Raw genomic sequence first — 288,358 nt, forward strand, 5'->3', positions numbered from 1 at the left:
GGCTATTTGTGATGGCAGCAAGGGGGCAGAGGCTGGAGATATGGATGTCCCAGTGCCAGGGCTGGTGCAGGGACATAGATTCCCCACCGCCTTTACAGCTGGACAGAGGGATGACATGGGGCTGGGGACAGGCAGAGGCTCTGTTTACTTTTGTCAGTGACAGCCTAGGGACAAGGCCACCCTGGCCCTTCAGCAGAGCAGATAAGCTCCTACTGAGGCTTGAGTCCACCTCTTCAAGGTGGGGTGAGCAGGGTGCTGCAAAGCCCTCTGAGATTCAACCCATCTTGACTCATGATGGATTTTGGTACAGATATTTGATAAAATGCTCTAACCTAAAGTGCTTTAGTCTGATACCATATCCATTCAGGGTTAACTGAGTGTGGGATACACCATTTTTAAACACTCTATGGGCCATGACCATCTGTTCAGTTACAGTTGTAGAGTGCTTTCTGCATGCTTTTCGCAGTATAAGTGCAATTTCTGTACCTAGCCAAAATGCCCTTCATCAAAATGTCTCAACTAACTCAAATTTTCAGTTAAAAAGAAAAATCTATTTTGTCATGTAATCATGAGGTCATGAAGGAGACAGAATGTTTATACACAACTAGACTTAAAATAGAAAGTTAGTATGAACATTAACAAAAAAGAGACCATTCTTTGTTCCTAATGCTGCACGTCTTGGTCTCTTTATTACTACTCTTTTCTCTTAATTCACAACTAAGGCAAAATTTTCATTATTAGGACACCACAGAGTATAGGATCTGTGCGAAATCTTGTGTGTTATTCTTCATCCCAATTTGAGCATTGCTTCAGTGGTCCAAAAAGCTCTGCATGGGAACTAATTTCACATATTGCCTTAATCCTCCTGTCTTTAATAACTCCTATGCAGAAGTTAGTCAATATTAGAAATACTGTGAGCTAGTTATCAAAACTGTATGGAATTGGAAAATAGTCAACACAGTATTTTTCTTTTACTAATCAATCTGCTTGCTCCATGAATATGTTTTCAGTCAATCAATTCCTGCTGGCTTCTTAGTTTGAACCAATCCAAAATATTTGTGTAGTTCCTTAGCTGTGCTACTAATAAAGTCAAAGTTTCAGTACCCATTAAGAATGCATTTTTTCCTATTTCACCCATTAACTACTGTTACCACATGATCAAAAACTGGATAAAAAGAATAACTTGTAAATTAACTCAGACAGGCATGAACCCTAATAGTGCTATCAACTTAAACAGAAAATTTAAATAAAAGCTTTGAAACTCTCTGCAGGAGTTTGTTTTGCAATAACAGTTTCTCCTGAAATCAGAAACGTCAGGAGGTTGGTAAGATGAGTTCATTTCTATGAAAATGGGGTCATTTTTATTTAATGAGGGCTGCTCCTAAGCAATGCATGAACAGCTTAATGAAATTCAAGAACTGCTTCATGAATCACCAAGTTTTGAAAAGAATGGGAGTCAATATGCCCAATATCTATTTTTTCTATCTTCTTTCTTTTATCAAATGTATACATGCTTCAATTTATGTTCACTATTCAAGGCATTAGATGTTAATCTGTTAAAAAAATGAAAGAAAAATAACCCTGGGAGGTCATCCAAAGATTGTCAAATACTTCAGGTCTAATGTTTTGTTTTACATCTTTTTATTAATGTCAGTAGACAAGATTTTTGCTACTTTGTGTGCTTTAGATAGGTTATACACAGAACATCAAGAGTTGTTACTGACACTTGAGGATGAATCCCATCCATGACATTGCATTTCTCCTAAGCCTTAAAGAAAACTTGTTGACACTGTTTAGCAAAAGCACTTCATTTCTTTAGATATCACTCTGTGTCTGAATGATGCCTTCAGTGCATAGATCAAAAGGAAAGATTTCACCATAGATGTTGAATTGGATTCTAATCAGTGTAGGAGTTCTATAAGCGTTAGTCTAAGACTTTCTTCATATGAAGATCAATTAAATCTCAACCTTTCAGGAGGAACAGCAAATTCTTGCAGTTTTTACTGTGCTAAACAATACTAGGCACTACATTTTGGGTTGCAAAAAAATCAACTATAACTGACACACTGCATTCTGACTATTTAAACAGCAAAAACAGAGAACAATTTTCATTGCTACGCTATGCGAATTTCACCCAGACTACTCTAGCCACATTCCGTCATTCTGGCGTTGCATGATGAATGTGCTGGTGCTTGATGCTCTGAGTAGAGTCATCAAATTCACATCTCTTTAGATTCATAGGCATTGAAAAATGGGGTTGTCGCCTCTTTTAAAAAGCATGGACTTTTTTGGAGGGGAGGAGGGGGAGTCTAGCAAGCTCATTCTTTTCAAACCCTCAATAGACAGGGAAAATGTGGTGAAAGAGATACTCTACAAGGAGTTTTATTAAAACATATCTTTCTGAGAAGATATGACTTTTTTTTTCTTCCCCCAAAGCATAAGATTCTGATTAGATGTGTTATGATGGCATGCTACATTGTCAGAATACTTATTGAACAGAATATCAGGACCATCAACCAAAAACTATCTGAAGCCAGTAGGAATCTTTCCATTGATTTTAAAGGACTTTGAAATAGGCTTTTAGCCCTGTTTTGTGTTCATGAATCATTCAGAAACCAATCCTGATTTCTCTTAATGTGTTGGTTATTTGTAAGTATTGGCCAAATAGGTTGGACAAACAACTTTTGGTCTACAGGCAGTTTCCAAAATGTTAATTTAGACTGCTAAGTGTTGAATATTCATGATGTATGATTAGTTACCTACATCATGATGGTATTACTTATGTTTCCTAATTGAAGGACTGAAACTATATAAGCTATAGCATCTATCCATTTAAATTCTTATACTGGTGCTGCTCATCATTGTAGTATATGAATGAATAATGAATAGCAAATGTTGAATAGTGAATAATGAATGGCAAATAATTTATGCCTTCTGGTAAGGCTTTTTAAACAAATATTCGGTAATGCTAGTATCTGAAACTTTCAGGTTTTACTAACACTTTCACAACTGCCAGCAATTACACAATGACTTCAGAATGAGAAAAAATACAACATTCCATGAAATAGAGATGTGTGTTTAATGATTTCATTTGGGAGAAAAAATCTGCTTAAAATGAATTTCATAGTACACTTGCTTCATGCAAATCAAGTAGGTGTCAAAACACAGCAAAGAAAAAGAGGACCTACCTTATAGATTTGAAAATGTAACAGTGTTTCTTTGCCTTTCTGAACTTCTTAAAAGATGAGTTGGGATTCATTTGCTTTTGTATGGCCTAATTTTTTCCTTTCTTTCTCTGATTCTCCATCTTCCAGCATCTTCTTTTTTCTTTTTATAGACCAGTCCAAGTTTTGGAGTTCCTAGAATACAACACGTTACACTTGTAATAATTAGAAGCAGAGAGATAAAGTGAAGATGTAGACTGTTTGTTTGACACTCCTGGAACAGAAGTTGTAAAAAATAGATATGAAGGAATAACCCTAGAGACAATTTGTCTGCCTCATTTCCTGATTTGGTGTGTACCTGGAGAGGGAGTGGGTAGGATGGAGTGTATTTAGCAGCAGCATACTTACAACTGCTGGTGGGATAGTAGTGTGTAGAGAAACTCTCAGACTTGTGAAGGAAAGGCTTACCTACCACAAGCAAGAGGAAGAAGGGGAAGATGAAGAGAAGCCAGGCACAAGGCACCAGATCTTGCTTTTGGAAAGTGAGGGAGCCAAGTCTGTCTGTGTGTTTGGATTGCTGAGTGTTTGTTTGGGGGGCTGTGTGTGGTTTGGGCACATGCTCTGAGAGGCAATTTGAGTGCTGCTAACTGAGTGATTGCTGGGTGATTGTTCCTTGTGTATGACTAAAGCCCTAACCAGGGGACACAGCCCATGCAGGCCCAGCAGGGTATAAAATGAGATTCCCTGAGTAAAAAGGGGAAGCAAACATGGTAAGCAGTTCAGAGGTCAGTTCACAAGTCAGTCTGCTGTCCTCCTATTTAAGTTTCTTGAGAGAAAGTAAGGAAAAAGAAACTTTTTTGGGACCAACAATATTACTGCCAAGGGTGATCCTTAGAAGATCAAAAGTAATTATGGGGCTCTAGGGGCAAGGGTGAAGGGGATGAGTGCTAAGGTGGTGTTTCCTTTGATCCTTCCAGTGAAGCGGAAGGCCTTGACAGAAGCAGACACATCCTGGATTTCAACCTATGGATTCACATGTGGTGGCACAGTATGGGGTGCTATTACACAGAGTCACCTGCATTACTGTGCCAGGCCCCAAAACCTTACTTCTAGTGTCTCCCATGGGGTGCCTACAGCCAGCTGCCCTGCTTATTGGAGAACACTCACAAGCCTGGGGTAACACTGCCAGCACCCGGGCACTGGTCTCTGTTAGAGCTCTGTGCAGTTTGGGGCACACAGGCTCTGAAAACCTTGGGGTGCTTTTCCTACAGTAAGATTTGAGGTGCTTCTTACAGCTGAAAGCATCCCAAGATAATCTCATGTAGGATTGATACAACAAACAGATATGCTCCACTGGCCAAGCTTGGAGCAAAATAGGCTTACCTCTACCCCCTCCACTGTAAAACATCAAGACACGCTGTAACCTGATACCGTTACTAATCGGGGGGAGGGGGGTTTAGAACAAGGAAGTCAGAATATCTTTGAGGAAACATAATTATTCAGAGTCTGAAACAGACTTGGACATAATAATCCTTTTGAAGACACCTGTCCTAGACATAAATCCTAACTCCTGGCTAATTTCCAAGTCTTTACTTACAGAGAATCCTCCAGGCAGCTGCCTGGAGGCACTTTGCTTGTGGCTTTTGAAATTTGCCCTCCAGAGAAAGAGAGAGTTCCCTCCATCCCCTCAGAAATGTGTCTGCCCAAGCCACCTGGTGGACGAGCCTCAAGCAAAAAGCAAAAGAGAGAGAGAGGGAATCACCTGGAATGACCCAAGTGAGCGGCAGAGAGGGGGATTTCTTCACAGCTCAGATAGTGTTGCCAGCAGGACTTTTTCTTCTTTTGCCATGGTATGTTGTTCCAAGAAGAAGGATTTCTAGGAAGAGAGGCGATCCACCTTACAAAGAGTCCTTCTTTAGGTATCTAGGGAACAGTAGGAAAACAAATAGAAGTGTGGGCCCATTGCTTAGCAATTCCACAGACTCCTGAAAGACCATTTCAGGCTTAATACTAGGAAAAATGTCTTCACAATTAGGGTGTCCAGACTGTAGAATAAACTCTCTCCAGAGGTGGTGCAATCACCTACCCTGGAAATCTTCAAGAGAAGACTGGACGGTCAGCTCGCTGGGGTCAGCTGAACCCAGTTGTCTTTCCTGCCTAGTGCTAGATTTGATGATCTTGCAAGGTCCCTTCCAGCTGCTTACAACCTATGAATCTATGATAAGGGAGAAGAGCATCTTCACAGACAGGCTTACTAACTTAGTGAGGAGGACTATAAACTATGTTCACCAGGGGATGGAGATAAAATTGCTGAGGTAAGCCAGGAAGTGGGTGACCTGGAAGAAGCACAAGTAGGAATGGACAACAGGGAAGGCATCCTTCTTCTTCCTGAGAAAGTAGTGTAATTGTCTATTTACCTCAGGTGTTTGTACACGAATGCACAGAGCCTGGGAAACCCGAAGGAAGAACTGTTCTTACTCTGTATTACCCTCTTCAGCATGCTGCAGCAATCATGATTATCACCTTGTGGAACCATCTAAATCTTTTGGTACCTACTTGATATCAAACAAGACTTATAAAGATCACCCATCTCTAATTTGTACACCTTTTTGCTTCTTTCTCCCAGGCATTTTTTTTTTTTTACTGTATATTCCACTATTAAACTCAGAAATCTCCTCTGCATATAATTTTAGACTGGCATGCTATCATACTTTGGCAATTAGAACAAAGATAAATGAGAAAAATGACTCAGAACTAATCCTTACATCTAATCAGTGTCTGACTTGTTGAGAAACCACTGCTGCTGATTTAGAAACATTTTATATTAAATAATATCACACTTTTAATCCTATCCTTTAGACATAATTAAATTTAATTTTAACACAAAATACATTTTAATTTTTGTATCTGTAATAAACCCAAAAGTCTGGTGTACCATGAATGTTAAAAACCACTAGGACATGATACTTTCCTGTTGTTGCTGTTAACGTTTATTGTAGCAGCACCTAGAAGGTGCAGTAATATACTAGAACTTCATTGCACTAGAGGCTGTATCAGGGGCAGATCTATGATTTTGAAAACAGGGTGGGCAGATGGTGTGGTGGACCACGGGTCCTGGTTCTCTCTGATAAAAAAAAAAATTTCCCCAATTTTCAGATTAAAAAAAGTAACCCCAAATCTGCATTTTTCTGTGTTTAAAATGTCACTATATATATTGGGGCATTTCATTTTAATCACAGAAAAATGTGGATTTGGGGTTACTTTTTTTAATCTGAAAATCAAGGATTTTTTTTTATCAGAAAAAACCAGGATCCTTGATCACCACATGTAATGGAACAGTTTTCTCCAGTTATAGATGGAACTTTTACTAATATGTTACTAATATGCTTTGAGAAACCAGGCAAAAATGGTCAAAATAGTCAAAAATTTTGTTTCATTAGTCCTGTAGTCAAATGTACACCTCTTATTTCAACTTGTAAAATAAAATCTTGTCTTCCTGAATGTCTCCATAGTGCCTCTAATACTTCATTGTCAGTCATTTCTATACCTCAGTTAATATTACTACACCTAGATTAAAGTTTATAACTACAGCTAAAAACAAATCTACAGGGCTGTGAAATAGAAGAGACATTACCAGGAATGGCTAACAGGAAGCAGCATTGCTGAAGAAAGGATAATTTAAATACTAGAACATCAAGAACATTTAAAAAAGAGAGAGAGTTGTAAACACTTAAGGAATAAAGATCTATCAGCTGGAATCAGGTAGCTTGTAATGCGCCAAGAAGTCAATTGACTCTCTCAGTTCCCAGGCAGCTCATTTTAAAGTTTGGGTACAGCAGGAATCAAAGTGGGGGTGCAACTGCACCATTGCATCCCCCCTTCTCCCAAACCACTTCTGTGTTGTATTATCAATGAACAAAAGAGAAAGGTATTGTCTCAAGGACCTTACAATCTAACTCTGAAAAATATTACTTCTGCATACTGAGGGTGCATACGTAAACCAAAGCATCAGCAATATTAATGCATTAATTGTCTGTGCAAATAGTATTTCCAGAAATTACTGGAAATGGCAAAGAACATAGAACATAGCCTCTATAGTGTGGCCCTTTATGATTGATAACATTAACTAAGTTATTTTTAGATGCACACAATGTTTAGAGCCACCCATGCCAGGTGCAAATTGTAGTGTGACAAAGCTTTAATATGGTCTCCCCCAGCCCACCCCCCCACCCATTGAAATAAGAGCTACTACACAAATAGAGCAGAAAATTACACTGAATGTTTTGCTGAAATAGAGCCAGTTCATTGTACTTCATTCATAGCCCTCACTAAGAGGTAGGTCAAAGCTGTACTGCACTATGGTGCCTGGAAAGGATTTAATATCTCAGCAGGGACAGGCCACCCTGGAACTTCCTGATGTACAGTGTGAATGCCAGACAGACACAGTCTGGATCCAGTCCAAAACTTGAGTAGAAGGCATGACCATACTGCAATCTGCTCAGGTGACTGCATTTCATGTACTCATACCTGAGCTAGTTCTACTATGGCTAAGTAATAGCAGCATAGCAGCAGACATATTCTCTGGTGATATAGATCGGTATCAACTCCATTGTCAGTGATGGAATGTCTTGTTTTACACTAGTCATGGATGCAGTAAGGATGAAAAGGACATGCTGTCACTTATAAAAATCTACCATGCATTAAATAAATAAACATGCATTTTTTGGAGATGAGGAGATTTTGGAGAAATACCCCAAATAATGATTCCCTCATGTATTTTCAACATTAACATCAAAACTCTCTTAAGGGAATTGTTAACAACATCATTACACCTTACATCTGTCTTTAAGCCAACATTGTGAAATTGAATCTTCACTGGTGTAGGCACAAAACGAAGTTGGCCAGCTTGATGCTGATAAATAAAACACTAATAATATATTTCTTCTCATAAATAAGGAAGAAATCAAAGAAGGGGGAGAACAGAACTAAAAAAAAAAGGAAAAATACTTGCCTGGGGCAACTGGAAAGTTGAATTCTACAAAGCTGTGGTAGGCAATGTGGGAACTGCATTGTTCACATCTTTAACAAAAGCAACCCCAAAACTAATTGTCTTAGCACAGCTTAATTTTCAACTTTTACAGCTCTATTTAGATAGAAAAATATAACTGAGTTTTAGATAAGAGTGTTTTTTCTTTTTCTTTTTTCCTTTTTTTTTAATATTAAGTAACTATCTTGCAATGATACAGTAAGGAAAAAAACATGCCATTTTCCTTTTAGGACTCAATTCCTGTCAGCAACAGAAAGGATTGGGCCCTGAAGCCACAATAAAATTGCAATGGTCTTTTTTCATTTCTTGTACTGAACTAATAGCATTACACCAGTAAATCCAGTGGTTTCAGTAGTAATAACATTAATGACAGTATACAAAAACAGATTCTGAACAATACATAAATTACAAGTTTCCAACCACTGGAAGATGAAATGCTTAAGGACATTCTTTTTTTAAAGACTCTGACACTGAGGTCATTAAATCAAGAGGCCTTTTGCACATGCTTTTTTTGAAGAGAGATCTACCAAATAAATAGTGGCAGTCAATAAAATTTATAAAATTACTACTGAGTTTATTACCAATATAATTCAGTTGCTCATAATGCACAATTGTAAATCTCTTTTGAACTCTGTGTTTGTCAGTCCCAAACAATTTTAGTATTGCAACTGCTAAAAAGAACATTTACGCAAAATGCTGGTAAATACTGTTTGTTTAGAGAACATAAATGTGGGAAAAATTCTGTTATAGCTACATAGCTTTAAGCATAGGGATATGATAGGATTGTCTTTAAAGCCATCATCAAAGAATCAGAGAATCAGAGAAAAGCATGTCTGGAAAGGGACTTCAGAGGGTCAGCTGAAGGCAGGATTGTTCCTGACTAAATTATTGTACAGAACCATTTGTGTAACCCAGCGCTTCTCCATTGGGGCAGACATGGTATCTCATGGTGTTGTAAGATTCTTTCTAAGGGACCTTAAAAGGGACCTAACTGCCCTGTTACTGCCAGCAGGTGGAATTCCCCACTGCACCTCAGTTTCCAGGAGATGCTATGTGAGGCCAGACTGAAAAGTCACTGTGTAACACAGGGGTGGGCAAAATACAGCCCATGGGCCACATCCAGCCCACCAGGCCATTCTATCTGGCCTGCAGGGCCCCTTAAAAAAATTAATAAATTAGTATTTATTTTCTCCTGGCTGCCTGTCAAAGCTGACAGGAGGTGGGGCAGTCAAACCCAAGGGAAGCCCTCAGCAGAACTGAGCAGCCCAGCCCCACCCACCCCAAGTCATTTCACTCTCTTCCCTGCCTGGCACCATGTGGCTCCTGGCTGCATCACCAGACTGGGGAGCATGCCAGTGTGTGTGTGCACATGTGTGCAGGTAGGGGCAGAGTGTGTGTGTATGTTCATAGGGTAAGTCCCACATGTACACCCCCACAAACCCCATACCAACCTACACCCCACATACCCAGACACCCACAGTTCCCCAAAACCCCCACAATATACAAGAGTAAGACTTCATTTTAAGCTAGTGTGCAATCACCTATGTGTATACTACATAAACACATGTAAATCAGGAAAATGTTTTTGTAAATCAAATTAATGAATGCTGTAGATTTAATGAATGCTTTTTAGAATATAATTTGATATTTTTTCTGGTTCTGAGATGGCAAAACCTCATGCTGAAAGGAATACTTCTGGGGACAAGGGGAGGAACTTCAGGTGGCAAAAGTTAGGGGTTAGAGGGCAGGACTTCTGTTCATAAAATGGTGACCAGGGGCAGGGCACCTGCCAAGGGGAGTGGCTATGTATGCGACCCTTGACAGCTTGCCAAAACTTCCTGCCCCTGGTGTAATATGTCGGTCCCAGGGGTGGCCATTATAGCCCCTGGTGGCTCTGTGACTGTGGCCTGCTTCACCCCTAGGATGACCACCCACCCTGCCTCTCCTGCCACATTTTGATGGAATATAAATAGATACAATGAGAGGCTGCCTATGACCAATGCTCAGCCTCAGTCATACTGGCCTCCAGGCCCCTGGATGGGCCTCTCTGCTTCTAGGCCCCTGGCAGGGCCTCTATAGTATACTGTGCCTGGTTGAGCACCCAAAGCCTTATGGGATAATCGCATGGCTCTGTAACCTCCCCTTTACCACACCCCAAGGCTCATGGGTGTTATCTGTACATTGTCCCTCTGTAGGGGCCTTGGCCTCCACCCCTTTAATCTAACTAAGCCTACTAGCTTGGGCCTACTGGAAATGACCTGGCTTTAAGGCACTAGCTTCCTTTGTCTCCTCAAGTTACCAAGACCATGGCTTCTGTGTACAGAGTCCATGGCCCCTCTGTGGCTGTTCCCTAAGTGTTCAAGCCTAGAACCTGCTATTGGCAGGGCTCCAGTCAAGCACCTCCCCACCCACATACACTAGTGAGGTCTTCATCTCTCCTATAGCCTTATCCACAAACCACTGATAATCCCAACATAAATATAAGGTCCTGTATTATAACATAAATAATAACATGCAGCCTCCATCTGCTCCTTTAAGAGTGTAAGCCTCTACCAGCTCAGAATCCCAGGCTGTCCTGGGCAGAAACTCCTTCCCTGGTAGCAGCCAGGGAGAAACAGCCTTGCCAGCTCAAACCCAGATTTATATGCTGGGTCCAGGGCCCTGCCTACACCCAGCCAGGTGACTACCTGGGATGGCTGCTAATTATTTCATTATTTCAGTTGCCCAGGCAACTGGCAGCTGCTGCTCCCTGCCCAGCTTATGAAGCTCCCTTGCTGGGCTGCTTCTCCCCATAATGTAACAGAGAGCCCAGGGCTCTCTGTTACAGGGTATAACAGCAGGAGGCTTCCCACTTCAGCCTAGCCTGACAGGAGGTATCATCACAAGGTCGCTGCTGCTGGCCTATTTGCATGCCAAACCAACTATATGACCACTGTAGACAGGAAACAAAAAATGTCACCCCTGTCTTGTACTTTCTGGTGGGTAAGGGGCATCCCATGAGCTTTGTGTATTGAAACAAAGACAAAGGGAAATGTTTCCCTTATATGGGGAAATGAAAGGACTCCCTAAAACCTTGTTTGCTACTAAATTTAGAAAAGTTTGGAGAGGTGCCTTAAGTCTAAAAAAGATTGAGAACCACTTGTCAAAACTATTCTAAAGAATGGAATGTCTGTTTTTCATGGCTATCTTTCCTGACTTAGTGCATGAGAACGTGATCTGGGCTAGAAAGTGAAGGCTGCTGTCTTCTGCCCTGCACTAATGAGTATTTGTAAGAGCTGCAAGACCCAGGGCAGTGCCAGCTGCAACAGTACCATGCTGATCACCATGGGTGACTGGTGCCTCCTGAGTCTGGGGGGGCACCCACAGATACCACATGGTGGGGACAGAGCTGGTGGGCACCCACAGATGCCACTGGTGCAGATCTAGGATTCTGGCAGCAGGGACACGTGCACGCCTGTGCTCTCCCTTCCAGTCGCCTATGCTGATCACATCATGCTAATCATAGCTGCTACCCCAGGCAACCCTCTCACTAACACTACTGCTTGTCATAGAAATCCCGTTCCCCCTTTAACTTTCTCTAGATTTATAGTTGAACTTTACTGATATTTAAGGACTAAAATATACTAAATGACCAAAAGTCAGTCTTCATTCCAGACTATATTTGCCTTTATACCTATTTCCCAGACAATAGCTTAAAATACTGTAAGTGCTATAGCTTTCTTGCTTCAGCCAGGGAGAAATCTTGAAGCCATATCTCATTTTAACCTGCTCCTTATGCAAGCAAAACACATGTACTGTAATGGTTGAGTTACAGTAAGGAGCAAGTAGAAGCTGATAAACCATCCAGAGTTTTGTAACATATATTTCTCACAAGGTGTTAGAATTCCCTTGTGCGATAAAGTAAATACAGTAGTTAATTTTTTAAAAGTTCATTAAATCGGAAATAAAAATGTATGTTAATACCAATACTGAGAACCACATTTTTTTGGTAGTATCTTTTCTTAAAACAACTGTATAGTTGGGAGACATGTTGGTCACATTTTGGGTACAAAGTATGTCTAAACAGACCCCTTGATTCATATATATTCCCTAGATGATCACAACTACAGCACCACTGTAGCCCTACTAATACAGATATAACCCGCTATTTATTTTGGAAACATGACTAAATTAAAGACAGTATTTGGATTTAAAAAGTAGTTTAAGCTAATATTGCCATCCTGGTGCATTCCCAGTCTATCCTTATAATAATAAAGAACCTGATAGAACTACACCGGTTGAATGATTAATAAGAGGTTCATTACTCACAAGTGTGGATGAGTTGCATGAGCATGTATCATGTTGCTTGATGGAGCCATGTAGAAACAATGGGATTATAGTAGTCTCACTTGTCTGCAGTATGCCTTAAAATATATATTTAAAAAATTGCTCTCCTATTAAGCACAAAGACACTAGTTTTCTTGTTCTTGGAGTGTCTACTTTATTAATTATCAATGAGGTGCTGCACTAGCATGTATTGGAGCATGCTATGAATTAATAATGAACACCACACTGCTCACAAAACTCACTATGTTACAGTGAAAAAGAAAGCCCTTATCAGATGATGCTCCAAAGGATGACTTGCCCCTTTACAGAATGAATGATTACATTGCCCCATACATCATGTGCATGGATGTAAAAGGTGTGTGTGTGTGTAAAATATAATAGAATATATTTTATTACAGACTTCTATATGTTCAGTATGAAATCACAATAGGTCAGATTTTCAAAGTCACGTAAGTACCTTCTGGAGCAGAAATCAATTTCAAACTTAATAGGACTTTGGTGCTTTTTAAAATGTACCTGCCTGATCACATGCAGAAATATATAGATAATATAAAGCAATTGTGTATTTTTCAGCATGTTATTAGAAAAAACTTTTTTCTCTCTCTTGGTCTCTGTCTTTCTCTCTCTATATAAAGTAAAATCTGCAGCTGCTATAAATTGTTTAGACCTACTAAAGTCAGTTGATTAGATTGTTTATCCCAGCAAAAACTATTTCCCTTATTCAACTTCATACATATCACAAATAGGAGCATTTAAAGCCAGTGTACCAGAAATGCATTTTAATAGTCAGTGATCCTAATATTTTAAATTGTTTCTGTGTAGCAATCCTATTATGATTGACATGATAAAGGTCCTAGGTTTTAATTTAGCAGTGCTACTTTTTTCACAACAAATATGCCAGTTGTAATTAATTAACTTGCTACTATCTTTATGTCAAAACATTGAAGCAAAACATATGTCTTCACTAAAACCTTTCAGGACTTAAAGATACCATGGATTTCTGGAATAAATTTAACTCCATCAGCTACAAAATGTGTTGCCAATAACAAAGCTTATAGGCATTTTGGATACAGTTTTAAATTAAAGACTTAAATCAAAACAAAACAAACAAAAATCTCAGTTTTATATTTACAGTCTCTTGAAAAATGGTTTCCATAGCATTATCTACTGTAAACATCACGCAGAGCTGATCCTTATTTTAAATTTTAATATCCAGCTATTTACTGAAGTAATTGATTACTAAAATATGAATGGATTATCAATAGTAATGTTAGAAAGTTTGGTTCTATATCAGCATTCTTCAGACTGTTCAGAAATATATATCTATACACAGATACAGACATCCACACCTACATATTTATACTTACTATAAATAAATGTGGATATTGATAATACAATAGATTGCCTTGTTAAGAAAAAAGATGAAAGAAAAATGGACACCAAACAGAAAAGTCTGCTGTCAACCGGGTAACTTTTCCAGCATCAAAGCTCCTTTTCATGTTTAAGTCTTTTCTCTGTATCAGGTTGCACATGGGAGCTCTTCCAGCCCCAATGTTGTGTAGTATGAATTTTTGCTTTATTTATTATGTTTAAATGATAATAGTATTGAATTGATCAACCTCTATGATTGTATGAACAACTAAAACCCCGTTTTGTGCTTGCTCCCTGCTTGACATGAGTAGGTGAACTTCATACACCCTGTGTATGTGAGTGTCTGTGTAAGAGGGCGAGTGGTGAAAGAATGGAAACTATTTGCATGAAAACAGAAGATTTAACTTCTTAAGATTGTATAAGCAACAAGGGGAGTATGTATAAATTACCAGACAGTAAACTAATTAAGCTAATTAATAGATGGTTGAAGAACTCATCTGCAATCAAGTTCCAAGAAAATAGTGAGAAGCAATTCTGCATGTCTTGCCTGGCAGAACTACACAACGTTTCAACTACACAATGTCCACATAATGATAAATTGTTTCAAGAACACAATGCTTCAAAGGAAAGATACTAACTACACAATGACTGGAATGACCTTATTGAAAATACACTAGAATAACCTTCTTCAAATACATAGAGGGTAAAAAGAGGGTCCCGGGTAATGTGGGGCCCCTGCAGGACACGATGGGCAACTTAGTCGTCACGCCAGATGACAAAGCTAACATATTTAATGATTTCTTTGCCTCTGTCTTCCTAAGTAGGGACCAGTTCAGCCACCTCCCTGCTGGGCCCCCCTCGGGCCCCGGGAGAGACACGCCTGGGCCAGGGGTTAGCAAGGAGTTAGTTAGGGTACTTCTGGAGAGGCTGGACGTGTTCAAGTCCGCTGGTCCGGACGATCTTCACCCTAGGGTTCTACAGGAACTGGCCGAGGTCATTGCGGGACCCCTGGCGCGGCTCTATGAGCACTCGTGGTGCTCTGGTGAGGTGCCGGAGGACTGGAAGAGGGCCAATGTGGTCCCTATCTTCAAAAAGGGAAAAAAAGAGGACCCGGGAAATTACAGGCCAGTTAGTCTTACCTCAATCCCGAGTAAGCTCTTTGAAAAAATTATCCTGGCACACATCCAGGAGGGCCTTGCAGGGGAATGCATGCTCAGGGGCAACCAACATGGGTTCATCAGTGGCAGGTCTTGTCAGACCAACCTGGTGGCCTTTTACGATCAGGTCACCAAATCATTAGACGCAGGGGTTGCTGTGGATGTAGTCTTTCTGGACTTCAGGAAGGCTTTCGACACTGTCTCTCACCCTGTCCTCATCAAAAAGCTGGGAGACTGTGGTGTCGATGCCCACACAGTCAAATGGGTCGCTAACTGGTTGGAGGGCCGCACCCAGAGGGTGGTAGTGGATGGGTTCTTCTCGGCCTGGAAGGACGTGGGCAGTGGGGTTCCACAGGGCTCGGTCCTCGGGCCCGCACTGTTCAACATCTTCATCAGTGACTTGGATGAGGGGGTAGAAAGCACCTTGTTCAAGTTTGCTGATGACACTAAGATGTGGGGGGATGTGGGTGCACTAGAAGGGTGCAATAGGCTACAAGCTGACCTTGACAGGTTGCAATGGTGGGCGGATGAGAATAGGATGGGGTTTAACACTGATAAGTGCAAGGTGTTGCACATGGGGAGGAAGAACCGGCACCACACTTACAGGTTGGGGAACTCCCCTCTTGCCAGCACGGAGACGGAAAAGGATCTTGGAGTCGTCATTGACTCCACGATGAACATGGGCCACCAGTGTGGGGAGGCAGTCAAGAAGGCCAGCCGTACCCTGTCATGCATCCACAGATGCATCTCGACCAGGTCCAGGGAGGTGATGCTCCCCGTCTATGCGGCACTGGTCAGGCCGCAGCTGGAGTACTGCGTCCAGTTCTGGGTGCCACACTTCAAGAGGGACGTGGACGATATGGAAAGAGTCTAGAGGAGGGCCACTCGTATGATCAGGGGTCAGCAGGGCAGGCCTTATGAGGAGAGGCTACGGGACCTGAACCTGTTTAGCCTCCACAAGAGAAGGTTAAGGGGGGACCTTGTGGCCTGCTACAAACTGGTCAGGGGGAATCAGCAGGTATTGGGGGAGTCCCTGTTCCCCTGTGTGCTGCCAGGAGTGACCAGGAATAACGGTCACAAGCTGGCGGAGGGTAGGTTTAGATTAGATATTAGGAGGCGCTACTTCACAGTCAGGGCGGCTAGGGCCTGGAACCAGCTTCCAGGGGAAGTGGTGCAGGCTCCTAGCCTGGGGATTTTTAAAAGGAAGTTAGATGAGCACCTTGCCGGGGTCATCTGACCCCGGTGCTCTTTCCTGCCAAGGCAGGGGGTCGGACTAGATGATCTACCTAGGTCCCTTCCGACTCTAGCTACTATGAAACTATGAAACTATGAAACCTAATGACTGAGCATGGAAAAACCCCAATGCTGAACAAGGACTTGAACTCCCTATAAAAGTACAAGGCAGACCAGCCAAGATGGGGAAATCCACTCTCTGCAGACTCATGGAGCGCAGGCATGCATGTCTGTTCTTCCCCCGCTCCTATCACATCACAGCCTGGACCCAGCTGCCGAGTATTAATATTGAGTAACATCTGCTGGTAACTATAACGCTTTACTGGAGTGGTTTTGTCTGTAGGTCTGTCTGTCTGTTGGTATGTATGCTTGTACATGTCTGTTTGTATGACTGATGTGTCCAAGCTTATGTATCTGCTTCATGTAACCAATAAACACGGATTTTTGCCTTATCTCTCTTTTTAAGGTCTCACTCTTAATTTGAGCTATTGGCAATTTTAAGTAACAGTTGGACAATAGGAGGAGAGCTTTGGTAGTTTGGAGGCTTCTACATTCTTAAAATTTCCAGCTGCTGGTAAATAGCTCCTCACCACTCCTGCCCCCAACTTTGGGTAATTTCAGTTGTCATTTTTTAATGAGGAACAAGAAGTAGAATCCTCTGACCCTGGGAACACCCTTGAATTCATTTGCTCACAAATTTTAGACGTTTCAAGACAAATGTCATTGAAAAAACTTCTCTAAGTTAGACTATTTAGGAACGACTAGAACATGATTAGTTCTATCCTTACTGACAGTCAGGCTGTAAGGAGCAAGTAACTTCACCCTCCGCTTCAAACAGAAGGGCTTGAGATACAAAGGAGAGCACTAGAAGGCCACTTTTAAAAGATAAGTGTTTCTTCAGGACCCTCTACAGAAATCTAATTGAGAAGCTTATTGAATTTATCCAGCCCACCAATTGGGCCAATAAATAAAGAGTTTGACAGAGTGCTCAGTTCTAGAGCCATCAATATAAGGTTGGTTGCTGGGGACATAAGAAAGCAGCTCGAACCACTAAACTGAAGTAGCCCCTGGGGAATCACTCTTCATACTTTTGATAGAGTGATTATTTATCTTCCTATTTTTACCTAGAAAGAATATTCCAGCTTTTCTGAAATCCCCAGGATGAGAACTAAAAAAATAAATTCTTCTTTAAACCTGTTAGAGAGGAATTAGGAATAGGTGTCTTGCCACAGCATAGGCCTTTGGGCCTGCAAACAGGAATGGTTTGTTTCCTACCTATTCTTTGGTTTTATTATTATGTATATTTGCCATTGCAAGTACTTTGAGATAACATATTCCTATCCTACTGATGCCTTTGGCAATCATATCTAGAACCATATAGCTTTCCCAGGCATCTACAGGAAGTCAGTGGTAATTATCCTCTCAAACCTATATGCACTACAGAAAATACCCTTACCAGCTAAATTCAAACTCTAGTTCTTTCAGTTCTCGGTTATTTCCATTCTGAAAAAGTTTATAAATAGTAATCCTCATTACTCTGCCCTTGTTATTTTCCAAATATGTCAGCATCTCCCTGGCAAAATTATTCCAAAGTGTATTCATCCAGTCACTTATTCTTGGTATCCTTGTCACTGCTAAAATAGATCTTGCTGCTTCTAACATATGTGTGATTAATTTAGTGTTTTAACTCATACATCCCTGTAATTGGCAAACCCAGTAGCTGTTCCTGAGGGCTCAGTGGTAGGGGTCTTTCTGCATTTCAGTTTTCAAAATTGCTTAATCTTTCGGCATTCCCACCATATGTTCATAAATATCCTAAACTAAACATGTGCTCCATATTTTTTTTAAGCTGGCAACAGGAACTATCTCTGCATTTCGGTCATCACTGACTTGAAAGACATCATTATTAAAGGCATAATTATTCTTTCTCTTCTTCAACAAAATTGGCTAGATATGTACATAGATCAAAATATGTCAATTTATCATTATGTGGACAATCACTTCTATTAATGAAAAGAGTGCTAAATATTGACTCTGAATTTTGTACATAAATTGAGTGCCCTAATTCAACCTTCAACCTTCTGGCCTTGTTAGAATACATTTTGTATAGAGTGAATTGTGGTGGTGGGAGGAAAGTTAGAGAGAAGTTAGAATAGTCAAAATGGGATTTGATGATAAGAGTTTAAACAAGAATTTTCAATATGTGGAAATGAAAGGCCACATCATTCACATGTAGGACTGGAATAATTTAGCTTGACTTTTGTCTATGTATGGTAAAGGAGATGGAGGAAAATCCTAGAGCATGGATAGCAGGAAAAAAGATGGTATTTTATATAAGATCATATATAAGAAGTAGGGACCTACTGAATCCATGGTGGACGTAGAGTGCACGGTAGCTCCTTTAATCTTGAGTGTTCCCTGATGCATACCTTGCCCCTTGTCCTGCCCCTGCCCCTGCCCCTGTCCCTTACTGCTGATTAGTGGTGGACCCACTTCTCTCTCCTGGTCAGCAGGGAAGCTAAAACCACGATTTTAAACACGGCGCCATTTTTGCCTCCCCGCCAGTCATCAGCAAACAGTAGGGCTGTTTGGGCTTCTCGGCAAATCAGTGGCGGGAAGCAACAATGGCAACATATTTAAAACCACAGCTTTTGCTTCCATACTGATCAGGAGTGAGCCACAAGTGGGGCCCGTCCACCAATCAACTGTGTGGGGGAGGGGCGCAGTGGAACCTGCAAGATTAAAAGAGTCACAGTGCAACGCACTTCCACCATGAATTCAGTAGGTCCCCTATAAGAAGTAAAAATGTATTTTAGGAGTTTCCTATGAGTTTGAGTAGAGAGACTAAAATTAATAACTGCCAAGTTACTGCCTCTTTAAATTGTATTTTGAAAGACCTACTTATACTTTATCATTTTAAGTCTAAGCAATGGAATGGTGTGCTCCCATTCATTAAAAATTAATAAATACATGTGAAAAATATGCTACAAGAAATACATCCCACAAGAACAATAAAAATATAGCATTCATACTAATCAATAAGTGTTTCTTCTTATAGATTTTTATTCACTTGTGTATGGATAATCAGTGAGTGTGAAATCAATGGGTAAGGTAAAAAAAAAAGTTTTAAATGTTTGTTCATTGTAAATCAGTGCAAATTAACAATCTGCATGAATAGTTTCTGAAAACCAAAATGCAGATGATGATTTATAGCTAGGGCAGTAAGATTAAGTAACTTGACATGGAACAACTAATGATAACAAGTGGTGACAATTTCACTTTTTAATATTTAAACTGAAAAATAAATGGCTTAATTCGTTGCTGTTCTTAATTAGAATTAAACTAGATTAGAAGGGATACAATGTTCCATTTAATCCAGAGGACAGTTCTTCACTGAATCTGGGACTAAAAGGAAAAGGTAGGGAAGTCCTAATATTAAAGGTTCACCACTGGAAGATTCTCCTCAGGGAGACTCCGATCAGCTAGATTTTATAAGATTAAACTTCTTTGCACAGGGATGCCTGTACAAAAATGACCTCTGATAAATCCAGAAGCAAAGTGTCCCTTAATACCATGCTTAGACATTAAATTATAATGACTAAAAGGAAAGAATACTACTTACCAAAATTTCATGAAGGAAAAATGGAAGAAGTGGATATTCTTTAGAGTATTACAACCTTTGTATTAACTGCCCAATACTACTTAGCTTGAAGGATCTGATGGTATCATACAAAATGGAAATTGGACTACAGAGGGTATAAAAAAGCTAAAGTTTGAGAGAGAGAGAATAAGGAGGATTCTAATGGTTAGGATTCTTGTAAGAGGCTGGAGACCTAAGTCCTGGTCCTTGGTGAACTATTTACATATTGTGCATTAAACAATATTGGATCAAATACTAAATCTTCATTAACGTAGCAAAGGAACCCAGGCTTCTTGTCTTCCAGATAAACGACTATCCTAGAAAGTCATACTCACATGCTTTCTGAGCCAATGAGTATTCTATTTTTCTGGGAATAATTGAATAACTTTAAAAGGAAGAACTAAGACAGCCCCAACCCCAGAATCCCCTTTGATGGCTAGAAAGTGATATTTAGAGGTTTGCTTTTGGGAACTGGCTCATAGATAACGTACGTATCACATTAGAACAATGGTCCAGTGGAATGGCAATGGTTAAACAGTGTCTAAGAGCCTGTTTATGACAAGCTTTCCCTCAAGGGCCACTGTGCCTGAAGCCAGCAGACACACAAGCTGGAAAATTGAAAAGATGCACCATGCTGTTGCACAGCATGAGATAACAGAGTCTGCCACATTGGCTAGGTCACAGAGCCCAGCTACAGAACACTTGGGATTTCAGGAAGGTCTCCCTGCATGGTCCCAGGCTTTCCCCACTGGCTGCTTAAGGGGCAGGAGTGTTGCCAGAACCCAGGGCTCTGCTAGCACTCTGAGGCAAGGGGGGTATGCAGTGCATGCATCTGTTGACGATACAGAGATTTTGAATCTCCCTCCCTGCTTCTTTGTACCGCCTGCAGCAAACTGACAGGCAAGCAAGTCATCAGGGGGCTGATAACAGTGTTTATCTCCCCATCAGCAAAACAATAGCCTCTCTCCATTAGTTCAAACTCTTCTTAAACAGCTTACCAGCTGACTTGTTTCATAGTTTCTAGGTTCGGAAGGGACCTGAGCAGATCATCGAGTCTGACCTCCTGCCATGGCAGGAAAGAGTACTGGGGTCAAACGACCCCAGCAAGGTGTACATCAGTCTCTGTTGATTAGTTCCAAAAAGCCCTAAGAGGTCACTTTTCTGTCTGCTTGTCCTAATGAAATTGGAGACACACACAGAGACACCTCTTGGCAATACCACATGCCCAGGGTCTGTCAGGCTAGGGTCTGTGTTGTGTGAGATGGGAGGAAGGGAGGGAAGATTCCTGTTTGAGCAGTAAGCAGCAAGCAGGGGTGGGGCAGGGGGGAAACCAGGCAGACCCTGATGTGCCTGCAGTCTCTGCCAGAGATCCAGCCATGGAGCAGAGGGGAGGGGAAAGCTTTGTTGTGGAGCAGAGAGCAGAGACCTGTCCAGCCCAGAGAGCATGCTGGGATGCTGGGGGTGTCTGGGACAGACGTTGAATAAACTGATTTGACCCAAATCAGCTAAGTCTGATACTATATTCAGCCAAGTTTATCTCAAACTGGTTTCAGCCATTTTCAGACTGGTTCATGTGCACTGAACATCTGTTCTGTTAAAGGTTTAAACCAGTTCCCAATCACTTAGACCAGTTTATGTGTAATGTCTCTCCCTAGCCAGGGTGAAGCTCATGTACTGACCAGACATATCTTCCCCCTGTGGCATCCCAAGGACTGGTAGATATAGAATCAGGAGGGGTTATTTTGCTTGCTTTGCTTGCATTATTCTTATCTGTTATCACCGTGTGTCAATAACATTAGCCTATTATCAAATGGAGAAGTTGTGGTCAGTATGAGGGTTTAGGTCCATCCTAAACAAGGTATCTGGGTCACAAATTCAGTGCCAAAACCTTTTATCCCTCCAGGTGTTTAATGTAATGTCCTAAGAAGTAGGAGATACACACTTGAATCTTCTAAGGCAAAGCTGTGGTCTACTAGACTATTGAATACAATAGTACTGGTAACACAACCATCATGAAGTCATCTGGTTTTCTTTTAAGTGAAAGAAATTACCATATTTTTTGAAAGAAAAGATTTAGGCTTTTGACTCCAGGAGGAGTTTAATGAGTCGGAATGTCAAGTGGAGGGAAGTGCCTCCTTGAACTCAATATAAAGCATCTAAACCAGAGAAAGTGTAACACTTAAAATGCATCCATGTCAATAGGATTCCCTACTGGCTGATTTACCATTGATTCATGTCTTACATACCTAAGCCTCCCAGGAATTATACTGAGCAGGGGTGTCTAAATGTAACAGGAATTCCTGTAGGCAGGAAGGTACATAAAAGATGCCACAACACTGAAGATAGGATTTAGTGTGGTCCTTAGTTGCCTATGTGGAACTTAGGTAGAGTTTATTCATTTGCATTCCAAAGAGAGATTAAAAATGTCCCTGAATCAGTAGTCACAAAAGGCATTAGGCAGGTGAATTCATTTTGGACTGCAGAGTTCTGTTAGTAGTCAACATAAGGTCTTCAGGGCACACAGAAATGATTTAGATGGAATCCCAGAGACCTGACTCCCATCTAAGCTTCATTACAATTCAAATTGGTGTCAAGAGATACTAAATCTGCTAAAATCCCTGGAGCAGCTTCTGCTAAAAGACAAAAGAAACTATACTTAATGGCACTGATGGTATTGCATTCTGATGAAAAACAAGAGCCATTTTGAATTATGCTTTGGAACATAAGCACCTAAACCCTGCCAAAGTCCAATTAGATGCCAAAGGAGCCGCTTTGAATCCTATCCTGAGTATCTATGTCATTTTGTAGATTTACTATAGTCTAGTAATTAATTTTGTGCAATCTTTCCAATATGCACCACATAAGTGACAAAATGACAGATCATTGATGTGCCAAACTTTGGACCTTGTCAGAAATTCAACTGTCATCTCACAAATCCATCTCTTTACTATGAAACTGTCTTTCTTCTCTCAAGACTTAAATCTCAAGCTGTCTTCTTGACATCTCTCAGATCACCTCATAGATGTCAGCTCAGGCTCAACATACCTAAACTAGAGCTCTTAATCTTCCCTCCTCAGCCCCTCCTTACTACCTATTTTTCTTGATATTGTGGACAATGCTGCCATCTTAATTTCCAGTCAGACCCTTAACCTGGATGTTATCTTCAGCCTAGACCTTCCTGTAGATATTCATGTCAAGATTATGTCTGAATCTTACAGATTCTTTTTGCAATAACATAACTAAGCACAGCTTCTCCTACCCAACATTCCTCTCAAACTGTTGCCTAGACTATCTTCATCTCACATCTTGACTGATGCATCATCCTTTTCTCTGTCATAACCCTCAACAAATACACCCTTGTTCTTCTGATATTCAAGCAGGGTTCTGATACAAAGATAATTTGCCTAGTGCAGGGCTTTGACCATATATCCCTACATAAGTTCCCTCTACTATGTTGCATCAAATATTATTATTTGTCTTCATTATCTAAGCCCCATTTCAGTTAATACCCAGGTAGTTTTAGATCATCTCCACGGTCCATTGGGGAAATTTTCACATAACTACCATTGACATTCTCCCATACCCATTTCCATGCTTAGGAAGAGCTTCCCATAACATTTTCAAGATTAATTTCTTATCTTCCTTTAAAAAAATCTCCTTTTCCTGTGACCTTTATAAAAAACAAAAGCAAACAAAACATGAGGAGGAAGGAGTGCTAGTTCCAGATTTCAGTTCCTACTGATGTTTAGGTGTTTTTCCCAAATCAAAATTTATTTAAAAGATATTTAAGCAGTCATAAGAAAAAGTACTAGCCTCTCTCCCAGGGAACTGCCCACTATGTCTGTGCCAAGTGGGTAATATTTGCTTTAGATTCAGATTTGGCTGATTAGAGAGATAGTGATTCAATGTGGTGATTCAAATCACTGTCCTGAATCAATTCAGCTGAATCTGGTTCAGAGATTCAGCCACTGCTGAACCCGCCGAATCTCCAAATCAAACAGGCCCTATCCCCTACCTGCTCTCCCAGCCCCATAAATGTCTACCCTGCCCAGCCCTAGCATCCCGGCTCTTAAAAAAAAAAGCCCCACACTCACCAGTTGCTGCTAGGCAGAGGTAGCAATCCCTGCTGCCCCCCACTGCCCTGTGCTGGGTGAGGGGGGCTCTGCCACAAGTCCCCAGAGGCCCTGATGGCTGTTGCAGCAGCCCATCAGTGTGGGACTTTATTTTTTTTTAAGAGCTGGGATGCTGGGGCCGGGCAGGGTGGCAATTCATGGGGCTGGGAGAGTGGGTGGGGGTCAGGGGGGTGCTCAGGGGACCTGGAAGAGCAGGCAGGGGATGGGGCCTGGACAGGGTCTCTCCATGGTCCCCCCCTGCCTTCTCCAGGCCCCCATCCACTACTTAATGGCATGGAGTCCGGGTCCAGATCCCTGTGGTGGCAGGTGGGGACTGCCCTAATCACCGAATCACCTCTGAAGCTTTTCTGAATTAAGTTGGAAGTTTCAAATTGATTCTGACTTTTTTATTGGTCTCCTGATTAGATAGATGGGTCTGTGGCAAGGGAGGATTCTCAGCCATATAACCTAGAGGATGTTATAACCAGCATCTATCACTTCTCAGTAAAGTGCTGTAATCACCAGGCTATGGGTCAGGAATTTCCACATGCTCTCCACATCTTCCTCTTAAAGCTGGTCCTATATAACATGCATTTGCTTGTTCTTGGACAAGCATCAGTGGAATAATGTCTAATGTAGGACCCAGGTACAGACACAAGCTTAATACCTCCTTATTTTCAAGGCAATATCTCACCAAGACAGCTTCTCTCTAGCATGCTTCTTGTTTCCTAGCTCCACAGATATTCTCCCTCTGGCTGTCTAGTGGGTTAGCTTCAATGCCTAGCCTGAGGCTTGGTGGTTAGAGGCTCTTTCTAGGAAAAAAAGAGGTAAATGTTCAAACCTCTATTTTTGTTTTAAATTAATTCATGTATTTTCTGCAACTAAATCTTCAGGATTTACCTGGTGTCACAAGCATTCTTGGGCAATTCTGTTTTCCCAAAGGGGGGCTAGTCAAGCCTACCGAGTTATGTCCAGTAGGGAAGTGTATATGCGGGTGGAATCTACTATGCATATGTGCCAATCTAAGTGTGGAATCTACAGCTATGTAAATTCTATTTAGGCATGTAAGCATGAAAAAAGATTTGCCTCCAGCTGTCCTCATTCAAAGTATGAAGACACAGAATGCCTTCCTTTAATTTTGAATTTCATTTGTACACACCCAAATTTACATTTTAAGCATGATCTGGCACAGAATGTCATGAAAGTCCATTTTTGTACCCTGTTTTGTTTTTAATTAGTAATACTATAATTTCTATATTGTATTATATTATATTGTGAACATGTCCAGACTTAGTCTATCCTGACTGTTCTTTTAAGGGCTATTTTAACTTCTGTGTGTGATGGTAAAATGCGGTATATTCTTATAAGTGAGCCCATAAAAGGTTATAACTAGATTCTGGGTTCACAAGTAAAAAAAATATTGCTCTGACTAGGGTTCCTACATCCTTGTCCTGGGTTCTGCAGGCCAAATTATGACATAATTTAGAAAAATTCTACAAATAAAACTTTGCTAATAATTCTAAAAATGACCTACTTCACTCTCTCACATCTCTATGGCCTTTGTTGTGCTACTAGGAGTAAAAGAATAAATGAATAATAAACATAGTAGATGTATCACTAAATTGAACAAATATCACTCCGAATACATGTATGGATGAAATCCTTAAAGTGAAAAGCTTCAGTTTTACAATCAATTACTGTTCTACATAATACATTTTAACCCTTTCACTTGACTTCTTAGTAGCTACCAAGTAAAAGCTTTGCAGTCAAACAACATGTAGAGCCACCCATAAACTAGCTCCATTTTTCAAGTCTCAGTTTTTCAATAATTATTGTTTAAAAAAACCCAACGCCCCCCTAAAAAAACAAAAACCCAAAACAAAAAACCTTGTGAACTTGCAAAAGAAAAAATAGTAACTTTAACTCTATGTTTGCAAATTGCTATTGTTTTGAAAAATTGCATATGCAGCTGGCACAACTGTAAGTTACTGTCCTAACTTCCCAATTCCCAGCACAACTGAGGCTAAAACAATCCTGAGCATAACTCAAAAGTCGCATGGGGGCTTTACTGCCTAGTATGGTTACCCTGGGGACTGCTCTGCCAGCTAATGACTGGAAGGAGTACTGTGTATTCTCGTCTATCATCTAATCCCATGCTTGATCCTGGCATGTTCATTGTGTACTCTGTCACTATGGGATAGAGGTAGAAGGCTCCCTCAAAGGACATAGTCCAACAGATTTTTGTACTGTTTACAAAAAGAAGAGCCCCTTAGAGCATTCCTAGTCTGTTTTTTTTTCCTGTCCTTATTTTTTCTTAATTAAAAACCATTTTTTAAAGACCATTCTCCAATTAAGCAATCAAACAAATACTTTAAAATTCTGGAGGCGTGGTTTTGGGGGTGGTGGTATTTTTTTGCTTGATTTCTTTTCTTTTCTTTTTTTTAAAAGATGTATTTTGCTTCAAGATGTTTCCTTTCTTTCTATAAAAACAAATAGATGAATGAGCTACTGCATACCATATCTGTTCCCATTGTCCCTGAGTTATTTGGAAATGGGATTCTATGTTATCATTCCATTTATCCATATAGTTTTCTCTGTTCCTTTCTTGTGATTTATAATACCATATACATTGTGAATTAATGCTTTAGTTCCCCCTGTGTTCCTTGTTTTGGGGTCAGCTGTCAAATGAGTTTCTCAGTTATGTTTTTTGGTGTTGTTGTTCTTAATAAAGCAGTTCAATTTCTAGCTTTGAAAGATTGCTTTTTGTGGAAGTTTATACATTAATCTGACTCCTTCCCTTGTTAGTGGTTGGTTCTTTTTTATCATCTCCATATGGCATTATTTGTTATTCTGTCCTTTTTGTTAAATGCACTTTTATTTATTTTTGTACTCGGAATAAACTTTTCAGATAGTTTTTATTTTAGTTGGGAGAGATAAATGATTGATACTTTAAATTTCCCCATTAACTTATCCCTTCATTTAAATGTTAATCCTGTCAGATGTCAATTGCAGAATTCATTTGGTCTCTTCTTTTCCTGTCCAGAGAAGAGAGTTTAAATTGCATTCATTTACTATTTCATGGTTTAATACCTGTATTTACATAAAACTTGCTTTGAGTTTGCATAACTCCCTCTATCAGTGCAAAAATGAAATAGATAGGTAACACTATGTAATAACAGGAACCCCTAGTTTTCCTCGAAGTCCCCCTTTTGCCTACCCTTGGAAAAAAATTCTTGACTGAAAGTCTGCATGCCCTGAAATAGGGAGCAAAACTTCCATTGATTTTGTTTTTGTCATCTATTGTTGTCATTATCTCACAAACAGCTTGAATTAATGTCCATGTTATCTTAGGCATAAATTTTAATATATTCCCTGGTGCTAGCCAGGGGAATGTTTGGAACAAACTACCTAACACTATGTCTATGTGGAAAAGCTTTCATCTGCAAGTGTTTTCCAAAGTATTTGAGCCTGCAGGCCTTTCAAACTTGGTAGTAAGGGCTGTAGGATCTTGAGTTAAACCTAAGAATTGCCAATCAGTAAAATAAATCTACCTTTGAGAAGGAAACTGGTAGCTTCTGGAAAACACATACTGACTTTATTGTCAAGGGAAGAAGAAAACGATATTGTCTTTAATTAAAATTACAGTGAGAATTTTTAGGTCAGCAGCACGTAAGTACCCAGCTTGGAATTTGGCCAGGAAAATTAAAATTAATACTCTGTCTCTTAGAAAAAGTGCCATGGGATTTTTAATGACCATAAGTTGTCAGAAGCTCACTTTTACATCTTGTCTAAAAGACAAAAAGACAGCCTAGTCTTGATAGTACATTAATTTTGCAAACCACTGTTCTTCTCACCAGATGTTTCCTTCCCTATGTTCAGAAGTAATTTTTGAGGGGTTTGGATTATGGGTTATATGGATAGCTTTGAACATATTTGTTGTTGCTAGGGGTAATTTATATTTATTAGGTATATCATTGCTGTCTGAAAAACGTATGATTTTTTAAATTCACTTTTCAATGTATTTTATTCATTTGAGAATTATCAGTATTGTATTGCCTCTAAAGCTAAGGTGTTTAGTTTTATTATGATATCTCCACAGAGTCATTAGTACTAACTGAACCAAATAGATTATACCACTTGATCTATGCGTAGAAGAAATCTTCCATGCCTAAACATTTTCTCAAATTGGAAAAAGGGTTTATAGAATTCAGGGTTATAAGATGCAGGGAATTCTACAGAAAGGTAAAAGTTTCCAGCTATTTCAGATGAAGGAAGTTAAGTTATTAATGTTAAAGTAGAAGTTAAGATTGCAAAAAGACAAATATAAAAGATTAATTTCATGTTGCACTGTTAACTCAAACATGATCTTCTTCCACATATATGCTTTATGCTATACAAAAATTCTAGCTCCACGCTGGGGTAGATAGATACACTGTAGGAGTATTTATACAAGATGCTTTACTGCACAGTAGACTCATTAACTGCACAGTAAATCTTCACTATCTATACATGTGGGGCATTTACTGCACGTAAATTAGGCTACTGAGCATTTAGTGAGTACTTGTAAATACATACAGTAGATTATCTGTACAGTAGTTACTGTCCAGTAGTGCTGATGTAGATGCTGATTTGGAGGTAATTTGCTCCTGGTCAGCCTAGGCAGCAGGAAGCCACAGGGGTCAGGGAGCTCTCTGTCCCCTGTCCTGGCTCCCAACTCCTAGTGCAGAACTTGCAGCTCTGGGGGGTGAGTGGCTGCTGGGTTCCTAGCCCCCATTCACCTCCCCAGGAGCTACCAGCTCCACACTGTGCAGATTTGCTCCAGCTGAGAACCCAAACAGGACAGCTGCCAGTGAGTCCTGTGCCCCTATGCCTGGCAGGAGGCTCACTGGTAGCTTCCCCCACCAGGGATAGCTCCCAGAAAACCCCTGCAGGACAGGGAGGTCCTTCCCAGAAGGAGCTCACTGAAAGCAGTGTATCTTGATGGGCATGGAACCAGAAGAGCTCTGCCTACTGCACGGGCAACTGTGTCCTGGCCCCATGCACATCAGGTGCACATTTGATGTGCACATGGCCAGAAGATAGCTGCTGCTGCAGCTGGCAGAGATCTTCTGGCTCTGTGTGCATTGGAACTGACCTTGTGCCCCTTGCCAGCCCCTGGGTTAGCACTAAGAGGAGGCTGGAGCTCCTCCTGGATACTGCAGGGGACAGAGCATGGCATGAGCATCCCTGCACCAGGTTGCTCCCATTGGGCATGTCCACACATGCAAGCATGTGCAAGCAGCTCAGATAGAAGCGGTGTAGATTTGAGCTGGGGCTTTTTGTCTCAGCATGCATGCACTTTGTTCTGAAGCAAATTGTGCTGCTTGGGGCAAAATAACCCTCCCTGGCTCCTCCTGGATCTGCAGCCAGGGGGAGCTAGAGCCCGGGTCCAGCACAGGTGCTGGACCCGGGCTCTAGCTCCCCCTGGCTGCAGATCCTTAGCAGTATAAAAAGCTGCCATGGCAAGTAGCTCAGGTATGCTAGCTTTCTGGAACTTCTGGGGCCTAGCCAATTGGTATCTGGGGACACTACCCCTTGTGCCAGCTGGACAACATGCTGCAGCAGTCTGGTAGTGGGGGATGCTGCCTGGCTGTGACCTGCTGCACACCCGCCAGACTCAGATGGGGACTGCACAGCCAATAGAGGCATCTGCCCCTCTGGGCCAGCTGCCAGTGGGCTGTGGCTGCAGAGTTGGCCTCTGTGTAGCACTACTGCCACATGTGCCTCCTGCCCAGCCATCTGGGAAGGTATTGCCCAAAAGACATCCTGGGTGTGCTGACCTGCTTTGAACTGTCAAAGCATGTCCTCCTGGCCCCATTTGGCCAGGAGGTCATCCACAGCCAGCTGGGTCCAAGGTGCCAGCTTTGAGCAAGCAGGGTCCTGCCACTGGCCTCCCCAGCAGGAATTCTGGTGTTCCCTATTGGAAAACTGAAACATCCCTGATAAAAAAAAATCCCAAAGTTACTGTGTAAAATACCCCAAAATCCATGTTCCTCCACAAGTAAAATAAAAGATCATTATAAAGAGAGAAAGAGAGTGAGAAAGAGACAGTGATCAGTTGGACAATGTTTTATTGATATATCTACAGTGTTAAAGCATGTCTCTTATCATAATAATTAAGTGACTTCTAAATACATGTTTCATGAATTTATGAATACATGAATATATAATTTGTTGCCCTCCCACAGGGGATACGGCCCCCACACAAGGACTACGGCCCTCACACAGGGTCTATAGCCCCCCAGCAGGGGCCAAATGTCCCCCGCAGGGGCTCCCACCCACCCTGCAATGCCCACATGCCCCATCCCAGCCCTATGATTGTTGCCCTGCCTGGCCCCATCCCCTACCAGCTGCTGCAGCCCCCCCGATGGCTGTCCCACCCAGCCCCACCCCCACTCCCCCAGACCCCCCCAAGGACTGCCCTGCCCAACCCCACCTCCTATTTGCACCCCTAGGCCCCCATGGCTGCCCCCTCAATCCCAGGAACTGCCACTTCAAAGAAAGAAAAAAAAACAAGAAAAAAAGCCTCTACTTATCCTGGAAGCAAGGGCTCGGAGAGCTCTGGGTCCTCCCGGTAGAGGCCCCCCCACCAACCCCACTTGGGCAGCACAGGGCAGCAGGGGACAGGAGGGCCCAGTATGGGCCACTGAGGTATCTTCCTGCCCCATGCTGTGCATGCAGGGCCCCAATGATACAGATGGCAGCCAGACTGCTGGTAAGTGCTAGGGGGGTTGTTTGTTTTTTTAAATTATGGGGATGCTGGGGTGGGGGGAAGGGATTGGGGAGGCTTGGGGGTTGGGAGGGTGGGGCTGGAGAGGGCAGAGTTTGCAGGGGGGCAGGCAGGGGGAGGGGCTGAGCAAGGAAGTGATTGGTGGGTTGGGGGGCAGATGGGGGCTGGGGCTGGGCAGGGCAGGATTTGGTGGGCTGAGGGAGTGGGAAGGGCCAGAGGGGTTCTCCCCACATGGTCCCCTGTACCCTTCTACAGCCCCCCGACCCCTAACCCCACTGGAGCCCTGGTGCTAGACACATGGCCTGGTAGGCCATGCATTTCAGCACCAGGGCTAGGGCCAACCATAGAGATGCTCCGGCAGCCAGAGCATCTCTGTGGAGGACCCAGCCTCTGGTTGCCTCAGGGCATAGTCTGGGACCATGCCCTGGCCCTCTTTTTTAAATGACCTTTTTTTTAGACCTTGGGGGGTCTAATTTTCTCCCTGCACTGCAAGTTTGCACCATGGGGAACATTTTTTCATTCCTGCACTTTCTGTTGCCCCATCTCAATGGGGTTTGAAATGGGGCAAGAGGCATGTGTGCGTTCATCTGGATGCACCCACTAGAAGCAGATCTGCTTCCATCAGGGAGCACATGCAGACATGTTCCTGGAAAGGCTTACTGCTCAGTCTTTTGCTGCACAGTAAACCTAATATGAATTAGTAGCATGTGCAGATGCACCCTTAGGAGACCTCTGCATGTCTTGTACACAGAATACTGGACCAATGAGTCTGTCAAGCAGCAAATCAGTCAAGAAATTGGAACCTATGAACTATTGCTGGAAGCTGTGCCATGAAGGAAGCTGCAGTGATTTGGACACATCATGAGAAGGCTGGACACCTTTGCCAAAACCATAATTCAGGGTTCTATGAAGGGAAAGAGAAAAAAGAGGTAGATCCAAGAAGAGTTAGGGAACCAATATCAAGGACTGAATGGGGGTCCAAATGACAGAGTGCACAAAGCTCACCAAACACAGGGCAGAATGTAGAAGGGTTGTCACAGCATCTATGGTGAACCAACAGTCACAATGGCCTTAGGACTAACTTAACTGTGTTAGTCATCATGTAGTTTACTCCAAATTGTTCACTGGGGAGCAACTATCTTTCCCCTTTGTAGAATAACCATAGGATTTTGTGCACAGATTCTTAATCTGTTGGTAGCACAAAGCCAAATTCATGGAAAACCTGAGTCTCCTTCCCTATTTCCTAGTTCCCTACTAGCGTAGCTCAGAGCCATGCTTTTTTTAACTTATCTGATTCACTACTGAGTTCTTGGGGGAGAGGGGACAGGGGTATGACACATCTGTCCAGTGTCACAGACCAAGCTTACCCTTTCAGTTGGTCTGCATTCTTTAAAATGCCATCTAGAAAAAATGGGAATACTTTAGTGAAAAGGGTGTGACCTTTCCTTCCCCTGTCTGATAAGTAAAAGCCATCAGACAGGGTATATACAGAAATTGTTTTTTTCTCCATTTAAAGTGCTTTATTGCTATGACTTAACAGAAGTAAATGGCTTTAAAGTACTTTAACAGTGGGTTCAGTGCTTTAAACGGATCCTTGTTAAATGAGGTATTAAATTTGAAGCACTGTATTTTACAGCACTTTAGGAAAGCACAGCACTTAAAATAACTTCTGTACACTGGTCAAATTCCTGACCAGTGGAGAAGCTCCAGAAGGCTGTGAAGCACCCCTGCTCCCTAGCATGAAAAGTGGAGGGAAGATTAGAGGGCCCCTCACCAAACACTGAATTTCTGTCATGTTTAAGAATGCTGTAACTTGGTAGTTATAGTTATTTAGAGCTATAAAGAGTGCCCTAAATTATGGTGCTGTAAAATGTGCACTGAGCACACTTGTACACATCCATAGAAATTCTTTCCTCTATGCATATGGTGTGTAAAATGAGGAGGCCTAGTGCATTAAAGAAGATGATTTTACACAGATATTTGATACTCCTTTTTCTCTGGATTTTTTTCTTTAGTTCCTGTATTTTTTTGTTTGTTTGTTTGTTTCCTGTTTTTCTTCACTGGTTCCGTGTGAACAATTTTTAAAAAAATCTGAAGAGCAATATCAATTGATACGTTAAAACAAAATTCATACCTGATATTTTGACTTCAAAAGATTTATACCAGGGGTTAATTTTCTGCAGGTAATTTCCAGCTGAAGTTTATTGGAGTACTTGCAACTTTTTTTAATCGTGGAGTCAGCTGATCAAGTGATCTGGGTAATTTTGATCAATTGGTCAGCAAAATAAATAGTCTATTGATAAAATTTTTGAACTCCTAAATGTAGATTGCTAAATCCATGTCAATGAACCTGAAGATGGATAAGGCCAGTGAACATCAAGCCATGTATGTCTGTAAAAACCAAATAAGATCTGACTATATTTTTCTGATATTCATGCTTAAAAGATGCAGTTTTTCAAGGCACTTAAATATCTACTTACTTTTAAGCATGAGACTGGGCACAAAAAAGATGAATCAAGGGCTCAAAAATGCATATAAGATTTTGTGGAGAAAGACATATTATTGTATCCAGTCTCCTTTCACTTATATGTTATTATTGATACATTTTAAATGCATGGTAGACTACCTGAGGATGCTTACAATGATAAAAATCTCGTTATACCATGTAAGTGGCTTATATTTTGGAGGAAAAGGGGAGCTGCACCCAATTCAGCTTCATCATTTTACCTATACAAGCAAAATCACAGGTGTAATGTAGACATGGGAACTACTGGGGCATTTGAGAGGGTTGTCTGTGGGCCTTAGGATATATAATGTGTGCTTGGTAGAGTCAGCTCCATTTGCAGGATGGCAGCTGGACCAATAGCCTAAGCACTTTGTTCCTGTTCTTCAAATATACATATCTCCTATCTATGCATCTAAAGTGTTTTGTTAAAGGTTTGTGGCAAAGTTTAGACTGGGTCTCCTCCTTATGGTTTGTTCTGTGTGTTAAATTACTAACAGTAATGATAACAATAATAGTATGTGCATGTATGTTTATACATGTATATTTGTTTTATATACTGAAATGAGTATATATATGAGCAAACTATATACATATATATACTGTGCATGTACCCATGCATGCACATACACACACATGTACATGTACCTATTTGCACATATATAGTATGTTATGCCTAGAGCTGATGAACATTTTAGATTACTTTTTTCTAATTAAATGTGCCATGTTTTCAAAAATGCAACCCCCCCAACCCAACCCCAACTCCAACCCCCCCACTCTTTTTTCTTTCCTTTTTTTCCCTTGCATTTTCTTGTTTTGTGACAATTTTCATAATATTTTATATTACAAATCTGAATGAATATTTTTACAGGAAACATTTATCAACATTCATAACCAATGCTATTCCAAGGATGATCTAATTTCCATTCTTTTTTTAGTAAATTGTTTAAATTAAAAGACTTAGTAACCTGGTTAGTAAGTGTCAGTAACATTTTTATGGAAGTTTTATGGAAAATTGGCAGAAGTGCTAAAGGGATCTGTTTTGAACCATTTAAAATAGAAAATATTTTTCAAGAGGACTGACTTTAACTTGACACTCTTGTTCTGTCTTTTCACTTTTATTCTACTGCAAAGCTAGTTATAGATAAGTCAAAAAACTTGTACCACCACTACCATGTTACCTCTAGTCTTAGCATTAACTGTGTAAATGCTGCTCAGGTATCTAGATTGGTTGAAGTCAATGGATATTGTCCTTTCAGTAATTTTATAGCAAATATACAAGTGTTTGCAAGGCTGGGACATCCAACATTCATTTTTCCAGGAGTGATGTAACTTCTCATTATTTCTATTTCTAGTAATACAAGATAGTGCAGTTATTAGTACCTTTAATTCACTTTTTTTTTTAATTCCAAAGTAATTGTGTGTGCTATATTATTATTTTTTCTTTTACCTACCAAGGCAAAGTTAATCCTTTTTTCCAGCACTGTTATGATACATAAATTAGCAACAAGCTCGCATAACACAGTAAGGTTGTTTTCCCATCAAACTGTTTTATTGTCCTTTCAGTCCACAAAACTTTAGTGCCATTTCCCAGGAGAAAGCCTTCAGCAAAGTAGAGACACTTCGCAACACAGCTAGGTACAGAATACAAGAATTATAAAACTGTCATAAATGTCAGAATGTATTGTAATCAGCAGCACAGTAGCAGTGCCTGGAAACCAGCCATTTATTCTAAGGAGTTCTTTATGGTCTGGTAAATTATATTAAATTTAAACAAAATAGTAATGTCATTTTCTACAAAGTAATATTTTAATAACCTAAGTCATTGCTAGTTTTATTGTTTTACATACCTTATTTTTCTCATCTCATTCTTTGTCTTCTCTCCACCATATATACAATACCTCCATTTTCATCTCCATTATGTATACACACACCCTTGTTAACAGCAAGACTTTGACTAGGATTTTATTTATGCCAATTTTACATCAGTGTGGACATGTCTACATGAGATGCTTAATGCACAGTAGAGTAATTCTACTGTGCATTAGCATGTCACAGCAAAAACTGACTAGTGCACTAATATGCAGTAGAATGAGTCTACTGTGCATTAAGCATCACAGAAAAATGGTGCACTGTTGCTACTGTGCATTAGTGCCAGCTACTGCACAGTTATGCAGTACCTCATATTACAGATACTAAACTTAATATGCAGTAGCAACGGTACATTAATGCATGTGTAGATGCACCCTGTGACTCCACTGACCACAACAGAGTTACTCTGGTATATTGGAGTGTGAGAGAGATCAGAATAAAGCCCAGCAAGTTTAGAATTATTTCACATAAGCTTCTATGGCACACAGAAATAAAAGTGAGATTCAAAGAGGGAGAAAAAACAAAACACAACAAAACATAATAAAAAAGGCAAAGCTGAGCAACATCAGAAAATCAATGTACTAAAAAAAAGCCCAATGGTAAAGAAAAAAAAATCCAGCTAAAACACACATACACACCTCTAAATATGCACGAGACTAACAATTATGGAAAACTGTGAACTAAAAATATTTAAATGTAACCATTAAGCAGCATGTGGCCCAAGATTCAATATATAGGTAGCTATAAATAATCACTTTAAGAGAAGAATTGCTATTTTGTTGTAGACTGCATTGTTCTACCTCTCTCTCCTACCCATCTCCTTTAGTTCATTCATTCTTACATACCTTAAACTCACATCCATCTTTTCTATTTTTTGACACTTTCTGTAGTCAAGTAATAGTGAGCACAGGTAATATATTATTTATTTATCGAGCACTGTACACACTAGGAACCAAATTAGTATTCCATCCTTATCACTCACTGCTAGACGCTGCACGCAGATGGAACACATTACCACATTAGACCAGTTAAGAGGTTTTAAATTAGATTTGTGACTTGAAAGTTTGAATAAGAAAACTAATAGAACACAAAATGAAGCAGAGGGAAAATTAGATTAATTATCTACAGCATTCAGAGTGAACTGTGGCTGATGTACTATATTGTAGAATGCTATTTTTGTACTACAAACATGCCTTAATTTTGCCTACATTAAGCTACTTGAATGGCTGTGAAAACACATGCACATATTTACAGTATTTAATATCCTAGAGTACGTTTTTAATTAAAATTATTTTTATTTTTTTAAGGTATGCTGCATCATTTTCCCCCAGTTGTTTTTGTTATCTGTTCTGAAGAGATAGAAGGATGACTTGCAAACTGCATAGAGACTGTAGAAATTAATCATAGAAATACAAATTTGAATTTGCTGAATGAATACAAAAATATAGTGAAGATTTTAAAACAAAGAATACTGTCGATTGTGTATGCTAAAATATTAAGCAGCACAGTGACCTCTGTGGATGCACCAATGCAGCCTTTTTAGCTTCTCAGCACAAGGTACTAAATATGAAATGCAAAGCCAGGCATGTGCCTCATCCTTCACATTTCTCCTCCCCAAATGAAAAAGTCTATCTTCTGCTCTGCCAGAAAAATGGCAAAGCATAAATAAAAATAATGGCAGTAGCTGAATTGCACACCTTGAAATCTGGTTTATCATCACTGCAGGAAAGGTTAAGTTCTCTTGTTTTATTTTTAAACCTCTTTCCTAGTGATTTAGGTAATCCAGACAGACTGAGCCAATTCACCTGCAAACAGGATTCAGTTTGGGTCCCCTACATTCAAATGTCACTTGTGTTCTTCCCTCAAATCTGTTTTCTCTGTTAGTGTGGTTGCTGATATTTAATATAAGCAATTTATGCTAGTACATCAAAAAGAACTTGAGCAAACTTTGGCCTGTTCCAAGCAGTGTACGCCATCTGTTAATTCTGTCTGCAGTACACCATCCCTTTCTTCATTATTTCCCACATCTTTTACTTTCATAATACTAGTGTCTACTTGCAATAAAAATATATTTACTATATATTTTTACAAAATACACATTTCCTTGGCCATTTGGGACAGTAATATGTTCAGTACTTAGGATCTCAGGATTGTTGGGTAATTTTAATGCTAATTTTGTAAATGTTCAGTTTATTGGTTATATAGTAAGAATTAACTGGTCACTGATTAAAAAAAAGAAAAAAAAGATTGTCCAGGGGCCAGTGATCATGGTGTAATTTCATGTGCACATAAAGCAAGCCTGTATTTATATTCTTTGGTTTAAGAAGATCAATTTTCCAAAGCTGAAAACAAAATGTGAGAAATGCTGGATAGGAGGATGTATTTAAACATAAAATCTGAACAAAAATGAGAATTCTTTAAACCTACTTCATTTCAAGTTAAAAAAACCACTTACCATTCATATAATGTTTTTGTTTCAAACATCCTGATTAAGACGAGAAATACTTGCATCAACAACAAATTACAAATAATATATAACCTGGGGGAAAACGTACAATTCAGCAATTGGGAAATAGAAACAGTTGTTAAGGGAAGCTAAAAAAAGATAAAAATTAAAAATCTATGCTTAGGAGGTCTACAAATAATAAGAAAGTCTTTAAATTTTTCAGGAACAAATACAATTGCAACAAAGGCATAGGCGTTATATTAAGTGAGGATAGTAAAACAAGTCAGAATACTAAAATGGCAAAAGCATTCCATAAATATTTGTTCTGCATTCAGAAACAAAATGAAATAAGATTATGCATTAATAGTAGTTTGTATTTCATTGGTAACCAAAGAGAATTTTAACATTTAAAGTTAAATGTCAAATTTAACTTTTTAATTTATATTCAGAACAAGAACACTTGCAGCTAAGAGTGTTTAAAGAATTGGCTAGGTGTCTCTAAATTATCAATTTAGATTTTTATCAAATCTTGGAACATTGAGGAAGTTATGATAATCTACAGCTTGATTTGATAATATTTGATAATATTTGATAATATTTAAAAGTTTGTTATGTACTGCGATCAGTAAATGATTAAAAGATGGAAACATAATTAATGCTAATCAACTTGTTTTGTAAAAGTTCTTAAAAACAAACTTTTATTGGTTTTGTCAACATTGTAAATTCAGTTGATAGAGGTAATTTGGCTTAAAACCTTGACATTCTTATAAAAAATCCCTATATAAAAATCAAGATACATGAATTCAATGGATTAGAAACTGTTTTATTGATAGATTGCAGGAGGAATCATCATGTAATGGGGATATTTCTAATGTCATCCTACAGGAATTTTTTTTCTAAGTCCTATGCTATGCTATGCTATTTATGAAGAAAATATGGATTAATTTTTTGTAAAGTTTTCCATGACACCAAATTGTCTGAATGGTAAATAAAGACTGAGTCGGTTATAAAGACTGAGTTGAAATTGTTTGATCATAGGCTCATGGGATCATAGGAAAGCGAGGTCGAGCCACCTACACAAAGCAGGATCATCCTGGACTTAACCTTCCCAGCCAAGCATCCACCCTACCTGCTCTTGAAAATGTCCAGCGGAAGAGTCCACAACTTTTATAGCTGTGGAGCACTATAAGTGGATTAATATGTCTGCTCCCATGCAGAAGGGCTTTGTCTCCTTAGGAGACTTCAGGCAATCCCAAAAATAATCTATAAACAAGCTTGACTGCCTGGGGCTTTGTTTGTTGGATTAACTTTCTTGGGAGCACTTCGTCCACTCCTCATAATCAAGGGTCCTGGTTTTCTTTAATAAAATAAAAACCCAATTTTTGGATTTAAAAAAGTAACCCGAAATTGACATTTCCCCATGATCAACATGAAACCCCACTGATATATACAGTGGTCTTTCATGTTGATTATGGAAAAATGTGGATTCTGGATTACTTTTCTTAATCTGAAAATTGGGGATTTTTGTTATCAGAGAAAACCAGGATCCCTGCAGATGGCAAGGTTAGCTTATATAGGAGATTGTAGTCTACTGTAGCCTCAAGGTCTTTTTCTGCAATACTACAGCCTAGCCAATCATTCCCCAGTCCGTATTTGTGCATGTAATTATCCCATCTCCAAGTGAAGTCTTTACACTTGTTCTTCATCCATTTGATTTTGAGCCATTTTTTCAGTCTATCTAAGCCATTTTGAACCCTAGCCCTACCTTCCAGAGCATCTGCAACTCCACCCAACTTGGTTTCATCCACAAATTTGCTAAGTATGTACTAAGTCCCATTGTCCACATCATTAATGAAGCTATTAAACAATACCAGACCCAAGAGAGACCCCTGAGAAACCCCATGTGATACCTTCCCCCAGCTAAACATTGAACCATCAATGATTATTCTTTGGGAACAAAGATATAACCAGTTATGTGTCCATCTTACCATACTTTTCTGTGGTCTGTAGATAGCTTGCTGATGAGAATGTTGTGGGAGACTGTGTTAAAAGCATTGTTAAAGTCAATTTATATCACATCTTCCACTTTTCCTCCATTCCTGATCATAGAAGGAAATCAGGCTGGTCAGACATTATTTGCTCTTGGTGAATCCATGCTGGCCATTCCAAAATTACCTTGTTCTCCTCAAGGTGCTTCACAATTCCTTGAGTACCTGTTCTAAAATCTTTGCAGGTATCAAGGTGAAACTGACTAGTCTGTAATTCCCTGGACACTTCTGCCCTTTCCTAAAGATGGGCACTGTTTCCCCTTTTCTAATCACCTGAAACTCACCTGGCTTCCAGAAATTCCCAAAGAGTTCATTCAATGGCTTCAAAATTGCCTCAGCCAATCCCTTCAACACTCTAGGTTGCATCCTTAGGGGAAAGCAGAATGAAAAAAAATCCCAGGGTTATGTACACATAGAGCAGGAACAGAGTCTAGTCTTCAGTTATCTCACCTTCCCTTTCCTCCTGAGACAAAAGCTACAAGTTCAGACCTTTTAAAGGTGAAATATTAATAGCTCTTGGATGATCAGCCAAAAACTGAAACTGTAGCTGCTGCTGAAGATTGGACGCCATGGGCAGATGTAGGATTTTCAAAAAAAAAGCTAAGAAAAGTCTTTTAGTCTGTGAAATAAGAGAGATGAGGAACAATTAAGATCTAAGAAGAAAGGATAGCTCACTGAAGAAAGGATAGCTTTAAAAAGGAGATCACATCAGCAACACACATGGGGAGAAGATCAATTAACAGGAATCCTAGACTCTGCCCCTCCCTCCATGAAGCTTCTGAATATGAGAAATAAAAGAAGTAGAAGCTATCTTACAGCATCTCTGTGCTATCTGCTGTAGGCAGAAAAAAAAATCATACTACCTGCTTAAGACATGCACCCAGATTTTGGAAAGCTAATTTTGGCTCTGCTTATATCCTCAATATTGAGTTGGCAGATGCACAGTGAAGTCCTGATATTATGGGTCTGGAAGCTTTGTGAAGATCTGTTGATGTTCATTTGTCTTCATAATCATTGCCTTCAAGTTCCTAAAGATAGTTTGATGTCATCTTGATGTAGACTATTTAGCATACCCTGGGTGCACCACAAGGAGGCAGTCTGCATTACACCCCAGTTAACAATAAGTATGGTGTACAAACCACATGCCATTGCATTGCCAACCCCTGCCTTACCTCCTTTATATCACTCTGGCATCAGCCTAGATGACCTTGGGTGTATCTACATGAAACACTACATCACTATAGCAATCAGTCACAGCAACATAGCTTGTCACTTCTCAGTAGTTCATTGCTACTGAGCAGTGGGGGTGTAAATGAACTATGCACCACTGGAAATCACTGCTGGGACTGTGCAATAATGGTGGTTACTGAGCAGTTGGGTACACGTGTAGATGTACCCTTTAATAATCAACACAGTCAATGGGGATACTGCCATAATGACTGAAATGGGATTACATTTTTAGATTAGATAGAGAGAGAGGACCTTGTATAAGTTTATGACACAAAAGACAGTGCTAGTTTCCAGTCGGCCCATTGGCAACAAGACTATACATCTAATCTGTGTTTTATGACACAGAACTCCCAACAACACAGGTGTCTTATACACTACAAGGTTTTTGACATTCTAACCCAGTCAACATAGGCCAATTTTATATACAGTTGTGTAACAGGGCTCCAAACCCACTACTTGAGGGCTGGGACAGCACAACCTGGGTGTCCCCAATGCCTTGCTGGGATATTCCTGTTCCTTGTCCCACCCCTCCCCTCACTCTGGAGCCCATCTCTGGCAGCTGTGGGGCAGCCCCTAGCAGAAAGCCAGCTATTTTCTTCCCCAACACTCAGGGTACCTGATCAGCTGGCAACTGGGATGCCAGTTGACAGCACATGACCAGGTCAGGTGGCCAGGAGGTCAGGTGACAAAGGACACTAGAAAGAATAGGAGGGAAGAGCATCAGGCAGACAAAGGGGGAGAGCCAGAGTTGCTGTAGCTGTCCCCAGGTGAACCCCTGAGGAAGAAGGGGGAACCAGACGTGTGACTGCCTTATAACACTAAGCAAATTGTGAGATAATTTTTTTTGTTTGTTTACATTTCTTCTGGCCTTGGAACAAGCCCCAGTAGCATTCTGGGCTGTGCTCCTGGTGCCATCTGGGGATTTGAGTTCTAGCAGATCAGGGAACATCCAGGAGCATGGAGCCTGAGGTCTGCAAGTGCAGCTTGGGCTCCCAAACTGTGGACCTGGAGCAGGACCCTGGGCAGCCAGAGTAGAAGTGGCCAGGGACAGAGGTGCCTAGCTAGACATGCATCTGAGAACGTGCCCACCTTACAGTTGGAACCCAAGTTGGAATTCGAATTCCAAGCATCACATTAACTTCAAAGCCCAGATGGAATTTTAATAAAGCTGACTGCATCTCCTTTGCTAAACAAACAGACTTTAAAATAAGATAGATAAAACCCACTAGCAAAAATTATATGAGATGTATGGATTTCATAAAAGGAGCAGCTAAGAGATGTATCCCAAGAGGATTTAGAAAAGAATACATACCAAAGCAGGTGCAAGCAATTATTTCAGCTGGAGGGCCACTTAATGAGTTTTGGTGAGCTGTTGAGGGCCACTTGGGTAGCCCCGCTCCTTGATGGTTGCCCTGGCCCCCTAGTAACCATCTTGGGACTGGAAGACCTGTCCTTAATCCCTGACCCTTGTCACCAGATTTCCCTCCCTTTGGCCCCTGGAAATACTCCTTTTAGGAGGGGGTAGGGGTTGCTGTCTTAGAACCAGAAAAACAACCAAATCATATACAGAAAGTCAAACACCTACTATAATATTTTAATTTTATTACAAAACATATTTTTGTCATGATTTTCGTTTGCATAGCATATATAGAGATGATTACATAATAAGTCAAAAACAGTCTTACTCTTGCACATTGTATGTGGAAGTGCAGGATATGGTTGGGTGGTGTGTATGGTGGGGTGTAGGTGTGTGTGTGTCTGTGTATGGTGGAGTGGAGGGGTGTGTATGGGAGGGTGTGTGGGGGCAATAGGGTAGGTTGTGGGGTATATATGTGGGGGTATGGGAGCAGGGTGTATATGTGTGGCTTTTGTGGGGTGTGAGAGATTGTGGTGCAGTATGGGGACCCCCTGTACTTTCCCCCCCATGCTGCACAGCCCCCACCAGTGGCAGCAGGAGCACCAGCAGGCAGTGGGCACTTGTGCTCAGCACAGCAGCTGCTGTATAGTGGTATCTGGTTCCAGCCCCACTGCATGTGGAGGTGAGGAGCACAGCCTGGCTGGGCCATCTCTGTCATGGGGGCTCCAAATGGTACATGTGCATTTCCTGCACTCACCCCTGCTGTGCAGGTCCTGGGACTCTACAGGGAAGCAGGGAGTGGAAAGAAGCCCAAGCCCCTGCTTCCCCAGGGGTCCTGGGAGCTGTGTGGAAGGATGCAAAGAAGGCAGGCAGCTGCAGCACATGGGGCTTCCTCTGGTGCTGCATGAGTGCAGGAACTGCATCTACATTATGTACAGCCCCCACAATACAGGTCAGCCAGCTGGGCTGTGCTTTTCACCCTTGCATACAGAGCCAGCAGAGACTATGCTCTATGGGGGATATGGTGGGTGGGAGGTTCCCAAACCCTGCCATGATCTCTCACATCCACACCCTGCCCACCTGAGCTCCATGCTCCCACTGCCCCCATCTGTGCGGGCTCCGCACTGTCACCAGCCCCAGCCCCATGCTCCCTGCCCTGCCCAGCTGCAGCCCTGCCTGTCTCCACCCCTGCCACTTCCCTACCTGTTGACCAGAGTGAGTGGGATGCTAGGGAAGCCAAGCAGTTCTGCCGGTGGGTGCAGCAGTAGCAGCAGACGCTCTGCCCGGGAGCTGCTTGCTGACCAGGCTGGGCCCTTCTGCCCAAGAGGGTGGGAGAGAGGTGCAATAGCAATAAAAAACAAAAAAATTGAAGAGTGGACTCCCACAAATTAAACAATGGATCAGCCCTTTTGCCTCTGTTATTTAATCTTTGCATTCATGATCTCCCAGGCACCTCCTCAAGAAAATTCATATACTCTGATGACATAGCCCTTGTTACACAACAATCTTGTTTCTACAGAGCAGAGATAATACTTATAGCTGATCTGAATACTTTAGAGGCTTACTTTAAACAATGACATCTGCACCCAAACCCTGGGAAACAGAAATATCTACATTTCACTTGAACAATAAACAAGTTAATTATCAACCCATTATTGTTTTCAGAAATCAGCTCCTGAATTATAATGGGCTCCTAAATTATAGGAGTAGAACTCAGGAGACAGTTAAGTTTCTATTTCATAATTTTTTTGTGACCTACCGTAAGTCAGTTAAGCAACTCTGTTCCCCATCTTCCAATCTATATAATGTGGTGACATTCAACCTGTGTTTCACAGACCCCTGGGGGTCTGCACACAGTGTCTAAGGGGGCTGCAAAATATTACTCTGATCAATCAAAAATATGTAAATACGCACACTTACAATTCAAAGAGGTCCGTGCCTTCATGCAAAATTTAGGAATTATCTTAAATAAAACATTGTCCTATAAGAACCACTTAACTATGACAGTAGCTATGTTAAAAACCCACTATAAATTGCTTCAGAAATTTACTGGGATGTCTTGGTGAGCTGATGCTGATGCATTGAGAACAACAGCTTTGGTGATGGTCTACTCTTCAGCAGAATCCTTTGCCTTAGTCTGGTTAAACAGTGTTCACACTGATCAGGCTGACTCAACTCAATCATGCAATGTAAATAACGACAGGGACAATCCAATGCACGCCTCTTCAATGGATCCTATTCTTAGTAACATGCATCCTCCCCATTAAATAGAAAAAAATGTTTTAACTAAATTATGGACTAAAATAAAAATAACCTGCAGCTGCCTATATATGAAGATCTCTTAAACCCATCATGTCTGACGTTAAAATCAAACATCTCACTTAGAGAACAGCAATTCAACTTGAGCAAGAATCATTTAACATCCAATATGCATGGACGCAAGAGTGGCTTGATTCACACTGTTACCTGTCAGCTCCATGTTTTTGGGGAACCCTAACAGAGGACGCAGACTGTCTGACTCACAAAGAATCGCCCCCCCGCCCACCTAAACAGAAACTGATTAAGATGCAGTGAGAGACGCATCTAAAACCCTCCAGATAAGGGTGACAAAAGTGCAACAAGTGCCCTAGGTCTCATTTGCATCTGAGATGGGAACAGATGACCATTTATTTACATGAGAGATGGAGAACAGAAAACCTGAAGCAGAGACTGCAGTGAATTCTGGGATCAGAGAAGCAGGGGAGCACTGCATGATGGGGAAGCTGTGCTCCAAATGCTAATCAACCCCCACACCCAGCTCAGCATTTGTCAGACCAGTTCTAATCTGGATTTACAAAGGACTTTTCCTTTCCCCCCCACCCCCCCCACACACACCCCTCTAAGCAAAAGTAAGTTTATTAGGCATCTCGGGCCGTACATTCCCCGGTCCCACTATGGGAGGCCTATGTAAACTTAATTGGCTACAACTCGGCTGCCGGGTTAGGGAATGCTGAGGCAATAGACCGAGTCAGACGGGGTATGGGCAACATTTAAACAATGGTACAGGGTTCATCACAGCGTCCAGCCCGTTGGAGCCCTGCCCACAAGTGTTGTCATACTTTTCCCGAGACAACTGGTGGAAGTCCTCTCCACAACAGGTTATGAACACTCCAGTAATTGCCTTAAGTCTGTTAAAAGACTATACTAAGATCTGGAAAAGTCATGCTAAGCTGAGGCTTGTTCACAGCAAGTAAAAATCCAAAAACCCTGATGCTGCAATCTATTGTTTCTGAAGACACCAGGAGATATCCCATCAAGTATATCTGGTATCCATAGGAATGTCAAGCTGGCTCCAAGTAGACATTTCCTGAGTATCAATCAAGTTCCTGAGATATTCCACCCAGATAACCCCTTGTCAATAGAAAAGACAATTTGATTTACAATATTGAGAATGCTTGAAAGAAACTGAACTGGAGGTATAAAAATCTGTAAAAGAAGCAGCAGTGTGTGTGCTGACACCACTCGCTTTCTTCTGGAGAGGCTGCAGGAGGAAGATCATCTCCCTTCAAGGATCGTGCTGAGAACTTTGACCTGTCAGCTTTGCAACCCGAGTGCCTTGGACTGGTGAGATCCCAGCTCTCTCTCTCTTTTCTCTTCTCTCTCTCTAAGCAAAGATTTCTGAACTTGAACTGTATTAGTTAAGCTTGAGCTAAGTTTCCCCAAATACTTAGTGAAACCAGGGTATACTGTGACTGTTTGTGTTTGTTTTTCCTTTGCATGTCTATCACTACTAGTGTCAATATATATTCCATCTACTTAGCAATAAATAACTTTTATAGTCAAACTGGTGGTAACTGGGTATATTTTGCCTTCTTTACTTCTCTTTCCCCACTTGCTCTGTAGCAACGCCCCTCTTATCTAAGCTAAAGATCTCTGTGAAGCCTAGAAATACTGTGGGGTCTGCTCATCAAGAGAATACAAGATTGGGGCGTGCTGAGTTCGAAACACATAAGGGGATCAGCTTGTACAGGCTGATTGACCCAGTTTGGCTCAGACGTGCCCTAATGAACTGAATGCTGGCCCATGAGGGTGTCATCTGGACACCCAGCTGGATTCAGAGGTATTCTGTTTAACTGTGTGCTTGTGTCTGACTGTGTTTATTGTTGCTCTGATGAACTGATTCTTGGCATATGAGGGTGTCAGCCTGTCCATGCTGATCAACCCGGCCAGGTCAGGCGTGTCACATTAATCTGTGTGTGTTTGTGTGTATGACTGATTTGGGGACTGGAGGAACCCAGCCCCACTGAACTGAGTCCTGCAAGATAGCTCCATTGGGGGGTGAGGGCTTGCAGAAGGGAGAGAGATAGCTCCATACAGAAACACAAGTAACACAAGCAGCACATTGATAGAATTACCAAGACCCTAGCCCTAATAAATGAGCACACCCCGAAGTAGTGGGCAAATCTGGTAACAACACCCTAATACAGAAATTATTACAAATCCCACCATTACAGCAGCTGGTTTTAACTTCTTCAGAGATCTTTGGTCTTCTCCAAACTGAATCAGGACAGGACATGACAGATGTGGATTTCTGTTACATCAATAGGGCTGGATTAGCTCACAGAACTGTGACTGCAGTGCCCCTTTTCAAACTTTGAATTACAACATCTCTGAATGCCATCTTCATGCATTTTATAGAACTCTGTTGGATCTGCACAATACTATACCTGAGGCAACCATCAGACTGTAAAATCTGGACATAAAACTGTCAATGTGTTTCTCCTTGCTCTGCGATCACCAGAGATCCTATTTTTCTCTGATAAATAAATCCCCAATTTTGGAGTTAAAAAAGTAACCCAAAATCCATGGGTTTTTTTCATTATTAAAACGAATAATACATACAAACATATATGTATATATAGTGGTGTGTGTGTGTGTAGTGGGGTTTCATTTTTATCACAGAAAAATATGGATTTCGCATTACTTTTTTTAACCTGAAAATTGGGCAGGGGGGATGGGGCGTTATCAGGGAAAACCAGGAACCCTGGTGATCACTGTATCATCTTATGCTAAAAATAAACAAAAACAAAAACCCCTGTCTGCCTCCTGGTCCCTCTGCAAGGAGGTAAGCCCTTTAGCAAACAAATTAGCTTTTAAAATGGGGTGCCACTCAATTCACAGAAGTTATGGAGTGGTGCCTTCAGTCCAACAAGAGGTTGAGAACCATTTCTGTAGCTGTTATGTATGCATGATTCTACAGTGATACGGATAGCTGGACAAAACTGCTCCAACTCTGACCTTGCTTTATTGAGGGTCAAAATTGAACAAATTTAGCTTACCTGTACCCCTACAGTTCACCTATACAAAACAAATATAGCACCACAATTGTGGTGTAGACCCAAGCAACAGCTCCACCTCCCCTTTTAAAATCACTACAAGCATGCATTTGTTCATACTCAAAGCACACAGAATGAAGGCTTGGCCCAAGGATCATTGATCTCAGTGGACTGTTTTCAGTGGGCTTTGGATCAAACTCTCAAAGAGTCAAGTTAGAGTTGTAGGAGGCTCAGAAGGAAGTGCCTGCTTTTTATTGAACTCTGGAAGTGTTTATTATTATTCTTGGGTTTTTTTCTTGGTAACACACAAAACCCCATAATCTGAGACTGCCTAGTTTTGGAAGATGCACATGACAAAATACTTGCTTCTTTCTCTGGAGAATTTTTCACCATTAGAATTATAATTTATTATTTCTAATGTGGTAGTGCCCAGAGATCCTAATTGAGAATCAAGGATCCATCTTGCTAATTTCCAGTCATGTTTTCTACACCTGTTCCCCTTATGATTTGTCCTTGGCTATACATATAGATCAATCATGTTCAGCATAGGTTCAACTGTATCACTGCTATCTGTGGCTAGCCACAACTATATTCCCCCATGTAAAAAGAACTTAAGATAGGTATGTACTTTTTCAGCCATCTCATTTGTGTAGCAGATTTTGAAGCCCAATTACAATTCACATGCATGTTTAAAATGAACTATGTAGCTGATGATTAACTAGGAAAAACATGCAACCGAAGTAAGAGACCATACATTTTATGTAATTGAAAGCTACTATACAGAAATACATGTGAAGCTGTAAAAATGCAAATTTGGTCTTGTATACTTTTGCTAGTTTTGAGTTTGTAATGACTACCTAAATGATATGCCAGTCTCTTTAGATTCTACTGGCAATGTATTTTTAATTTTAAATTAAGAAGGGTTGAGAGATGTTATAATGGAGAGTCCCCAAGAGTAGAACTCAGGAGACAGTTAAGTTTCTATTTCATAATTTTTTTGTGACCTACTGTAAGTCAGTTAAGCAACTCTGTTCCCCATCTTCCAATCTGTATAATGCGGTGATATTCAACCTGTGTTTCACAGACCCCTGGGGGTCTGCACACAATGTCTAAGGGGGATGCAAAATATTACTCTGATCAATCAAAAATATGTAAATACCCACACTTACAATTCAAAGAGGTCCGTGCTTTCATGCACAATTTTTAGGTGTCTGTAAATGAAAAAAGATTGAAAACCACTGGTGTAATGGATAGAATATTTCTCTGTCATACCTGTGGGAATTATGAGAATAAAACCTATTTGAAGATGTGGTACTCTGCTATTACTGGGAAAAGAATTCTGTAAGTATGTACAAACATACAGAGAAATCTTGATCTTCTAGTCACTCTGATAATCCTGACCTGTATTTTATTATTTGTATAAAGTCTGAAGGATTTGTTATATGCTGAGTGATATGTCAAGTAGACACCACACAAACTACCATTTCTCTCTTAACTCAAATTTCCACCTGTCTCAAGTATAAAAGGCTCCTGAATCTATTCACTACTCACTATGCAACAGCTTTTTGTACCTATCAGTTTCTAAATTTATATCCAAAATTTTAAATCTAAGATTACTCACAAACATGCTTATTTTTTCACTCATTATTTTCAGTTTTCATGCCAGTGCATTACTATAAAAATGAATGTTTATCTATCACAAGCAATGCAAAATATGTATCCTGCTCAAACAGGAAAGAATCACACCTACATTTCTGCTGACAAGCATGGTTAAATAAATTATATGCACAATAATATGCATAATGATGAGGAAAATCTGCATCAAAGAAAGACAGGGCACACTTCATACATTCAAGGATCTTTTTTATTACCCATTTTATCACTTGTTCAAATATGACATTTAAAAGAAAACTGCATGACACTCAATGTGATACCTGTGTGATCTTAAACCACAATTCTAATCTTGGTTTCTCAAGATGGGGATTACCAGAAAAGAGGACAAAACAAAGAGAAATTGAGGAGAAAAGATCAAGTAATGTGGGTCCATATACTAAGGTACTCTTTATATGCCATGAATAGGACAGAAAGAGAACAAGTGTTTTCCAAACTTTGGCGCTGGTTCAAATAATAAGTGTTTCAGAGATGATCTGAGGTAGCAACACAGTGGGAACATCTACACGAGATGCTACATCACTGTGGCTTGTTGCTACAAGGTCATAACATCAGTGGGCACTAACAAGTACTAGTGGGCACTATGCAAATACTAAATAAGGGTACAGTACCAACTGTGCAGTGGTGTGCCCATGTAGACATGTTCACTGAGGAAGAAACAGCCATAATTAGAAGGACTTAGATGTTGTAAATTGAAGAATGAAAAATGATGGAGAGACCTGAGAATTAAAAATAATATTTTTTTAAAAAGTAGAAAAGGAACATTTTTTTCCTGTGAATCACTTTCTAAGTATAGCAGTGCTATGTCATCCTAAACTATTGATTCATTTGGTGAATAGTTTCAGATTTAGATTGAGACATTTGGAAATAATTCATTTCTACATTTTTCAAATAGAATATTTATACTGGGGAGCAAAGGACCAGATCCAACCTGAACAGAATGTAAGTGGAACTTAAGCATCAATGTCAGAAAAGTCTGGATCTGGATCAAACTTCTTCCAGTTGCGACAAAACAGCTTTCTTCTATTTTGCTCTAAAACAGTACCTAGCATCTCAATTTAAGATTGCGCATGCTCAAACATAATCTAGATTGTCACTCCCCAATTCTGAAAGACCTGATTCTAAAAGCTTCTCAGCTTTATGAGACTTGAACTCAGAACACCTATCTCCCAGTTGCCTCCTTTCCATTGGTACACACCCTCTTCATCATGTTGGAACCAGACTAGGATGATTCAAGAGGACATGACTCATAGTGCCCAAAGAAAAGTATACAAAAAGGAGCCTGCTTATGAGAACCAGACAAGAAGGAAAGAATTAGGCAGTAATGTAACTAGGGGGGAATGAGTGGGGCATCATCCCTGGCAGTGTAGAAGGGGCATCAGAACTCTGTAGCTCCTGAGCTATGATAGCACAGCCTGTGTCCAAGAAGGCTGTGTGCAAGGAGGTGAGACTCACTCTCTAGTGCTTGGCACTACCTAGGCAACACAATTCCTACTTGCGCCTCTGGGAATGCATCTGCATTACTTACTATGCACTGTACTTTATACAGTCATTGGATAAAAAAAGAACAAGAACCCTGGAATCTGGGGCAAGAATCCAGGCCGCTCCCTTCCCAGGGGAGTGCCCACCTCACTGCACTACAGAAAGACATTTCCACTTTCTTGTTTTCCTAGTAGCTTCACCTCCCCTCTTTCAGGTTGGTGGGGCATAGGCTGGGCAAACCCTAGACCAAGGCCCAACTTCTCCCTTCCCTCCTTCCCATCCTAATGACAGCACCAGATCTGGGACGGAGGTTGGGGCTAGGAGAAAGAAGCTACAGACATGAAATGGTGGCTCCAAAGTGGAACAAGATCCCCCAACCCCCTGGACCCAACAGAGAATGTCTGTTGGGTCAGGGGCAGGAGAATCACTTTAATTCATAGTGCTTCCTATGAAGTGCCATAAGTTACAGCAGGGAGCATCTGTCAGTCCTCAGTGTAAGAACAGGACCGGCAGCCAGGAAAAGTTTAAAGAAATGGACTTCGGGAAGCCCACAGACCTTTCAAGGAAAATAACTTAATTCAAATCACAAAGATGCAATGCAGATCAGGGAGGCAGCAAAAGGGACAATAAGGGACAGAATACTTGAATTGCAGTTTAACATAGGAATAAGAAAGGAGCTAGCACAGTTATATTGACCGTTTAACTAGAGGGATCCTGTCCTGAATCAGAGAACTGATCATCTTGGCATTGAAAGGACTGATGTCTGGAAAGATGAAATGACTCATAAATAAATAGTCTGATCAAACAGCTAATTGGAGGCATGACAGACACATTTGAAGGAAAATATAAAGGAAACAGGCACATTTTGGGGGTGGCAAAGTGAGCTGTAGTAATGGGATAAAAGTAACAAGAGTAAAGTAACATATCATAAGACAACCCTTTAGTAGAAGTGGTGCTAAATCCTGGAGCTGAGTAGCATCTAACAGAAAGGGAGAAGACCACATTGCTTAGTTCATTTAAATGTAAACTGAATGAGATTTTTTAGAATAATATCTCACTGATAACCAGACAATGAATACATAGGCTATTTCCTTTCAAATTTCTCTGGTGATGCTGTGTTTCAGTCTAGTCAGCTTAATAAGTTATTAAAACAGTAATAATTCAACTCACTTCTGCAGGCCATAAAACTTCACATGTGAACCAGCTGATGCAAAATCAAAATGATTATGTATAGGGATATAAAGTTTTGTTTTTGTTTAAATAAAGCTTGGCGTAAGTTGTCACAATAATAGAGCTTATCAAAATTATCACAGTTCTCTTCCCAAACCTTCTTCAAATTATCTTCCTTGGCAGTCCAAAAAAAAAAAAGTTCCCAAAATCTAAATCTTTTGAAGAATAGCAGAATGCTAGTTTCTGCAATAAAAACAGTGAGACGTGTGGCATGGAACTTCCTCAAGATTTTAGCCCCTATAATTACACTGTTGATATTATAAAATAAGAAAAGATCAGTGGTTCTAATGCTCCTAATAAAACTAGGCATACTGGAGCACTTTTGTAAGCAATGGTGTGTTTGTTTGTTTGTTTTAAAGAGAAAACCCAGCTATAAAAAGGATCTGATGGGATGTATGCACCTCATTGAACCTGCCTGTAAATGACAATATGAGAAATGACAAAATGACTTTCAGAACACAAAGTATCAGTAGTACATGCAGAGGTTAATTTTATACAGGAATCTATTTGCATTACAAAGAACATATTTGAGCAGGCACAAAGAGAATTATTAAAAACACGGGATAGACAGAAGGACATTTAATAATGTTACTGAAGCAAATGATGCAAAGAAGAGAAAAAATGTGGAAGTGACATATTTAATATTTATTGGTTCTCAAGAACAATGTCTGACTTCAAAAGAAAACAATACTGTTTCCAAAATGTTATAAACAGCCAGCTGTAAGGGAAAGCACTATTTTCTTAATGTATTCTTCCATGGTTCAGTTTCATGCTGAATATTTTTGCCTAACAATTAGATGCAATATTTACCCTTTTTGGCTTCTTGTAATTCAGATTAGGCAAATCATATTTAGTTGTGACAGGGTGCATCTACACGAGACACTACTGTGCAGTAGCAATGAGCTAGCGTGCAGCAGCATTCCCAGGCACTAACTGTGATGTGACACTACTGTGCAGTAGTAATGAGATACTGCACAATAGCTCATTATGACTGCACAGTAACATCAGAAAAAAGCCATGCAGGCATGGCACTGCACAATAATGCCAGTTACTGCGCAGCCATTTACTGACTGGGCAGTAACAACTGTGCAGTCTACTGCTTGTGAAGACACAGCCACAGTGATGACCAGTATTAAATAGACATTCTTATACTATATAGCTACCTGGCTTTGAAACCAGTTCAACAAAATTAATCCAAAAAGATAGTCTCCAAGGCTATTAAGGCATTGATTTAACAGTTGCTTAAGCCTATGCTTAACTCCATACATTTTTAAAGTTTTATACACACCATAATTTTTTAAAGTTTTGTGTGTGTGTCTGTGTCTGTGTATAATAACCTTATAAAATAAACCTATGTGTGTCTGTGTATATATATTTTATATAAAAGGAATAAGATGCAGAACGGTGGATATCTATCTATCTATGCACTGTTCTGCATTTATTTCTTTTATATAATATATATATACACAGACACAGACAGAGTGATTATATATATATATATATATATATATATATATAACATTGAGTAAATGCTTAATTTAAACACTTGGTTTATATAATCGAAGCCCACAAGAAAGTATGTTAAGTACTTTTGATTTAAAAATTGACAGCCAACAAGCCACTGTTCTGCATCTATTCCTTTTCCAAAAGCAATTTACAGAACAGCCTGAATAGCATCCCAAATCAGCATAATTAGGTGATACTGGGAGGTGTGAAATTCAAATGCTAATTCAAATCTAAATTTTGTAAGGTATCTTCTGCAATTTGATCCAAAGTTCATGGAAAAATTCCCAGTGAGATCAACAGGCTTTCAACAAAGTAGTTTGTTGAAAGTACCAAACTAAATTCCTCAGACATTTTCAAGTGTAGTGTCTTGAAAAAACAAATTCCAAATGCTTCAGGCTTGACCTCTGCTTTTTAACAATATGATAATTTAGCTAGATTAAAGGATTACAGATATTCTTTGTATAGGAGGCTTATTTTATCTTAGAAAGGGATTTTTTTGTTGTTCTTCTAGAGTATTCTTGGAGAAGGACAGATTCATACTCAATACTGGTATGGCTGTAAAAAAAAAGTTTACAGACTTCTCTATATACTTCCATTAACGCTTGTAAATTTTTCCTTCTTTCAGACCTGAGTGATAACCTCTCAATTGCAATATTATTATTTCAGTGCCAGTTCTCCACTTGGGTCTTTGTGAGAAACTCGGTTTTATTACTTCTTTTAGTTATGTTGGTCAAGAAGGTCAAATGACTTAGAATAAGTCACAAGCAGTGGATGACAGATTCAGCTAAGATAAGAATCTAGGGTTCTCCTAGTTGACTGTGCTTTAATTCCAGAGAATAGCATCTCTCTATTTTGAAAGCTTTGCCTGCATAAGGCAATAGTTTCAGAATTAGAGTCGAGCATGAACCTGAGTAAACCAACATTTCTGCTGGTGAAATGTCAGTCTATAGTTTATGAATCAATTTGGTCATGGAGTAAGGAGGCACAACTCCAACTGAAGTTACTGGGAGTTACAATTGACTAGGCAAGTGCTAAGATTAAGTTCATTGTCTCTAGCAGGGCAGTGCAAAGATCAGCACAATGGAGAACAGGGATAGAAGTATTCGTCCATTTAGAAAAGATATATAATGACCCAGCCCTGGGTACGACCGTAAACTGCATCCAACAGGAGGGCCTGGTGGGAACCTGGTGGGGCTACTTGTGGCAGAGTAGCTCCAATCAAATACCACAACATTGCAGCCTCCAGAGTAAGGTAAGTATAGGGTACCTCAAAACTCTAACCCCCTCTGCCTGTGGTACTCCTTGACTGGAGAACAGATAAGGGGCATCACCCAGACAAAAATATGCCCTTGCTGAGGCATTAGGCAGCTTGCAGTGGTTCTTATCTGTTGCTCTCTGGCAAAAGCTACAACCACTGAGTTATTGAATGGACTTCATCTGGCATTTGTATTCTGTCTCCATGGTCTAAAGTAGGGATGGTAAGTTTTAGGCAATATCCACTTCTTCATACTCTTATCTAGGCAAATGCATCAAAGATCTTAGTGACAAGACCTCATATGTACACTATGATCCAGAGGATTGATGGTTGCCTACCATAATGACCCAGCATGCCATGATTTGGGTTTAGGTAGGAACAGCATACTTTAGTCAAGTGCCCTCATTTTAAGGGGTAGAAATGTTGTTGTCCATGGAATATATTGGTGGTCTTAGTAAAATATCATCAGGAAACTTACAGGGTGCATCCACATGTGCGCTGTACTGCGGAGTTGATTAATTAGCTCTGTAGTGAAGTAATACAGTCTACATGTCTGCCAGTATTAGGACTCAGTAAATTAATTAACTCCACTGTAGACTAGTAGTACCATGGAGTAATTTATTCTACTGAAACACATGTGCAGGCAGCAACTGATTCTGGTGGGGGCATGAGAATGCTAAAGTGTGGGGGCTGCCTAACTCCTAGTCCTGCACTGTAGCACCCTCCTGCCCCAGCCAGCCCCTCTGCTACCCAACGCTTCCACTCAGAGCCTGGGACTGATCCTCCAGGCCGCCCTGCCAGCCCAGTGCTCCTCTACCTTGGTTCACATTGCTGCGATCCCAGGTGCATGTGTAAACACTGTGCCCATGAAGAGCTGATTCTGGTACGAACTGCACAGGAATTTATCTCCTCGCCATAACAGCACGTATAGCTGCATTCACAGATGAGGATCTTTCACCAAACATAGGAACTGCTGCATAGTCATTGGGATTAATGCTTCTACCTTTCAGACAATTCTATTTAGTCATATTATTTATAGATATATAAAGGCAGCTGATCAGATAAGTTGATGGTTCTGGAGAAGGATTTACTACAGATAAGTGAGGGATTAAATGGTTGTGAACTACAGTGGCTAGGTAGATGAAGGTGGGCTAGAATACTTCTAGTGAGGATATGACTGAAAGGAAAGAAAAGTAAATGGACTGAGGAGAACAACAGGGAGCCATATGAATATTTTGATGATCTCTCAATGGCTTAGTAGGCATGGATTGAGGTAAGACTGAGAATCAACAGATGTTTATTGTAGCATTGGGAAAAGGGATGTGGTGGGGTGAAGCCCCACATAAAAGGATGTGTTTTGTAAAATTATGAGACACTTTCCAAGTTTTCGAAAAGCATATCATCAGTATGCCATACCCTGATTTTAGTTTTAAACTTTACAGGACATACTGAGACATGCTGATGAAATTCCCCAATGAAACAGTTCCATGGGTTTCTGCATTTTTTCTTTTGGTCCAGCTATCAGTATCTCCTGTGGAAAAACAACAGATACTTCCTTACAAGCTCTAGCTGCTGTGCCCATAGTCATTCCTCCTTCTTGTGCTGTCATGCTTGTGAGACTAACTGTAACCAGTGTCATCTAAGTTCCACTTAGACCCAGTGATCCTCCTGAGAAGATCAGCCTGTCTCTGTGAATCTGTTACCTGGTCTTCTGGTACCTCAACTGACAGCCCTTAATGCATTTTCTTTCCTCCTTTATTCCTAATGTTTATACATATTGCACATACACTATGTGTATGTCTCAAACAGCTGCAAGTTCAGAAACAAAATGGATTTAAAAACTTGTAACTCTCCAGTTTTTATTAAAAACAAAAACAGAAAATCCCTTTTTCCTTTAATCTGAGAAAATAAATGCACTCTTTCCATTTTGCTTCCCTATAGAGCCCTTTGGATAGCAAAATTAAATGACATATTTTTAGAAACATATTTCTTAGTATTTATAAATTTAAGGAAGAAACATGGCTTTATATAACTCACTTTATAAAAGAACTTTTACATTTCCAGTCTGTCAGAAAGTTTTGCTTCTGTCTGCCAATCGGTGTCAACAGCCAATCATATCAATGTAACTGGACATTTATTTCAGAAATTAAATTATACTCTGAAAAACCTTATTGATCATGACAAGTGATATTATGTGATTACCAACTGAATAACTTCAAGCATATGAAAAACCTCGTCAGTGATTTCTTTATAAAGCCATTTTCCTGGCAGGAATGTGGTAACAGAAAATGATATCAAGTAAAATAGTCATGAAATGTAAAAATAATAAGAATACTAATTGATCCTCTAGTAGTACCTCAATATGTAATTACATAATACATATTTTAAGATGTCTCAGATTGCATATCCCCATGGCAGGCTACTAATTCCATGTGGAGAAATTTCTAAGCAGAGGAAATTAACATACTAAAAGCCGAATTATGACAAAAAGGCAAGGGGAAAGATCCATATTAAAGATAATCCAGATTTCACTTTTCTTTTGTATTCAGCCATTCTAGGGGGGTCTTTCAGGTCAGTGAATGATTTGTTCTGCAATACCTGTAACTGTACACCATAGGGTAAGTGAAAGGCAATATCCTTCATAACTTTGAAGTGCCTTGCTTTTGTCAGTTCATGCCTTACCAATAACGTGATATAACTATACTTTTGAGAATAGTATTATTAAGCTTAGATTGATGCAGAATTACTCAACCTGCCTGTGTACCTAAAGGGACTCAAAAATTGCCAGTCAGGCGGGTAGTACCCATACTTATTACTGAAAATAAATACCCAAGCTTACATTTAATGTTGCTTTGTTGATTAATTTGTTTCATAGTCATTATGCTTCTCACTCATTCATTCAAGCAGCATTCCACAAAACTGATTGTTACTGCTGTTCGTGTAATGTGGTCCTATTTCTCTCTCACTCTGGTCAGGTGCATCAGTCCAGAACTGTCAGCTGAGGTCACGCTCCCTTTCTGGTGTAGCCACACCCCCTTTTACAGAGCCATGTACATCTGGACATCTTTACAAAAACTGCTGCTCTGCACGATGCTGAACAGACCTCAATTCTGAGGGGCAGCAGAGAAGCATAATGGATTTTGTGGAAGTTGCAACACTTTTTTAATTACTTTGCCCTTTTTAATGTCTTTTTGATCCTGTTTAGATGTAAAGGCAGGGACAAAGGAGAAGAGGTAAGAGGAAACTAGCAAGCACAAAAATGCCAACTTTTTTGTGAATGATTTCATCCTAAATCAAATGATTTGCATGTAGATATGGTGTGGCTTTGCAGGACTGGGGTCAATGAATACAAATATAATGATCTGCAGCCATATACACATACAGACAATACCATCACCTATGGGGATTGAATATGCATCCTTCAGCACCAAAACCACAAACCTCTTGCATTTGATCTCAGAGAGAGCTCTATTTGGAATAAGAAAGAGCAGATCATACTCTTACTAGGACTACTTATTATAGAGAGACATGAACAAATACATCACAGGCTAAATCTGCAAAGGGGTGTTGTACACTGCAGTGACTAACTTTTAGACACCACTGCTCAAGGGAATTCAAAGTCCCAAATTAGGTGCCCAGGATACCTATGTAGTGTTAGGTGACTAAGAATGGAGCTTACTCCACAGGAGAGTACCCTAGCCACTAAGCCAATTAACTGCTCCTTGGACCAGAGAGAGGGAGAGAGATAGAGAGTGTGAGATGGAGTGAAAGCAAGCAGGGGATTAACTCTTGTGCAGTGGCTCAGACATTTATATGTGCCATGGGAAAATCAGGTTTAAGTCCCTGCTCCTGTGAATTTTTAATTACTAGAACAAATTGGAAGAGCTTCAACACAAAAGATTGAGAGAGCTTCTTCTTCCAAAGTGCTTTAGTCTGGTGGTTTTTAGTTCAAGTGCCTGCTCTGAACAAGGTAGAGAAGAGATTTGAAAATAGACCTGCCGTCCCAGAAGAGTGCCTTAGCTATTGAGCTATTGCATCCAGCCAGCATGTGTGAAAAGTCACAGTCCTCTTCTATCTTTGGTTTGTGGCTTGATCTGGGGAAAGCTGGACTTTAAATTTAAGCTGGTGAAAATACTAGAAAGCAGACTTAATCAGAAATGCATCTCTGGCAGAAAGGTGGACTTGATGACCTAATCGGCCTTAATCATATTTAACTTCTACAATTTTTCATTCAGCGATTAGCTATAGATGATGGATTTTCATTTGGTGTTTAGCTATAAATGACAGTCCTCATTGACTCAAAGCTTCTCAGAAGGAGTATTCATTTAAGACTCAATCTTATCGCTGTTGAAGATAGCAGCAAATTCCTCATTGCTGTTAGTGGCACATTGGCAAACTGCTGATGCACATATAGGTGAGTCATTGAAAAAGCACCAGTAGTAGCAAAAGCTGTGGCAACATGGATTAGGTGGGTTGTTTAATCAATCAATGTCAATTTTGGCTGATAAACTAAATAAACTCAAAAAGTCTGTAAGACTGGAACCTCTAAGAATAGATATGTGAAGCGTAAATTAGCTGCTCCTGATTCCTGCCTTTGTGACTACTTATCCTGTATGCAAGATCTCCTTCAGCAATTGCCCATGATAACTTCTCCCAGAGAACATGTGTGAAAAATATAAACTACAAGCTTGTAGCAGCTGTAATGTAATTTTAGTTTATTCTTTGCTGAAGTGTAGAAGTGTAGATAGCTTGTTTTGATATCACAAAATCAATTCAGCACTTTTGCTGTGAAAAACTACCATTTTTTGCTTTGCAAGTGCTTGTGAATTTGATTTATTGTGAATTTTGCCATTTCACAGCAAAGTAGCTTTTTGTGTATGAAGTGGCAAGTCTCCAACTCTAAAAACTGCCTTTCATGTGTATGGAAACCAGGAAAACGTATGAGCTGAAACCAATAAGGTAGATTTATAATTTCTCCCCCTTCTATTTACTCTCAGGGATTTTCTTTTTTAACAGAGTTCTTAACTGCACTGAAATATACCTATATTGGCTACTGTCAAACTATTTTCATAATTTTGAAAGTAGAGTTTCCCTGGGTTTTGCTTATAAAATGCTTGAAAACATAAAATGGAACTCTGGTTTCTGAAAAAAAAATCTTAATAGTTTCCTAGATTTTTTAACTGTATTATTGACAGAATATTGCTATTTAGTTATATAAGCATTGTAAAGGAAGGAAGGAAGGAAAGGAAGAAGGGAGGAAGAAGGAAAGGAAGGATTGATTTACAGCAAAGCTCAGGGAAATCAATAGGAGTATTTAAAAGGATTTTAATGGATGTTTTATGAGGCCCGTAAATAAATCCAACATGTAAATAAGAGTGGGCAGAATGTAGCTGTAATATTTCACCTGAATTGAGCATCCTATGAGCAGAAGTGTTATACTTACATATAACACCACTGAATATATACAGCTCCGTGTTAAATATAGAGGTCTATTCTTGTGAGGCTCATTGAAAAACCAATGCCTTAATTTCTAACTGTATGCAATTCTATCAAGATCCATAGGGTTACATCCAGTCAAATGAGAAGGTAAGTGCACATGTAAATCTTTTTTAAAGAGGGGTCCTCAGAATAAAAGTTCTTGGAGTATGATCCATGAACCTAACCTGCAAAAACTTAAACTGAATTTATGTAAGAGTAGACTACAGTGTGATAACTTGCAAGTATAAAATTATCCACAGAAATTCATTTTTAAGATCAGGGCCCATTTTTTCATTGTCTCTTACACATTAGAATATATCTGTTTTAACTAACAGCAACAACAATAAAGTTATAGATAAAGAGCCTTCTTGCTTCACATGTTGAAATGTAAGTGAAATCAGTAGATAATGATGTACAGATATTCATTGTTTAGCTGTACTCTAGACCTGGGCTTGCACATTTAAACAAAAAATATGTATGCACATCTTTCTTATTTCCTGCTAAAACTCTGTTAAATTTTGTAGCCATCAACTGCACTTCCTTTCTTAATATGTCCAGTTTTTCCACGTGTCAGTTCCTAACCCCAGACAGAACTTGTACATGTATACAGACTGAAATGCACAGTTTTCCTGTCTCATTAAGGATTTAAAACTTAGTGACTTTGTGGAGATACTGCATCCATTTATAAATGATATATGAAATGAAAAATCCTCTCTCCCAACCTCCAGTGCACATTGACAGTATATGCTTTGCACTTGTTGTTGTCGTGTTGTTTACTGTAATATTATATGGAACCAGAGACATCCATCATGCTAAGAAGGCTTACCAGCCTAAATGATTGGAAACAAATTCTTGCTTTTTACCCTTGGGGAGGAGGGCATTACTTTTTACTGGTTTGAATGATCTTTTCTTTCTCCTTTCACTGTACTCAGCACCTGAACTATTTGACTAAAAACAACTTTAGCAAAGGTAGGATTTCCTCTCATACATATTTCCAATTGTAGCAGTAGTTGCATCAGTAGTAGTAAATCCTATGATGTGTTAGCATCTGTATGAGTGTTTTGATCTCAGTGGGTGTATCTACACCAGATGTTTACTGTGGAGTTGCCTAATTAGCTCCATGGTAAATGTCTTGGTGTCTACACGTGAGACCCTATTAAGCTACAGGAAGCTAATAAACTCTGCAGCAGGATACTACTTGTAAACACAAGTACTATCCTGCTGCAGAGCTTTTTCATGTACAGCAATGCACGTGTAGATGATAACTAGGTTGGCTGGGGCATGAGGGTGCTTCGATGTGGGACAGTTCCACACTGGAGCACACTTGGACCCCAGCCAGCCCCTCCACAACCCAATAATCTGGGTCATATCAGGCCTGTGTGAGCAGGCTGGTTCCCTGGACCCCCTGCCAGCTAGGACTACTCTGTCCTAGCTCAACTTTCTGTGGTCCTGGGTGCATATTCAAATAGCATACCGAGGAAAAATAAACTCTGGTGCAATAAGCTCCAGAGTGTATTTCTTCAAATTAATTGAACGTATAGATTCATCCAGTATCTCTCAGATTTAGTCTACTGTGTATAATTAATTATACTATGTTTTGTATAATCTCTGGAGAATGAAAAAAAAAAGCTTTGTTGCATTATTACACAATCACTGGGTTTTGAACTAAGTCTACTCAAACTTCAACAATAAGATACTGCCTGCCTGTTTAATATTTTGTGGGTGTGTCTACAAATGAATTTAAGCATGCTTAAATTTAATGTGCATTAAGCTAATACCATTAAGTATTTTTGGCAGGGGTCTACACATGCTGAGATTTGGGACTAACTTTAGTTGCAAGTTACTCTACCCCTTCCATGTGCCATTGTGGCCACCCAGAGGAGCTCTAGCCTCTGGCCATATGGCTGCCACCAGTTGGCAGCCATGCTGAAGCCAGAGCCATCTTCCAGCACTTGGCAGCCATCTTAAAAGCACACCCTCCACAACTGTGAGCTGCAAGTAGATACTTCCCATGTCAGAGGAGCAGCATGCAAGAGACGCAGGAAGTACATGCCAGCTCTGCTTCTGCCTCAGCTGCACTTCCCAGCCCTGGCTCCCTCAGCTTCTGGCTCTGGGGCCCAGGGGCAGGGTTCTCTGCTCCTCATGGCTGCCACAGCTGTCCTGGTCACCTGTCACTATTTTGAGAGCCTGGTGCTTGGTTACCTTGTGCTACCCGACTCCCCCACCTTCTCCAACCACCTGACGGATGACTTGTATATGTCTTTCTGGTGCCCCCACTGCCACTCAGCAGCTGCCACCAGACACAGTGACTGTGGTCTCCTGCACACCACCAGTGAGGCCGCTGTTGCCCTCCTGTTCCACCAGCCCCACCACCTCTGAGCCTCTCATGCCAGTCAGGACTTGTGGTAGCAAATTGTGATGCAGGAATGGGACAATGACCAGTGGATTGATATGTTCAAAATGACCTGGCCCATCTTTGAAGACATTCCGCACCAGCTCTGGCTCCACCTAAAGTGCTGGGACATAGAGAAGCACCCAGCTGTCCCCACTGACACCACCTCCCCTGCTGCTCACACACCCTCTACCCCCTGCCTACCCCACCCTCCAGCACCACTCTCTCGCAGGTCTGGGGGCTGTGGCATACACCAGCAGATCCTGCAGGCAGGAGGTTGTAGAGGTGCTCCCTTGAGGCCCAGGCTGTGGTATGGTGGGTGGCACCCAAGGGCCCTGCAAGGCTGGAGCCAGGTGCCAGGCATGCAGGGGCATGGATGGAACATCTAGTGGTCAGCCCTGCCTGGTCAGTTGCTGCTGGAGCAAATCCACATTGTACTAGGCCAGAGCCTCCAGCTGGGCCCAGTGCTCCTAGTGCTCCCAGACCCTTACTTCCTCTTGTGTGGTCTCCCAGGTGATATCTTCTTTCTTCCAGGCCAAATCCCATGCCTCCCATGCCTTTTCCCACCTCTGCTTTTGCACTGCCCGGTTCTCCACCACTGCCACCACACACTGGAGCAAGAGGGTCCAATCCCTAATGCACTGCTGGCACAGCTGGTGTGTCCAGGTGACTCCAGTAGTGGGTGGTGGTGACCCTGAGGTGGCATTCCTGCAGGGCCCTGTGGCCTCTCCCCTATGTCCCTGCAGAAGTAAGAGATAAAAGACTTTTGTGAGAATTTACAAGACTTCAGAGATAAGATGCTCTGCATCAGGGACCCTGTGCTGCCTGTCCTCAGATTGGAGGTTGGCTGTGTGGGGTGCCCAGGAACCATGATAACATTTCTGAGCAGGGCTGGGCACAGGCAGCTGCTGGCTGAGCCCCCGGCCCTTCTTGCTCACTTGGGGCTGGTGGGCCACTAGGTGCTGACTACAGGCAGCCTGCTTCTCTTGCTCTATTCCTAGGGTGGGCCAGGTCAGGCTGCCAGTAGCAGATGCTGATCCAGCTCCAGTCCCCATTCACCCCCTCTCTCCCTGCAGGCCAGTCAGTCTGCTGTGCTGCTGCTCAACCCATGGTACCTGGGCATGGGACATGTGAAGCTCCTGGACAACTGAGATGAGGGGCTAACATGCTCTCTGAAGGAGGTCTTTCCAGGGAGGCACCATGGGACTCTCCCACTTCATGGTGCTGTTGCATCCCAAGCATGCCCCTGCTGCATGTGCCCTGAGCAGTGTGGAATGAGCTGTTTTGTGCAGGTAGTGGGGTGCCCAAGCCACTACACCCTGCTGCTGCTGTTCCTGCTGGTGCCCCAGGTACACCTGTGTTCCTGGTTTGAGACTCTGAGCTATGATGGTGTGAGGGCAAGCCATAGCTTCCCTGCAACCTCCACTGCTGCTGGAGGGCTACCTGTCACTGAGCTGCACATCCCTGCTCTTCACTGCCAAGGAGGACATCAACACCTTCCTCAGTATCTGAGAGGCCTGTGCCCACCCAGCTGTGGGGATACGGGCTGCTCAATGAAGTTTTGAACTGTGCTCAGCCTGTCTGCATACTGTGGGGAAAGGGGGGAACCTAGGGCCAGAGGAGTGCAGGTGAGCCAGGCAGGGACTGAGGGTAGGGGTTGGGGGCAGGGAAGGGCCAGGGCCACGGCCAGGACCAGGGCCAGGGCCAGGGACTGGGAGGCTTCTCCACCAGTGTAGAACTTACCATGTGTCTGGGGCTGGTGAAGCTGGAGGCTTGATGTGGGGATCTCCATCAATGACAGCATCCAGCTGCACCCAGTGTCCAAGACCTGTGATGTGTGGCAGGCTAAAGCCCAGCCAGAGACATCCGTCAGGGAGGAGCTCATGGCCAGAAGTGGCATGGCCAGTTGCTCCTCATGACATGGTATGGGGCTGTGCCAAGAGTGAGGCAACCACTGGGCAGGGCTCCCCAAGCTACCAGTGAAAGCAGCAGCTAGTGAGGTGATCAGGGTGGGGCTCTGAAGACCCAAGGTCCCCTCTTCTGGTGATGTGTCAGGGTGGGGCACAGGTGAGGACAGACCACCCCTGCTGGTGGCATTTGAAGGGGTGTGGCCTGTCTCCTGGGGCACCATATATGGGTCAGCCCCTTCATGAAGGACTTGGTTTTTGGGGCACAACTGGACTGACAACTGAATGAGGTCACAGCCACACACAGTGCCTTCAAAACCTTGACCTTTACAGTAAACCTCATACACAGATCTCACATGTAAAGTCAATAAGAAGGGAAGTTCTAAACCAATAGGAATCTGTCTATCTGTCTGTCTGTCTGTCTTTGGTGTTTATATATGTCATTATGGTGCTGTTGGTAATAATTCTGGTTAAATGTGCTTATGTTATAAGAGTGTGTCTAGTTTCTCTGACTGGCTTTTACTCAGGGAAAGAATGGGTTTATAATGTTTTGAAGAAGACTGGGAAGGATCTGCCTTAAGCGTCTCAATTGCAGGGAATTGAACAACAAGGAAACAATCAACTAGTTTGCACAGACGATACACTAGAGTACAACTGAATGTAGGTTCTAGCATCTGAAGACTCCCTGCTGTTTCTGGTGTCTACAAGAGACTTCAAAGGAGCCCCCAGTGTAAAGACACTGTCTTGAAAAGGGGACTTCCAGAGATGGGGCAGGGTGAAAAGGCAGGCAAGGTGAGCTGAGATGCTGGAAAAAGAACAGCTGAAGTTGAGACTCTGCCTGGGAGCTGACCCAAGGGCACTGCCTGCTGTATTGCTGTTAGTTAATAATTTTTTTGTTTAAAAAAAGCTGCCTATTTCACTGGATGTGACTTTGTGTGCATTCCACCCTGCTGAAGAAGTGAGGTCCGTCTCTAGGTTCTAAGCCAGAAAGTAGCCATCTGGGATACTGGCTGTGGATAATTGGGTGGCTGAGGGAACTTTACGATGCTTAAGTGATGTGACATTGCCTAGACAGTGCTTAAGACACCTTAAATACAAATAATCTATATACTAATATAGTAAGTAATGGATGGTTTAAGATTTAAGATGGATTTAAGATGATTCAACATTTTAAGGTATTTGTGCTTATTTTATAATCACATATTATATATAATTTAAAAGCTTAAGGAGTGTAGATGTGTAAAAAAATGAAAAATAATGAAAAGGTTTGAAAAAAACATAATAAATAAAAAATGGCAACAGAAAAAGTATTGCTTGATACAGCACACACATACATGGTACCTATGAACTCTTAAGCAAGCTAGCAGGCAGTGCAGGGCTTTAGTCCACGTGAGACTTTATGCAAAGCAGGTCTCTACCTGATGTTCACCTGACACAGTAACAGAGCTGGCCTTAGGGAAAAGGGTGCCCTGGGGGAACTTGTATTTTGGTGCCCCCTCTGGACCCCTCCTCTTCCAAGTCAGTGGTGCTGCTTCATACACAGGCAGACAGGCAAAGGTGCTGGATGCAGTCCAGCAGGGAGGTGGCAGGTATGGTGCACTAGGCAGGAGGATGGGCAACCTCGCACCACTATTACCCCTGATACATGCTCTTCCTGAGCAGTGAGTAGAGGTGGGTTCAGGCTGGGCTGAGCACCACTCCTGCCTGCGATAGGGATCGACTGGGGTGGGGCAGGATTGGGGGCAAGCGCTGCTGTGAACATGGACTGCTCACCAAGCATGTGTATATGAATGTGCATGTGTGTGTGTGAGAATGCATGTGTGACAGCTTCTTGACCACTGTACCCTGGGCAGTCGCCCATGTCACCCAGTCCTAAATCTAGCTCTGATACACTAACACCATGTACTTAGAATAAACTTTGTGTCTGTGCCTTTTAAACATATTTAACTGAAATGTCTTCCTTTGTCTTTATTTTTTTTTAAATAATTTATGCTATAAGTAACTGCTCAAGTTACTACATTTTTATTTTGAAGCTCTGAGTAACTGCTTAAGTTACTACATTTTAAAATCTATCCATACTTACTATATTCATGCTGTGGATGAATAAAATATTGAAACAGAAAATCAAAACCAGAAAGCCTGCCAGCAGGATGTCCACCATCATACAGATTGCAAATGCTAGCAGGTCTACATGGAAGTCAGCAAAATAATGTTTCTGAATATTATGAAAATGCAGAAAATCACTTGATGCATAATGAATTGTATTGTGTGAACAGGAGAACAGAAGAGCAGGTAAGACATGAGGATGCTGTTCACACACATTGAGAGCATATAGCAATTACACAACAAAAGGCTGTTCAGAGATCACCAGTTTCTCTGAGTTCCATGCTTCAGCCTGCATTGAGCATCACTGTATTTGACTACTTGAACATTACAATTCTCAATCAACTCCTGTGTACCATAATGAATGTTGAAAACTCATTTGGAGGGAAAGTGAGACCAGTAGGTTTAGGAGGGTATTTCAAGCAGGTTTTGCCTATTCTTCCCTGTGGCTCACACCCATGTATAACTGAGAATTGTTTTAAGAGATCACCATTGTCTTAAAACATTTTAAAATATTGAAATTTCACTGTAACATGAAAGGAATAGCTGTAGCAGATGAATTTTCTGCTTATCTTAAGATAGTAGGAGAGAGGACTGAGACTACATATGGAGATCCCTCTGATTTTATCAGAATACCAGAAAACTGCATTTTAACATTTAAAAGAAAGTGACTTAACCAAGTCAGTCTATGGCAGTGACCTTTCAGAGGATTTATTTCAGTGCAGTTGGAATTATGATTCTTTGCCCTAAAAACAAACACTGCAATGCTATAAACAATTACATAATGGCTACAATTATCGGAGAAGAAAGCCTGTATGTAAACATAGATCATATAGATAGCAAACATGACAGTGACATGAGGAAATTCAATATCTAACCAAGTTTCTCAACAGTTTATCTCTAAGTGGTTCACTTCCTCACAAGCTCATGCTTAAGGTGGGAATGACTGTGATTCTGTTGTGAAATATGAATCTGAAAATTGGCTACATCAACAGCGGGACTTACTGTAAAAAAGACCTCTGACATCACTATTTATTGAAGAGGCTACTGGAAAACACTTTCCTTTGCCAAGTGTCACATGATACCCATCAGACACAGCTCTACCTTTTAAGATAAGCAGGTGGCAATTTCTTATCAGAGTAGTTTTTGGAATGACTACCAAGAAAAGCCAAGGTCAAATACTTAATAGAGTAGATGTTTACTTACCACAATATGTATTTGGACATAGCCAGCTATAAGTTACAGTGTCAAGAGTGAAATAATTTGACAACCTGAAAATGCAAATTAGAAGACAGATTAACCAAAATGGAAGGTGTTTACATGAGAAATGTAGTAGTCTATGAAATCCTCCAATGAAGTTCATAATTATAATATGCCCCCTTAAGATCACCTGTTAGCTCCACCTCATGACCTGTAATATTATTGAACCTGATTACGGTTGGGGGGTTTTTAAATCATGTACTTGAATGCCCCTCTGAAGCTATACTGAGTTCAATAGGTGATTTCAAATTGCAAGTGGACAATTTCATTATGTTTTTAACCCCAGTTTTGTCCTAAGATTCTGTGAAAATATTTTGAAGCAAATGACTTTTAATCTCTCCTTCAATCAGCTATTGGTAAGGTTGAGAAGAGTGAAAAGCTGCTAGAGATTGGGCCAAATTTTTAGACAGGACCAATATATTCCATTTTACTGAAGACTGAGTTCCAGTTGATATATTCAGTTGTGATATATTTGTGTCACAACTTGAAGCTCTTTTATCTTTAAACCTTCACTCAAAGAAGGCAAAGAAATTTAATGTAAAAAGTTATTTGAGAAAGAATCTTGTGTATAAAGCAAACATGTAATCACAATAAATATTTTTAGTAACAAGTTGTTGAATACACACTTTTGGCCATCAGACACAGCTCTATACTTTAAGATACATAGGATGATACAAATGGCCACCTGCATATCTTACAACATAGAGCTGTGTCTGATGGGCATCATATGACTCTTGGCAAAAGGAAGCATTTTCCAGTAGCTTCTCCTGTTATCACTAGGGATCCAGGTTTTCCGTTTCCCAGGGAAAACCAGAGAAAACCATGGATTGCCCACTTTCATAGATGTTAGGGTCAAAAGGCATCTCAGTAGGTCATTGGGTCTGACACCCTGCCCTGGGCAGGACAGAGCACTAGGGTCAGATGATCCCAGGTAGGTGCTTGTCCAGCCTCCTCTTTAAGACCCCTGATGTAGGGGAGAGCACCACCTCCGTTGAAAGCCCATTCCAGATTCTGGCAACCCTTACTGTGAAGAAATCCTTTCTAATGCCCAACCTAAATCTGCTCTCCATCAATTTGTGGCCATTGTTCCTAGTTACTCTAGGGGATACCCTAATAAATTGAGCATCTTCCATTCCCTGCTGCCCCTGCCCCTGATGAATTTATAGGCAGCCACAAGATCACCTCTTATCCTTCTCTTGAAAAGGCTGAAGGCTAGGTCCCTCTGTCTCTCTTCGTAGGGCCTTGCCTGCCGACCTCTGACCATACGATTGGCCCTCCTCTGAACTCTCTCAAGATTCTTCATATCCCTCTTGAAATATGGCACCCAAAAATAGACACAGTACTCTAACTGCAGCCTGATCAGTGCCACATAGAAGAGAAGCATCACATCCCTGGACCTGTTCGTCATGCATCTGCTAATGTATGATAAAGTGTGATTAGCCTTGCTGATCACTTCATCACATTGACAACTTATGTTCATCTTGGAGTCAACTATGACTCCAAGATCCCTTTCCACTGCTGTGCTGCTGAGAAGGTCATCCCCAAGCCTGGAAGTATGTTGGTGTTTCTTTTTGCCCAGGTGCAGCACTTTGCACTTGTCTTTGTTGAACTGCATCCTATTACGTTCTGCCCATTTTTCCAACCTGTCCAGATTTGCCTGGATCTGTTCCCTACCCTCTGGTGTGTTAACTTTGCCCCATAATTTAATATCATCTGTGAACTTGGACAGAGTGCTCTCCATGCCCTTGTCCAAGTCACTGATATAGACATTGAATAGCACCAGTCCAAAGATGAGCCTTGTGGGACTCCACTGCCCATGTCTTTCCAGGTTGATATCTACCCATCTACCACCACTCTGTGGGTGTAACCTCTAAGCCAATTTGCCAACCACCTGACCATTTAATTATCTATATCACAGTCTATCGGTTTATTTATGAGAACAGAATGAGATACTGTATCTGATACTTTATCAGAAAACACAGATTTTACCTTTTAGCAGAGAAAGCCATGGTTTCCCCCTTTTGCAAAAGCTCTGCAAGCTGGCAGAACTCCAGCCTGAAGAGCTCATTGCAAAAAGGGAGGGAAATCTCCAGCCCTGTCTGGAGAGGGGAGGCGAGGGTAGGGGCTGAGGCTTTTAGTCAGTCCCAAGGCACAGTTCAGGCACATTTTCCTTCTCGAGCCTGCAAGGTTATGTAACTGGGGCTTACATGGAGTTGTGGGGCATGGAGTTGTGGGGCAGGGTTGGGGTCTGAACTGGATGAGTGGGAAGCTGGCTGTGGGGAGCTGGTTGTAGGCTGAGGGAGTGGTGAGGTGTTGGGGGAAGCCCTGGAGTACCTGGACAGCTGCACATGGACTGCCAGTGCCACTACTGATGCAACCAGGCTTGGTGCCTCCACATGCAGCTTCTCTTAAGGGCCAATAGCACCATTCATGATTGACGTGCAGCCAACCAGGCATTCTGATAGAAAACAGGGAGGTGTTGGGGGAAACCCTGGAGTGGCCACCTGGCCACAAGTGCATGGAACCAGACCAGCCCTGGAGTGGCCACTACCACCACCACCTTGCCCACTGCTGTCCCACCCCATACCACTTGCCTGTGGAGTCATCTGTGGGAAGGCATCCCGGGGTGCATCAGCAGTGAGGAAGGCAACATTGAGGAGAGGGGGCACCGGGGAGGGCTTCACACGTGGCAGCCGCTACCACTGCTGCACCCTGTGCTGCCTTCCTGCAGCTGGCCACACAGCTCTTCAGGCACAGCTCTGCACTGCAGCCACAAAGCCCTGCAGGCAGCAGCAAAAGCAGCAGTGCCCCTCTACAGGTCCCTATTCTGGTCCCCTATTCCCTATCCCTATGCCTTTTATTTTAGACTAGCATTGGTTAAGAAAAACAAATAACCTTGTGAGAAGTGTTAAGAAGCCAGGTCTTCTCCTTCGCTGGGAGTGCCTTCAACACAGGGCTATAATCAGACTTCTTCCTTTTCTTTCTCCTGACCACATGACTCTTTCTGACCAGTGGTCCAACTTCAGTAGGATGGTTGGAAGCTGCTTTAACTTTTCTATAACCTTGTGGTTAAGGGATTCTCTTAGGAGGGAAAGGTGCAAGTCTGAATCCTCTCAGGCCACAAAGAATCAAAAACTAAGGTCTTTCTTTTCCTTGGTGAGTGCTGTAATAATAAAGGAAACCACAAAAGTAAAGATAATATGCATCTGGGATTTAAAGAATGTTTAAAGAAAAAGAGAGTAAGAATAATATGTATAAGGTAAAGATATACCAGTTGAGCTGTATGTCAGTTGTACAGTAAAAGAAAGGCCCAGGCCTATTGCTGTTGAAGCCCTTGGGAGTGTTGTCACTGATTTTAGTCAGAGCAGGTCCATCCCTTAAGAAGGGTTGAAACTAAGTTTAAAAAAGATGGAACTTTTGAGTAGATATATGCAATCCTGGTAATTGCAGAGGGATGACATGCTGGGCTATATGCACTTTTGGGAGAAAAATAAACTTTCAAGGTTATAGCAAACTGTGCTGCTGACAATTTCTTAACAATATGCATGTGCTTATGGCAAAATGTATTAATGGGTAAATTGTTTATTTCCATCTTTGTAGAAATATCATTAGAATTGCCTTCTTACCAGCAGTTTCTTGAGATCCTGATGGCTTGCCTACTAATTGTTTAAGCTTACATGTTCATATTGCACAACTCTTTCAGACTTTTCCATTGATGGCATAGGACATGGTTTTCATTTGTCATCATTGTTTGTTAGAGGCATTAAGTATATTGGTGTTGCATCTGCTCTGCAAGCCTAGTACTGATGGGTGACTAATAGGTCTGTTCTTAAGGGGCTAACCATCCTATATCAATATGGTAGATTGTCTAATTTACATCTGGTGGGTATTACAATTAGGAGGCAGCTATTGACATATTTTCTATACCGTCATTTGTTTTTTTAGCTTTCAATATCACTCTAGGTCATTATGATTATAATTCCATATTTTGGCAAAAAAACTGTTCTTGTTTTAAGGTAGAAAAGACCTTTTATACTCATATTAAACATGGTTTTGTGAACTTGATAGAAACCTACTGTCTTTTTTTCTTTTTCTTGGTGGGGAAAATAATTAAATGTTCAAAAGCTGTCTGCAAATAAGTTAGACTACAAATTTAATTAATATATTTGTGGCAATGAAGTTACTTTGTGAATATTTCATGAGTCAATCTAGTCTCACTACCTTTGATAGTTTTTTTTTTAATGAAAGCATATCAAAGTGACATGTGGGGAATCAATTCTCACTTGTTTGCTTCTCTCTGGCTCTGGACCATTTTTGGAAAAAGCTGCAATCAAAAGCAAAACTGCAGGAAAAGTTATTCATGCAGAGAAAAACATGAACACTTTTTTTTCTACTTGTTTCCAGAAGATTAAAAAGAAATCATGTAGCTGATTCCAAAGGTAAGCCAAAATGATGTTTGTCAGCCGTTTGCACATAGCAAAAGTTTATCATTTCTCTTCCTGATTACTTGTTACTAGGATCTCTACTCTTATGGTATCCACCATTACTTTAGTGTTCAGGAAGCCCTGCTGCTGACAGATATATCAAGCAGTAAGTTTCCAGTGTTGCTCTTTAATTAATACCATTGCAGGTTAAGGAGACACATGTGAAATAATTTGTGTTTTGGAAGGCATCTTTCTGTCTCTGATTTCTCTGCTCTGAAAACACGTCTACACATGCATTAATGCACCTTTTCTAATGCATATTAAATTCAGTATCTCCAAATTTAGTACCACCAAATTAATGTGCACTATGCTGTGCTAATGCTGTGCTATGCTGTGCTAAAGCATTTGCATGCTTTTTCAGTGACTATTTAACTGCTTATTAGTGTAATGCCACAGTCTTTTACATGACACTTTTATAGTTTTATAGCTGGTAGGGTCAGAAAGAACCTGAGTAGATCATCAAGTCTGACCCCTGCCATGGGCAGGAAAGAATTTTGGGGTCAAATGACCCTGGCTAGGTGATTATCCTATTGAAGACCCCCAGGGTAGGGGCCAGCACCACTTCCCTTGGAAGTTGGTTCCAGATCCGAGCTGCCCTGACTGTGAAGTAGCGCCTTCTGATGTCTAGCCTGAATCTAATCTCAGTCAACTTGTAGCCATTATTCCTAGTTACTCCTGGTACTGCTCAGGGGAACAGAGACTCTCCAATTCCACACTGGTCCTCCCTGGTAAGTTTCTAGATAGCCACCAGATACCCTCTCAGCCTTCTCTTGTGGAGGCTGAACAGGTTCAGGTCCCAAAGCCTCTCCTTATAGGGCCTGCCCTGCTGCCCCCTGAGCATATGAGTGGCTCTCCTTTGGACCCTCTCAATGCTGCCCACATCCCTCCTGAAGTGCGGCGCCCAGAACTGGACACAGTGCTCCAACTGCAGCCTTACCAATGTCTCATAGAGGGGGAGGACCACCTCCTTGGACCTGCTTGTGATGCATTTGTGGATGCATGACAAGGTGAGGTTAGCTTTACTGACCTGAACCTGTTCAGCCTCCACAAGAGAAGGCTCCAGAAGAGATGTAGTGGCCTGTTACAAACTAGTCAGGGGGAATCAGCAGGCACTGGGGAAGTCCCTGTTCCCCTGAGCACTGCCAGGAGTGACCAGGAATAATGGTCACAAGCTGGCAGAGGGTAGATTTAGGCTAGATATCAGGAGGCACTGCTTCACAATCAGGGCGGCTAGGATCTGGAACCAACTTCCAAGAGAAGTGGTGCTAGCCCCTACCCTGGGGGTTTTTAAGAGGAAGTTAGATGAACACCTTGCTGGGGTCGTTTGACCCCAGTACTGTTTTCTGCCATCGCAGGGGGTTGGACTAGAAGATCTACTCAGGTCCCTTCCGATCCTAGAAACTATGAAGCTATGACTGTGTCCTCACATTGGTGGCCCATGTTCATCTTGGACTCAATAACGACTCCAAGAACCTTTTCTGCTTCTGTGTAGACGAGAAGGGAGTTCCCCAGTCTGTAGGTATGCTGCTGGTTCTTCCTCCCCAGGTGCAGTACCTTGCACTTGTCAGTATTGAAACCAATCCTATTCCCATCCACCCACCCTTGTAACCTGTCCAGATCTAGCTGTACCCTGTTCCTCCCTTCTACCATGCCCACTTCTCCCCACATCTTAGTGTCACCCACGAACTTAAACAAGGTGCTTTTCACCCCCTTATCCAAGTCACTAATGAAGATGTTGAAGAGTGTGGGCCCGAGAAGCAAGCTCTGGGGAACCCCACTGCCCACATCCCTTCAGATCGAAAATGACCTGTCCACCACCACTCTCTGGTTGTGGTCCTCCAGCCAATTTGTGACCCATCTGACTGTGTAGGTACTGACGCCACAGTTGCCTAATTTTTTTATGAGAATGGGGTGAGAGACAGTGTTGAAGGCCTTCCTAAAGTCCAGAAAGACTACATCCACCACAACACCTGCATCCAAGGATTTTGTGACCTGGTTGTAGAAGGCAACCAGGTTGGTCTGAGAGGACCTCCCTTAATGAACCCATGTTGGTTTCCCCTAAGCATAATCTCCCCTGCTGGTCATTTGCAGTTGTGCTCCTGGATAATTTTCTCAAAGAGTTTCCCCAGGACCAAGGTAAGACTAATGGGTCTATAGTTTCCCAGGTCCTCCTTCCTCCCCTTTTTGAAAATGGGACCATGTTGGCCCTTTTCCAATTCTCTGCCACCTGGCCAGAGCACCATGAATACTTGTAAAGCTGTGCCTGGGGTCCCACAATGACCTCTGTCAATTCCCTCAGCACACTGGGGTGGAGATCATGTGGACCTGCTGATTTGAACATGTCCAGTCCCATCAAAAATTCCCTAACCAGAAGGTCCTCTCTGACCCAGAGCAGAGGTGAATACAGCAGCAGCAGAGGTGAATGCAGCAGCAGCGGGGGCAGCAGCAGCTGAACCCCCTAAGGTAAGTGGGGCAGAGGGACCAATGCAGCTGAACTAGATCCAGAGGGGAAGCCCCCCGGATCCCTCTTAACTGAGCCATTAGGGAGCCGTGCTCCTGAGCTGTGCAAACAGAGCGCACAAACAGGCACGTTCTGTAAGAGCACGCTGGCGTTTGCATCAGCGTTCGCACCGGCAGGCGAGCAGGAAGGGCCAGGAGGGAGACTCCTGCTAGTGTGGGGCAAAGGCACCACACTCAGCCAGAAACAAGCATCAACTCCTATGATGTTGTCGACACAGAGTGCTGCCAGGGCCCCTGCCCATGGGACTCAGCCTTCCCAGGGCTTGTCTGAGGCCTCTACCCAGACAGAGCCCATGGGGGGGGGCTGGTGTCCCCCCACCCCCCGGCCTGCGGGAGTTGCCCAGCAAGGCCTGGGGGTGGCAGGGATTTGGGACCCCTACACCTGTCCTGTAGGCACCCGCCTTAGGGCCCTGGAGGCACAGGTGAGGGAGCTCCAGGAGGAGGTTAGGCTGAGGGGAATCAGGGCTGCGGACGAAGAAATTGACAGCTATTTTCTTTCCCTGCAGGTTTACACACCCAAGGAAGAAGCACCCCGAGAGGTGCCCTCCACTGCAGAGTGGAAGATAGTCACCTCCAGAACCAGGGCTGCTTGTAACGCCAGTACCAGTTCCTCCAGTCTGGCTGGAAAACAGGTACGAGGACCTGGCATCTCTGGAAGAGAAGGAAGGAGAGGAGGAAACCGGGCAGGAGGCAACTCCATGCTCTCCACACTCCAAGCAGGCTGAAGGAGATAAGCAGGCCAGAAGGAAAAAGCATTGAGTGATCGTCATAGGTGATTCCATCCTGAGAGGTACAGAGGTCCCCATCTGTCACCAGGACCCCTTAACACGTGAGGCCTACTGCCTACCTGGAGCAACGATTCAGGACATGAAGGAGATGATCCAAGCCATGATCCAGCCCACCGATTACTACCACATGGTCCTAATCCATGTGGATACTAATGATGCAGCCAAGAGAAGCCCTGATCGCCTGATGGTGGACTACCATGCTCTGGGGTGCGTGCTGAAGCAGATAGGTGTACAGGTGGTTTTCTCTTCTATCCTACCAGTAAGCAAACATGGAAGACAGCATGCGACGTGCATTGTGGAGACCACCTGGCAGCTTCACGAATGGTGTCTCAAGGCAGGCTTTAGCTTCCTCGACAATGACCGGCACATCACAACAAGAGACATGCTCGGATGGGATGGGCTCCACTTTTCCCCAAAAGGTAAGCATGTGTTTTCTTCTAGGTTGGCAGATCTCCTCTGGCGGGCTTTAAACTAGGGGGAAGGGGAAGATGAGGGTGGAGAAAACATCGGATTGCCAGACCAAGCAACACCCACAAGTACAGCCCAGCCTAGACTGACGAGCAGAACATATAGGTAACAAGTAAGCGACAGGGGCCAGGGTAATGCTGAAAGTAGGGGGACAATGCACACATTCACAGGAGGCCTCAAATGACTCTACACAAATGCTCATAGTATGGGAAACAAGCAGGAGGAACTTACCGTCCTGCTAGCTGACACCAACCTGGACATAGTGGGGATCACCGAAAGATGGTGGGACCCAACGCATGACTGGGCAGCGAATGTCAAGGGCTATAGGCTGTACAGGAGGGACAGGATAGGAAGGAAAGGTGGGGGCATGGCACTCTATATTAAGGAGGAACACACATCCTCATCAATTAGCAAAGAATCAGAGGAGGGGCACTCTGAAGTGCTTTGGGTTAGAATACAAGGCAGTCAAGGGGAAAGAGACTTAACGGTGGGGGTCTACTACAGACCTCAAAACCAAGGGGAAGAGCTCAACCAGGAATTCTTAAGTCAGCTCATGGAGGTAGTGAAGTCAAAGGATGTGGTCATCATGGGGGACCTGAACTTTCCAGACATCTGCTGGGAAGAGCAGTCAGCCAGGTCTGACTGCTCACATAAGTTCCTAGCCAGAATGCAGGACCTCCATCTAATGCAGGAGATGCACAGCCCCACCAGGGGAAATGCCTTGTTGGACCTGGTGCTGGCTTTGGGAGACAACCTGGTGAGGGGGCTGCGGGTGCTCAACCACCTGCGCGACAGTGATCATCGTCTGCTGGAATTCACCATCCAGCACAAGGTGGCAAAGGCCTGAAGCAAGGCAGTAGCCCTAGATTTCAGGAGGGCAGACTTCAATGAGCTAAAGAGAATAGTCGGGGAAGCACTGACGTCCCAGAGGGGAAGGGAGCCAGGTGTCCAAGGAGAGTGGTTGCTCCTTAAGGAGACGATCCTCAAGCCCAAAGGGAGGTAATCCCAACATGGATCAAAGGGAGCAGGAGGGCACATAAGCCCCCATGGCTCACCAAAAGCAACCAGGAATGTCTCCTGGCAAAAAGGGAGGCGTACACCCAATGGAAGGGAGGGGCCATCACCAGGGAGGACTGTACTGAAGTTGCTCAGGGATGTAGGGGGCAATCTGGAAGGCCAAAGCGGAGATAGAACTGGGACTAGCTTCTCGGATCACGGACAACAAGAAGTCCTTTTTTAAGTACATAGGGGGCAAAAAGAAAGTTCTGGGTAATGTGGGGCCCCTGCAGGATACGTTAGGAAATTTGGTCATCACACCAGACGACAAAGCCAACATATTTAACAATTTCTTTGCCTCCATTTTTCTAAGCAGGGACCAGAACAGTCACCCCTCCTCTGGGCCCCCCTTAGGTCCCAGGGGAGGCACACATAGGCCAAGGGTTAGTGAGGAACTAGTTAGGGAACTTCTGGCAGAATTGGATGTATTCAAATCAGTTGGTCCAAATGATCTCCACCCGAGAGTCCTGAGGGAATTGGCTGAGGTCATTGCAGGACCCCTGGCACGGCTTTATGAGCACTCATGGTGCTTTTCTGTGGTGCCAGAGGACTGGAAGAGGGCCAATGTGGTTCCCATCTTCAAAAAGGGGAGGAAGGAGGACCCAGAAAACTATAGTCCAGTTAGTCTTACCTTGATCCTGGGTAAGCTTTTTGAGAGAATTATTCCCGGCACATGTCCATGAGGGGCCAGCAGGGGAGATTATGCTTAGAGGCAACCAACACGGGTTCATTAGCAGCAGGTCCTGTCAGACCAACCTTGTGGCCTTCTATGACTATACCACCAAATCCTTAGATGCAGGGGTAGCAGTGGACACAGTCTTCCTGGACTTTCAGAATGCCTTCAACACTGTCTCTCACCCGTTCTCATTGAGAAACTGGGGGGCTGTGGTGTCGACACCCACATAGTCAAATGGGTTGCCAACTGGCTGGAGGGCCGCACCCAGAAAATGGTGGTGGATGGGTCATTTTCGACTTGGAGGGATGTGTGTAGTGGGGTTCCGCAGGACTCGTTACTCGGGCCCACACTGTTCAACATCTTCATCAGTGATTTGGACGAGGGGGTAAAAAGCACCTTTCAAATTTGTTCAAATTTGTTCAAATTTGCTGATGACACTAAGATGTGGGGGGATGTGGGCACACTAGAACGGAGGAATAGGCTGCAATCAGACCTAGACAAGTTACAGGGGTGGGCGGATGAGAATAGGATGGGATTCAACCCTGACAAGTGCAAAGTGATGCACCTGGGGTGGAACAACCAGCACCATACCTACAGGCTGGGGAACTCCCTTCTCACCAGTGCAGAGGCAGAAAAGGATCTTGGAGTCACCATTGACTCCAAGATAAACATGGGCCGGCAGTGTGGGGATGCAGTCAGGAAGGCCAGCCGGACCTTGTCATGCATCCACAGATGCATCCCAATCAGGTCCCCCTCTATTTGGCACTGGTCAGGCCGCAGATGGAGTACTGCATCCAGTTCTGGGCACCGCACTTCAAGAGGGATGTGGACAACATGGAGAGAGTCCAGAGGAGGGCCACTCACATGACCAGGGGCAGCAGGGCAGGCCCGATGAGGAGAGGCTACTGTGCCTGAACCTGTTCAGCCTCCACAAGAGAAGGCTGAGGGGGGATCTAGTGACCTGTTACAAACCAGTTAGAGGGGACCAGCAGGCACTGGGGGAGTCCCTGTTCCCCCAAGCATTGCCAGGAGTGACCAGGAATAACAGTCACAAGCTGGCAGAGGGTAGATTAGGGCTAGCTATCAGGAGGCGCTACTTCATGGTCAGGGTGGTTAGGATCTGGAACCTACTTCCAAGAGAAGTGGTGCTGGATCCTACCCTGAGGATCTTTAAGAGGAGGCTAAATGTACACCGTGCTGGGGTCGTTTGACTCCAGTACTCTTTCCTGCCATGGCAGGGGGTCGGACTCGATGATCTTTTCAGGTCCCTTCTGACCCTAGAAACTATGAAACTATGAAACCCTAGGCCTGGCTGTTCCTCTCTTGAGTCCATCCAGAATCCCAGTGGGGAGGATGTCCTGGAACCTGCTCAGAAAAATGAAGGCAAAGAACTTGTTAAAGAGGTCAGCTTTGTCATCTGGTACAACCACTAGATTGCCAAGCATGTCCTGCAGGTGCTTTCTTTTTACTCCCTATGTATTTAAAAAAGGACTTTTTGTTAGTCTACTGCACATCAAAGTGCATATGTAGATGCACCCTGAGTAAATGATATTATTGATGGTCTGAAGAAGTCAACACTGTTTTCACATTATCAGTAATCCACATAAAGATATGACTGGAGTTCTAAACAGAAAGAATTTTTCCTGTAAGTGAGAACATTTGAAGTTTTGAAAAAATTAAATAGCCCTCTCCTTTATTAGGATGAAAAGTCAAAAAAAATTCAAGGATTTTTCAAACCAAAAAATATGGAGGGAAAAAGATATAGTCAATCAACTAACTTTGTTTTAATAATTTCAAATCTTTTTGACTTTTAAAAATATTTTGCTATAAATTAACATAGAGTTCTAAACAAAAAGTCAATTCAAAATGAAAACTAGGACCTTTCACAATGAAAAGGTCAAAGGGAATCTTATGACAATGTTAGATTTTTTTTTTCTTTTTTCAAGGAAAATAAACATTTTTCTTGGAAATATTTATTTCAAAAGGTCCAAAGCAAATTTACTAATAATCAAGACTCTGTGGATAATAGTGTTTGACTGAGTATGGAGCAATAGACTTTAGAAAACATGTCTTTGAGAGTGGTTTATATGTAGATATGATAGGCTAAGTCAAGGATTTCCCAGCAATTGTGATGAATCCTATGCCTTTTCCTGGTTCTTACAACATAGAGAAGAGATAAAAGGGGTTATCTGATATATTATGGATCTTGAGGAGCTGTACTAGCTGTTTTTAGAAGGTAGGATTTACATAAATGGACTCAGGTATGGCATGAACATATTGCAATTTGAGACAGAGTAGTAGGAAGATGCACAGCTGGTGTAGCTTTATTCCAGAACAGCATATAGTATAATATCTAGTCTTCCTCATAATTATTGAAGTGCCAGTCCAGGATGTAAATTTTGTGTTTTCCTCTTTTCCTTTATAGCTACCTTCTCTTCTCTTTAGTTTAAATGTAGATGAAAATCAGGTTAGCTGACCATGCGCCAGGTCCTTTGGCATTGGCTTTAAGTTTATAATGTGTTCGCTGTTGTCCCTGTTCCCTAAAACCACTTCTTTAGTGAGGGGAGTAATGCTACTTTACATGGAAGTGGCTGATTTATATTGCCATTCAACTCTGGAGTTGTACCTAATGTTATAATGCCTATAGGGAGGTAGATAGTACTAGTCTGAAGAGCTTTAAATGTCTTTGGCTCTGAGAATGTGAGGATCTTTTTGGCTTTAGGACAAGGTTAGGTCAATCTAAAACAGGGTTTGGTGAATCTAAATGCCTATCTCTGTAGTCATTCAGAGGAGATAAATCAGGAAAAAATGGTGTGCCTGATCTGAGTATGTCCACTAGCTTAGACCAAGACTAGGTTAACCCAGTCTAGGAAAGGGTAAATCTGACCTTGCAACCAATGCCAGCATATCCTCAGGGTTAGGAAAACCCAGCCACTCACCCTAGCTCTGGGCCTGTGTTAATCAAATCCCACCCCACTACCCTGAATGGGCTATTTTAAAACCTCCAAACCTCTACCTCCCAGATTGGACATCCTTCCCCACACAGACCCATAACCCCCTCACCCCTGGACCTGCTACTCCCCATTCACACCCACCTCTCCTCCCACTCCAAGTTACTGACTCTGGTTTCCCTGTGAAGAGTGCTGACAGACATGCAGCTCCCCCTTGTAACTCATGGCATGTTGCAGGAAGCACCATGAGTTACAGCAGATGTTCTTTGTTAGGTGCAGAGGGTTGGGGGATTGAGCTCCAGTTTGGAGCTGACTGTGTATCTGCAGCCTTTCTCCCTTCTCCCTCCCCCACTCCCTTCCCAGCTCTAGTGCTGTCTTCAGGATGTCCTCCTTTGGGGGAACGTGGTAAATAGATGCTCCCCCAATCCCTGATCTACTCTCCTGATATACCTGTAGGCTGCTACCAAGTCCCCACGAAGTCTTCTCTTCTCCAGGCTAAAGAGCCCCTAGTCTTTCAGCCTCTCCTCATATGACCTGGTTTCTAGGCCTCTAATCATGTGTATGACCCTCCTTTGCATTTTCCTGAGCTTCTCCACATCCTTCTTGAAGTGAAGCACCCAGAACTGGATGCGGTACGCCAGCTGTGGTCTCACCAAAGCTGAGTAGAGTGGGAGGATGACATCCTTTGCTGCATACATCCTACTGCATACATCCACTCTCAGTTTAGGTATAGGAGGCTTAAAATAAGCCATGTACACCTAGACTGGGTGAAGCAAACTGTTGCTTATGTTCAGTTTGGAAAGAAAAATATCTAATGCATAACTAGGTGTCCAGGTGTTACTTGCATCTCTGATATCTTTGTGACCTCCTCAAGAGCACCTTACTTATGTCTTAGGCCCTTATCTCATGCACAGGGTGAAATTGTGTCCTACCCTTTCCAGACTGATGTTTTATTCTGCAGTCATGCTTGCAAATTATTGTGATCACTTTTGTAGTTCTGGGTTTATTTCAGCACTTGAAGCTTTGCAAATACACTTTCATAAAGCGCACAGCACTATTTATTGAAAATGAAAGCATTAAATAAAAAACAAGTTAGATAGCAATAACAGCATAAACAGAGATTTATTTTTACAGAGTAGGCAATGCCTACTCTATAAGAGCTTGGCAGATATTGCACATAATTTCTTAACTCTATTAATAGGGAGTTATTCTTTTCCAGGTTAGGGCCACCTTTTTGAGGGCCTTTGTCTCTCTAGGTACCTTAAAATAAGAGAAACCAATCAATGGTCCTCTCCCCTCAAAAGACAACAAAGGGCTTGGTATGCATATGTGGTAGGTCAGTAGGGGGCACTTCTGTGCTGAGCCACCTGCCTCACTGTGCCCCACCAAAACCCAAGCTTCAGATGCCTCTCCAGGGGCACCAACTTCTGGCCAATCCTCTTCCTGGAGCACACCCACAAACCTAGGATAACTGATGCCACCACCCAGGATCAGGTCTTTGTCTGCACCCTGTGCTGCCCAGAATACACAGGCCCTGTAGACCTTGTGATTGTGGAGCACTTCTATTAGCCTGAATCATAAAAAAGTAGTCATCCAAGCAGATGGAGTCAAAAGGCATGCCAAAGCCCTCTCAAGCATGTACCACGTGTACCAGCCTGAGATCCATTTGATATGCATCTAGATTACTGTAAACTATATTTTTAGTTAAGTTTCTGGTAATTTACTCACTACCACATCCTGAGTATGAGAGAGAACTGTGGAGTCCACACTTCTGTGTGAGTTCTAAGACGTAAGACCTCTTTATTCCTAGAGGGGACACTCTTAAATAGCCCTTCTGACCTCACCATCTGTACCCAGTAAGGGACAGGTGTTACTTTGAATTACCAATTTATCAAATCAAGAGCAAGACGTTATAAAGGGGGGGAAGGCAAAATTCTGCGTTTATTGATTACATGAATTAGACATAAAGGTTTAAGACACACCACTCATACAGACGCACACAAATCATCCCACACATCATTACACTCAGACATACACAAACACAAAACAACCATTCCATTCAGACATAATAGTTACCAGCAGCAGCTGTTCAATAGGAGTACTGGGTGGCTGGCCCCGACCTATTGAGAGAAGATGCAGATAGCAGGCTGAAGTGGGGTGGACAGATGCATCTGTGGTCTGAAAAAGCAGCAGTTGAGAAAGACTCACCCAACCCAGTATATTCCACTTTTATGGGGATTGGCATCTTTTGTTTTGCACTTTGGGGTTTTTCCATACCCAATGAAGTTGTTTTGCAGTCGTTTGTCATCCATCTTCTGCTTATCTCAGCCTGAGGTCAGTTTGGTAGAAAAAGTTGGTATCTTGACCTTTAAATGTCCTTGCTGCCCATCTGGCAGGATGTGTGCATTCCTCCTCCTTGTTATCTCCGTTGTGCCCTAGGCCTCAAAGGTATTCTTCAGTCATCTATTAATTAGTTTACTGACTGATAACTTACATATTTGGTGCCTTGTTGCTTAAAAATACACTTAAATCTTCTTTTCCTGTCTCTATGCTTTTTTCTCACCATTCACCCTTTCACGTACACTCATACATAAAGGGCATGCAGAGGTGATTCACTTATGTCAAGCAAAAGAATACAAAATGGATTTTTCAAGTTACTTACAGGGCAAGACTAACATAGTTACAGTTCACTACTATTACACTCAATGTTAACATGATCTACAATAGTTCATGCCACACAGGTGTCATTTGATGCTGGCCAATCAATTTGAAAACATCACAGTTACCTAAAGGAGTGACATGAACTTAATCCCATGTTGTGAGGTCAGAGCTCCAGATATCAGAGAAGTTCAATCCACCCTTGCATACCTGAGGCTCATGTACGCAGTAACATGGGGCAACCAGGTTAATAGACATGAGGGAGAGAGAGAAACAGGCAACCCACTATGAGGAGGGAGGAGGCTGGACTGGGATTCTTTCACAGCATATAACTGGAATTTACATTGGTTTTATTTTCTAATTTTATTCAGGAATGCAGCTCTATAAAATTGATAGCAAACCCCTAAACTATACATATAATTTAGATAAGATATATTAGTCCTCAGATACAACATGGAGCCTGATTCTGGTCCGTTTAGGTACATAATAGGCTTATGCATCTAAGTTCAATTAGATTCCACCCTGCGTGAGAATCTCTGATGCAATTTTAGGGTCCTGAAACCATTAATTTCAAGAATTGCTTTGACTTTATTCATCACTAATAATTTGAAATAGTCAAAGACTTTTAACAAAAGTTTTGTATTATGATCAAACATTCTGGAAACAATCACTTAGGATTTTTATTTATTTATTTTCATTTTGCAATAGCTCTGATAAGATGGTTTATATTAAAGGCCTAGGAGTGGAAATCTAGCAACCTGGCTATTCTTGATTCTGCTACGGAAATTCAGGGTAATTTTGGAGAATTCATTCAATATCCACCAACCCATTTTTCCTGGCACATGAAGGGCAACTCTTAAATTTGCTCACACACCCACTCCCCCTCTCACGTGCCAAACCTGAAAACACAGGAATGAAGTCTTGCCAAAGGTATCTTCTGCAGATCCTCTCGAACTTCTGTCTCTGCCCTGCTTCAGAGTGGATGACACAGGTAACGCTCCATTCTGGATTTCATGCTGTAAGCATGAAAGCATCAGGGACACAATGTAGATATGCTCTTATTTGCTTTTTCCCTGATTGCACTTCATGGCCAGATCCACAGGAGCAGGGGAATGCATTTACAGCAGCAGAAACAGTAGCAGCCCAAATTTGTGCCACCTCTGTGCCACAGTGCATGCCCCTGCCTGTGAGCTTTGCAGCAGGACACATTGTCCCGCAGCTCCATGTCCTGCAAGGGGTGCTGGCTGGAACACAGGGTGCCTCAGTGTGGGGCTAGCAGGCAGGCAGCCCCTGCACTGGGGCACTCTGTACCCCAGGTGGCTGGGGAGCAATACATGGAGCTTGGGGAGAAGGCTCCCCCTACATTCGCTCACTGTGGAGCCCCCACACTGCAGCACCATGCACCACAGCCAGGCACTTGTGAGCTTGCTGGGGTGAAGTGTGCCTTGTCTCACCATGCCAGCATGGGGGCTGCACTGTGGAACTCCCATGCTCAAAGATACTGCACCCTTTTTTAAACAACTATTGTAAATTTTAGCCCTGGTACTCCATAAACATACTTTTAAGCAGTACTTCTGTACCTACTTAGATATAGCACAAGCTATGCATAAAATTAGTCCAAAGCCAAAAGACTTATGATTTACTATATAATTCACTGGGCTAGGCCTCAGCAGAGTCAAGAGCATTTCAAGCTGTGGTGACCCCACAGCTCAGCACTGCTCGGTATGTTTATATGGTCCAGATACCTCTCCCAAAGAATCGGCATGCTAATTAGCCTTATGCTTATGACCAGAACTAGGTTTTTTTTGTCATGACTACTGGGACCCTCCAAAAAGTTATGTGCAGATGAGGCACAGGACAACCTGGTCCAGCTTCACCTCATGGAGGATGAAGCCACACTAATCATATGTGACAGATTGAGAGAGAGGATGACAGAGGGATTCTTGATGAAGTGTTTGGGGCCCTGTTTTGTGATGTTTGCCAGACATTTAAGGCTGGTGCAGAAACAAGATTAATAGGAAATAGAAAGAAAGGTGCAGCTTAGCTGTGGAAAGTCAAAATCTATTCAATGCAGTGCCTTACCATGACTTGAAAAAGAATTGGATAGTGAGGAAGACTGCATGCAATGGGCATAGCATGTATTTTATTAACAAAGGATGTATTAATCTATTCTTGTGGTAGGCTTCTGTCATGTTTGCCCACTAAGAGATATGTGTTTTGTAGTCATGCTCAGTGTTGGCTGCTTTTAATCAATTTCTCAGTTTGTTTCCATACTGCTTCTGGTAATAGTTTAATGATAGACAATGTATTCAATGAAAAGGCTTTCCCTGTGTGAGAATATAAAACGAGGTGACTTTCCCCCATGCTGACTGGGTGAAAAAAACCTTGCCTTATATTCAAATAAATATGGTAATGATTACACTATTTCCTAGGGGGTTGAAACGATCTACAAAAAAGTATCTCACATGAAATTTACTCTAGGGATACAAAAGTTCTATAATTGCCCCCTCACCCCCAAAAATAAAAAAAAATAAAATAGAGACAATACAGCCTGGGTATAAGAGCACGAAACAAGCCTCTGTTAATCCTTCCCTCAGAAAACCTCAGATGTTTCAAAGGATTATTTGAATATGTCCCTCCAACCCTGCTTTTCTCTTTCTGAATTCACTGTTTAGTTTAATGTAATTGGCTTTGTGCTGGAGTTTAGTAGGTTTGAAAGTGCTAAACTTTTATTGCTTTATATTTGTCAATATTACATTTAATTCCCTCTATGAAAGCCCATTTACAAATCAAATCTATATTGCTTTAAATTTTGCTAGCTGCACAGCCTTCACTTGGCAACCTCCATTTTTTGTCAGAAAATGTAACAAACCTACAGTCATTCCTCATGTGTAGATCTATTTTTTTAAGTGTTTGTGCAGACACACACAACAAGCTTCTAAGCATTAACACCCAGTAGACCTCAAACATGCCCCCTAGTTTTTCATAGCTCCTTTCACAAGAATTATAGTCACTGTTTTCTGTTTTTCAACCTGTTCTATACCTCTTCTCATGTCCTGCCCTGAATCCTTGCTGCTGCTTGGAGATTAAACAAGAACTTGTCATGTGAAATTTTGCAAAAGCCTTTTTGAAAATCCAAATACAGAGTGTCATGTGCACTGCCCTTAGCAAACTTGTCAGTACCCCTTTATGTAAACTCCTCTCCCCCAAAACACAACAAACAAAAACTCTGAATGAAATGATCAAAAGCACAATTAATAGCTCTTAATTTACAGACAGCAGATTATGTAGGGCACACACTGTGCCAAAAAGTAACCTAGCAAATTCTGTACAACATTTTTTTCTTAATTTTCAATAATGATTTAATGCTTCTTTTCCACTTCATTAAACTGCACAAAGTAGTATCATCTGACATACTTAGTAATAACATTGGATTAGCCTCTCTGCAGAAGCAGGCCAATCAAATACACATATAAAAGTATTGAAATGTTTAATTGGCTGCAATATTAGCAAACGCTTCTAAGTATACAGCTGATCCTTAATCAGAAAATAGTAATGAGCTGTCATTTGCTGTTATTCACTCTGAGTTTGAACATCACAGCTCTGAGGCAAAGAAAATGCCCTCCTTTTCTTCTAGTGCCCCAACTCTGAAAAAGCAAGGAAGAGAGACAGAGCAGAAAATGGACCCCATTCATGAATGCACAAGGCTATTTCTGAGCAGTTACTGCATTGTTTATGCCAGCAAAAATTGCATCACTCCCATTTCTGCACAAATTACATGTTTTCTATGCTTCATTGGACCCCTTTTACATAGAACATAAATGGAGCTTTTGCATTAGGTGGAACAAAGATTGCCATCACTCATTATTAAAGCTGGATAAAAAACACTTGGCTCTATCCAGGTTTTCAGAAAAAGGCAAAAGACTTCAAAATCCTCCCCACTTCCCCCACCTTTCTTTTCTTGCCTTATATCCATTCACTTTTCAGAGGGCTTTTTTTGTCTGAAGCAGTAATGGATTTTCTCCAAGCAAAGGTGTTCTAATTGCTTAAGAAATAGTATGGGTGTGATCTATTGGGAAATATTGCTAGTTTAGGCCTTGCAAAACTCAGTGAATGAGGACTACACACAGCAGGTTGGTCTATCCAATGGAAAGGTCAGCCAATTGCACAAAACCAAACAAAACCTCTGCAGCTGTAGGATGTCGAGGCAGTGGAAAGCTCATGTAAAAGGAGCTTCAGCTTCCTAAATGAAGTGCTCCTAAGGCTATCCCCATTCAATTCCTGCTTGATGCTGTAGGCTGACATTTTCAAAAGTGGCCATAATTTTTTGGTGCTTGACTGGAGACTGATGTTTAAACATGCTGATTGCTGTGTTGCTCTCACACAAGTTGAAAACATCAGTGAGTTCCTAGCACTTTGCCAAATTAGGCTTACAGTCTCACAGCAACAGAGGCACCCCAAATGAGCGGCTGTTATTGCAAATTAGGACTGATGCCCTGCAGGAGTTATTTCAGATCTCAAGTTGGTGTGCTACCCATATTAAATGAAAGCAACATAATCATCATGGCCATGAACATTGCCATTATCATCAGCATAAGCATAATAATAGTACCAGCAACAATAATAACACATTAGCATTTCAATATATAGGAGATTCTCCCGTGTTTGTGTGTGCATGCACGTGTTCGTATATGAATACATACATTCATGGAAGGTTGAATTCCTGTCCTTTATTTCTGAAGGTGCAAAGGGGTCCTTCTCGCCATTGCCGTTGCAGAAGGATTATCTAACATTTTTTTCCAAGCCCCTTGGTTCGCCATTTAATTTGGAAGAAGTGAGTATTTGTCAGTCTGATGGCCTTTCTCTTTTTCCTTGGCTGACAGGTTAACACTTTTAGGCAGGGAGATATTGCTTGCAGATCATATAGTCCCTTTTTATATTATTTCTTGGATAATTAACACTTGAAAAATTCCTACAGTTGAAGCAGAATAAACAAGCAGGTTTGCCAGGGCAGCAGAACTAGTCAAGACAGATGCCACAGTTATTCTTCTTACAACTGTGGAAGCTGTTGTGTCTCTCCTTCCATTAGCAGAGCCACTGGTGCCTAACAGGAGGATTTTCAGTGCAGAACTCTCTCAAGTTAAACTGCACCTACTTTCCCTCCTACTAGTCTCCAGCACACATCCTTTCATTGAAAAGCACGCAAATTACCCATTAAGGTTATTTTTATTATTAACTTCTGTTTATTTGTGTAGGGGCGCCTCACATATTAGCTGAGGTTGAATCAGCCAGTCCCTTTGGTGTCTTCTCAAGAAATATTACCTTGAAATTACTATATTTCATTCACTGACGTGGTAAAAATAACCTAATTATTCTGACAATTTTATCTAAGGCTTGCAGATTTTATGTACCAAGCATATAAAAAATAGCTTCTTGATGAACAGTTCTCTAGGAGTACATTTTTTGTACATATCATCTGGAAGAGTTCTTCTGACACAGAGATATGTAATTCTTCTAGTAGCTGATAAATGGAAAACCTGCCTTACTTCAGGTATCTGTGTCAGGTATATGTGTATGTATATATATATATATTTTAAATTGAGATATAGTGGGTTTTTTGTCAGTGCTGTGAATGCTACTGAACTAACTCCTCAGAGCTTCCTGGCTATCTCTCATTAATGAAGTAGGGTCTGTCTTTTGATCCTCAAATGCCCACTCAACAAAAAATTGCCCCTCAAAAAGTACCTCAAATCTTTATTATTTTGTAGCTGCAAAAACTAAGGACTGATCTAATGTACTGAATAAAAAATATTATATTTTACATTATATATATATATTTTTTTAAATGTCAAAGCTGCAAAGTAAAGCACTCAAAGGCTAGGACATGAGAATTTTCAGATGCCCATGAAATTTCATTTTGGCCACTGTGAAGTACGTGGTAGCACCAGGATTAGAATCCAGTTTACATTCATTTCATTTTAATTCTTTAAATTCAACAGAAAAGATCATCTGTTCTTGCAACTTCCTGTTTATCTAATGCATTGTCCATCATGTGCACTGAATAAGCCAGGAAACCCGCAGAGCAAATGCTACTTGGTGATGTAATTAAAGACTGTATCATATTACTCATGCATAAGGGAGATAAATTAAGGCTTCACCGGTGATCTTATGGTTGATGACTATCAGACCATCAGTGAGAGAATAAAATAAAAAGATTACAGAAACAGGAAGCATGATTTGAACAGCAAGCTACTATAATAAAAAGTAATGTAAGACAATAATCTAAAGTAACAGAGACACTGTGCATAGAAAAAAAAATCTTAGGATATATACAGATGTTCATTTTTACCACAAGGAATTTCTTTACATCTCAAGAACCTATGTGAGCCTTTACCACAGCTCCACTCCTCCTGGTGCTCTGGAGAAGGTTAAACTGGGAGAAAAATGTACAAATGCTCATTCTCTCAAGAGAAACTCTCCTGTGAGTGATTTAAACTCAGCTGTTCCTGGGTTATCTTTCTCCCAGAGTTGCCATTTTGGCTCCTGGAAAAAAAACAACAAACCTTGAATACCTGTACACTTTTGTTTTCTACTGGGAGAATGATGATTCTCACTGTAGAAACTGAACATCTGTATATGGTCTAAGACTAAGCATGTCAAAGGGATGTGGTTCTTATACTGATGTTTATCAAAATGTATCTTTTATACAGAGTTCTAAAAGAGAGAAAAATAAAAGACAGAAAAAACCCCGCCCTCTAAATGAAGCCAGAGAATAGTCATAAAATGAAGCCAGAGAATAGTCATAAAATAATCACTAATGATAAAATCTGTTAGGGTTTTTTTTTTAATTTTTTTACTAGAGCTGGCCAAAAACTAGGTTTGAATTTTTATAAAATTCTAGTCTCCCAAAAACCAGGTTTGATTTTATTTAACAAAAAATTGCCCTCTATTTTTTTCAATTAAATTGGTCATCAGACATTATATAGCAAGCAAAGAGTATACATTTCTTGATTAATTCTTACAAATATGAACAATAAAATTAGGCTCTATCTTCGTCTTGTCCCTCATGTCTTGTTCCCAAATTGACTTTAAAAAATAGGGGGTTTTGGCCTACATCCTCATTTGAAATTTTCCCACCAGGAATAACAGTTTACTAATTTGCAAAACTAAAACAAACAAGCAAAAAACCTCTGGTATCCTTCCTTTCTTTACCCTGTTTTATCTTTTATCATTTGGAAAACAGTGGCAAAATGTGAAAAAATTGTTATTTTTTGAGTGTTTTCTAAGACAGTTCCAAACCAGAGAGTTGCATTACCACCCCAATAGTGCTTCAAATCTCCACAGCAAATAACTTTTGACTCAGGTGGAGAACTTCCCCTTCAGGGGTTTTTTTTTTTTTTTCCAGCTACAGTAACATGATTTAACATCTCACCAGCTATGTAATTTAACATTATCAATAATACCTAAAATAACAAAAAGAAACTAGGGGAAGGCATAACATGTCTTTCTTTACCCTCAATGGGCATGTCTACATATGCAATTAATGTGCACGAATTTACTGTACAACAAATTCAGGTGCATTAAACTTCTCCCAGACACCTGTCTATAGAAGTGCCTGGGTCAGGAGGAAATTGAACCCTAATCTAGGGTTGGTCTTGCCCTGCTTTGCCCTCTTGCAGAGGCTAAGGGGAGCTCCAGGCTCCCCCAGATGCCATCCCTGGGAAGACAGGGAGCTCTTGGGGCAGCCCCAGGCTGGCAGAGGGCATGGGTGTCAGACACGGCTTCCAGGGGAGAGGTGTCTCCAGCTCTGGGGGCAGCTCTAGCTGCACGGATCTCAGGGCCAACACCGAGCTCCAGGGCTGTCTCAGCTCTGAGGGAGCTCCCTGCCACCCCCTGGAACTCAGGGCTGGCCTCAAGCACCACCCAGCTTGAGCTCAGGGCTTAGGCAAGCAGCAATTGTGGCCCCCTGCTGCTTGGGCTGACTGGAAACAATTTGCTTCTGGTCAGAGTCTACATGTGTGCATTAATTTAAAGTGCCATTGTCTAGTACCTGTATCTGTCAGTACTAGCAAACAGTACTTTAAATTAATCTACTGCATAGTAATTGCTACAAATGTTTAGATGGTGACATTTTACTGCACATTAGATTAGCCTAATATGCAGTAAGCACACGTGTAGACGTGCCCAGCGAGAAGCAAGAAACCTTATCAGTAAGTAAATGAGAACGATCCAAAGATCAAAGTACTTGTTTATTATTATAAACCAAGATTCTCACCAGTTTAACTTTTCTCTACCTTTGTCTCTCCACTAGACCACTGTGATTGTGTGATTTAAAAAAAGGATTGATTATCTTGGCTTGAGCCCCCACCCCACCATCTAGAAACCTGGGAAAATAATAATAATTTCTGCCTGGGTGTTCCAGTGTGAACAAACTCCTCCACTGGCAAGCAGTATTAAACTGTAACAAGTTTTATTTATAGAGGAAAGGGAGATAGGATGACAAACAGACTTAGCTACCAAGGTGAAGTATGCCTACTTAGCCTGCACTTGCAGGAAGGCAGTCAGAAAGGCCAAAGCAGAAATGGAACTTAGGCTGGCAACAAAAATTGAAGCCAAAAAGTCCTTCTTCAGGTATATAGGGAGAAAAAAGAAGGTGTGAGGTAGCACAGGACCCCTACAGGACAAACTAGGGTAGTTAGTGACAGATAGCGGGGACAAGGCTGAGCTCTTTAATGAGTTTTTTGCCTCTGCATTCCTGAACTTGGATCAGAACAAGTATAGTCATTGGATCATAGAGAGGCACAAAAAGGAAACCAGCCCACCAACTGTTAGCACCAACTTAGCAAAAGGACACTTGGAGGGGCTGGATGATCTTCATCCAAGAATGCTGAAGGAAATGGCCAGTGTTATAACAGAGCCACTGGCATGGCTGTTTGAGCACTCTTAGTGCTTAGGTCAGGTCCCAGAGGACTGGAAAAGGGCTAGCGTGGTCCTTATTTTCAAGGAGGATCGGGTAACTATAGACTGGTTAGTCTCAGCTCTAACCCTAGGAAAACCTTTGAAAAAATTGTTAAAATTTGTGACAGTGCAATGGGGAAAACAATGCTGAAGGGCAACCAGCACAGATTCATAGCAGGTAGATCCTGTCTGACTAACCTTGTTTCTTTTTATGACCAGGTCGCAAAATGCTTAGACACAGGAATCGAGATAGATGTCATCTACTTGGATTTTAAGGAGGCCTTCAATACGGTATCTCATTCTATTCTCACAGATAAACTGAGTGGCTCTGATGTAGATGATTACGTGGCCAGGTGGGTAGAAAATTGACTTAGGGATCGCACCCAGAGAGTGGTGGTGGATGGTATTGACCAGGAAAGTTGTGGGCAATGGAGTCCCACAAGGATTGGTCCTTGGATTGGTGCTGTTCAGTGTCTTCATCAGTGACTTGGATAAAGTCATGGAGAGCACTTTGTCCAAATTCACAGATAATATCAAATTATGGGATAATGTTAACATACTAGAGGGTAGGGAATGAATCCAGGCAGATCTGGACATGTTGGAAAAGTGGGAGGAACAGAATAGCATTCAGTTCAATAAGAACAAGTGCAAGGTGCTGCACCTGGGGAGAAGGAATCACCAGCACAATTACAGGCTGTGGGACGACCTTCTCAACAGCATATCAGTGGAAAGGGATCTCAGAGTCATTGTTGACACCAAAATGAACGTGAATTGTCAATGTGATGAAGAGATCGGTAAAGTTTAACCGCACTTTATCAAGATTTAGCTTGTGCATGACAAGCAGGTCCAGGGAGGTGATACTTCCCCTTTATGTGACATTGGTCAGGCCACAGTTGGAGTACTGCATCCAGTTTTGAGCACCACGCTTCAAGAGGGATGTGGACAGCCTGAAGAGGGTTTAGAGAATGGCCGCTAGTATGATATGGGGCCTGCAGACAAAGCCCTACAAGGAGAGAATGAGGACCCTGGATCTCTTCAGCCTCTGGAAGTGAAGCCTGAGAGGTGATCTTGTAGCTGCCTATAAGTTCATTGGAGGGGGGGAGGGGGTGGGCAGCAAGGAACAGGAGATGCTTTGTTTCCTTGGAGTAACTAGGAACAATGACCACAAAATGATGGAAAGCAGATTTAGGTTGACATGAGGAAGAACTTCTTCACGGTAAGGGTTGCCAGAATCTGGAATGGGTTTCCAAAGGAGGTGGTGCTCTCCCCTACCTTGGGGAGTTTTTAAGCAGAGGCTAGAAATGCACATGGCTGGGGTCATCTGACCCCAGCACTCTTTCCTGTCCAGGGCAGGGGGTTGGGCTTGATGATCTACTAAGGTCTCTTCTGACCCAAATATCTATGAATCTATAAAACCCCTTATTAATCAATAGACCACCTCAACCCACTATTAACTGTTTAAGAGAGTCAATAGGTTCAGAGTTCTTTCTTAGTTCTACACAGGGTGGACAGTGTAGTCAGTAGAGCTAGTGTAGCTCTTAGCCCAAGATTTCCCTTGCCTTACCATTGCTGGGGTGCTGCTCCATTACTGCTCTTGTCACTCCTTACCATTGCTAGGTGTGCTGCTCCTTACCACTGCTCTGCTCGGGGGTGGAGCATTGCTCCTTGTTGCTTCTCACCACTCACTGTTGCTCTTCACTGCTACTAGGGCTTTACTCTTATAGTTGTATAGGCAACCTAGCTCTCTACAACCTAGCTGTCTAAAATGCAAGTCAGTTCTTTCAGCATCTGGCAGGCACACGCTAATGCCCTAAGGATTTCAGCTCTTTAGGACTAAGTGGGTAACAGGCTCAGACTGAAAAAATACATTGCCAGTACTTTTCCCTTTATAGCTCAATACCATCTCCTTAAAAGAGCTCCAGTCTGAAGCCTCTCCTTATTCCCTTGTGACTCCTGTGCTGGGACTTCCACTTTTACCTTAAACTTCCACAGAGTCACAATGAGCCCTGACCCCTCAGCTACATTTACTCAGTTTTCACTTACAACATCAGACCCCTTATGAACTTCACAGTTTTAGAAGGCAGAGCCCGTGCACACAAACCTGACTTCCCTCGCCTTTTATATTCAAAATATAAAAGCAGTTAAAACATTTTGTTATAGTCAAAACAAGCACGGAAGAGTTTTTCCCTCCTCTGCCCATGCCTACCAATGGAACATATGCAGATAAGAGATAGCTCAGTAATCTGACCTTGCATACTAATGGTGGCATGCAAATAAGCACCACAGAGAGGTCCTTATATGGGTACAGTAGCAATAGGCTTACATCTACGTCTGCATGAGACTTATATTGTTCCTCTCCCTGGACTCTCTAATTTCATTTCAAATTTGTATTAGGACTTATCCTGTTGAAACCTCTAGGCTTCTCCACTACTTGAAAAAGATTCACTCTGGGGATATGCTAAATTACAAGTTTTATGCTTATGTTTGAAATAGGTGTTTATATGAAGCTTTTACAAATCCTATTCATCTACCTACACAAACTTAATACCACTGAACCCTCTTCAGAGTACTAGACTCTTCAAAATGTGCTCTGTCCTCCTCCTTTCCTTGTGAGGGAAAGGCCTTTGCCTTTTTAATCTCTCCTCTTATAATACCTTTAGGGTTGGAGGTTTAGAAGGCAATGGTTTGCTTTTCTGGAAGACAAGTCAGGAGATTTTTCTATGCCCCTTTCTACATGAGTCAGAAGTGATGGTAGGTCCATTCTACCTCTGGTGTGAGTCTGGAAGCCCTGCCAAAATATAAGTACAGCAAACTCTCCACTTTTAGCATGACATGCCAGCAAAGCCAGTAATTAAGATAGCTTAGAAAAGCCCTAAATTTACATTCTAGATCAAGGTTCAGCCTCAGCCTGAACATGGTATTTGTGTGCACTCAAAACTATTTATGTTGCATTATTTCTGAGTGTAGGCACATGCATTGTGAGAGTAAATGGATGGGAGTTTGTTTCTCAGCAGAGTACAAAGCTTATTTCAAGGGTGGCATAGACATATTCCTAGAGGCCAAATGCTCAGCTAATTTACACTTGTCCAAAACGTGCATGTCTACACAGGTAAACATAAATGAAACCATAATAGTATAAACCAAGCAACATTCTACAATCTTGTTAGTTGATTTTTTACAAATTATGACATTTTCAACAAATATTTTTCAACCAGTCCCACTAAAACAGAAGTGTGTACATTCCAAGTCCCCATTTATAAATGCATTACCAGAAATTGGTGTGCTAGTTTGGAATATGAGCTACCTGTAAGAGCTTTCCCTGAGGACATACATTTGTAACCCCCATTAAAAAATGTAGTACTTGTGGGCCTTAAAAGGCATCCATTTAGGTTAGGCAGTAAGTATCTTAACTGGTTGCAATACCTATTTTCTGTCAGTATAATAGATTAATATCTGTACTGAACACAACAGGATATTTTTCACTGCCTGGACATCTCTTTTATAAATGGAGTATGTCCCGATAGATAATCTAAGGACTGCAAGAGGGAACTATTTTAGTGTTATTCTTAGAATAGGTTAGGTTCATACAAGTTTTAATTCTTGTTAAGATCATTGTCACAGAATTGAGGTGTGTTGTGCTTGCATTTTTCGTTTCCTTTTCTATTACATTCTTGTGCACTTAAAAAAAATAATTCAGGCCATTTCCATGCAAATTATACTTTCCCCATATTCATTAAATGCTCTTTACTCAGACCATTACTGGAATCTCTCCTCTCAAATTACCTATGCAGAATATTGAAAGGGTCAAAACAGTGCAACATGCTACTGTATTTCACAGAATAGAAAAGCAATCAAATTGTTCTGTTTTCTTGTTCTTGTAATAAGGGATGGTAACAAGAAAAGAAAATGGCTGAAAATGGTTTTGTTCCCACATGTTAAATAAGATAATTAGAATAAGAAATGCTACAAATTAACCCATTCTCATTACAGTTTCTATATTATAATTTCATGGTCCTTTTCTGATGCTATACTCTTGCTAAGCACATTTACATCTCATCAGTGAACAGAGGCAGCAGATCTGTTGGCGGCAAATGCTTGATTCACTCCAATTTATGTCTTCCTTTCAGCTGGGGAATCCATTGTGTGAGCTAATAGCAGGTTTCCCATTTGAAATGACTGCAGATCTCTTCACATTTGGATACGTTGCAAGTATTGTCATTTTTTTAACATGTCACATAATTGTTGTATTATACTGTTGCCCTGAGGGATCAGGCCAATGCTCAGGATCTCAATATTGTGCTGTTAGACAGGAGGGCATGGTGTACAATTGCACAAACACACATAAAAATCAATTAAGCACGCATACACTCACTAGGTGCATACACCCCTACTAGGCATACACACTCACATTAGCAACTCAGATACACACATGTTCAAAATAACCAGTCTATGTTCATGCACACCTATCACCAGTTTAAGCCCATCCATACACGCATCACCAAATTTAGACAGAATCAGTTTCCAACACCTGCACATCCAATACACATATGTGGGTTACTAATTCATATACCACGCACATACAATGATATCTATATATGTGTATTCACTAATTCACACACATACCACCCACATACACACAGGTGAGTTCCTAAGTTGTGTGTTGTGATGTGTATGTATGTATGTATGTGCTTGGTGTACTTGGGATACCTGGGGAAAGTTTAAGGTAAGAAAGTGGAAGTGTAGGGAGTGAAAATTGCTGGGAGTGAAAGTTGCCAGAACCAGGATTAGAACTGGTAGACTAGAGGGTCCTGTGCTGAAGAACTGAGGCTCAGAGGTAACTTTAGTTTAATTTATCTTAATTGATTAAAAGACAATACCCAAAGCCTACAGAACAAGGGAGCGATGCCGTCACAGAGGCTGGGACTGGAGCCAGAGCTACGGGGGAGCTGAAAAGGTAGGTGAGGTGAGGGAAAATGGGACTAAGGGAAAGTATAGGTGTTAAAGAAGGTCTCTGGGTGTGGGGAGCCAGACAAGGGCTCCAGAGCAGCTAGAGAACCTGAAGGGAGAGGCAGTAGGTGCTGGGAGCTGGAAAAAGCTCCAGCTGTTGGAGAAAACTGCAAGACAGCCACAAGGTGCTGGAAAGCTGTGGGGGAAGGGGGAATGACTAGAGAAGGTGAAGCCTGAAAACAGAGAGATGGACAACAGAAAATCACAGGAAAAATGGTAGGAGAGTCTGAAAGACTTCAGGGCAGTGGGAAAACAGAGAAAGGAAGTAGAAAGTCACAGGGAAAAGGCAGTAGATGGCATGGGAGGGTGAAAGGCAGCAGGGACAGCATAAAAGCAAGGAGAGGCTGAGAGGTGGCAGAAAATGGGAGATGGAATTGGGAGGAGATTGAGAAACTGGGGGGGCTGGAGCTGAGAGAGAGAGAGAGAACGAGACTGGAATTTAAGATAGGGAAGGGACTGGGATTCAGTAAAACATGACCCAACTCGTTGCAAATGACAGTGGCTTTATTGAATAGGGGAGATGGTGACACAATGTCTTCTTGGTTCCCTTGCACCCGCCACCCCCACACACACAATGGCAGCAGGGGTTAGAGAGGCTTGGTGCAGTGGCTGAAGTCCACTAAATTCTAGGAGGAGAGACAGAGACCGAGACAGAGACAGAGACAGAGGGAGAGTCCAAATTGTAGGAGGAGGTGTGCAGGCAATATCTACCTATCCCAGGCTGGAAAGGGGCCCTTGTCTAGTAGGTGTTGTCCAGAGGGGGGTCACTGGCAGGGCCTCTGGGTGGATAGGTGGTGTGGCATGGTGCTGGTCTAGATGGAGAGGGCATCCCACTGGGTCTGTCTTCACTGCCTCTTTTTATAGGGGCAGACCTTGTGTGACCCTAGTGACAGGAAGCATGCCCAGGCAAGGGTCAGCCCCTGGCGTACTAAGCATGTGTGCTTCATGCAAGGATGTGCAGTTTTGGGTGTCTGTAATGGTGGGGTACAATGATAGAGTTGCTGGTTCTGCAGGGTTTTTTGTCTTTCAAACACTGGGTTCTTGTCTCTGTTCCTGGGTGAGGTCAGTGGTTCCTGGATGAATCAATGTGAGGTGATGGCCCAGTCATTACAGGCCATTCAGTAGAGGCCTGCTACCATTGTATTTCAATCACTCCAAATCATTCTCATTCATCTGGGAACCAATTTACATGAGAGGGGTACGTGACTCATACAGTTGCAACACGGGATGCCAGCAGAGGCACAAGATGTAGGCTTGAAAGAAAAATTGTGGGTTTTGCTACAATACTATGTGAAACTAGAACAAAGGAAATTTTCAATATTAAGAGAGACACTCAGGGCATCACCAATCTTTTCCATGGTAGATGTGTTAAAAAAAAGTGTGGGGGGGTTACCCAGTTCTGGGGGTGGGTATAGTTTATATGCTAACCTGTATATAAGGATTGTACAAGTCCTTGCCACTGTCTACCCTACCATAGAAATGAAAGGTTAGCAAGAGATCCACAGTAAATAAACAAAACAAAACAGAGAACTGAACACTATTTGCACATGTTAAAGTAGCCAAGTTTTAACTGAACCACTGGCTGAGGCACATGTCTAAAGCACAATGACCCTAGATTTCCTACTACAGTGAAATAATCCATTGCCACTTAAGCACACATTAGCAGTAAAACTGAATCTGAAAGTTGACATGTTATTCTCTTGCAGTATTAGAAAATTGGGGTGCTACACAGGGTAGTAGGTAGGGAAAAAAATGTACTTGAGGGTGCTTTGTTTACTCCCTTAGGATGCCTATACATATGTTCCAATGCATTTTAATTAAAATTCATCAGAGCAGATGGAGCATTCCAATTAGAAAGCTCCAGTGTCCTGCAGCATCAAGTGCATTCAACACCCTGTGTTTCAAATTAGTTGGGGGGCACTTTAACTAAAATGCATTAAAGAAGCTTTAGTTAAAGCACCCCTACAGCCACTATGAAATGTGGGACACTGAATACATAGGATGCTGAGGTATTTTAAATAAAGCTACTCTTCAAGAGCCACTCTAATTAATGCCCCTAACCTGGAGCACTTGTATAAACATCCTTATATTTTAGGCTTGAGTTGCTATATAACAATGTGAAAAAATCTAAACCTAGAACCAAGTAAAGCTGAAATGAGTTTGACAACTTACTTTACTAAGACTAGGATTTCCACCAGCAAAATTATCCCTCTTAGGCAAGAGTGTTCTCTGTACCTACTGCAGCATGCTGTAAGGCGAAGTAGCATGTTGTTACATTGCCATAATCCAATGTGTAGATGCTCCTAATGAGTCCAGTACATTCTTACAGTTTATCATTATACTACATAGCTTCAGGGATTGACAGTATTAAAAAACAATAAAAAAAAATTACTACATCAAATACTGGTAGTATAATGATGCTCTTTGTATATTATCTAGTTTCATTATGCACTGTAGTTTTAAAAGTAGAATAAATTTTAACTTCAGGTCAAAATATGGGTGAAATCAGAGAACAAAATACAATGGCACCAATCATCCTTGTTGGAACATCACTGAAGTCAAGACTGAGGATAGAAAAGAAAGAAATATACCAGGGGTGTAGGTTGTAGCTGTGTTAGTCCAAGGGCATAGGCAGACAAGGTTCTTTGGGTAAATCCTTGGGTAAACTTCTTCTTAGCAAGCTTTCAACCTGATGTGCCTGGACGTTTGCTAAGAAGAATTTTTCCAACTATTTGAGTTGGTCTAATAAAAGATATTGAATTTACAGAAAAATATCAGGGCATTTCAGAACTTAGGAAGCAATTGGTTTTATTTTGTATATAAACAATGATTAAGATTTTCTGGAAAGAAAATAGTCTTTTGTTATCTCACGAGTCTGGCTATACTTATTAGAAATGTAATTTAAAATGACTGTATTTTGAGTCATTTATTGTTGGTTTATTAATGTTTAAAAATAGAAATAAAACATTCTACATGAGTTTAATACCTATGAAAGATGCAGGATTAGCAGTACAGGAGACACCATCATTATAATCATCATTATTATTATTACTGTATTGAGTATTAGTGTAATGAGGCCCGTTCCCCATTACTAAAGAGAGCAGGTGTCCAGACTAGCCCTTTGATCTCCCCAGGGCCCAGCACACTTTTCCTTCCTCCTCCCTCCACGCTTTCATTACTTTGCTATCTCTCTTCCTTCTCCTTCCTACCTCCCTCCCCCCCACCATACATGTGAACCCACTCTTAGATGATGAATGTCTTATCACAGCATGCCAGCTAGCAGAAAGGGCAGGACAGAGAAGGATGCCAGACAAAGGGTCACATGGCCCCAGAGGACCCAGGGCAAGAGTTCAAGGATCAGATAAACAAAGCTCAGTGTATGTGAAACTAGTCCTGAGTTATGGGCAGAAAGGAGAAGCCACAGAGTCCCAAAGGATGAAAGGCTTCTGGCAGAGGGAGGGAGAGGAGACATGGAACCACAGTGAGCAGACACAGGGAAGACTGGCAGCAGCACTCTGGCCAGATATACAAGTTTCAAGCCTTATTTTCCTTTCTGTGCTTATGTTTGGATTGGAGGAAGAATGGCCCAAGATGAGGCTGACCTGCAATAGGGAGATTTTTGTATTAGAAGGCAAGTTGACACCTGGATGGAGGATCCTCGACCAAGTGGACTGGGAAGTGGCTGAAGGGGAAGAGGAGGCCACAGAAAAGGAGCAAGGGTGATACCCCAAAGCCCCAATGCTTGTGAAGAGCTGCAGATAGAGACTGAGGGATAAATCTGGCACTGTGGATGAGAAACCAGCATTGGCAGACAGGAAAGAGTGTAATAAGAGACTGACTGTAGGCCTGGCCTGGAAGGGCTGGTGGAGGTAGTAAAGGAGATGGCCTGACTCAAAGTCACCAATCCTGTGCCAAGAATGGATCCCACTGCAATGGAAGCCTGTGCTCCTGAAAAGTGGACCCAGAGCTAACTGGTGCAGCTAGAGAAAACTTGGGTGGAACTTGTGTATCTCTGAACAGACATGGACCTGGTCCCTCATAAAGCTGAGCTCATGTCAACTTATCCTGTCAAGACATGACAGAAAAGTCACTGAAAAGAAAGGCAGCAAGGAGAAGCTCCAGGAAACAAGTATACCCAGCCCTTTCCTGGTGAGGTATACAATTAGAGACAAAAGAGAAACAGATAGTGGTATTCTCTTCCACATCCTACCTACATGCTTCAGTCTTGTAATGAAAGACCATTAATAGACAAAGATAGGCACTGTTCTCAGTTATGCCAAGTATAAACACAGATTCACTGTGATCACTTCAATGAAGTTACTGGTGGATCTCATAATACGTATGTGTGAAGGCCCTTGGACCACTGCCTGCCTTCCAACCTAACTAGCAAATAAATGTCAATATTAGTACTGATTGCCCAATTGTAATTGTTCACATGACAGCTAGGACATGAATCCAAGTCTTACTCTTACCAAAGTAAATTTCTACATTTCCATTGACTTCAGCATTGCAGACATGATCTTTGGGACAGCTAATCCCTTCTATGTACTTCACTGATCAGCTAATTTCCAGTTTTCACTGACCTAAACTAGATCCCAGCTGGTAAGCTGGTATACTCAAAGTGAACATCTCTATGTTGCATTTTCAATTCCATTAGACATTCAACCTCTCCGTTTTTTTTCTTTTATAATGTTAATATTAAAAAAGCCAAAAAAGAACAATCTGTCATGGATGTGTATGATAATTGACATAATAGACCCTAACGGCTACTTTGGAGCATAATAGACCACGACAGCTCCACTGGAGCTTATTCAAAGTTTAAGAGAGTGGAAGCTATATGGATATAATGTACATAAGCATTTCCTATACTTGTATTATATTATCTTTTATTAAATATTCTGGATTTAAACAAAAATATGATACATTCCTGTAAAGTAGCATTTTTCACTTAGATGTCACTGGGCACTTTGAAGGAAAACAATTAAAATATGCAGCATTTTCAAACAAATAGCAAGCAGCTATTTGTGACAAAGATCTGTAACAGAATTGTTATATTGGAAATTGTGACATTAGGAAGAACATTTCTGGAATCCTTAGTGACCCCTGTTTTTGTTTCAAATGGTTCCTTGTCCCCATCAGCAGTGACAGAACAAGGAACCATGGTTTCAAGTTGCAGCAAGAGAGGTTTAGGTTAGATATTGGGAATAGTTTTCTCACTAAGAAGGTAGTAAAACACTGGAACAGGTTACCCAGAGAGGTGGTGGAATCTCCATCCTTGGAAGTTTTCAAGACCTGGCTATACAAAGCTTTGGCTGGGATGATCTAGTTGGGGATGGTCCTGCTCTGAGCAGGGAATTTGACTAGATGACCTCCTGAGGGCCCTTCCAACCCTAATTTCCTATGGTTCTGTAATTAGCAGATGAATCAATCTCAATAGCAGCAGACAGATGTCTAACAGATATCCAAGAAAACTATGTCCTGTGTGGTGTTTGTTTTTGTTTTTTGTATCTAAGAACTGGATAAACCATAACTTGCATATTTTTCAAATAGAACTGGTTCATTTCATGTCTGTCAATTTTTCTACTGTCGCACAAGCTGTAGTGAAGGCTGTTGTAAACTACAGCTTAGAATTTAACAACATCTTAGCATTTCTGTCTAATAATGCAATATATATATGTACAAAGATTTCTCTGATGTGCTCCATGAAATGATGCCCAATGCAATTCAAGTCACCTGCCATGCACACATTCTGTCTTTAGTAAGTGACATCTAGCATGCATGTTTTCTTGATGTGGATAGCTTGGTTTCCTCTTTTAAAGAAGTGTTCAAACACTTTTTGAAGTACTAGTAGCAGTCTTTAAATTTTGATACAGGGAGCCTATCACCAGAATTAGTATTACAAGGTGGAATTTGTAGTTTAATGCAGTTTGTTACCAGGAAAAAAATATGAAGTACTGATAGTAATTTGTGTGCGAGGAGCTTGAAATCACACCCAGCACACAGTGCATGCTTAAACTATGTGATCTGTTAAAACAGGGCACCATTGAAGATCAAGTGAAGTTTGTGGCTGAATATGTGATCCAGTTCATGGAGTTTGTACTGTGGTTTGAAAGTTGGCAGGCTTTGATCCACCAAACACACAACAAGCTGATGAATTTGATAATTAGGTCAAAGATATGGCATCACAAGAACTTTCAAACTGTCAGTGTGAAAACCTGTGGAGACAAGAACTGTTCCAGGCAATAGCTGTGAAATTGAATCAGTACAAGTCTGATCAGGCACTACAATTGTGGTTTAAACAACCAGATGCCTCCTTTTTTAGTGCTGTTTGTATTTTTTATCCCAATCAGGAGCCTCTTCTGAGTTTTGACTCTCAGCTACTGAAATCAATCCCTAGATGGCAGAAAGTGCATGACAAGGAATGTGCTGCTTACATGAACTTTGTCAAAGGGTGACAGATGTCTTTGATTGTGAGCGTGTTTTGGGCAGCAGCAAATTAAGATTTGTTATAGTCCTGGACTCCACAGTGAGGAGGGACCCTTTCTTCTCCTGGCGCTGCCACTGCTAAGGGTGGGGAGGGTGTCTGTGACCTGTAGGCAGGGGCTGTATTAGGGAGGAGTTGGGGGGGACAGCTATAGCCACCCCAAAATTTGCCTTAGCCCCCCCTGTAGCCACCCCTTCCAGTGCTACCTCTGATGCTCACCATAAGCAGCTGAGTCCACAAAGGTGCAGCACTCCCAGGTGGGGTGGCTGCCTCTTCTGGGTGGGGTTGCTGAGCCAGAACAGGTCTTGGAGTGGGTAAAAGGGGGGTGGGATCAGCTGCATGGGGGTGGGCAGTGGTGCAGACACTGGGAGGGATGCCTACAGGGCACTAAAGTGACTTTCAAGATGTCTATAGACTCCCCAAGCTTCCAGCCCTGCTGAGCCAAGACCTGGCTCAACCCCCCACTAGGAGATTCTGGCATCAACCTTGCCCATGGGCTGGGGGTGGGAGTGGCATATGCCTGCTTCTCCTCCCTGCTCCCTGTCTCCCAGCCTTTTCCCCCTACCACGGTCTAAGCAGAGTGGAGCTAAGCTGGGTGAAGGTAGATGCAGGCTGCTTGCTGTAGGCTCAGGGTTCTCCACTCTGTTGGTTTTGCCCTGGAGTGGGGGGTTTATATCCCCTCCCCACTCAGAGGCAGGAGGCACAACTTGCTGCCCTTAATACTGCAGGCTGGGCAAGGGTAGGGTGGGCAGCCAGCATACAGGTCATGGGAGCAAAGGCAGCAGGGCAGAGAGACTTGAGCCTGTGGCAGGCAGTCTGCATCTGCCTTGCACACAGATCTGAAGTGGTATATGCCACCCCATACCTTTCCTCAGGTGTGCATGCAGTGGTGGGGAGGTGCTTCCCATGCCCCCTGGATGCGCTGCCCATGGCTTCATCCCATTCCCCACCCCAGCTCCAGGTCCCACTCACTGCCCTGGCTGGGCAATGCCTCTGCCCCTGCCCTATCTCTTCCCTCCCGCACTGTGGGAGCCTAAATATGCCCCCAATGCCTCTTCCTCCCCATACACTTACCTGCAGGAAGCTGCTCTCCACACTGCCTGGCTGTATTCCTGGCCACGTATAGCCATGCACAGGTGTACGGTGCCCCCTGCATCTCACTCCCAGCAGCCCCAATCAACCTCCTTGCATGCTGGAATGCTGCTAACCTACCAAGGGAAACCCACCATTTCCCATGGGAACCCAAGCACCTGGTGTCCCCTGATTGGCAATGGCCCCTGGGCCTCGGCCCCACCAGCCTGTGCATTAATCTGCCTATGTTTCTGAGAGTCTGCTTATGATTTCCCCATCTCTACAACTTCACAAAATGCTGACTTACTATTCCAACCAATTCAGTGGGTGGAGAATGTGCAATCTCAGTGTATGGACAACTGTTCACGCTGCACAGACAGAGGATATCAAGTGCAACCGCTGCTGGATATTGCAAACTAGCATTTTAACAATTGGCATGAATTGTTTCTATCAAGGTTAGCATTATTTAATATTACTAAACTTTTGTAGATTAATAAACTATTAATAAACTATCATAATATCCATTACAATTCATATTGGGTGTAAATTTATATTAATAATTTATTTTAATTTAGATTTAAAGTTAATACTTAAGATTTACTAATACTTAATTGGCTCTGCATTCTGCAAGCAGTCTACAAAAATCCCTTTGTCTCACTGAGAGTTAAATAGGTCCCTATTTATAACCTAATGGTTAACCCATTCCCCTTGGAAGGTAGATTCACCACTGTTAAAAGATCATTATAATTATTCCACTTGCAGTACCACACAAGTATAGCTATACTGTTTCAGGGTATATCCTGGGGGAGCAGCATGTCATGGGAAGAGCAGCATGTCATGTATGAGAGATCTGCTGCTTGGCAATGTAAGCCACTGACGTAGGAAGCCCCTGAGTCAGGATTTCAGAGTTCCATTCTGAGCTCAGTTGCTTTATGCAACATTTTGTTATAGGTAGGGGTCTATTTAAATCACAAAAATGAAACAATGTACCTGTGTTGGTCCCAGCATAAATAGCAAAGTTTGTGGATGTGTCTTGGATGTGCTCTGGCAGCCCATCCCTCAGCACTAATTGGCATAGAGGCCACGGTGGAAGGAGGAGGGATGAAGAGGCAGCCACCATCTTGTCTGCTGCCCTTTGTGCTGTTCCACCAGCCAGTGCCTTGATCTCTCCCGGACAGGCTCCAAGGCTGGACTGAAGTAGTACTGAGAACCGCTGGCTTCTACTGGGGAGCCAAAATTCTTTTTTTATTATTAAGTTGTTTTTTAAAATTGATTTTGCAGACAATCCTGGATTTCATGGTTTCTGTGAAAATCCACAGGATCACAAACTGAGTAGATGCTTAGTTATAGCATTTGCCCAAGTAAAGGAAAACTAAATTTCTACCTGAACTAAGGAAACCTAAGATCTTCCAAAATGAGAAAACTAAATCTGATGACCTAATCACTGACCAAACGATCGAAGGGAAGCTGGGTGTCAGTGACCATGAGCTGATCACCTTCACCATCTGCTAAAAAGCTGTCAAGTCAGTCAGCAGGACAGAGATCCTTGACTTCAGGAGGGCTGACTTTGACAAGCTTAGGAGACTTGTCGGTGAGGTCCTAAGGGACCACGACCCCAAAAGGAGGGGAGTCCAGGAAGAGTGGTTGTTCCTGAAGTGAGTGATCCTAGATGCACAAGCTAAGGCTATTCCATCTCGGAGGAAAGACAGCAAGAGGGCACAGCAGCCCCTTGGCTCTCCAGGGAAATAGCGGTCCTCCTGCATTTAAAAAGACATACTGTCACAGGGGAGAATGGAGGAAAGAACCCCAAACAATAAACAGGGACCCCCTGGGGCAGGAAGCACATGAAGAAGAGACAGAAGAGGCTCCCTGCATTGACAGAAGCTGGGTCAATGGAGGGATGGTAGACCCGGAGGAGGCTCTCTTCGCTAACAAAGGGTGGAATGTTGGAGGCACTCAGGAGGCAAAGGAGGCTTCCCATCTTAGTGGAGATGAAATGGGGCAGTGAGGGAAGCTGAGGTACGCCCCAGCCAGAGGTTGGGTGTCAACCCACAATGCAAGGGGTGGCCAGATACGTAGGGAGACTTCAGGATAACAGAAGCAGGGTGCTCCACACAAGGGAAAAGGAAGACAGCGGCATGTGTTGTACAGGGCAGAGAGAGAGCTGTAACGACCTGGGGTGAAGGGCCACGGTCTACACTGACCACAACAGGTGAGACCTCAGCAGCATCAGAGGGCATGCAGGGTTGTCCATCACCCTGACATAAGGGTAGGGGAAAAGAACCAATTGGGTCCTCCTCCCATGCTTGATTTCATTAGTCTTTCCTTCCTTTACTTTCCCCCCTTTTGGAGGGGCTGGGAGATAAGGTGAGGTGATATAACCTGGATGGTACTATATCATATTTTTCATTGATCCTCCATCTTTTGTTGGAGCATAGGGTGAATTTTGGTCTCCACACTGCAGCTGAACCCTGGGTTACTGGCCCTCACTGGTATAACATTAAAAGTTGTGGCAGGAGAGATTGGGGGTAGCCACTTAGGGGATAGACAGCAGACCAATAACTTGCTGGTGTTTGTTTAGTTTTACTGAATGCTTGGGTTATGAATATAGGGCTAGCTTGGAAACCACAGAGGGTGCCTAGGAGGCACCTGGTGCTTTGAGCCCAGGGAGGGTATGAGGATAGGTAGGCTGTAGCAATAGAGCAGCATCCCTGCCAGGGCTTGGGATACAAAGGGCTGAGAAAGCAAGGAGGCAGCCTTGCAAGGGCCTTTCTCCAACAGTGGCTTACACTACTGGAGTCCTGTACACTGCTTTAAAAATGGGGCCAGAGAGCTCAGTGCATAAAAGTTAAATAATACCTGTGAAGCATGTGTGTAGATATGGGGCAGCTGGTAGCAATGATTAAAGCCATTAAGACATACCAATAGCCAGGAGTTTAGGCCTAAGACCAGTAGTGCAAAGGACCTGCACAAACGAGACCATGCCAGAGGGGCCAGAGCTAGATAGACTAAGCTGGGGAGTGGTTAACCCTTGAGTACCAAGGAGGAAGGCACCAAGGAAGGAACCTACTCCAGGCAGCCTCTCCAGCTAATCACATTTAGTATCAATGCATGGCAAGTGAGAGACATGAGGTGAGGGAGACCAGAGAGCACAGTACCAGGAGGCATCAGACCCTGGGATCAAACCTTTGAGCCTGCTACATGGTCTTATTCTTCTTAATGCATTTTATGACTAGACAGTCACTGTTTACTAGAACACATAAAATGCGCTGGGAAGCAGGACTCTGCCTTTTTGCAATAGTTAAAGTTACTTCAGCTACTCTTTGTACTGAATTAAATGTGTTGGCATACATTCAGCATACTTAAAATGCATACAAGGAACTGGGCACTTAAGGAGGGAGGACTTGTGTAAAATGTTTGTGTTTCTCCACTTCATCCCTTCATCATCCCAGAGCATGGGCAGGCACTATTCATACTGGGGCATTTATGCAACTATGTAGGAACCTAGATTAGTTTATCCCCAGTCTACTGGCAATGTGGATAATGTTTGTAAATTAAGTATATCTATTAAAGCTATGTCCTGATGAAGTACCTTGTTTACCAAACTAGATCTGCTCCTTAATCTTTTGATACCTGCTCTTGTACAAGTAGAAAAACAATAATCACTTACCTATTCGGGGTGTTATTAGTCTTCCTGTACTTGCATATCTTCTGAAAGGAGTAGCTGGCATTGTTGTTATTAATTATTACTATTAGCATTTGGGTAAAATGAGACCATTTTGATACTCTGCTTCATCCCATTTAATTCCCGCTCAAACCATTCTTCTATAAGTAGTAGGAAAGTGAAGGAAAGTCTAATAAGTAGCATGGAGGAAAGTCAAAGCAAAGGCTCAGGCCATTAAACTATTTTTGAGAAGTTGCTGAACACTAATAGATGAAAAACAGGAGGATCTGAAAAATAAATGCAACTAAAAACTTCATGTTCACGCTACAGTAGGATTTTTCTTTTCTCTTTTTGTGTTCCAATGTGCAGAGTGCCCCACTGATGACCCAGAATGATGCATACTGGTCCATGTTTTCTTACAAAGTGAACTGTCCAAGTTCAAATGTGACATATGCTTGGACCACAAAGGGGAAGAGTTGGAGGACATCATTGGAATAGGTCCCTGCAAGCTGGTTTCTGTGGCTTTTCAGGATCACTGTCTTGACTTGGCTCAGCAGAAAATTGGCCAGGTAGACCATACTCCCCTCAGCTGCTGAGTATCAGATAGAAAAGATATATACAGCCTCAGATAAGTCCAAATCCAGCATTCCAAAGAGGGTGCTGAAGGCATTCCAAAGAGTGGCTGCAGCTGGGCGCAGACCATGGAAAAGTCTCCTCCTTTTGTCAGATGACTAGGCAGTTCATATATAGCCATCTAAGAGTCATACACAGTAATTTTAGGTAGCTCCTGGAGCTCTTAACGCCCATCGTGTCCACACATTAAGACTTAAAACTGGTTTTAAGCACACTTTATGTGGCTTCAGATTACGTCACCCCACGACATGTTATCTCTGATCTGTGTTGTCCAGCTTTTGTTCCATTAATGTGTGGCCACTTCCCACAGATAAGCTGCCCAAGTTTCAGTCCTCTAGCACACCAAGATGCATTTTCCCCTTCCCCACCCTCCTATTTTATATGGACAAACTTTCCACTTTTTGAACTCTACTGCCCAGGGGACAGTTCTGTCACCAACTCCACTCCTCCTTCTGCCCCTGGGGGTGTGACCTTTCCACCCCCAGGGGCACGACCTTTCCACCCCCAGGGGTGCAATCCTGCCTAGCAGCCTTCAGAGCACATAACAGCTAGCCATGTTGCAGGGCACGAATGGGTCCAGGAGTGGCATCTAGTTGGGGTGAGAAGGGAAACAAGGTGGGAGGCTGGATCAGGTACCCATGAACACCCCCAAAAGTGTCTTCTGTTACTGCTCCCATCTCACAGCTACCCTGGGAATCACAAGCAGCACCCTACACAATCTGATCCCAAATCCTCATTTATGAAAACATGAGATGTTCTTTAATTTACTTCCTCTTTATTTCTTTTTACATTTCCTTTTTCAAACTAATTTTTATTTTCTCCTTCAGTGAGAGAATTCCTATATTTCTCCATCTTTCCCCCACTCCCATTTCCTTTTCACCTCCCATTTTATTAACCACCATGATCCTATTAACTCTCTGCCTTCAAGCTTCATGTTTCTTCCCCTTGCCCCCAAAGACTTACCCCTACCTAGAACAGGGTAAGAAGACTGTTCTGCCTCACTAGCCCTGTGATGGCAGCTCAGAGCTCTAGCTTTTAGGCCCCTAGTGGCAAGTTACAGCTGTGAAGATGTGGACAGTGATAGAAGGTTTTTATCCTTAAGATGTGACAGCTCCTAACTCAAGCTAGGACTAATACTGATCAGCATTTCAGCAGCTCAAAGTGCATCATATTAAAGGCCCTAAGTGAATTAAAAACTATTATAGTCTCTATTCAACTCTAAAACAATGCATTTAACATGTGTTTAAGGCAGTGAAATAACATTTTTTTTCAAGTGGCTTCTGCATTCAATTGCAGTTTCAATCTGGATCAATATATCTCCAAGGCTAATTCTAATAATTACAGTAAAGATGCATGTTTTTATTTCTTTCAGTTATTTAGATAATTGAAGTATTAAGTCCTTTTTCCAAACTATTGGTGACAATACTCGTACTAATACAGGCCTTCATAATTATAGTGTATAATTTCCTTAGGTTCCTCTGTTTGGGGAAGGTCACATTACATATTACTTTCATTTACGAGGTGGCCCAAAATTATGTCAAGGGTATTATTTGTACTGACTTCAGGGGTCATTGAATTAGGCCTGCCATGCAGCAACATGTCTGACCCTGATCATCTGTGAGTCTGGGTCAAAGACTAGGACCAATCAAAGAACAGGATGGAGATTTGCCAGGTTCAGTTAACTGCTATCTTTAATTTATGTATTTCACTTATATTCTACTGAAATAGATATTATTAATTTTAATGGTAGATTAGAAAGATTTTGCTATTTCTTTTATACATTTGAATCTATTACAAAGCTTTCCCTAATCATCTAGGATGTGAACAAGCATTTGTGGGTCTTGTTTTAGATTTAGACAACTTGCTTTAGTTGCCTAAACCTAAACTAGAGTAGTGCAGGCAGCCCAAGGTATGTAATTCAGAGGGGGGCAGGGATGGGATGCGGATAGGATTGAAGAGGGGCTGTAAGATCTGTGTGGGAAGGCAGTGGCCTCCAGGGAGGAGGTTGCCTGGTTTGTAGTAGGGGTAATTAGGGACTAAAAATTGTCTGGTTAGATTCAAGGGGTAAGGAACAGCACAGCTCCAGAGCTCGGGTGGCTGACTGGGTTTTCCCTGTCACAGGGCTGTTTTGTGAAAGCATGCAAACATTCACTAGACTGGATTAACCCATTTTAGATCACAGCACTGATGTGAGCTAATTTTAGATTTCATAGACAATAGGGCTGGAAGGGACCTCAGAAGATCATTGAGTCCAGTCCCAGCCCCAGGGGCAGGAAGTCAGCAGGGATCATAGGATCACAGCAAGATAAACATCCAAATGTCTCTTGAAGGTGTTCAAAGTAAGTGCTTGAACCACCTCTGGCCACAGTCTATTCCAAACCTTGGGGGCTCGGACAGTACAGAAGTTCTTCCTTATGTCCAACCTGAAATGGTCCTGGAGGAGTTTGTGACTGTTTCATCTTCTCATCCCTTGGGACGCTATGGTGAACAGACATTCCCCCAGATCCTGGTGAGCACTCCTGATAAACTTATAGGTGACCAGAAGATCACCCCTAATCCTGCACTTTTCCAGGTGGAAGAATCCCATGGTTCTTAGCCTCTCATCATAAGGTCTGTTTTCTTGACCTCTGATCATGCATGTGGCTCTCCTCTGAACTGTCTAAAGCTTTTCCACATCATTTATGAATTGTGGAGCCCAAAACTGGATGCAGTACTCAAGCTGTGGCCTCAACAAGGCCAAGTACAATGGGAGAATGATGTCCTAGGTTTTGCTTGAGAAGCATCTATGGATGCAAGCCAGTGTTTTCCTCATTTTACCAGTGTTTTCCTTGCTTTACTAGCTGCAGTATCGCAGTGATGGCTCATGTTCATCTTGTGGTCAGTCATGACCCCCAAGTCCCTTTCATCTATAGTGATAGCCAGTGTAGCACTGCCCAGCCTATAAGCATGTTGCAGGTTTTTCTTTCCAAGGTAGACAACCTTGCATTTTTCAGTGTTAAACACCTACAAGATCTCATCCACCCATTTCCTGAGCCTGTCAAGGTCAGCCTGGATCGCCCTCCTGTCCTCAGGTGTGGAGGCTTTACCCCAAAGTTTGGTGTAATTGGCAAACTTGGCCAGTCCACTTCTGATACCAATGTCCACATCATTAATGAAGATGTTAAATATTATAGGCCCAAGGACAAAGCCTTGAGGGACCCCACTGATCACAGTGCACCACGACAATTGATGTCTGTCAACCACCATCCTCTGGGTCTGACCACAGATCCAATTTCCCAGCCAGCAGATCATGGTGAAGCTGAGACCACAGTTAACCAGTTTTGCCAAGAGGTGATCATGGAATACCAGATTGAAGGCTTTTTTAAAGTTGAGATATATGACATCAATCTCTTCTCCCTTGTCCAGGTGATAGGTCACCTGGTTGTAAAAGGAAATAAGATTGGTCAAGCAAAACCTACCTGCAACAAACCCATGCTCTCTATCCCTCAGGATGTTGTGATTGGCCAGTCTGTTAAGAAAGGCCTCTTTGATAATCCTTTCTAAGACCTTACCTGGGATAGAGGTCAGGCTGATGGGCCTGTAGTTTGCTGGATCCACTTTCCTCCCTTTCTTGAAGATAAGCACTACATTGGCCTTCTTCCAATATTCGGGGACTTCACCAGAGCACTACAAGTTCTCAAAGATCCATGCCAGGGTCTGGTCTATGATACTTGCCAGCTCCTTGAGTACCCTGAGGTGCAAACTGTCAGGGCCCACTGACTTGAAGCTATCCAGCCTCTCAAGATGTTCCTTCATGAGGTCAGCATTGATTTCCCTCACCTGAGCCTTCCTGTCCTGTAATGGGCAGTGGTGCCCCTTGGGACCAGTGAAAAACTGACACAAAGTACCCATTTAGCAAGTTGGCTTTTTCCTAGGCATTGGTTGTCAGTTGTCCCATCTGGTTTAGCAGGGGTCTGATGTTGCCTTTGCTTTTCCTCCAGCTCCCCACGTATCTAAAAAATGATTTTTCATTGTCCTTATACTTGTAGCTAGTTGGAGTTCAGTCACAGCTTTGGCTTTCCTGGTTTGCTCCCTCCAGGTCTGGACCACTGCAAAATATTCCTCCTGCTTAACACAACCTCCTTAGAGGTAAATCCAGTCCTCCATCCTTTGCAGGTCTTTTTTTTTGGACGCAGGCGGTCCGCTAGTTCCCTGCAGAGCCAAGTGGGCTGCTGTGCCCTTTTGCTGCCTTTCCTCCAAGGCAGGATAGACTTTGCTTGTGCATACTCCTTTAGGAGCAACCACTCATTCTGAACTCATCCTGACCCCTTTGGGTCATGGTCCCTTAGGGCCTTACTGACAAGCCTCCTGAGCATGTCAAAGTGCACTTTCCTGAAGTTGAGGATTTCTGTATTGCTGACTGACTTGCCAGCTTTATGGTAGATGGTGAAGGTGAACAGCTCATGGTCAGTGTCACCCAGCTTGCCTTCGATTGTTAGGTCACTGATTAGGTCATCTCCCATTGCCAGTACCAGGTCAAGCAGCACTTTACCTGTCATCAGCCTGTAGATATATTGCATCAGATAGAGCTCATCCATGCATGTGAGAAAGCTTTGTGACCATTTGGATTTGGCTGAGTGCTCTTCCACAAGATGTCTGGGTAGTTGAAGTCTCCCATGACAACCATGGGCTGGGAGCGTGCAGCCTTGGCTAATTCCCTGGAAAATTTGTGGTCAAGTTCTTCATCCTAGGTAGGAAGCCTTTAGTAGACTCCCACCATTGTGTCCCCTGTGTTGTGTTCTCCATAGATTTTAACCCAGAGGGTCTCCAGTCATCCACCCTGGGCGCCAATGTCGGCTTTCAGGGACGCATAGTTTTCCTTGACGTAGAGAGTTATACCCCCACCACTCAATGTCTCCTGTACAGGGTATAGCCATCTATACTTGTGGCCCAGCCATGGGTAGAGTTCCACCAGGTCTCCGTTATCCCTCAGACATCATAATTATTTGTGTTAAGCAGGAGGAAAAGTTCCTCCTGTTTATTCCCCAAGCTCCTGACATTTGTGTATAGACAGGCAAGTGTCCCTTTGACAGCCCTTGTCTTACCTACAGATTGTTGCAGGGCAGGGGTGGGCTCCTTTAAGTGCCTTGGCCTGCTGGCTTTGCAATGGTTGCTCAGCGGGCCAGCAGCGGCAGTGGCCCCCCGGTTAGGTCAATCTAAATGTAATGCTTGTACATAGCTAAGCTACTAGGGCTAAAAAAATGGAAGGGCCTTTCTCTTCATACAGATTTGTCTAATACTAGTTTGTCATCGGTTTCTGGGATGCTACATTTTTATGTCTTGCAAGTACTTATGTATCCAGAATGGGTGCATGTACATAACTGTGTATTAGGACTGTACAAAATGGCACTGTTCCATTCCAACTTCAGTTTTGAGGTTTGGACAGAAAAGTGTTTTGTATTTAATTTCATTTTGAGTCAAAACAGCCTCACTGTTCAGCTTCATTGAAACAGTGAGGCTATTCCAACGTTTCACGTGGCCGTTGGGCTGGGGAAAGGAATTCAGCCCAGCTGGGATGAGTTCCCATCCCCCATGATAGATTGGGCTTGGGATGGGCTGACTTCCCATCCCCAGCCTGATCTAGGATGGGAGATGGAATATCAGCCCAGCTGGGGCGATTTCCATCCCCAGCCCAATCTAGCATGGGGAATGGAAACTCAACCCAGCTGGGATGACTTCTTTCCCCAGACCGATTGCAGCACTTGGGAAGGAAACTGAGCCTGGGCTCAGTTCCCGTTCCCTGCCTATGATTGGCTTCCCGCATCTCAAGAGTGGGAGATGGGGAGAGCCCTGGTTCTCCCGTCTCCCACCACCTCACTGCTGACTGCTTTGGAACTCAAAACATTTCAAAACTTTCAAAACATTTCAACTAACCTCTTTTTGTTTTGAGGCTGCTTCAAAGGCCTTTGTTTCAATTTTATTTTGCTGTTTCAAGCTTGAAATGAGTCTAAATAGTGTGGAATTGAAAACAGCCAGTGAAATTTCTCACAGACCTACTACGTATGTGGTCCGTCATGAACAGGAATACTGGTTTTCTCTGAGAAACACCCCAACCCTAATTTTCACACTAAAGAAGTAACCCAAAATCTACATTTTTCCATGATTAAAAAGAAACAGCACTATATCTCTCTATATGTCTATCTATATATAGATATATAATCCAAAAATTGATGATTTTTTTTTTTTATCAGAGAAAACCAGGATTTTTGGCCATGAGTACTTGCTCACTATCTTTAGGAGTATATCAGTCAAACAGTTAGTGAAAAGATTGCATCTACTAGTTTTGTTCTGGTCTCAGCTTTGAAATGCCTCGATGAAAGTTGTAAATGACCCTGTCCGTTTTTCAAGTGTGGGAGCATTCTAATATGTTAATGTGTTAGGTCTTTTATCAGGGTTTATTTGAAGCACTTAATTACTGGCTTTTGATAGATATCTGTGTTTTATGGTTTTTTAGATCTTTCTTGGTACTATGACAAGTTTTAGTATCTGTATGTTTCCTGCAAATACTGTGCAGAATTACAGGTACATTTATGGTAATTTAATGCTCCTTAATGTACATATGATTTTTAATTAACAGGAACAATGCCACTTTACAAGAGGATTGTTTGAAAGATTTTGAATAAAAAAATATAAATTATCAACAGTTGAGACTGAAACTAATGACTTAGAATGAAATAAAAAATTAAAATCTTATGTAAAAGGTATTAATCTCACTCAAAATAGTAATCCTATTTTTGGTCCACAGCTTCAAAATGACTTTAAAATTCAATTTTTACTCCTGCAAATGATTTTTCTTCACAGTATTGCATTTAGGATTTTCATTTTCATATTTTGATTTGAAAACTGTATTTTTCACTTCAGTGTTAGTATTAGTTAAAGTTTTTCCCTAAATTCAGTTTTTCTGCTTTTTACTATATACCATGACCACGCATAGGGACTCATTCTACTTCACTAGTGTAGACTTGTAGTTCTCTGTTTTCACTGGGAAGCTCATAGCTCCCCTGAGATTAATTCCATTTTGTCCTGAGTGGGGTAAACATCTATATCAACCATTTCAATGGGCAGCAACTACATGTCTTCAGAGACAGAGCCCCTTTGCCAAAGATGCTCATAGCTCTGCATTTTTTCAGCGGGTATTGTCACCTTGTGGAAAGGTGTGCACATTGGCTTAGAATTCTACTTCCTCCTGGCTGTGCAAGACAGAAAACTTAGAAGTATTTATGGCCTGAGCAACAGGATACCTATATGGACAGCAGCATATTGGGAAGCAGGAGCAGAGGAGCAGGGTGCATGTGTACCACACGTGTACCCACCTTACCTCAGCGGCAAAGGCAACAGCTGCAGAGGAGTCAGCAGCGGGGGCAGCAAGAGCTGATTTCCCCCTAACGTAAGTGGGGCAGAGGGTACCACACAGCTGAGGTGGATCCAGAGGGGAAGCCCTCCCAACAGGGAGCTGCGCCTGAGAGGGAGCTGTGCTCCTGACCTGCGCGCGGGCAGCACGCATGAACAGTGCACACAAACAGGTGCGCTGGCATTCGTGTAAGGCGGGAATGAGGTAGCTGTCCAGAGCGGCACCTCCAGTGAGTAAAAGCAGCAGGCACAGCTCTGTAGACATGGTGCAGATGTGAAGCAAAGCTGTCAGGGGCTCCACCTGGGCATGGCTGCCTGCCATGGGCTCTTCTGAGGCCTCCACCCAGACAGAGCGCATGGCAGGGCTGGTGGCACCTTGCCCCCCTGTCTGTGGGGGGTGCTCGGTGGGGTCCTAAGGGTGGGGTGGGGCCTGGTGGTCCCTTTGACTGTCCCTCCTGTGAATGACTTAGGGCCATGGCGGAGCAAGTGAGGGAGATCCAGACTGAGGTGAGCAGGCTGAGGGGGATCAGGGATGCAGAGGATGAAATTGATGCTAATTTCTGTTGTCTGCAGGCCCAGTTGCCCACTGTACAGCCCCCACAGGAGACACATCCAACATAGGAGTGACAGAGGGTGTCCAGAACCAGAGCTGCTAGGCCTAGAGTGGTGGAAGCTCCCCAGGTTCACCTGAGGAACAGGTTCGACACCCTGGCAGCTGTGATGGAGAAAGACAGCAAAATTGCCTCTGGCAGGGACGATGCCACTCCCCACATGATAAAGAATGGTCAGAGATTGAACACCAACAGGAAGAAACCCCGGGTCCTCATCATCAGAGACTCCATCCTACAAGGACTAGAAAGTCCCATCTGTTGGCCTGATACCATGATGTGAGAGATCTGCTTTATGCCTGGGGCAAGGTTTAGAGACATCATGGAGAGAATCCCAGCCTACATCTGACCTGCAGACCAGTACCCCATGGTTGTCATCCACATGGGGACAAATGATGTGCCAGGGGCAACCCTGATATTATGAAGGATTTCAAGGCTCTGAGGGACAAGTTTAAGGAGACGAGGGCACAGGTGGTATTCTTCTCTCTTCTTCTGGTGAGTAGACAGGGACAGCAACACGAGGCCTACATTGGCAAGGTCAACCGGCACTTACGCAGTTGGTGCCACCAGGAAGGCCTTGGCCTCCTCAAGGCAAGAGTGTCTTCTCTTCCAGGTTGGCTGATCTCATATGGCAAGCTTTAAACTAGCATCGCTGGGGGAGGGGGTTTCAGGAAGACGAGGAGACACCACCCGAGCAAGACATGTGACAATGGCAAGGAGTGCCTAGGTAAGAAACAGGGGTCCTAACAGTCTCCCAAATTGGAGGGTGGCACACGCAGCTAGGCAAGGCTATATACCAGTGCTTGTAGTATGGGGAATAAACAGGAGGAATTCACCCTCAGAATAGCCAGTTAAGACCCACACATAATAGGGCTTACAGAAACTTGGAGGGATTTATCCCATGACTGGGCAGTTAGCATCAGGGGATATAGGCTTTACAGGCAGGATAGAGAAGGAAGAAAAAGTTGGGGTGTGGCGCTCTATGTCAAAGAGCAATACACATCCTCTACCATCAGAATGGGGTCAGAGGGGCAAGCTGAAGTGCTCTGGGTCAAGATACAAGGGGGCCATGGGGAGAGGGATCTAATGGTGGAGGTCTACTACAGACCCCCCAACCAAAGGGAGGAGCTGAACGGGGAATTTTGGGGCCAGCTTGCAGAGGCACTTAAGGCAATGGAAATAGTTGTCATGTGTAATTTAAATTACCCGGACATCTACTGGGAGGATGAGTCAGCCAGGTCAGACCATTCCAGGAGGTTCCTGGCTGAGATACAGGACCTGCACTTAATTCAGGAGGTGCACAGTCCCACCAGAGGAAATGCCCTGTTGGACCTGGTCCTGGCCCCAGGCAACGACCTGGTAAGGGGCCTCCAGGTTCTTGACCACCTGGGTGATAGCGATCATCACTTGCTGGAATTCACTATCCAGCGCAGGGTGTCAAGGGCCTACAGTAAGGCGATAGCCTTAGACTTCAAGAGGGCCAACTTCAACGAGTTGAGGAGATTAGTGGGAGAGGCACTGGGGTTCTTAAGAACAGGGGAGCTCAGTGCCCAAGATGAGTGGTCATTCCGTAAAGAGATGATACTCTGAGCCCAAGGGGTGACCATCCCAACAAAAAGCAAGGGGGACAGCAGTGCCCAAAAGCCCCCCTAGCTCACCAAGGGTGTCTGGGAATGCCTGATTGCCAAAAAGATGGTGTACAACTAGTAGAAGGGGGGTGCTATCTCCAAAGAGGAGCATACCTCCTCTGCTCAAGCCTGTAGGGGGGCTATCAGGAAAGCTAAGGCAGACATAGAGCTAGAACTTGCATCCAAAATCTAAGATAATAAAAAGACCTTTTTCAAATATATAGGGAGGATGCAGAAAGCACTGGGAAATGTCGGGCCCCTGCAAGATCCTGTGGGCAATCTGGTGGTTGTGCCAGAGGAAAAAGCAGACCTCTTTAACCAATTCTTCACCTCTGTTTTCTTGTGCAGGGACCAGGACTTCCCCACTGTGATGCAAGACGGACTCTAGGGGAACACATCCAGACCTCAAGTTGGGGACTGGGTTAGAGAACTTCTGGAGGGCCTGGACGTGTTCAAATCAGTGGGTCCAGATGCTTTCCACCCCAGGGTGTTGAGGAAGGTAGCAGGGGTTATTGCAGGGCCCTTGGCATGGCTTTATGAGTGCCTGTGGTGCTCGGGCCAGGTGCCAGATGATTGGAAGATAGATAATGTGGTCCCCATCTTTAAAAAAGGGACGAGGGAGGACCCGGGCAACTATAGGCCCATCAGTCTTACCTCAATCCTAGGGAAACTCTTTGAGAAGATCATCAAGGAGCTCATCTGCGATGGGCCAGCCACAGAAATAAAGCTTAAGAGCAACCAGCATGGTTTCATTAGGGGCAGGTCATGTCAGACCAACCTGATTGCCTTTTATGATCAGGTCACAAAAGCCTTGGATGCAGGTGGTGCCGTGGATGTAGTCTTTCTGGACTTTAGCAAGGCCTTTGACACCGTCTCCCACCCCATCCCCATTAAAAAAAATTGGGCAACTATGGCATTAATCCCTACACAGTCAGAAGGATTGCAGATTGGCTGAAGGGGCATACTCAGAGGGTGTTGGTGGACGGGTCATATTTGACCTGGGGGGAGTGGACAGTAGAGCCCCCCGGGGCATGGTCCTTGGGCCCATGCTGTTCAATTTCTTCATCAGCGATTTGGACGACAGGGTGAAAAGCAACCTGTTTAAATTCACTGATGATACCAAAATTTGGGGTGAGGTGAGCATGCTAGTAGGGAGGGAAAGACTGTAGCAAGACCTGGAGAGGTTTCAGGGGTAGGCTAACAAAAACAGGATGCATTTCAATACTGACAACTGCAGCGTGCTGCACTTGGGCAGTAGTAACCAAGATGGGAAACTCCCTTCCTAAGAGCATGGAGGCAGAAAGGGATCTTGACTGACTCCAAGATGAACATGGGCCAACAACGCGAGGTCACGGTTGCCAGGGCTAACCAGACCTTGTTGTGCATTCACAGGTGCATCTCAAGCAGGGCCAAGGAGGTGATCCTCCCCTTGTATGCAATACTGATCAGGCAACAGCTGGAGTACTGTGTCCAGTTCTGTGCACCCCACTTCAGGAGGGATGTGGACAACATTGAAAGGGTCCAGAGGAGGGCCATGCGCATGATCCGGGGACAATAGGGCGGACCCTACAAAACCTGTTTAGCCTTCACAAAAGAAGGCTGAGGTGGGACCTGGTGACCGTCTATGAACTCACTAGGGGGGACCAGAAGGGTTTGGGAGAGACCTTCTTTCCCCTAGCGCCCCCTGGCATAACAAGGAATAACGACCACAAGTTGTTGGAGAGTAGGTTTAGATTAGACATCCATAAGAACTACTTCACAGTCAGGGTGGCTAGGATCTGGAACCAACTTCCGAGGGCAGTGGTGCTGACTCCTAACCTGGGGATCTTTAAGAGGAGGCTTGACGCCTACCTGGATGGAATCATTTCAGCCCAGTTTTTGTCTCCTGTCCAGGCAGGGGGTCAGACTTGAAGATCTACAAGGTCCCTTCCGACCCTACTTCTATGATTCTATGATCTGCCTAATAAACAATATTGACTTGAGTATGAGGACTCTTTTACATAAAAGCCTAGGGATAATATCACTTGTTCTAGATGTATGAGAAATTGATTTTAGGCCCATCCCCATCAAATGTTTAAATCCATGACTTATGTTCTAACAAAAGAAAGGAACTGCTAGTCTTCCAGGGAGTGGACTTCTGACCACTTTCCATCCCCTTTCTACGGACCCTGCCCCATGGTCCAGACGATAGGGAGCAAGATGGTAAACTAACTCCATATCTGAGAGCAGGGGGGTTATGCATCTGGGTTCTGGCCCCTGTTTCCAGTGCTGCTTTGAATTTTATCTAATGACTGTTTATTGACAAATGCACCACTTAGAATGAAGTAAACCTGAAGTAATAACATAGTATTGATGTTCTTCAGGATTACACTAGATCCAGTGCAAGATCAGGCCAAAGTGAGTGGCATCAGTGCAAATGGGAGGCTTTATTAGGGAGGATGATCTGAAAATAAACTTCTCACCAATCTAATTATCACCAGACTACCTTCCTGTGTAAGTTGGATGCATGGTGAGAAGTGCCAAAGGGAAAGTGTCATTTTAGGGGTGTTGTGACAGAGGAGGGATTATGCTGATGTCCACTAAGCCAGGGCATATTAATGATAGGGGGCTGGAGAATGAAGAAAATTGTATACATCTGGGAAGGTTGTTATTGCTGGGGTGGGGGGAGGTTGTCCCCCTGAAAGGGAAGCCAGAAACCTTGAGATTGGCTACTACCAATCCACCACACTTTACTTTCTTTCACCAAAAACAATACCCTTCCTATGAATATTTTTTTTTCAAATGGAACAATTGAGCGCCAGTGACAGAAAGTTTGAAGCAGAAGAACCCATATCTATGTAATGCAGAATAAAGAAATAACACTGGAAGCAGGGGCTGACACTTTCCCTGGCAGAGCAGTGTCTGCTTCATCATGACATGGTAGAAGGTACATTTGCTTCTTCTCCTTCTAACCTTTGACTTTTGGCTGCACAGGAAGCTAGCTTCATCAGGATGGTAGTCAAATAGTATTGTAGGAGGCTCCATTAACTCATCACAGGAAGTGGTGGGTCCTATATCATGGGCAAAGGCTTTGGCCATTAGGTTTTTAAGTGAAAGGTAGGCAACACTGTGATGTTGTTAGAAGTAGTGTTAAATACTTCTGGCTATGCTTGATTACAGTTTCAGAGCTTGACTATTGAAGACTGTACTACTGTTTATGAACCTTCTCAGTGAAACTGAATTGTAATGAAGTGGATGCCTTGGCAGTTGTATTGAACTGGTCCTAAATATATAGAACATACGTGTGTTATGTAGGAACATAAAACATATAGACTTTGTAGCAAGCTTCAGGACATTAGATGGAGTTTAATATGGCTCATTTTGTGACATAGATGCTTAAACATTATGTAAAGATGTCTTGGCAGCAAAACAGATGTTAACTCTTTGTGTCATTATATAGAGCTGTAATTGATCTTCCTTTTTTTGTACCATTTTTAAGAAAATATTTTCCATTGTTTGACCTAGGCTTCCACCCCTAATTTTGTAAGTCTTTCTGTAGTGTTGGTCCTTTCATAACATCTGATGAAGTAAGCTGTTTTTCATGAAAGCTTCTGTATCTCTGATTCAGCTAGTCTATAAAATGCATCTCTACCTGGCCTTCTATCAATCAAAATTGTCTTGTACAGCATACAGTATCCAAATCCACTTATATATTTTAATCCCAGTTCATATTGCAAGTGCATTTTGTGTGCTATCTGATTGTTACCCTCTCAAGAAATGATTTGGTGCAAGTGTCTGGTATTTCATTCAACTTTGAATCAATATAATTACATGGTGAGAAAAAACCTGGAGATAGTAATATTGCATATCCTTAAATGTCTTTGCTGCACATACCTGTAATGTCACCAGAGGAGCTACCAGATGGAAATCCCTGCTTATTAAAAGTGAAGCTTTGTGTTTTTATCACCACCATTTAAATTTATGAATGTCATTCAATTTCTGTGGGCGTTGTGGACGTTTATCAAATAAATGGCAATTCTCTGAGTGCAGCAACTGTGATGTAGAATATACCAACCTTTCAGATAACACCATTACTCCATGACCTGAATAAATTACTCAAGAAATCTTATAAGCATGAATTTTTACACTGTATATACAGAATGACCAGAGGGAAACCCACTGAAGTCTTTCTTGCAAGTTTCTTGTCTGCAGTTTTGTAGTGTATATGATTACGGCACTGACACATCCCATGTCTTCCCCACATTTAGCATTCCCTCTCATTCTACCACATACATACTTATGCTGGAGAAGGAATGGATCTGAACACTGTGATCTTATTGAAACTGATAGCAAAACTCTTATTTAGTTCCTGATAGCAATAGTCTTGCATAGATTCTCTGAATGCTGCTCAGAGGCATGTTGCAGATCATGCAGCATTTAGTGACTTCTGCAACTGTGGAGAATAAGTAGGTTGGATTTGGCTCAGAATTAAGGTTTACAAATGAGCACTTTGATTTTGTCTCTCAATAAAAGTTTAGTTCATTTTTCTAAAGGTAAGTATTTTTTTTCTTGGTTTTCATTATGCATAAGAATATCCCATGATACCACCTATTTGCTACTTTGACCATTGCTAGTAACTGAAAGGAATTATTGTTATTGCCTCTACTACACCATCAAAAGAGGCACAGAAAGGTAATGTTTGGAGAGTTCCTCTAGGCATCCAGCTAGATTTTTCCATACTAGCAGACAAAAGGGGGACCTTTCCACCATAGCAACGGAAATCCAATACTGCCCTCTTTCTTAAGAATTTAGGAGCAATAATGGAGCATCAGCTTTTTTTTTCCCCATGATGATGATAATGACAATTTTGTTCCTCTTTCAGGGTGGTGATAGCCTGTGATGTTTTAATTTTAACAGCTTTATTCTGATGAGTTCACAGCTCCATCCATTAGTATTAATTAATTATCTAGCAGCATGTTGGATTGACAGATCTTAACACCCGCCTCCCCAGGGGTCAATATCAATTAATGTAAAACTGAAAGAGACTGGAGGAGGATGAATTTTGCACTTAAGAATTCTCCTTCCCCCTTGTGTTTTATTTTACCACAGGAATTATGAGCTGTTGAATCATGTGACTCAACAGTTACAGTAACAAAAATGTCACACAAAATGTAGGTTAAGAGAAATGAAGAGTTTGCAGCACATCTTTGAATTACAGCTAATTAGAGGAGTTAGTGTTCGGGGTGAATATGTGATGACTAGTATCTGTAGAAGTGTGGAGGCCATTTCAAATGTTGTGTCAGCATGATATTTTTTTCTTATATGATTCATCCTGTGAAGTGATAAAACAAAGTGTAAAGATTATTGTTGTACAAAAATTGTCAGTTGTATAATGCTCTCCTGCCTCCAGTTTCTGATTTCTTAGTCTGCAGTCATATTGTATGGGCTGCTATAGAAGCTGTCATAACCTAAGGTCATTTCTGATGTGTTCTGGATACCGCAAGAAGATGGTGGGGGGGGGAGTACTATAGTAGGTAATAGTGGTGATTCAAGAATATCATAGCCAACAAGGGAAAACATTGACCACCCAAGGAGAGCAGATGCTTATCAACAGAGCAGCACAAGGATTCAGATTCCTACCACTCAAGAAAATATGATACAAAGCATCGGATGAAAAACTTTGGAGGATGGAAGCTAATATATTTGAGCAGAACTTCCGTGTAATTTTTCTGATGCTCTTGTTCTCCAAAATAACCCATCCATAACATAATTGTTCTCAATATTAACACAAAGCGTTACTAAGGATTTAGGAGAGTAAATTAGCAAGAAAAGTCTTTGGGCAATGCTCCAAAGTCAAATGAGATGAAAGAGAGATTATAGGTCTCCTTTCATCACCTAGTATAGAAGAAGAGTCTGGGGGTGCTTGTAAATGTGACGAGGGTTTTATTCTATGTGCCCTAAATTTAAATGGTATGTTTTATTTTAGTCCATTAGTGTGTTCAAGTGACAGCTTCTAAATCTCATAAATCTCGGTGTGTTATTTGCAGTAAATTACTGCAGGGGGCACCACATAACAATACATCTAGTTAGATGTTGAGAGGAGACTTAGTGAGTGGGGGCACAAGAAGATGGTTGCCCAGTGCTGGGTCAGAGCCAAGATTTTGTGGGCTGCTTTCTGCACAGATGTAGCAAGAACACAGCAGTAGGGCACCTCACTACATGGTAATGCACATTATAGATATCTCCAACCACTAATGGAGATTCTCGATCACCCTGAATGCAGATGGACAGAGGCCTCCATGTTGTCCTTTGCTCCTGAGAACTCATCATTATGACATGCACAGACCTCTGCCATCCAGCCACAGAAGCCAGGCAGCCCTGTGTCCCATCCCTGTGATCCATCCTGGCATGCCAACATCTTGCAAGTTGAGGTTGCAGGTGTTTTTGGCACTCTGCCCAAAAAACATTACCAACCCCTGCTCTACTGGGGGTGGAACTGCACCTCCTTGGCAAACATCCTGGGGAAGGGTGCTATTGAGCTCAGCTTCTATCTTTTTTGTGGCAGAGCAACACCAGCCCCTTCCCCACTGTCTGCCCTGAGGAGCTCATGTGCCTACTGCCAACAATAAGCCAGGGCAGGGCTCTGCAGACTCAGGTGCAGCTGTTTGCATCCTCCTGGATGCCTGCCACAGCTGGTCTGGGCTCTAGGCTGGCACCTGCCATCTGCCATGGCATGTAGGATTCCAGATGTGTAGTTCAAAAGAAGATAGAGCTAGTCTTGCTCCTTCCACAACAACTGTCAGGCAATAAGTTATTTCCAACTCAGCACAAGTCATTGCAAAGTTTGAAGCAGCATGTGTGTGTTGTGAGAGAAATTTTCATTCCAGGAGATAAGCTGCTAAAAGATGAGAGGGAAGTGGAGAAGCAGAGGGCAGATGGCAATATAAACACTAAACAGGATACAAATGATATGCAAAGTTTTACACATGTCAAGTGGGATCACTAGGTTTAAAAGTCTGATCACTTACACTCATATCCTGCGTGTATTTACAGTGAGAGCAAGAGCAAACTCGTAATCAGAATACATTATTCCTACAGGTATTACAGTATTATTCCCACCTGTAGTATCTGTATTACAGCATAAATTTTACAGATTTGGTCTGTAGTCCTGTAGAAGTAAGACAAAAAATTCTTTTGTGCATTAGCACTTGTATTATTATCAGACCACTAAAGAAATGGTAACATCACTTCCATGATTACAGGCAGACTGCTAATTAATATGGGCCAATGCCATATGCTATGCAAAATGACTCCCCAGAGAATGCAGATAAATAAAACAAAAATAAAAATTGTAAATAAATACAGTGTACATAGAAGGTTTGTTGTTAATAAACCTCAAGATTTATGCAATAGATCTGAAGATGTAATCCTATTTATGTGATATATGTTCTAGTGTGATAAACTATCTTTTCCTTATCTGCATGTCCTCAGTATTATGTTTCTTCGTTGGCATTATACCTCGTGGCTTTAGGTTTTGGATCCCAATCTGCCATCAGTGTGCAAAGGGGAAGTACCTGTCAGTACAAGTCCCTGTACTGGGTTCAGGCTGAGAAGTGGTACCCGCTAATGCCTAAAAGAGATGAAGTCCCACAACCTGCTGCATAGTTCAGAATCTAAAAGAAGTGGGAGTTGGTAACCCTTTGCAATGAAGAATTGAGGTAGCAGCACTACCAGTGGCAAGCATTGCTGAGGAGTAATGGTAGTGGTGACAAGGAATTGGGTGATATCTTGGATGGACTTCCTACCCAGCACATACCATTTTGGTACCACAGATGGTAGAGTCCTCAAATAAAATTCCTGGGTTAGTATCTGTCCTAGAAGCTGGGCTAGGTAGAAGCTACAGATAGCTCTCCTGTATTTGAAGCCAGTCTGTAACATATTAAAAGTCCCCCTGATACAAGATTAGCACCCTTTTCTAAGGGGTTAACTGTGCTGTCTCAAGAGGACAGGAGAAAATTAGGGACTAGCTGCATCACTAGCTTCCCTTGATGTTGAACCACTTTGTTATAGCTTACTTTTGTTTACAAATGGAGAAATGCGTTTGCTTTGAAATACCCAGGTCAAATTTATTTTCCCAGGTTTCTGGGTGGGGCTCAAGCCAATGTAGCAGAACATTTGTGTAAAACCCTAATTTTCAACCCAGCCCTTGTTACTGTGATCTAGGGCCTGGCAGGACAATTGCTATGTTCATAGTATGCCTACATGTCACTTTCTCTGGGGAAGAAAATACAGCAATGCACTTTATCTAAGTATAAACACTGAAACAGGCTTCTAAGTGCTACTCTTTCTCATGGCGGTGACCTACCAGTGGCAGCTCACTCTACATTTAAAATATAGTCCACATTGCTATGTCCTCATGGCAACCTTTGGTGTGGTATGCATGGGAATGAATCAGTGGGTCTTCTCTCTGTTTGGGACCTTGGGCTCAACAGAGAGGCAGAAGCCCCTCTGACTTATTCCCATGCATACCACATCAAAGGTTGCCATTTAGGCAGATTAAGGTACATTGGCTCCATTATGCTCTTAAATATGATCCCCACCAATGCACTCCCATTCTGTATCCTCCAAATATAGAACTTAGGCTATTGGGATACTCTGGATCCCAAAGTATTTTCACTATTGTATGGAGACACAGTAGACACATCCAGAGATGGCTTACAGAAGTACTGACCGTGTCCTCCAGCAGCATTCCCAGGTCCATCTGACACATACAGCCTAAAAGCATATGTGGAAAACACTGATGGCTTCTGTAAGGCATTTACATTACTTATTTTCCAGATTTTGGTCTGTGTATAGTGGAAATGAGTGGATGGGGCTCATGTCTCCATGGTCATCTCAGTTTTGTCAAAGAAACAAAATAATAGACATTAACTTAGGTCAGTGATCCTCAACCAGGGTAGCAGAAACCCTGAACTCCTTTGAAGGGTGCTGCAGGAAATGTGAGGTGATAAGTGAGGTGTGATGACACAAGCAGATAAGGGCAGGTTCACTCCCCATGTCTGGCTGCTCTTCCACCCCAACTCCATGCCTCTTTGCAAAGAAATATGCACTGTATTAGTTTGTTAAATGGGGTGCCGCTCAATTCACAAAAGCTATGTAGGGGTGCCTTGAGTCTAGTGAGGGGTGCCATGAGTCTAATATGGATGAGAACCACTGCCATAGGTATTACACAATTTCATAACTTCTTTACCTTTTCCATGTTATCAGAAAAAAGTGATTTCTAAAGTAAAAAACTGGTCTGAACTAGTTATGTTTTCTTTAGTCATTATGTAGTGAAACTGTCAAAGGAAGGACAGTTGATGTCAAAAAGGTTCACATTTATTCACATTTAAATTGAGGTTGGCTGCATACATTCTCATTACCAGTTGTCGTAAATGGTCAAGGACATTTAGGTATGAATTTCCATAAATGATGCTCTCACTCAAATACAACAATCCTGAATACTAGGAGAGACCTAAAAGCTCCACTCTTAGTTTGTCAAACACCCCTGGTGTGGCAGTATTTAAGAATCTGAAACCTACTTTTCTGCAATAGAAATGCAATTGCTATGACAACTCAAAGCAGCTCAATTCTGTTTCTTAAAGCTTAGATTTGAAAATCAAGCAGAACTGTATGGTCAGGCAATCTATTGTGAAAACGGATACTGCATTGAAGGCACATGAGAATTACTTAAGCCTTGGGGAACAAATTCAAGAATTTATTTATTGATACTGAAACTATTTCACTTTAAAAGACAAGAACAAAAAGAAACAAAAGTTCAAAATCCTTTATGCAATATTTATCACTTTTAGACAGACATCTAAGACCACACAAGCTTTGACTCATTCATTAGAGTGAACTTTTCTTTTTCAGCATGCCATATCTGTGCATTCCATTTCAATTAAAATATAAAGAAGCACATCAAATCATTCCTTCTCACAAAGACAAGACCACCTAGTGGTTTCTGTATGCTTAATTCACTCTTTCCTGACACAACTGCTCTAGGCTTTGATTAGCTTTATTTCACTTGCAAGAGACACCCCATGTAGAGGAGACAGAGTGATAAGCTTTCCTGTTGTCTATGTAGTTGTGAAGGAAGCCTGCTTCATTCTGCTTGCTGGGTTACCTGGAAAATAAATTTTAGAAATCAAACAGGCTGTTATTCCTGGACATCATCTAGAATATCTTGAACACCAAAGCAAAATCATGTGAATCTTCTGACAATTGCCAACATATTTCCTGAGGCAAGCATTGCAAGGTCCTTCTTTTAATCCTTTAAATTTGTTGAAGTAAAGACTCATCTTATTTTCTTATACATTTCTACTTCTTTCTGGTATTCGTATGCGTGAGTATGCATCTGGTTAATTCCTTTCAGTTTATTTAAACTCCCTAAATATTTTTTGGTTCTGCTTTCTTTTCTTAAGCAATTGAAGACGGAACAGGAAAGGAAGGAAATTTCAAGGTGGAGAAAATATTGAAGGAAGAGGATACTTTGCATTGTTTTTGATTTTTATGACACCCTAGTTGCGTCTACATGAGGTATGTTAATGTGCATTAGCTTAAGTGTAACAGAAAATCCTAGGCCTGTTACTAGAAAATGGGTGGCCCCTTTAAGAGTTTTTCAGAAACATCCTCTTGGCCTAGCAGGAGTTAAAGGACAGCCCTGAATGGAGGTAAGCTGACTATAGGCATCACTGGACTTGGAGAAAGCTGAAGGCAGAGCTATATAAGCCCTGGGGGTTGAACTAGCCTGGGGAGAGGGCCAGCCCTGGCAGGGGAAGAGTGTGGGCCTCCTGAATGCCCAAAAGTCTGGAGGAAAACAGCTCTGCAGGCCAGGAGACAAGACAGAATGACCCAGAGATAAGAAGAAGCTGGGTAAGCAGGCCTCTGTTCTTCTTTTCTTACATTATAGCTCAGGGGCTTAGTATTTATTTTTCAGTTTAACCCATGGTTTGGGCTGGGACTGTAAGGGGTGGTGTCAGTAGTGTCCATGAGTATCTCCATGGGTATGCACTGCTTTTGAGCCCTACTGGGTCAGGTTCAAGGTAAAGTGAGAGCTGGGGCTCAGAAGCCTCGTCTAGAGAAGCAGGTCTGGGCTACAGGACCAGCCAGAATAGAGGGGGAGAAGCTGGGTGGACTAAAGCCCCCCATAAAAGGGAAGAGAAAGGCATAGAGTGACCTGGAGATGCTGGAACAAGGAATCCCATTTGAATGAAGATTCATAGTCTGTGAGGCATGGGACATGGGGATGAGGTATTATGGAGTCGTGCAATTAGCCCTTAAGGCAGGATCTCTGCATCTTCAGGTGTTCTTGGAGTGATACCAGATCTGGGATGTGCTGGGGCAGCCTTCCTTTTAAGAACCAGAAGGAATGTCAAGATGTGGCAAGTGAGCCAAGAAAGGGAGGACTTTGTGGGGCCTCCAAGGGCTTGCAACCACTCAGGGAATGACACTCTGTTACACTAAGTTAATTCACGTCACAAGCATGTGTCTACATGTCTACACCCTGATTTTGCATTCAACATGGTGAAATTAGGCTAATCACACCAAAATTTGAGACCTGCAAATGCAGATATGAAATTTAGGTATGATTAGTTAAAGTACATTAATGCACATGTAGACATGACCTGGAATTATATTTTGTGCTGGGTCTGCCCAGCCACTAAGGAGACAGCCTGAGCCTAGCTCCAGAGCTCCTGCCTGGGCTCCTGTTCTCTCCCAGGGCCAGGCAGTTCTCTATATAGTTTGCCACTTATAAATGGGTTTTTATTGTTGATGGGTGGGAAGGGGGCTGGAGGGACTCTGTTGGTTGAGGGAAGATGAGGTTCTGTTTTTTGAGGGGATAGGGAAAGGAATGAAGGTGGGTGTTGTGAAGAGAATAAAGCTTTTTTGTTTCACACATGTCCATGTTCTGAAAATGGTGCTGGGGGGGTGGGTAGGGGGTTGAGGGGTGCAGGTAGTGGGGAAGACAGCCAGTGCCCTGGCCCCTGCTAGTGGATATGTGGCTCTCCTGGGGCCTGGGAAAGGGGGAATCTGTTGGTGCCAGCAGGCCAGCACCATGGCCAGCAAGAGCATGGTGTGCTGGTCATCACTGGCAGGGGCAGAGATGGAGCAGTGGGGCATTGAGCATCACAGGCAGGGCCAGGGCCAGCCCTGGCACAGGGAGGCAGAGTGGGCAAGGAGGAAACTGCCACATCCTTCCCTTGGACTGGGCATGTGACTCCTGGGCAGGGAAGGGGCTGGCCAGGGATCAGAGTTTCCAAGGTGGCTGCCAAGTGCTGACTCTGGCTTCTACATGGCAGCCATGTGGTTGGAGGGTGGAGATCCCCCTGGTGGCCACAGGGGCACATGACAGTACTGGAGGGACTTGGGACTAACTTTAGTGCTAAATCCCTGAACAAGTAGACATCTGCCAAAGATTGCTTAATGCACATTAAATTTAGTCATGCATAAAGGACAACAAAAAGTCCTTTTTCAGATATGTGGGGAGCCGGAGGAAAAGCAAGGGCAATGTTGGACCGCTGCTAAACCAGATGGGGCAACTGACAACTGACGCCCAGGAAAAAGCCAACCTATTAAATAGGTACTTTGCATCAGTCTTTCATCAATCCCATGGGACGCCCATGCCTGCTATGGGACAGGGGGATCCGGGTGATGGGGATCCCCTACCCTCCATAAATGCTGACCTGGTGAAGGAACACCTTGAGAAACTGGATACCTTCAAGTCAGCCGGCCCTGACAATCTGCACCCCAGGGTACTCAAAGAGCTGGCAAGCGTCATAGCCCAGCCCCTGGCATGGATCTTTGAAAACTCCTGGTGCTCTGGTGTAGTGCCCAAAGACTGGAAGAAGGCCAGGGTGGTGCCAATCTTCAAGAAGGGAGAAGAGTGGGTCCGGCTAACCACAGGCCCAGCCCATTAGCCTGACTTCTACCTTGGGGAAGATCTTAGAAAAGTTTATTAAGGAGGCCATCCTTGATGGACTGGCCAAGGCTAACATCCTAAGGGATAGCCAGCACGGGTTTGTTGCGGGTAGGTCTTGTTTGACCAATTTCATTTCCTTCTATGACCAGGTGACCTATCACCTGGAAGAGGGAGAAGAGATTGATGTCATATATCTTGACTTCAAAAAAGCTTTTGATCTGGTATCCCATGATCACCTTTGGCCAAACTGGCCAGTTGTGGCCTGGGCTCCACCACGATCCGCTGGCTGGGAAATTGGCTCTGTGGTCGGACCCAGAAGGTTGTAATTGATGGCAGTCACTCATCGTGGTGCCCTGTGACCAGTGGGGTCCCTCAAGGCTCTGTCCTGGGACCCATACTGTTCAACATCTTCATTAACGATGTGGACATTTGAGTCAGGCGTGGACTGGCCAAGTTCGCCGATGACACCAAACTTTGGGGCAAAGCATCCACGCCAGAAGATAGGCGAGTGATCCAGGCTGACTTGGATGAGCTCAGCAAATGGGCGGACGAGAACCTGATGGTGTTTAACACCGAAAAATGCAAGGTTCTCCATCTTGGGAGGAAAAACCTGCAGCATCCTTATAGGCTCGGCAGTGCTATGTTGGATAGCACTACAGAAGAAAGAGACTTGGAGGTCATCACTGACCACAAGATGAACATGAGCCTGTAATGCGATCTGCGGTTAACAAAGCGACCAAAACGCTGGCTTGCATCCATAGATGATTCTCGAGCAAATCCCGGGACATCATTCTCCCCTTGTACTCGGCCTTGGTGAGGCCACAGCTGGAGTACAGCGTCCAGTTTTGGGCTCCACAATTCAAAAAGGATGTGGAGAAGCTTGAGCGAGTCCAGAGGAGAGCCATGTGCATGATCAGAGGTCAGGAAAACAGATCTTACGATGATAGGCTGAGAAACATGGGACTCTTTAGCCTGGAAAAGTGTAGGCTCAGGGGTGATCTGATGGCCACCTATAAGTTTATCAGGGGTGACCACCAGGATCTGGAGGAAAGTTTGTTCACCAGAACGCCCCAAGGGATGACTAGGTCGAACGGTCATAAACTCCTGCAAGACCGATTCAGGCTGGACATAAGAAAGAATTTCTTTACTGTCCTAGCCCCCAAGGTCTGGAACAGTCTGCCAGCGGAGATGGTTCAAGCACCTACATTGAACACCTTCAAGAGTAAATTGGATGCTTATCTTGCTGGGATCCTATGACCCCAGCTGACTTCCTGCCCTTTGGGCAGGGGGCTGGACTCGATGATCTCCTGAGTTCCCTTCCAGCCCTGATGTCTATGAATTATTTGCACATGTAAATGCGCTGCCTGGGTCCTAGGCTCACGCTATGAAAATACAAAGCCTGGTCTCCCAATTCTAAGATGAGTACAACAAGAATACAGGACTCTTGCCTACTCTTAAAGTGTTCTTATCACTAGGCTAACCTTTATGTACATTACATATTAGACAGTCATCAGTTAAACAACAGGAAAGGCTTAAGTTATTTGTTATAAAATTCTTTGCATATCTGAGCAGGATTTATTTTTTTATTGTTGTTCTTATACTTCAATATGCCAGTATGTTGGGGTTTTTTTTTCTTTCGTGTAGTAACATGGCTAACAACATGTTGGTCTGACTGTGTGAACCAGTGTTATATGGGCAATCCTTACTAAGTTGAAAACCACATGCAGATCCCTGTTAACTTCATTGAAATAACATATATCCAGAGTTTCTTCCCACAATTAGAGGTAACATTAATTCAGGTTTTCTTGGGCTTTGATTAGCTCCAGTTTTCATTTCCACAAAAATGAAGATTATCCAAGAAATAAAAAGCTCCATACTACTTCAACTCAATTGTATTTACTAGAAAATAGGTACAGTTGATCCACTAAAATAGTAGTGATAAATCTTGGGCAGAATTCTATTTTACCTAGTGGATAACCTAGGTGCTGCTTGAGACCAACTATGAGTTATCTGACTAAGGGTGAAGGTACTTGTTACACCTAGGCCATATAAAATGTATTAAATGTAAATAGGTGTTAAAGTTAGAATGTGCTATGAGCAGTCACCCATTAAGAATTAATACCTTTTCTTTCCTGCATAGCTCTAACTTGCCCCTGGAGGACTGGTGAACAGGGTGTGACTAGGAACCAGGACATCTGGGCTCTGTACCTGATCCAGGGAGTAATGGTTAGGAGTAGTGCATCTTTGGGTGCTGAAGGACTGCAGATCGCTTACTTTATCTCTGTGGAGCAGATTGAAGTTACCCTAACACAAGCTAGGTAGTGTAACCCAAAGTTAACCCTCACCTGAAGTGGTATAATTTTGAGATGTTCAAAGGGCACTTAGAAGTCATTAGCAGGATTTAACATGCAGATGTTCTTGTTTTAAGTGCTCATAATATAGTCTAAATGTAACATGTAACGTCACCCTGAAGTGTAAGAGCAATTGTATTATTCCCTCTAGGCACATAAGTGACCTTATTAGAACAATAAAGATCACTCCAAAGAGTGATTCTGTTCTTATAAGGGGCCACTTATATCCTTAGAGGGGTAATAAAATCACTCCATTTGAGTCATGTACCACTCAAGCTATACTTTGGACCTCCACCGGGTGAAATAAAACTCTGCTCTTTGTATCCTCTGAAACGGCTTAATTTATAATACCCCCCCACCCAAATAAAGACGATATGTTCAGGGGGGTTTTTCCACTCGTGCTTATTCAGTCCAGACAACCATCATTTAAGTTCCATTTAAAGGTGACAGAACAGGAGAAACTAATTACAAAATATAAATAACTAAAGAAGAACTAAAGCCAGAAGAATTCAAATATAGGAAAATGATTAAGCACCAATCTATGAAACATACTATTTTAATTGATCATATTGTGAGACTATTATATACTCATACTACATTCTAACTGAAAAATCTTAACCTTTTTTGAAAGGACATTTGAGGAATGAAAAGTGAGAGAGGTATAAACAAACCTGCTTGGTCCATGGGAATTTGAGAGTTCAAAGCAACTTCAGATGTCAGATTTTAATTTGCAGCATGTCTAACTCCTAATTAACCTAACTATGATGCTCAGCTAGGAAGTGGATTGGAAAAAAAAAAGCATGTTTCCAGTATAACAGATAAATAGGTAGCTATTACCTAGGTGTTGTTTGTGGATAGTTTACCTCCTCAGAGATCTTAAAATGGGATTGTTTGCCAGTAATGAGTTTTCCCTGGGTAAGCAATTGCTTTTGTAGACATATAGTGCATTGGAAGGGTCCATTTGCTAGTAGACTATATATATGTGTAATCTGCCTGTAAACTATATAGGTACAGTTTATAAGGGAAATCTGAAAAAAATGTGATGTATTCGGAAAGATTTTATTCTTGTAAACAGAAGCTGTTTTATGGACTTTCCTCTTGCTCAGAATCATATTCTTTAAGCATTCAGGCTAATATTGGTATTTTGTAACATGATTAGTTTTAGCTGACCAAAGAATATAAAGATACAGATATGAATGCTTTATGGAACTTGCTTTCTTACTAAAAGGTGCTTGTGTCAGTGAGTAACTAGAGTTAGGCATCTAAATCCATACCTAGGATTGTCAAAAAGGTTCTGTTTAGGTACATTTTTTAAGCCTAATTTTAAGTCATTTTTTTTTAATTGTCATAGTTTATGATTTTTAAAAAAATAATTAGGGGAAAGCAGCTTTATGAATTGTGTTTGGGGCTGGTTTATCTTTAATTCAAGAATGCATTTAAACATAATGTCATTTAAGTTTATTGACTTAGGCATGTGCTTACAGCCAATCATGTGCTTAATTGCTACTTTGAATGATGGTCTTAATTTTTTACATCAAAAACACTGCATTAATCAACATTTAATAATGGGGGTTTTTTTCAACAGGAAAAGGTAATCTACAGTGCTCTTGGGAGAGAGGTTACAGGTGAAGGAAAGGCAGCACATGAGCCTAAGAGAAGACTGAATTATGGGAAAGGGAGGCCACAGAGAGGAATGTTTTCCAAAATAGAAGAAAATTCAGCTCATTCTGGTTCTGAACAAGGGCTGATTCTTCATGCTCCAAAGCAATTTATCTTTCCAAAAGTTCTTAAGACCCTCTCTTCTCTTTCACTCTAAGAAATGGCTTGATATAGTTCTAAGAAGGTTTTCTGTGTATTTATTTTATAGACTTGTTTGAAGTTCCCAGCCTGTTTGTGCTAGACCATAAAATACCGACACTACCTGTAATAAGGTGAATACCCTTTTGTTTTAAACTATTATACCATAGAATTCTTCAACTTGTTCAGAGTTCTGTTTTCAGAATCTGGAATGGGCTTCCAAGGATGCTGGTGCTCTCCCCTGCCTTGGGGGTCCTTAAAAGGAGGCTAGACGTGCACCTGGCTGGGGTCATCTAATCCCAGCACTCTTTCCTGCCCATGGCAGGGTGGGGTCAGACTCAATGATCTGCTGAGGTCCCTTCCAACCCAAACGTATATGAACCTATGAACAGTATTAAAATATCAGTACAGCTTTGTGGCCGTGGATAAGCATTGCTCACTCTTTTATGTCAGGCTTAAACTGAATCTATTCCCAAGTCCTTTCAGTAATGCATCATCACAGTACCTTATTTTGATGAAGCATTTCACAAATACATCATCACAGGACTGTTAGTCAAAAGATGGCACCATCTAGGATAAACAGATTCAAGAGCAGATTCTCTTTAATTACAGGACAGAAGGTATCCTGATGTTCCTTAGAGACAAAATGTTGGTGCCAAGAATTAATATACTTTTCATCTCTGTGTAGTAGTCTGACAAATAAGGGGAAGCAGCTGAAGAGAGCTCACAGTTACTTTATCAAGAGGCTAAGATTAAAACAAAGTTAAACATGAAATAATACTTCCCTTTACTAAAAAAATAATAGATAATGTATATTTCAACACTTCAAAGTGCTTTAAAAAAGCATTGTCAAATCAAGGTTGAGTCACATAGGCTGTTTAAAACTAACCTACTAGAAAATGAAATATTTTCATTATATTTTTAAGAATAATTTCTTAAATATTCCCTTTCTTCAGTAGTTCCACTAAGCTAAATTAAAAATCACTGGGCATGTCTACATGTGCATTTAAGTGTGACTAAATTGAATGTACATTAAGCTAATGTGCATTAAGCAATTTTTAGCAGGTGTTTATTTGTGCAGGGACTTGGTACTAAAGGTAGTCCCAAGTCCTTCCAGTGCTACCATGCACCCCTGGAGCCATTGAAGGGAGCTTCAACTTCTAGCCACATGGCTGCCAGCACTTGGTATCCATCTTGGAAACTCTGATCCCTGGCCAGCCTCTTCCCTTCCCAGGAACCACATGCCCAGTAGAGGGGCAACACATGGCAGCTCAGTCCTTGCCCACCCTCCCATCACATGCCCTGGCTTCCCCTCCCTCTGCCCCTGTCCATGCCCCTGCCAGTGATATCCAGAACCCTGCTGCTTCAGTCCAGCCCCTGCCAGGGATGACCCATGCCCTGTGCTTCTGCTAGTGATGGTGCTGGTCCTGCTGATCTCAACACCCTCAACACTCCACCCAGGTCCCAGAAAAACCTTGCACTCACTAGCAGGGCCCAGGGCACTTATTGTAGGAGGCTACACCAAAACCCCTCCTCCTGCACTCCCTACTCTGGCCCACCTGCCCTGCTGCCTATCTTCTGCCTACCTCCAACATCACTCTCAGGACACACATATGGGAGATTACCCTCACAACACCCCTCTTCCCAATCAATAGAGCCGGTCCAGCACCCTCCCCAATCACCAACAATAAAAAACTCACTTACAGTTGGGAAACTATATACAAGGGGAAATCTATATACAACATTTTGGGTCTTAAAGTCCAGAGATGGAGGCCATTGGGGGCCCTGGGGCAGGTGCCCAGTACCACAGCCCCTAGATGTTCTGTGGGGCTGGACTCAGGTCAGCCCGCTAGTTGCAGGGCATACCCAGCACTAAAGTTAATGCTGGGTCATGTCTACACATGTGTTAATGCACATTAACTAATTGTGCCTAAATTTGACACCTGCATTTTCAGGTATCCAATTTAGGTGTGATTCATCTAAGTTAATTCACATTAAGAGCTTGTAGATGTAGATATGTGCCCATAATACACATTAACTTAGGTTAATGCACATTAACACATCTCATGTAGATGCACCCACTGTGTAGTTCTTTCTGTGTAGCATGAAATAAAATATAGTATAACAAACAATAAATAAGAAGCCATTATCACATTGAATTTGGCTAGGCACTCCCTAATAGAAGTTTTCAATTTTATACTGAATATTTCAGTGACTTTATATTTTGAGATATAATTAATTTGTAAGTTGAGATGTAAATCAATTTGGGTGAACTTGGTGGTTAAGGTGCAAGTGAGGGGTAAGTTATCTAGAAGGAATTCCACTAGGATACTGGCAAGCAGAGCAATGCAACATTTTTCTAGTATAGGTAGGAGAACTTAAAAGTGTAATTCTCTATAGGCAGAATTTGTATACTCAATGGCCTATTGGATCTAAATTCTGTGGCAGGGTTTGGAAGTATGTTTGTGCAGCCAACTGAAAATTTTTCAGCATCTCAGATTAAATTAAAATATAAAAAGATAGTGTGCTAATGAATTTAATATGAAAATAAAATCAGTGCAATACTCCCTTTGCTACTATTCTGATCTGAAATTCCATTTATTGTCCATTATCCCCATATCTTTGTGTGTCAGATTTCTGTACCATTAGCACAATATGGAAACATAAAGTTGTTAGGGGAAAGCTGGAGCTTGTGGCTCCTGGGTTACATACAATTTTTTTCCTAATGAAATATTCTGTATAGAAATGACAGAAAGCAGCCTTATGACATGTTCAGTGTTCCTTGATACTTGCTTCAGTTCCTTCTGCAGCATATGTTAGGGGTTTGCTTTCTTCCTGGATCTTCCTTGCAGTTCCTTTCCCAAAAACACAGGACTAGAAGGAAAGAAGACACATGGGTCCTGTACTTGCTGAAATTCTTCTGTAGTCACAAAAATGCCATAAGCTAAACTGAATAAAAACTCACTTTTAATGGACAAAGCATCTACACAAGGGATTATACAGGTATGATAATATCTGTATTAGGATTTTTGTGCAACTAGAAAACACTTTTTTAAAGAAAGTTTGTGTACATGGAGTCATATATACATAAAAGTATTTGGCTTTCAGTTAAATTAAATTCAAATTTTAAAAAATCAATCAAATTTAAATTATATGCATGCACACACCCACATACATATATAACTTAATGGGTTTAAATTAGCATCCTACATGATATCTGAACTACTTCCCTCTGTAAAAAAGGTCAAAGATGACATTACATTTGAAAATCTGACTCTATGACATTAACAGTGAAACCCCCTATCTCCTTTGGGCCATGTTTATGAAAGAAAGTTTATGGGAAACATTTTATTGTGTTACAGCAGAACTCAGAAATTCTGTAAGTCCTCACCGTATGCAGATATGGTGATCAAAAGTGAAGCATTTCTCAGCTTTTCAGTGGCTATTCTGGTACTTTCTGGTAGAATGCACCATGACATTATGTATTATGTAAAGCAGGCACCATGCCACATAATTCTAGGTGCTAAAGGACTCTCTTCTTTGTTCTATATTTTATAGCTCCAGTATCTCTTTCAATATCTTTTGTGGAGTTTCTGTTGAAAGCCTTGAGTCTCTCAGACAAGGTTTTTTGGGTAAATCTAGTATCTTTCATTAGACCAACTAAAATAGTTGGGGGAAAAAAAAACTTCTTTGCAAGCTTTCAGGTACAAATACCCTTCTTCAGGCAGAGGAAGTGTCTGCAGTTGTTTTATGCTGTTCCTGGATGGGATAAAAGCCAGGACCCAGTATGCAAGAATGCAGGTCAGTGAAAATGCAAATGTGTGGAAGTGAAGGTTAGACAGGGTGAGAGACATTGGGTGAGAAACAGGTTGGTGGGTGGAGCAGGGATGGTGACCTAGTGATAAAATGTAGCTGGTAAATTGCAGAGAGGTTACCTGGGTTATCAAATGGTAGGCAGGCTGTAATTTTCTATAAATCCAATGTCTATATTTAGTCCATGATTTTTTGTATCCATAGTTTCATATCTTCATAGTTTCTAGGGTCAGAAGGGACCTGAGTAGATCATCTAGTCTGACCCCCTGTCATGGCAGGAAAGAGTATTGGGGTCAAACGACCCCAGCAAGGTGTACATCTAGCCTCCTCTTAAGGACCCCCAAGGTAGGAACCAGCACCACTTCTCTTGGAAGTTGGTTCCAGATTGCAGCCGCCCTGACCATGAAGTAGCGCCTCCTGATATCTAGCCTACATCTACCCTCTGCCAGCATGTGACCATTATTCCTGGTCACTCCTGGTAGTGCTCGGGGGAACAGGGACTTCCCCAGTGCCTGCTGGTCCCCTCTGACTAGTTTGTAACAGGCCACTAGATCCCCCCTCAGCCTTCGCTTGTGGAGGCAGAACAGGTTCAGGTCTCGTAGCCTCTCTTCAGAAGGCCTTCCCTGTTGTCCCCTGATCATGCAAGTGGCCCTCCTCTGGACCCTCTCCATGATGTCCACATCCCTCTTGAAGTGCAGTGCCCAGAACTGGATGCAGTACTCCAGCTGTGGCCTGACCAGTGCTGCATAGAGGTGGAGGATCACCTCTTTGGACCTGCCTAAGATGCATCTGTGGATGCATGACAAGGTACTGTTGACCTTCCTGACTACATCCCCACACTGCTGGCCCATGTTCATCTTGGAGTCAATGATGACTCCAAGATCCTTTTTCACCTCTGTACCAACAAGAAGGGAGTTCCCCCACCTGTAGGTATGGTGCCAGTTTTTCCCAGGTGCATCACTTTGCACTTGTCTGTGTTGAATCCCATCCTACTCTCATCCGCCTACCCTTGTAACCTGCCTAGGTCCAATTGCAGACTATTCCTCCCTTCTAGCATGCCCACATCCCCCCCACATCTTAGTGTCATCAGCAAATTTGAAAGGGTGCTTTTTACACCCTCATCCAAGTCACTGATGAAGATGTTGAACAGTGTGGGCCCGAGGACCGAGCCCTGAGGAACCCCGCAAACTTCCAGTAGGTTGAAGTTTGTAGGCTGATCTGTGAAAGGTGTTTTGTAAACTGCCTTTGAGAATTAGAACTGATAGATTGGGGAGAAAGTGTTTTCTTGTGAGAAATGTGCATCCACAGGTAATTGGGTATCTCTGTCTTTGATAGATTTTCACTGTGAGTTCATTCTGGTACATGGTTGTTTGGTTTCTCCTACATATTTTCCATCAGGACATTTAGTGAACTGGATGAGATATATTACAATTCTGGAGGTGTAGGTGTAAGATCCAGGATCTCTGAAGGTTTTATTGTGGAGTATAGTTATTGTGGGAGTGGTGGAGATACGTGTTCCTTCATGTGCGGAGACCCTGGTTTTCTCTGATAAAAAAAAAAAAAAATCCCCAATTTTCAGATAAAAAAACATAACCAAAATCCACATTTTTCTGTGATAAAAAAGAAATGCCACTAATATTTAAAGATATAGATTTCATAGATTTCATAGACATTAGGGCTGGAGGGGACCTCAGGAGATCATCGAGTCCAGCCCCCTGCCCAAAGGGCAGGAAGTCAGCTGGGGTCATAGGATCCCAGCAAGATAAGCATCCAATTTACTCTTGAAGGTGTTCAATGTAGGTGCTTGAACCACCTCCGCTGGCAGACTGTTCCAGACCTTGGGGGCTTGGACAGTAAAGAAATTCTTCCTTATTTCCAGCCTGAAACAGTCTTGAAGGAGTTTATGACCGTTCGACCTCGTCATCACTTGGGGCGCTCTGGTGAACAAATGTTCCCCCAAATCCTTGTGTTCACCTCTGATAAACTTATAGGTGGCCATCAGATCATCCCTGAGACTACGCTTTTCCAGGCTAAAGAGTCCCATGGCTCTCAGCCTGTCATCATAAGATCTGTTTTCCTGACCTCTGATCAAGACCTGTTTTCCTGACCTCTGATCATGTGCGTGGCTCTTCTCTGGACTCTCTCAAGCTTCTTCACATCCTTTTTGAATTGTGGAGCCCAAAACAGGACGCAGTACTCCAGCTGCAGCCTCACCAGGCCGAGTACAAGGGGAGAATGACGTCCCGGGATTTCCTCGAGAAGCATCTATGGATGAAAACCAGAGTTTTGGTCACTTTACTAGCCGCAGCATCGCATTGCAGGCTCAATGTTCATCTTGTGGTCAATGATGACCCCCAAGTCTCTTTCTTCTGTAGTGCTATCCAATGTAGCACTGCCGAGCCTATAAGGATGCTGCAGGTTTTTCCTCCCAAGGTGGAGAACCTTGCATTTTTCGGTGTTAAACACCATCAGGTTCTCATCTGCCCATTTGCTGAGCTTGTCCAGGTCAGCCTGGATCACCCACCTATCTTCTGGCGTGGATGCTTTGCCCGAAAGTTTGGTGTCATCGGTGAACTTGGCCAGTCCACGCCTGACTCCAATGTCCACATCATTAATGAAAATGTTGAACAGGATGGGTCCCAGGACAGAGCCTTGAGGGACCCCACTGGTCAGTGGGCACCACGATGAGTGACTGCCATCAATTACAACCCTCTGGGTCTGACCACAGAGCCAGTTTCCCAGCCAGCGGATCGTGGTGGAGCCCAGGCCACAACTGGCCAGTTTGGCCAAGAGGTGATCATGGGATACCAGATCAAAAGCTTTTTGAAGTCAAGATATATGACATCAATCTCTTCTCCCTCGTCCAGGTGATAGGTCACCTGGTCATAGAAGGAAATGAGATTGGTCAAACAAGGCCTACCCGCAACAAACCCATGCTGGCTATCCCTTAGGATGTTAGCCTTGGCCAGTCCATCAAGGATGGCCTCCTTAATAAACTTTTCTAAGAACTTCCGCAGGATAGAAGTCAGGCTAATGGGCCTGTGGTTAGCCGGATCCACTCTCCTCCCTTTCTTGAAGATCGGCACCACATTGGCCTTCTTCCAGTCTTCGGGCACTACACCAGAGCACCAGGAGTTTTGAAAGATCCGTGCCAGGGGTTGGGCTATGACGCCTTGGAAGCTCCTTGAGTACCCTGGGGTGCAGATTGTCAGGGCCGGCTGACTTGAAGGTATCTAGCTTCTCAAAGTGTTCCTTCATGAGGTCAGCATTTATGGAGGGTAGGGGATCCCCATCACCCGGATCTCCCTGTCCCATAGCAGGCATGGGCATCCCGTGTGACTGATGAAAGACTGACGCAAAGTACCTATTTAATAGTTTGGCTTTTTCCTGGGCGTCAGTTGTCAGTTGCCCCATCTGGTTTAGCAGGGGTCCAACATTGCCCTTGCTTTTCCTCCGGCTCCCCACATATCTGAAAAAGGACTTTTTGTTGTCCTTGATGCTTGAAGCTAGTTGGAGTTCAGTTGCAGCCTTGGCTTTCCTGGTTTGCTCCCTGCAGGACCGGACCAGCGCAGAATAATCCTCCTTGGAGGTGAATCCCATGCTCCATCCTTTGTAGGCTTTCCTTTTTAGCCAAGGGAGTTCCGCTAGTTCCCTGGAGATTGTGTTTTTTAATTTTGATCATGGAAAAATGTGGATGTTGGATTGGTGTTTTAATACAAGTATTGGGGATTTTTTTTATCAGAGAAAACCAGGATCCCCGTGTGTGTTCCTTCTCCATGATGATGATGCCAAAGAGGTCCCCCCAAAGATGTAGTCTATTTTTCTAATGGGCTGTGCAATTCTTTTGTACTTGCACCAGCTGTACAGTAGGATTGTGAATAGGAATACCAGTGTGAATTGTGTGTGGAAGAGGTTCACAAAATGAATGAATGAATGAATGAATGAATGAAGAGATGCTGCAGAAAATAGTGAGCAAGTGCAGGCATTTCATGGAAATCTGTACAGCTGTACATGGAATGGCGGGATAAGACTGTGATTCAGGTGTTTAGTAGTGGTTGTGTTTAGTAGTGGTTGGGCAACTCTTGAATGCCAAAAGCAACATTACTGGACCTGTATGTTGAGTTTATCCTTACAATTCAGTACTCTGACAAAAGCAGACTACCTCTGTCAGTCAGGAAATGGATGGCAATCATGTTCAATTTTTTACCACTCACAGGAAATTGTTTTGGGTAGGAAGGTTCATATTTGGAGCTGAAGCATGAAAGGCCATCCAAAAGTATCCCCTTGAGAAAGTTGTGACTTTGGGTAATATAAAAGAAATAAGTGAATGGCTTGAGGCAATAGGTTTCCTGAAGAAAGAGCAGAGATTGCTCACATATCCCTATCTGCTGCTGCCTTTGCTCCCAGTTTCTGAAAACTTCAATAGGAATAAGTACATTCCCAGTGATGCAGCTCCTGGTAAATCACAAAGTGGTTAAAAGGCATTCTGGCCAAGAAAGATATATAATACTCAATTTTTCAGGCACGTAGGCCTGGCAGAAAAGCTGCAAGGAAGGACGTTCTTCCCTTACTGCCACTTCCACAATAGAAGCACTGAAATGCCAAAGGTTGTTTTGAGGGAAATGACCTAACCTCTGCTCCCCTGACTCACGAAGCCATATATTGGGCAACAATAAAGAGAAGTTTGTCTACCTCTTAAGCAGATGCATAATGACAGCTAAGAAGGTTTTTGAGTGTTTGAAGAGGTTCTGGAAATATCTCATGACAAGGCAATATCCCCATAGTTGTTACCACCAGCTGGGTGCTGCACAAAATTTGCCAGGCTAAAGGTGAAACTTTGCCAGTGGGATGGCAGATGGAAGGAAAGAGAGATTGCCTACAGATTTTTAAGCATCCAGAAACAGTGCCCACCATGATGATGTTCAGCTGACGGAAGCCTCGAGAGAATGCTTCATTGCTCTGTTGTGAATTACATCAATATTTACTTACAAAGGCAACACTTCTTTTTCTGGAGCAGGTTGATTATATATCTGTACATGTAGGCAGCTCAGAATATTTTAATGCTCAGAATGGCATTCAGTATGCAATAATAAAGATTTTATTTGAAGTATCAACAAACAGTAATGCAATGTTTAAATTCAGTATGAACAGACAGATCGAGCAAAGCTACAAGCAGGCGACCTGACAACACAACTGAAGTGAGAAAAAAAATGTAAACACTACTAACATAAGCATATGCAAAAGTCTTGCGGGAATTCCTAAAGACTAATATATGTAAATATGTGGTTTCCTTTCCCTTCCAACAGTGTTAAATAGCGTTCTTGAGAGTGGTGGTACCTTGACTGATAGTGCAGCAAGAGATAAAGGTCCTTGTAAGTGGCTGTTTGCCATTGGCTAAAGCAAGGTTACTTCTGATGGCTGATTATTTTTTGCAGCATCTCATCTGGTATTTCAGTAAATTCATTGTCCCAGTGCACTCCTTTATGTACATCTCTCCTTATGTCTCTCTCTCAGCATATTTTTCTTTCTGTTCCCAGAGCTCACTCCTGTTCCACTATTGCTCAGATGCATCTGTGTATTTTAGTAGCTCAGAAGCTTCCTGGAAGCTCTCTTAACCTTCCTCATCAATGTCAGTCTTGTTGTTATTGTTGAGGGTGCCATCAAGGCCATCCCAAACAAAGATACTGATAAAAGAGACAGGGAGCTAGTTAGTTTTGCTATGGTAACACAAAGGAAAAGATGACTGTAAAGATTCCCTAAAATTGTCTGCTATAAAGATGTTCTGGGAGATGTTTCTGGGGGCTGACTCCTTTCAAGTGAACTTCCTCTATGACAGTATACTGCCACAATGTGTTTGATAGAGCACTACACATCCCGTGTTTTGGGGGGTGTAGAACTGTGGTTGGGGACATGGCAAGAATAAACAAAGTAAAAATTCAAAAAAAGTCATTACAATGTATTGGGACTTGGGGTAATATCTCACTGCTGAGGGTAAGCAATAGGGCTGTGTGAAATTTCACCAGCCATTTCCTTCTGACACTGTTTTGACCAATTTTGGGGTCAAAACAGCAAAATCAGCACAAAACAAAGGCCATCAAAATAGCCTTGAAACAAAACAAAGCTGGTCAAAACATTTCAAAAGTTGAAAAATTTTGAGCATAGGCTGGGGATGGGAAGTCTGTCCAGCTGGGCTGACTTCCCATCCCCAGTGCCAGTTCTGGCAGGGTCTGGGAGGCAGCCCATCTGGGCTGCTTCCTGGTGCCCCATGCTAGATCGCGTTGAGGGTGGGAGGCAGCCCTACCAGGCTGCTTCCTGGTGGCCTGTGCTAGATTGCACTGTGGCCAGGAGGCAGCCCAGTGGGGCTGCTTATCCATCCCCTGTGCTAGATTGCATTGGGGCTGGGAGGCATCCCAGTGGGGCTGCTTCCCCGTCCCCCATGCTAGATCGTGCTGGGTCCGGGAGGCATCCTAGTGGGGCCTCCTGATCCTGGTGTGATCTAATGCAGGCACTGGGAAGCAGCCCCACTGGGCTGCCTCTCGCCCCCAGCGCGATGTAGCACTGGGGATGGAAAATCAGCCCAGCTGGACAGACTTCCCATCCCCAGCAAAACTTGAAACAGTGTCAAAACAGCCTTTCTTTTTTGATGGGATGGAATGGAATGGAAAAACTATTTCAACTCAAAATGAAATTCAAGATGAAACACTGTTCCTTCAAACCATCAAAACTCAAGGTGAAATGGAATGGTGCACTTTGGCACAACCCTAGTAAGCAATGCCCAGAGAAAGCAGATGTTGAACATGGCCAAAGAACAATTAGAACATTTCATAGAGAACCTGTTATGTCCAGCAAAGTGCTCACAGAGTGTACCCTGGTAAAATAAATACAGTGTTTATACTCAGAATACTGAAGTCTTGATCACATGTCCAAACCACCAGCCCTGTTTGCTGCCTATAAATACTGCTGTACCACTGAAAAGGGGCAGGCACAATATAGCAGAGAGCTTGGTTCTCTAATTCATTAGGTTTAGCTTCCCAGTAAGTTCTGTTAAATATGCCAATATTTGCAATCCCCACATACCTTTGGATCTATGCCCATGGGAAAGGGCATGGTTTTCCAATCCAGTGAATTGGAGGAGAATGTTGAAAGGAAGGTAATGTGTAGAGGGAAAGCAAGGACAGCTGCATTACTTAACAGAGTTGTCTTCCCTTCCCTTCCAATGCTCCCTCTGCTGGGACTGGCTTTGGCTTTGGCTGTCCTGCATTTGGAATAGTGTCTGGCTATATAAAAGGAGAGTTAAAGTCTGCCTTAGCATCTCTCTACTGCCTATCCAAAAGGTTATTCTCCTCCTCCCTCTACTTTTTCTCAATGTGGAACTCAGTAGTTCCTTCCTTGGTGCTTCTATGAGGTATCCTGCAAGTTAATCAAGGTGTGAATGATGATTAAGTCCCCTCCAAAAATGATAGGGACTCCACAGAGGTCAGTAAGGTAGTTCTGATATATTTTGTTTTTGTTGTTGTGTTGTTGTTGTTGCAGGATCACTGTGGCAGTTTCACAGATCTCTGGCCTTGGCCCAGCATTGGTTTTCCTTCTGCTTATACTTTGTCTTCTCTTCTTAAACATCTCTATTCCTGCAGAACCAGGGTTGAACTTCTCTCCACAAGCTGAGAAGAGATCCAGTCCTTCCTTCTTGCTCCTGGCATGAACATACATAGCTTCCTTCTCTTTCAGGCCAGCTCTGCTTACTGCTTCCTCATGTGGTCTGACAAGAAAAGGTGTTTTCCAAATCAGGAGGTGGATTCTGGTCTGATAAGGGTAGGTGGCATCCTGATCAGTTTGGCCTTGACCAATAAAGGCCAAAATTTGTGGCTAGTGCAGTGATCATTAGGTTCAGTAAACACAAGGATATGATGACTGAGAAAAACTAAACAACCTTTACTGTGGAACAGTGGGCAACCCCTGCAGTCTCCTTGTCTTTTTGTAACTCCTAACAGCTGCTACCTAGCTGAGGAACTATCTCCTCATTCCCAACTCTTTTAAATTAGAGTCAATTTAGAGACTGTCTCTAAATTATAATTCTTATCACTACATCTTCCCTAGCCATAGCTATAAAAGTCATTTAACACACAAAGCAAGTAACACCCATCTAAGGAGACGAGCTTACTAGCGCATCACTCTTAAGTGAGTCTCTACCACCTATTTTCCTATCCCCTTACCTGCGACTTTTTAAATAAGTCTCTGTGTGTCTTTAAGGAGGTTTCACTTTCTTCTGAGACTGATGAAGTAGCAGATCAAGTTTCTGATTTGGTTTTGGTAGGAAGCTTTTCCTCCAAGGCTTGATAGATTTAAGTCCTTATACTGGGATCTGACTGACTGGCACTTTTGGCAGCTATGTTTCTGCACATAGCTCAAAGGTCATTTAGCTACAGAGTGCTTAGGCTTATTTCCTCTTTCTATGTGAGTATTTTGTATTTCTTCCCATAAGGACATGATTTTTATTTGTTCTGGAGCAATTAGTTTCTTCCTAAAAGACTGTGCACACTTGGGCTGTGACAAACAAGAGGGTCATCTCAAGGCATGAATTTTGTGTCTTCTTGTGTTTATAGCACATAATTAGATTCAGTTTCTCTCAACCTGCCAGATCTAAAATAGGTGTAACCTCCTGAGGTACAACAGTGAATAAGAATTTGTATATTTTAGTTTTGTATTGGATCCCAGAAATTCCTTAGATATTATCTGGGTGGTTGTATGCCACCAAATCCCTGGGCATTCCTCCCTCCTGCTGTGAGCAAGAACAACAGGGAAGGGCACCCCTGAAGAGACAGTGACCCCACTGGAGGGAGGAATCACCTAGTGGCTGAGTGTGCCCAGGGATTTGGTGGCATACAATCACCCAGATAATATCTAAGGAATTCTGTGACATTATAAGTGAGGCCAAAAGAGCTCTCCTCGAAAGGGGGAATCCCAGAAGAGAAAGACTGGGGGAGGGAAGGATACCAACCTCTCATGGTGTATGACTGCTTTGGTTTAATATTATGATGAGTGCTGCCATGTCTTTATTTTAGTTCACTACCTCCATTGGAAGTTTAGTAAAAGCAAAAAACAAGCCGTGGAGACTCATAATTGTCTTTGACTGAACAGCTAGGTCCCAACGGCAATCAGGATTCTCACAAGCCCTAACTAAAAGATGTATTGACTGACCCAAGTGCTGTTAAGATTAAAGGGTGGACATGGACATGGTGTAGGGGCTGGTGGAGCCAGGTGCTTACACCTCAACAACAACAGGAGTATGTGAGCAAGAACAACAAGGAAGAGCACCCCTGAAGAGACAGTGACCCCACTGGACAGTTTTCCCACTTCTGACAGCTATTGGCTCAATACCTTACCCAAAGGTTTCTGCCCCTCATAGGTACCATCTTACTCCAGCCAGGGTTCCTATCACCTGGGCCAAGGCTCTTCTTATACCATAAGCTTAGACTCTCACTTATGGCTCCCATCTGAAGCAACTCCTTTCATTCTCTTTTTTTCTTTTTTTTTTTTTGCAGGTCTGGAGAGTCTGGAGCCTTCAGCATCCTGGAAAGCCCCTGCTAGCTGTTTTCATCCACAGGACCCTACCATGGCTACTGCTCCAGCATTCCCTGACCAGTGTCTCCTTACCAGCACCAGTAAGTATACTACCCCTCACCTTAACCCCTTTTCTGGGATCCATACTCCAGTCCCTGAGGCTGGGAATTCTCCTTTCCCCCAGAGTCTTGGCATCCCTCTTTTAAGTTTTGCACACCCCTGACATCATTGTCTGGCATCCAGTTAAAAGGGGCCATGCTCGCATTCCTTACAGCCTTGTTGCTTCCTTCCCTGTGTCAGCTCGACCACCAAGTAAGCATAGCAGAGGCGAATTCTGCCACCCCACTACACACAGTAACAATAATGCCATAGAGGCACATGTAGATGCACCCAGTAGATTTCTGATAGTTTAAGGTTTACATCACTTGTGGGGGTAGTAGTAGTTAAATGATACAAACCTATGGTTTTATTGGCTTACAGATACTTTATGTGTGGATGCTTGCAAACTTTTCGTCAACAGAAAAGGACTTCTCTTGAAAAACTTTCTGGAATAGAACAGACCTTATACTGTCAGCCCAACTTATTAGTTTCTAACAATGCATTGGAAGAAATGGGACAATACAAACCTTTCAGAGCTATTGTTTCAAGCTATGTGCAATACACAAGACTCCTACACTTTTCTAGTTTATATTTAGTTGATATTTTCATAGCTAATTTTTTTTACACAAAGCTTTGATTCTGGAGATTGATTTAAAAGGTGGACAAAGTGAAGGGATGGCAATAATACAACCAAAGGAAAATAACCTTGACTGTGCATTTTAATTAACTAAACTGAGACAATATAAACCACAGGTAATCAACAGAAACAGTTAATAGTAAATACAATTTTTGAAAGATTGATAATTTTTAATAATAATATAAAGTAATATTTTTAAACACTCATTATGTTTTCCTTCCTAATTATTTTATTTTTAACCTGATATTGTCCTATTCCTAAGTTATGCAAGCCATGGGATACCTATCCTTCTTGGTCTGTTATGTCCCTTTTACCTGCCTTTCCTTAATTTTTTTTAACTAATACATGACTGCAAGGGCTTCTGTCACCTTGCATTCTGCTTATCCTGTGGCTTGCTTTAACCAACAGAGACACGTTATGTATTAAATCTCTGTTGCTGTACTGCTGTCTACTAGTTTTAAACTTCAGGTAAACATAAAAGAAAGGAAGGAAAGAAGGAAAGAATATGCTATAATTTTGTATCTTCCTGATTTTTTTGTGGTGGGAGAGGGGTAGAAAAATCACCATGCCATTGTGGACAGAGGTATGATTGATTCTAAGCAGTTCTGTCACATCATTGTATTCTATCCAATATAGTGAGAAGAATATTACAACCCCCCCGCCAAAAAAAACCCAACAAACTTGATTTGTATTTGTGTTTTAAAATATCAGCAAACATCCTGATATCTTTTCATCATGAAATGCAGAGAACCTGGAAAGGTGACTGAATTATATAAGAAAACTTTAAAAAAACAGAGATTCCAGCAGCCATTAGAAAATAAAAAACAGCTGAATTTCAAACTTTATATGTGACTTCTATGTATTTGAGGTAGTTTCTATGTCATAAATGCAAACATGACTCTGCTGCTTGCTACACGAGAAGGCAAAGCACACAAACCACGAATAGAACCGGGAACAAAGAATTAAGATCTCCTTGTATACCAAGTGAAACCATGTGACATGTACTAAACCTCTGAAAGATGGTTACTACGGTCTATATTTTTTATTCCCATTTTAGTTTTGTTTTTTGTTTCTCTTCACTTTAGAGCCTATGCTGTAAATGCAGTCTATCAGCAGGCTGCCAAGATTAAAAGTACTAGTCTCAGTTGCAGGCCTGTTTTCATCATATCAAACATATCATTCTGTCTCACACATTATTCAGCTGAATGAAAGAGACTGGAGCCTAGGAAAATCTAAAAACATAAAATGGAAATTATTAATACACCACAAAATACCTTGCTTTAATGGCGTCTGTGGGGTTATGCTGACAGCCTTTCCCTAAAATGCTATGAGCAGCCAGGAACATGGGGGAATTCAGAAAAGGATAATAATAATACTTTGTAATTTTTAGTGTCTTTCATATAATGGTTTCAAAACACTTCAGAAACATTAATCAAATGTCATAACAGCACTGTGAGATAGCAATCTGTTATTATTCACAAATAACAAAAGAACCTTTTAAAACAAAAGCAAGTTAAAGTTGAAAGTGAGTTTCGATGCAGCTCAGTTAAACAGTGATACTTTTGATTTCCACGTTTGGATATAGCTTAACATTACAATGGGTGGAAATTTATTGCTTCCAGCATTTGTCTGTTTCCTGTAGCCATACCACCCAAATTGTACCTTGGCAGGTCTTTTTTCATGTTTGTACAGTACCTAACAAAATGGATTTTGGACCCATGATTGGGGCTTCTATTGGCTATCACATTATGAAAATAATTATATCAGTTCCTGCAAAACCTTCTGTAAACTTTTCTCTCAAATTTCCCAGCTGAAAAATGAGACTAGTAATATATACCTGAAAGGGGAGATTGTTGTAGTGTTACAATTAGTCAGTACTTGTAAGGATCTTTGAGTAGCTTGAATTTTTTTTTCCCCTTAGATAAAAGTGTTATTAGGAAACGAATTTACAGCACATGATTATTCAGAAGTTCTTTAATGTGTTTTAATGACTGTGCAATAGATACGTTTTATTGTATAGCTGTTGAAACAAAAATGGTCTTATGATCAACTATTATTAAGCTGACTAATACCAGTAATTATACAAGTACAGATGATGCATGTACTGTAGCTGCTGTGTGCTGATTTGATTATATATCAGAGGAAGGACTGAAGTGAAAATTAATTATTACATTAAAGGTTATGTGAAATGTCTCAGTTTGCTTAAATGTCTGTTTAATTTCAGTGTAATTGTGCTTGATAAACTTATTTTTATCATCACATAATTCTTTATCTTATGCATTTTGGTTATTTGCTATAAAAGTCCATACTTATCATTACATTTTTAAAGTTATGTAAAGTCATTATTAGAAACAGTTTTAAGGCAGCTTAGCAGTCATATCACGTAAGCATCTAAGTTTATAATTAAAACTCAATATGTTTGTAACAACCATTTATGATTTAGGATATATACAAAAATTGCCTAATGAAACCTAAATTTAATTCTTATTAGAAACACTTTAATTTAAATTTGATCACAAATTTTTATCTCTGCTTCACATTAAAAACATAAAAACATTCTCAAGAGACAAGATCTCAGTCATATGAGATCCGACGAATCCCAAAAGCTCTTTCAGCTTCTAGTGCATTTCTTTTACTGAATTTGGTCAGTCTTCAAAGTTGGGTAATAGAATTTGGGTAGAAGATACATTGGGTAATAGAAATTACAAAATCCATAGTACAAGGATTACAAAACTGGCATGCAATGTGCATGTTTTTAATTTGCAGAAAATTTCACCTCTTTCTTACGTGAAAAGGAGCCAGGTTTTGCCTCTGGGGGCATTCTTATTAACATGCAAGACTATTACAGAAGGCAGGGTAGATATGCACCCTAAAGACTAAGTGAATAAGATATACAGAGCATGTGTGTATCTTGCTACACTTGCACCATACACTTGCACTTAATTATGGTGCATTAAGTTAATGTGCTGTAAGTGGCACTACTGTACAGTAGTGGCAGCACACATCCTTTAGGTGACACTAATGAGCAATAGACTAATTCTCCAAATAAATTTGTAATACTCTGCCAGAGTCTGCCATGCAGAACTGATTGTGGAATCACGACCTGAATTAGTCAGAACTGCAGGACTGGGGCCCAGCATTAATATGCCTTGCCAATAGTTTGAACTGTGTCCCTTGTGGACTTATACATTTAAAGACCGATGGTGATGGTGACATTACAGAAAGGCAAAAGAAAATATAAAACATCTGCTAGGTAAGACAGCAAAACAAACCTAGTATGTGCCCCAGAAGGGCTATAAAATGGAACCAGGTTAACATCCATAACAAATTACGAAAGGAAATAATTCTCTCAAACCTAAACAAGGGTAGAGTTAACTAGAGCCCAAGGGCCTGAAATACCTTTCAGAAAAAGAAAAAGCAATGTAAAAACAGCAGGGTTGGGGTTTTTTTGAGAAAACGGAAGGAGGGGGAAGGAAATTTTAATAGGAAAAAGGAGGGAGTCCTATATTTCAGTGCCAATTGTCATATTTCAGTGCCAATTAATTTAGTCTTAATAAATATAAGGTTTATTTCCACTCAGGAGAAATAGAGAAAAGGAGAAAAAATAGTGGGGCTTCAACTCCCTCTTAGTGCTCACCATTTCAGCAGTAGGAGGAAGAGGGGAAGGATACAATGCTGCCTCAGTAAGCCAGTTGAATTTTCCTCTCACAAATTCTGTACATTAAAATGTAACTATCTCATTCCCTTTATCACTGACCCACAACACTATGGCAAGCTACATGATTCTGACTTCTCTCTATGTGGCTTAAATAACATTTTATGGACGACTAACATGATTGAAGCAAAGTAGAAAGTGAAAGGTGCGCCTGAACCATTTTTTCCCCTTAGTCTCAAAAATGCTTGAGAGAAAGATTTGTCTAGTAGTTTGAGGCACACTCTATATGTCTCTGCCCTCTAACTCTACCTATAGACTCAGGGAAGAAATTGCAAGAACACCGGCATATTTGGAGAGATGAAAACATACGGACATGAAGTAGTCCCAGGTGTTGCTCCTGTTTTAAATTTGATGTTTTTTATGGGTAGACTATGGTGGCTGAAAGAGTGTGTTAAGCATAAAACAGAGCAAGTTTAAGTCTGCACAGACATTCAGTGGCTGCAGGCATAAAACAGGACTTGTTTATCTGTTCAGCATATAACCATATTTGTTTTGCTATTACCGGCTTAAAATAGTAAGAATGTATGAAGTTTTCAGTGCTTAGCTTAATTCATGTGTGGCTATGAACAGACCATTTTGACTTGTAAAAATGTAAAACCCCCCAAAACCAAAAAAAATAGGTAAAGATGAAAGGACTTGAAAAGAGGAGGAAGCCTCACTGAAGGTCTACACAAGGCCCTATGCATTTTATAAGCTTCTCTCCAACCCGTAACACAGGGGATATGGGTGTCATGAAGTGTTGTACTTGTTCAGGCTGTTAAATATTCGAACACACGGAAAGGCAATGCAACATTCAGGTTTCAGTCTTTCTTCCACGTAAATTGTTTTCCTTTATCAAGCACTCCCCACCCCCCAAAAGTGTTATTTAAGTTCACACAAATTATACCATAGTGCCAACTATTGAGAATACATTATCATAAATTGTTCCTCTACACCTAGGTGAATATTTTCCTTTAGTATCAGGGTCAAAATAATTATTTTTTATATTTACTGTATCAAAGTACCTGCATTTGGAATTACAGTAATTTGTCTCTCATGGTTGCATCTACATGAGTAGCAGACTGTGCAGTTGTTACTGTGCAGTATCGTCACTACACGAGTTTTTCTCGATGCTGTGTTGCAGTGACCGCACTGGAGCTCATTACTACTGAGCAGTATCATCACTGCACAATTAGTGCCTGGCATTGCTCTTATACAGTAGCAATGAGCTATGGCTCACTAGCTTATTGCTACTGTGCCACAGCATCTATGTAAATGCATCCAGTATCACCACGGCTAAAATGTCACTAAAACAAGGCAGAGCTAGTAAGCAAAATCTCTTTAGCTGACCCTGTTACTTGCCAGTGAGGCGTGAAATGGGGGGCTTGCATACAGCTGAATGCCCTGCAACTGGCTGCATGGTTCCATGACAGTGTGGGGTGGTGGCAGCTGCATGCAAGGTTGCGGGGGGCTTTGCAAGCAAGCAGCTGGGAGCAGGGCCAGGGGGTGAGGGCAGGGGTATGCTTCTTCAGGGTGGCTTTGCGGGCAAGCGATGCAGGACACAGTGTGGTGGTGACCACCATGTGCGGGCCACACACATGCCACCCAGACACCTGCCCAGGGGAGGGGGAGAGGGAGGCTGGCATGGCCAGAGCACAGATCCATGGCCAGCTCTGCAGCCACATGGAGGGATGGCTGCATGCCAGCCTCCCTCTCCCCCTCCCCTAGGCAGGCAGCCAGGGGGCATGTGTGCAGCCCACACATGGCAAGCACAACCACACTGTGCCCCGCATCACATACCCGCAATGCCCCCTGCAATGGCGCACCCCTACCCTCACCCTCTGCCCCTACTCCCAGCTGTGAAGTGCGACCTGGGGCTGGCAGCATCCCTCAGTCCCCAACCATCTTCCCAAGGCCTGCCCCAAAGACCCACTTACCTCTATGCTCCAGGCGCGAAGGGCGAATCTGAGTCTGAGCCCAGCCTTCGCTGCCTTAAAGGCTCAGGCCCCGACCTCCCCCCTCCCTCCTCCTCCAGCCAGGGTTGGGGGTTTCCTGTACCAGCCTGCAAGAACTCTTTGCAAAAGCAGACAACCTGCAGATTTATCTGTTAAAAAGAGAAATCCATGTTTTCTCTGATAAAAACAGGGAATCTGTGGTTTTCTCCGTTTTTCCATGGAAAATCCATATCCCTGCTTATGACCTTGTTGTTGGGTAAAATTCAGAAGTAACTGACAAAAATCTAGGTCTCCATATAGGCCACAATAGCAGCAAAGAATCATAGAGAGAAAATGTCACCATGTTGATCTCCTGTCTCAAGGAAAGATCAAGTAATTCTTCTTGTCCTTAAAAGGATGTATCTGTAAATCTTAATTGTGGAGACATCAGAACTATTTATTAATTAAGATATAGGTTGATTTAAGATATTTGTCAACACCAATAAGCACTGTTAAATATAGATTTCATAGATTTCATAGACATTAGGGCTGGAAGGGACCTTGGGAGATCATTGAGTCCAGCCCCCTGCCCAAAGGGCAGGAAGTCAGCTGGGGTCATAGGATCCCAGCAAGATAAGCATCCAATTTACTCTTGAAGGTGTTCAATGTAGGTGCTTTTTGAATTGTGGAGCCCAAAACAGGACGCAGTACTCCAGCTGCAGCCTCACCAAGGCTGAGTACAAGGGGAGAATGACGTCCTGGGATGTCCTCGAGAAGCATCTATGGATGCAACCCAGCGTTTTGGTCACTTTACTAGCCGCAGCATCGCATTGCAGGCTCATGTTCATCTTGTGGTCAATGATGACCCCCCAAGTCTCTTTCTTCTGTAGTGCTATCCAACGTAGCACTGCCGAGCCTATATGGAAGCTGCAAGTTTTTCCTCCCAAGGTGAAGAACCTTGCATTTTTCGGTGTTAAACACCAGCAGGTTCTTGTCCGCCCATTTCCTGAGCTTGTCCAGGTCAGCCTGGATCACCCGCCAATCTTCTGGCGTGGATGCTTTGCCCGAAAGTTTGGTGTCATCGGCGAACTTGGCCAGTCCACTCCTGACTCCAATGTCTACATCATTAATGAAGATGTTGAACAGTATGGGTCCAAGAACAGAGCCTTGAGGGACCCCACTGGTCACAGGGCACCACGATGAGTGACTGCCATCAATTACAACCCTCTAGGTCCAACCACGGAGCCAATTTCCCAGCCAATGGACCGTGGTGGAGCCCAGGCCACAACTGGCCAGTTTGGCCAAGAGGTGATCATGGGATACCAGATCAAAGGCTTTTTTGAAGTCAAGATATATGACATCAATCTCTTCTCCCTTGTCCAGGTGATAAGTCACCTGGTCATAGAAGGAAATGGGATTGGTCAAACAAGACCTACCCGCAACAAACCCGTTCTTCCTATCCCTTAGAATGTTTGCCTGGGCCAGTCCCTCAAGGATGGCCTCCTTAATAAACTTTTCAAAGATCTTCCCCAGGATAGAAGTCAGGCTAATGGGCCTGTAGTTAGCCGGATCCACTCTCCTCCCTTTCTTGAAGATCGGCACCACATTGGCCTTCTTCCAGTCTTCGGGCACTACACCAGAGTGCCAGGAGTTTTCAAAGATCCGTGCCAGGGGCTGGGCTATGACGCTCGCCAGCTCTTTGGGTACCCTGGGGTGCAGATTGTCAGGGCCAGCTGACTTGAAAGTATCCAGCTTCTCAAAGTCAGCATTTATGGAGGGTAGGGGATCCCCATCACCCGGATCTCCCTGTCCCATAGCAGGCATGGGCGTCCCATGGGACTGATGAAAGACTGACACAAAGTACCTATTTAATAGGTTGGCTTTTTCCTGGGCGTCAGTTGTCAGTTGCCCCATCTGGTTTAGCAGGGGTCCAACGTTGCCCTTGCTTTTCCTCCGGCTCCCCACATATCTGAAAAAGAACTTTTTGTTGTCCTTGATGCTTGAAGCTAGTTGGAGTTCAGTTGCAGCCTTGGCTTTCCTGGTTTGCTCCATGCAGGACCAGACCAGCGCAGAATAATCCTCCTTGGAGGTGAATCCCATCCTCCATCCTTTGTAGGCTTTCCTTTTTAGCCGCAGGAGGTCCACTGGGCCCTGGAGAGCCAGGAGGGCTGCTGTGCCTTCTTGCTGCCTTTCCTCCGTGTTGGAATAGATTTAGCTTGTGCATTGAGGATCGCTTCCTTGAGAAGCAACCATTCTTCTTGAACTCCCATCTCCCTGGTGTCATGGCCCCGGAGGGCCTGACCGACAAGCTTCTTGAGCTTGTCAAAGTCGGCTTTCTGACATCAAGGACTTCTGTGTTGCTGACTGACTTGCCAGCTTTACAGCGGATGGTGAAGGTGATCAGCTTATGGTTGCTGTCACCCAGCTTCCCATTGATCACTAGGTCGCCAAATAGGTCGTCCCCCGTAGCCAGTACCAGGTCGAGCAGCGCTTTGCCTCTCATTGGCCCATAGACTTCTTGAGTCAGGTAGAGGTCATCCATGCACAATAGAAAACTTTGTGACCGCTTGGATTTTGCTGAGTGATCTTCCCAGCAGATGTCCGGGTAATTGAAGTCACCCATGACAACCAAGGTCCTGGAGCAAGTGGCCTCAGTCAGTTCCTGGGTGAACTCCTGGTCAAGCTCAGGACTTTGAGTGGGAGGTCTGTAGTAGACTCTCACCGTTGTGTCCCCTGTGCCATTTTTCCCACGAATTTTTACCCAGAAGGTCTCTAGCTGTCATGCCAGTCACCAACCTCAGCTTGCAGGGACATGTAGCTTCCTTCACCCCCGCCTCCTCACCCTCCTCAGCCCATAGCCCGAGACTGGGAGGATCGATGAAAACACCACCTGAGCTCCCAGACCCCTAAGCCCCACTCCCAACTCCCTGTAGCGCCTCATGACCTGGCTGGGGGTGCTCCTACCCTTGTCATTGGTGCCCATGTGAATAAGGAGCATGGGGCAGTGGTCTGTGGGCCGGAGGAGCTGCGAGATCCTCTCCACAATGTCTCGGATGTGGGCCCCCGGGAAGCAGCAGACTTCCCAGGCTAAGGGGTCAGGGCGGCAGATTGCCCCCTCAGTGCCTCGCAGGATGGAGTCTCCCACAGCAAACACCTTTCGCTTTGTCTTGGGGAGAGTGGGGGCAGTAGCTGTGGTTGAGCCTGGGTTGCCTGCGGGAGCTGGCAACTGAGCAGGCCCTGCTGCGGCTGCAATTTTTTCCCCACTAGAATTATGAAATGGCATTATCTTCTTCATTATCCTTTTTTGTCTGGTGTTTTCTCCTCTTTAATGTGTTATCTTTTTATATGTTTTCTCATTGAAGTGGTTAATTTATTATAATTTTTTATCAAATGTTTAGCACACCTTCCGGGTATCCCTTCATGTTACTCTTGTCAATGGAATTCTGCATTTATATATTCAATATGTGGTGAATTTTTTTTTTTTGTAGGGTAGTCATTCTTCTACTAATACCATTTAGTTGCCATTTACTAAATTATGTTTCTGATCCCTCGGGTAAGAAAACTGAAAGTTGAAATGTTGTATATCTTGTATTTGATCACTTTTCCTATGTGACTTCTTTATTTTTATTTGATTGCATATTTATTTCTTTATTAATATATTCAATAATATAATATTGAAATCTATAGAATCCCCCTTTAGTAGATGCAGAGAATCAGGTACCTTAAATCAAGCTATACATTTTAGAAATTATTCATTTTTACCAGCTACTTTTCTGCAAAAAAATAAATTCTACATCCTTATTAGCTCTGTACTAGAATTATTTCCGTAAGTCCATAACAATTTCCTATAGTATGGAACTCTCACACACCTTTTTGGCACTTCAGCATATTTTTTTGAGGAATACAGCCCAAAACTCAGTCTTCTGAAATAAAAAGACAAAGAAGGAAGGAAGGACTTTGACTTTTCAACTACTTTATCCAGGAGTTCAGGGTACAAAAAGTTGGCCCCTCCAGGGACCAGGTACAATATACAAGGCAAAAACAAACAAACTACCATCAAATCAAGAGCACCATGTCATTACATTCATAACATTACACCATGACCAATACCTTCGCTGTATTACACATCATGCCTAGCATGCTGTTATGAAATCGGGACACAGGCCAAATTGTCATATAGACCAAAACCCTCTATAAACAAATGATTCCTACCCTATTGTATCCAATCATACACATGACAATACCTTCAATATCCCGCACACAGAAAAAAAGCAAAGAGCAGCTTGGTGAGTGCCCAGGGTGCAGCGTAAGCTTGGAGTTGTATTCCGACACCGAGCCTGCCTGGTCGCCCAGATTGGTCATTACATCAGAGCAGGTATTGAACGTGGCCATCCTCCATGTGGCACAGTGCTCTCTCAAGGGTCCAGCATGCTTCAAAGATGGGCACTGCCCACTGGAGCCCAGCATGCTTAAACTCCACTGAGAGCTGTGCCCGTACCAGGAGGCTGAAAAGCCACAGGTCATCATCTGAGCAGGTCCCAGAAAGCCAGCTAGGCTGAGAACACCCTGCTCAGCCTCCCGGTATGTGTAGGAGCACACGTAGGTGATCTAGAAGAGGCTCCTTCCCTGTGCAGAGGTGGCTTGAGAGTGACAAAGAGTGGCCACAGGCAGGGACAGTTGAGGTGCCTGGATCAAAGTGGAACACAAAAATGTGACAGCCCAGTGGGTCCCTCAAAACTCCTCCATATTTTCTGAGCAAAACAATCTGCAACAGTTCCAGTCCACAAGTTAATCATGGGTCATTTCTTCCGCTTTTAGACAGATAGGGTGAGAAGACAAGACAGGGCAAAATCCACTGGTTGTCCTTACTGTCAGATTTTGGCTACAATAGGTAAAAGAAGATTACATTAGGCTCAGAAAAACACTTAGAGAATTTGCAGCTCAGGTGATCTTAATAGGGAATTCTTCTGTTCCCTAGAGGTGGACAGAGATGTGAAAAGATAATTAATATAAACAGATGGCTTGAGAATTGGTTCTCTGAGGAAGGTTTTATGATGTTCACCACTGGGAGTCATTCACAGAACGATGACTGTTCTCAACAGATAGACTCCAGCTGAGTATCTGGAGAACTACAATTCTGGGATGAATGCTGGCATAACCGAATAAGACTTTTAAACTAAGGAGGTAGGAGGGAAAGTTAGAAGAAACACATAATTTCTATGCCTTCTTTTAATGTACTGGAAGATAATATTGAGGTAAACAAATCCTTAAATATAGGATAAAAATATAGTACAATATAGAAAACAGTTGGCAAAAATAAGGTACTGATATTGATAGGAGATAGAAAATCTACTTAGGAAATTAATCTCTGTCAGAAAGAGACAACTGGGATGTTTGTATATTGCAGTAAGTATCCTGAACAACAATATAAGAAACTAGAACTGACACGAAGCTGGATATTGTATGGATAACAAATGAATGGTGGAATAGCAGTCATGACTAGAACAACAACGACAAACCCACAACAAAAAACAAGATATGGTACTATGGTTAATCCAGAGGTTTGGCAAAAGCATTTTGGGGTATAACAGTAAAACAGATACTTTTGGTGTGATGGTGAGGGTCTACAATATACCTTTGTAATTGGATATGAATGTGGATAAAGATTTCTCTAATATTCTTAAAGAAATAGATTTTGCTGTGTAATGGTAAAATAACTCAATAGGTATTGATTGGTGAACAAAATCTTTTTATAGCAGTAAAGCCAAGGAAATTAAATTAAAGTTAGGCTCCGGAGTGGCAAGAGATGCATGGGTGGAAGCCCGCTGCACCCCCTCTACCCCGAAGCCCCCCAGACACCCCAGACGCCCCCCAGCTGCCATGACGCCCCCTGCCGACCCCCAGCACAGCTGAAGGCAAGTGGGGTGTGTGGTGGGAAGGGGTTAACCCCTCTCTGGGTGGGAGGAGGTGGCTGCCTGGAGCCGGGCTGGGTCAAGGCCCCGCCCAGGCCCCTATTTGGCCCAGCCCCCCAGGGAGAAAGAAAGGTAGGAGAGGGGACTCACCAGTCTCCCTCAAGTAGGGCAGGGCCCCCCAAATCCTGGGCAGGGCCCCCCCTTGCCCAAGAGCAGGTTTCTTCAACGGCAGGACCACTCCGCATGCACACAGTTTAAAAGGGCCCGCCCAGTAAAAAAAACCCAGGTAGGCTATGGAGTGGTGAGAGATGCGTGGGTGAAAGCCCGCCATGCCCCCACTCCCCCGAAGCCCCCCAGATACCCCAGATACCCCCCAGCAGCTGCAGAGCCCCCCACCAACCCCCAGCACAGCTGGAGGCAAGCAGGGCTTGTGGTGGGAAGAGGTTAACCCCTCTCTGAGTGGGAGGAGGTGGCTGCCTGGAGCCAGGCCAACTCAAGCCCCTGCCCAGGCCCCTACTTCACCCAGCCCCACAGGGAGCCACACGACTGGAGCTGCACAAACAGGCACACTTGTCTGCTGGCATGTGAGTTAGCGTGAAGTTTGCACAGGAGGGGGCGCAGGAGGGCCCAAGACCCTGCCTGCCAACCCCCCAGGGTAGACAGTCCCAGCCATAGCCAGCCTACCAGAGGCATGACAAGGATGGGCATGTGCTGCACCCCGAGGTTCTCCTCAGGCTCTGCAGCCCCCACCTTGGGCATCTCAGAGACAGCCACCCTGACAAAGCCCTTGGTTCCAGGCTCCACGCAGACGGATCCCCTGGCTCTCGGCTGTGGGAGCTGCTCGTCCCTTTTTCAGGCTCTGGGGCCTGGGAGCATGGCCATTTACCTGTGTGGGGTCTGCTCCCTTTTTGGGTTTCTGGCATGCCAGCTGGAGCAGCTCCAGGCCACAGTCCAGAGACTGTGTGCCATCAGGGACTGTGAGCAGGAGATTGACTCTTACTGCCAGGCCCTTCTCCCCCGGGAGCTGGAGGGTAGACCACCATATCCCTCCAGGACAAAGGAGGACTCTGGAACTTCCCACTCTGTCCAGCCTGTCCAGTCTGGGGCATGGACCAAGGTGGTCAAGGGCCCTAAGGTCTGCCGCACCAAGGCCCCTTCCCTGCTGGAGCTTAGCAACAGGTACACACCTCTTGCTGCTCCAGCAGAGCCTGCTGAGTTGCCAGCTCCTACAGGCAACACAGGCTCAACTACAGCTACCACTCCCACTCTCCCCAAGACAAAACGTAAGGTGTCTGTTGTGGGAGACTCCATCCTGAGGGGGACTGAGGGGGCAATCTGCCTCCTCGACCCCTTATCCCAGAAAATCTGCTGCTTCCCAGGGGCCCACATCAGGGACATTGGGGAGAAGATCCCAAAACTCCTCCAGTCCACAGACCACTATCCTATGCTCCTTATTCATGTGGTCACCAATGACACGGCTTGGAGCGCTCCCAGCTGGGTCATGAGGCACTACAGGGCTTTGGGAGCAGGGCTAAAGGGTCTGGGGGCACAGATGGTGTTCTCATCGATCCTCCCAGTCTCAGGCTATGGGCTGAGGAGGGAGAGGAGGATCCATATAGTAAACCAAAGACTGCAGCACTGGTGTCATCGGGAAGGCTTTGGCTTCCATGACCACAGCCCCCTCTGGCGAGAGAGGCAGTGAGCTGCTGGGAAGTGATGGCCTCCACCTCTCTCCTCTGGGGAGGAGGCTCTTCACCAATGACACCAAACTTTGGGGCAAAGCATCCATGCCAGAAGACAGGTGGGTGACCAAGGCTGACCTGGGCAGGCTTAACAAATGTGCAGATGAGAACCTCATGGTGTTTAACACCAAAAAATGCAAGGTTCTCCACCTTGGGAAGAAAAGCCTGCAGCATCCTTATAGGCTTGGCAGTGATACGCTGGCTACCTTTACAGAAGAAAGAGACTTGGGGGTCATCATTGACCACAAGATGAACATGAGCCTGCAATGCGATGCTGCAACTACTAAAGCAACCAAAATGCTGGCTTGCATCCATAGATGGTTCTCAAGCAAATCCCTGGATGTCATTCTCCTCTTGTACTTGGCCTTGGTGAGGCTGGAGGACCGCACCCAGAGGGTGGTAGTGGATGGGTCCTTCTCAACCTAGAAGGACGTGGGCAGTGGGGTTCCTCAGGGCTCGGTCCTTGGGCCTGCACTGTTCAACATCTTCATCAGTGATTTGGATGAGGGTGTGAAAAGCACCCTGTTCAAATTTGCTGATGACACTTAGATGTGGGGGGGATGTTGGCACACTAGAAGGAAGCATCAGGCTTCAATCAGACCTAGACAAGCTACAAGGGTGGGCAGATGTAAATAGGATGGGGTTTAACACAAACAAGTGCAAGGTGATGCACCTAGGGAGGAACAACCGGCACCATACCTACAGGTTGGGGAACTCCCCTCTTGTCGGCACGGAGGTGGAAAAGGATCTTGGAGTCATCATTGACTCCAAGATGAACATGGGCTGGCAGTGTGGGGAGGAGTCAGGAAGGCCAACCGTACCTTGTCATGCATCCACAGATGCATCTCAAGCAGGTTCAAAGAGGTGATCCTCCCCCTCTATACAGCACTGGTCAGGCTGCAGCTGGAGTAATGCATCCAGTTCTGGGTGCCACACTTCAAGAGAGATGTGGACAACATGAAGAGGGTCCAAAGAAGGGCCACTCACATGATCGGGGGCAGCAGGGCAAGCTCTACAAGGAGAGGCTACAGGACCTGAACTTGTTCAGCCTCCAAAAGAGAAGGGCTGAGGGGGGATCTAGTGGCCTGTTATAAATTAGTCAGGGGGGATCAGCAGGCACTGGGAGAATCACTATTCCCCCGTGCACTGCCAGGAGTGACCAGGAATAACGGTCACAAGCTGGCAGAGGGTAGATTTAGGCTAGATATCAGGAAGCGCTACTCACGGTTAGGGCGGCTAGGAGAAGTGGTGCTGGCTTCTACCCTGGGAGTTTTTAAGAGGAGGTTGGATGAACATCTTGCTGGGGTCGTTTGACCCTAGTATTATTTCCTGCCATGGCAGGGGGTCGGACTAGATGATCTACTCAGGTCCCTTCTGACCCTAGAAACTATGAAACTATGAAACTATGGAATGTATGATTTATGATGGATAATGGATAACTTCTTGCCAGAAATTCATTCAGTAGCTGTCAGACCTACAGGAAGACTCAAATGCTTGGTAGCTATGAATACAGACAGATTATTGGCAGACCTAGTAGAGGAACTTCATTAGTGGAACAAGTGCAATAGAAAATGTGTAATGGGTAAAGAATCCAGGTGTGCAGAAAATTGGTTCTCTCCACAGAAAAGCAAATTTAAAGCATAATAGCTTTAAATTGCATTTAAAGTGCAATAGCTATTGTACAATGTCTCCTCTTTAGGTGGGTAAAATGGCTAACTTTCAATGTATAAGTGAAAGTTTGGGTCACTTCCTCAGATTATAGGACCTGAATCTCCATGCCAGCTCCCAAAAAACTGCAAGGAAGAATAACCTGCCCAGCTTTAATCTAAAGTTTAGGGCACTTGTCCAGAAGGCTGGAAAACCTAGAGCAGGGGATGGAACCTCTAGGCTAGGGACAGACATTCAAAAAGCCCAAGCCTGAATTAATTCAGTCTTTGCAGGTTAGTCTAACCTGGCTAGGCTGACCCAATTTACAAGTGGATAGAAGTTCAGCACATACCTGCAGTGGTTCAGGCCAGGAGCCCAGGGGGCACTAGAACAGCCCTCCCTTCCCTTCTACAGGGAAGCTGATCAGGGTGTGGCCAGGTCCTGGTAGGCTTGCCCCAGGGCTCTCTGACAGCCAGGAGCAATCCTGGCACACAGGGCTGCCTGGCCCCACAAGGGAACTCTTTCCCTTCGCCTTCACTGCTGTGGGGCCAGGAGGGGGGCCCTTTTTGCTGCTGGGGTGACCTTCTTCCTCCTCCCTGCTGACTCTGTGGGGTAGGGAGGGGGGCTCTGTGAAACTGCCTAGCCCCAGAGGGGGAATCTTTCCACTACTTCTCCCCTATCACTGTAGGGTGAGGAGGCGGGGGATCTATGGGCTTCTGCTCAGCCCTAGAAAGGGACTCATCTCCCAACTTCCCCCCACTTCCAGAGCAGGGGGAGGCTCTGTTCACGCTGGGGGAGAGCTCTTCCCCTCCTTCTCCAAGAGAGGCAGTGGGAGTACAGGGATCAGCTGGGTAGGGTAGTGGTATGCAAATGCCTGTTCTCCCCCCATTGCTGGCTGCAAAGCACTCTGCTGGAGTGGAGTGAGCCCTGCCCCTGCTTCCCCACAGAGTCCAGCCCAGGGCTTCCCCTCTGTGATAGTGCAGCCTGTGCATCTGCTTCTAACCCACAGCTCCACGCTGCCTGCCCACAGTTCCACTCTTAAAGAGGGGAAGCCCCAGACTGGATTCTGCGGGAAAGCAGTGATGAGGCTCCCTCAACTGTGGCAGAGTACTTTGCAGCTGGCAATGGGGAAGAACAGGCTCCTGATGTCTCTACTTGCTGCTGCTGCCAGGCTTCAGGAGTTGCAGCCATGGGAGGAGTGTGTGAGGGTCCCTACACCCCCACCCTGTCCAACTGAGACCCTCTGGGGAAGGAAGGGGGAAGTGTTCCCCCCAGCATGGTATAGAGCCTTGTCTTGCTCCCCACCCCTGCTCTGGAGCTGGGCAGTGTCGCATAGAGGCCACCCCCACTCTTGCAGTCCCAGAGGTGACAGTGGGGGGAGGAGGGGGAAGGGGAAGAGGAGGAAGAGTTCAAATCCAGCACCTCACAGATTCCCCCTCCCCACCCTGGGACGTGGAGTGGGAAGAGCCCCCCTAAGCATGGAACAAAGCCCCCACTCCCCACCCTGCAGGACACCCTACCAAGCATGGCCCTATTAAGGTGACGGAGGCAGGGGGAAGGGTTAATTCCTCCCTCCTCTCTCCCATGCATCCAGGGTCTGCCAGCTCCAGGGACTACTGCTGCAGCCCCCTTCCCTCTGCTTCCCGCAAGGGAGAGGGGAAGCAGGAAAGAATTAACCCCCTCTGTTTTGCCTTAACAGAGCCATGCTGGCCTGTGTCTCTGCTAGCACCCATCCCTGCTCAGCTAGAGAGCAGAGGGGAGGGGCCATCTTTGCAGCTGGAACAGAAAGCCCCATCCAGCCCAGAGAGCATGCTGGGATGCTGGGGGTCTCTGGTTTATCTTAAACCAGCAAGGAGTCTGGGATAGTTATGGCATAAATCAGTTTGAGCCTAATCAGTTAAGTCTGATACTACATTCAACCAGGTTTATCTCAAACTGGTTTCAGCCATTTTCAAACTGGTTTGTGTGCTGAATATCTCTTCTGTTACAGGTTGAAACCAGTTTTGGATCACTTAAACCGGTTCATGTGTAATGTCTGCCTCTAGCCCTAGAAGCCTCAGGCCAGATCTAGCCCACAGAGTCAGGGAACTTCTGTTATGCGGTGGCAGCAGAGGCCTTCACCTGTGTTGTGGGAACAGCACTGCATGGGAGAGTAGTTACTGCAGCTGCATCTCTGGAAGCATAGGCCAGGTTGGAAGTGGATTTAGGGGTTTGTTAACTGAAAATTGGGGATATTTTTTTTTATCAGAGAATACCAGGATCCCTGGATATAATCTGTTAAAGTGGCTTTTCACTGTCAAACAGTGCCAACCTCTGTCCCAGAGGTTGGGGCACTGTCCTTTAGGTATAAGTTCAAGCTTTCAGTGGGGCCTAGAAACTGGGTTTTCCAGTGTCCTGGCCAACTGCCCTAAAGTTTAGATTAAAGCTGGGCATGTTGTTCTTCCTTGCTATTTCAATAGTCTAGTCTAGATATTGAAAAGAGTGCTGTTCTTGCCTTCTGTTGACTCTGGGAAGCCAAGTGGGGAAGAAATATGGCACCAGAGACAGAGCAAACCCATTTAAAAATCAGTTTCAGTAGCATAAAGATAGGCAAAGACATTGCCACTTTGTATGTGGACATAACCTCTTGTGGCACCAGTAACTCTGGTTTTGGGATAAAAAAGAAAAAATATATATTTCTGAATGAAATCAAAAGGAAAATGGCTATTGGTTATAAGAGTTCTGCTTATAGATTAAAAGCATTATAAAATTAAATTATCATTCACATTTAATGAGGGTTCATATATGATGGCATGACCTTACCATCACCATCAGATAGCTACAGCTGGGGTTGATGACCTATGAGTAGCCTACAAATCCCCTTTAGGTGATCTGTTAGATTGATCATTTTAGGGAATGGATGGTAGAGAATTAGTGTGATGGATCAGCAATGATCATCAGGAAGCAAATGTCTCCTGCTAGCATAAATGCATTCTTCTGTCCATATTTCCATTTGTTTATATATATAATTCTGTGCAATGTCTGCGTACAATCACTTTACAAGTAACACGTTATTACCTGTCTATTAAGTCTTAATAAATCCAAGAATTCTGTCCCCGCTCGCACTGCCACCCTAATATTTGTAGCATTCCCCTGAACCCCCCCAAAAAGAAAAATAATTAAACTTCCAATAGGAACAGCCAAGATCACAGAGCTAGAGACTGATGAAAAGCCTATCTGACAGTCATGGGGATTTGAACAGTATCACAAGGTCAGCATGAAAAATGAAATTTTGCAGGCACAATTGCCAGATGCACTCACTTGTCCATGAGTGAAGGGTCAGACAAAGTGAAGGAGATACGAAGACACCTTTACAGTTCCCCAGCCCTTGAGGACAGACAAACAGAGATTATTTCTTGTGGAGCAACCTAAATTAGCTTGAGAGCTACCTTAGGGCACTTTTAAACATGTTCTGGATGTGTCACAGGGTGCTCTAATTAGCAAGCCATACTATTTAAAAGTGCCTGCATGTTACATGTATCAGCATTGCCATGCGTCTCCATGCTGAAAAAGTGGCAGCAGGTACCTTGAACTAAAGCTCATTGCATATGCTTTATTTCAAAGTGCACCACTGCCATTTTGTCGGTGTGGAGACATGCGGCAATGCTGTTACAAGTGATGTGTGAAGCTGCTGGAGCGTGTCAAGTTTCGTGCTCCAGCAGATTAGATTAGTTGAGGCTGCTCTGATGTGCTGGATTTCCAGTGTATCAGAGCAAGCTCCCCGCATGTGTATAGGAGCCCATAGTGATCAGGTGGTGCCAGCTGCATTCAGATCATACTTTGCTCCCCCTCCTGCCTTCTCATAGTCAAGAATACCTCTTCTTGCTAGCTTCAAAGGGTCTTTTGTGCTCAAGGAATGAACAGGAAATGCTATAAACACTGTAAGGGTGTAAACTCCATTTGTGCTATTCCAGTGGGGCAAAGAGAACTTAGCCAAGAATAAAGTTTTGTCGTTCTTCTAAACCATGGTTATTTGTTATAAGGAAACACCTGACAGTGCTTTCTGACTTCATGCTCATTATAAACTGCTTCCTTATAGCATAGATGTCATCTCAACAGCCAATTCCCACATAGCCATATAGTAAGATTTATATCTTGTCCATATAATTAATACAAATGACACACATATTCACCAGTTCAAAATACATTCAGAACATTTTCTGACAATCTCCTTAATGCACATTCTTGCTGAATTATTGTTAAGAAAGTGGATGAACTGCATGCTTATTCTATGGATCTGCATTTCTTTTGTAAATCTACTAAAGATTGTAAATGGAATTGACACCAATTAGTTTCTGGCTAAGACATATTTCAAATTATGCTTATGCTGCTCAGTTTCCCATTCAAATCCACCCTTTTGGCAGTGGGATCAAATAATCTGCAGCTCACAGACAGCACCTTCAGATCTTTCCCTTCAAAAATGAATTAGGCTACAGAATATGTTAGTGCATATAAGGAAGACCAAATTGTTTTAATACTACTAAGTTCTACAACTAAGCATACATTATTGGTCAGATTCTGTCATCCCTACTCACGTTGAATGTACATTACTGTGTTTTATAAGAATGCACAGATATTTCAATAGGATCTCTCTCAGAGTAAGGCACTAATATTCAATATTAAGTGATAGGCCACCATAATTAGATCAGGAAAAAAAAAGGCTTGTGAGGACATCTGCCAGATATTCTCTTATCAATTACAAGTGGCTCAAAGAAACACATGTTAAGTCTCAGTTCATTTAAAACAAAAAAAAACAGTTTTGCCAGTGACTCTAACGGGGCCAACATTCCCTCTATGATGCCTGAGAAGATACTTAAGGGGAGAAGGGGCACATGGAGGGAGAGTTTATCTTCAAATTTACATTTACTGTTTTCGAAGTATGACTATATGAGTCCTGCTCTGTGGAGAGAACTAAGTGGCATCAGCTATGTGCATATAGTTTTCAAAGGCATTTGTTTAATTTTCCATACTAGCTGAGTTGTATGAAGCTTTCTTTAAGTAGCTGCATGGGAGAGGAGCTAAAATATAGTTTTTGAAGCATATTTTATTACACTATGCCTACAAACTTGCATTAAAAAGACATGCTATTGGAACATGTGGCTTATTGATAACACAATCCACAAGTCATTAAGTACAGTAAATAAATTACACATCAGAAAATTGATTGCTCCCAAGAAATGATTGCAATTTCTGCTTAATTAGATGTTTTAAAGCATTTTCCTCTAGAACAGTCAGATAAGTTATCTTTGAAATGCCTTAAAATTATAAAAAGAAAAAAAATAAGCCCAAGATACATAAAAGCATTAATATTAGCCTTTGTGTACTGCATTCTTCTAATGCATTGCATAGACTCATGGTGCAGACAGCCTCTTCAGGGATGTGAGGTAGCTGTTTTCATTTTCATCTCAGTAGGAATTTTGTTTGTAAGAGATGTGAGAGGAATAGGGGTTAAAACAAGCTTTCGTGTCTCTTTTCTTCCCCTCGGCTCCCTTTTCTAACTTAGCAAATTGCAAAAAATGACAGTGCTTTAGACTGCAGTTAGCTTACCTAAGGCCAGACTTCAGTTTGGGTGGATAGCATATAGCTGAAAAGAAAAGGTATTACACCTGGGTAAGGTGGATTACCTTTGCTGGATAATTTCTCAACCTGCATAATATCTTGACAAGAGAAGGAATGGATAAAGTCAATGTTTTCTGTTTCTTTTGTGCTACTAAAAGTCTGTCAAATCTATTATTGTTCACTGTGTGTTGTTACCCCTTTTCACAAGAGTGGCAAGCCAAATTAGGGGTCTGATGAGTTGATTTTGTTAGCAAAAAAAGCTGTCAAAGTTTCATTTTTTTAATGCAATTGTGTTTTCTTAACAAAAATATACAAAGCCCTGAATCCTTAAACAAAATAGTTTCTTTGCTCACAGTTTCAAAAAGATTAACTGTGAGCAAAAACTGTCAAGTTTTTTTCAAGTTTTTTCAACTCAAAAGATTTCTCTTCCTCTCTCTTTCTCTCTGAGCTTTTTCTCAGCATCACCCATCAGTGCTTTTGTGATTGTGAGGTTTTTTTAACTAGCTATTCTGCTGCTTCCTCTTTTTTCATTCCATCTCTTTCATAGAAACACAAACCTTCCCAACACAATAGTCAATGGAACCACTCTGGGACTTACCCATGCTTTTGTTTTGGATGGCAATGCACAGCCAAAATTGTTCATCAACTCAGTTCCTTAAAGCAATTTCTTATAATTTCCTTGAATGAAATATTTACATATTGGCAGATTCTGACAAATACAAATCTTTTGGTATTCTGTCCTATCAATTGGAAGGTTTAAAGTTTAACATTTTGTGTGTAATTGCCACTAAGATTGACATAGGAATAAAATATGGCAAAGCGAACTGCAAGTATTTTCATCCTCAAAAGTGACTTGATTTAGAGAGAAGGTAGGGTAGATTTGCACCTGATAGGGTGTGTCTACACATGAAATTAATTAGGAAGAGAAATTAGATATAATAAACTCCAGGACAGTTCACACCAGAGTTTATTGCTCCTGAGAGCAGTATTTACATGTGCATTGTGGCATAGTAAATAACGTTGCTGTAGAATAGTACTTGTGTTGGACAATACTATCCTATGGTGGGAATAATTAGTTTACTCCTGGATAATAGCACCACTTATGTAGATGGTGACACTTTACCATGGACATAATTAGGCAACTCTGCAATAAGCATCTCTTGTAGGTGCACTCATAGACTAACTAAATCAAAAATGTATAGTATTAGCTATGAAGGACTGCAAGAAGCAGAGCTTTTAAATAAAAGGCAGTGATTAGAATACAAAGGTTTAAGAAGGTGGGAGGGGAAGAAGGGGACATTGCTGAGGGAGAAAAGGTGGGTAGGAGAGATAACTTTTGTCATCTAAGAACAGCCACTTGGAGGTCAGCAATGGAACGTCCAGAAAGGCCAAGCACTAAAGTGTTCTGGCACAGGCTTGCGTGTCTTTCTAAAATGAGCGTCACTGTTCATTCATTTTTTTTTTTCATAGACATTAGGGCTGGAAGGAACCTTGGGAGATCATCGAGTCCAGCCCCCTGCCCAAAGGGCAGGAAGTCAGCTGGGGTCATAGGATCCCAGCAAGATAAGCATCCAATTTACTCTTGAAGGTGTTCAGAGTAGGTGCTTGAACCACCTCCGCTGGCAGACTGTTCCAGACCTTGGGGGCTCGGACACTAAAGAAATTCTTCCTTATGTCCAGCCTGAAACGGTCTTGCAGGAGTTTGTGACCATTCGACCTCATCATCCCTTGGGGCGCTCTGGTGAACAGACGTTCCCCCTGATCCTGGTGGTCACCCCTGGTAAACTAATAGGTGGCCATCAGATCACCCCTGAACCTGTGCTTTTCCAGGCTAAAGAGTCCCATGGCTCTCAGCCTGTCATCGTAAGATCTGTTTTCCTGACCTCTGATCATGCGCGTAGCTGTCCTCTGGACTCTCTTAAGCTTCTCCACATCCTTTTTGAATTGTGGAGCCCAAAACTGGATGCAGTACTCCAGCTGCGGCCTCACCAAGCCCGAGTACAACAGGAGAATGACATCCCTGAATTTGCTCGAGAAGCATCTATGGATGCAAGCCAGTGTTCTGGTGGCTTTACTAGCCGCAGCATTGCATTGGAGGCTCATGTTCATCTTGTGGTCAATGATGACCCCCAAGTCTCTTTCTTAGTAGCACTGCCGAGCCTATAAGGATGCTGCAGGTTTTTCCTCCCAAGGTGGAGAACCTTGCATTTTTCGGTGTTAAACACCATGAGGTTCTCGTCTGCCCATTTGCTGAGCTTGTCCAGGTCAGCCTGGAGCACCCGCCTATCTTCTGGCGTGGATGCTTTGCCCGAAAGTTCGGTGTCATCGGCGAGCTTAGCCAGTCCACTCCTGACTCCAGTGTCCACATCATTAATGAAGATGTTGAACAGGATGGGTCCCAGGACAGAGCATTGAGGGACCCCACTGGTCACAGGGCACAACGATGAGTGACTGCCATCGATTACAACCTTCTGGGTCCGACCACAGAGCCAATTTCCCAGCCAGCGGATCATGGTGGAGCCAAGGCCACAACTGGCTAGTTTGGCCAAGAGGTGATCATGGGATACCAGATCAAAAGCTTTTTTGAAGTCAAGATATATGACATCAATCTCTTCTCCCTTGTCCAGGTGATAGGTCACCTGGTCATAGAAGGAAATGAGATTGGTCAAACAAGACCTACCTGCAACAAACCCATGCTGGCTATCCCTTAGGATGTTAGCCTTGGCCAGTCCCTCAAGGATGGCCTCCTTAATAAACATTTCTAAGATCTTCCCCAGGATGGAAGTCAGGCTAATGGGCCTGTAGTAAGCCAGATCCACTCTCCTCCCTTTCTTGAAGATTGGCACCATATTGGCCTTCTTCCAGTCTTCGGGCATTACACCAGAGTGCCGGGAGTTTTCAAAGATCCGTGCCAGGGGCTGGGCTATGACGCTCACCAGCTCCTTGAGTACCCTGAGGTGCAGATTGTCAGGGCCAGCTGACTTGAAGGTATCCAGCTTCTCAAGGTGTTCCTTCACGAGGTCAGCATTTATGGAGGGGAGGGGCTCCCCATCACCCGGATCTCCCTGTCCCATAGCAATAGGTTGGCTTTTTCCTGGGCGTCAGTTGTCAGTTACCCCATCTGGTTTAGCAGGGGTCCAACATTGCCCTTGCTGTTCCTCCGGCTCCCCACATATCTGAAAAAGGACTTTTTGTTGTCCTTGATGCTTGAAGCTAGTTGGATTTCAGTTGCAGCCTTGGCTTTCCTGGTTCGCTCCCTGCAGGACCAGACCAGCGCAGAATAATTTTCCCTGGAGGTGAATCCCATCCTCCATCCTTTGTAGGCTTTCCTTTTTAGCCGCAGGAGGTCCACTGGGCCCTGGAGAGCCAGGAGGGCTGCTGTGCCTTCTTGCTGCCTTTCCTCCGTGTTGGAATAGATTTAGCTTGTGCATTGAGGATCGCTTCCTTGAGAAGCAACCACACTTCTTGAATTCCCATCTCCCTGGGGTCATGGCCCCTGAGGGCCTGACCGACAAGCCTCTTGAGCTTTTCAAAGTCGGCTTTTCTGAAGTCAAGCACTTCTGTGTTGCTGACTGACTTGCCAGCTTTATGGCGGATGGTGAAGGTGATTAGCTCGTGGTCGCTGTCACCCAGCTTCCCATCGATCACTAGGACACTGATTAGGTCGTCCCCCGTAGCCAGTACCAGGTCAAGCAGCGCTTTGCCTCTCATTGGCCCATAGACTTCTTGAGTCAGGTAGAGGTCATCCATGCACGAGAGAAAGCTTTGCGACCGCTCGGATTTTGCTGAGTGATCTTCCCAGGAGATGTCTGGGTAATTGAAGTCACCCATGACAACCAAGGTCCTGGAGCAAGTGGCCTCAGTCAGTTCCCGGGTGAACTCCTGGTCAAGCTCTGGACTTTGAGTGGGAGGTCTGTAGTAGACTCCCACCGTTGTGTCCCCTGTGCCATTTTTGCCACGAATTTTTACCCAGAAGGTCTCTAGCTGTCATGCCAGTCACCAACCTCAGCTTGCAGGGACATGTAGCTTCCTTCACCCCCGCCCCTTTTGTCAACACGATCCCTCCTCTACAGGGTATAGCCCTCTATACCCATGGTCCAGTCATGGGTGGAGTCCCACCAGGTCTCCGTTATCCCAATGACATCATAATTCTTTGCACTGAGCAGGAGGACGAGCTCCTCCTGCTTGTTGCCCAGGCTTCTGGCATTAGTGTACAGGCAGGCAAGTGTCGCCTTGGGGGCTCTTGCCTTGCCCACAGATTGTGCCAGGGTTGGGGCAGGGGTGGCCTCCCTTAAGTGCCTTCGTCTGCTGGCTTTGCAAGGGTCGCTCAGCGGGCCAGCAGTGGCAGTAGTCCCCCCATCCCCCAGTGGGCTTAGTTTAGAGCCCGGTGGATCAAGTCAGCCAGCCTGGCTGAGAAGAGCCTCCTCCCCAGGGGAGAGAGGTGGAGGCCATCTCTTCCCAGCAGCTCGCTCCCTCTCTCGCCAAATAGCAGGCTGTGGTCATGGAAGCCAAAGCCTTCCCGATGACATGAGCTCCACAGTCTTTGGTTCACTGCGTGGATCCTCCTCTCCCTCCTCAGCCCATAGCCCGAGACTGGGAGGATCGATGAAAACACCACCTGAGCTCCCAGACCCCTAAGCCCCACTCCCAACTCCCTGTAGCGCCTCATGACCTGGCTGGGGGTGCTCCGACCCTTGTCATTGGTGCCCATGTGAATAAGGAGCATGGGGCAGTGGTCTGTGGGCCGGAGGAGCTGCGAGATCCTTTCCACAATGTCTCAGATGTGGGCCCCCGGGAAGCAGCAGACTTCCCAGGCTAAGGGGTCAGGGCGGCAGATTGCCCCCTCAGTGCCTCACAGGATGGAGTCTCCCACAACAAACACCTTTCGCTTTGTCTTGGGGAGAGTGGGGGCAATAGCTGTGGTTGAGCCTGGGTTGCCTGCAGGAGCTGGCAACTGAGCAGGCTCTGCTGGGGCTGAAAGAGGTGTGAACCTGTTGCTAAGCTCCAGTGAGGGAGGGGCCTTGGTGCGGCAGGCCTTGGGGCCCTTGACCACCTTGGTCCATGCCCCTGACTGGGCAGAGCGGGAGGTCCCAGAGTCCTCCTTAGTCCTGGAGGGAGATGGTGCTCTACCCTGCTGCTCCCGGGGGAGAAGGGCCTGGCAGTAGGAGTCAATCTCCTGTCAATCAACAGTCCCTGATGGCACGCAATCTCTGGACTGTGGCCTGGAGCTCCTCCAGCTGGCGTGCCAGGGACCCCAGTAGGGAGCAGACCCCGCAAGGGGAGGTGGCCATGCTCCCGAGCCCCAGAGCCTGAAAAAGGGACAGGCAGCCCCTGCACCCAAGAGCCAGGGGCTCCGTCTGCGTGGAGCCCGGAACCATGGGCTCCGTCTGGGTGGCTGTCTCTGAGGTGCCCAATGCGGGCGCTGTAGAGCCCGAGGGGACCCTTGGGGTGCGGTGCATGCCCATCCTTGTCATGCCTCTGGTAGGCTGGCTACGGCTGGGGCTGACTACTCTTGAGCAATTCTTCAAAGGACTGAAGGGATTCATGGGTCTCGGGGACTGTCTCCTGGATCCTCTTTTAGCCCCCTTCCTGTCCCTGCAACAATTTGAGGAACTGAAGGTCCTGAGCTACACAAGTCTACTGAAGAGTTTTTAGCACCTCATACCAGTCCTGCCAGTCCTCATAGGAAACAAGCCAGCTATCAGTGGTGTTGGCTCAGCATGTGGGAGACTCCACAAAGTCCTCTGGCATGTGATCTCTCTGGTTCCACTGATGTTTTCAGCTATAGGACGTCCCCTGAACAGGCGTGTTTTTTTATGTCTTTGAGGCAGCATCAGCACTGACACTTCTTGAATTTTCCTGGGCCTGAGGAAACTCTGAGGAGTGAAGAAAGTAGAAGCAACTTTTAGTGTATTTCCATAGTTATCAGACAGTGTGTTAATTTTGGAATGCCCACACATAGACTGACAATATGCACAGACAACAGTAGGCTGACAGGCGACTTTGAAATTGTAACAAACTTCTAAGACATTGTGAGGGAAAGCTGTGGCATTTTCCTCTCCCCACTCATTTCCACAGGAAAGCAGGATAAGAGTAGGACCATGACATAGTAAGCACTTTCTCAGCTAGCTACCCTGAAGTAGCTACCCTCAGCTAGCTACTGTCTCCCCACAGGTGGGTGATGATCATCCATTAAGAAGACATCCCCTCCTCTCCTGCACCAGGCTAACTTTTCTGTCTCTGTCTCAGGACACAGCTGATTTAGCCAATGTATCCCTTGCCAGTGTCCTAACAGTTCAGAGAGGAGCTCTTTAAATTGGCAACCCCATAAGGTATGCCTTACTGCTTCCATGAGTGATCAATCAGGGATCCTGGTTTTCCCTGATAAAAAAAAATCCCCAATTTTCAAATTAAAAAAGTAACCCATAATCCACAAATTTCCATGATTAAAATGAAACACCACTAATATATAAATATATATATGGTGGTGTTTCATTTTAAGCAGAAAAATATGGATTTGGGGTTACTTTTTTAAATCTGAAAATTGAGTTTTACTTTTTTATCAGAGAAAACTAGGATCCCTAGTGATCATACCAGCACCCACTCTAGAGTCATGGATGGGATAATCTAGTTATGTTGACTGCCTGGGAAAAGAGGTGATTCCATAGAATGTACATGTAGCTTTGGGAATCTTCCTATGCTTGCATTACAGCTTCATAGACCTACTTGACCTCCTAGAACAAGGGTTGGCAATTATTTTGGGTGGAGGGCCACTTAACAAGATTTGGGGAGCTGTTGGGGGCTACATAGGTAACCCCAACACCTTGACTGTTGCTCTGCCCCCTAGTTGCCACATTAGGACCAGAAGTCCCACTCCCTGGACCTTGACATTTGCCACCGGAAGTCCCTCTCTTTGCTCCCCCACCATACTTCTTTTAGAAGGGGGGGTTGCCATCTTAGAACCATAACAAATCCATATCAAAGACTAGGAATCAAACACCTAGCATACTATATTTTAATTTTATTGCATAAAATATTTGTCATGACTTGTGATTGTGTACTGTATATATTGGCAGAGACGTGGTTTGATCGACCCCGGAGGGCACAACGGTACAACACGCTCAAATAGTGGAGAAGCTATCGTGGGCAACGGTGTAGAACCGGTACCTCAGACAAGGTAGGATAAGATCAGCAGTCTGAGCATTGCCCGTTAAGACCTGGGGACACCCAGTGTCTCCCTGTAAGACCTGGGGACGCCCAGTATCTCCCTGGAGTATGTGGCAGGGACAGAATACGGTTGGCAGGGCACGGTGTACACCCTTAGAATGCATTCTGACTAATTGGAAACTGTTTAAGTCATATCTAATGACTAAAAATAATCTTAAAATGTTCTGTACAGTGGAATGGCCTCACTATCAACTGGAGGATCAGGAAAGGTGGCCTCTGGAAGGGTCAACTAACTATAATACAATCCTCCAATTACTCCTGTTTTGTCAGTGGATGGGTAAGTGGAATGAACATTTGTATGCGCAATTGTTTATGGCTTTACAAAATAAGGCAGATGTTTTGCAGAAGTGTAATTTGACTCCGACAGGATCAGTAGTTGTCAGTGTTGAGTCTCAGCATTCCCCCCTCCACCAACCACTGTAATGCTAGAGTCAGCGTCCCCTTTGGCTTTAACACCTCCACCATATAAAGATCAGATGCCCTCGGTTCCAGAGATCCCTCCCTCAGTGGGATTTTATCCTTTACTTACTGAAACTGTAATAGCCCGGCCTGGGGCAGATGGGCGTGCAGCCCAGACCATGCAAGTATACATCCATGTACCTTTTAATCCGGTGGACCTGGTGGCTTTTAAGGCACATGCTGGAGAATTTTCAACTAGCCTGAGTAAGTTTATCTCTGTCTTTGAGGGATGTTTAGCTAGTCACAAGCCTGATTGAGATGATTGTAATATCTTTATGCGAACCTTATTATCTGAAGTAGAGCGGAATCAAGTTGTTTCCAAAGCAAGGGAGGAAGCATAGCGGAGGAATGAAAGGGATCCCGTCAACGTTCCTGGTCTGGCAGATGTGGTTCCCCTAGCAGACCCTAGATGGGACCCTAACAACCCTGTGGATCATACCCGTCTTACCTCTTACAGAAAAAGGAAGACTTAATGGGTATGTCTGTAGCACAAATCCTGGAGACTGCAAACAAGGTGTATACCCTCAGAAAGGAAGAAGAGGAAAAGAGACAAGTTAGAATGCTAGTAGCAGCAGTACAGGCTGGAGTCAGAGAAAGGCCACAAGAAGGTGGGAGAGGCAGAGGTATAAGGGGTCGTGGGCGCAGGTGCCCTGGCCCACAAGAAAGATGCCTGGGATGGAACCAGTGTGCCTTATGCAGCTGAGAGGGACACTGGAAGAATGAATGCCCAGAGAAAGGGAGAGACTGCACTCCTGTAATGGCAGCGGAAGGACAGGGGTAGGGGTGTCAGGGGAAACGGATCACCCCACGCCTGGAACTCCGGGGCAGCACGGACCACTGTAAATCAACCTCTTCAACTTCCCGTAGCGGACTCTCTCACCGTGGTAAGTGCCACGGGAAAAAAAGACTCAGTGCCCAGTGTATGCTTCTGCAGAATGTGCTCTAGGAGACCGGGCTCTTTCTCACAAATTGGTCTACCTTCCAGATTGCCCAACACCCCTGCTAGGACGAGACCTGCTTTGTCGATTAGGTGCATCACTGCATTTTATCCAGGATGAAATAACCCTCGCATTGCCCCCTGAAAATGCATGGATAATGACCCTCGCGATTGAACCCTCGGCTATGAACGTTCCCCTGGAGTGGAACCAGTGGGAAGACCGAGTATACCCTTTGGTGTGGGCAAGGGGGGTCCCCGGAAAGGCACATTAAACCCCCATTAATATCCAACTACTGCAGGGAAAAGGTCCAGTACAAATCAAGCAGTACCCAATCAAAAAGGAAGCCAGAGAGGGACTGCAGGAGACTATAGACCGTTTCCTAAAGTACGGCATACTGCGAGAGTGTCAGTCAGCCTGGAACACTCCTATCTTGGCTGTACTAAAGCCTGATGGCACATATTGACTGGTGCAGGACCTAAGGGTGGTTAACGAACGGGTTAAAACTATTCATCCCCTTGTCCCAAACCTGTATACCTTGCTGGCCTCCATAGGGGGGAAGTATACTCATTTCTCAGTTCTTGATTTGAAAGACGCTTTCTTTATGATTCCAGTTGACCCCCCCCTCCCCCAGGAGATATTCTCTTTTGAATGGGAGGACAGAAAAAGGGTTAAGAAACAACTTTGTTGGACAGTATTAGCCCAGGGATTTAAGAACTCTCCTACCCTTTTCAGCCAGTCCTTAGCTAAAGACTTGGAGGAGTGGAATAATGAGTGTGAAGTTCTCTTGTTACAATATGTGGATGATTAAGTAATTGCTGCTGTAGATTTAAACTCTTGCCTTAATGCCACTGTAAGCCTCCTGAACTTTATTGGAATTCGAGGATAACGGGTGGCTCAAAATAAAGCTCAAATTGCTCTCCCCAAAATACGATACCTGGGATTTCACATAAGACAGGGGGAGCGCCAGCTTTCAAGTGAGTGAAAGGAGGCTATATGTCAGGTTCCCACCCCAAGCAACCGTAAGCGGCTCAGGGCATTTCTCAGCATGGCAGGATTTTGCAGAATATGGATCCCTGAATTTGGACTATGGGCAAAACCACTATATGACTGTGTAAAAGGGGCAGACCATGACCCCTTTTATTGGACTTCAGAAGCCGACAAGGCATTTAAAATACTAAAAAGGAAACTAATGGAAGCCCCCACCCTGGGTTTACCGGACCTTTCTAAACCTTTCCAATTGTATGTGCATGAACGAAAAGGGACGGCTCTGGGAGTGCTTACTCAATTGTTGGGGGCGTGGAAATGTCCTGTTGCTTATTTCTCCAAACAGCTTGATCCAGTTGCCAAGGTATGGCCAGCGTGTTTATGAGCAGTTGCGGCAACTGCCCTAGTACTTGAGGAAGCTGAAAAGTCAACGCTGGGAGGAATCATGCAGGTGTATACCCCTCATATGGTCCAGGCTCTGTTAGACGCGAAGGGGGGTCTCTGGCTCATGCAGGCTCGGTTGGCTCAGTACCAAGCTAAGCTGTTGGAGAACCCTGAAGTCAGTCTGCAAACCTGCCCCTCCCTCAACCCGGCTACTCTCTTACCTGAAACGGGAGAACAAGAGCATGATTGTTTAGACATCATAGATGCACCGTACTCCAGCTGTCCAGACCTACAGGATCAGCCACTTCTGAATGCTGATTGTGAGAGGTACACTGATGGCAGTAGCATTGTTGTAGAAGGGCAAAGGAGGGCAGGTTATGCTGTTGTGACCCTCTATGATGTTGTTGAGGCTAAGGGTTTGCCCGCCGGAACATCTGCTCAACTTGCTGAACTGGTAGCCCTGACCCGGGCGCTAGAACTTTCAAAAGGGAAACGGGTCAACATCTATACCGACTCTAGGTATGCTTTTGGAGTACTGCATGCCCATGCTGGCCTATGGAAACAAAGGGGACTGCTGACAGCCCAAGGCTCCCCAGCGAACCATGGATCCCAAATTCTCCGACTCCTGGAAGCTGTTCAACTTCCCTCGGCAGTGGCAGTAATGCACTGTAAGGTGCATCAGAAAGAGGATCAAGACGTAGCCAGGGGTAACGCCCGGGCGGACAGAGAAGCTAAAAATGTTGCCACCCTGAGGACACCAAGACCTGCTGACACCCATATGCATGCCCTCATTCCATCAGTGGGGGAGCTCCCGGATCCCCAGTACTAGTACAAATCAGACCCTCAAGCGTCATCTATCAAAGATCTGCCAGGAGGCCTCTCTGCGATGGCCCAATGCTTTGCCCCTTGCTCTGCTTTGCATCCGTGCCCTCCCCAAGGGAAGATTAGGGCTTAGCCCCTTTGAGATTATGTTTGGAAGGGCATGGCCTATGAACGGGAAGCCAGTTCTAGCAGGGGAGTGGGAAATAGGATGTAATATTTTGTCATGGTATATGTGCTCTCTGTCTGCTGTTCTTTCTTCTCTCCATAGGTACACTAAAGACTTGCAACCTCTTCCGCTGGATGCTCCAGTTCACTTGTTACAGCCGGGGGATTCCGTGCTCGTTCATACCTGGAAGGATAAGCCCCTCCAAGAGAAGTGGAAAGGACCTCACACTGTCCTACTAGTTTCCCACACAGTGGCAAAGGTCGACGGACACAAGAACTGGATTCATCATGAGACAGATTTGGCATGATCTTTCTCCCGTCGTATGGGGTGGGCCAGTTAGCCAAGCTGTATGGTCAACGTTCTGCGTTTCTTACAAAATTTGCCAGTGACACTTTAGCTATTGAAAAGAGCCTTAACTCCAAGATTTATCAACTTCATTTATTATCTCTTCAAAACTGTCAGGCTCTAGATTATGTTTTTGCATCTCGGGGGGGTATGTGCTCTAATTGGGAACGAATGTTGTACTTATATCCCAGAAAATTCCCAAGATATTAACAAACAAATTTTGTCAGCCGAAGAGGCTTTTGAGCATTGGAAAAGTCAGGAATGTGAACCTACTGTTTTTGATTCTCTTTGGAGCTGGTTGCCCAACCTCGGAGGCCTAGGAATGGGCATCCTTCACCTCCTGGTCACCGGTGTTGTGTTGTGTTTAATTACCCTCCTCTTATTTGCGTGCTGTAATGCCCTCCTGCGCAAAGTCTGTGTATCCCCCTCCCCGAGCGCTTCACTATACCCCTGCATTGAAGATCCCAATCCCCAAACACTCAGTCGCTTTTTATCTTCAGAATATGAGAAAACTCAGCCAAAACTTTGTTGAGTATTCTCAAAGGGGGGAGTTGTTGGTGTCACTGGGCATAACCCTAGGTAACTCAGAGGGATGGAAGACCACGAGTGTTGATGAAGCCCCTCTGCTCTAGGCCCGGGCAAGCCAGGGGCCCCCCTGCCCAACCTTTGTAACCCTTTCTTTGGCACCTGTAATCTCCTGTCCTTCTGGAAAACAGGTGAGCTAAAACTGTTATCTGTGGAATGCAAGGGCACCGCTTGGAGAGAGAAGGGAGGAGGGAAAGGGGAGGAAGAGGAGGGCCAACTAGTGGAAAACCACTGCAGAAAATTGACCAGGGTATAAAAATACACTGTTGCAGGGCTAGGCGCACAGGATTTGAGACAATACAGTCTCCCTGCGCCTTTTACTTGAACTCAAATAAACTCTGTCTACTTCTCCCCCCAGTGTGTTTATTTGGCGCGACGTACACCGGGCAACGAAACCAATTGTTGCCTCCCTCAGGCACCTTGTGCCGGCAACAGGGGGGTAGAATGTATGTAGAGATATATGTATATGTCAGTGGGGGTTGTGGGGAGAGGATGAGGGTATGATGGAAGGTGGGGGGTGTAAGGACCCCCTATACACTCCCCCCATAGCATGCAACCCCTATTGTCTGGCAACAGTAGCAGGTGGGGAGGTCTGGCTGCTCATGCCTGGTGCAAATGCCCAGTTGGGTGTGCCTCCCACCAGTGTGGTACACAGCAGAGGGAATGCAGCCTGCCCAGCTGCCTCTATCACCAGGGCTTTCTGCCACACTCCTGCAGCTCCCTCACTCTCAGTGGAGGACACCCTGTGCTGGAGCTGGCTGCCTTCCTCACTACCTGCTGCACAGGTCCCTGCATTCTGCTGGGAGTGGAGGGAGCCCCACCCCCTGCTTCCCTGAAGAGTCCAGTATGGGACTTCCCTACTGTGAGTACGGGAGATGCAGGCATGTGGCATGGAGCCCCTGTGATAGAGGTGGCTAGTGCTGCCCTGGAGGTGAGGATTGCAGCTCCAATACAGCCTGCCCAGCCACCTCTATCACAGGGGCTCAGCATGGCACACCTGCAGCTCCCTCAATCACAGCAGGGAAGTCCTGTGCTGTAATCCCTAGCTGCACTCCTCTCCCTCTCACTCAGCGCTGGCCAGAGCCACACCTTACTGGGTGCCCATGCCCGACATGAGTACCTTGACATCCCTGCTGGCAGAAGGGGCTGCACACCATGGGGGGAGTGTTTTGAGGGATCCCCACATTTCTCACCCTCCCTCACTCCCACACCCTGCCCAGTTCATCTCCATGCTCCTGCTGCCCCCCGGATTCAAGCTTTGGGCTGTGCTCTGTGCTTCCACTCAACAGCAACTCCACTCTACGCACAGCCCTGCCTCTTCCCTACCTGCTGCCCTGGGCAAGTTAGACTTCCAAGAAGTCAAGCAGGTTCCCATGGGGCATCTGTAGCAGGAGCCACACCCTGAAGCTGCTTCTGGCTGACCAGGGCCCTTCCACCCAGCAGGGTAGGAGTGAGGTGCAACAGAGTATGTTGACGGGGTGTACATGTGGGTACCTCACTCTGAACCTCATGGAGGGAAGGACTGGGTGGAGCATCATTCGTTGAGGGGTGCTGTGGGCCAGATGAAAGCGCCTGGTAGGCCAGATGCAGCCCATGGGACATATTTTGCCCACCCCTGTCCTAGAAATAAATCAGACATCAGTCTTGTTCTGTTCCTGAGGGTACAGGTTACCAGGGTATCTGGTCAGGGTCTGGATCAAGGGAGCAGAAAACATTGGACCAGGTTCCAGGATAGCTGAGGAGAGCTGAGAGACATAGTCTGAAGTGCAAGCTGAGGTCAGAAGCCAGGTCAGTCAGAGAACTTGGTAGCAAGTTCCAGGCAAGATCCAGGATCCAGGAGAACTAGAGGGAACAGTGAATGCAAGGTTTGCCAGAGCACATTGAGGCTTCTGTAAAAGTGTGCCTGCAGCCTGAGCCTTCAGGTATGCTTAAAAGGGCTATGTGTCCCCCTCAGCAGATAATCTAGTTACAGAAAACTGGGGCAGTTGCATTAGCCTGGGGTCAAGGTCAGGTATGGAAGATCAAGAGCTCAGACCTAACTGACCAGAGGCCCTGACACTGAGCAATTTGTTGTGATAAGATATTAGCTTTACATTTTAGGAAATCAATCAAATACATAAACCGATTTGATCTGAGTAATCTCAGAACTAGTGTTAATATGGCATTGCCATGAAGGATGTCATGAAAATAGTGATGCATAATATAAAAATGTTCATTTAAGTACTGTTTATTGGGCACCAAGCCATCTTGCCTCAATAGAATCTGATTATTTAGCAAAAGAAGATACGGATTATATACTTATGGGATTTAAACTGTAGAGAAGGAAGACATAAGGTTAAAAAAGAAGATTTCTGGCTTCATTGCAAAAGTATTAAACCTAGTAATAATCTTCAGGGCTACCTGATTCCGTTTTCCTCTTAAGGATTGACCTATGTGGCAATTCAGGCTAACAATTCATGTCAGGACTAATTTGATTAGCTGTGAGCTTTGTATTTCATACATAGTATAGAACTTCTTCACATCTAACTTGAAGGTCTAGCTACCATTGAAGTAAAATAAAAAGATGCAACTACTTCAGTTGTACTGTTTGAATAGAGCATATTGACACAGTTTATTTTGGTGAGGTTGTTTTCACATTGTTTCCCCATTCATTTCTTCATGATCTGATTTGAATTGTTAAGCCAATAATGATATGTCAAAAAGTAAAAATCTTTACATACCCTATTTACCCGAACCCAAGATGGCTCTAAATTTAAGATAACCCTTCAAGAATTACATTATATACATAAAAAATGTATACATTTATTATACTCTGGTCTCTCTCTATGTGAATTCATTTTGTGCAAATTCGCTTATATGCAACGACCTTATTTATACCAGAAATTCACTTAGTGCAAGGAAAATTTGATCTTATGTGAAGGTGGCTAGCAATGAGCTTCTTGCAGGGTGGCAGAGTTCCAGCCTGCAGGGAGCTGGGAGGAAGGTGGTGATACAGGGGTTGCCATGCAGTACATGCACAGTACATGCACATGGCGCCAAGTAGCCTTCAGGGCAGCTCCTGCAGGTAAGTGTGGGGGAAGAGGGGGATTGAGGCCCTCTTCCTCTGTAGGGAGGAAGCTGGGCAGGGCTGGGCAGGAGCCTCCGGTGGCTCACTGGGGGAGGGGAAGGGCCAGCATGGGGTGAGCACCTTCTCTGCACAGCTCCTCTGTTCCTTGCTTCCCAGCCCCTGAGCCTCCATAGCCCAGTGGGCATAACCTGGTGCAACAGGGAGCTCATTGCCTCTCTGTGCATCCCCACCATTCCCAGCTGTTCTGGGTCATGCCATCTGGGCTGGAGAGGCACCTGGGGAAGGGAAGCAGGGTGGAGCCAAGAGTGGCAAGCAGATGGCATTCCTCCCCTCTCCAGCCCACCCTGCACCTCCCTGGCAACACACCCCCTGCACATGCCGCTGCTTGCAGTGTGGACCTTACAGTCTCTCCATGCAGCAGTTATTGTGTTGTGTGATTATTGTTTGAGTTTGTCATGGTTTGGTGGGGGAGCAGTAGAGTGAGACTGGTATGTATCCCTATTAATTACATGTAATAATGGATTCACTTTATGCAAATTGCTTTATGCGAGGTTATTTTTAGGAACGCAACACTTATATAAAGAGAGACCTGAGTGTATAGTTTTCCTTATATACGGTCTAATTATTGGAGGGTCATCTTAAATTAATCCTTGCCACTGCAGTAGGGAAAGCAATGGCAGCAGGACAGGTGCTGGGAGTACAGGCATTGGAGGAGGTAGTAGGGAGGCAGGGTAATGAGCAGGCAGGCAGTAGCGGAAGAAGGTGGTAGGGGAGTCTCCCCACCTGTCCCCCTAACTACTTGCCTCCCTCACTTCCTTTTCCCCCTCTGTCCTGCTGTCACTTGTCCTCCTTTGCCTGTACCTCCTCATCCCTGCCCTCCCCCAGTGCTTGCCCCTCATAACATCTGCCCCGACACCCCACTGCCTTTCCACCAGGTGTCCCCCTGCTGCCTCTGCTTCTCCCTTGCTGACTGTCACCCTCTTTCTGCCTCATCTCTTCCCTTCCTGCAGTCCCTAACCCCCTTTCCCCACTCCCCTATTGCTTAGCCTTCTGCTCTGGCTGGTTCCAGCTCTAGTCTAACATAGGACAGGAAGCATGTGCTCCAGGGTCTGGTTGGAGATGCTGCTGACATGGAACCTATTACCAGGCTGGGCTGGGTCCAGAGCAAGTATGTGCTCCATGTCCCAGGTTGGAGTGAGGCCAGAGTCTGTCAGAGCTGGAGGGTAACTAAAGGATGGGGCAGGCAGGGCAGCAGAGGCTGCAGAGAAAGAGATGGCAGGGGATAGATGGGGAAGGGCACAGGTTGCACAGGTGCAGGTGGCTGTGACCCAAACCCCAACATCCCCACTGCCTTGTACTTGGTTCTAAGATGAGGGACTTTTGTTTCCAAATTAAATGGTGGGGTGGGGCAATCTTAGACTTGAGTAAATAAGGTACATGTATTCTTTCACAGAATGGAATGATCCTCATGAATTTTAAAAGTCTGTGAAAAATGATCAGTAAATACTAGGAAATACCCCTTGTAACAATAAACCTGATAACATTTGAATTTAAGTTTCCATGTCTAAATGTTTTACTTGAGGAATAAAAACAACATATTGTTTTTCTTCAATAATGAAATGGCTTTCATATGGCTAAGCACAAGGTCATCGGTTGAGTGTCATTATCTGCTAAACTATGTAATTATGGAGCTGTAATACACACCCTTCAGTGTCCTATTAAGATGATAAAATATTAATTTCCCAAGGAGAAAAGATAGGCAATGAGAAAATCATATTTCCAAGATGAAATAGTATTTTACATGTTACAAAAGTTCACTTTTCTTAAATGCAAGGTCTTGCAGAATTTTGAAGGGGACTTTTCAAAGGAATTCCACTGGGTGATGTTCATTTGTCTGGCTATTTCAGGAGATGAAACAAACAATAGAAGTTTTTGAAGTCAAAAGTGTACAAGGTTTACATATTTCTGTCCTTGGTGCCTTGGCACCTGGACATTCAGAAAGTAGATAGGCATCTAGGTACTGGGATTTCCAGAAACCTCACTGAAGTGACACATTATTTTCTCAGTTCTGCTGTTCTTATGACATGTTACTTTCTCATTTCTGCTGTTCTACTTGTTTCAAAACATCACAGCTCCCCTGCCATCCCTAGCAAAGGTCACTCAAGTCTTTTTAGTGGTTTTAGTGGTATTCTCAGAAGACAGACACTTGTGACTTACTCAGATTGTATAATATTCCATTTAGGACCTGAATTAATGTAGACAGCTCAGACATTGACAGCAACATGAGGAAATGTTTCATATGTTAGAGTTGATTTTCATAGTCTATGAGGACTTTATACACATTATGGACAGTATTTTATGAAGTTCCCATCTTGACCCTCAACAGAGAATATAAGGCCATAAGAAGCACCATCCTGGGTCAAACTAATGGTCCATCTAGCTCAGTCTCCTGTCTCCAACAGAACGAAGTGTAGATGCTATACAGGGAAAGTATTGAGCTGGATATATTTAGAATGATATTCCCTATACAATACCGTGCCTGGAATTTATCAGTATTGGTTTAGATATGCCACAGGAAGCATTTGAGCATCCTCAAGCAACTGTTAGTATGTATCCAAGAAAAGTGTTAAAAACCTGGAAAGCTTTTCAAAAGCATTTGTTCAGTTTTCTTGGATGGTCTTAGCTAAGCAGAAATAACATTTTTCTGGGCTCATTTACACATCCGTATTAATGGGAAGCAATAAACTCTGTAATTTATTGCATCAGCATTTATTGCTTGAGGCACACCATTTGCATGTGTGCTCAGGACCACAGCATATTGTGCCAGGTCAGAGCAGCCCTAAATAGCAGGGGGCTGTGGGGGTCAGCCTGCCAGCCTGGGACTTCTCCCCTGGCTCAACGTGCTTGCAGAGGGGCTGACTGGGGCACAAGGGTGCTTCAGTGCAGGGCTAGTCAGCAGGCAGTCCGTGTATTTAATCACTCTCAAGTCCCAGCCAGCTGGGGCAGCATCTGCACATGCACTGCCACAGAGTTTTTTACTCTGCAGCAAGACAGTACTCATATTTACACGTGCTATCCTACTGTGAAGTAAATTATTTTACTGTAGTCCAATAGGGACACACATGTAAATTCCAAGAGGTTTACTGTGCAGCTAAATAGTCAACTGCACAATAAACATGTTCTGTAAACATGCCTATTGTATACTGACATACGTAAATTACCAAGTCATGCACAGTGATGGGACATGCAAAGGTGTCCCAACTGTTATTATATTTACTTTGAATTGGCACTGTCACAGACTCAGATTTGGTTGCACCTGGCATGGAATGGTTGCCATACTATGAGAGACTAAGAAGGCTAGAACTCAGAAGGCTGAAGGAAAATATGATAGAGGTAAAAACAATCATGATGGGTGTGGGCCAAGTGACCAGGGCACTGTTATTTATCATGTCCTGTAATACTAAAACTAGGGAACACTCATTGAAATTAATAAGTGGCAGGTTTAAAACTATCAAGAGATAGTACTTTTTAAAGCAATACATAGTTAACTTATGGAATTCATTACCAAAGGAGGTAGTGGAGTTAGAGAGCAGTTCAGCCAGTTCAAAAAGGGACTGGAAAAATTCATGAATGATAAATCTATAAATGGCTATTGAACAGATATATATATTGGAGATATTTCCTTTCGCATCTCTCAACCAAAAATGTGAGGATATAGATCAGTATAGTGGGTAGATCTAGAGATACCTGGTAAGTGGTCTCCCTATAGTATCCCTTTTCATCACTGTTGGTAAACCATTGGTCTGACTTCGTATGGCACTTCTTATGTTCTTATTGTCTTACATTTTAAGTTTGGAGAGTTTTCTGTCTTAACATCTGCCAAGACAAGACTGCTATCAACAGCAAAAGAAGGCTCATGGCTGAGAATCTTAAGCTAAAATAGGCACCTCCCTCATCCCAGAGTTAGTTTTCTAACTGACTTTAAGTCTAAAAATTTTAATATTGCCTACTAGAGAGAGTGACCATAACTGTCAGTGGGCATTTCACTACTACATTGCAGTAACAGTTTACCACCTTCTACCTACAGTTGCTTCTCACTGGGCACATCAACATGAGACACTATGTTGCTATAGTGACATAGCATTGGTGGGCATGAACCATGACACTGATGCCACTGTGCAGTAGCGATGAGCTACTGTGCAATAGGATCAGAAATGACCCATGCACTCCTGGGACTATGCAGTAATGTCAGTTACTGCATAGTCATTTAGTACTTGCTATAGCTAAAGCCGGTACTAAATTACTGCACAAGTAACAACTACACAATTGGGCATATGTGTAGACATGGCTTTTTTCAGGTATAGACTACCAGCTGGCATGAAAGAAATGGAGCCATCAAATCAGCATTTTTTTATAATCCAATGCTAGTCCATCTGACTTTTTTGTTTAATTAAGTTGAAGATCAGAATTTTGACTGCCCATTACACTGGAATTGTCTTAACCCTAACATTCCTATTCTGTCATGACCACAGACACAGTGGCTATGGACAGATGTTTAAAAAGCTGGAGCCTGAATTCATTCAGTCTCTGAAGGTTAGTCTAACTTGCCTAGATTGAATAGTTTGCAACTGTACAGACATTCCCTCTGGACTGGGGAAATGCAGGCACATGCCTGCAGTTGTTCAGGCCAGAAACTGGGGGGGGCTATAGAGCAGCCCTTGGCTGCAGGGAAGCTGTGCTACATGGCCAGCCCTGGCAGTAGATCAAAGTTAATTCCCCCCTCCCTGTCCCACCCACATGGACCACATGGACCAAAGCCAGAGTTCGCCTGGTGCCCCTCCCCCCCCGCTTACTACTGCAGCGGCAGGGGTGGGGGTGCAGCAAAATGTTAGCCAGCATGGCCCCTCAGGCAGAAGGGGCAGGGAGTGGAGTTTATTTCCCCTTCTATCCCCACTGCCTCTGGGGTACTTCAGCAGGGTCTGCCTGCCCCAACCACCACCATCCCTGCTCACTGCACGTATGTGGTAACCAGTGGGATAAGTCCTCCCTGCCCCCTCCACCACATGCCAGAGGGAGAGGGGAATAACTCATCTTCCTGCCCTGTCACCGGCCTGGCCCCTAACCCTACTGCTGAAGCAGTGAGGGGGAAGGCCCCCGACAGGGCAGCAACTCTGGTCCTGGTATCGAGGGAATATGAGCATCTTACCAGGGAGGAGGGGTGGAGGGAGGGCACACTCCCCAGACACCAGGACAGGGGCTGCAGCACCCATCACTGCTCCTGTAGCAGGGCCCAGGGTCTGGCCACAGGCTGGCACAGGGGGTTATTCCCCACTCCCTGCCCCTGCTGCCTCAGAGCCCATGCCAGGGTACTCTGGCTTAGCTTAAACCAGGAAGGGGTCTGGGACAGATATTGCCTAAACTGGTTTGAGCTCAATCAGTTAAGTCTGATAATACATTCAGCCAGATTTATCTCAAACCAGTTTCAGCCATTTTGTGGGGATGGTGGAGATATGTTGGCAGGTTTTGCATTTCTTGTCATGGCATCGTCTGGATCTATTTGGTGTGTTCTGGAACTGAGGAAGTTTGCTTCTGGGGATGAGGTTAGTGAGGTTTGGTGCTTGTTTGAAGGCTAGGATGGGTGGCTCTGGAAAGATCTTTTTAAGAATACGGTTTCTTCCTAGTACGGGTTGCAATTGTTTGAGTATTTTCCGTACAGGTTCGAGGGAGGGGTGATATGTCATAACCAGTGGTGTGCAATTTGTGGGTTTTTTTCTTGTGTACTGCAGCAGTCCTTCACATGGTATCCGGGTGGCTCTTTCAAACATGCGATCTATCTCTCTGGAGGAGTGTCCTTGTTGGGTGAAAGCCTTTTTAAGATTGTTGAGGTGTCAATCCTGGGTGTTCTCTTCAGTGCAAATTCAGTGGTATCTGAGGGCTTGGCTGTATATCACAGCTTTTTTGGTGTGTTTAGGGTGATTGCTGGTTCTGTGCAGATATGTATGTTGGTCTGTGAGTTTCTTGTATAACGTAGTCTGTATTTTATCATTCTGGATACTGATCATCATGTCTAAAAAGGAGATGTTGGTGTTGGAGTATTCTAGAGAAAGTTGGATGGCGGGACGGTGACTATTGAATTTCTGATGGAACTCAATCAGAGATTGTAGGTTTTCAGTCCAAATGATTCAATATAGACATTGGATTTATGACACATTATAATGTGCCTGACATATGATTCCCCAGACATACTCAGAGGGTGGTGGTGGACGGGGCATATTTGACCTGGGGAGAAGTGGGCAGTGGAGTCTCCCAGGGCAAAGTCCTTGGGCCTGTGCTGTTCAATGTATTTATCAGTGTCTTGGATGATAGGGTGAAAAGCAACCTGTTTAAATTCGCTGATGATACCAAAATTTGGGGTGAGGTGAGCACACTAGTAGGGAGGGAAAGACTGCAGCAAGACCTGGATAGGTTTCAGGGGTGGGCTAACAAAAACAGGATGTGTTTCAATACTGACATGTGCAGGGTGCTACACTTGGGCATTAGTAACCAGAAGCACACTTATAAGATGGGAAACTCCCTTCTTGAGACCACAGAGGCAGAAAGGGATCTTGGAGTCATTAATGTCTCCAAGATGAACATGGGTCGACAATGAGAGATCACGGTCAGTAGGGCTAACTGGACCTTGTCGTGCATCTGCAGGTGCATCTCAAGCAGAGCCGAGGAGCTGATCCTCCCCCTCTACGTGACACTGGTCAGGCTACAGCTGAAGTATTGTGTCCAGTTCTGTGTGCCCCACTTCAGGACAGATGTGGACAATATTGAGAGGGTCCAGAGGAGGGCCACCCACATGATCCGGGGACAACAGGGCAGACCCTACAAGGGAAGTGGTGCTGGCTCCTACTCTGAGAGTCTTTAAGAGGAAGTTTGATGCCTACCTGGCTGGAATCATTTGAACCCAGTTTTTTCTCCTGCCCAGGCAGGGGTTGGACTTGAAGATCTACAAGGTCCCTTCTGACCCTACTTCTATGATTCTATGATTTTATGATTCTATGAAATCCCATTTTTAGGTGCATATCTCTCCTTGTGTATTGTATAGGAAGCCTAGGTACCTAACTAAGAGCTAAGGTTTCTACTCAGGGCCAAGGCACCTGCAGTCAGGTATTATAAGACCTAAATACTTTTCTAGCCGGCATTCAAGTGGACTGCATTTTTAAGGCTAGAAATGGAGATCTTCAGTGGCATGCAGTCCATATACAGTACATCCCTAGTTGCTATGCCCCAACTTGGGGTGCATCTACAAGTGAGCAAAAACCTCCACTTACTGATGTGCCCACCATGCTGGGGCATGGGAGAATCGTCTGTAGGGGATTTACACCATTGACAGTACTCCAACAAGGGTGGGAACCCACCCTTTGTGACTGCAGTTGGGACCTTCACTCCTTACTCTGTATTTGCAGATGCACATGGGGAAATCCCACTGCAGGGGATTTTGTCACCAGAATATGCAAGCATGGAAGTAGGGGCTCAAACAGAGGTTCCCCCTCTGCATTTGTAGGCTACAGGGAGAATCCCTCTGCAGGGGATTTTTCTAAGTGGCCTGGCATGCATTCCTGGCAGTGGTATGAAGCACAGGCTACAAATGTGGAGGGGGAAATCTCCTATGGGAGTTCCCCCAACTCTGTACTTGTAGGTGCACCAAGGCAAATCCTCTGCAGAGAAATTTCATGGTACACTGTACCAGGAGTGTGTTTTCAGGTAGGGAACCCCTACTTGCAAACACTACCCCTAAACCCTGATTTTCCCCACTTCTGCAAATATCTGGGTAAGCAGGGAAAGTGAGTCAGGCATTTCCAATGTTAGAGGGGGAAAATCCTGCCTGGGAATTCCTGGGAGTGCAGAACCAGGCCCCACAAGCTTGAGGAGACCCTGCCCTTGGGAATTTGGAAAGCCCAGGCTTCTTCACACTGTCCAAGCTCTTCTGCCATTAGCAAGCAGACGTGGATCACAATAGCCCATCCCAATTTATTACTGCCTTCTGTTGCAGCCACAGATTTGAGCATCTGTGGCTTGACAGAAAATACTGATGTCTGTCTGCTTTCATTTCATGCCACTATCAATTTTTTTATGGCAGCTTGAAGACTGTTTCCATCCCTACTGAAGTCAATAAACAGCAAAGAAAAAGGTAGTTCTAGAAAATCTATTTAGATATCAAAGGTCTCATTGACTAAAAACTGTATTTTATTACAATCTTTTCAAAGCAAAACAACATCACTAAAAGTCGCATTTGGAATTCACTTTCTGTCTAAGCAGGGATCTTCATTCTGCTAAGCATGTTTTGTAGAACTGCTCATATTTTTAGGACTGATTCTCATGGCCTGAGGTCAGCCCCTGCTTTTCAATCTGACATATAGCTGGAAAGATACTGTCCAGAAAATACATTTATATGAGTGCTACTTGACCAGTCGGTTTTTATACCAGATCATTACATTTTCATTAGCGATAACAAATTCAGAAGTGAACTGTTGCACCAATTAACTTATCTTCCTCTGCATTCTGGATTATTTTGAATCTTTTGAATAAACATTTCGGCTGCACAGAAAATTGATGACTGATGAAATTATATGTTCCCCAAGCTAGTTGGACAGTCTTATAGTTCTGTACATAGGTCAACCTTGACTTTTAATAAATTAGTCTTTGTGCAACTGAGGAATAAATCAGTGTCTAAACTGAATCCAACAGTTCACACACACACACAAAAAAAACAACCAAAACAAAACAAAAAAACCCACCCAAAAAACCAGTTCTCTCTTGTTTACGTTTCTGTATATATGGTATAGCTTATTGCATGTTAAAGGACCAGACACCAAATTGATGCAATTTTATCATTAAATAGAATTTGAATAATAACATCAAAGTAAAATAGCTTCTTTAATATCCAGTCCCATCTCCTGTGTTTTGTAAGGATGAAAAAACTGTCTCTCCTGCGGGTTAGGAATTTGATTTTTGCTGAAGTATGCTACTTTTAGCTCTTTGTGGTTTTGTCTTAGATTTCTCATGAATAATCATTAAAATGGAGTAAAAAACCCAATAAAGGGATTCCTTCTAGAACCCTAGACATGTTTATTAATGCAGCAACAACTAATTTTCATTAGGATAGAGATAAATGCATAAATACAGTCAAGAAGTAATGGAATTCGTTGCAGAGTTCTGGGGAAAGTGCTCAGAACTCCACAGTAAACAAGCTACATAAGCTGTTAGGCATTACCCCAAGGTACAGCCTGGTAATACTCTGGAAGTAGTAAGAATCCAAAAAAAGGAGGCTATTACCTGTGAAAGAGGTCCTGGAAGAGAGACACATGATAAAAAAGATCTCATCTGGAGAGGAATACATTTTTCAAGTGTGAAGCAAGAACATACAAATCTCATAGTTTTCACAAAGGGAAGTGGAAGCTGAACACCTTTGTGAGTATCATGTCCCCAGTTCCTTTCATATAATTTGGTATTGGATTGAAGAGCCTGATAGCACCAACCATCATAAGGTCTTCTTGAAAAACCTGTAGCAGTCTTGGTTTGTTCCCATTGTATAATGGTCTTTAAAAAAAACTTCACTTAACACTTCACCCACTTTCTAACAAGAGGGAAGGCATCTTGCAGTTCCCTAACCTAGGAAGGGACTCTAGGTGGAACACTGCTTCTGACATCAGATTCTCTTTCTTTGAAAATGCAAAATCAAGAAATGGATTTAGCATCAAGGTACTCTGACACACTCTTTTTCAACTGAACTCTGGAATTTAAGAGTTGTGTTTGATATTTTAGTTTCTACGTCTCCTGTGTTGAGTCCACTCAGACTCTTGGCAGTAGAAGCAGAAGCATCCAGTCTAGGGTCTGCCACATTGACTGAGACTCCCTCAGACCAGAACTTTGAAAGGAAAAGTCCTCACATACTCTTCTTTCATATGACAAAAATGGTGTCCATATTTTTATCTTTGTGTGCTTTGGGATTTTTATTGATTTGGGAGCTCTTGACCGTTCGATATGTTACCAGGAATCATTAAATGGAAGTGGCTTTTGTTGATCTCTCTCTCTCATACTCAGCACCATAAGAATCCAGGTAGCACCTCCTTTGTTTTTTTGTCATTGACACTGGAGAGAAAACTGAAGAGAAAAGTCAGCCAGGGACTCAAATTGGTTCAAGTGGAACCAACTAGAGTAGGGGCTTAAGGACCTCCAAATAATTTCCTACCATTTTAAATGGGCTTTCTCCACCCTCTGATGATGATTTGCTCCAGACATCATTGTCTTGCTCTCTTTCCTTTACAATCTCATAGAGCACAATCCATCTTGGTGGTTTAGGTACCTAATTGTGATTTAGATGGAATGTAGACATCTATATTGCAAACAACATTCTGAAGACCACCACCACAGCAAACACAAAATTCCTTGGGCCCTTGAATAAATTTCATACCTGTATTTTGGAGCCTCACAGAAGCACCCCAACTAGGGAGCTAGGCACTTACCTTTTGCCTGATATAAACATGAAATTGTTGCCTACATTCTGCCTTATCTTTTAATCATCCTGTGAATGTCCTATCTCAGACCAAAAGATTAAGCTTGTTTCAAAGTACAACAGCCAGAGTCCTTCTTACTCAAAACAGAGTCAGTTTTCCCTTCTTAGGATAGGCATCAAAATTAAGAAATAGATTACTCTTGCTAAGATGATGCCAGTGGTGGTTTTCATAGATTTCATAGATGTTAGGGCTGGAAAGGACCTCGAAGTTCATCAAGTCCAGCCCCCTGTCCCAGGGGCAGGAAGTCAGTTAGGTTCAAAGGACCCCAGCAAGATAAGGATCCAAGCATTTCTGGATGAGTCCAAAGTAGGTGCCTGCACCACTTCTGATGGGAGTCTATTCCAGGTCCTGGGGGCTTGGACAGTAAAGACATTTTTTCTTATGTACAACCTAAAATGGTTTTGTTGGAGTTTATGACCATTGGTCCTTGTTTTTCCTTGGGGAACTCTGGTGAAGAGAAGTTCTCCCAGATCCTGATGAACACCCCTTATGTACTTATAGGCAGTCACCAGGTCCCCACTCAGCCTGCGCTTTTCCAGACTGAAGAGTCCCAAGGCTCTCAGCCTCTCTTCATAAGGCCTATTCTCTTGCCCTCTGATCATGTGTGTGCCTCTCCTCTGGAATCTCTTAAGCTTCTCAACATCCTTCTTGAATTGCGACGATGCAATACACCAGCTGTGGCCTCACTAAGGCTGAGTACAGTGGGAGGATGACATGCTGAGATTTACTTGAGAAGCATCTATAGATGCAAGCCATGTTTTTGGGTTTTTTTGCTTTGCCAGCTGTGACATCGCATTGGTGGCTCGTGTTCATCTTGTGGTCAATCCTGACCCCCAAGTCGCTTTCAGCAATGGTGCTAACAAGTGTGGCACTGCTGTGCCTATAAGTATGCTTTGGGGGTTTTTTTTCCCCTGAGGTAAAGTGCCTTACATTTATCGGTATTGAACATCATCAGGTTTGTGTCTCCCCACTTACTAAGCTTACCCAAGTCAGCCTGGATCACTAGCCTGTCCTCAGGTATGGATGCAATGCCTCAAAGTTTCATGTCATTGGCAAACTTAGCCAATGTGCTTCTGACACCAATGTGCACATCACTGCTAAAGATGTTAAAGAGAACCAGTCCAAAGACAGAGCCTTGGGGGATGCCACTGGTCACGGAGTCCCATAATGATTAATAGACATTTGAGGTGCCTCTGAGGAGGTCTTTGAGGTGCCAGAGGGGGAGGCCGCAGACTTCAAGGGGGACCCTCGGGGTATGGCGTGTGCCCATGAGCATTGTGCCACTGATAGGCCAGCTACTGATGGGACTAGCTACTCTGCAGCTCACTAGCATGGCTGCGGGCCCTCCTACTCACGCTCTTGTGCAAACTCCCACACTAACTCATGTGTCAGGCCCAGAAGCATGCCTGCTTGTACGTCATAAACTACTACAAGACCGTTTCAGGCTGGATATAAGGAAGAATTTCTTTACTGTCCAAGCCCCCAAGGTCTGGAACAGCCTGCCATCAGAGGTGGTTCAAGCACCTACTCTGAACACCTTCAAAAGCAAATTGGATGCTTATCTTGCTGGGATCCTATGACTCCAGCTGACTTCCTGCCCTTTGGGTGGGGGGCTGGACTCGATGATCTTCCAAGGTCCCTTCCAGCCCTAATGTCTATGAAATCTATTATTGCCCCTACTGGGCTCCCAAAAATGTCATCCTTAATTATTTTTTCCATAGTTTTCCAAAGGATAGAGGTGAGACTAACTAGCCTATAGTTTCCTGGTTCCTCCCTCCTCCTCTTCTTGAAAACAAGGACCACGTTGGCCCTTTTCCAGTCCGCTGGGACCTAACCAGAGCACCATGAGTGCTCCAACAGCCGTGCCAGCAGCTCTGCTATGACACTGGATAATTTCTTCAGCACCCTTGCATGAAGTTCATCTGGGCCTGCTGATTTGAATACATCCAGCCACTTCAGGTGCCCCTTCACTAAGTCTGCATTAACAGTTGGTGGGCTGGTGTCCCTCCTGTGTCTATCTATGATCCAATTGGAAGATTTTTCTTTGTCTGTGTCTAGGAATATAGATGCAAAGAACTCATTGAAGAGCTCAGCTTTGTCCCCACTCTCTGTCACCAATTTCCCTAGTTTGTCTTGTAGGGATCCTAAGCTACCCTGCACCTTCCTTTTGCTCCCTATATACCTGAAGGAGGACTTTTTGTTGTCTTTAATTTTTGTCATCAGCCTAAATTCTAATCCTGCTTTGGCTTTCCTAACTGATTCCCTGCAAGTGTGAGCCAGGAAGGTATACTCCTCCTTGGTAGCTACCCCCTGTTTCCACAGCCTGTATACCTCTTTCTTTGCCCTTAGCCTTTCCTGGACTTCCCTGTTCACCCAAGAAGGTTTCTTGGCTGCTTTTCCCCCTTTTATGCACAATGGGATTGTCTTCTTCTGTGCCTGTAGGATCACTCCCTTGAGGAAAAACCACACTTCCTGGACTCCCATTTTCACAATGCTCTTAAGCTTTAACACCTCACTAACTAACCTTCTGAGCACACTGAAGTTAGTTTACCCAGCCTTTACTGGATTGTGAATTCAATCAATCGATGGTCACTATCCCCTAGATTACCTTGTACCTGCAGATTCCCTACCAGTTCATCCCTTGTAGTTAACACCAAGTCAAGCAAGGCATTTCCCTTAGTGGAACTGTATACCTCCTGCATAGGTGGAGGTCCTTTATGAAGGTTAAGAACCTATGTGAGCAATTAGATTTGGCTGACTGCTCCTCCCAGCAGATGTCAGGGTAGTTTAGGTCACCCATGTCAACCATATCTCTCAACTGTACAGCCTCTGAAAGCTGTCTGGAGAATTCCAGGTCTAGCTCATCCTCCTGGTGTGGCAGTCTATAGTAGATCCCCATTACCAAATCCCTTTACATCTGGCCCCCTTGTATCCTGACCCACAGTACCTCGGTTTGGCTCTCCTCTGACCCCATCTTGATTATAGAGGATGTATATTGTTCCTTAACATAGAGAGCAACACCCCCCCACACACACACTTTTTGCTCACTCTGTCTGTCTGTACAACCTGTAACCCTCAATGCCTACTGCCCAATCATGTGTAGGGTCCCACCAGGTTTCAGTTAGTCTTACCAGGTTGAAGTTGCTGCTTGCACGCAGGAGTGCAGGTTCCTTCTGCTTGTTTCCCATGCTCCTAGCATTAGTGTAGAAACATATAAGCCCCTGATGGGTGTGCTTGGTACCCCCCTCTCCTCATATCTATCAGGCCCCTTAGTGCTTACCTGGGCTGATCCAGTGCATTGCTCATGATTCGCTGATCCTAGGTTCTCTTTATCTTCCCCATCCCCCAGTGAACCTAATTTAAAGTCCTTCGGAGGAGATCAGCCAACTTGTAAGATACCTTTAGAAGAGATATGAAGACTATCTTGTCCCAGGATGCCTGTCTCATGGAAGAACGGATCGTAGTTTTAGAAGCCAAAACCTGCATGATGGCACCAACTCCAGAGTCATGGGTTGACTTCTCTGCTACAGGCATCCTGATGCTGACGGCAACCACTGCCTGGAAGGATGGATGAGAAGACCACCTGTGCCCCCAACTTCCTAAGCCTGGCCCCCAGAGACCTGTAGTCTATTATGATGTGGTCTGGACTACTCCTGCCCACATCATTTGTGCCCACATGGACGAAGATGATGGGATAGTAACCAGAAGGCTGGATGAGGTTGGGAATCCTTTCAGTGATGTCCCAAATCCTGGCTCTGGGTAGGCAGCAAAACTCCAGTGCTGTGGGATCCAGTCAACAGATAGGCACCTCCATGCCTCTTAGGAGGGAGTTGCCCACCATGATCACCTAGCACCTCTTCCTCCAGCTTCTTAGTTGTTGCTCATCCTGCCTGGTGTTTGTTGCAGATGTGTCTTCCCCTGTGGTTTCCTCTGCTGTATCATCCTCCAGTGCTTCCAGGGCTTTGTATCTATTCTCCAGTTGCACTGGGGAAGCAGCCACAGCAACACTCTGTCTAGCTTTGGAGATGACTCTCCTCCATTTGGCTGCTCTGGGACTCTCCCGTGACGTTTCTGAGCTAGGTGTCTGGTCCTGCAGAAAATGAAAGTATCCATCAATCTCATCCTCTGCAGCCCTGATCCCCCACAACTTGCTCACCTTTAAATCTCACTGTTTAAGTCTCAGTTTAAACAGGAGACTTGGAGGATCTGTATAGCTTAATGTTTAGGATACTTTCCTGGAATATGTAGGTTTGATTTTGTCCAGGCAAAGGAAAGAACTGAAGCCAAGTCTCATATTTAAACACTTTAGTCGAAAACATGGTGACTTTTAGGCAAAATCGAAGACTACATAGTGGAACTTTAGCTCCCTGGGGAATTTTCAGGTAAGAAACGGAGCCGCTTATTATAATTAGAGCTGAGTTAGGGTTTTAAAAATGAAAAATTATACATTTATGTTCTGCCTAAATCCTGCTTTCTCATATGTCTGACTTCTAATGCCTTCATCCTGAAGGATTCCAAAACACTTTCAAAACAAGAGACAGCATTTCTTCCTTACTTAAACAGAACACCTACTGAAATCAACCTAAGTAATCGTTTCAACCCAAGAAATATTGTTTTAGATCTTTTATATATGTATCTGCAGTATAGATAAAATGGAATGTGACAACTTTTTAATTTTGTGCAGCAGCATTTTGCCACCATTTAAAATGCGTGCAGAGAAATGTGTTATCCTATTTGTAATGGAAAGAAGAATGTAATTGATTATAGTATATTTACCACTAATATAACTTGTCCAGCAAGACTCAAAATTGTCATAGACAGTAAATTTAACAACTGTAAGCAATCAGTACCTTTGTTTATATCTTATCAAGAAAAACATAAACTTCAACATCACAATGCTCATAGACACAATGGAACATTTGCTTAATTCTGACCTACAGTGAAATAAGCAACACCAGACACTGTAATCTAGTATATTTGAATTTCTGGCCAATCTGCTTTATGAGTATTCATCAGGTAAAGAAGGATATGACCAAAATACAATTCAAACTGCTGTACATCTTATAAAGTTTGAGTTGAAAGGCAACAGTGATACTTAATTACAATACAGAATATGTGTATCTAAGACTAATTTTTGACAGTCGCTTTTTGAGTGTAAACAGCTCAATATATACTTCTTCATCAGCTACCCAGAATTTCGTTTTGGGAAATGATTTTTTGGAGAGTTGGGTAGAATAGAAGGTAATTATTTTATTTAGTAGCCAGGCTTATTTTAAACTCTTTTGGTGATTAAACAAAGCACAGGGAAGTAGAACAGGCTAAACTAGACATTTCAAGTGACTTTGTTCACATTAACAAAATATTTATCCACTTTCATGTCTATGAATTTTGTGCACATAGAAAGCATTATATGCAGATGTGTTCACATAGAATAATTAAAGCAAAATGACATTTTATATGGAAACAATGAGTCTTCCCCATTTGCAGTCTTTTATACAACTGAAATCATCATTTTAGTGCCAACAACTGCTTGTGGGTAGAGATACAATGCAGTGAATGTTGTCTGAGAGTCAAGCTGATAAAACATGTCTAATATTTGGTGCAACCATTTTTATGTTTACCTATGAACTGGCTTCAGGCTAGTAGCTCAGGCCAACAAAATGGACCTAGGCACCTGAAATGGAACTTAGTAAACTATAGGGGCTAAATTATCCTGTACTGTAGAGACTTTTAAGTGGAATTCATATAGTTTTTAGGTATCTGAATTATGAAACAGCTTATTTTGTTCTATATAACAGCCTGAATTCCAGTGAGAAACCTACATTTTCACTACATACAAGTTTGCCTTATATGTGCTACAAAGTGATTAAGTATTACCACAGAGCTGGCCAACTCTATTTAAGCTCCATTGTAATCCAGTATCACCATGGAGGTATAGACATTCTGTGCAAGACCAGCAAAAGCATACTGTACCAAAAGCACAATAACCAACTGCTACTGGGACATGGGAGGCCAACCTCATCAAAAGGAATTTGGACCTTGTCCTCTTGCATCATGAGCAGTTATCCTGGTTGTCTCTGATTTAAAACAAATATAAATATATATATACTAGTGGTGTTTCATTTAAATAATGGAAAAATATGGATTTGGGGTTACTTTTTTAAAACCAAAAATTGCAGATTTTTTAAAATCAGAGCAAACCAGGCCCCCTGATCATGAGTGTGAGGGTCGGGATTGGTCGACCGACCGCCTCACAGGGGACCCCCGGCGGGAGGGGAATGTGCCGCCCTTACTGTACCCATGCCAGTCTCACCTGCCACGACTTCGATGGTAAACTTAGGGGTTCACAATATTGTGGCGCGTGCAGTTCGGAAGCGGCACTCCATCTCCACTGGATCCAGGGGTCCTGAGGGCTCCTCCACCCCTACACCCTTGCCCGGTCCTCCGGGGAGTGGCCGCCTATCTAGGCAGGCCACTCGTCAGGACATTAGTCCCAAAAATGTTCATAAAGAAAACAAAGTTCAACAAAAGTTTCCAGCCAGGGATTCACGGGAGCAGGGGGCTTTGTTTGGACCCTCGGCTACCCTCCCCGCTATTCCCTACCTGCTGTGGGGTTGACCCCCTTCCTTAACTCCGGCTGGGTTCTTCCGCCCTTTCCCCAGGGCTTCCTTCCGCCCCTCAGTCCTCCCAAATTACAGGCGCGGTGGTTTCCCCGCCTGTGGTCGCCCTTGTATTACAGTACTTATGGTACCCGGCTCCTGCCGGGTGCCGTCACTCTCCATGGCGTTAGGCCGCTTGTGGCCTTACCGCCAATTGGCCGGACCTCTTTGCCGCGCTGGGGCTTACCCTTGCTCCAGTAGGTCCTGCCGCGTCTCCAAGCAGCTCGCACCCACTCGAGGGTGTTTCCTCTGGCACCGGCTCCCCTACAGCCTTGCTCCGGATCCGCCGCTCCTGCCTCCGGATCTGCCGCTCTCACCTCCAGATCCGTCGCTCCTGCCTCCGGATCTGCCGCTCCTGCCTCCGGATCCGCCACTCTCGCCTCCGGATCTGCTGCTTTTCTTTTACCCACCCGAGCGGGACCCGACCCGGATACTTCCGGGTTCCTGGAAGGGGGAAATCTGGGTACTTGGCTTTCCGCCATGACCCAGAAGTCGGGCCTGACTCCACCGCCACCAGCGTTGCCCTGGCCCAGCACCTTCTTCACCCCCTTACAATGAGCTAGGCCCCAGCTAGGTAGGGCAGCAAGGGGAGAGCAAGTCTTGGAGACAGAAACACATGCAGAGCTTCTGTCCCATTCTAGGTGCTTTGAAGGAAAACACAAAGTCAAGCACTGAGGTTTTTTTCTACATACCTTGAGATACTAGGCATGGCTTGTGAACACTGAGATGGTGGAGTGAATGGACGATTCCACAGGAGCATGGTGAGGGAGGTCCGCTGCACACTTAGCGGCAGACCCAGAAGTGGACCAGAAGTACTTTCGGTCCTCTTCTGGGTCTCCTGCACAGTGTGCGGGAGACCCTCCCCCTGCCTCCTAGCTTGAAAACTAGTGCCTCCTGGGTCTGGTAGGGCACTTGAGGTCCCCCTGTGGCTAATCACTGAGCACCCAGGTGGCTCCCCTGCACTCTCATGTGCTGCTCCATCCACCCCACCATCTCGGTGTTCACGAGCCATGCCTAGTACCTTGAGGTATATAGAAAAAACATATAGAGCTCTGTCTACGGCCGAATCACTGATTCTCTGAATTAGAATCAAATCTTCAGGTTGAGATTTGGCCAAATTGAATCACCATAGTGATCCAAGTTAGCAAATCAATTCACTGTCCCCTGAATCAGGCTGAATCCGAATCCGAACTGAATACTGCCCGCTTCACACACCCCTATCAGGAATACATTTCTGCATGTTAGGTGCATACGTTTACATAACCTCTTCAGACACACAAGTCTATTAATGATCTGGTCTTTAATGTTTTGTCTTGTATTGTAGTTTTTTGTAATCAACAGTTGGAAATTAAATTAAAGAAAGACAACTAGACCTTTAAATGCAATATTTAAGTTATCTCTCTTGCAAATGTAAGAAATCTCTCTCTCTCGCTCTCTCTTTTGTATGACATTTTAGGATTACAACATTAATACAACATTCATAGATTAATATCTACATTTGTTAGCCATTCCACTGCTTCAGAGATGCATGGATTGATTTTAGATCGTCATTAAATGACTTAATTGTGCAATCGTTCACAGTGAGTTGCACTGTTTGAAAAATTGCACCATAATCACAACCTGGACTCTCTTTGATTCCCCATTCATGGAGTAGGTATCCATATTTTCCATGAAGTATCTGGATGTGATTCAGGGAGGACCAAATCTTTCTTGGTAGGTCAAATCCTAGCTGGGGTTTTGTAGGGTCTCTAACAAGGTATTTCTGTGGCAGGCTGGTATTTGCCCAGGCTTCCCTCCATTGTTCTTTGATGCACTTGTTATCATCATAGAACTTCTTGGTGTATTTCCAGAAGGCATTTCTAGATTTAACCTATCCAGTGATGGCATACTAATGTAAGTAATGAAGTTACTATATTAATGTGTCAGATTGTCAATGTAAACTTTATGCAACTGTTCAATTATAGTTTCATGTTCCTAAACAATGCCAATCAAGTGTTTGCACATGGACATGGCCAGTTGGGTGCACAAATATCAGATACAGAAGCATATAAACTGGGGAAGTATAAGGAATGCATATAAAATGCTCCTCATTTTGAAAGTGTAAGCTTAACGCAATCAAATTTCACTTAGAGCTGTAAATCAGGAATAATTATATTCCCTCTATTATTCAGTATATTAAGAAGAGTATAATTCACACAGAGAAGATAAAAATTTTGCTTCCTAGACAAGTTACTGTTTACATTGAATCTCGTCTTTTAGTTCTGACAATAGCAATACTCCCATTGGCATACATGATAATTTTGCCTGCCAAAGGACTGCAAGATCAAGCAGATGGCACTTATAATGGCCTGCAGATGAAGGACTTTTATGGTTTCTAAAAGCTGTCCTGTGATCTAGCATATAATGGGTATTATAATTTTGATCTGCTCATTTACAAATACTTTTCCATATGAATTTATTCCTGTAAGGAAGAGAGAGAGACTTAAATTAAAATATTTTGGCATGAGAGATTCCTACCCCATCCTGAACTTTGGGAATTTTGATCAAATAAACACTGCATCTAAATTCCCCTTGGTTTTGACCCATTTATTTCATAGATTTCATAGACATTAAGGCTGGAAGTGACCTTGGAAGATCAAGTCCAGCCCCTCACCCAAAGGGCAGGAAGTCAGCTGGAGTCATAGGATCCCAGCAAGATAAGCATCCAGTTTGCTCTTGAAGGTGTTCAATGTAGGTGCTTGAACCACCTCCGATGGCAGGCTGCTCCATACCTTGGGGGCTCGGACAGTAAAGAAATTCTTCCTTATGTCCAGCCTGAAATGGTCTTGTAGTAGTTTATGACTGTTCGACCTCGTCATCACTTGGGGCGCTCTGGTGAACAAACGTTCCCCCAGATCCTGGTGGTCACCCCTGATAAACTTATAGGTGGCCATCAGATCACCCCTGAGCCTGCGCTTTTCCAGGCTAAAGAACCCCATTGCTCTCAGCCTGTCGTCGTAAGGTCTGTTTTGCTGACCTCTGATCATGCATGTGGCTCTTCTCTGGACTCTCAAGCTTCTCCACATCCTTTTTGAATTGTGGAGTCCAAAACTGGACACAGTACTCCAGCTGCGGCCTCGCCAAGGCTGAGGACAAGGGGAGAATAACATCTCAGGATTTGCTTGAGAAGCATCTATGGATGCAAGCCAGTATTTTGCGCACTTCTTTAGCTGCAGCATTGCATTGCAGGCTTGTGTTCATTTTGTGGTTAATGATGACCCCTGAGTCTCTTTCCTCTGTATTGCTAGCTAGTGTATCGCTGCCAAACCTATAAGGATGCTGCAGGTTTTTCTTCTCAAGATGGAGAACCTTGCATTTTTCGGTGTTAAACACCATCAGGTTCTCATCCGCACGTTTGCTGAGCCTGTCCAGGTCAGCTTGGATCACCTACCTGTCTTCTGGTGTGGATGCTTTGCCCCAAAGTTTGGTGTCATCAGCGAACTTCGCCAGTCCGCTCCTGACTCCAATGTCCACATCATTAATGAAGATGTTGAACAGTATGGGTCCAAGGATGGGTCCATTTATGCACATAACGTGTTAAAACAGTCATGTGGCTTGTTAGGAATGGCATTTTTTATTGGAGAGATACATGAGGCAGGCAGGCTATTTCTCACTGCTCATGAGAAATTACTTATTATTTTCAATGGCATAAGGAAATGTATATGGAATCCATCTGTAGTCTGGTTTCTAGAATTATACTTGATTGTACTAAGGATACCTAACTTATGAACTTCAAAGTTGCGTTGAAAATGCCAAAATAAAAGGACATAGTTTTGATATGTTATATTTCACACCATGTGTATCTAATAGTAGATTCTGATCAGGTGACATGGAATAGATGATACAGCAAATGTTGCCTGCTATAGTGAAAATGGGGGTCTCAAGGTTGCCTATTAATTCTGTTACTTGTTCTCTGAACATTTATCAAAGTCAAATCTGAAGAAGAATGAAATAGAAGGTTGTGATTATTATTATTATTTTATTAAAGTGTTCCAGTTCAACTTTTAATATAAAGAATTCTCAAACTAGATAATTTCATTGTGATTGCAGTGGTGATTTTTTCCCCCTATCGGTCAATGATTTCCTACTACAATGCTATTTTCCATAACCTTTGAATACCTGACATATAATTTTGCTCTGATTTATAAGGCTTAAAATACAATTTGATTGGACTGACTGACATACTTATGACATCATTTGATATTATCATTCATGTGGACTTTACCAATGTATCTTACTGTTTATCATACTGCTGGTTATCTTAAAGAGTCTAACAAAGACAATGGGAGCGAAGTCCTGCTGATTTGTACAAAAGTATATCCATCTTGATATATATCTAAATCCTTCACTGGAGAATTGTAGTTACTGGCATTTGCAGAAAGTTAAAGCAGGACCTTCACTGCCTAAATACAGATTTTCAAGTTCACATGCAGGTGACAGCTGTTCTGTTAGGGTTTCTGATTCTGAAAATTAATCCCAGAGTTATATACTCATCTATAAATACAAAGAAACAACAACCTTCCTATGCAATATGTTATTACTATACTGTTCATGATGTCCTTGATAATTAAATGGGACTTTATTCTACTTATGTTAATGACAAGAGGGGTTCAGAGAGAAATTGCTTCAGGGAAAGGAATGCAGAATCAGGACACAAACTTCCACATCCATCTGTAACAGGATTCAACTTTCTCTTTCCATTTTACCAACAAGTTCTGATGATTAGTTTAGGGGAAGGTAAAACAATGAACCATTAGTCTGTCCCAAGAGAAATAGGAAAGGATCAGTGCTTATCCTCTTGTTAGCAAAAGGAAGACACTAACTCTTAGGTAAGAAGAAATATTCCTTTCACCCTTTCAAACTTGTCTGCACTCCAAGAATAATTTCACTTTTCTCTTGCTAGTTCAATACAAGTAGTGGACTGAGAGCATTTCCTACATTTTAGGTATAGAAACAGTGCAGGTAGCCTTGATCTACACAGTTCATGTTTGATTTTCATACATTTCTGAATATTTGGCTTGGAATTTGGGTGTGGATCTGTCCATAGCAAGTACAGTAAAAATGAGATGTCTATTTATGCTTATGAAAATTTGTATAAAAACTCACAAAAATAATGTTTCCATGCTTGGGAAAAGAGATTCCCTATCAACATTAATCCAGTGTAGAAGGAAATGTTTTTGTTGGGTTTTTTTTCTCATGTATCCTGAGAAATTAAAGTGGCTAAATTAAATATTTGCAATTGCAAATACAGATACATACATATGTTATTATGCAGTAAAAGGACATATATGATTTTTGGGACCACTGTTAACTCTCCGGAAATCAATCAGAGTTTGCTTATGGTTTAAAGGAAAAATGAGTGCCATAAACTCTACATTCTCATTTTAATTGCCAGCAAAACCAATACTTAGCAATGTATAAAACAATGTTCCCATATTCTACATAGTGTCTGTCTTAAAGATTTTAAATATATATATATATATATATATAGTTTCACAGGAAGAAGGATTTATTTACAATGTTAAAAACACAGATGACAAAGATCTCATGTAAATGCTGTTCCACAGCCAATTGAGAAGTGGAGGCAAACTTTACAACAATCTACACTGCAAGAAATGAATTATAACTTAGAGCAGAGTACCCAAACTTATGGATAACATAATGCATAACAACACAGAAACTGAAAAAGTACTATTGGGAAAAGGGAAGAATTAAAAATAAGAAATGCACAACTATATTTCCATTCAACAGCAATAAACTGGCATTTTTAAATATCTTGCATTTATTCTTTCTTAATTATCATTCTTCACAGATGTGGAATTTATACTATGCTAAAATGTGTGTACAGTGGTAGTGTTTCTGCTAGCAACCTGCTTTATATTGTCTGTCTGTCATTTTATTAAGCATCTGTCACCTTGAGTTTAATCATAACAGAAGGGACATGAATGAAATAATGTTAAGAACTTTCATAACATTATTTTATTTTTTGTTTTCTCAACTGATCCCCATGACACCTGAACATTTTGGTTTAAAAAGTTAAGAACATATGTGCCAGTCTCAATCGCTAATATAGGTCAATGTTACTTCTACTGTAATTGTCACTATCAAGAAATAGCAGAAGAACAAGAGGAACAAATTAGAAATTTCCAGGACTGTGGAAGAGAATGAGCCATAGAAGGCAATAGGGAGCAAGAAAGACCTATGAACTCAGGAAGATGGAAAGTAGCAGGTGGTCACTTCTGGCAATAGACAGTGTTCCCCTTCCAACCCCCAGCCATCTAAGTGAAGAACCGATATGAAACCTGGCACTGGAAGAGGAGCCTCCATTGGCAGGAAAGGCAAACCTATATACCCCACAAGCCTGGAGGATCATGAACACTGCCACCAAGAAGAAGCAAAGGGTGACTTGTGCACAAAATACACACATGCACCCATTTGCTGGTCTGGTCTTTTGTCCCAAAGTATTATAACTAGTTTTCCATTTGTATATGTTTGTAAGCAGGTTTCTTAATGCTAATGGGTAGGGAGGGTGGTAGAGGAGCTCTGTTAGTTGAGGGGGAGGAGGTTCTGTTGGTTGAAGGGGGAGGGGGGAGAAAGAAGGGATGCGGGTGAGTGTTGTGAGGGTAATAAAGTGTTTTTGTTTCAACTATGTGAGTATCCTTAGAGTGGTGCTGCGAGTGGGCAAGTGGTACAGGATGTGTGAATGGTGGGACAGGTGGCTTGGAGTGGGGACAGCAGGAGGAGGGGTTAACCAGGGCCTCCTGCAGCTGGTGGCCTGGCCCTCACTGGTGGGTGCACTGCTGTCCTGAGTTTCATAAAAAGCAGACTTTTAAAAGATCAGGAAACTGGTGGGCAGCTCATCGCTACAGTGACATAGCATCAGCGGATGACTAACCATGACACTGCCGTTACTGCATAGTAGCAATGAGCTACTGCACTGTAATATATGCTCCCTGCCAGGAACAGACACATGGCACATGCACACACAGGCCCATGCACATAGGTACACACATGCATGCACACATGCAGATACACATTGGCTCTACTTACTCACTGTGAACATGAACACACAGGCACAAACACACTCTCCCTGCCATGCACACAGACACTGACACACATGCACACACAGACACATGCATGCACACAGACAGATGGGTGTGCATTCTGTTCACTTACTCTCTGCACTTGGACACACAGATCCCAGGATCCCAGGCAGCCATTCTATTTACTCACAGTCCACACTTGGACACACAGACACAAACACGGTCTTCCTCCTGCCATGAACTCAGACACACACACGTATGCACACATGCACAGACACATGCACGTGCAAACAAACACACATGCAGTCATGCAGACAGGTGTGCAAGCTACTCACTCACTCTGCACGTGGACACAGACACAAGCACACTCTCCCTGCCGTGAACAGAGATGCACTCATGCACACACACAGACATGCACACACACAGACACACATAAACACTCAGCTACATCTCTCCCACTCCCAGGACCTTCCTCTCCCCCACTTTCCATCATGGTGAGGCAGCCCCTTCTCCTCTGCCCTCCCCTCCTGCCAGGCCCTATTGTCCTGCCCAGAGGGAGCTGCTGCTTGGCTGTGTCCCTGCAGCCAGGCACAGGTATGTGCAAAGGCTGGGCCAGATCAGGCTGAGATCCCCGTGTCCCCTCTGACAGGGGTGGCAGTGCTGGGGGGGACAGGGGAGTCAGGTTAATGTTGGAGGTTATGCCCTTCCCAGCACTGCTGCCTGCTTTTTTGCACAGCACAGTGCAGCTCCTGGCCCACCTCCCGTCCCCTGTAGAAGGCACTTGGTTCCAGTTCTCACAGCAATTCTTTTTAGTAGCAGTTCAGGACATCTGATTGTCATAGTCCATTTATTTGGGTATTATTGTCTCAGCTTTGCTGAGGCTGTTGTCAAGTTTTAAAAAAAAGGTGAAAAAATGTGCAACAGATAAGTGCTACCTCTGCCTGAGTTTGGAACAGCTGGCAGAGGAGGACCCATGGAAGTCAAGGTATTGAATACTGTCAGCTCTCATTGAAGTACCTCATGTTGCCACTGGCTCTCAAGAACTGCGGGGAGCTTGCACACGGTGGCAGCTGCTAACACCCAGTGCCCTGTGCTGACACCACTCTGCATCCAGCCACCCTGTCCCTGCCTCCTCTCCCCATCTCCTCCCCCCCAGCCCCTGTCCTCCCTCCTTCCATCCCTAGTGCCCACCCCTCATCCAGCTGTTGTCAGGGCCAGGTGGCGGTGGCAGCGGGGGGGGGGCATGGCCATGGCAGGGGGGGCACTGCCGCTGGAAACCTTTGCTTGCCCTTCCCACTCCCCTCCCTCCTTCCCTTCTTCGCTACCATCTCCCCCTCCATGCTGGCTGAGTGGGGAGGGAGGCTGGTGGTTCCCTCGTCCCCTCTGTCCAGAATGCTCCAGGCCCTCACAGCCAGTCAGCACGTGCCCACTCAACAGTGCATGTGCAGTTGGCCTGCAGCATTACAGACAGACAGACAAAGGCTTTTATTATACTAAAATGCTTTTACATTGCAACAAGCAAAATTTGGATCATATATTAGTAAGAACTTTTTTCACTATGAAGACGATTAAGCACTGGAAAAAGATTACCTAAAAGTGCTGTTGAATCTCTGTTCATGGATGTTTTTAACAGCAGATTAGACAGCCACTTCTCTGGAATATTTTAGACAGGGATGATCATGCCTTGAACAGGGGATAAGACTTGGTGACCTCCCAAGTTCCTTTTTCTATGATTCCTGGGATCCCAGTCAAATATATAATTAGAGCACTATAAAATTATGTTGGCACTTGAGAATATAGTACTTTTGGCTCCAACAGGGTTGGCAGAGGCTGGATATCAACAGACAATATAGATGTTGCCTCCACCTTTTTTCCAAGTAAGAATCACTTATTTTTTAGATCACCGTGGCCAGTTCAACTTGTGTTAGATCTGTTTTAATTCAGATATTGGGAAAATATGAGGCTGTAACATCTGTTTTTATTGAAAAAATGCTATCATCAACATATTGAGGATGCTGTAGCTGAACACTTCAAAATCTCCAGTTTAAATTCAGATTGAACTATTAGTTGTCTGTTGGCTTTTTAGTTTTAAAAGAGTATAAGAAATCAAACAAGTAATTTAAAAAAAATGGAAGTCATGATTGGAAGCTTTTGTGGTAGGACTGTATGTGTAAAGGGGACCAACCTTAAATGTTATGATTAGGACCTTTCTCATTTGCATAATTTCATTGAACTCCGTGTAATTTCTTGTATGAGTAAGACATTATACTAATGAGTAGAAGCATGCCATCAGGGGCATATCTATGGATTTTGTACCCTATAATCACAGAATCCCCTTAATCATGTTCATAAATAAGAACCTCAAATCCTAGGTGTCATGCATTCAATGGAAAAAATGAATATGTGACTATCACATGAAATTCTATGTTCAAGAGGATGGCTGTCATGAGTAGAGCTATGATCAACATGCTCACAACTTTGCTAGAACAGCCACATTTCTGTCTCTGTCTCTGTCATTCCTTGCTCAGTTAAGATGTCTTCTTTTTACCAAACCAAATTGAAATGTGACAGGTCCTAGAAACAGAAGTGTGCCTGAGTCCTAAGTTTTAGGAAACCTGCAGGTTCTTAATAATAACATATACCAAAATGTCTATCTAAAATTCTTTAGCTTGCAGTGATGACCTTCATGAAATACTTATGGTATGGGATTCACTCTGTAAGAGGATGGTAAGATATTCCTTCAAGCTTTCTGTCTGACTGAATACAGAATATAAAGCAGAATGTTAGAATGTCATAGAGCACTGGAAGTAAGGAGCTGGAAGTATTCACAAGGACATACACAATTATGACTTTGAGGATAAAACATTTTCATTTGATTTTTACATTCAAGTTCCTCCTCTTTTTCCTTTTCTAATTAATTCCCTGCCACAGATTCTTGTGGCTCTGAGATGGCACAGAAAAATTCCTCTGGGGCCAATAGTCATTTTGATCCCTGTATTGCTCAACAGTATTCCATGACAATTGTTGCTGGAATCCCCCAAGCACATCACTAACATCTAGTGTCCCAGAAAATGAGGGTGCTCTCAAGTTCATACCCTCTTATCTGCTCCTCCCTATGTCACTGTTTTTTTCTCTCAAGGTCAAGACAAAAAATGATCTTTTGATTTTGATACATAAATCCCTACCTGAAGATACGACTGCAATTTTTAATCTTTATTCTTCCTCAAAAGGACAATTAAATTCCTCAGTATTATAACTTTTCAAGCTAAAGAGTGGTGGTTGATGGATTCTCATTCAGGTCTGCTGTCTAATATGAAAAGTAGGATAGATATTTTAGAATTCAGGTTTCATTCGCTCCTCCAATGCATATAATGGAGGCATAGGAGAGAAAAGAATAATTTTAGGGACTCAGCCCTGAGATTTTCCAGCACAAAGTAAATAAAACACTTTCAACGGGTAATTGTTTAATGGGTAGCAGAGGTTATACCTTGCATGCTATGTTGCCCCATTTGGAAAGCTGGCTTTCAAACAACACAGTAATATGCAGAACATATTACTCAGTCTTTTGACGTACAGCATTGCAAACACTGACTTCCTTTGATGTACTAATAAAACTACATAGATTAATAAAGGCAGGTGTAAATCATTAAATCTGTAATATAAAAGAGTATCTTTAACTTTCTCGTGTTTCATTTATCTCCTGGACTCTTTGTAAAAGTGATACTACCTATGGAAATTCCTTATTTAGTTTCATTGTTAAAGTATTTCACACAATAGGGCTTGGATAGAAATACAGATGAAAGGAATTTTCAGGTAAAATTATTTTATTCTTGTCTCAGAGATTTCTAATAAAGTCCTACTGTATATTGTATGCCTCATAAGGGTGGTGAATGACAGGATGAGAAAAAAAAAATCAAGCAGCCATTATCATTACCATCATCACCATCATCATTCATCAGCTACATATCAGAGCTTTGTGCATATGCTACATTAAAAAAAAGAAAGACTACCATTAATTCTAGATTGCTGAATATCAGACTATCCCACTGAATGACCTCTTAAAGGAGATTACAACTCATCATCAGCTCTGTCATTAGTGTAATCAGTATAATCCCATTACATTTGCTTCTTATTTATAAAGACATTTGAAAGAAAGTTATCAGAAACCCTTATGTGATCATTCTTCTATTCCTATAGATGCACAGTATTTTACAGCCATTGGTCAGATCATTACCGACATGGATAAGGTGCAATGACTATCTGATTGGCTTATGCAACTTGCTATATCCTTCCAAAAAATGAATGTGTGCCCAAAAGGACTACTGGACATGTTACTGAGTGTGGAGCTCTTCCCACTAAGTTAGAAAGACTGAATGATTTTTTATGATAAAGGATGCCATTCATAAAGACAGTGATTTAACTGCACTTGTTTTCTTCTAAACTACTTTCCAGTATAGTCAAAAATACAATTTTTCCCCCATGATCCTTATAGGAGTACAAGTATGATCTGGAAGCCTGTGGAACTTTGCTGGAGATATGCTGGGCTGAACATTAGAATTGGTATTTCAAAAGCACACTACAAATAAATACAGAACTTTATTTTCAGTAATGACAGTTCTTTAACCTTCATGACAAGCACTAGTAAGCAGGGGGAAAAGCCATTGTAGCTGACTTAAAATTTGATTAGAAACCATGTGATTTTGAAGCTAAACTATAGATGGGCAAATTCACATCCAAACTGTAGAAAAATGTTGTTTAAAGGCAGATATTCACATACTGTTATTTTGCTTGGTGCCTTCATGTCATCATCACAAATCACAATGTTTCCATGTGTGCTGAAAGGGAAAATAATTATGCAGAGCCTGGGCATTTCAGAACATCAGAAGCAGAACTATGTGAAGTATATGAAATATCCATAGTCGCAGCTCAGAGGCAAGTCATTTAACCCGCTTGGTGTAGACTTTGTGCTTAAAAGGTTGAGATGGAAACCATGTATTTTTGAATGCCTTATAAACATTTAAGTTTGCTGAAAGGAGAATGATATTATCGTTATTAATCTCTTAGAAAGCTTTTAACATCTAAATAAACACATTTTTTAAATCTTATCTATCAATGTGGCTGCACTATAATCCATTATTTTGGACATCTGTGTGTACTAGAGCATTATACACTGATATTTGTTGATGACTTTATGGGCATGGCATCAGTTAAGGTTAATCAATAATTTCATCAGACTGGTTTACAGTATTTAAAAAAGATAGCATAAAATGCTTGAGTTTTGATTACAACCCGATATTAATGAGAAAAGCCACATGCAGCACTTTATGCAATGCATCATCTTTACTTATCCCTTTATTGTCTAGAGAAATCTTTTGTGTCTCTTTAAGCTGAAACAGGAATGGGTACTTCCAACAAAGATTAATTTGGTACAGTGGTGTTGTAGGACTCTGACTGGACTATTTCAATGTTGTTGTTGGCATTTTTGTGGGGGGTGGAGATTAGGGGTGTAGGAAGAACCTTTGTGCTATATATCTATATCTATATCTATATATATATCTCCAGTTCTATCCCAAAAAACACAGGAAAAAAGAGATCAAAATATTCTATCCTCTCTAGTGGTAGGAAATGAACCATTTCATCCAAAAAACCAAAACTCTAAATCATATCTAAAAAATTATCAAAAGTGCCAGAAACAGAATACTGTATGTGGACATGGATGACATAGACAGCAAGCGCTACATCAGACATCAAAATGTAGACTTTTTCTAGATGAAATAAAAAAAGGACAAAAAATTAGGCCTATTTAAATTTTCACATGTATGTTTATCTAATTTTTATGATAAAATATGTTAGCCCTTGCTTTTAAAACTCACATCAACTGTCACCTTAGAAATAACTTTGCGATACAGGCAGCTCCATCAATGCACAACAAAGCATTTGTTTAACTAAGGCTTTCAACACACGTTACATTCAACATGCAATTGACATGGCAACTCTGCCTCAAATAGTAACCTGATCACACATGCAAATCAATTTAAGGGATGATAATATAGTAAATGAACCACAACATTATTCTACATATAATGTGGAATAACTTTGTGGCTTTTTTATATCATACTGTGAAAGAGAGAAGCTGCCACCAGGCTCCAAGGCTCATGGGCTAATCAAAGGTTCAGCGGCTACAGGTCCACAACCCCAAGGAGCCCGGCAGAGATTCCCCTTACCCAGGTGTGTTGGGAAGGGAGGGGCCGAGAATTTCCCCGCCAGTATAAAGAAGAGCCGGGACAGGCAGGAAGCAAGAACGCAGAACCGGTAAGAGGAGGAGAAGGAGGTGCAGCACGCCAGCACATGCTTGAGGGAACTCTAAAAGCAACGTTGAGAGCTGGTAGGAGCCTCTGGCAGAGAGCAAAACCCCAGGGGTTTTGGAACCCAGTTTACTGGTCCCTGCGGGGAGTAGAACTGTTTGTTTATGGGTGGGGGGAGCTGGCTGAGCCTGGTGTGAGAAGGGTACCATAATAACCCTAATAGAGGGGCAGTATTGGCTTTGGGGTACTGTAGTACATGTAATAGTGGCACAAGCCAATAGTATAGACTTAAGCTGTTAGAAATCGTGGCAAGCTCTACAAGGGGCTCTCAGAGAAAGAGAGAGAGCCAATGAGAGAGAGCCAGCAAGAGATCTTGACCCAACGAAGTTCAGGTTTGGTTTCGAGTATGGCTGCAGACAGCTGGAGCAGCGACACAGGCCAGGAGAGCCTTCTCTATTTTTGTGTTTTCTTTTTGACCTTTCTTTTGTTGATTTGTTGGGGAGGAACTGAGGACACGTGGCCGGACCAACTGGCTGGCCACCACCTGGCGGAACAGGCGAGGGTGTAGGCGCGGCGGAGCCCTCAGAAACTCGGGACCTCATGGGACGTCAGTGAGACTGATAATTGGACTGCACGTCAAGGTATATGAACCAACTCCATTAACATCAAGTCGTGGCAGGTGAAACATGGGCGTGTAAAATCCTCAATTAGAGCAGATAACAACCTAGTCGAGTGGCAGGTGGCACATACCTTAAAATAATGGTATGGCCAACTGGGCAGTGTCGATGATAGGTGTTATAAGTCTTTGGTCCTCAGTGTGTTTGATGTCTTCCCTCTGTGTCAGTGGACTAGAGAGGTATAACAATTACCTCCTATTACCTCTCCCTGATGCTGTATTCTCACCTGTTATGACTTTGATATTTCTGATTATTATTATTGGGAGGTAGTTCAAAGAGAGAGAACCACTTTGGACCCTGCTGTAAGGTCAGGTCTATGGGGCTTCTTCTCCCTTGCACCCTGGCCAGACCACACCTTTATTATTAATTCTGTTGGCCAACACTCCCTGGCCCAAAACAAACAAATGAACAAAAATAACAGTTGGGGTTACTTCTCCCCAGACAGTGCTGTCTGAAACCCAGGCTTCTCAAGATTACCATGGTCACATCCACAGCCCTCAAATTGGCCCTACTAAGGGAAGCCGGGCCAGTTAGAACACAAAACCAAACTTTTAAAAAATGCCCTCAGCCATAGGCAATACATACGGGGCACTCCCCCCCTCCCCCGAGAGAGGCCCTCATCAGCCAGGGAATGGAGACCACCAGCTGGTGCCCCCCTTTAGAAGTACTGACAGCACTTCTGGTTTACTTAGTGGTGCTTCCAGAGTCAGCAACTGGCCATTAGGGGACCCCCCACCCCTGATCGGCAATCAGCCACTGGTGTGCCCCAGGGTCACGAGGCACCAGTCGCCCATGCCCTCAGCCACAAAAGGAAAAATCAAAATAAAGAAAATCAAAACACTGTCCCTTCTGTCCCCTAAAGATGCCTGATCTTGCTGTGCTGGCTCTTCCCTTCCCCCTTTGCTCACCTCCTTCAGGATTAAGGGTCCTGCCCAGCGATATCTCCCTGTTTCCAACTCCTATAGTGGTACTTTCCCCAACAGAGGTCCTCTAATCTCCTTTGTCTCCTTCTCAGTCCCATGATCCTGCTGCTGTCTCTGCAATTCAACATTAGAAGGAAAGTTCACTGGTATCTCTGGTCTCTTGATGCTGAGTACTCTCCCAGGCTGCCCCTGTTTGGGGCTGGAAGTACCCAGCACAGCTCACTTTGCACCAGTCTGGAGTGAGTACTCTGAAAATGTGGCATGCTGACATAAATGGCTGTGTTGATCCTCTGGTCATCTGAGGTGAGTATGGGAGGGTTGCCTCTCTTTTCAAGAGTTTTTTCTCACTTTGACTTCCTTATCTTGACAAGCAGCATGCAAGGTTTTCCAGGTCCTGTTGTATGGGGAGCCTGGCATTGGGTTGCAGGAGACTAATGCTGGGCTTTCTGTGCATAGGAAGATGTCAAAACCATGTGTGATGCCTAATTGGGTGGCACATGAGGGTTCAGAGCTCACCATATGTGGGGAGTCATGCATTAATCAGCCCAATCCCAGACTCCCTCTGCACCAGGAGCTACAAAACCACATGATTTTGACAAGTCCTAGTGTTTAGGCAGCCTAATGCCACTCTGCCCATTTGCTGAGTTGGGACTGGGGACTGGTTTGGTTCCGAGGCCCAACTGTTGGTTGGCTTCCTCTTGCTGACACAGGATCCCCCTGCACCTGCAAGTAAGATACATTTGGGATCCAGCTCCTGATCCCAAAATCACATGTCCTGCCATTCACATGTGGCAGGGCAGGAGGGCAATTGTTGAGATGGAGAATTAGATCCCATCACATAATAAAGTAAATGTCTGTGAGAGGCCTAGCATACATCTTAGACCAAATGTTATATGCCTTAAAGAGGAAAAAAGCCATTGGTTCAACTATAAGTTTTTATCAAGAGCTCAAAACAAGATAGAAAACAATTTACTTGCCTATGCACAGGGCTTTAGGATAAAAATGCATTGTAAATTTCTCTTGGCTTGGTGATTTCAAGTCATGTGGGCTTTAAAATCAGTAAGAAAATTAACTGAAACCCATAGAAATCAATACATATCTTTCTATTTAATTCAGGGAGATTTGGATTGAAGCTGATTTATGCTGAGTCTATTCTTGTCTATATTGAACCATACCTTCTTATATTTCAATGAGCAAAGATTGGGCCCACTGTGAATGAAAATATACCTACGATACATTATATAAAAAAAATCAAAACCAGTGGCTATTCATTCAATATTATATAACAAGGAGTTAAAATAGCTCATAGTATCTTTAATTTTTTTTTTTCAAATTTAAGAAGGTGTTTTTTTTAAACCAACTTGCAGTCATATTGTTTAAATTGACAACATTCTGCCTCTATAGATGATCTGAGATATACTATCAATTTCCAAGGTATCTTTAAAAAGTGTTATGAAGAGTTACTGTTCAGAAAAAGAAAAGAAAAAAAAGTACTAGGATGATACAAAATGGTTTTAGGCAATTTTCCACTTTATTTTTCAATAGCTATTTCTCTTGATGCTCTGTATTTCATCCTACAGACCTTTTCTTATTCTTATAAATAAAGATTCATGCCAACTGTTTCAGCTTTTTATATCTGACACATAACCACACTGACCAAAACAAAACCCAGAGGGAAATAGAAAATTAGAAAGCATACAGATGTATGCTTTCTCTGGAGAAACTCTCCTAGGAATGATTCTCTTGTAAACCCACTACACATATCAACCTGTTATGTTCATTATAAGTAAATGAAAAAATGTATGGTAAGAAAGTAACCCAAAATCTACATTTTTCTATGATTAAAATAAAACACGACTATATATAACTATATATCTATATATAGTATTCTAATGTTATAAGAGCCTTAGTCTGTCTGTCTGTCTATTTGTGTGTCTGTCTGCAATGCTTTATTCACACTCTGATTGGTTGTCTTGGCAGCCAGTTGGATTTTTCTGCACAGAGATACACAGCAAAGCACCGCCATGACAGCGAGGACTAAGGGGCTGAAGTGGGGAGGGGACAGGAGAGCTGTGCCCCCCCCACCCAGCTCCTTGTAAGCAGAGGGGGATGGTGGGCAAAGGAGCACTGCCATGCTGGAGGGGAAAGAGTTTTAGGGCTGCGTCACTTTAAGGGCTGGAGCAGGCAGCCAACAGGTGACTGATTAGGATAGCTATTTTAACGCCCAGCTCTCAAGGCTGGGGCAGCAGTTTTCTGCCACCTAGCATAGGAGAAACCTGCTGAGCTACTACTCCAGGAATATCTCAAAGGGAAGGGAAGAGGCTATGGGGAAGGAGGTGGCCCTCAGTCCTGGGCATGAACTAAAACTGCACACAGATGGGGTAGGGAGGCCTGGTGCAACTGCCTGTGGCAGGGCGGTGCCACTTAAATTTCACTGGGGAGGACTGTGAACCTCCCCAGTGAAAGGAGGGTAAGGGCTCCTAAATCCTAGCCCCCACTTTCAGGTGGGTATAGTATGAGTAAGGTGGTGGGGAGGGGAAGGCATGCTTGTAGAAGCACCTGAGCCCTGAAGGGATAGAGGACCCTGGTGAGGTAAGCCAAGCATACATGGTAGAGGCACCTGAACCTGCAGGGTGGAGGATCCCAAGCCCTACTCAGATGGGCCCGGTATGTTTGCAGGGAAGTGCCTGAGCTTGAGGGGGTGTTTGATCTGAGGGCACCAAGGAGGAGGCAAGAATGAAGTGAAGTTTAACGAAGGGTTAGGGGTGGAATCAGCCCAGAGTTTGGTGAATTGACCAGTCCTCACTCAGATGAGAGTCATGGAGGGTCCAACAGGTTGAGTCAGGACTGCTGTAGGAGTGAAAGAACAAGTCCAATGATCTATGGGAGCCACTCAAGGGAGCACAGGAGGGTATGTGTGGCCCAGAGGTAAGCAGTGTGGCAGAGGCCCCTGTGAGAGAGTAGGGGCACAGTGATAGAGGCCTCTTGTGAGAGGGAGGTGGTAGGAATGTGAACTAGTTCAGGGCAGTATATTTGAGGACTTACAAAGGTCTGAGTTTGCCCTGCCTGTGAGCTGGAGTTGTGTGATCGAACAGGAGAACATTTGTGAGGCATGGGGCATGTATAGGGGTGGCCAGCCCCATGGAGTGCCAGCCCCACAGAGGCAGCCCAGTGGCAGGAATTGGGGAGAGCTGTGGCTGCAGAGCCACTTGGAGTGCAGCCCTGGCCCTCTCTTGCCTCCCACCACCTGGATGCTGCTTTGAAACTTGAAAAGTTTTGAAATTTTTGAAATATTTTGACTGACCTCATTTTGTTTCAAGGCTGTTTTGAATCCCTTTGCTTCATTTCGATTTTACTGTTTCGAGCTTGCAATGAGTTGAAACAACATTGAAAGAAAACAGCTGGTGAAGCTTCTCACAGCTCTAATATATAACAAGTTAATACATTTTCCATATAAAGAATCTCATTATTGTGGAGTAGTTGTCTTATATTCAAGGTCATATTATATGTGAGTAAATATAGTACATATTTTGATTTTGGGGACACGCAATATCTAGTTAAAAGTGTTTTACTTGTAAATAACTCAATTATTTATAGTAGTTTACAGACACATTAGGAAGACTAATGGAAGGAAGTCAAGCTATATAACAGAGATGCATCCTGACAGTTAAAATTATTAAGCTTTAGAGCAGTTGCTTTAGGAATATGAGGGAAAGTCTGTTACTTAGGATACTTAAAATATCAGAGAAAAAATGGATAATAGAAAATTGCTAATGGAGATTAATCTTAATGTCTTAAACTGATCCTTTTTATTCCACGGTACCCTTTTTTTACACTTGAATTAAAGAAGCAACTCCATTAATGGATAGCAACAGTAGACTCTTATCTCTTGTATGTCTTACATGCTTATGGGCCATGGTATAATATACAAATTTTAAAACCACTGAACATATTTCCTTGGACAGAAAAGATGAACCCGAGTATCTGAAATCCATAAGAGGTGAAAATCTAATACATTTTATGTACCAAGTGCCAAGTTTATGATAACCAAGGATCCTGGTTTTCTCTGATTAAAAAAAAAACAACACAACAACTTAAAAAAATGGAGCCCAAAATTCACATTGTTCTGTGATTAAAATGAAACACCACTATATACCCTATACTAGCAAATTGCCTGTCAAGCATGATTGGGGGAGGGGCGGTGAAAAAGGCCTGTGTTACCCCACTCCCACCACCTCTGATCGGGGTCCAGCTTCCCCCACTTTCCCCCACCACCTTGGGTCTGAGCCTACTCACCACCTGCCCCCCATCATTTTGGGTCCAGTTCCTCCTGCCACCTCCGAGAAACTGTGGGGGAGAGGTGAGCTTGCATATGGCAGTGATGGGCAGCTGCGCACTGCCACTGGTAAACACCCTCCCCTTCCCATTCCCCTCCTTCCCTCCCCTCTTCCCTGCCACCTCCCCTTCCCTGCCAGCTATTGTTGAGGGAGCCCTCTTTGGCCCCTGCCTCAAAGGAGTAGGACCCCTCCCTTCTAAATACTTTCCCCTGCAGCCCATTTCCCCCGCCCTCCTCCAGTCAGATAGTACCTATTTGTTACCTAGACACCATAGAACCTACACACCATAGACTAAGGAGTTTTCTCTTTGCTTCTAATTTTTCTATAGCTTGGTAAAAGTGGCTGTGGATGATGGCAACTTACTGACAGAAAAACACTTTCTCATTTGTTTCTAAAATGCTAACTAGAGAAATCCTTTCATTCTTGTTGGTTAATTTAGGACCATAACCAAGGCAAGATAACTGGATAATTCAATTATTCTGTAGCAAGTAGACACAATTTGATTCTATTGACACAGTTAATCACAAATTAACAAGGTAACTTCTGTGTAAATAGCTCAGTGTAACCAAACTGGTTAAAGCAAGTGTCTTCATGGATGATGATCTGGTTAGGCAAATAATGCTCTTTCTGAGTTTAAAGGTATTGTAATAAAATAATTAATATTTTATTGTATATTAATAGATTCCACTAAATTATTTCCTTTTTCTACTTACAGTTTAATTTATGACCTTTAATTGAGTTATTATGGATATATTGCTGAACAAAAGTGCCATTTACCAGCTGAAATTGAATCAAGGCATCAACAGTTACAGAAGAAATTCAAGATCTTTTCACTTTATTAAAATATCACAAGTACTTTCTCCCCTTGTACAATAATTCAAATGGGAAAATACAAAGGTGTTAAAATTTGATTATGCATGAAAGAAACATCTAGTGGAACAGAACTGTACATTGTTGGAGTGCTCTTGCTCCTTGCTTCTTTTGGCCAGATCCAGACATGTAGGCATATGTGGTTTGTGGTGTTGCAAACCTCTTTGCAGCACCACAATCTGCACACCCAGCATATTAAAATGTACCCCACACTGAAAATTTGCAACACAAGGGCAAAATTTGTTACCAGAAAAACCCAGTAGCAAAAAAAAAAAAAAAAAGCACTGAAAAAAAAAAAAAGCAACATGGCACATGCCACAGGATCATGTGCCAGCAGACACAGAAGCTTGGTACTCCAGGGAGATGCTTTGGCTGTTGCCCAGTGTCTTCCATCCTTTAGTTCTCCTCCAGCATGCCAGGATCTGGGAGAAGTGGGGAAAAGTCAGTTTGCCCGAAGCAGGGCATTTTGCCCCTCACCAAAATGCACATGTAGGAGTGTGTGCAGTGGCAAAAGGTAGCAGCACAAAAGTGTGATGCTACTATTTTTTCTGCTGTAAGAACAAAGACTTGCCCTTGCTGAAAGACTTGCCTCCTGAAGTCAATGGAATGATTCATACCTCAAAGTGCTTTTAGGATCAAGCTCAACAGCCCTAATCTGTCTTATTACAAACTGTGGAAATTCTACATTTGATTTCAGGGGAAACAGGATTAATGTCCAAATGAACAATTCAGCTGACAGTAAATAAAGATTTTGTAAAATCCCCTGGACATTTTTTTAGGAAGTAAAATTTTCAAACATTTCATTTTTACAACATTCACTGTATTCTGTAAATATCCAGAATGTTGTGTCAATCAGAGAAGTTAAGACAAGGGCAATTTGATCCATTATATTCCTTGTCCCTAAAGCATATTTTCTAGTGTTTCTGTTATGAAGGGTTTTAATGATCCAATTCATTTTTCAGTTTTTAAATGCTATCCTTTTCTTTCTAATTTTCTGCCCTTGAACTGCTTTAGATAATTTCTTGTGGTATCTACTTCCTTAAAAAATATATTCTGTTATCATGGCAGTCATGTGCTTAGCTAAACTATGGTATTTTCTCTATCTGTCAGTGTCTACAAATTCAATAATTTTTGTCACACTTCTCTGAACTCCCCCTGTGTGATAATATAGGTGTGATATTGAGCTTCCCAGAATGGAACATACTTTTGCAAGTGTAAACTCATGCAAGGAACTATTGTCTCCCTGCTCCATGACATCAGTGTGACAGATGTTTCTTTTCCAACCATAATTCGTGTTACCTACATACTAGGGGCATACATTCTGGCAATTCTGATTTTTTTTTCTCTTTAAGCATCCAATATACTTATACCCAGACATAGAATGCACATGGTACGGGTAAATTCATTCTGCCAAGCACTTTTGGTCATGAGCAACTCAAATTCAGATTCAATTTGCTGAAACTTTTTTGGGTGTCAATAGAGAAAGCAATATTAAAGTGAGGTTTTGAACTGCTAAATTTGGAGCAGTGAAAATGGAGAATCTTTCCACAATAATATTTGTGGCAGTGAGGAGAAAAGGTAGAGCAGAAATAGGGATACATGAATTGTTGTAAAGAAGCTGGGGCTGTTTTATTTCCCTGAATGGTTCACCTCATCAAATATTACTTTGTTGAAATGCCGAGAAAAACACTGTGTTATGCCAATGAATCCTAACACCTTTTGATTAAACAAATCACACATTATAACTGAGCAAGGACTTGAAAATAGAGGACATGTCAGGATACAGAGTGCACAAGAGCTCTCAAAGGCTGTCTATACCTCAAACTAAGGTCTGCCTAGCTGGGAAAGAACTGTGTTGTTCCAAAGTAGCAATGCCACAGAAACCATCTTCTTTTTGTTTGATTTTTTTATGGTATTTCCTAAGCAGTCTTGTTTAGAACCATTGGACTGTCATTTCTCACATTTCTCACTGTCCAAAAAAATGAAACAATCCTCACAGGGATATCTTTCTGGAACTTTACCTCACCCTGGATTCTCAGGGAGAAGTATGAACTAAAAATTCCCTTTTCCCCCTAGGTTTATTGCTAGAAGAAATCGGATCCATGGGAGATGCCTATGGATTGAAAAGGAGAATAAAGTTGGGTACAAATGATAAGACTGCCTCTACATGTATATGGAGCAATCCTATACCAGCCTAGAAACCATTTTTTTTTCCTGTTGTGTCACCCACTGCTACTTTGCTTTATGGTCCTTCCCCAAAGTATCTTCCTGTTTCCATATTCTGAAAAAATACTTTTTTTCCTGCACTGTATTATTGCTTGGGTGGGTGCACAGAGGGTGGGAAAAAAGAGAGAGGATAAGAAGGAGGAGGTTAATAAAATATTACAAAGTTGTTTTTTTTTAAAAAAAACATTTGTCTAAATGCAATTGTCTGATACCTATTCCATTTAAACAATTTCTTGATATTTTTTTAGAATAGTATATTAAAAGTACTGCAAATTTTAAAGGCCAGTTCTACAAGCACTCAACTATGGATTGAGCAGAAGCTGAATATTAACTGCTGTGGAGAAAATTACCTTCCTTCTGGCACCTGGCCTATTTAAAACTCATGATCTTTGACACCTCTGGGAAATTCAACAGGACCATAATGACCAACACAAAATGTTCTGTACTGTCTACAGTAGTATAACCTTACACTGAATGTGACAAGACAAACACAGAAAGACTTTTTGACACTATTTTTAGTTGCAACTTCCCTTCTGAGAGTTCATATGCTGATCCTTATACAGTCACAGAACGAGAGTCACTGCTGCAAGCAGAGTTGCCAACTGTCCATAAATTTATGGGCAGTCTGTGAAAAAAAGACAGTAAAAATTCCTGCCTGTAAAGTTCATAAGAAAAAAAGGCTTCTCTAAAAAACCCAGAAATGGTGCATATCATGTGTTTAAAGATCCATTACCTTTTCACTGTCAAAATGAAACTAGAATGCAAGTGTGCATAGACAGGAGCCCGAGCTAACACTATCTCACATTGGAGTGGGAGCACTACTCCGTGTCTTGCAAGGAGCTATGCCGGGGCTTTATAGTCCACAGGAGGCTCCACAGTTTCCTTTTCCCTCTCATCTGAGCTATACACTTCTGGGTGTGCCCACCTGAGATACAATGTCACTATAGCAATGAGCTACATCTCTGTAGCTCAGTGTTATGGCAATGTAGCATCACTAGGAATGAACCATGATGCCAATGTGACTGTGCACTAGGGTCAGAAATGACCCATTCACTGCCAGGATTGTGCAGTAATGATGGTTACTGTGCAGACATTTAGTACTGTGCAGTAAGAATTGCTCAGTTGGGCACATGTGTAGATATGCCCACTGCCTCTGAGTGTCCCTATTTGGGCTACTTGCCTATCAGGGATACTCAGTCTTCCAGGGTGGTGCACATGCACCCCCTGCATGTGGCGGTGCACCCCCTACAAAAAGATACTACCAATACTGTCAGTGGCACCTGTGGACAGTCGCTGCTCACCACGCTGCTGCCGGCTCTGCCAGTGGCATCTGTGAGTGCCAATCCCCACTTGCTGCCACTGGTCTCCTGCCACTCCCACTGCTGCCACCATGGTCCCATTGCCACCATGCCCCCTCCAGCCACCAGAGGCATGAGTCATTCATGCAGTCCTCCCTTTGAAGGCATTTAAGGATGCATGACCCCAGGCAAGACAGGGAGGAGAAGGGCGGTCACACTGTGGCAGGGTTGGAGCTGTAGGAGCAGGACAAGGAGGAGTGGTGGGTAAGGGTCCATCCCAGGATGGGGAGCAGGGCTAGTGGGGTTAAGGCTGGGGGGTGGACTTATAGGTCCAGCAGGGTTCAGGCTGCCATTAAGGGATTCAGGGTGGGAGGGTGAGTACAGGACCTCTGGGATGGGGCATCATGGGGATCCTGTAACAAGGAAAGAAAACAGTTGCTTCTCAGATTCCTCTCTGAACAGTTATGATCCCTCATACACCACAAAGGATGTAAAACATATGTCAGTAAAATATATGTTAGTAAAAAAAAAGTTTGGTTTTCAGTAAAATGTTTGTAAAGTGTCACTAAAAAAAAAACCCTTGGGTTGATAACCCTGTCTATAAGCACAGCCAGGATGGCTTTAGAGGATGATTAGGGTACTGATCCTTAAGAAAGCAGGTAGTAATATAAGTGCTGCTTTCCCATTTTGGAGGTTCAACCACTGGAAAGAAGTTTCAAAATATGCAGACCTACTTTGCTCAGAAGACACATTGAGTCATTTGAAACAGCCCAGTCCACATCTGAGTGTTTTCAAGAAGGTTCTTGCTACCATCCTGAACAGTAGATGGCTGTTCATTTTCTCAACCATGCACTTAATAGGCAGATGTTTCTGACATTGTGTCCCAGGATCTTGATTCCTCAGGTGCAATTTGCTCTAACCCATCAAATATTTGACTTTAACTTTTAAGAGCTAACTTGACAACTGTTAAGAGCTTTCATAGACATATCAACTATTGGCTTTGTAATCTTCTGTAGCTCTTCCAGAGATCTGCTAAAAAGGAACAACTGTGGCAGAGAAGAGCAGATAATTTTGAAACTCAAGCTCACTTTTAATAACCTGATGATAGAATATGATAAGCTTTTTTTTAGCAAGTAAGAAATTATAGTTATAAAAAATGAAATCATATAATAAAGCTGTCTGCTTTTATTCTCCCTGACTTATGGGAAATTTCCAGTTAGGTTTGTTTGGACATTTTAATGCCCCTTATGTATAAATTTTATAGTAATCAAAAGCTTAAGCATACGTCATGGGCACAAATAGATTTTTTTTTAATTCATTACAAAATTGATAATATTCCATGATTTTTCTAGGAGCTCATAACACTTTTGTTTTTTTAAGAAAACTTAGAGATGAAATTGCTGGCTTCTAAGACACTTTCTGCTGAATCATTCTTTCTGCTTTCTCTGAAATCCAGTAACAACAAAAAGATTCAGTTAAAAGATATTTGCATCATCTTCCATGAACTTTGCTATCATACAAATTTTATCTACAAGAAGGATCCCTCTGTCTCAAAATACAGCATCACAATTTGTATGCCATTTCTAGCATACTGTCTTTTGCTTAGAATCTCCTGAAATAAAAATATTTTCAAGCAACATTATTCTAAATTAGGGGCATTCCTGTATTATGGTTAGTAGATTCTGATCGCCAGAGATGCTGGTTTTCTCAGATTTTAAAAAAATCCCCAATTTTGGGATTAAAAAAGTAACCCCAAATCCACAATTTTTCCATTTTAATTATGGAAAAATATGGACTTGGGTTTACTTTTTTTAAAACTGAAAATTGGGGATTTTTAAAAATCAGAGAAAACCAGCATCCCTGCTGTTCACACTATCAGATACACTGATGTAAATCTGGAATATTCCTATGGAAGTTAGTAACATTTCACTGCTGCAAACCTGGTGCCAGTGAGAACAGAATCCGACTGAAGTTCTGCATACTTTTTCATCCCTAGTGTAATTAATGATGCTTTCAATCACATGCAGTGGCTCTCTCTTTTACTCTTTCTATGTTCCCTATTCTTGGCTGCAGGATACAAGAAAAAACCATTGACTTCACTGGGAGTTATTAGTGTCCTGTGGTGGAGAATAGGCCTTGCTTCACACTTTAATCTTTTTTTTATGCAGAACTGGATACAGATTTACAGTACAGATAAAAATAAATCATACTAAATGTTATGAATATTAATGCATGAAGTATAATCTTACATCTTACCATAAGTATTCTTATACAAGACTAATAGTTAGTATTTATTTTTCCTAATGATGGGGCTCCCTAATCTCTTCATATCTTCATCCAACAACCCTGCTGCTAACCAACAAGATACAAAACACCATCCTTAGTTTTCAGAGAACTACTTTCCCACTAAAATAAGAGGCTGCTACACAAACAACAGAAAAAGAGAACAATCTTGTGATTATCAACTCTTTCTATAAGTGTAATTCTCAAATTCTTGTGCATGTTTTGTTCAGATTAACTCAGAAGATGCAAAGGAATGTGAATAAAGAGTATAGACAGAAGTTACACTTGTCATGCAATCAGCCCCTTGAAAGTGCACTATAGCCAGGCCTTACAGAAGTGCATGGCTGCATAGTGCTTTAAGAGTGCCCAATCATATGCCCAACTCCATTACATAAGTGTTCAGATGAAGATCCCTGCGCCAGACTGTGTGGTGGGTGGATTGGAGCCCTGCAGAGGTGTGGGGCTTGGGGACCTCTTGTTCTGCTACAGACAAGCTGTACAAGACTGATCTCAGCCCAGGACAGCATCAGCAATGGTGGCAACAGATGGGTCCCCCAGGGATTCACCATCAGCCTGAGAGTGGACACAGGGCGGGAGAACCCACCCACTAATGTCACTGTTCTGGTCTGAGCCTGTTCCTTATGTAGCCTGGCGTGTGGAGCTCTGGAGCTCCCCTTGCTCCTAGGACAGCAGAGACAGCAGAGGCGGGGAGGGGAGAAGCGAATATGCTTCTGAGCAAAGAAGGAAGGGAATTGTTACATGGTTTAAGGACTTTAAAAAGTTCCCAACTTCTGCTCCTGTGGTCCAGTCTGTGCGCCAAGTTTGGAAGGAGGGGAAAAAGGATGCTGGTTGCTGCTCCTGCATTGCCTTTTATAAAATCCTGGACCTGCTTCTTCATGGAATCATTATATAAAATTTGACAGTCTTTCTGTGCAACATCCTATAATTCAGTCTGAGTTGTTGTGAAATCTACAGCCTCTGTTATCAGGAAGTCAGACTAAACAATTGTGGCACACTTAGGAAAAAATGGTGCTAACACTTTAAACTTTGTGCAGTTTCCTGATTCTTGCAGTCTAAAGGTTTGGGGGAAAGCACAAAGTGTGCGGGGCTGGAAGGGACCTCAAGACTGCCATGTGAACAGTCCCAAAGACCATGTTGTTTCACACAGGGACCATGATATTTCAGCCACTCACAGTTTAAACAGATTGGGGATTCACTGCAGAACTACTCAAATGTATAAAATTAAGCAAGGTAAAGTGCCTTTAAGTTGGTTGACAAGATCAGGTATGGCCAGAACCAGAACATACTGGAGTAAATGGGACCCTTTACACTCACCTGGAAGATGTCTAGGTAACTAATTTGCATTTAATCAATCAAACAATGAAGCAAAATGGAGTTAGGCACCTACAGACTTACATATTGCAAGGTGCTTCATATCATATCATTCTCATTTTACTACACATTTAAACTCTAAGAACTAAACAGAACTAAAACCATGAAAATTTCAAATCTTCCATCAGCCAACACTCAACAAAATCAAAAAACAAAGAGAAAGTAAGAGAAACCAGAGGGTTAGTATAATTTGCTGTTGAAGTCTGAAAATGGTACAGTATACAAAGCTGATATTTGTACTCCAGCTGCAGCTGGAATTTGTACTGTTTCTCCATGACACAAAAAGAAAGGAAGGGAAAAAAAATCTGGATGCTATCTTCATTGTATTGAAATAACAGCTGAAGGTCTTCATATCACGATTCAAAAATATCCGCCCCAAAATACAACACATACTTGACCTAGAAAATGTACTCATTATCAGATAACCATATGGCTTAATTCAAATCGATTTGTAAAGAGGGGAGACTGCCATGGAGAATTAATCAGATATGATGCTCATAATGTAATATGAATCACAATAACAATTCTAAATAGCCAGTGTGGAGGCAGGAGTGAAATGGAATTCAAATAAACAGCTTAGGAGGCAGCATACTGGTTAACTTTTAAGGACAGGAACTTTTCACTGGATGATCTATCAAGAATAACATCTCTTCAAGATATAATAGATGCAACCAAAAAGTGTCTTCTTGAAACAATATATAATTAATTGCCACATGAGTAGTAAATTAAGAGAAAATAGGTTTAACTGTTAAAGCACTATGGAAGCAGAATGAAACTTGACTTTCTTGTCAACAGCTTTTCATATGGTTAGTAATCCAAATGATATCATTTTACATCAGAAATTCTTGTGCCTTTATGAGACTTAGAAACATTAACTGGAATTAAAACTTGTATTAAATTATTGACATTGATTTACATTGATTTTGTTGGGTCTGGCCATTTTATTTTCAAAGATATTTCATGACTTCTATGAAATAAAGGTAGGATTAAAACATGAGTAGGTATAACTATTAAGGCATAATCAAGCTAGCAAGGATAGCAATGACAAAAAAAAGAGATACCATTTGAGGAAGGGTACTGTGATACCCGAAAGCTTGCCTATGTCTATACAAACCATATAGTAGGTCCAATAAAAGATATCACCCACAAACATACTTGTCTGTCACATATTTCCTGGACCATAATGGCAACAATATCACTGCAACACTGCCAAAAAATGTAAAGGTTTTAGTGTAAGCTACCAATACAGTAGATATCTAGGTCCTTGGATAGCTTGTACTGTTGCTGTTAGCCATATTGAAGACTGTGCTTTTAGTATCCGCACTGGTAATTTTACCCCATCTAGCTAGATAAAACCTAACACATGTGCCTACCCAAACACCAGTTAAAACTTCATTTTGTTGTGTAGATATACCCTACAGGGAAAGAAAAGAGTTCTCTTGATGAACTCTGTAAAACTTTGGAGGTTTTTAAGACCCAACTAAAGAAAGTCTTGACTGGGATGATCTAGTTGGGGCTGGTCTTGCTTTGAGAAGGTGGTTGGACTAGATGACCTCCTGAAGTCTCCTCCAACCCTAACTTCTCTGATTCTGTGATTCTATGAACTTCCATAACACTTTGTGGAAATAGGTTGTAGCTTGCCTTAAACAAGCATGTATTCAGGGGATGACTGGGAAACATAGAATCAAAGTGATTTCAATGAAGCTGTCAGCAGATTAGAACAATAATCAATATAAATATGGGCATAAGAACTTGGCAAACAATTTTTGCTACTGATTAATTAGTTTTTCTTAAAGATAAGAAGAACAAGCTTTTTTTGTCTTAAAGTATACTGAAGACATTATGGTAATAGTTTTAAAATATGCCCCATGGTTTGCTGAACTATAGACTTTTGGAAAGTGATCAAAAAGCTAAACTTAGCCAACTTTTCATTTAGCCAGTTTCAAACACTCAAGGAAGACTTTGATGACAATAATGAATTATGTGAATGCATCATAACAACAGATATATGGGACAGCAGGAGAAAGCTCACATATAAAATGATGACTATATATATGCTATTCTTTTGCTGAGGCTAATACCTATTCCTAAGATATATAGATCTATCCTTACGACCAGTTATAGAAATATAGGTCCAGTTGAGCTTTGGAAACTTACCCTAGTATGGTTTCCAAAGTTCTCTCACTAGAATCAGATAAAATGACAGTTATTGGCAGCACACTATACAAACATGGCCAAGGGAAAGGAAAGAAAATTGATTTCCAGTTATATTCATTTGTGATATATATTGAGCAAGGGAAGGGAATTCTTTTTTAGTGACGATCCAACCTTTAAAAGGCCTAGAAGTTCCCTTCTTGAGAAAAGCATCCAAAATCCTGAAAGTTCCTTTGAAGTTATCCAAACCTTTGTGATCTGGATGTGAAGTTTGAAATCTCATGAGAATATACAACTTCATTTTTTTTCTGGTTTCACCATGTGATTGCCTGAAAACAAATAGTGCCAAGACATGGAAAAATTAAAAGCATCTAACAAATTAAAGGCCAAATGGTGACTTGTATACTCACATCAATAAGTTATAGAATTATAGAGTCATCTCTTGGGAATAATTGAATTGGATTGAGAATACTGTTGTGATTAACTGTTCTTCTGTCACTGTAAAAAAAAAGATTTATACTGGACATAAATAAACTTTTCTATTTACTGTAATTTCCATTTTTATATGTATATGGTTAGGGTTTACTTGGTTATATAAACTGACTGATTTTTCTAAATCTGAGAGAAGCTTTGGGTGTAGTCTAACTAGAAATTAAAGAGAAGTGTCATATCACTATTTCTTTTTATTTAATTTGCGTTTGTTCTCTAAATTGTAATTTCCTCCCCAAAACAATTATGCATTTTCATTAGCATTTCAAGGATAAAACTACGTTTTGATCTCATTGTTACTGGTTTAAATCTGGATTTGATTCTATTCTGGATTCTAACTGCTCTGGGTTTAGTTTTTGAATGTGAATGAGTAAACTGACTCAAAGACCCTGAAGAGAGAAATTCTCCATAGTATTAATGCCTATGTATTAGGGCTGTGCAAAACAGTACTGTTTTGTTTTAACTTCTGTTTCTCCAGTTCAACGGGACAGTGTTTCCTTTCATCATTTCGTTTCATTTCAAGGCACTGTCCCATTTCATTTAATTGAAACTGCTTTGCTGTTTTGACACGTTTCGACGTTTCACTCATAGGCTATAATGGGGAAGCATGAAACTGCCTGTAACTCTGTTATTTTTTGATGGATTTGGATGAAACAAACAGAAGTGGTAGCCCCCTCTGAGGGCATAAATCCTGCCAAGTTTCAAGGAGATCGGTACAGGGGTTTCTGGCCACCTCAAGGTGCTCACAAGCAAAACTCATGTCACTTGCCTACAGTGGCAGCCTCCTGTCATCCCACATGCAGATCTTGGGGCCTGAGCCCCTCACAGGAGTCTGGTAGTATTGGAAGGGCAGGCTGAGCTCCATGGGACTGGCAGAAGAATGCAGCCTTGGCTCTCCCTGCCTCCCGCCACTGGGAGCTCAGCCCAGTGGCGGGTGGCAGAGCAGAGCCCTGACTCTATCCCACCTCCTGCCATTGGTTTGCACTCCAACCAGCTCCACCAGCCCCATGGAGCTCAGCCTAGTGGTAGGAGGTGGGGAAGAGCCAGTGCTGCGCTCCATCTCCTGCTTCTGGGTGGAGCTCCATGGGGCTGCGGAGCCATTCAGAGCGCAGCCCTGGCTCTCCCCTGCCTCCTGCCACTGGGCTGCACTCCAACTGGCTCCACCAGTCCCACGGAGTTCAACCCAGTGGCAGGAGGCAGGGGAGAGCCAGGACTGCACTCCACCTCCTGCCTCTGGGCTGAGCTCCGTGGAGCTAGTGGAGCTGCATGAGGCTCAGTCTTTGCTCTCCCCTGCCTCCCACCACCAGACTGCTTTGAAACTCGAAATGTTCTGAGTGCCCTCATTTCATTACAAAGCTGTTTTGAAGCCTTTTGTTTCATTTAAATTTCTCTCTTTTGAGCTCAAAAGGCATAGAAACAGTCATGAAACAAAACACTTGTCCACATTTTGCACAGCCCTACTAAAGATCCCACTCTGTGCTCCCTTAAGTTAATGAGCATCTCAACTGATTTTGGTGCTGTAAGTTTTCTTCTAATTTCTCTTTACCATTATTTTAAACATCTGCTTGGCAGAGAAGCATTTGAATGTTGTATTTTCTCGAGACAGACCATCAGTTTTTACTTCAAGGATAGTGTTATTTTCCTGAAGGTTACTTGGAGGAACTACTCTGAGAATCATGAAAGGGGACTGCGCCATATATACTTTTCTTCCAAGGACTACTACAGGCCAGTGAGACACACTGAGAAGATATTTCACTGATACAAACTAAACATTTAGAAGGATATCAATTATTTTGGAACTAAATGTGCTGAATGATCTCTGTGGAAGGATAGTGAACACCATGCTGAATTTGGAATGAGATGTTGTAATATTGTGAGACTATCTGATATCTGGCCTTTTTTCCCAGGTTTCAGCATTAAGGCATTTAGAGGTAAAAAGCATTGTAAGGTTAGTTGGTCCATCTCCATACCATTGCAGTTTCACTCTGTTTTAAAGTATTTTTTCGGTAAGTTTGATAAGGTTAACTCCACAATTCCTTGTTATTTTATTGCATTTGTTTAATGCAATGCACACACACAAACTTGCATAGAAATATGGGTAAACCAACACATGATGATTTTCAGCATAATCTATTCAGACTAGTATATTTAACAATTCTTCTCTTCGCCTCCTACATTCAGACTGTGCTATACATAGGCTCAACTTTCCTTTCAGATTATGCTTAGTTACAGCTCTCTAATTCTAGGTCAAATAATCAAAACATGAATCAGAGTATCCTGAGTTCTCCCTCTTACATCTCACAGCTCCCACACACAGATAAACATTGAGGGAAACAGGAGGGTTGCAGGGGGCAGATGTCCCAAAATAGCTGTCTAGTCACTAGAATTATAGGAAGGCTACAGGGAAGAGAGAAAATGGTTCATTTCCCAATTTAGAAAATGATACATCCTATTGTCTCAGAGGTCATCCTCAGGAACAGGGAGGCTCCTTGTTGCCTCAGAGTACTAGAGATACTCTGTTAACACCCAGGTCACACTATCACTATTAACGTTCACCTCTACACTGTGCTTTTCCACACTGGGATACTGACTTGTTCTTATATATGACTAGGTACATTTTTATACATGCATACATCACTGCAATGACTATAGTTGAATAAGTGATGAAATGCGTGTCAGTACTGAGAAAATGGTGGCGGCATGCTTTTGAACACCTTGGAGGTGCTTTAGTTTAAAAGCACACCGCTGCCATTTTCTGTGTACTGATGCACATTTCACCACTTACACAACTGCATGTGCAGTTTGCCTCAGCTTGCATGTGGAACAGACTCAATTAATCAAGTCTCTCCAAAGTGTCAGCTATCTGGTGCATTGTTAGAAAAAAAGTATGTGTACAAATATGCCTGCCTGTGATCATGTCTGAAAACTTGGAATGTCCCACTCAGTAAGGGAAAGGGGGGGAATTTAGTCACCATGGATACCAGTCAGACAAATAATTTGTGAAAAGGAAAATAAATAGTAACCTGATAGTCTCCCCCCATACAAATAGTTTCAGATCAATAGAAGTAGTTTGGCTTTGTGCATAAGGATTACACAATCTTGTTTTAAGTGCATGACTCTCTGATCTTCCAGGAAGAATATTAAAGTTCACTGAAATGCACTAACCAACTAAAGCAAAATGAAATATCTGGATATCACCAAAAAATCTTCTACAGATATTTTTTTTATTTCTATGTGCATCAGCCATACGTGGGGGGGGGGGGTATGCGGGTGAACCCCCCTGAGGATGGCACTGCACCCCTTGTGAAAAGCACTGCCGACGCAGCTGGCAGTGCTTGCGGATGGTCACTGCTCGCCCCCCGCCCCACTGACACCACCGGTGGCATCTGTAGGTGGTCCCCAATCACTGCTGACTGCTGCCAATGCTGCTGGTAGCATCTTTGGGTGGTCGCCAACCACTGGTTGGCACTCAGCACCCCTCACCTGCTGTCAATGACACTGGCGTGGCTACCTGTGGAAGCTCCCCACTCAGCCCGCCCCCACTGCCAACAGTGCTGCAGCTGTCTGCAGGAGCTCCCTGCTGCCATGCCCCTGCTATCAACACCACAGCTACCACCTGTGGGCAATGACTTTGCCCCAGCCTCCAGGGGTGCATGTTGTTCATGTCTATATTTTGCACTATGTTAAAGTGAAGTGACCCCAATGTCATCAAACATTCTCCCTTTTTAGGATGCACATAGTGAAATCCTTATACTTGTTTGGATGAATGCATTACCCCATCTTGGTGTAATTAGTATTAGAATTGTTTTAGTTTTAATAAAAAAAAAAGTTTGTTTTTAGATATGAAAAAGAACACAGAGCATATAGAAGGACTGCAAAATTTAGCACTGAATTTAGGACTCTTCGTTCATATGAATGGTAATGTACAGTTCTAGCCCCCCTTATGTTTTCCACCTTTGATCCTTTACATGCTATCAAAACTGCCTTTTTTTTCCCCCAAAAATGTTGTGATACTTGTGTCCATTTCAAAATACATATATAATAACTGTACCAATTCTACCCGTATTGTAATTCCTCTGATGTGGAATTTTATAATTTGTAAATACATAAATATCCATGCATATTTCTGTGTATATATACAGTGTAAATTGCATACTGAGAGAATGAGGGATACAATATTTGGCCATATGAGGGTGAATAAAGAAATCTCTCCCTTGGGCTCCTCTGCCACGCCTTGATGAAGAATGATGGAAGAATAAGAAGTTAATTCCCCAACAAGAAAGGGTGTAGTAAACCACCCCAGAAGCAGGATAAAAGTAAATTGGTTTATTAGTGAATTCCCCACAGGTTGTGAATAACCCTAGCTGTTCTCCCAGCACACAGTCTTCCTTCCCCCTCCACTGCCATGCAATCCACTCCCCTGAGCCTGTCAGCTTGCCTCCAGTCTCACTATTTTTCCTTCCTTCACAGGTATCAGTGGATTCTTCCTCCATGGGACCTTCTGTCTGCCTGAGGATCAGTTTAGTAAGTATATCCTCTCTCTCTCTCACCTCTTTGCTTTGCCGGTCACTGTGGTTACCTTCACCCAGTCAGCCGGTCTTATCAGCAATCTGTTTCAGTGCTGTGTTTGCCACTCCTGGCTTTCCCTGCTGATTCTCCTCACGCCATGCCACAGGGGGCAAAGAAAAGCTCCCTGCCATAGACTTTAATAGCTGCTGGCTCTTAATCAGGCAACATTCTTTGGAGGGAGTGGAGTCTTGGTACTGCTGCTGGGAGGCCCACACCAACCACAACACCATGGCAAGGCAACATTCTTGTTGCCTGATTAAGAGCCAGTAGCCCAGGTGCGATCCCTGTCCCCAACTATGCCTACTATTTATCCTTGCCCTGTCCCTGACCCTGCTCTCCCTGACTCTTGCAAATTATTAGTGCCAAAGGAACAGGACTGTTCCTCGCCCTGTTACACAATATTATTGGATTATTATATTCAGTAGCTACCTGTTCTCTGCAGATTGTCACCTTGTAAGAAAAACATTACAATGGAAGGCTAACTAGGCTCTTCTGTTATAAACATCTGCTTATGTTAGTTAAACTCATCAACAGAAGTTTGGTACAATTAATGCACATGCAGCGTTAATGAAATATACAAAACAGTAATTGCAACTATAATTATAATATAATTAAATTGTAATTGTATAATTAAAACAAACTGCATACATTTTGCCTTTAAAAGAAGTCTGAATATATTTCTTTACATTAATTCTTTCATATCTATTTTTTTATAACTATATTTTTCTTCTAAAACTCATGAAGCATATTGCTTCCTGTAATATCAAAATGTTCTTTTCTCCTGCTCACCTGGCAACATTTGTTCTTTATTTTTCAAAGACATCCATGCCACTTATGGGTGCGGCCTAGCCAAACTGCATTAGTCAAGCAATCTTAGATTTGGTCAGGTTGTAAATAACAGTCCTCCAAGGAAAATCAGTACTGAAGGAAATGGTATTAAAAGATCCATTAAAAGAGTCTGTTGAGTCAAATGCACACAATTCTTTAAAAGGACATGGTGATACTTCATATTTCATAGATTTCATAGATTTCATAGACATTAGGGCTGGAAGGGACCTCGGGAGATCATCGAGTCCAGCCCCCTGCCCAAAGGGCAGGAAGTCAGCTGGGGTCATAGGATCCCAGCAAGATAAGCATCACTGGGCATGTCTACACAAGGTGCTAAATACGCAGTAGACAAAGTGTGCTGCGCATTAGCATGGCAGGCAAAAGCCAAGCTGATGCATGCAGTAGAATTAGTATACTGCACATTAGGATATCAAAAAAGCATACAGTGGTACTACTGCCAGTGACAGTGCATTAAGTTACTACCTGTTTTTACTGGTACTAAACATAATGTTTCATAATTAAGACACATTAATGAATGTGTAGATGTGCCCACTGAGGAATATAACGAATAGAGATACTGTCTCTGTACTGGTTAGACCTCATATAGAGTACTGTCTAAAGTTTGGGGCTCCAAATTAAAAAAAAAAAGATGTGGAAAAGTTAGAGAAGCCTCAGAGGCCAATGACAAAAATGATAAACGGCTGGGAAAGCAAGTCATATAATGAGCTAGGCTTATTCAGCTTGAAGAAAAAGCAGTTAAGAGGGGGCCTAAGAATGATCTTGAAATAAATAAAGGAGAGGGATAATACCTTCTTTCTTGCTGAAGAATTTAGGACAGAAAACAATAGCTTGAAGTTGCAGTAAAGAACATTTAGATGGGATATCCAAAAAAAAAGAAAAAAAAATCTTCACTGTGAGAGTAGTGAGGCAGTGGAATAGGCTGCCTAGGGAAGCTATGGACTCGCTATTGCTGGAGGTGTTGTAGAAGAGCTTGAACAGTCACTTGTTGGGGATGATGTAGATCAGTGCTTACCAACCTTTTCTTTACTGTGACCCCAAATATGACCCCACTTTTTCAGCATGGCCCTCACTCCCAACATGCAGCCTCCCACCCCTCCCCAGGTGTCCTGCTTACTCCCCACCCAACCCCCCCCGGCCCTGCCAGTGCCCCTCACTCCACATCCACAGCCGCCCACGCCTCAGCCCTGCTAGTGCCCCTCACTCACAACTCATAGTCCCCTCCACCAGAGTGGGCCCCCAGATGCCAGAGCTATAGAACCAGAGCCAGGGACCACAGTTTTCTGCCTCCCCCCCACCCAGCAGCACTCAAGGCTCAGCTGCCACCTGAAGGAGGTGGAAGCTGCTGTGGCCAGAGCAGAATGCAGAGAGTGGCACAGCTAGAGTGAAGCCCATTGGGGGAAAGGATGCAGGCTGCCCATGATGGGATAGGGGCTCTCCACCCAGCAGGCCACACCTGGGTTCCTCCATGACCCAGCAGAGGGGATCTAGCATTGGAGGGAGTGGAGTCTTGGTACTGCTGCTGGGAGGCCCACCCCAACCACAACACCATGGCAAGACAACGCCTGCCGACCCAGCAGCAGCAGTGGTGGTGGCACAGAGTTGTGCCCTCTGCTGTTGCCAGGCAGGCATAGGCAACCTTGCCATGTGGTGTGGCAGGCTCATTAGGGTGGGGAGCCCTGAGCCCTCAGTGGGCAGCCTGCATCCACCTCCAACCTCCACAAAAACTGGGGTGTATGTGCCCCTGTAACAGGGGTCTCGTTTCCGGAGCCTCTCTGGGCGTGCGGCTCCGACCTCCTGCATTGGGCCCACTGCCCGCCTATTCTCACCTGCCATGTCTTGATCTCATTCATAATGAAGGAATGATGTAACCTAGCGGGAAGCTGCCCATTTTTATATGCCCCAATGACAGGGGGCACTATCTGCCGCTCCTTTCCTCCCCTGCACCGCAGCCCAAGCCTCGCAGTTGTTGCTGACGTAATATTCCTCTGAAACATGGTATTAGGTCCCGGCCCTTCGCTTGCCTTTTTGGGCTCCTCAGTGCCCTCCCACTCTCAGGGCCCCTTACTGCCCCCCACACTGTTGGTTCCTTCCTACCCCAACTGTCGGCCTCTTCACCATCCCCTCGCCGGGGCTCTTTACCGCCCCCTCAGTTCCGGGGTGGGCCGACGCGCCCTCTCAACGAACATCAAAAGAAAGAACTGTGCCTTCTCCGGCACCATTCACTGTGCCCGCTGGACAACAGGAACCCCCACACTGTTGGGGCACTCCCGTGAGGCCTCCTCACACCCCTACAGCCTCACCCGGTTTAACAATAACCAAATCATAAGCCAAACGGCTGATAACTAAGTCATGAGACAAATGGCTGTGGCAAAACAACAAGGAGCCTCCTGGCTCATAACAGAAACTGCATGCCATGCTGGCTCTTAGTTCCTACCTCCCATAGGATTCTCTCTTCCCTGCATCATTGCAGTCAGTCAGAGTGCTCAGGCTGCAGCCCTCAACCTGGTCTGCTCAGCTCTCTCACAGAGCTCATGCTCCTGCGGCCACCAGAAGGGGACTGCCCTCCTGCCCTTCCACCTGGGCTTAAGAAGGACCAAGGCCTGGCCCTTCCTGGCTCTAGGCTTCCCTGGTTACTAAGGCAACCCGCACCTGCACAGTCTTGGGGAAAGGCAGTTACGCTTCCCCCTTCCTGCCACCAGAGGTCTCTTCTGAGCCAATTCCACCCTCAGTTGCGGAGCACCTTAGGGCCCTGCGACAGCCCCCCTGATTCCTTCCCTGGGAGTGTACACAGCAGTGAGGGGCCATCCCCCAAATGAGGAGTGAGGAGCTCCCCAGGTGAGTTTCACTGTGGGGGCCTCAATCTGCCCCCTTCCATAGACTTACCTGGAAGGAGCTGCAGGAGCTGTTCTCCATGCAGCCTGGCTTCCATGTGCATGTGTGTGCCTCTGTATGTAGTGCCCTGTCCCTGATCACCCTCTTCCCATTCACCCCAGGTACACAAAACCCCTTGCAGGTTGGAACTCTTCCAGCCTTCAAGGGGAACCCACCATTCCTCTCTTTTTTCTCCTTTAAAGGAGAAAATCTTTGATTGTCTTTGCAACCCCAATTTTCATCATTGCAACCTCAAATGGGATCCAAACCCCAAGGTTGGGAACTGCTGATCTGGGTGTACCTATGCCTAGATAGAATACCCATAGAGATATTATGAGTATTTCTTATGCTTCTGGGCTTTTCTAATTGCTGTATGGAGCTGGGAGAGAATCCAGCACCCCATCCCCTTTCCTGCTAGATATGTTGGGGCGGGTGCGGGGAGGGGGGTTGTTTTGGGTTTTTTTGTTTTTTCTTTTCATTAAGCCTCTCTTGGAGGCATTGGATATTGGCTGCATCCAAGTTTGAAGATTCTAACTGCAGTGTGTCAATACTCCTGCTTGGACTTAAAGCTGAAAGTTCCTTAGAAGAGTCTTTATCTTTCACTGAGGTTATGGACTGTTGAGATTCTTGCCCTCCTCTGCAGTGGAGGGTGTAGACCTCCACCTGGGATCTCTTGAGTGTATATTAACAACCTTTTACAGAAGCAGAACACTGGATGCCATAGTCCCTTTGCTCTACTTGTGGCAGTTTAGGGTGTTATGTATTGTGTTGTGTCAGGATTGACAGTATTTTTACTAAGAAGTTACATAGTGGATTTGTATAGGATGGTTTGGATACTGGTGATCCTGCCTCAGGCAGGCAGGTGGAGTTGATTACCTATGAAGGTCCCTTCTATCCCTACATCTCTATGGTTTCTATGAAGAGGGTCTCTTCTACCACCTCCTCACAGAAAAGACAGGTCACCAGCAGCACTGGGTTTAATACAAAGGTACCCAGGGCTGGGGCCCCATGCATCAGCTGGCACTGGAAGTTGCCATTTCTTTTGGCAATGGGTAGCTTGTACAGGATATGCCAAGACAGTTGGGCTTGTTCTGGTGTTGCTGTCACTAGGTGTCACCTCCAAGTTGTGTCAGGATGGGTAGCAAGGATAAGGGAATCACACACTTTGACCGTCCATGTGTACAGTGCCTTCTCAGACAAGATATAAAGGCATATACCATGACTTTTCTCACTGGCCATGGGGGTGCCAGGCCCACCACTCTCAACACCATGGATCCAGGTTTTCTCTTATTAAAAACCTTCAATTTTCAGATTAAAAAAAAAACCCAAAATCTACATTTTTTCATGATAAAATGAAACACCACTCTATCTATCTATCTGTCTATCTATCTACCTATCTATTGAACTCTCTATCTATAGAGAGTTCTATATTAACAGATAGATAGATAGATAGATAGATAGATAGATAGATAGATAGATAGATAGTGGTGTTTCATTTTGATCATGAAAAAATATGGATTGTAGGTTACTTTTTTACCACAAAAAAATTAGGGATTTTTTTTTTTTATCAGAGAAAACCAAGATCCCTACTCATCACTTTCCACAGCTAGAGAAATAGGCAGAATATTTTGCTTGTCAGAAATAACTAGTAAGCTGCCATCAGGGAGGGCTTGATGTGTGCAGAGGTGGTGCAAGTGATCTATGAGGAGGGCAGCTTTCACTTCAGCCAAGAGGAACAAAGCGAAACAGACATAGTGCAGGCCAAACCAGTTGGCCACAGCTTTGGCCCAGAACCAAACAGACTGAATTGAGTCAAGGAGGTGGGTTAGCTGGATGGTGTGCAACCAGACCAGAGAAGCAGTGATGTTTTCAGAGCAGAGGTTTGGTGCCCTCTGCTGCAAAGCTAAGTTGTGGACCAGGCACTCCTGCAGTAGCTCTGGGAATTGTAGGTGCCTGTTCTTGGATCTTGCCACCTTAAGCAAAGCTAGAGAAGCACCCTGGTCCCATCTGGATTGAGTGAGGCAATCAGAACAGACAGTGTCCTAAAGCTATCTGCAGCAGATCCCATTCTCTCCAGCTTTTAAAAGCTAGGCCTATCTTGCATTCTTCTTGTGTGGGCAGACTGAAAGGTGGAAGTTCTTGTTCCTGACCTTCCACATGCTTTCCTGATGCTTTTCCAATTCTGACTCCTGGCACTGACTCCAGCTTCTGATTCTCCTTCTTATATCAGCTGCCTTTGACTTTGGCTGTGGCTTCTTAATCCGGTTCTGATGTCAGACCCCTCCATACCCCAAGCTTCTTGGGAACTTATTAGGACTGCAACAGTGCTTTAAGTGTCTAAACACTAGGCAAGACTGTCGACATTTCCATTTACAAAAAGATATGAGCTGGGAAGGCAGACTCATAGGAGCACTGACATTTGATCAGGGACTGGACATCAACCTCACTGCTCATAAAAAGAGTCACATTATTGGCATATGCTGTCACCTTGACTGAGGGCTATCAGCTGGGGCTGAGACTGCAGCCAATGGGAAGGCTAGGCCCTTCAGGTGGTGCCACAGAATCTGGATCAATGGCTCTATGATTAGGGCACAGAGCATTCTAGACAGAGGGCAGCCCTTCCAGATGCCCCTATGTGCTAGGAACAGGGCACCTAGTTCTCCATTCACCTTCAGGAGGCTAGAAAAGACCTGGTACAGGCATTGGATGGTTGAGGTGAAGACAAGCTTTCAGGCTTCCAGAGGCCAGAATTGAAGTCATGACTGACCCAATCAAAGGCTCTTATTTGATCGAGGGAGAGCAGGCTGATGTTCAGGCCAAAGAGTCCCACAACTGTCAGTAGGTCACAAAGCAGAAACAGATTATCCTGGCTGGTTCTCCCAGGTACTCGGTAGCTCAGCTCAGGACTTGCAGCAGCAGCAGCTATGTCCATTTTGAGCCAGGTCACCAGGGATTTTCTCAGGATTTTGTAATTGGTACAGAGGAGTGATACTGGTTACCAGTTCTTAATATTACTAAGATCACCTTTCTTGGGTAATAGCATGAAGACTGATCACCAGCAGCTGTCCAATAGGATCCCATCTGCAAGACTGCCCTGGAAGGCATGCAGGAGATCCAGGCTGAGGAGGGGCCAAAAGGTCTTGTGCAATTTGATGAGTAATCAGCAAAGCCTGGTACCTTGTCCATGTTGAAACCCTCGATGGCAGTGGTCGGTTTCATCAAGGACAGCTCCTGTTCAAGCTCAGACATGGAGAGTTTGGGGCAGCCCTCATGCAGATGTTGAATGGCCTTTGGGCAGACAGGCTCAATGGCAAACAGCTCCATGTAGAAAGTAACAACATGTCCTCAGACCTTAGCAGGTTCTGTGAGCATGTGACCCAACAAGGTTGTAAGGTAGCCAATGATCTTTTGTTCTATGGACGTTTTTCCTAGGTTGAAAAAGAACTGGCAGAATTAAGTTTCTGAAAGACAGCTCAAATTCTAACACCTGGGCCACACCTTTGACTAGTTCTCTTAAGTATTTTTTGTAAAGTTTGAGGCTCTTTTAAAACTGTGGTCATTACCAGCATCCCTCAGGGAACCTGCAAGCTCTGTAATGTATTTCTTGAGTTCTTGCACACTGCAGCAGCAGCAGTCTTGCATTGCCTGCTGTGTGTATTGTTGACAGAAAATCTTGATTCTCCCATTTCCCACTACTCTTTCCAGGAGGTGAAGTCATTTCTTGAGGCTACCCAGGTCTGCCACAGGTACATGAAGGAGTCTGACAAGTAGACACCCTGCAAGAAGCTAATGTTGAGATGCCGGTAGGGTACACAGCTGTGAGTTGGAGAGGGAAGAGAGACAGATAAATAGAAAGCAAAAATATAGGGACAACCACAAAAATGGGAAGGGTAAAAAATTTCCAAAACCCCTTTCTTGGAGTTGCAATGCTCCAAAGGGCATGTAATTAGTTGATCTAGTTTATCTCTGGTATTTGGATGTAATTTAATTTCTCCTCCTTATCTGCTCAGTGGCCTGTCCATCTTCTCAAGTCAGCTACATTCCTGAGGGGACAACATGTCACATTAGACTCATAGCTCAGGGATTTTTGGTTACTTTTTGTTACAGTGAGGAATACATTTTAATAAAGAGATTGCTTTGATGACCATTTATTTTTCTATCCATTATCACTGAACCAAATGGCAATTGCTTACTAGAGTTGGTAAGGACATTGCCAACCAAATGAAAAATATTGGTTTGTCAAAAAAAAAAATTCTTTAATGAAGCTCTTTTGGGTAAAGTTATTTGTACCTATAATTAGTCCCTTTTTACAAGTAAAATATTCTGCCATTTTATATCCCTGACTTGAAGAGATCCAGGGTAAAAAAAACCTGCTTCAAGCAGAGCAAGGCTTTAAATTTGAGATCCATTTGCAAACCTCAAACTTTAATTCTCTCTCTTGTTCCATACCAAACATGAATGTACAAATCTCAAAAAACTTACTCTCATCCTCTGGTCAGCTCTAGTGCTTATCTAGCAAGGTAGTATTAGGAAACTATAAATATATATTTATATAGACAGAGAGAGACAGAGAGACAGGGCATCCCTATTTCTATATATATGCATATACAGAAAAAGACTATTTTTCCCATGTCTTAATGCAATTTAGAAGATGGAAATAGGAAGGCAAAATCAACACCTTGGGATAATAGTGTGTTCTGCAAAATATTTGCAAGTATTCCATAGACCATCACCCTATTAGGGAAAATTAAAAAGATAGAGATTTATTACTTTAAAGCTCATCTGACAATAATACTAATGGGTGTGTGTGTGTGTGTGTGTGTGTGTAATATAATAGTTCTTTTTCTTACCCATATAATGGGCTGAAACTCATTTCACACAAACGGAGCAGAGCCAAACAAGGTTGTGGTATGAGGTTAAACTAGACCTTGTAAAAATGTCAGCGTTACGAACTTGGCAAAAAAATAGACTTCTATGGTGTGGTAAATCAAAAAAGCAACTAGGCCTTCTCACACCATAAAAAAACATAAATAGAGGCATCCTACAAAGTTAAAATAAGAATGCAAACCTTTAGGAGTAGGAGAATCCTACATAGCTTTCCAAGGTCTTTGCAGATTAAGTCTTCTACACTATAGAAGTGATTATTTGGAATCGAAGAACAATGATACTGGATATAATGACCTTGACTGGGATTTTTCTGCATTCAGTTATTAGCTACAAATGCTATATTTGATGCTGATCAATGAATCTCTTTAAGTGAAATGGAGAACTTTGTTAAGTCAATGGCAAAACTCCCTTTGACTTCATTGAGGACAGGATATCATCCTTTTGTTTCACTTCCCCATTTTTATATGAATGTAATGAAGAAAATTCATTAGAGGTTGAGAGATGCTGACTTACTATTGTTATACACTTCATAAAAGCCTCCCCATCAATTTTAAATATGTTTCAAATCTGATTGCATAACCATTATTTTTAATTGTCTTCTATCTATATTATGTCTTCATCTTTTGTGCAACTGTCCCAAACTTTCCTTTCTAACTCTGGCCTTACAAACTATTTATGAGGCCTATAAATCTTAAAATCCATCTCAGTGCAAATGCATCTTTTAAATATGTGTGTGGAGCCCTCAAGAATCATGCAACAGTAACCTAAGCATGAACTGTGTTGCTGAATTTTCCATCCTTCCCCTATGTTCACAATCTCTCATTATGTCTTGTCAACACAGAGCATAAACACTTTGGGGCATGAATGTTGTCTTGGATTTGTCCATGTAGTTTCAGGCACATGAATCCTACTGTGTAATCAACTGATAAAACAATACCAAACATCCTTTTGCAGCTTCAGTTCTCTTTTTCCTTCTCATTCCTTTATATCTGTATGAAAAAAAAAAACAATAGTGGATAATGGAATGGCTATCAACTCACAAGGAGAAAAAAAATAGAACAATAACAACAAAAATCACACAAAACACTTCATCTCTGAGGAACCAGAGTTTATGCCACTGGCATTTATGAACCATGGATCTTACGTGCCTATGAAAGACTGGTAATACTTTCCATGTATGCAGACATTCTAATTCAAGGTTACTTTTGAAACTGAAGTAGAAAATTCTGAAATAATCACACCTGTCTTTTATCTAGTTAAAAGAAGCTAATGATAATTGTTATTGTAATAGTAATCAACACTTAATACTCATCAGCTTTCAAAAGGAAAAAATATTTTTACTCCTTCTATACATGGGAAAACCAAGGCACAGAATGAAGGAAACCAAGGAAGAATTAAATTACTGTCTCTCTTGTGCTCAGCAAATGATTTACAAATGTACAAACCGAAGGGAGTACTCAATGAAAATAACTGATTTTACAAGCAAGCCGTTTTAGGGTGAAATGAGATGCAATTTGTAATCCTCATCCATGATCTGTATATGAAGCTTACAACCAGATCACAGCAATAATTTTTAAATTTACATTAATCATTCTGGTATTATCCAACATTTTCCCTCAATAATTTATACAAAGTGTCTTCAAAGGAGCCTTTTTTAGTGTTATCAGTGCCCAGCCATTAATGAATAACAACCATGAAAGCAAATACTCATGTACACAGGATGTTGCTGACTGTTCAATAAAACCAACATTTGACACACAGTGGGTGCATCTACAGGTATGCTTTAATGCTCAGTGGACTATTTTACTGTGCATTAAAGTATCACATAAAAAACTGTGACATTACACTGGCACACAATAAAATAGTCTACTGTGCATTGAGCATCACTAAAAAACCATGCAAATGTGCTACCATTCATTAGTTCACCTTAACACGCATCAATTTAGTACCTCACATTGAAAGTACTAAATTTCATGTGCAATAGAAAAAATGCAATAAAGCACATGTAGATGTGCCCAACATCTATGTAGATCAGTGGTGCTATAGATGAGTGGCACAAAACCAGTCTATCTCATGAGCCAAGATAGGGTTCTGGGCCCACCACCACCCCCTCCTATCCTTACATATTGGCATTAGGCCCCAGGGGCCTGCCACCACTCCCTAACATTCAATGTTCTCTCTAGGGCGTCCATGAGTGTGCTTTAGTCCAAGAGTGCTCCGCTTTGGTCCATTCCCAAACTGGTCCCACCTCCCCTTTTTAGCACATTGAACAAATTATTCTCACAACATGATTTGGGAGAAAAGTGTTAGGGTAACACTATGTGGATTTTTGGGGAGCATTGAACCTGCAGCTGGAACAAGGCTTTAATTTGTGTCTCAGCAAAGCTGCTGACCACAAGACAGAATGGTTTATATTAAAAGTGATTTTGTGAATGCTTAGGCAAGTAGTTTTAACCATATAATAATATTGTTGTGAGATATATATATACATATAAGAGTTTGCTTATGTTAAGCAAACATCTTAATAGTGTTAACCATTTTTTTCTGGAAAAAGAAGCAATTAAGTCTGTGTGCTGTGAACCAGCTACAGCAAGGAACAAGATAAGATACAGGGGCCCAAAAAGGGTGGGGATGGTACAACCTGAGACAGAAAAACAGATTGGAATGTGAAAGATAACACGTAACTGAGATGAACATATGCAAAAGGGTAAATGGTGTTTGGTAAAGAAATCTCCAGTGTCCGGCCATTGACAGAAAGAAAGGAGTTCTTGGCTTTAGACATGTACTCATAGTAAAAAGGAATGTAAATGAATGAAATGTGTAGGCGATTCCATGCTAATGAAGCAAGCAGTAAACAGAGGTGGAGCTTGAGATGGGAGGAGAAATGGGTGGAGTGAATTTTAATGAGTATAAACCAAATTGTATGACTGTGGGAAAAAAACTATTGTTCAGGGTTGCTCCCTGTGTTCATAGATTGGGTGTCTGTGAGGGAGCTCACCCGAAGCTGTCTCCAACTTGAATAAAGCTGTTGTGAGCAATGTGTGCTACTGTTTGTTCCCTGCCTGCTCTGGCTAAAGTCTAAGAGGACCCACGAGCAATTGGACCATAGTCTCCCTAGTCGTTGGGTGCCGCATGGAGTTGGGGTCTAAAAAAAGAGTCTTCAAATACTAAACTATATATATATTTTGATAGTTTATGTATAGTTTAAGAGAGATAGATATATAGTTTAAGAAAGCTCTGATCTAAGCAGCTCTCTTCCACCTGTGTAGTTTTAAGTATATTTTTTGTGAGTGCCTCTCTTGTTTGCAATAGTTGTTCTCCAATAGCTACAAAGTGTACAGTAAAAAAATTAAAATATAAAACCCTACCAAAACAGAAAAGTGTATGTATATGATTCTCCAAAACAGAATGGATTGCATGTGACAGAAAAAAGAATATAATTTAATATACTCTGTAAAGCTCTCAGGTACTGTGAAATACTGAAAGTATATAAGAACAAAATAGAATAAATGGAATAGTACATCGCTATATACAGTCCAGTTGTCTGGGACATTTACAACATTGCCTCTGTGCATCCACAGCCTTTGAAAGTGGCATGAAGCCATGTGCATCCTGCTGCTGGGTGGACCAGGCAGTGAGAAGGCACATAGTGTCGGGGCTGGGACAAAGCTCACCCGAAGGGCCTGGGGACTGGAGCAGTTCCACAGAGCCAGTGGAGCCCTCCCAGTGCCAGGGTCTGCCCCAGCCCCAGCCCCAGTCCCAGCCCCAGCCCCTGTCCTCACCCCCACCTGGTCTTGAGCAGGAGCCACTTCCTGCCCCATACTGCCCCCCCTCCCTGCAGGGATGCCAGCACAGTGAGGAGTGGAGTGCAGCCAAGCAGCAACTTGTCACCAGTAAGTGTCCCGCACTGGTCCCAGTGCCTCCGCTGTGCTTCAGGTTTCCAGGAAGCCGCAGCCCAGCTCCTCTCCGGACAGGTGTGCAGCATTAAAAAGTTAAGGCGCGACAAGATTTTTTTTTTTAATGAATGGCTGCGCACCTGCACAACGTAGAACAAACTTTGCTAGCAGACCCACAACAAGGGGGTTGGGCCCTCAGTCCTAGCAATAGTATCACCTATCATGCACACTGGGATTAGTAGTCCAATTCAATGTGGGGGGTCCAGGGCTCCCCATTGGTTTAGAAATTTGGAAGCAAAGAAGTGATGTTACCTTCCCCCCGCACCAAATTTATGTAATTTTGGGGAGCCCACAGGCCAGAAGACATGGTGATATCAGCCAGATATAGCCCACTGGCCAGAGGTTGAGATCCCCTAGTATAGATTTCATAGATTACATAGATTTCATAGACATCAGGGCTGGAAGGGACCTCGGGAGATCATCGAGTCCAGCCCCCTGCCCAAAGGGCAGGAAGTCATCTGGGGTCACAGGATCCCAGCAAGATAAGCATCCAATTTACTCTTGAAGGTGTTCAATGTAGGTGCTTGAACCACCTCCGCTGGCAGACTGTTCCAGACCTTGGGGGCTCGGACAGTAAAGAAATTCTTCCTTATGTCCAGCCTGAAATGGTCTTGCAGGAGTTTGTGACTGTTCGACCTAGTCATCCCCCAGATCCTGGTGGTCACCCCGATAAACTTATAGGTGGCCATCAGATCACCCCTGAGCCTCCTCTTTTCCAGGCTAAAGAGTTCCATATCTCTCAGCCTATAATTGTAAGATCTGTTTTCCTGACCTCTGATCATGCGAGTGGCTCTCCTCTGGACTCTCTTAAGCTTCTCCACATCCTTTTTGAATTGTGGAGCCCAAAACTGGATGCAGTACTCCAGCTGCGGCCTCACCAAGGCCAAGTACAAGGGGAGAATGACGTCCCAGGGTTTGCTCGAGAAGCATCTATGGATGCAAGCCAGTGTTTTGGTTGCTTTATTAGCCTCAGCATCACATTGGAGGCTCATGTTCATCTTGTGGTCAATGACGACCCCCAAGTCTCTTTCTTCTGTAGTGCTATCCAACGTAGCACTGCCGAGCCTAAAAGGATGCTGCAGGTTTTTCCTCCCAAGGTGGAGAACCTTGCATTTTTCGGTGTTAAACACCATGAGGTTCTCATCTGCCCATTTGCTGAGCTTGTCCAGGTCAGCCTGGATCACCCGCCTGTCTTCTGGCGTGGATGCTTTGCCCCAAAATTTGGTGTTATCGGCGAACTTGGCCAGTCCACTCCTGACTCCAGTGTCCACATCATTAATGAAAATGTTGAACAGGATGGGTCCAAGGACAGAACCTTGAGGGACCCCACTGGTCACTGGGCACCACGATGAGTGACTGCCATCGATTACAACCCTCTGGGTCGGACCACAGAGCCAATTTCCCAGCCAGCGGATTGTGGTGGAGCCAAGGCCACAACTGGCTAGTTTGGCCAAGAGGTGATCATGGGATACCAGATCAAAAGCTTTTTTGAAGTCAAGATATATGACATCAATCTCTTCTCCCTCGTCCAGGTGATAGGTCACCTGGTCATAGAAGGAAATGAGTTGGTCAAACAAGACCTACCCGCAACAAACCCGTGCTGGCTATCCCTTAGAATGTTAGCCTGGGCCAGTACCTCAAGAATGGCCTCCTTAATAAACTTTTCTAAGATCTTCCCCAGGATAGAAGTCAGGCTAATGGGCCTGTAGTAAGCCAGATCCACTCTCCTCCCTTTCTTGAAGATTGGTACCACATTGGCCTTCTTCCAGTCTTCGGGCATTACAGCAGAGTGCCAGGAGTTTTGAAAGATCTGTGCCAGGGGTTGGGCTATGATGCTCGCCAGCTCCTTGAGTACCCTGGGGTGCAGATTGTCAGGGCTGGCTGACTTGAAGGTATCCAGCTTCTCAAGCTGTTCCTTCATGAGGTCAGCATTTATGGAGGGGATCCCCATCACCCGGATTTCCCTGTCCCATAGCAGGCATTGGCGCCCCATGGGACTGACGAAAGACTGACGCAAAGCACGTATTTAATAAGTTGGCTTTTTCCTGGGCATTAGTTGTCAGTTGCCCCATCTGGTTTAGCAGGGGTCCAATGTTGTCCTTGTTTTTCCTCCGGCTCCCTACATATCTGAAAAAGGACTTTTTGTTGTCCTTGATGCCTGAAGCTAGTTGGAGTTCAGTTGCAGCCTTGGCTTTCCTGGTTCGCTCCCTGCAGGACCGGACCAGTGCAGAATAATTCTCCTTGTAGGTGAATCCTGTCCTCCATCCTTTGTAAGCTTTCCTTTTTAGCTGCAGGAGGTCCGCTAGGTCCCTGGAGAGCCAGGAGGCCTGCTGTGCCTTCTTGCTGCCTTTCCTCTGTGTTGGAATAGATTTAGCTTGTGCACTGAGGATCGCTTCCTTGAGAAGCAACCACTCTTCTTGAACTCCCATCTCCCTGGGGTCATGGTCCCTGAGGGCCTGACCGACTAGCCTCTTGAGCTTTTCAAAGTCGGCTTTTCTGAAGTCAAGGACTTCTGTGTTGCTGACTGACTTGCCAGCTTTACGGCGGATGGTGAAGGTGATCAGCTCGTGGTCGCTGTCACCCAGCTTCCCATCGATCACTAGGTCGCCTATTAGGTCGTCCCCCGTAGCCAGTACCATAATAACATTTCATAATGTGGGGGCTAAAATCCAAATGTGTTTGCATATATTTGATTCAGATTAACTCCCATTGGACCAAATTCTATTACCCTTTAACTATCCAAAAGGTGGTTTTCCAGCTAAATGATATTGCTGGCATTAGCACTCAGTTTGTGATTCTGTTACCCATACAGTATGGATGCATAAGCATCCACATGGCTACTATTCATAATCAGTACACTACACACTTACCAAGCATGTCTATGCTATGTACACACATATTTGAAGATGTCTCAAAAAAAGAAAGAGAAAGAGCCTTCCTTCATTCTTGTTCAAATAGCTGCATTGTTCAGTCATTTGCCCGGGAAAGAGGGACTCAGATTCTAGGCTCTCCTCCCCCAGAGTTTGAATCTGGAATGATTTCATTTTACAGCACAGAGCTCCAAGTGCCAGGTGACAGGTTCGGCATTAGCAACCTTTCCTGTTCAGGTTGAGTCACTGGAGGGTGAACAGCAGAGAGGTTTGTGTCCTTTTGGGAGCAAAGGTCCAAATTACAACCTAGGGGCTGCTCCCTTCCAAGCCACATTCTTTCAGTGAGTGATGTACAATCTAGCTTGTTCACATATCTCCCACTTTTGGCTGCCCAAGGTATATTGCTAATTGTGCATAAATGCTCTCAAGTGCCACTAACAAGGCTGGAAAGTGTGATTGTATCTATACTGAGGTGTATAAAACAGTAATAAAATCTGGCCTGTTGTCATCACTGATGAGTGATCTTGCATAAATGTGGAAAATAGACCTCAAGATCTAGCCTGAGATTAGTACAATTTTCCTTTCCTCCCATCTCCCTGGGGTCATGGTCCCTGAGGGCCTGACCGACTAGCCTCTTGAGCTTTTCAAAGTCGGCTTTTCTGAAGTCAAGGACTTCTGTGTTGCTGACTGACTTGCCAGCTTTACGGCGGATGGTGAAGGTGATCAGCTCGTGGTCGCTGTCACCCAGCTTCCCATCAATCACTAGGTCGCCGATTAGGTCGTCCCCCGTAGCCAGTTTCAGGTCGAGCAGTGGTTTGCCTCTTGTGGGCTGATAGACTTCTTGAGTCAGGTAGAGGTCATCCACACACGAGAGAAAGCTTTGGGACTGCTCGGATTTTGCTGAGTGATCTTCCCAGGAGATGTCCGGGTAATTGAAATCACCCATGACAACCAAGGTCCTGGAGCAAGCGGCCTCAGTCAGTTCCCGGGCGAACTCCTGGTCAAGCTCGGGACTTTGAGTGGGAGGTCTGTAGTAGACTCCCACCGTTGTGTCCCCTGTGCCGAATTCCCCACGAATTTTTACCCAGAGGGTCTCTAGCTGTCCATGCCGGTCGCCAACATCAGCTTGCAGGGACATGTAGCTTTCCTTCACATAGAGAGCTACACCCCCACCCCTTTTGTCAACACGATCCCTCCTGTATAGGGTATAGCCCTCTATACCCGTGGTCCAGTCATGGGTGGAGTCCCACCAGGTCTCCGTTATCCCAATGACGTCATAATTCTTTGCACTGAGCAGGAGGATGAGCTCCTCCTGCTTGTTGCCCAGGCTCCTGGCATTAGTGTACAGGCAGGCAAGTGTCCCCTTGGGGGCTCTTGCCTTGCCCACAGATTGTGCCAGGGCTGGGACAGGGGTGGGCTTCCTTAAGTGCCTTGGTCTGCTGGCTATGCGAGGGTCGCTCAGTGGGCCAGCAGTGGCAGTCATCCCCCCATCCCCCAGTGGGCTTAGTTTAAAGCCCGGTGGATCAGGTCAGCCAGCCTGGCTGAGAAGAGCCTCCTCCCCAGGGGGGAGAGGTGGAGGCCATCTCTTCCCAGCAGCTCACTGCCTCTCTTGCCAAAGAGCGGGCTGTGGTCATAGAAGCCAAAGCCTTCCTGATGACACCAGCTCTGCAGTCTTTGGTTCACTGAGTGGATCCTCCTCTCCCTCCTCAGCCCATAGCCCGAGACTGGGAGGATCCATGAAAACACCACCTGAGCTCCCAGACCCCTAAGCCCCACTCCCAACTCCCTGTAGCGCCTCATGACCTGGCTGGGGGTGCTCTATGCCATGTCATTGGTGCCCACATGAATAAGGAGCATGGGGTAGTGGTCTGTGGGCCGGAGGAGCTCTGGGATCCTCTCCACAATGTCTTGGATGCGGGCCCCCGGGAAGCAGCAGACTTCTTGGGTAAGGGGTCGGGGCACCAGATTGCCCCCTCAGTTCCCCGCAGGATGGAGTCTCCCACAACAAACACCTTTCGCTTTGTCTTGGGGAGAGCGGGTCCAGTAGCTGTGGTTGAGCCTGGGTTGCCTGCCGGAGCTGGCAACTGAGCCGGCTCTGCTGGGGGTGGAAGAGGTGCGAACCTGTTGCTAAGCTCCGGTGACGGAGGGGCCTTGGTGGGGCGGGCCTTCGGGCCCTTGACCACCTTGGTCCATGCCCCTGACTGGGCAGAGCGGGAGGTCCCAGAGTCCTCCTTAGTCCTGGTGGGAGATGGTGCTCTCCCCTGTGGCTCCCAGGGGAGAAGGGCCCGGCATTAGGAGTCTATCTCCTGCTCACAGTCCCTGATGGCACGCAATCTCTGGACTGTGGCCTGGAGCTCCTCCAGCTGGTGCGCCAGAGACCTCAGTAGGGAGCAGACCCCGCAAGGGGAGATGGCCATGCTTCCGGGCCCCAGAGCCTGAAAAAGGGACAGCCAGCCCCCGCAGCCAAGAGCCAGGGGCTCCGTCTGCATGAAGCCCGGAACCATGGGCTCCGTCTGGGTGGCCGTCTCTGAGGTGCCCAACGGGGAGGCCGCAGAGCCCGAGGGGACCCTCAGGGTGCAGCGCATGCCCATCCCTGTCATGCCTCTGGTAAGCTGGCTATAGCTGTGGCTGACTACTCTGGGGGGGCCGCAGGCAGGGTCTCGTGCCCTCCCACGCCCTCTCCCACATGAACTCTGTGCTAACTCGAGTACCTGTTTATGCAGCCTGTTCACGTGGCTCCGGTCGCGTGGCTCCCCTGGGGGGCTGGGCCAAGTAGAGGCCTGGGTGGGGGCTTGACCCGGCTCGGCTCCAGGCAGCCGCCTTGTCCCAGGGAGCAAGGAGTTAACCCCTTCCCACCATGAGCCCGCTTACCTCTGGCTGTGCTGGAGGTCGGCAGGGGGCTCTGCGGCTGCTGAGGGGGTGCAGGGGTGCAGTGGCTTCACCCACGCATCTCTCTCCGCTCTGGAGCCTAACTGAGATTTTTTTCCCTTTTTGGTGGGACCTTTTAAACTGCGCACATGCGCAGTGGGCCTGCTGTCGGGGAATGCTGGTTTCTCAGGCCAGGGGAGCCCTGCCCGGGATCTGGGGGGCCCTGCCCTACAGGAGGGGGACTGGTGAGTACCCCACTCCTTCTCTTCTCTCTCCCTGGTGGCTGGACCAAGTAGGGGCCTGGGCAGGGGCTTGACCCGGCCCGGATCGAGGCAGCCGCCTCGTCCTAGGGAGTGAGGAGTTAACCCCTTCCCACCACGAGCCCGCTTACCTCCGGCTGTGGTGGGGGTCAGCAGGGGGCTTTGCGGCTGCTGAGAGGGTGTCTGGGGGGCTTCGGGGGAGCAGGGGCGCAGCGGGCTTCACCAGTGTGTCTCTCACCGCTCCGGAGCCTAACTGATCATTGCTAAACCAAAATATTTTGTGGTGCATTCATTTTTAAGCAATAAATAAATACCAATCCAGTCACAATGGGAGACAAACTCTGAACAATTCCAATTTTAAAATAGTGGTAAGGCAATTAACAAAAGAAAAGTTATTATAAAAAATTATAAATTCCTATACCTTTTTAATAGAAATGATAAAGCAAAAACAAGGAAAAAGTGCAATATGAAATGGACTATTAGGATGCTTTTACATGTAGCCCAGGTAACTGCAATTGAAGGAGATTTTTAGCTGGCAGGTGTGCTGTGGGCAGGGAACCTCAGACCACTCTGTTTCCTTCTATTCCTATAGAACCAGGCCAGGACAGTCAGGGGACTCAACTATGTACAAATTTATGTACTTTAACTTATCACAAGGGCAAGGAACATGGATGTAAACATATAACACGTAACATGTAACATATGAAAGATAGCTAAACCAGTAACATAAAAAATACCCTCTGGGTAAATGACATAAAACCTTATACCAGTGCTCCAGATACAGGTAAGTCACAGGTAAGTATCTGATCTGAAACAGATAAACCCCAAAGATAAACTCAATCCCAAGGGGAAACCCCAATGCCCTTGAGCTTTTCCCAAGCCCTACAAAGAAGCTGGTAACTTTAGGGAGACCCTCCCTGTGGGACTTCCCGTTTCAGAAGCCCTTAACTGACTGGGGGACAGGTACTCCCCTCCCCTGTGGGAATCCTTTTCTTTGCAACTCACAGCTCCCAGGCCTGTAGGGTGGTCATCCTCTGCGCCAGTCTGCTCTCTTGCCTGCAGTGGGCTTCGGGGGGTCACTGTTCCCACTATGCAGGGCTTCTGGGGCCTCTGGCTTGGCCCTGTCTGCTGGCTCAGTAGCCCGATCACGATCTGGCTCTCTGGACTCGACCTTTTGCTATAGGTCAGAGGCCTGGGCTGCACCAGGCTCTTTCCACTCCCAGACCCTCTGTGCAGCACTTCTTGCACTAAGCTGCCAGCCTTATTCCAGGGGTTGAGGACCTGAATTGCCCAAGCGCTCCAGAGGTCCTACTCTATGCACCATCCTGTGCACCGTGTCTCTGGCTGCATGCCAAAGTTTGCTGACCTGAGCTGCCTCACGCAGCTCCCAGGGTCTGGATGCCATGTACCATACTGCACACCAAGAGCCTAGCTGCTGGAGCCATCTGCTATTACCCACGGATGGAAGTCTTCAGGGGAGATTCTGGGCTACTGCTTTGCCCTGCTGAGCAGCTCTCCTCAGCTCTTCTAAGCCCTGCTTTTCTCTGTCCTGGATGTGTTCTCCTGATGCTGGGCATGCAGCTCCTTTTATATGCTCCAGGGCTTCGCTCCTCAAGTCTTCCAGACCTGAGTGTTGCAGTCTTCAATCAGGTCCGGGGTGGAGGGAGGAACTCCTTTCCCCCTCCCCTCAGGAAAGGGGCATGACTGAACTCCTGTTGCTGCCTCCTGATTGGAGGATGAGCTCCATCAATCAAAACAGCAAGATTTTGAGCCTGGGACTCAACCCAAGTTCCAAAAGGCAAACCTGCTACATACAAATAACGGAGATTTAGTTCTCCCTAAATTGACATAGTAGGTTTTTAATTGTGTTGTTTGAAAACCCACCATTTCAATTTAGGGATTTCTGTCACATCACATAACATCACAGTATGTCATAACCCCACCTGTCAGCTTCGCCCCCCCCGCCCCCCACCTTCTGCTGTGGAAAGACTCCAAGAAAAGTGGTGAGGGGCCTGATCCCTTTTTCCCACCAGAGCCTACCTGCCTTTTTGATGGCAGGGGGTGGGGGGCAAGCTGCCAGCACATTGAGTGGTCCCTGAGCTGCAGGGGACCCTGGTCCTTCCCTCCATGGTGATGGTGCCCCCTTGGCAACACTCACCCACTAACAGCCCACCTGGGTGGTCCTATGGGGCTCTGACTCCACAAAGTGAAGCACCAGGCCTGTGCTGCTTAGGCAGGCAAGCAGGTTCTAAGAGAAAACAAAAACAAAAAACTATCAGGCTCCTTGCTGCTTTTTTTCCCTTTTTTTTTTCCCCCTCAGTGGAGTCTACTTGCATGAGCTGCCTTTGTGCTGCACAGCCCTGAGCTGCATGGAGCCTGGTGCTTCCCTTCATGGTGGCAGCATGCCCCCCTAGGACTGCTCAGGCAGGATGCTAGCAGGCACCCACCAGGACATGCTGGAGCACACAGTGCTCTGGCATGCATGGCCCTCTGGTAGTGGTGGGGTTTCATGCTCTGGGATTTCCCCAGTGCATCAAGGAACTGAATGGGACCTACATCCTCATCACCTGCCCACCCCATGGTGACCACCACCTACTATAGCCAGAGGGACTTTCATTCGGTTGTGCTCCAGACAATCATTTACCACTGCAGTGTCTTCACAAACATGAGTGCTGGCTTGGTGGGCACAAATTCACTTTGAGTTCACTGAAAACAATCTCCCCTGAGTCATCATTGCAGCCTGCATGCTGCATAACATCTGTGAGGATGGGAGGAGCTTTTTTATGAGGACTGCACAGAGGAAGCACAGTGGGAAGAGGACACCTGGCAGTAGGAGCACCAGCTGCAGCAGCACAAACAGCTGTGGGCCTCCCTTGCTGAGGCCACAGGTGAGCTGCATGCTAGTTCTAAGGGGCCAGGGCACTGGGTGTGAGAGGCACTGGCTGACCACCTCCTGCACTCCCTGCTTTAGCCTTCCTGGACAGTTCCCAATGGACCCCCCCAACCTACTGCCTAACCCCAGAAAATGCTTGCTGAAGACACATTTCTGAAGAACAACAGTTTGTATTCCCTTTACATTAAAGAGACACCACCTCCCTCCATTCCAAACAAATGGAACCCCTCACTTCCACCCCAACAAACAGAACCTCTTCCCCCTCCCTCCCAGTAACAGAGCCGCTCCACCACCCACCCCATTCATCAAAGTTAAAACACTCTCTATCCCATGCAAACTATTTACAATGTGGTTTGTGCCCCCTCCTGGCATGTGTGGCTGTGGGGTTGGAGTGCCTAGGGGGCAGAGCCTAGGCAGGGTAGCTGGGTGGTGGGGGTCCCAGAACAGGGGCTTCTGGCTGGTGGAAGTGGTGCCTAGGCCCAAGGGGGGGCCTTCTGCTGTGTGGTGCGTGGCTTCCCAGGGGCAGTCAGGGCTAGGTTAGTGGTCAGGCAGTGGGTGACATGAAGACAACCACCAAGGTCTGGATGGTGTCCAGCTCCCAGCAGTCATAACCCATGACCTACACTGCCCTGCCCAGGACTGCAGTGTTCTCCTGCAGGGCTTCCACCTGCTTTTGCACCAGAATCAGGAGCTGTGCCTGGAACTCCTGGTCCACCTCATCCTGTACCTCCTTGTACCAATCCCTCACCTCCTCATGCTGGTCCCACATGTCCTAGCAGGCCATAACTTCTATCCACCACCTGTCCTGGTGGGCTATGTCCTCAACCAGTGAGTCCTCTGCATCCACCATGTGCTCATCCAATGCTGTCATCAGCTGGTCCAACAGGAGGGTGCAATCTTGAGTTGTTCTTCTGGGGAGCTGGCGTATCTGCACGGCCCTGGCCATGGGTGGTGGCAATCCTGAGCCCACATCCCAGTTGCCAACTGCAACCTCCGTGCATGTGCATCTGCAGAATCTGCAGAGCCATGAGAAAGAAGCTGTTTGTCACAGTTTACAACATTTATTAGAAAGGATTCTCTGCATCAGGGGCTCAGATCAGGGGTTGGGTGCACACAGGTACACATGGACCATGATAAGTAAAGCAGATAGGCCATGGCCTAGGTGTCTGAGAGCTGAGACCCCCATTCCTTCTCATTCTTCATGGGCATGTGGGGCACTGAGTACTGGCTGCAGGCAGCCTGCCTCACCCACCCCATTCCCAGGACAGGGCGGAACAAGGCACACTCCTGGCAGTACCTGCTGCCATGGATCCAGACCTTGCTTCTCCCACTTTTCTCCTGCAGGTCAGCTGCTCTCCTAAGCTTCTGTCAAGCCCATGGAACCCAGGCTCAGGGTCACAACTGGATGACTGGAACAAGTCAAGGAGCTGCCCATGCCTCTGCCCTTCCCACAGGGAGCCTCTCCAGGAGGGCACCCCAGAAATAGCCCCCCCTACACTGGTGTTGCAACCTGAGTGTTCCCCCGCTGCACTGTACCAGGCTCTGCATGAGAAGTTGTTCACACAGACCAGGGGGTGCCCGACCCACTATGCTCCAATGCTGCTGATTGCCATGATGCCCCAGACATATGTGCACAACTGGCATAAGACTCTGAGTTTTGATGGTGCAGCACACAAGCCCAGGCTTCCCCACAACCTTAACTGCCACCTGGAGGGTTACCTGTGGCTATGCTGCATGTCCCTGCTCACCACAACTAAAGAGGACATTGTTGCCAGCATCAACACATTCCTTGGCATGTGAGAGGTCTATGCCCACCTACCTGTGGGGGCAAGGGCTGCTTAATAAAGTTTTCCAGTTTCCCACCTCCCTGCATGGGAGGAGAATGGACCTTGGGGACCAGGGGTGTGCTGCCAGGCTGCCCTGTGGAGGAAAGGCAGGGGCAGGGCTGGGGGAAGGGGCATGGGCCAGGGTGGGTAGGGCCCTCCCTCTAGTGTGGAACTTACCATATGCCTGCGGTTGGCAGGGCCAGCGGCTCCACTCACACCTCCCGGCCTGTGGCTACAAGCAGACTCTTTGAATGGCAGGGTGGAACATAGCATATAGGCATCCAGGCAGTTCCCCCCACTCCCTGCAAGGGAGAAGCTGGCAGTGCTGGCAGCTGGTGGTGACATGGCTGGTTGTACCTCATTCCTGGAGCTGAAACTGTGGAGCTATCAGGGCAGACACTACCCTGGGCTCCCTAAGATGCTGGTGGATGCTACAGGCAGGGAACTTGGTGGGAGGGTTTGCTTGGGCACCACTCTTACCAATCTACTCTCACTATCTAAACAATATCTACTCCTCTGAAGGTATTGGCCTTCCAGGCCCTTACCTTCACACATACATACACAAGTAGAGAGGATTGACTTCCTAAGGTCCACACACACTCTGGCACATATATGATAATTGATAACACACTTAATAGGTGTGGTGACCCTTCCCGGGTCAGCATCTCCTGGACATCCACACCAACAGGTGATGGTGACTCACTGTGCCCCAGGTTCTGCCCCAGGTGTCAGTCTACATAAAATTATTGTGCTATACATTGATCACACCTTTCCTCAGATACAATCATTTTAAATAGGCTGACACCTGTCAGTCAGCTTACACTTTACACCAATCACCTCTCACATTACCTCACTCAGGTGTTGTAACATTCATCCTGCCACCTTAGCTCTTGTGGGGCAGAACTCTATAAGTAGGTCAATTCGAGCAGTAGGTCAAAAGTTCACCCACTGACCACTCTGGGGGACATTGTGGCTTTCAGCCTCAACAGGTGATGGTGATCCACTGTGCCTGTAAGGCCTTGACTTTTATGCAGCACTGTCACACCAATTGGTCATGCCTATGCTCCAGCATTTGGCCTGAAAGCCCCACCCCATGTGAATTGGCACTGCACCTCTGCCTTGTCCCACTGCTCCGTGAAGTTGACAGTGTCCTCCTCTGACCAACTGGGGCTTCAGGTGGTGGGCACTGGCCTCAGTAATGATGAGGCCATAGGGGCCCCTGTTCCAGCTTTCCAGGCTTCCATGCAGCTGTCCTTGTGGTGCCAGGCCTGGGCAGTTGCCTGCAGTGCCCAGTACAGGGACACAGTGTGGGACTGACAGATGTATGACAAAGCTATGCCTCACAGCACCTGCTCGAGGCTCCAGGCAGGCTGCTGGAGGGTGGGCTGCAGGTAGCTGGACCTGGCCCCAGGGGCCAGGAACTGGCTGCAGCTAGGTCTGGATGCTAACAGGCCTGGCAGGAGCCTGGAGTAGCCTGCAGGTGCTGATGGTGCAGACCTGGCAGCTGTGCAGCACTGAAGTACCAGGCAATAGTGCTAAGGTGCAAACAGGCTGGCACAGCTGATCCGCAGTCTTCCCAGGAGGGACACAAGAGCCTAGAATGGCCTCAAGCTGCCTATGTGTGCCCCAGGGATGCAAATTCCTGCTGGCTTTTAATAGCCTGAGTCTGCCAAAGAGGTAGCCCAGCCATGGGGCAAGGGAGACTCCCAGGCCTGGAGTCTTAGGGCTAGCCTCAGGCTGCCCCCCTAGTGGCAGGGCTGACTGGAAGCAAATCTGCTCCTAATTGGCATCTATATGTCTTGCTGTATAGTTACTACCCATAAATAATTTATTACTTGCATTTGTAGGTAGCAAATTTACTCGTGAGTAGCATCATTTACTGCTTAGTAAGCATGTGCACGTGCAAACATGTGCTTACTGCACAGTAAACTATGCTACTGCACAGTAAGGCATCTTGTTTAGATGTACCCACTGAGGACAGGATCAGTAGTAATTTTAAATTATGGCAAGAAAAATATATGGTTGATATTGGAAAAAAATATTTCTAGCTGTAATGATAGGTAAGCACTGAAACAAATTTTGTAAATGTGGTGTTTCCATTACTGGAAGTTTTTAAGAATTGGTTGGACAGTCACGTATTAGAATGCATTCATCTGTTTTGGGTCATGGGATGGATTCCTTGAGGCCCCTTTTCTCTTATTCTATTTTCTCTTATTCTATGATTCACACCTTTGCAATGAGAGTGGGAAGAGGATGAAAAATTCTTCTGAGGAGTCAGCAGAAGAACAAACATGAAGACAGATTTTATTCCATCTAATTAGGCATGTAAGTGAATGTAGGCATCTATATGCAATTCTATTCTAGTTTAAGTCCCTGAAAATCTGTTGATACAAAAGGTGTATGGGCCCTCCTCCCAGAGGCTGCGGAATGGGATGGGCCACCCAGGCCATGGCCCAAACAATGTTTAGCACAGCAATGCAAACACAGCCCCACTCCCTGCCTGCCTGCCCCCCTCCCCCCCCGACATGTACAGTGGCAGCCACAATGGCCGCAGCCCTGGCGGGAGGGAAGGGTCACAGTCCCCTGCAGCCAATGCATCAACGCACTGGAGTAGGGCCCCCATGACCCATGGTCATGCCTCACAGATGTAACCACCCTATGGGTTACTGGCTCCTTGCTCTGTTTTTCCTCACACCAGCCTACCTCTGGGCTATTGGCACTTTGGCCGCCTCAGTCTCCAGCTGTAGCTTTCCTGGTCTTTGGTCCTTCTCCTTAAACCTTGGCCCCACTCCTAGCCCAGTTGATATCCATGGGCTCCCCAGCCCCACCAGTCTTCAGCTGTGGCCCTTCTTGGCCTTTGGACCTTCCTGAAACCTGGCCTTTCTCCTAGGCCAGTGAGACCTATAGATATCCTGGCTCTACCTGCTCCCCAGGCCATCTGGACCTGTTTTCCCTCTGGGCCTTCTCTCCCTGAGCCATCTGGGATCTCCTTACCTCTTGGCACCTTAGCCCCTTCCACAAACCACCAGAATTGCTTACCCCACCTCAGATGTTGACCAGGAGCCCTGCTCATCACAGTCCATCTCCCCATAGTTGGTTAGCTCCTGCTTTGGGCTAATATCCTGATAACCCAGTGCTTATGAGACTCCAAATTGCCCCCTGGCACACCTACAGGCAGCTTCCTAGGCAGCCTGCCTTCTCTTATAGTAGCAGGATCACCAAGCCTCCTGCTACAAGTTAATCACAGCCTGATCTTATGTAAGAGAGAATTTGCCCCACTACTCCATGGTGTTAGGAATTCTGTGCCAGAGCTATAGTTGATGTATTCCCCTTGGGTCATTAGAGCTGGGGATCTGGTCTCTTATTATTATGATATTCCAGTTTTTGATACTGAAATCCATAAAGGACACATTTTACTCCTAGTGTTATTTTTCCCTTACTCAAAATTGGTTTTGTTCGGTTATCTTCTCTGGAATGACCTTTGCTATGAAGGAGTTGAGGATTCTCTAGCATTTGCCACCAGTATTATTTGTATTGAAGTTTAAATATTAAGGGCTCAAAATCGGTTGTTTTGAGAGACTTGCTTAGGTACAAGAATTATTCAGTACAACTTTCAAAGCTCTATCTTTTATGCGTTTTATCTGTACTGTATAGCGTATATACATAGGTACAGTTATACTTATATAACTGTGTACGTTTATATATATATAACACTTGACTATTATATTTAATTTCAGGACACACACACATACATACATATATATGCATATATATGTACATATATATCTACATTGTATATATACACACACATACATATATACATAAATACATATATATGCATATGCGTATATATACACACATATACATAAATAAATAAACATGTGTGTGTGTGTTTAACTTTATATAAAACTACATGAGAATTAAATGAAATTGTGAGCTTCCTTAGTAGCACAAAGGAAATCAGGAACAAAGTTTATTGTGCCATTGCTCAAAGCTTAAATTTTAGGTAAGGATTACTTTTAACAGTTTCACTGTACAATCGCAATTCCCAAATGGACAGAAGTTAGCATAATTCAGAAAGCAAAAATAGAAGTGTGACCATTTTAGCATGTAAAGGTTCAGTCTTGTCTATTCAGATTAGGTATTTGATTTGATTTTCATTGCATGGAATTAATAAATTAGTCATTTATCCTGAAGTCAAGATAAAAGTTAAGAAAAACAAAAAAGAATATATTTCTACTACCAATATTTTGAAGGTTCCTTAATGTCTACACTGGGTACTGCTTCATTGTCAGTGTAATCTACTGATAGCAAAGAATGTAGTAATATAGTCTAAATCTAAAAACCAAGCACAAAGTCAATAAGAATGATTTTGTTTTACTGTTTTTCAAGTGTTCTATAGTCTCAATATATCATGTATCAGTTATTTTCACAATGTAAGCAGCACCAGTGGCGGCACAAATTAGCTGATGGTTAACAGAATGAACAAATTAATAAGAAACATTGAATAATAAAAGTGATTTTCATAGTGGATTTAAGAAAATTACTATCTTACTAAATACAAGCAAGATAAAATTGCTCAATCAGCATAGTGCTTCAATTACTTTCTCAACCTATCTCCATTACCTACAGAACCTTGCCATTTCACATTTTGACATGACATTTGTTTCTATGAGCATGTGTGCTTTATACTGTATCTCAGTGCAGATCTCATATCTCTGTATCTCACATCCAGAACTCATTAGGCTAACCTGCTAGCCTGTTACAAAACCATCTTTAATATCACAATTTCAGTCTTTCAACAAAAGAGAGTATTACGAATGATGAAGTTGGCCATCACCACTCCAGTAGGTCTCATTCTCTTGGGCTATTGCAGCAATTTCTGACTTGGTGAATCATGCTGTTGTCACTGTTCTGGCTGACATCTCAAGGATAGTGTCTATCAAAAGGACATCCCTAGAAAAGAGTGTCAGTGCTTGCTGACAACCTGAGAAAATCAGTCACAACACTGAACAGCGGCGATGATGATCTGCCTCTGCCTCTTCCTTCAAGTGATTTGTTGAAAGGCCAAAAGTATCCATTGAAGAGGCACTAACAAAATACTCAGTATCTTGTAAGCATAATTAAAGCACAGCTAAGATTATAAAGACAACTGGAAGGCACTGTAATACAGCAATTATAGGAACTGAGTGTGTGGTTGATTAGAATGGAAGATACTTCAGAAAGAGAAATTCTGTGATGTTCATTGGTGTAGTCTCTTAAAACATATGAGGTGAGGGTAAAAAAAATAACTGGTGGGAAATTAAGTCGCAAACCAGCTTGAGGAAAGAATAGCTAGAGCTGAGTAGTATAAAGGGCCATATGTCACTTCTTCTTGTATACCATCCATGAAACAGACTTGCATAAGGGCTCAGTCCTGCAAGGTACTTTGGACCTCATCCAGTAAAGCAATTAAGTGCTACTGCATGTTTCTGGCAAGGGAAAATAACTTTGCAAGTGATACAGTTTGGTAAAACCTGTAAAGTGTTGGGTTTTGTAGATTTGGTGTTCCTTTTTTAACCAAAAATTGAGATTATTTTTTATAATCAGAAAAAGCCAGAGTCCCTCTGGCACTCTTTGCCTGCTTAGGATCTGCCTCCCATACTAATTTATGATGAAACCACTCACTCAGCAAAGAACATGGAAGGTGACAAGTCCTTAGCCAGTAAAATTCACTTTGCTGAAATGATATTTTAGGATCATAGATGGAAAAAGACCTACTGGAACATCTGCTCCATTCTGTAGCCAGTGCAGGATTGTTGTTTACGCTATATCTCTTCTCATGAAATGAATAGTCAAGATTTAATGATCCAAGTGATGGGGCAATAGAATGGATAACAACTCTAAGAAAGCCACTGTAAAGTTCATAGTAATGTCTATGTATCCTATAAACAGCTTTCAAGGAAATGAATGGTATCTTTAAAAAAGAAATCAACACACAAAAGTAGGATAAGTGAAATGTGTATGTGCATACATATATATAACATGATGCACACAAGTCTAATGTATTAATTATGTAATTACATATGCTTAATATATGCATGTATCAAGATAGATATCTATGTATATAAAACAAGGACTGTAATCTGGAAATTTTGTAGAAAGTATTGCCTCTTTTAGAAAGAGCAAATTAAAAGGTCATTCACCTTTCTGAAAGGTTGATTGTTAATCCGATTGCAACAGTACAAACAGGGCCTTTAAATGCTGACTCAAAAAAACCCTATACCAAGAATAAAAGAGGCACAAGAAATACATAAAGCAAGCAATTTTGTCGCTTGTTCTTCATCATCATACATCTAAACATCGATGTAATAACTTAGAAAATAAATTAAATGAATGTTATTAACTTTGTAGTATGTTTTACTTCTGCATTTAGTTTTTCTTTCCTCCTAGGCATTTGGCTTCATAACCTTATGCTATCTGCAATGACTATTAAATCTCAAACTACCTGCTGAGTTCTTACAGTTTTTCTAATTTGAGCTTTACTCTTGATGTGGACATAGCCATTCAGAGAAATTCCAAACTTGTCTGATGTGTTAATGTTGTATTTGTTGCTAATGTAAATGCTGGTCATAAGATAGAATGGTATATATATTGTTTAAATATTTGCTGCAGCCTAGTAAAGATTTTTAGTTTGACTCAGCCATGGGTATCTCTTGTTTATACTATTTTTAATATTTGAGATCTTCTACACTTTTAAACGGCATTGATCATTGAATTCCTATTGTTTAAAGAAAACGTATTTTCTTGAGACATTACAGAAAAAAGCACACATTCCATATTCTTAGTCAACAGACTCCCAAATACCTTTCCAGCCTAAAGCACATGATGTCTTTCCAACAGCTCCTTGAGGATATCTAGTTATCAGTTCAAGCTCAATATAATAATCAGTTCAAGTTCTTAATTAGCCAAATGTAATCCTTTCTTCCCAATCCCTGTAACAATCTTTGTCTTGGACCTTTCTAGGTCCACACATCAATTTTGAGATTTCTTTTTGTACAACATATTTCTATACCTTTCCTATACACCCACACTGCTATCTCTCATCTCTTGTCTCATCTCATAGTTCATTACTGCTTCACCCTTTCCTCTGGCCTACCCCATTGACAGCTATGTAAAATGCTGCTGCAAAGATCATTTCAATTGCTTAAAATATCACCCTTATTTCTCCATCTTTACATTTGGCTCCTTCTTCTCTGCTGCACCAAATGCAAAGTTTTGTGTTTATTTCCAAAGCCCTTCGGAGCCTAATATAATCTTACAGTCAGTGTGAAAAACTTAGCTTTTGCTTCCATTCAAACCGTGATGCCAGCCCCTATCTTGTTTTCTACCATGTTTCTCCTCATGCTGGGGAGAATCTCCGCAAAGAGATTTATGGAAAATCTCTCCATAAATATCCACAAAGCTACCTAAGCAACAGGGCTTCTGGTTTTATCTGATAAAAACAAAAAACAAAAACCAACACTTTGGGGGTTAAAAAAGTAATCCAAAATCCAATTTTTTCTGTGATTAAAATGAAATGCCTCAAATACATAGATGTTAGAGCAGTTCAAAATTTCACTGGCTGTTTCATTTTGATACTGTTTCGACTCATTTTGAAATCAGTGAAATCAAAACAAAATGAAGGGCTTTGATGCAGTCTTGAAACAAACTGAGGGCAGTCTAAATGTTTTGAAAGTTTTGAAAGATTTTGCGTTACAAAGCTGAGGCTGGGCTTCCTTGCAGGGAAACAGAAAGCAAGGAGAGGGGGGAAGGACACAGTGAGGGCTCACCTTAACACACACGCACAAAGTGAGGGCATGCCTTAACATGCATGCTGGAGAAGAAGCTCCTGCAGGAGAGGAAAGAAAGGCTCTGTCACAGTTTGGCTGCCTGAGATGCTGCTGGTGCTACCATGTAGTTTCATAGTTTCTAGGGTCGGAAGGGACCTCAGCAGATCACCAAGTCCGACCCCCTGCCATGGCAGGAAAGAGTACTAGGGTCAAACAACCCCAGGTACCCCAGGTGTACATCTAGCCTCCTCTTACAGACCCCCAGGGTAGGAGCCAGCACCACTTCTCTTGGAAGTTGGTTCCAGACCCTAGCTGCCCTGAAGTAGCGCCTCCTGATATCTAACCTAAACCTGTCCTCTACCAACTTGTGACCATTATGTCTAGTTAGTCACACCTGGTAGTGCTCAGGGGAACAGGGACTCCCTCAGTGCCTCCCCTCTGACTAGTTGTAACAAGCCACTAGATCCCCCCTCAGCCTTCCCTTGTGGAGGCTGAACAGGTTCAGGTCCCGTAGCCTCTCTTCGTAGGGCCTGCCTTGCTGCCTCCTGATCATGCGAGTGACCCTCCTCTGGACCCTCTCCATGATGTCCACATCCCTCTTGAAGTGCAGCGCCCAGAATTGGACGCAGTACTCCAGCTGCGGCCTGACCAGTGTCGCACAGATGGGGAGGATCACCTCCTTGGACCTGCTTGCGATGCATCTGTGGATGGCCTTCCTTACTGCATCCCCACACTGCTGGCCTATGTTCATCTTGGAATCAATGATGACTCCAAGATCCTTTCTGACTCTGTACTGACAAGAAGGGAGTTCCCCAACCTGTAGGTATGGTGCTGGTTGTTCCTCCCCAGGTGCATCAGTTTGCACTTGTCGGTGTTGAATCCCATCCTATTCTCATCTGCCCACCCCTGTAACCTGTCTAGGTCCAACTGCAGCCTATTCCTCCCTTCTAGCGTGCCCACATCCCCCCACATCTTAGTGTCATCAGCAAATTTGAACAGGGTGCTTTTTACACCCTCGTCCAAGTCACTGATGAAGATGTTGAACAGTGCGGGCCCAAGGACCGAGCCCTGGGGACCCCACTGCCCACTTCCCTCCAAGTTGAAAATGACCCATCCACCACCACTCTCCGGGTATGGCCCGCCAGCCATTTGACTGTGTGGGTGTCGACACCACAGTCTCCTAGTTCTTAATGACAACGGGGTGAGAGACGGTGTCTAAGGCCTTCCTAAAGTCCAGAAAGACTATGTCCACTGTTACCTCTGCATCTAAGGATTTGGTGATCTGGTCATAGAAGGCCACCAGGTTGGTCTGAAAGGACTTGCAACTGACGAACCCATGTTGATTGCCTCTAAGCATAATCTCCCCTGCTGGCCCCTCATGGATATGCGCCAGAATAATTTTCTCAAAAAGCTTGCTCAGGATCAAGGTAAGACTAACTGGCCTATAGTTTCCCGGGTCTTCCTTCCTCCCCTTTTTGAAGATGGGAACCACATTGGCCCTCTTCCAGTCCTCTGGCACCACACAAGAGCACCACGAGTGCTTGTAAAGCCATGCCAGGGGTCCCACAATGACCTCAGCCAATTCCCTCAGGACTCTAGGGTGGAGATCGTCTGGACCAGCTGATTTGAAAACATCCAGTCCTTCCAGAAGTTCCCTAACTAGTTCCTTACTAACCCTTCGCATAAGTGTGCCTTCCCTGGGACCTAAGGGGGGCACAGAGGGGGGTGACTGTTCTAGTCCCTGCTCAGGTAAATGGAGGCAAAGAACTCGTTAAATATGTTGGCTTTGTGGTGTGACGACCAAATTTTCTAGCGTGTTCTGCAGGGGCCCCACACTACCCGGAATCTTCTTTTTGCCCCCTGTGTATTTAAAAAAGGACTTCTTGTTGTCCTTAATCTGGGAAGCTAGTCCCAGTTCCACCTCTGCCTTGGCCTTCCCGACTGCCCCTCTACATCCCTGAGCAACTGCAGTATAGTCATCCCTGGTGATGTCCCCTCCCTTCCGTTGGGTGTACACCTCCCTTTTAGCTAAGAGACATTCCCGGATGCTTTTGGTGAGCTATGGGGGCTTATGTGCCCTCCTGCTTCCTTTGATCCATGTTGGGATTACCTCCCTTTGGGCTTGGAAGATCGTCTCCTTAAGGAGCAACCACTCTCCTTGGACACCTGTCTCCCTTCCCCTCTGGGACCTCAGTGCTTCCCTGACTATTCTCCTTAGCTCATTGAAGTCTGCCCTACTGAAATCTAGGGCTGCTGCCTTCTATAGGCCTTTGCCACGTTGCACTGGATGGTGAATTCCAGCAAGCGATGATCACTGTCACCCAAGTGATCAAGCACCCACAGCCCCTTCACAAGGTCATCACCCATGGCCAGCACCAGGTCCAACAAGGCATCTCCCCTGGTGGGGCTGTGCATCTCCTGGGTTAGATGGAGGTCCTGCATTCTGGCTAGGAACTTATGTTCAGGTCCCCCATGATGACCACATCCTTTCAGCTAACTACCTCCATGAGCTGACTTAAGAATTGCTGGTCTAGCTCTTCCCCTTGGTTGGGAGGTCTGTAGTAGACCCCTACCATTAAGTCTCTTTTCCCTTGACTGCCTTGTATACTAACCCAAAGCACTTCAGAGTGGCCCTTCTCTGATTCTTTGCTAATTGATGAGGATGTGTATTCCTCCTTAATATAGAGAACCATGCCCCCACCTTTCCTTCCTATCCTGTCCCTCCTGTACAGCCTATAGCCCTTGACATTCACCGCCCAGTCATGCATTGGGTCCTACCATGTTTCAGTGATTCCCACTATGTCTGGGTTGGTGTGAGCTAGCTGGACAGTAAGTTCCTCCTACTTGTTTCCCATACTACGAGCATTTGTGTAGAGGCATTTGAGGCCTCCTGTGAATGTGTGCACTCACCCCCTATTTTCAGCATTACCGTGGCCCCTGTCGCTTACCTGTGTATATGTTCCACTCATTGGCCTAAGCTGGGCTGTACTTGTGGGTGTTGCTTGGTCTGGCAATCTGATATTTCCTCTGCCCTCATCTTCTGCTTCCCCCAACGAGCCTAGTTTAAAGCCTGCCAGCCTAGAAGAGAACACAGACTTACCTTTAGGGGAAAGGTGGAGCCCATCCCATCTAAGCATTTCTCTTGTTGTGAAGTGCTGCTCATTGTCGAGGAAACCAGAGCTCGCCTCGAGACACCATTCCCGAAGCCTCCAGTTGGTCTCCACGATGCACGTTGCATGCCGTCTTCCACATCCTCTCACTGGTAGGATAGAAGAGAAAACCACCTGTGCACCTATCTCCTTCAGCACACATCCCAGAGCATGGTAGTCATCCATCAGACGATCAGGGATTTTCCTGGCCGCATCATTAGTATCCACATGGATTAGGACCATGGGGTAGTAATCGGTGGGCTGGATCATGGCTTGGATCATTCCCTTCATGTCCTGAATCTTTGCTCCAGGTAGGCAGTAGACCTTGCATGTTGAGGTTTCCTGGCAACAGATGGGGCCCTTTGAACCTCTCAGGATGGAGTTGCCTATGACAATCACTTGACACTTTTTCCTCCTGGCCTGCTTAGCTCCTTCAGTCTGCTCGGAACATGGAGAGCATGAAGTTGGTCACTAAGTTATTCTTTATATTACCTGTTGTTATTGAAAGTGGTGGACTGGACTGAGCCAGTAGGGGAGGAGGAGAACTCATTGGGGCACACTACCATGTCATATAGAGGCCACAGCACCGGTGAGCTCTTGTCACACGTCACAAGTTTTGCTTGTCAGCGTCTTGAGGTGCATTTTCCCAGAAAACCCTGCACCTATCTCCTTGAAACCAGGCAGGCTTCATGTCCTCAGTAGGGGCTACCACATCTACAGTTTTCACCCTGCTGTGCCTTAACACACAGTGACATGAGTTTTGCTTGTCAGCACCTTGAGGTGCAGTTTTCCAGAAATCCCTGCACCTATCTCTTTGAACATTGTCAGGCTTTGTGGCCTCAGCGGGGGCTACGACCTCTGCTGTTTTTACTCCCCTGTGCCTTCAAACTTACAAGTGACATGAGTTTTGCTTCCACAATTTTGAGGTGCAATTCCCCAAAAACCTTTGCATCTATCTCCTTGAAGCTTGGCAGACATCGTGCCCTCTTAAGGAGCTACTATTCCTGCTCTTTTAATCCAAATCTGCCAAAAAATAGAAGAGTTATAGTCAATTTCATGCTTCCCCATTATAGCCTATGAGTGAAACAAAGCAGCGTTGAAACCGTCAAAACAGGAAAACAGTTTCAATGATGGAACGGTGCTTCAAAACTTAATGAAACTTGAAACGAATCACTGTCCCACTGAACATGGGTGACTAGTGCCACTTAGTCAGGGAGGGTCACATGCCCCACCAGTCAGCGACTGGGAAAGTTCCCCCACGGCCAATTTCGCCAACTGGGGGGAGTCCAGCTGTGGCAAAACTCACCAACCAAGGGCGGGGATGGGGTTCCCCTGTGGCAAAACTCACTGACCAGGAAGTGGCTATGGGACTCCCAAAGCAGTGCTCTTGGAAATGGCCATGGTGCTATATCCAGTGCTCCCACTCTCTGGACAGTGCTCACCGGGGGGCACCAGCATGGAGCACAGCCTGTCAGGGAGTGTACCAGTGCTCACTACACATTGCCATAGCCATTGAAATGGCAAAATGAAAGTTGAAACAAAACAGTGCTGTTTCGCACAGCCCTAATAGATGTATACATAATGGTGTTCCATTTTGATCACAGAAAATGTGGATTTTGGGTTACTTTTTATAATCCAAAAATTAGGGATTTTTTTTTTTATCACAGGAAACCAGGATCGCTGCTAATTACCCACCTTTAATCCATCTTTAAAGCTCTCTGGCAGCAGTTAGTAAGTACTAGTGTGCTAAGAGAACTGCCTGTTATGCTGACCTGTACAGTCCCCATAATATCCTATACAATCTCCTGTTCTTATACATCTGTCTCGAAGGAGAATATTAGGCCGGTTCCATAGGTTCCATTTCACCTATTAGGTGGGTAAGTGCTTGAGTATCTGAAAAACTGATAATGTAAAAGGCATCTTGGTTCTTTAATGAACTTTTTTATAATTCAGTTTTAGGGGCATGATAGCAGTGTGTTATAAAAGTAGATGCATTAATAATTGTCAGGGACTTCAGCAAAGTGGAACAGAATTTTACTTTGGTGCCTGAGTGTGGTATTCTTTCATTGCCTAACAGTTGTGCTTTGCTTTGCTTGCTTTCAAAATGGCCACTAACCACTGTGGCCCATCCTCCTCCCTTCTGGGTTCCTTTTAGAGGTAACCCATTTTTAACTGGAATGGCTGAAGGCTACTTCCAGTGCTCCACTGCTGGGTCTTCTACCCCTCTGGACTGGAGTTTTGGTCTCTGGCCTCTACTGGAGTGGAGGAGTCCGCTTCTGCTGTGGGGGTGTACATATGCTGCAAAAAATGTCTTTTATGCTGCCTGGGTGAGTTCAGTCCTCATCATTTTCCTCAGCTGCCTTGCCTTGGTGCATGATGTGGTAGTAGATGTGTCTGTCAGGTGAGTTTTTTGCATTGTGATGCCCTTAAACACACTGACCATTTGGGTGGTAACCTCTAATGTCCCTCCATTTCTCTTAAACAGTGAGCTCACTAACTGCCTGAGCCCTTATGGCATGGTAAGGGGATTGGTCTGTAGACTACTTGGCAGTAAGGTTTCTGAGCTCCAGCATGTCCTGTCTTTTAAAAGGCAGATGTTCATGCTTCTTCACAGGGTGGGTCAAGGTTTTTCACAGGGTGGGTCAAGGTCTGCCCCACTTCATGTCCCTCCTGATTGATGGGAAGCATTATGAGGTCTACCTCACTATTGGAAACATCTTGTGCTTTCACTGTGGCAGTAGGTCCCATCTGGCTGCCCAGTGCCTGAAGAAGCTGCCCACAGTGAAGCTACCTATGGTTGTGCCTGATGGTGTCTCATCTGCCTCTGGTGCAGAAGCCATGTTGGGTGATGGGTGTGGGCTTTCATCCCAGCCATTGTCCACTTTGTCAGTCAGTTGTCTCTGTGGAGATGGACCTCTACCTTTGCCCACAGGGGAGGTTTTGGCTCCTCCTGCTGAGAAGGGCAAATCCCAGCAACAGAAGAAGTCTTCCAAGAAGGCATTGTCATCCCCTCAGAAAGTCCCCACCACTTCAGAGGGAGCTGGGTTTAGTGACCTGGACCTCCTCCTCTACCTGCCTCCTCAGCTTGTAGTGGTTGGGGGGGTTACCTGGGGGTAAGGGAGGTGGCAGAGGGGGTCCAACCCTCCCCTCACTTCTGAGCTACCTCAGCCTGATGAGGTTGACATGCAGGTTGGGCTCTCTGGGAACTGCAAGAGGCTCTGCGAGGAGAGAATCTAGCCTAGGAGTGTGCCCCCCACAAAGAGTTCAGGGACTGATTCCCGCCCCCACCCCCCCGTACACCTCAGAGGTGCTGCTCCCACAGGAGCTGATTTTGAGAGTCCTGGTGAGGGGGTACACCCCACCCCATCCCCGCAGGACTTGGCAACTCTGTGTGCATGACATATACAGATCCTCCTCCCAGGGGTCAGATTTTGATTCTGCCACTGCGGACGAGTTGAAACAAGTTCTGCCTCAGGATGTGGCATCCCCTGATTCAGCTAAGGTTGCCCACAACATGGGGAAGGTCCCCACCTCAGTGACAGAGTCTATTCCTGCCTCTAAGAAACCTCCCTGTGTTGGTTACTCTATTGAGCACCTCATTGAGTTCCTTGACCAAACCAAGCATGACTGGAAAGTTGCACAGTGTATCCATAAATGGTTCCTGGAACCTGAGACAAATTAGGCTTTCTGCTAAGTCAGAAGCAATGGCCCTGCACTCCACCCCAGGGATGTAGCGTCACAGCTTTTGCCTAAGCAAACTCATAGGTGATGTTGGGTGTCTTTTCAGGAAGCTCCAGCTGGAGAGCTATAGGCCCATTTTTTTTCCTGTCCTGCATGCTTCCACCTCTCTGGTGTATCTCTCTGATCTTTTGGCTTTGCCTATCCCTTTTTTACACACCTTACACATGGCTGCTATGGCCTTTAGTTCTCTCAGTGTCAATGGCTGTAGAGATCCTATGAAATGGACAGCTGTCTTTGATTTTCTGTATTAGAAACAACTGGATGTTGTTTTCCTGCAGGAAACTCATACTGACACAGCCAATCAGGCTGACTGGCATGTTATCTGGAGAGGCTATATGTTCCTGAATTATGGCACCTCCCTCAGTGCAGGGGTCACAATCCTGTTGTCTCCACAGCTGATGCTGACTCGGCAGTAGCTCAACAGGTCATCCCTGGCCGCCTTCTAACTATTTGCATCTCTCTGGCACAATGTCATCTCCTCTGAATTAATGTCTATGTGCCCACTGTTGGGTGGGAACAGGTTGTCTTTTTTAAAAGGACTGGTGACCTTCAGTGGCAGTAGCTGTATGGGATACCAGCCACTAGCCACATGGATCCAGCTGGTTCAGCAGTCTTCCCCTTTTGTCCATGGCAGGTAGCAGAGAATCTGTTCCATACCTTCCTCCTGTGCTACCCTCAGTGTTTTTTTCAAGATAGACCTCTTGGAAACTACCTTTAGTTTTCTTTTCCATACCAGGCATCTGAGGGGGTTGTCATCTGCCTGGCCAAATTTATGCTTGACCATGCCAAAATGGTCATCCTCAAGAGCTGCAGGAACCAGATCACTGGGACTAGTTCTGATGATGCCCTGTGGCTCTTTCAGTTCTTGGTCTGGGCAGGCCTGTCACTGGAATTTGAACATGCAGTCTTCCAGCAGACAGCACCCACTTTCCAGACACACTAGACCATTCAGAGGGTTCTCTGCAGTGTGGAAGGTCGTTGCTTGGTCCTAACACTGTAATATTGCTCACCTCTTCCCAGTGTACTGGCAGGGGTTGATGTTGTACCAGATGTTTTTGTTTGTAAACTGTGAGGGCAGGCCTTGCAGGCCATAGTGTCAGTCTCTGTCTGTTGTACCTGGGTCCCTGTGTGGGCCATCATTTGTTATACTGCCACTCCTTTTTCCTTTGTGTTTATAAAAAGTCTTTCTTTCTTTCTTTTAATGGATTTCTAATGTAAAGTGAATAATGGTGAGTAAAAAGCAAACCCAAGATTTATCACTGCCTTCATTCATCACTGAGCTACAGAGGTTTCCACTTGCTTGCTCTCTTTTTGGCTCCATGGAAGGTGAAAGGTATTTCTTTTATTGAAGCAGTGGATAGGAATAAGTAAAATGCTATAAATGGGGAGAGGAGAGCATCATCAGCTATATCAATTTCACTGTTATGGCTTTCTGCTATAAAGGCACAAGCAAGTCAGTCCAATGAATTTTTAAAACCTGAACAAAAGAGGTTTAAAGCATCTTAGCTTCAGTTACACTGATATAGGAGTGGACAAATGTGGTAATAATAAAAATAATAATAATAATATCAGAGTACTTGTACCAAAGCATAATTTAATACTAGTATAACTATGTATTTTCACACATTGAGGGTGGCAGTCTATGCTTTCCTGATTATCTAAGTGGCCATTTTTTGTACTGACATATCCAGTGGTATTCTATTCCTAGTTACATAGCCCTATATATGTGGAGGACTGTGTGTGACCACAGACCTTATCCATGCCCATTGTGGATATGCAGTGATCTTAGACATCTGAAAATGGATTTAGACAGAACCCATAACTTCCATAAGAAATCTCAGTAGCAGAAATAAACTGTATGTGTATGCCCATCCTGCCCTCTTTTATCCCATAAATCAGTAGCTATTACAGTCACAGGGAAGTTGGAGGTTTGCACCAAGGCTTCTTTTACTTTATAGCACAGGTCAGGCAGTTTTGGTGCTCCCAGCCTTCTCCAGTGCTCCTGTTAAAGCTGTTGCTTTCAGGCTGAGTGTGTATGCTGTTGTCCACAAGTACAGAACTACATGTCTAGGAATAGAGTTCTTCTGGATACATAAGTATACAAAATACCCTGTAAATGGCCAAGAAATGGCCAGGAAATAATAGAATATCTCCCTGCATAGCTAAAAATTATAATCCTAATTCATTGTGGAAGTAAAAATTCCTTTGACACCAATGGGGTTATACCAGTACTTTGATGTGGTGTTTGATATATGTATATATGTATGTATGTAGTTCCTGTGTAGTCATTTACTACTTGTTGATAATAATTTTCATTTTTTTAAAAGGGTATTGTGAAAAAAAAAATTAAAAAAAATAACTTTCCAACAAAGAAGTCCTTTTTGGTAGGAAAAAGAATTCCCAGCCCTTCTCAATAGTTCTAACTTAAGTGCAGCAAAATGTTCATAAATTTCATAGACATTAGGGGCTTGAAGGGAACTCGCAAGATCACTGAGTCCAGCCCCTCTGCCATAGGCAGGACATTTGTGGGAATCAAATGACCTCAGCATAAAAAACACTCAAACACCTTTTAAATGAATCCAGAGTAGGTACTTACGCCACCGCTGGGGGGGAGTCTGTTCCAGACCCGGGACACTTGGACTGTGCAGAAGTTTTTCCTTATGTTCAATCTAAATTGGCCTTCTAGGAGTTTGTGGCCATTGGACCTTGTTATTCCTTGGGAACCCCTGGTGAACAAGTGTTCTCCCACATCCTGATGCACTCCCCTTATGTACTTAAAGGGTGCCACCAAGTCCCCCTTGAGTCTTCTTTTCTCCAGGCTGAAGACTCCCATGTCCCTCAGCCTCTCCTTGTAAGGTTTGCTCTCTTTGCCTTTGATCATAGAGGTAGCTCTCCTCTCGACTCTCTTGAGATTATCCACATCCCTCCTGAACTGGGGGGGCCCAGAACTGAATGTAGTACTCCAGTTGTGGCCTGATCAAGGCCAAATAAAGTGAGAGGATGACATCCCTGGTTTTCCTAGAGATACGTCGATGGGTGCATGCCAGAGTTTGGTTAGCTTTGCCAGCCACAGCATTGCATTGGTGGCTTATGCTTATCTTGTGATCAATGAAGACCCTCAGGTTTCTTCTGAAGATTGTGCTAGTGAGCGTAGCGCTGCTGAGTCTATAGGTATGATGCTGAGTCTATAGGTATGAGTCTATAGGTTGCTCCTCCCATGGTAGAGTACCCTGCACTTCTCTATGTTAAATGCCATGAGGTTTTGGTCCACCCACCTTGCAAAGGTGTCCAGGTCAGTCTGTATGCCCAGTCTGTCTTCTAGTGTGTCCTCCTTCCCCCCATAATTTAGTTTTGTCCACAAACTTTACCAGTCCGTAACTGATGCCCAAATCCAGATCATTAATGAAGATGTTGAAGAGTACCAGCCTGAGAACTGATCCCCAAGGAACTCCACTGGTCACCTTGTGCCATGTTGATTCACTCCCATCAGCTAGTATTCATTGGGTCTGACCTCAAAGCCAGTTCCCCAGCCATCAGACCATGAGAGGGTCAAGGACTCAGTTCCTAATCTTAACCATGAGGCCATCACTGGAGACCAAGTCAAAGGTTTTCTTGAAATCCAGGTATATAACATCAACCTCATCTCCCTTATTGAGGAAATGCATCACCTGGTCTTAGAAGGAGACGAGGTTGGTCAGGCAAGACCTTCCACAGTAATAAAACCATGTTGGCTGGCATTCAGAAGGTTGTCTTTCATTATCTTCTTGCTAGTGGATCCCTTGATGATTTTCTCTAGGATCCTTCCAGGGGCGAACATCAGGCTGATTGGACTGGTGTTCACCCCGATTGTAGTTCCATGAATCTTCCTTCCTTCCTTTTTTGAAGACTGGGACCATGTTGACTCTTTTACAGTCTTCCAGCACCTCATCCTAGTGCCATGAGTTCTTGAATATCTTTGCCATAGGTTGTTCTATGATTTCTGTCAGCTCCTTCAAGACTCTCATGTACATTCCATCTGAACCTGCAGACTTATGGATGTCTAGCCTTTTGAGGTATTCTCTTACCTGATCAACATCAATTATGGGCCCATCTTCCACACCCTGGAAGTTTTGCATTCTGTCTGACACTGTTACCCCCTTAGGTGGGTAGAAAATTGATGCAAAGTATTTAATTAGGAGATTGGCCTTATCTTGGGCATCAGACATCATCTGCCCTGTTTTATCTCACAGGGGTCCAATGTTGCCTTTCTTCTTCTTCCAACTACCCACATATCTGAAGGACTTTTTGTTGTCCTTGATTCTGACAGCTAGTCTGAGTTCAGTTTCTGCCTTTCTACAAGTGCGGGCAAGTGTTGAGTAGTCCTTGGTAACAATTCCCATTTTCCATTTGGTGTAGGCTTTTTTTTTAAGTTTCAGGAGGTCCAACAGTTCCATATATAGCCAATGGTGCTTCCCTGCCCACTGACTGCATTTCCTGAGGGATGGGATGGACTTCTTTGTGCTTCTAAGATTGTGTTCTTAAAGAATAACCATTCCTCATGGACTTCCCTTCCCAAGCAGCCATGGTCTGTTAGTGCCTCACTGACTAGACTCCTGAGTTTGTGAAAATCTGCCTTCCCAAAATTGAGGATTTCTGTTTTACTGAGGGATTTTCCCACCCTGAATTGGATGGAGAAAGTGATCATGGTTGCTGTCACCCAGCTTCCCCTTGATCCTCAGATTGCTCATCAGATCATCCCCCTTGGCCAGAACCAGATCCAGCAGTGTCTGTCCCCTAGTTGGCCCATAGACCTCCTGTATTAGGTAGAGGTCATCAGCACAGGTGAGAAAGCTATGTGAATGGTCAGTTTTGGCCATGTGCTATTCCCAGAGGATGTCAGGGAAGTTGAAGTACCCCATGACAATCCTGAATCAGGAGTGTGCAGCCTCAGCCAGTTCCCTATTGAATTCTTGATCCAATTCTTCTTGGTTGGGAGGTCTATAATAGATTCCTACAGGTATGTCAGCTTCCCCATGCTTTCCCCATATTTTAACCCAGAAAGTCTCAAGGAGCTCTTGGTTAGTGAGCCCAGTTTGTAGGAAGGTATACTGCTTCTTGATGTTGTTCTGCTGGTTGAAGTGCAAGGTCTGTAATTAAGTCTTTCATGCCTGGAAGTCATTATTCCAAGATTAATGATAGAAAATAAAAAATAATGGGACATGCTTTTTGGCCTAAACTTTCTCCCACTGAAGACTCCTTAATACTCAAGCTATTTATATAGCCCTCCTGAGCATAGAACTGCAATGGCATTGCCTTCAGTAGAACTTTCCTGGATCTCTAATCTGTTCTGAATTGTTACCCCTTTTGAACCAAGTGACTAGCCAAAACCTGGAAGTTTTATAGGCTATTTCATTTAAGGAGAGAAATTAGTGATTGAGTCAAGTGTTTCTTTGATTTAATCATGTTTGCACATTCTTTGTAAACAAAACCCTGTTTCCTTGAACACAGGAAGCATCTAGCAACCAGAAATAGTTTCTCTGTATGTGCACTTCTTTCTCTTTCTCACACAAAGATAAAGTTACCTTTACTCAATACCCAGGGAAACCTCGACCTTGGATCTGCCTTTGGCTATAACTTCATAAAGTACTTTAATTGGGTTAGACACACCAATTTCAACAAAATTCAACCTGAACTGTAACAAAACTCCCAACTTTGTTTTCTAACCAGAGTACCCCAGGCAGGGTAAACTGCTTGACATCAGATGAAAAATATAGTTTCCAACTACAATTTCTTTTAAATTATACATATATGCTTTAGGTGAGTACTGGCATAAATGTATCAGGTAGTTTAAGGGAAAATGGACTAAAGGGTGAGAACAAAAGGAAGGAAAGCAGGAAGGAGGGACTTTGACTTTTTTAGCTACTTTATTCAGGGATTTGGGGTACAAAAATTTGGCCCCTCCGGGGTTCAGGTCCAATATACAAAAAAAAGACAAACAAATCACCATCAAACCAAAAGCATAACATTACACTGTGACAGACACTTTTGCAGTCTTACATGTCATGCCTAACATCCCATTATGCAGTCGGGACACAAGGTCATATAGACCAAAGCCCTCTATAAACAAACAATTCCTCCCCTGTTCTATCTAATCATACACATAACAAAACCTTCAACTTCCCACACAAAGAAAAACAGCAAAAAGTAGCCTGGTGAGGGTCCAGGGTGCAGATGAGCCTGGAGTTGTAGTCTGCCACTGAGCCTGCCTGGTTGCCCAGACCAGTCTTGACAGCAGAGTGCATATTGAAGAGGGCCATCCTCCACATGGTACAGCACCCCCTCAACAGCCCAGCATGCCCCAAAGGTGGGCACTGCCCTCCGGAGCACAGAATGCTCAAACTCCAGCAAGAGGTGCACCCACACCAGGAGGCCAAAAAGCTGCAGGACATCATCTGAGCTAGTGCCAGCAAGCCAGTTGTGCTAACTCTTAAGGATGACCATCTTGGCCTCACCCAGCAGAAAGTTGACCAGGCAGATGGTGCCCCGCTCCATGTCCCGGTACAGGTTGGAGCACATGTAGATGCTCTTCAAGAGGCTCCTGCCCACCACCTGCAGCAGCAGCTTGAGAGTAACAAAGAGTAGCCTCAGGAGAGGACAGCTGAGGAAGGCATGAAAGAGGTTCTCCTCAATGCACCCGGGGCAGAAAGGGCAGGCCATCAAGCTGGCTGGGTCAAAGTGGGACTCAAATGGGGAAAGGGCTAGGATGCCATACTTCAACCACCAGTTGCCAGTCTTCTTGGTAGTTAGTGGCTTATACAACATGCACCAAGCAGGGTGGGCCAGTGGGGTATCTGGCAGCCCCAGGTGCAGTTGCCATGGTGTATCAGGGTGGCCAGCTACCACCTGGGCATGGCAGATGTGAACCACCCAGGCATACAGGCTTCTACAGGGCATAGAAGCAAAGGGGAAACACACATCACTGTCAGGAGCCATGGGGAGAGTCAGTAGGATGCCAGACCCAATGGCCAGCTCATCTGCCATGGCCGGGGTGACCGGCAGCTGGGGGAAGGCCTCATTTGGGGCATGTGTAGCAATAGGCACCTGGCACTCCAAGGGATGGTCCACCAGGTCAGCTGTGGCCTCTGGCACATCGTGTCTTACATGCTAATTATGTGGTCAGAGTACTGGCCACACGGTCATCACTATAAATAAACAATTCATACCGTGCTCTATCCCATCATACATATAACAAAAACCTTCAACTTCCCACACAAAAAGAAAGCAAAAAAGCAGCCTGGTGAGGGCCCAAGATGCCACACGAGCTGGAAGTCGTAGTCCAACACTGAGCCAGCCCAGTTGCTCAGACTGGTCATAGCATCATAGTGTGTCTTTTGAGACAGCCGTCCTCCACATGGCACAGCGCTCCCTCAAGGGTCCAGCATATATCAAAGGTGGGCACCGCCTGCCGGAGCACAGCATGCTCAAACTCCAATGAGAGGTGCGTCTGAACCAGGAGGCAGAAAAGTTGCAGGGTATCATCTGAGATGGCCCTGGCAAGCCGGTTTCCATGGCTTTTGAGGACAGCCAACTTGGCCTGACCCAGTAAGAAGTTGGCCAAGCAGATGGGGTCCTTCTCAGCCACCCAGTATGGATAGGAGCACATGTAGGTGGTCTCCAAAAAGCTCCTGCCCAGCACCTGCAGCAATGGCTCGAGAGCAACAAAAAGTGGCTGCAGGTGGGAACAGTCAAGGAAGGCATGAAAGAGGGTCTTCTCAACACCCCCAGGGAAGAAGGGACAGGCTGTTGAGGTGGCTGCATCAAAGTGGGACACAAATGTGCCAGTGGTTAGGATGCCATGCAGCAACCGCCACTGTAGGTCAACAGTCTTCTTGGCATTTGGCTGATTATACAATGTGCACCACACTGGGTGGGCTGGTGAGGAATCTGGCGGCCCAAGGCACCGTCAACATGGTGTATCACAGCAGCCCACCAGCACCTGTAAATGGCGGACATGAACCACCCAGGCATATAAACTTCTATGCAACAGAAAAGCAAAAGGGCAACCTGTGTCACTTTTAAGAGGTGCCAGGGTGACTGGTAAAGGAGGAAAAACCTCACTTGGGGCATCCTCAGTGCAGGAGACCTGGCTTACCCAGAGATGGTCATCCAGGGTGGCTGCTGCCTCCAATGGGAGGGCAGCCAGAATGTCACACAGGAGATGGCCCACGCTGTGGATGGAGCATATACCCAGCTGGGTGGTCAAGGCCTTGGGTGAGAGCAAGGCCGACTGAGCAGGGTCAAGATGACTCAGGTGGACAACGTACACCTGAATGAGAATGGCTGTGAGACTGGCAGAGGTCAGACTCAGCACAGGGCACCTCAGCGCTGGGTTGTGCACCGGGATTCTCCCAGCAACTGCGGGAACTGGAGGTGACGGGCCTGGGACTGGAGGTGGAAAGTGGCTTGCCAGGATCGTACCATGCTACGGTAAAAAGCTGGAAGCATGGCCCAGTTCAAAAGCGTGAGGTCCAGCAGGAAGAGCTCCCGGTCAAAGCTGAGGGCCCCCACCCTCTGCAGAAACCGGCATGCCAGGTGTTGCCAAGGTGGGTGCTCCTCACTGTACAGGAGTCGCTGGAGGGCCTGGAGGCGGAAAGAGACCACCCTGCTTGCCAGGTCAACCAAATTCTGGCTCCCCTCAGTCACAGGTAGGTAAAGGACAGGTCGTGGGAGCCAGTGGTGCCCGTCCCAGAAGAAGTCAACCAGAAGGTGCTGGAGTCTCTCGAGCAGGTCCTCTGGTGGATTGAGTATGGCGCACCGATGCCACAGGCTCACCGCCACTAGGTTGTTCACAATGAGGACACGTCCATGGTAGGAGAGGCTGGGTAGGCACCAGTGCCACCTTTGTAGGCGGGCCTTCACTCCTTCCTCGAGGCCGTCCCAGTTGCGCAACGTGAAGGTCGGTGGCCCCAGGAACATGCCCAGGATCTTAAGGCCCTTGCAGCACCAGCTGAGGCCCCCGGGCAAGGCCGGAGGGGTAGTGGCGATCCACTCTCCAAGCAGCAGGGTATCACTCTTGGCCTAGTTGATACGGGCCGAAGAGGCGTGTTTGTAGCCTCGCTGGCAGGCTGGCAGGGCCTCCACATCTTCCTGGCTGTTAAGGAAGATGCGTATGCTGAGAGCTGCAGCGGAGAGGCAAGAGACAGGCTCACGGCTGGTGGCAAGGCCACACCGCTCAGGAGGAGCCACAACGCATACAGCAGTGGCTCAATGGCCAAGGCATAGAGCATGCCTGACAGGGGGCAGCCCTGACGGATGCCTCTGCGCGCGGGGAACAGGGCACAGAGCACGCCGTTCACCTTGAGCGGGCTGGAAGATGACCCATCCTTCACAGAGGATGGGCCAGACTGTGTCTGGCCTGTGTCCCCAGAGCCAGCCACCTCAGCCAAAGACATGGTGGAGAGCAACTTGCAGGAGGTCTGAGCCCCGTTGTCCTACGGGGCCTCGGTGCCACAATCGCTGACCACCCCAGCCCCAATCAGGGAGGTCAGAGCAGGCAGGGCAGAAGTGGAAGCATCCACCTCTCCCCCCGGTGGTGTCTCTGCACTGGTGGGTGTGGGCATCGTAGGTGGAATGAGTGGGGGGGAGGGCTGGTGCCTAGCCCCAGTCCCTCCCCCGGATGACACTCCCACGCCAGAGACTTCAGCCCCCTCACATGGAACAGGGGCAGGAGGAGGTCGGGAAAGACTCCCAGCCTCACTGGATGGGGCCTGCATCCCAGAAGTGGATGGACCATCCGTCGGCGTCACTGTAGTCACCGATGTTTTGGCCGATCCCCGCCATGGGCACTGAGCTGCTAGGTGGGAAGAGCTCCCACACTGAAACCACGTGGTCTCCCCACAAGAAAAATAAATCACATACCTCCGCCCGTTAAACAAGAGGCTCAAGGACTGAGGCAGAAACCGTGAGCCCTCCCTAAAGAGCATGAAAACCTGCCTTCGAAAGACAGGACATGCCTCAGTTTGGGGTTTTTACTCCCTATGGTCAACCGGCAAATGGGACTCATAAGCACCCCATAGGACTCGAGTACCCTGGTCAGGTCTCGATCGGTCACGTGCGGGGGCACATTAGAAATCACCACCCTCATCGCTAGGGTATCTTGGGGGGTGACAAAATAATGCGCGCCCGCAATGTCCAGGCCCTCTACGCACACCCTATGGACTAGGGTGGGGTCGCTCAGGTAGATCATCGGGACCATGTTGACACGACCTGCGTAACAGATGGTCTGCTGTCCGAAGATACTAGCCAGATCATCCACACAGACCTCAACCGCAATGAAGGGAGGTGTGTGCACCCTCAACCCACAGGTAATGGGAAGATTCTGGAAGGCATCCTTATGCCAGCTGCTGGCTGTAGGAGCAGCCATTCCTGATAGGAGAGGGTTAATTCCCAACTCTAACTAAGCAAAGCAACAACAAAAAAAGTTTATAGTAACTAAAAAAGATAAGTGTCTGGGAAAACAGCCACAAAACTCTAGATGGGAGGGGGAAAGGGAGTGGAGAAAAAAAAAATAAATGGCTGGGGTTTGAAAAAGTGAAAAAAAAAGAGAAAAACAAAAGGGAGTGGGGAAAAGGGGTAATTTAGAGCACCCCACGGAAGGCAAGCTCATGGAAGATAACTCCCTGCTACAAACAAGCAGAAAAGAAAGAAAAGAGAGAAAGAGCAAGAAAGAGACAGTAAGAAAGAAGGCTGTGAAGACAAAGAGACCGGAAGTGCGGGGGGATGGGACAAGAGGAGAGAAAAGAGGGGAAAAAAGCTGCCAAACAGCAAGAAAAGAGAGAGAAAGCAAGATAAACAGAGGCTAGAGACCTTTAGACAGGTGGGAGTGGGAAAAGAAAAGAGATAGGAAGCCGGGGAGTCTTACGCTCGGGATCGCCCCACACAGCTCCAAGCGAGCCTGGTCCAGTGTGTCCAAAGCAGAAGGAAGGACTTTGACTTTTTAAATACTTTATTCAGGGGTTCAGGGATACAACAATGGTGGCCGCTTGCAAAGCGAAAGCACAAACAACTTTCTACCAACCCCACAACGAGATTGGACAAGTCTCTTTGTCCTCGGATCCAGAAACCAAATTGGGTAAGGGAGTTCGTTTTCCACACGGGAGCCATCCGCACCCATTTTAATGCCCACCAAAGTGCGTCCAACGCACACCAAATAACCAAAAGATCCGAGCCACAGACCGTCCGCAAAAGTGCGTCTCACGCACACCAAATCCCGGGCCAAAAGAATCCCCGTAACAACCAAACCACCAACACATCACACCGTGACACACCCCTTTGCTGCATTTCCCGTCGTGTCTCAAATGCTACGCGGTCAGCGTGCCGGCCACACAATCCTAAACAATTCTGACCCTGCTCCATCCCATCATACACGTCACACAACCTTCAACTTCCACACAACAGAAAGCAAAAAAGCAGCCTGGCGAGGGCCCAGGACGCGGCAGAGCTGGAAGTCGCAGTTCGACACCGAGCCAGCCCGGTCGCCCAGACCGGTCATGACATCAGAGCATGTATTTGAGACGGCCGTCCTCCACTCGGCACAGCGCGCCCTCAAGGGCCCAGCGTGCCTCAAAGGCAGGCACCGCCCGCCGCAGCACAGCGTGCTCAAACTCCAGCAAGAGGCGTGCCTGCCCTAGGAGGCGGAAAAGCCGCAGGGCATCGTCTGAGCCAGTCCCGGCAAGCCGGTTCCAGCGGCTCTTGAGGACGGCCAACTTGGCCTGACCCAGCACGAAGTTGGCCAGGCAGACGGGGCCCCTCTCAGCCGCCCGCTACGGGCAGGAGCACACGTAGGTGGTCTCCGAAAAGCTCCTGCCCAGAGCCCGCAGCAGCAGGCTGAGGGTGACAAAAAGCGGCTGCAGGCGGGGGCAGTCAAGGAAAGCGTGAAAAAGGGTCTCCTCGACATCCCCCGGGCAAAAAGGGCAGGCTGTCGAGGCGGCTGGGTCCAAGTGGGACGCAAACGTGCCGGTGGCTAGGATGCCGTGCAGCAACCGCCACTGCAGGTCGCCAGTCTTCTTGGCGATTGGCGGCTTATACAATGTGTGCCACGCCGGGTGGGCCGGTGGGGAACCTGGCAGCCCCAGGCGCCGTCGCCACAGTGTGTCGGGGCGGCCCGCCAGCACTTGGGGGTGGCGGACGTGGCTCACCCAGGCGTATAAACCTCTATGCCACAGAGAAGCAAAAGGACAACCCGTGTCACTGTCAGGAGGCACAGGGAGCGTCAGCAGGGTGCCAGGGCCGCCGGCCAGATCGTCAGCCATGGCTGGGGCGACTGGTAACGCAGGGAAAGCCTCGCTCGGGGCATCCTCAGTGCAGGGGACCTGGCCTGCCCGGAGATGGTCCTCCAGGGCAGCTACCGCCTCCAAAGGGAGGGCGGCCCGGATGTCGCACAGGAGACGGCCCACACTGCGAACAGAGTGCATGCCCAGCCGGCTCCTCAAGGCCTCGGGCGAGAGCCAGGCCGACTGAGCGGGGTCAAGGAGGTGGCCCAGGAGGAGAACACGCGCCTGAATGAGAGCGGCTGTGAGACTGGCAGAGGCCACGCTCAGCACGGGGTGCCTCAGCGCCGGGTTGTGCACCAGGGGTTCCCCCAGCAACCGTGGGAACTGAAGGTGACGGGCCTGGGACTGGAGGTAGAAAGTGGCTTGCCAGGCTCGTACCATGCGATGGTAAAAGGCTGGAAGCACGGCCCAGTTCAAAAGCGTGAGGTCCAGCAGGAAGAGCTCCCGGTCAAAGCTGAGGGCCCCCACCCTCTGCAGAAACCGGCATGCCAGGTGTTGCCAAGTTGGGTGCTCCTCGTTGTGCAGGAGTCGCTGGAGGGCCTGGAGGCGGAAGGAGACCACCCTGCTCGCCAGGTCAACCAAACTCTGGCTCCCCTCAGTCACAGGTAGGTAAAGGAC

The 288,358-nt window shown here is 43.9% G+C and overlaps 1 pseudogene; it reads left to right on the forward strand.

The window, feature by feature from the left end:
* Window positions 1–30,777: 30,777 nt before the first annotated feature.
* Window positions 30,778–149,933, forward strand: LOC149874941 (uncharacterized; annotated as a pseudogene).
* Window positions 149,934–288,358: the final 138,425 nt, after the last annotated feature.

This window comes from Crocodylus siamensis, chromosome 1, assembly GCF_052110815.1.
Source record: "Crocodylus siamensis isolate JL-2025a chromosome 1, ASM5211081v1, whole genome shotgun sequence".
Lineage (NCBI taxonomy): Eukaryota > Metazoa > Chordata > Crocodylia > Crocodylidae > Crocodylus > Crocodylus siamensis.